The sequence below is a fragment of the Myotis nattereri genome, assembly GCF_964212035.1.
Source record: "Myotis nattereri genome assembly, chromosome: 3".
NCBI classification, from domain to species: Eukaryota; Metazoa; Chordata; class Mammalia; order Chiroptera; family Vespertilionidae; genus Myotis; species Myotis nattereri.
Window position 1 is genome coordinate 186,733,007 of NC_138077.1, and position 247,673 is coordinate 186,980,679.

General features: G+C 43.0%; 9 protein-coding genes and 1 pseudogene across 15 annotated transcripts; 5 read left to right on the forward strand and 5 right to left on the reverse strand.

The window, feature by feature from the left end:
- Nucleotides 1-8,863: 8,863 nt before the first annotated feature.
- On the reverse strand, nucleotides 8,864-9,247 carry LOC308516605 (small ribosomal subunit protein eS17-like; the record flags this gene model as incomplete). The annotated part of the gene is made up of 1 exon (XM_081087640.1): nucleotides 8,864-9,247. The coding sequence occupies one exon, from the start codon at nucleotides 9,245-9,247 to the stop codon at nucleotides 8,864-8,866; it is 384 nt and encodes a 127-aa protein (XP_080943766.1).
- Nucleotides 9,248-19,843: 10,596 nt separating this feature from the next.
- RIMKLA (ribosomal modification protein rimK like family member A) lies at nucleotides 19,844-48,417 on the forward strand. The gene is made up of 5 exons (XM_081085790.1): nucleotides 19,844-20,121; nucleotides 33,173-33,403; nucleotides 37,281-37,367; nucleotides 44,844-45,047; nucleotides 47,542-48,417. Exons 1-5 carry the CDS (start codon nucleotides 19,959-19,961, stop codon nucleotides 48,030-48,032), a joined length of 1,176 nt encoding a protein of 391 aa, XP_080941916.1. The 5' UTR covers nucleotides 19,844-19,958; the 3' UTR covers nucleotides 48,033-48,417.
- Nucleotides 48,418-62,595: 14,178 nt separating this feature from the next.
- Nucleotides 62,596-89,891, reverse strand: ZMYND12 (zinc finger MYND-type containing 12; the record flags this gene model as incomplete). Its single annotated transcript, XM_081085793.1, has 8 exons — nucleotides 62,596-63,266; nucleotides 63,935-64,080; nucleotides 67,604-67,715; nucleotides 69,083-69,205; nucleotides 73,865-74,034; nucleotides 75,752-75,923; nucleotides 78,840-78,981; nucleotides 89,782-89,891. The coding sequence occupies 8 exons, from the start codon at nucleotides 89,889-89,891 to the stop codon at nucleotides 63,141-63,143; spliced, it is 1,101 nt and encodes a 366-aa protein (XP_080941919.1). The 3' UTR covers nucleotides 62,596-63,140.
- On the forward strand, nucleotides 89,085-95,282 carry PPCS (phosphopantothenoylcysteine synthetase). Its single transcript, XM_081085792.1, has 3 exons — nucleotides 89,085-90,936; nucleotides 91,318-91,421; nucleotides 93,126-95,282. The coding sequence occupies exons 1-3, from the start codon at nucleotides 90,429-90,431 to the stop codon at nucleotides 93,447-93,449; spliced, it is 936 nt and encodes a 311-aa protein (XP_080941918.1). The 5' UTR covers nucleotides 89,085-90,428; the 3' UTR covers nucleotides 93,450-95,282.
- Nucleotides 95,283-96,329: 1,047 nt separating this feature from the next.
- Nucleotides 96,330-177,093, forward strand: CCDC30 (coiled-coil domain containing 30). The gene is made up of 18 exons (XM_081085791.1): nucleotides 96,330-96,458; nucleotides 104,056-104,145; nucleotides 106,604-106,724; nucleotides 112,073-112,263; nucleotides 114,138-114,291; nucleotides 115,361-115,432; nucleotides 117,715-117,830; nucleotides 118,787-118,885; nucleotides 142,955-143,137; nucleotides 148,824-149,033; nucleotides 151,907-152,019; nucleotides 160,496-160,658; nucleotides 162,359-162,471; nucleotides 167,901-168,042; nucleotides 170,898-171,034; nucleotides 173,637-173,751; nucleotides 175,737-175,804; nucleotides 176,153-177,093. The coding sequence occupies exons 2-18, from the start codon at nucleotides 104,080-104,082 to the stop codon at nucleotides 176,193-176,195; spliced, it is 2,106 nt and encodes a 701-aa protein (XP_080941917.1). The 5' UTR covers nucleotides 96,330-96,458; nucleotides 104,056-104,079; the 3' UTR covers nucleotides 176,196-177,093.
- On the reverse strand, nucleotides 107,855-108,330 carry LOC308516833 (jun dimerization protein 2-like; annotated as a pseudogene). The gene has a single exon. The product of its transcript is annotated as a jun dimerization protein 2-like (transcript).
- LOC308516936 (acyl-CoA-binding protein-like) lies at nucleotides 156,465-156,815 on the reverse strand (the record flags this gene model as incomplete). Its single annotated transcript, XM_081087997.1, has 1 exon — nucleotides 156,465-156,815. The coding sequence occupies one exon, from the start codon at nucleotides 156,813-156,815 to the stop codon at nucleotides 156,465-156,467; it is 351 nt and encodes a 116-aa protein (XP_080944123.1).
- A 2,576-nt stretch (nucleotides 177,094-179,669) lies between the features above and the next one.
- Nucleotides 179,670-203,015, forward strand: PPIH (peptidylprolyl isomerase H). 5 transcript variants are annotated; one of them, XM_081085797.1, is made up of 10 exons: nucleotides 179,670-179,752; nucleotides 180,068-180,132; nucleotides 180,382-180,405; nucleotides 180,672-180,716; nucleotides 180,964-181,006; nucleotides 184,026-184,118; nucleotides 189,217-189,304; nucleotides 189,786-189,826; nucleotides 190,618-190,707; nucleotides 202,668-203,015. In XM_081085797.1, exons 1-9 carry the CDS (start codon nucleotides 179,687-179,689, stop codon nucleotides 190,684-190,686), a joined length of 534 nt encoding a protein of 177 aa, XP_080941923.1. In that variant the 5' UTR covers nucleotides 179,670-179,686; the 3' UTR covers nucleotides 190,687-190,707; nucleotides 202,668-203,015. The 5 variants fall into 5 exon arrangements, with proteins under 5 accessions (XP_080941923.1, XP_080941921.1, XP_080941920.1 ...); XM_081085795.1 differs by lacking the exon at nucleotides 202,668-203,015 and adding an exon at nucleotides 199,219-200,550; XM_081085794.1 differs by lacking the exon at nucleotides 202,668-203,015 and adding an exon at nucleotides 198,832-200,548 and having other exon boundaries at nucleotides 179,670-179,893.
- Nucleotides 203,016-203,203: 188 nt separating this feature from the next.
- Nucleotides 203,204-228,362, forward strand: YBX1 (Y-box binding protein 1). Of its 2 annotated transcripts, XM_081085799.1 has the most exons (8): nucleotides 203,781-204,079; nucleotides 204,783-204,846; nucleotides 218,281-218,314; nucleotides 220,438-220,527; nucleotides 220,831-221,133; nucleotides 221,646-221,728; nucleotides 226,923-227,191; nucleotides 227,971-228,362. In XM_081085799.1, exons 1-7 carry the CDS (start codon nucleotides 203,914-203,916, stop codon nucleotides 227,155-227,157), a joined length of 975 nt encoding a protein of 324 aa, XP_080941925.1. In that variant the 5' UTR covers nucleotides 203,781-203,913; the 3' UTR covers nucleotides 227,158-227,191; nucleotides 227,971-228,362. The 2 variants fall into 2 exon arrangements, with proteins under 2 accessions (XP_080941926.1, XP_080941925.1); XM_081085800.1 differs by lacking the exon at nucleotides 220,438-220,527 and having other exon boundaries at nucleotides 203,204-204,079.
- An 8,259-nt stretch (nucleotides 228,363-236,621) lies between these two features.
- Nucleotides 236,622-242,192, reverse strand: CLDN19 (claudin 19; the record flags this gene model as incomplete). The annotated part of the gene is made up of 5 exons (XM_081085320.1): nucleotides 236,622-237,958; nucleotides 238,701-238,853; nucleotides 240,463-240,547; nucleotides 240,649-240,813; nucleotides 241,970-242,192. 5 exons carry the CDS (start codon nucleotides 242,190-242,192, stop codon nucleotides 237,910-237,912), a joined length of 675 nt encoding a protein of 224 aa, XP_080941446.1. The 3' UTR covers nucleotides 236,622-237,909.
- Between the last annotated feature and the right edge of the window lie 5,481 nt (nucleotides 242,193-247,673).

The window sequence follows — 247,673 nt, forward strand, 5'->3', positions numbered from 1 at the left end:
AAATTTGGTGAACTTCAATTTACCAATTTTTTTAAGTTTCATGCTTTTTGTCTCTTACACACAATGTTCCTTTAAATTTTATTCATTGGAGAAGGTTCACCCTCTGTTTTTGATGAATCTCAGGCATTCACATGACTCTTAGATAAAGAAAGAGTCCCACAGTCACAATAAATGACAGTCTCTATTCAAGCATCAGAAATGCCCAATTCTACATCATAAAAATAAAAATATCAAACTTGACTTAAAGTGAAAACTCTTCTCTTCTAACTTAAATCGTGCACATGAACACTTATAGTAGGAATGGTGGGGAGGTAGGGCCACGATTAAACTATTTCCCCACCTAGGGCATCTCCTTTTACAGCTGACTCTCAGGTTTAAGAGAAAAATATTCTTGATGAATAGTTTTAAGCTCACTGGGATTGGCAGATATTGAAAGCTGACTATTTTTTCTCTTGAGGTATGCTTGTGGGCAGAAGCCCCCAGTGGGAACATCCTATCATACCCGCCACAATGCAGGGGATACCATTTCCCTTTCATTGGCTGTTCCCATCTTACCTTTTGTTTTTTGTTGGTCTCCTCAATCCTGGGTGTTTCTGTTGGCTCTACCAAGCAATTCTTTTGGGCAGGATTTAAAAAGGTTCTCTTTCCAAAGAAATCATCCACACTGACTCCTGGAGTGCAGGCCACTTGACATAATCATTTAACCTTCACCACTGTAGTTGGAGGAGATAGTCCAGCCCATCTCTGCCTTTTACAAGTTCCAGGCATGAGTCATACACTGGCCCACTACTGGAGGAGCTACATATCAATGTCCCCAAGTGGTCCTACTGAAATGGCTCCCTCTTGACTTGAAGAGAGTGGAAAAGTACCCCCCGCAACCCCACAGCACAGCTAGCTCCCTGTAGAAAATCCATCATGAAGTCCTATACCAACTATCTTTATGACCCTGAGGACAAGAGAGTTGAGAATTGTGAAACCATTTTTTCCCCCATCTCCTTGAAAACTCCTACAAGATGGTCTGCTGACAACTTTGTCATCTAGTATATACTGCCTTAGGGATTCTGGCTGAAACTTCCAATTTAAAATCCTATCACACTTGCATTTGTAGGCTAAACACTATTTGGATGTGATGTATTATTCTTTTCTATCCTAATGGATTAAATTTGCTAATGTTTTATTTAAGAGAATGGAAGCTATGTTCTATAAATGAAATAGACCTATACTTGTGCTTTTTTTTTTTAAATTGACCTTGTAAGTGTCATGCAGCAGGACAGAAATTTGCATCCTATGACTCAGATGTGCAAAAAAGGCTATAATGTCCATTATTTTCTACAACTAATCCTGTCTTAGACTCAAGCCTCTATTCCTGTTAATAGTATGGGGAAATTCTATTTGTGTTTATGTCTCTGCGTTTAAATTGAATTTAGTCAGTTCAGAATCCAGACTCCCTGCTGGCTTTGTTTCCCCCTCATAACAGCAGGGGTGGAACCCCACGCTGTCTTGCTGCCTTCCCTGATCCCACTGTTTTAGCCCCTGAGGGAATGCTGGTTCCACTTTGTCTTTTGCAGTATCATTCTGATGACTACTACTCAGATTTGTCATTGCTGCGGTCTGTACTTGCTTCATGCCAACTTCAGGCAAGGAAATAATCCATATTATTAAGAAGGGGAAATGCATCAGGGGGTATTTTCTAAACATTTTAACTAGCTTCCTTACATTTAAATCCAAGATTTTATTGTTCGTATGCTTTTGTTGCTAAATCAAGGATCCAATCACACATAATAGCTCTCCTTGTACTGGTGGGGGAGCATGCTGCCTATTTCCTCCAAGTTTTTGAATCAGCTTCTCAGAATCCTCTCATGAAACCTATGCTAATAACTATGACATATAATAGCTATGGCCCAGGTGCCTTACTTATATTATTTCTAACTAGTGACCTGGTACATGAAATTTGTGCACATTAAAAGGAATTAATTAGAGAAAATATTTTAATATTGCTATTTGCCCTTTCTCTATAATAGAAATGTCAGAGATGAAATAAAATTAGTAAAATGTATATGAAAATCTTCCTCCTGTCAGAGTCTGGGGTGTGCCATGGGAACCAGAGTCAAGTCCCCGCCCACCCACGTGCACCCCAAAATCACACAAGATCCAGACCCGGCTGGCCTCACCCCCATTGGGCTAGATCCAGACTCAGCCGGCACCACCTCCATCAAGCCCTGCCAGTAGGGGGCACGGCCTTAGATCACTTGGCCTGGTGCTGGGGTTGGGGCAGGCCTGAGGTCCCCCAGCCTGGGGTGGGGCAGGGGGCATGCCTTGAGGTCCCCCGTCAAGCCCCGCATGGTGGGGGGCGCAGCCTCAGGTCCTTCGGCCCGGTGCCGGGGTGGGGGGTGTGGCCTGAGGTCACCCGTAAAGCCCTGCTGGGCCAGGGGCACGGCCTGAGGTTCCATAGCCTGGCATTGGGACGGGGGACACAGCCTGAGGTCCCCCAGCCTGGCGCCAGGGCAGGGGGCACGGCCTGAGGTCCCCTGTCAAGCCCCACCAGGTGGGGGGCGCAGCCTCAGGTCCCTGTTGATTGCTCCTTAAGGCTCGTTACAGGAACTCGGCCTCCACTGTGGGTGCAGCCATCTTGACTGTTATGGAGTGATGGTCAATTTGCATATTCCCTCTTTATTAGATGAGGTTCTTTTTTTCCTTTTTTTAAAAAATTTATTTCAGAGAGGAAGGGAAAGGGAGAGAGAGATAGAAACATCAATGATGGGAGAGAATCATTGATCAGCTGCCTCCTGTACACCCCCCACTGGGGATTAAGCTGGAAACCCAGGCATATGCCCTTGACTGGAATCAAACCTAGGACCCTTCAGTCCATAGGCCAATGCTGTATCCACTGAGCCAAAGTGGCTAGGGCTATTTCTAATTCTTGCAACAACCCAGCGGAGTAAATAATTCCGCTGCCATGTTACAGAAAAATAAACAGAAGCACAGAATTAGGATACAAGCTAGGTTGCAGTAACAAGAAGATACCAAAATACAGTAACTTGAACAAGGTGGAGGTTTATTTTTCTCTCACAAAACAAAACAGAGGCAGGTGGAAAGTCCAGGGTGACAGGTGGCTCCACTGCACTCAGTTATGGAGGGACCCAGCACCTTCTGTCTTGTTAGTTCACCATCATCTAAGGTCTTGTTCTCATCTGTCTGGTAAAAGCTGACTCGCCACTTCACATGCATGTCCCAGCCTGTGGGAAGGAGGAAGAGAGAGAGGATGAAGGATAGGTATTTCCTTTGTAAAGAAAATCGTACAAACACTTTAACTCACATCCCATTGTCCAGAAAGATCACAGTCACATTTCCACAGCTAACTGCAGGAGGAGAATGTAACCTCTACTCAGTGGCCAGATGCCAAGGTCAAAACTAGTGGTGGACAGGTATGGTGGTGATTCTATTGCTGAAAGAAGAAGGAAATCATAGATCAGATGGAGACCATTTAGGCATCTCTGCCACAGAATCCCATGTGAGTCTCTCCTTCCAGATTCTGAATAGTGTGTCCAAAACTACACTTCCTATTTCCCTTTCAGATACAAGCAGCCACTCAGATGTAAGCAGAAGTCTCTGGGTGGGACTTCCTGCAAAGCTTTACCTGCCCTCTTCCCTTCATCTTTCTTGCTGCTTGGAAAACAGACTAGGTGGCTAGAACTTCAAAAGCCATCTCAGACCATGAGTGACCTAGAATATGGAAGCCTTGTGCTAAAGATGGTGGGGCTTGCAGAAAGGGAGAACCTAGAAATGTATGATCAATGTGCCACCACACCAATCCTGACCTTCCTAACTCCACACGTCTTTATTTTGAAGGAGAAATAAGCCTCTTCCATAATTAAGTTGATTTAATCATGACCTTGTACAAACAACCAAATGTAATTCCTAAGTAATTAAAATTATTCAGTGAAGCGATGTATTTCAAGTCATGCAGCTAGTAAGGTGTTCGTACTCAGATTTACCTAGCTCCAAAGCCCATATATTTTCTTGCCCCTCCAGGATTAAATTTGTCTTTTTCAAGGTAGAAATGTTATCATTTTGTAAAAACTCTCTAAAACAATGAAGAAATAGTAGCTGGCTCCACCATATTTAAGGGAAGATATTTATCCTTTATATCCAGAGTTTTTTATGTGATAGAGCATGTTTGCCAGCAAAATATTTATCTAATAGATGGATGCAACATAAAATTATAGAAAAGCACCATGAGCCCTAGCTGGTTTTGCTCAGTGGATAGAATGTTGGCCTGTGGACTGAAGGGTCCCGGGTTCGATTCCAGTCAAGGGCATATGCCTGGGTTGTGGGCTCCATCCCCAGTAGGGGGCATGCAGGAGGCAGCCGATCAGTGATTCTCTCTCATCATTGATATTTCAATCTCTTTCTCTCCCTCTCCCTTCCTCTCTAAAATCAATAAAAATATATATATTTTTAAAGAGCACCATGAGCCGTAACCGGTTTGTCTCAGTGGATAGAGCGTCGGCCTGCAGACTGAAAGGTCCTAGGTTCGATTCCGGTCAAGGGCATGTACCTTGGTTGCGGGCACATCCCCAGTAGGGGGTGTGCAGGAGGCAGCTGACCGATGTTTCTCTCTCATCAATGTTTCTAACTCTCCATCCCTCTCCCTTCCTCTCTGTAAAAAATAAATAAATAAATAAATAAATAAATAAATAAATAAATAAATAAATTTAAAAGCACCATGAACTATTGAATCAGGCATGCCTTTTTTATTCTTATCTCTCACTTTTCCTATTAATATTAATTGATGTCTTGTTTATTCTTTTGTTGTCAGCTAGCATGTGCCGAGAGACAAGCAGTAGAAGGGGCCAGTGCTAAGGAAAATTAAAAATGGGGAACATTTTTGAAAGTTATAACATTCTATTCATTACTGTAAATTTTTTTTCCATTGGGAAAAAATTCACAATTACTTAATTTTAAGTCTAATGCATTAGGTCCACCTTATGAGACACATAGTTGAAGATCCTTTGACCTGCATGATTGACTAATGGGGCCTCATACGATCAGGATGGAAAAGACATGGAAGGCAAGGAACAGGCCTTGAGCCACCGTGGCCCTCCGGACCTGGATAAAGGCTCACCTTTCACGTTTAGCAATCATTTGGCTAGAGAAGCAAAGCAACCACATGGACTATTTAACCCACGTGTTCTAAATTGCTACTGGAGAAAATATCACTAGAACAAGTGAGGAAAATTGTGTTACTTTTTTGGACAAAACACCAAAAAGTGACATAGTTGTTTAGAGGGTCTATTAAATAATATTTTTATTATGATCTCCTTTTTGGAAAAGGAGAAACAATTGTCTGAAGCTGTTGAAAATGTTGAGATTTAGAACATCCTGTATGGTATAAAGGAAATGGGTAAAACTGCAATGTATCAGCAAATGGCACTTTTTGGTTTTAGGCTTTTGTGGTAGAGAGAATAATAACCCTCCAAAGATGTCCATTGTCTAATCCCCAGAACTTGTGACTATGTTACCTTACATGGCAAAAGAGACTTTGCAGATGAGGTTAAGTGAAAGGCTTTGAAACAGCGCTGTTATTCTGGACTAGAAGCCTGGTGCACGAATTCATGCACCAGTGGGTCCCTCAGCCTGGCCTGTGGGATCAGGCCAAAACTGGCTCTCTGACATCCCCTGAGGGGTCCTGGATTGTGAGAGGGTGCAGGCCAGGCTGAGGGACCCCACCGGTACACAATCAGGGCCAGGGAGAGATGTGGGAGGTTGACCAGCTGGGGAGGGACCATAGGAGGGCTCCAGGGTTTGTCCAGCCCATCTAGCTCAGTCCTAATCAGCTGGACCCCAGCAGCAAGCTAACCTATGGGTTGGAGCGTCTACCCCCTGGTGGTCAGTGCACGTCATAGCAAGCAGTTGAAAGGCCTTAGCATATCATTAGCATATTATGCTTTAATTGGTTGAACAGTCGACTGGACACTTAGCATTTTAGGCTTTTATTATATAGGATAATCCAGGTGAGCCCAATGTAATAACAAGGGGCCTTAAAAGATGGAAGAGGGAGGAGAGAAAGAGAGTGAGAGAGAGAGAGAAGATTGTGAAATCAGAGGTTGGTGTGATGCCATTGCTGAAAGGGGCCATGAGCCAAGGAATGCGGGTAGCCATTAGAAGTTGAAAAAGGCAAGGACCTGATTCTCCCTAGATCCTCCAGAAGAAACACAGCCCTGCCAACACTTGATTTTAGCCCTATAAGAGCCATTTCAGACCTTGAGAGCTATAAGATAAATTTTTTTTAAACCACCAAGTTTATGGTTATTTGTTATAGCAGCAGTAAAAAATTGTGAATGTTCCCCACAACAACAAGAAACAAATATAGATTTCAAACTTTTGGGTTAAGCAAGGTAAAACAGTTGAATTAGTAGCCAGTGGCGTCCCATCCATTCTACTCCCAACCTGCCTCACCAGTTTCTAGAGTTTGTTTTAGAGGCAAATATGGCTTTTTGTGTTGAAATAGGTGATTCTAGGGTTGAGATGGGACACATACACAATAAGTCTGAAGCATCTTGCAGTGCCAGAAAGAGCTAAAAAACAAATGAAACAAACACAATAAGACAAGGATGGGGATATGTCAAAGGAACAAGGGAGCCAACGGAAAGGGCTCCTAATGGCCAAAATTGGAATAATTTAAGCAAGAAGATAATCGCATCAGTATTGGGCTATAACCCACGGCATAAAATAAATATCCATGAGAAAACCCAATGTGATCCCCGCCTTCTAAAATTCTGAGCATGTGGCCAAATGAAAAACTACATGTAAGCAGAAGTCACCGGGTGATATAAATACGAAATTAAATAAATAAGTAAGCAGGGTGAAGAAACAAATCTGTGTAAAAAAAATTCCAAATAATTTCTGTAGATGCTCTGCCCGCAAGGAGGTGAAGTGTAACTCCTCGCCCTTTGACATAGTGGCTTCTCGGCAGGGAGTTCAGTCTAAAAAGCAGGGAGGGAGGAACCATGTGGAGAAATCTGCAGCACTACTTCAGCCAGGTGATCAACGTCAACATCAGCAGTCACAGGTCATAGTAATGGTATGTACCCTTGATATGACATGATGAAAAAATGGCATTTTACCTCTCTGGTCTTCCTCCCAAAAGTCCATAACCCAGAACCCCTATCCAACCATGAGGAAACATCAGACAAATCTAGTTGAGGGCTGTACCACAAATACCTGACCAATTTTCTCAAAAACTCTCAAAGTCACCAAAACAAGGGAAGTCTGAGCAAGTGTCCCAGCCAACAGGAGCATAAGGAAACATGACAAGTATGTATAATGTGGAATCCTGGAACAGAAAAGGGGCATTTGTCAAAAACTAAACAAGTTTGAATAAGGTCTAGGCTTCAATTAATAATAATAATAGTGTATGAATATTATTTCTTTAATAATAATGTATGAATATTATTTCTTTAATTATAACAAAAGTACCATTCAAATGTGTGATGTTACTAGTAGAAGTTGAGTGTGGGGTATATGGAAACTCTCTGCAAAATATAAAATTTTCTGTAAAAATTTAAAACTGTTCTAAATTATGAAGCTTATTAAAAAAATAAAAATCCTGAAGTCTAATGTAGTATCCATGGGGAGAATGGACCAATGACATGCAAGTCCTTAATTTTGTATCAATTGGCCTGTTGAATCCCATACTTGGAGGATGTCCTAACAAGCCACTCTATTCTTTGGTTTTTCCCTGGAACAAAACCCCCAGAGACTCTGGACAAGAATTCAGCAGCTTCCAAGTAAGTATTCATTAAGAGTTACCATCACCACACCCTGTGCCAGCCACGGTTATCCCAAAGGAGGAATGCAGTGTGGTAAGAAAGCAAATGAACACACTATTCCCATCTTTGTCCACTACACCCCTAAAGAACAGTTTCCTGTCTGGCATTATGAATTTCTTTTGTCCCAAGGGGTGGGTTAGAAAGAGGGGAGATGTGCTATTTCAATGTTGGAACTTTAGGCCTCCCTGTGAGCCTAGGGAAAGGTCTTTGTTAATGAGAACAAATGGCTGGGTGGAACAATGCTTCCTCTCAATTTCCAATGTTCCTTCCATTTGACAGGAGCAGTGTTATTAGCATAACGCTGGGTTAAAAAGTAACTTATCTGATTAATTAGTTCAGAAGGAGAAACTGAGCATGCATAGCAGACCCACCTTCTCATCTCCTTCCTTTGGGAAGTCGTGGGTCTGGACAGGTAGCAGGGTCTCTGCCCTGTTCCTTCATGTTTTGTGTTTTATAAATGTCCTTCCCTTATGGGGGAGCCCTCCAGAAATTAAGTGATTTCTCTGACTTGGTGGCAAATTCATATAACTCCAAGGTTCAGCATTAAGAAAACACCTTGATTCTCACATCTAAGCCACATTCTCTATGGTAATAAGCAGGTTATTTTGGCCTCCGTCTACCAGTTCTTGTTTTGTTTATTATGTGGTTCAGAACTTTGATAGAAAAGAGAAGTGGCATCAATCACCCCCAAAAGGCCTAAGCTTTGGGGTAATACTCCCCAGGGAAGCCAATGCCCTGGTGTATTGAGCTCAACTGAAAAAAAAATAATTGCAAACGATGCCTTGACTCCACGAATTGTGTATTGGGACATAAGACTTGGTACATAGGCTGGGACTATCTCTCGGAAATGGTGGTGTTCAGAAAACTTCCTAAGCGTCTCATATGTCTTATCTGCAATCTCTGGGGTTGAGAGGTATTGCCTAGACCTAGACTAAGCCTTATCTCCTATAAGCGAGAATCCTCTCTCCTATTCTTTTACTTTTTTCAAGGTGTCCATGGTTTATTGATAATATTACAGCATAGTAAAAGATTCAAACGGCTCCACGCAGTGTTTTGAAATTCATCCCAACTGTAGGCTGAGTGGCCTGCCAGTTGGACAGACTGCCAAAGTCCAAGAGCTTCAGCATTTGCTTAGTGTCAGGATCAACTTCAATGATCTCCTGATCCAGGGCCGAGACCTCGGGCATGCAGTTGTCCCTCCTCTCCCTCTCCTCCTCCTGCAGCCTGATGGAGATGCCTCGCACGGGGCCCCTCTGGATCCGCTTCATCAGGTTCGCGACACAGCCCGCGATCTTGTTTCGGAGCTTCTTGCTGGGGATAATGGCCATCTCCTCACACACGCGCTTGTTGGTGTGGAAGTCGTTGCCCAGGAGCGTATAGTACTTCTCGATGATGACCCGGGCCGCCTTCTTCATGGTCTGGTTGTCTGTCAAATATCTTAATGAACATAAACAGTATCATAGATCAAGCAAGGCCAGTAATTGGTAGCCAGTAATTGCTGGGCCATATTTAGTATATCCAGAATGGTTACAACAACATAATTCTTTATGTTAGTACTAGAGGCCCAGTGCACAAAATTTGTGCACAGAGGGAGTGGGGGAGGGCAGTCAGGGAGGTCCCTCAGCCTGACCTGCACCCTCTCCAATTCAGGAGCCCTCAGGGGATGTACTACTGATGGCTTGGGCCCACTCCCCATGGTTCTCTGCTCTCTGCGGGGCCTGCATACTGCACACCATAGGGATGGGCAAGCAGGCCCTGCTGGGTGCTGCCTGCAGGCCTCCCTTGCCTGTTCGCAGGCCACCGTGGCGACCACCCAGGAGGCCATGCTAAGTGCTGCCTGCGGGTTGCTGCTGCCACCACCCCAGCAGGCCCTGCTGGGTGCTGCCTGCGCCCCACTTGCCTGCTCCCCGGTCGCTGTGGCAACCGCCCAGCAGGCCCTGCTGGGTGCTGCCTGGGGGCCCCATTTGCCTGCCTGTGGGTCACCGCCACCACCGCCCAGTAGGCCCTTGCCTGCTGGGCTCATGTTGCTGGGGTGACACTGCCAGTGTCCTGCCCAGCCGCTATGGGCGCCACCATCTTTGTCACAGAGTGACAGTTAATTTACTTATTACTTTTTTATTAGATATGATTACCATTGGTTTATTATGTTGCTCACAGGTTCCATAGCAGTGGTTCTCAACCTTCCTAATGCCACGACTCTTAATACAGTTCCTCATGTTGTGGTGACCCCCAACCATAAAATTATTTTCATTGCTATTTCATAACTGTAATTTTGCTACTGTTATGAATCGTAATGTAAATATCTGATATGCAGGATGTATTTTCATTGTTACAAATTGAACATAATTAAAGCATAGTGACTAATCACAAAAACAATATGTAATTATATATGTTTTCCGATGGTCTTAGGCAACCCCTGTGAAAGGGTCGTTCGACTGCCAAAGGGGTCACGACCCACAGGTTGAGAACCGATGCTCTATAGGTACTTGAAGAACAATATTGTGTAAGTAGCTCTTTTGGGATATATTTCCCTAGAGATAGAGTAACAGAATACCCGCCTCCAAAGTAAATCATGGAGAACATTTAGATGCATTTCAAATCTCATACCTAGATTGAAGGGAACATTTAGTGAACCCATGACTACATTCTTTTCCCAGGATTACCTGTCATTGCCCCGTGTGTGGCCATCACACACCGTCCTGGGAAAGGAGTGCAGACTTTGCAGCCACACCTCTGGTCTTACCAGTTTGGGCTTGTTTCCTCTTGGTAGTTGGCTCAGTTCAGCTAATTTGCTCTTGGCTCCTGTTGTTTGTCTATGAGTTTCTTGAATATCTAGTGACACTTCCAATGAGACTATGGGATTAAAGTATTTTAGAGATATCCTTAGAGGCTATTTAATTTACTTATTATTTAATAGGTTACCTAATTAAGAATCTCAAGTGACAGATAAGGCTAGTGAGGTTTAAATGAGTTTCTTAATGTCACATTGCTATCTAGTTAGCAGTGCTAGGTAGACAGGACAAGAACTTGGGTCTTCTAGTTCAGTGTGTTTTTTGTTTGTTTGTTTTTTACTACCTGTGCTGCTTCCTATATATTCCACCTAGTGCCTGCTGTATTCAATGCACTCTCTTCTACTGAACATGACTAAATTATCTGATGTTGTCAAATAACAACAGTTCCTAAGAACCTTTAGCTGGCTTCAGGATTGAAAAAAACAAATAAAATCTGAAGGCTTCAGCAAGACATGACAAACTAAATACCAAACACTGACAGTATGTTGTCAGCTTCCCAGGCAAGAAGGGACAAAGCCAATTACTAATTTTTCCAAGTAACAGGTGTGACTCACCTAACTTTTGCTTTTCACCAGGATTTAGTTCGGTAGATACAAGACTGTTGGCAGATCACTTTGAGTGTCAGTTACTCAAAGTTGTTTCACTCCTACTGTTGAAGTTATCTTTTCTTTACAATTTTCTATGTCCTTTAATCTGAGCAGTCAGATCTAAGCTCCAATGGTTAAGGTCATCTACTTCACTGTTCTCACTATCTCTAGAATAGATTCTACTAATCCTCTTTCATGTACAGTGGGGCCTTGACTTACAGGTGTCCCGACTAAGGAGTTTTTTGAGATACAAGCTGTCTCTCGGCCCATTTTTTGCATTGAGTTGATAGAGTAATTTGAGTTAACGAGCTCCTTAACGAGCTCGGTCTCGGAACGAATTAAACTCGTAAGTCAAGGCCCCACTGTATTCAGTAACCACTTTGGGACACGTCCCTTCCACACCTCCCTCTTATCCTTGCCTAGAGCCCCATCCAATCTACTTTTTTGAAGATAACACAAAAGGAGAAGAAGAAAATGTTGCTGTGTGGCAGATTATATAGTATCCTATCCTTTTTCCCCCCTAGCATCCTATTCAATTTCATGCCCTTTTGCAAAATAAATAAAGTTACAGGGCAGCAGTATGAGAGACACAGATTGAGAAATGTGCACATGTGTTTGACCACCTTTGATCTCACTGAGTCACCACTCTAGCGGTCATCCCTGGTGGCAACAGTGGCCACATTCTCTGCTATTCCTATTGGACGGAGTCCCCATGGGATGAAACCGGGATTTGGATGTTACTGAAGTACAGTGAAATAACAGCGCTTCCAGTTTTCTCCTGCACTCTCAGCTTTGCCTGACTGTTGAGGAGCCTTCTAGAAAAAAACTCAAATCATGCCCACTATTTATATGTGGGTATGTTTGAGGAGCTGGGGGAGCATAGGCAAAGGGAGGAGCAACAGAGGCAAATTGCAGGCAGGACTCTAGATTCCTATGAGAGCACTCATCAGAAAGGAAAGTGCGTAGTGTGACCAGCCGCGCCCAGCCTCAGGGCTGGAGCGCTGATTAGCATGGCCGTTCTGGGACCAGCATGGTGGCTGCTACCTAAACTGTCCTAGTTACTCCCCATTGGTGCCTTGCACATGTTCTAGCGAGGAGGGAGGGGGGCAGGTTAAGGCTGCCTGTAACGCTGAAAGAACTGTTTTTGATACATCTGAGAGCCATCAGAATCCAACGGTGTGAGTTAATGTGAACATGAGTTACTTGGGTGTGGCAATGGTTAGAATTACCATGAGATGTTTCTCATAGTTTTTCTTGACTTTATTTTCTCTCTTGATGAAAATTTTGCCAATTTCATAAAACATGGAATCCCACAGGCTTTACAATTTACACAGCTGATTGCTGTGTGCTTCTGACAGCTCTGTCACATTTGTCATGGTGTTTCATTACTTTTTCCCTGGCATATTGGGAGGGCATATGAGGATGTTATCGTTGGCTGGTGGGGTAGGCCTGTGGTCCCTGCTGCTCTCCCAGCATGTTTATGGTAGTGGCATCCCTCTGGTACAATGGCAAACAGAAGAGAGAAAGCTGCTCTTACCTTCTTCACAGAGACAGCTTGAGCTGTGTTGCTGCTAGCCCTGGGGGAAACTTTATCTGAATGAGGAAAAAGTCATCTCCTGGGGCAGTCACAGCTCCTGGGGGCATGGCTTGGTGCCCTTATACAAATGGAAACCAAGCTTCTTCCTCCTGGAGAACACATGTGAACTAGTCGTTGGTACCCATGTGTGCCCTCATGGAGTGCACTTGTGCACCAAACAACCTACACAATACACAACTGTGCAGAATAGCACAACTGTATGCACTGTGCATGTCAGAGAAGCTCATGGGCACATCTCTTAATACAGCACTGAGGGGAGGTCCAGGAAGGAAAGAGGCACAGGCATAGGCCTAAGCAGCAGCATGGCCACAGTGGTCCAGATAAGTGGTATCGGTGTTAGTGGCAGCGCCTCCTCGAGAAGCCTGTCCCCAGATTTTGCTGAGGAGCCGAGGTCCTTGGAACTGCCTCCCAGCCCCAGGAGGAGGACAGAGGGGGCTATGGTGCTTCCTTGGGCTTAGAGGAAGTGACCGTGCAGCAGCTTCCACCGCCCAATGTGGCCAGGGTGTCCTGGCCTGGGCCCAGTACCGACTGGGGACCGAGCCTGCACCCTAGTTATGTGCCCTGACCAGGAATCAAACCCACCACCTTTTGTTTTACAGAACGCGCTCCAACCAACACAAGTCCCCTCAGGAGTTCTGGCCACTGATGAACTTCCCCCTCCCCAGTCAGGACCTCTTGGCAAGACTGTAACTAGTGATGTTTGTACAACCAAAGATTCTATTTTGTGGTTTCAGGAAAATAAAATTGACTAAGACTGTGTTTAAAAAGAGAGAGAGAGAGAGAGAGAGAGCAAGCCAGCCTCAAACATGCCAACAATGACCACAGCCTGGAGTAGGTGGCACATTAGAACGAAAAACACTGGGTCCCAGGATGAACAAGTGGAGCAGAGCAGATAGGTCCTCTCATTGAAAGACTGTCTGTTTTGCTAAACATGGTAATTTGTCAGGGATGCAAGTTTGGAACTCGAAACTGAGATAAAATGTATTCCTCCGAATAATGAAGGGTTGAGGAATTTGCATGGGGCTCTGGGAAGGGGGAGTGAAGAGTAGCAAGGCTGGAGACTCAGGCGTGGGGTGGAAAAGATCAGCATTGGCAGAATGAGAGAGTGGGGGGAGGGGGAGAGGGGGAGAGGGAGAGAGGGAGAGGGAGAGGGAGAGGGAGTGAGAGAGGGAGAGAGAGAGAGAGAGAGAGAGAGAGAGAGAGAGAGAGAGAGAGAGAGAGAGAAACTGGGAAAAAGAACCATGATGTAGGGGGAATTTCCAAGTGAATTGCTGCAATCTACATGATGTAAATCATGTCAGCCCTTCTGTAAATTCTGCTTGTTCACTAAGACCCTGATATGAAAAGATATAAGGTGTATGAATTTGAATCATGCAGGTAAAAGCTGAATTACACAGAGCATAAAAAAACAAACAAAAACCCGAGCAAGGAAAGTGAGAGGCAGTACCAGTGATTAACAATTCTAAAATGTCAAATACTTTTCTTTTTTAAAAAAATGTATTTTATTGATTTTTTTACAGAGAGGAAGGGAGAGGGATAGAGGGTTAGAAACATCGATGAGAGAGAAACATCGATCAGCTGCTTCCTGCACACCCCGTACTGGGGATGTGCCCGCAACCAAGGTACACGCCCTTGACAGGAATCAAACCTGGGACCCTTCAGTTTGCAGACTGACGCTCTATCCACTGAGCGAAACCAGTTAGGGCTACTTTTCTTTTTAAAAAATATATATTTTTATTGGTTTCAGAGAGAAAGGCAGAGGGAGTGAAAGATAGAAACATCAATAATGAGAGAGAATCATTGATTGGCTGCCTCCTGCACACTCCCCACTGGGGATCGAGCCTGCAACCCAGGCATGTGCCCTTGACTGGAATCGAACCAGGAACCCTTCAGTCTGCAGGCCGACACTCTATCCAGTAAGTCAAACCGGCTAGGACTCAAATATTTTCTTTAGCAATTAATTGTATAATTTAAAAATGTATACTGGCTTGTCATAATCTGAGAGCTACTATTCACCCAATTATTGAGTACCCATTATTGGTATAATAATTGCTAGCAGTTATTAATTGTTTATGAGGATTCAAAATGGAGAGATTTCTACTAGTTGAGAGTAGGGAAGGCAACATGGAAGAAGTTGCATTTGAGTTGGGTCTTTTTAAAAAATATACACATATTTTTATTGATTTCAGAGAGGAAGGGAGAAAGAGAGAGATAGAAAAGGAAGGGAGAGAGAGAGAGAGATAGAAACATCAATGATGAGAATAATTGATCGGCTGCTTCCTGCACGCCCCCTACTGGGGAATCAAGCCCGAAACCCCAGGCCTGTGCCGCTGACTGGAATTGAACCCAGGACCCTTCAGTCCACAGGCTGACACTCTATCCACTGAGCCAAACTGGCTAGGACTGGATCCTTTATTTTTTACAAACCTTGAGTTGTGTCTTGATGAGTGCATAGGAATTGGTCACGTGAGGCTTTTCAGAGGAAGGGAAAAGCATGGACAATCTGGCCAAAGTACTGTTTTTCCCAATAAATATTTATCAATATCTACTATGTGCCAGGCTAAGTCCCAGGGATTATGAAGATGAATTTGGCTTCATAGGCTTTTGTTAATATATCTGTAATTTTTCTATTAATTCTATCACTGGTTTGCCACATTTAACAGGTCTTTCTTGGCCACGTTTCTGCATGGCCAGTTTTTCTCTCTTGAATCTACAGTATGTGTGTGTGATTCTTATTTTGCTCCTAAAATGTACTACTTTCCATTTATTCTAATGCATTTAAACCTGCTATTGATGACCATTTCTCTAATTTATTGAGGTCAATTGAATTTTGATCTTCTATATACTTAGCACATCCATTTGCTTGGGGTCATATTTAATTTAGAAGACTTGCCTTTTTTTCCCCCTGTCCAAACCCACATCTCAATACCCTTTTGTGCCAAAATATAGTGAAGGTTGGAAGTAAGACAACAAATATATAGCCCTAGAATCCCAGGTTGCAAAAACCTAGTGTATCTGTAATTGACCAGTTTTGTCAACTGAAATGGCAATGATGTCTTTTAACTGACAGAATGGTTACCAGCAGATACCTGAGTACTCGCCACATGTAAAACATGATACACAATGCACTGGCCCCTGTTCTTGTGAGGCTTTCAGTCTACATAAGGATAGATCGTGCACATGCATTTGTTTGGCAGCGCACTCTTGTACTCCTCTTCCTAATGGATTAAGAGGGAACAAAAGTGAGGAAGTGGAAGCATAGGAAGGAATTCCCTTCTCCTCTCCCTGCCCTCTTCCCCCCCCCCCCAAATATATTTTTACTGATTTCAGAGGGGGAGGGAGAAGTAGAAACAACAATGATGATAGAATCATAAATCAGCTGCCTCCTGCACGCCCCCTATTGGGGGTCAAGCTCACAACCCAGGCATGTGCCCTTGACTGGAATAGAACCCAGGACCCTTCAGTCTGCAGACTGACGTTCTATACACTGAGCCAAACCGGCTAGGGCCTCTCCCTGCCCTCTTACTAGCTACCTTCAAAAGGAAAAAGGAGATCAACCAAAGGACTTATATGCATGCATATAAGCATAACCAATGGATGCAGACAACAGGGGGTGAGGGTGAGGGCATGATTGGGCAGGTGGGGGGGGGCAATGAGGGGATAAGGACACATATATAATACCTTAATCAATAAAGAAAAAAATTAAAAATAAAAAAGGAAAAAGGAGTTGTTAACCTGATTGGCCAGAACCCAGGGCATTCATTAGTCCACATTTAACCAGTGTTTGGGGTCAGCAGCGGACGGAACGTTCCTAGCCAGGTGTGCCGCTTCTGCTCCGGATTGCCTGCTGAGAAGGCTCCGCCCAGTCTCCATTCAGGATACACTTAGATGAGGAAAGCTGGTCTGCGTTGCACACCTGATCATCTTCTCTTTCTGCGGGCATGCCTATGCCTGCTAGTTCCAAAATTTAGTGGCGGGGGAGGTGGGGACAGGAATAAAAAAGCTTCACTTCAGCCTTAGACCTAAGTCATGTGATTCGACTCAGTCTTTTGGAAGAGTTCTGTTCTAGAAGTTATTGGGTGCTAGCTCAGCTACAAATAAAATGATCCTTTAGTTTCTATTCCAATTTCTTCCTTGTGTATCGTTCCCTTGGGAACCCCAGGGAGAGGACAAGTGATTAGCAGAGTAGGTTTGGTCCTCAATTGTGGCAGACTATATTGTTGGTCATAAAGTTTCACAAAATTCTGTGGCCCTTCCTGGGGAAGGGTTATACTTCCCCACTCCACTTGGACTTGGCCAGGTGACCTTGTTCTGATCAAGATTATGTGAGCAGATCTAACATGTATAGGTTCCAGGCAGAAGTATTAAGAGCCATCCGGAGTAAGACTCACCATGACTGCTATTTCTCTTTCACGACATCAACATTGTTCCAGATGAAGGTTGCTCTATCAGCTTGGATGCCAGCATAAAGACAACCTAGAATACAGCCAAGCCGACCTGCAATGAATATATATGGTATTTCGAGAAATAAAACTTTGTTGTTATAAACCTCTGGAATCCCTTGTTCCCACAGCCTAACCTAGCTTATTCTGATACGTTTACTTTATTACCATCTGTATCAAACTGATTGTTTGCCTTCCAACAACTATTCTCTCTTCATTCCTCCTAAGAGAACCCCAACTTTTCCCAGGGATTCACCCAACTCTTCATGTGCTTGGGGAGGAGATTCTAATTCCCAGTCACAGGGGGTGAATCATAATTAATGTAAGCCATCCATGATGGTTTCTAACTCTTTGCTGGTGACTGATTTACATGTGGGAACATGTGGGAAGTATGCTTGAGAGCTTCAGAGACAGGTTTTCCTTGCTAATAAAATGAGACACATGGGTAGCAACAGTCTCTGGTCTTCAGCTGGACATTGTGTGCATGCATATGTCAGCGAGAATTGTGGCAGCCCTTTTAAACATGGGAACACTGGCCTAAGGGTGTCAGAGCAAAAAGATGGAAAGGATTTCGGTCCCTGATGTTATTGAGATGTTGAATGAACTAACTCTAGAGTTGTCCTACCCTTCGATTTCTTGTTACTTGATATAATACATTTTCCTTATTGTTGAAGACAGCTGAATCTGGAATGGAGGGGGAAAGAATGAGTTCAGCCTTAGAGACATTGAGGTGATGGCTGGGCAGCATCCTCTTATATGGCTGAAGCTCATGAGTCATCTATGGAGAAATAGTACATGAAGTAATACTATAAAAGTAATACTATAATCTTATACCTGGGATAATACCTCTGTTCTTGAGGAATTTCAACAATATAACAAAACATTATCCTATACAAACGTAGCCATTTCCTAACTGGATATGTCACTGTCTCACCTCCTCACTTATTACCCACCCTAGAAAAGGGAGATCACAGATGATGAGCAACCTCCTAGAGAGGGAGAGCAAAGACAGTGAGGAAGTGAGGGACACATCTGGATCCTCCTGTCCTGATCTCCTCAAGTCCCGGTTTCAGGGATCTTGGTAGCCATTTGCATATGGCAAACATTCTACTCTGTGTACATGACTATGAAAATGGGTTATAAGCAACTACTAAATTTATTAACTCTAACATACAAATGATTGTTCCAGGAAATGATGGTTCTGATCATCTTACAGACATCCTACGTATGACACTGCAGAAGCTCAGTAGGAAGCACCTGGATCAAGAAAATATATACAATGGGACATCTAGTGTCCAAGTTGATCTGTGGATTAGAAGAGAGTTTTGAAAGATCCTAATCCATAGGGCAATAGGTTACTGTTACTTTAAAAAAAATCATACATGGGTGTGTGTGGGGGTGAATTTTGTAACATAAAAGAATTTACTTAACCTTGCTTGAAAAATAATTTAAATTGTTTAGACAAAACTTTTCCAAAGGCTCATTTAGAGGTTAAATGCATGCACCTACATAATATTTACTTTACAGTGAAGCTTTATCTTACTTGAGACATCTTTCCCGTTTCTAAGTTGTCATTGCTGGGCCTGCCTTGAAATGACTCTTGCTTCCATAAGCCAAAACAACAACATATATTTTAATAAACTGGAAAAGCAAATTCAATCTCCAAAGATGGCTAACTTCAGTCTAGCAGTTATTTAGAAAGGAAAATCGGGCTTCAAACATTATTGTTTGCAAACAGAATTTGCAATTGGCTGGGACCAAGGATGGTGTTTAAAGATGACTCAGTTGTATGAACTGAGGGGGAAGACCAGCCAGTGGTCCATCTCACTATAAAGGAGTCACAGATCCCTTTTCATCACGTTGAGATGCTACAGCCCCAGAACTGCACACTAGGAGGGGGTGTCCAGTGCAAGAACATCTGAGACCCTGAGAAATGTACCTTCAAACTATCTAAATGGGAGACGGCTACAACCCAACTCCCCATCAACCCCTACCTCCAGCTCCAGGCCAGTATTTGGGCTGAGAATTCCAAGGAGAAGGTCCAACTGGGGGCCTAGCCAGATGACCTTCGCCAGGCTCCTGAGGCCCTGCCCAGGCTCAGTAAGGTGTCACCGGTCACCGCAGCCCCTTCATCCCCCTCCCCAACCCACCCCCCACTCCCCAATCCCATCACAACCACCACCAAGCTCGTGATCACCTTTGGGACACATCCCGCTGCGCATCATTACAATAGTCCATCAGCCGGGCCACCCCCTCCAAGCCACCCGGCCGCCGCCCCGGCCCCTCCCGCTCCCACCGCCCCACCCCGACCGGCAGCGCCACGCCCACTGGGGTCCAGGGCAGGGTGCTCTCTCTCAGCTTCACGGTCGCCCGCCCACCGCTCCCCGGCTCCCGGGGCCCCGAACCCCGCCACCATCCCCTCTCCCGGCCGGCGCACGCTGCCGGCCCCGCCACCCCTCCCCCGGCAGCCGCAGGCCGCCTCTGCAGCTGGCCGCGCGGCCGGCCCGCGCCCGCCGCCGCGCGCTGATTGGCTGCCCGGGCCGGCGGCGGCGCTCAGTGGCCGGCAGATTCGCTGGGTCAGGGCTGCAGAGGCGCCTGGCGCACCGGCGGGAGCGGAGCCGGGCGCGCGATCGCCTGCCGGCCCGAGCGAGCGCCCGGGAGCCCAGGGGTCCGCGCCGCGCCGCGCCGGCGCCGCCGTGCTGGCCGCCATGTGCTCCCAGCTCTGGTTCCTGACGGACCGGCGCATCTGCGACGACTACCCGCAGGTGCAGATCCTGCACGCCCTCCAGCAGCGCTGCTCGGAGCGGGACGTGCGCTTCCGGGCGGTGTTCATGGACCAGATCGCCGTCACCGTCATCGGCGGCCACCTCGGTGAGTGCGGCGGGCCCCGGGAGAGCGGGGAGGCGCGCAGGGGTCCCGAGAGCCGGCCAGTGGGCGCGCGCCCCGGGCCTCCCCCACGCAAGTCTCCTTCGGGCCCCCGAAACCGGCCGCTGTCCCCAGCTAGACCTCTTGGGTTGGAGCTAGCTCCTCACCTTGAGAGCTTCTTTTCACCACCACCATCGGCCCCGAGACCAAGATTTGAGGGCGGGCGTTAATTTACTACTTAGGGTACTTTGTTTTAGGAGGAACTCGAATTTGCCTGAAGCCGTTTGGAGGGGAATCAAGCTGCCAGTCCCAAATCTGCAAATTCTGCTTGCATCAGTATCCTGTCAGTTTAGATTTATAGAAACCCACGCTAAATTTACAAAATTGCCATTAACATGAGTGTTTTAAAAGTTTTCCAAGAGTGTGTCAGCGTCAGTAACGCACTACATAGAATATCATTCCCAAAGTAGGAACCTACATATGGGGAGAAATCTGAGAAAGATTGGAGTCACCTCTTGAATGTAAAGTGGGAGAGTAGATCGTTGATGGGTTGTCTTTAAATTCATCCTCTACCCTCAAAAAAAAAATGTTGAATCTGATTCCAGAAAAGCCAAGATGCCAGGTACAGACCATTCTGGTCTCACTGGTTTCTCCACTGCTGTGTCCAAGAGATTTCTCTGGTAAGATATGGTTATTGTCTGTGGCCCTGACCTCAAAAGGTTAATAATGTTTGTAGGTATTTTTAATTATTCTTAATGCCAGCACCCTGATTTAGGAATCTATGGATTAGGAACTTTCGCCCTGGGTGCAACCACTTCGGGGGGGTGTAGGACTCGGGGCTTTGGGCCCTATTTGAGGGTGCTTCTTGGGATACCTTTCATATGATTTCAACCATACTTGCTTAAATAAGCTCATAAGTTTTTACTTCTCTTTGGTGGGGGAAAGGGATTCCATGTTCTGAACTGGCTGCTTACAAATGATATTTTGAATATGACCTTTTTCTTGGTGGAATGTATCTGTTCTAGATGTTTCATCTAAAACTGTATCTAAATCCTTGATAAGTAGTATCAGATTGTATAGCCTATTGGAGAAATATACTACAAACATTAGATGTCTCACATTTAGTCTAAAACAGTGTCTGTCAACCATAAAGAGTACCATCTCTCTCTCTCCTTGACTTCTAAAGCTCCCAGTTAATGTAGAACTAAATTACAGGGAATCTGCAGACCTGGGTTCTTATTACAGTTTTGCTGCTAACAAGTATCCTGGCTTTGCCTTGACCAAGTCACTTTATGTCTTTGAATCTCAGGTTTCTAGTTTATAAAATGAAGGGCTAAGATTCCCCCAGCTCTAAAATTCTGTGTCAGTACCATACTTACATGGGATAATCTGTTATTTTTACTGATCTAGACCCAGGGTTGCTTTGCTTGCTCTTCATTTTATTTATTTACAACTTGTAATGATGTCTTTTTTAGATACAGTAACCAGAATTCCACATGTTCCTGTTATAGACCCATCACACATGCTGTGAAAAAGTGGGGATTTGTTTTCTGTTTTTTATCTAAACCCCCATTCTAAAGAATCAGCCCTAGCCGAAACCGGTTTGGCTCAGTGGATAGAGCGTCGGCCTGCGGACTGAAGGGTCCCGGGTTCGATTCCGGTCAAGGGCATGTACCTGGGTTGCGGGCACATCCCCTGTGGGGGATGTGCGGGGGGCAGCTGATCGATGTTTCTCTCTCATCGATGTTTCCAACTCTCTATCTCTCTCCCTTCCTCCCTGTAAAAAATCAATAAAATATATTTTTAAAAAAAATCAGCCCTAGAAAAAGAGAAAATTAAATCCTAGAGCTGCAGAAAGCATTTAAACCCTTTTGTTTACTAAACACAATTTTACTGAAGTCATGTGTCTCTCAATCAATTAATGAACCAGGAGTTATTACTTTTTAAAGTACAACACAATCTATATGGTTATTTGCCTGGTCAATGGAGAAATTGAAAACAGCTATTTTTGATGCTTTTTTTTTTTTGCTAGTTCAGATAGCCACACACATATCACAAACACATAAAGCAAACTTACTAGATCATTGTCTCTGCCATCTAAAGCATCAAAAGGTTTATTTGTTGGTGGATTAATTAAAGCACAAGAAAGTGAGTTCCCTGAGAAGAGAGAGCTCATTTGTTTTGTTCTAGCCACCTTCTGTAATAGTGACGAGAATAGTGCTTCGTACGTTATAGGCACTCCAACATTTTTAATAACTAAAGATTATGGGCTCTATTTCCCAGTTTCTTCTGTATTCAAACTGTAGAAAACTCTTGGCAATTTGATAACCCAAAATATCCCTCTGGAAAAAAACCCAAAAACCTCTAGAATGTACTGGCTCTGAAATATAGAAACAGATAGTCAATGTTATGGATGCTGTTGCCCATTTGAGAATTACAGAATTTGAGAGCTGGTAAGGACTTTGAGATCAACCCTTCAGTCTCACCCCTTCAGTTTACAAATGAAGAACCTGATGCTCAAAGAGATGACATGAGTTGCTCAGTGTCACCTGGCTAGTTAGCAGCAAACCCACGGTTAAAAACTTGATGTCCTCATTCCAAGCCCCGTGATGTGGGATAAGTATGCTTTGGGACATCTGCAGCCTATAGTACTTTTCTCAGTAGATGTGGAAGTGAACCAAATTGAATTAAATTGAGGCTGGGTAGTGACTTTACAAAGTAATTTTATAGTTTAGGAAGTTAAGGTGCCATCTTTACAAAGTCTTCATGCCTTCATCCTCTCCATTCCTTCTTGAGAACATTTCCCCAAGGTGAAAGAGTGGATGAAGGAGTCAGTGCCTCAGGCAGTTGCTTAAATCCTCTCCTGAGCTTCCATCGGTGGAGGCTCAAATCCAGAGAAAGAATTTCAGGTTGTATCTGGAAATAGGATTCAGACAAGAGATGAAAAGTTTTGGATTTAAAGACTATAGTTATTTTTAAGCTAATACAAGTAAACTGAAAATGCTATGCAAATGCAAGGTTTTGTAATTATTTTTAACCCAGTGATCTACACTCCCCAGCACAGATTTGGGTGGGGAGACTGCAGGAGAAAGTGGAATGACCTACAGGTGACTGAAGCAGTCCCATAGAAAACACCTGCCCTTCACCTTTCTGCTGGATATAGCATCATGAGAATCACATCCGTCTTCATTTCCTTCTTAGAAACCTCAAGTTCTTCATTCTTTCATTCAACTAAAATTTATTATTTATTCTCATCCCTGGGACTGAGATGGTGATGAATTTGGCACCAAAATGCGCATAGTAATAGCCAAAGCAAAATATACGTAGTGTTTATTGTGTGCCAGGCACAGCTGTAGGTCCTTTTTCACATTAACTCTTACAAACATCAATAAGGGTATCCAGGTTGGCAATAAGGACTGATACTCAGTAATTCTGGTCTCAGCAGAACCAGAATTTCTGTTTCCTCTCGTCCATTCCACACCTGTCCCCCCTCCTGCCCCCACCAGCCTACACTGACTTCCTCCCACCCCTTGCACTGAAATTTGCTGTGCTTGAGATGCCCGTCTAGTCCAGGTCCCTCCCACATGGTAAACTTCTATTCTTCCTTCATAATCCAGCTCTAGTCACTCATCTCTATAAAGCCTTTCTTGAACTTCTTACCCTGCCCCAAGCAGTTTCTCTCTTCCATCTGCTGCCAAATAGCACTGTACATACCTTTTAAAATAGCATTCATCATATTTTATTATAACATCTATTTACAAAGCTTATGTTCCCTTTCCCACTAAATGATTGGGGATTCCTCATATTATGCTCTATAATGGTCCACAGTAGGCCTTCAGTTAATGTTTGTTGGATGATTGACTGAGGTGCCTTTTAAAGGCTAATTTAAAGTATATGAGACTTTTACTGTAATTAGCTTTTGTGTTTGGGAGATCATGAGTGGATGTGTAAATTTTTGTAAGTGTTTTTATGATGAGCCATTATATGAGGACAGAGTCATTAGTGCAAATTAAGGTCTTTGATAACCCACAGGTTTTTAGGATTAACTGTCCCCCAAAACACAAGTATAGCCACAAACTCAGGGACAGATACCAAGACAGAAAAAAATAAGCTTGACCTGAAATCAGGGTGTGTTATAATTTGTCTCTTAGGAGCAGAATGATTCAGCATTCCTTCCCTTACTCTCAGAGCTAAAACCTCGTGGCCATATGGCAATTTCTAGGTCAGGTTCTTTAAATTAAGGTGCTCTGAGATACTTTTACTTGGTTCCTTGTTTTAATCAGGTAAGTAAGATTTAAAAGGTTTGGGTCAAGGGGAATCCTAACTAAATGTATATGAGGAAATGGTCTTATGGCAGCCTTCTAAAAGACAATAGAGGCCTCACGGAGAAATGATGGACTCCCATTATTGTACAAGAAGACACTAACAGTAAAGGGTGCCATGCTAACCTTTGTGCACAGAAGTGAGCCTTAACCTCGGTCCTTGCTGAAGGCCTGTGCCCGACCCCCTGTAATCCGAATAAACTAGTGGAAAGGTCAGGCAGTGGGTGAAACACCTACCATATACTGTTTCCAAACTGACGTGAGCACTGAATGGATATGCTTTACCCCATGGGCCCACGTTTATATCTGTGGGCTGACCTCAAGGGCTGAAGGGGGGTTGGATGTGTATTTTATGTTTATGTTTCTAACAGTTCTTAAGGACACTTCATGAACTGTGTTGGGAAGAGTTCTAGAACCACAGATTGGGATCCTTAGTAGATCTCAAAGCCCCACTTATGGATTTTTGAACCACCTGTTGTGGCCACCAAATTTTTTAGGATTGCCTGGTGGTAGGGGGATAGCCATCATCAGAGAGGTCCATGTCATCCCCATCCGTCCACACATCCTTGTCACTCCCCTTACCAGCAGGGAGTCCACCGACATCCAGGGCTGTCAGTGCTGGCTTCGCCTCACTTCAGACTCTCCCCGGCCACCTTACTCATTTCCTTGAGATGTGTCACTTTATGAGGGTTTTATATTGTTTTAACAAAAGCCTATAACACATCTGAAATTCTGAATCTCTTTCTATGTGATCCTTCACTATTAAAAAGTAACTCAAGGACTCCACGATGAGGAAGTGTTAAATGTACGTTACTTTGCATTGAGGATCTAACAGGAATAATGGTTCTTTATTCCTGTAACACTATTAATAGTTTAATATCTTTTTTGTGTTTTAATCTTCACAACAAAACTATTCATTTATTTATTTTATTAAACATGTATTAACTGAGTGCTTACTCTGTGCCAGGCACTGTACTAGGAACTGGAGATATGGTAGAGAGTAAGAACAGACACAGTCTCCACCCTCATTATGATTTCATTCATTCATTTGGTCAACAAATACCTGTTGGCTGCCTACTATGTGTAGGACATTGTTCTGGGCACCTGAACAAGAGGCAGAAATCCTTCCCTCTCAAGGAGATTACATTCTAGATGGGGGAGATAGAATACAAACAAGTTAAGTAAAATGTATAGTTTGTTGGTTAAAAGAGCTAAGGAGGGGAAAAGTGGGGAAGGGGATTGCAATTTTAGATGGTTGGATGGGGTGGTCCTCACGAAAAAAATGATGTTCAAGTACAGAACTGAAGGAGGTGAGGAAGCAAGCCATTTTGATGTCTGGGAGTAATTCAGGCAAGAGGGAATAGTGAGATCAGTGTGGCTGAAGCCAAGCGAGCCAGGGGCCAAGCATTAAGGAGAGGAAGTTGGAGAGGTGGAAATGTAGAGGGAGCAGATATGTAAGCCTGTGGGTCATGGAAGGACTTTGACTTTTACTCTGGATGAGCTGGGAATCACTGAAGGGTTTTGAGCAGAGGAGTGACATGACCTGACCTATGTGCACAGAGTCATTCTGGACATGATGTTGAGAATAGACTGGTGGCAACGAGGGCAGAAGTAGAGACATCACTTGGGAAGTGTTTAGGTGAGAGACGATGATTGTTGAGCTAGAATGATTTCGGGGGAGGAGGTGAGAAGTGACTGGGTTTCGGATATAATTTGAAGACAGAGTTATCAGGATTTGCCTACTGGATCAGATGTTGGGTATACAGAACACACTAGTCAAAGAGGACTCCAAAATGTTCAGGCTGAGGAGCTAGAAGAATAAAGTTTGCCATTTCCTCATGTGGACAGGATATGAGAGGAGTAGGTTTGGGCAGGTGGTGAGGAGCAGGATGCAGTCTGTGGTGCCCCTAAATATTTTACTTAACTTGTTTGTATTCTGTCTCCCCCATCCAAGTGGCAATGGCAAGTAGGCAGTTTATCATACTGATTGAGACTCAGGGGAAAGCCTTACACCTATCAAGGGAGTGGCTGCGGAAGTCCAAGGCCTGAGCTCTGGGGCATTGCATAAAAGAGAAAGAGGGTAGGAAGGGGGTGAGGGACAGTGAAAAGATGAGGGGTCCATGCATGGTAGTTCCTGATGGGGTCTAAGTGTGGCTGGAGTTGGGGGAAGCTGGAAAGATAGGAGATAGTGGCTGGGATTGGAATTATGACGAGTACATGAAATCTAGACTGTAGCTGAAAGGGGTGGCTGGGGTGGGGTAGTGAATAAGACTCTTAGAGAAAAGGAGGTCAAGAAACAGGCCTGGGCATTGGAAGAGTTCTCCATATGGACACTGAAGTCACCCACATCTGTGAGCATATGGGAGACTCAGTGAGTCAGGAGCTAAAGCTTCCAGAGTAACTGGGGTCCTTAGCTAACTTGCACAAGTTGGATGCTGTGCAGTCTGATGAGAGAGAAGGAGGGAGGAAATAGTGACAGTTTTCCTCCCAGCACGGGGTTTTAGGAGGGAGAAGAGAATGTACTGGAAGCCAAGGAGCAAGGAGCACATCTGTCCTGCCTCTTGCCCCAGTAATCCCAGGTGTAAGAGAGAGAAAACAGCCACAACTTGGTGGAGCTGCCGTAAGCAGTGTTACTGAGGAGAGCTGGGGTTCAGTGGGACCCAGAAAAAGAAGGCAAAGGGAACACACACTGAAAAGTTTGAAGGTAAGGGATTTGCTGTCCATTGAGTCCCCACGGGCACAGTGGAGATAGGGCAGAGTGGAAGGTGGGGGTAGAAAAGGCAAGTCAGAGCCAGGTGGAGCTTAGAGTTCAGGGAAATGACTTGGCCTTGGAGACTGGAGTCCTGGGTGACTGACGTGGAAGGGATGAAATTTGTCTCATGGTTGCAAGAAAGATCCAGATGGTGAGGTGGGGAAGGGAGGAGGGAGGGACCTGAAAAGGGAAGGTTTCCAAGCTCTGGGACCCTTCCATTTTGCAGAAGAGAAAACAGACCCAGAGATTTTTGTCTTGCCAAGCCATTAAATGACAGCAAGGAATTACATCAAGCCTCTGACTTGGAGGCCACTCTGCCATAATTGTCTTTCATCTCATGTTGTCTCAACTTCTTGAAGTGCTTTAAAAATAGGTTAGCCCTGAGATATCAGATATCCCGAACTCAGTGCTTGTAAGATGCTGTGCTGTTCCTATCGATTTGTTTCGGAGAGGTAGACATTATACATTTATTAGTTTTACACATTTCTTCTGAGCCCAGAGGCACCATGAGTCGACATCTCCCTTCTGAAACCTTCCTTGATGCTTCCTCAGAGGTGGTTCCTGCTCCCTCCAGCGCTTCTCACATTGTGTTGTAAAAGGTCGCCTCCTCGCCCCACCCCTGCCCAAACCAGACTGATGATTTTTCTTAATGCCTAGGTGCTCTGAGGAGGGCATCCTGGCATTAATCACAGCTGTGTGTTGTCTTTCTTAAATTCCAGGGAATAGTGTTTGTTTCATTCATACATCTCACCCTCATTCCCCGCCCTTAAGATGGTGCCTGTTCCTTACTGTCAGTCCCGTCCCCCCCCCCCCCCCCCGCCATTCGATAGGGCCCCACGTCCAACCATCAGCACCTGAACCTGTCACGGGAGCGTGGCCATTTAGCCCACACAGGCATGGCAAGCCAGAAGGACCAGGGATTTAATACCATGCCCCTGGAGCAGCTCTCCACCAAAGACTGAGTTGGTGTATTAAAAATTATACCTCGCCCGCTCCCTTGCCCCTTGAGTGGGATAGCTGACGTGTGTGTAGTGAGCCATTTCTTATTTTTGGGAGGCAGGATTAAGCCCCGTGGCCAAGGTGGTTGCTCCATTGATAACACACCCTTGTTGCCTCATTCGCTTCTCTACTCACTAATAGTGTTTCCTGATATTAATCACCATCATAGTAAACCTCATCCACTTAAGTCCTCCTTTCTGCGAGTTCTTCTGGGGAAACCCAAACTAACACTGGGCTTGGCCCAAAGTAGGTGCTAAGTAAATATTGGCCCAATGAATGCATGAAACAATAAGTGCGTATTGAGTGAGTGGGTGGGTGAATGAATATTTGTGTGTAATTCTTTCTCCATAAGGAGACTGAATGCTCCCGGTAGGCAGAGACCACCTGGCTCATCTTTGTGTGCCTGCTTCATAGTGTGTCTGACTCGTTCCAACAGTTCAGTAAAGGTTGCTTGGAATGAAATGACCTCAAAACAGCAGTTGGTAGAAGGAGAAAGTGGCCACATCATCACCAGGTTTTAATGAGGTGGAGGTGAGATTTCTTTGAGCCGTTGTAACAAAGAACTTTAAAAGGGCGGGAGGAGTGGCAGTGGCATCTACTTGTTAAGAATAAAAATAACTTGTCCTTATGAGAAAATGCTGAGGGTAGAGTAGAAAACAGCGAGGGAGAACCTGGAGTGTGCGATGGGCCAGGTCATATTTCAGGTGACACATCTTCTCATAACACAACATAATGTGAGGCCCTTAATGGGTTATCCACTTACTTTATTTATATTATCGATTCCTTTCTGACAACTTTCAGAGCTTCACTACCAGCCACTGTTGTTACCTGATCCTGCTAACATAGTGGTTCTAAAAGCTGCCGTAACGGAGGTCCCTGCTTGCCCTCATGCACAGTGTCCTATTTTCTGTCATTTTTGCTGTTGGCTTTGTAGATGAGGGTTGTTGTTTTTTCTGGCATACAAGGAACCAGATTTGTTTTGAAGCTTTCTTTGTGAAGCTAAGGATGTGCGTGCGTGTGCACATAATTAGTGCTGTACGTGCATGGGTTGAGAGGGTAGGGACCCATTATGTATCAGTGCCACGTAAGGGCAAAGACTTTTACACTCAGATCTATTGCAGGGGTCCATATTCCAAGACATCTCTAATTTAAATGAGATAATATATGTGGAAGCTCTTAGCAAAGTACGTAAAACACAACAGATGCTCAATAAAAATGCGAGCCAAATTCAGATCTGAATGACTGCACCTTTTATTTATCCCTGCTGCTGCTTCCCTCTGTTGATATGAATGATGAGAGTGGTTTTTAATTTTTAGAGCTTTATGTTCCAATAGTGATTTGCTTATTTCTAAAGCTATTTCTCTGTATTATAAAGTGTATTTCTTTGCTGTAGTATATACAAATGCAGAAGTCTAGTTTAGTAGGGTGAACTTAGTTTAACTCAATATATAAATTAGGAAATGGGCTCAATTCTTTGGGAAAAGTTACACATTTTTCTATCTTGTTTTTAATAATTAAAATATTTCCAAATATAAACAATGGAGAGTTCAAAGGAAATCAGAATATAATTACTCTTGAAAGTAGATTATTGTTTTGAGAATTTATGTGGAGAAAATGTTATTGAGGCTAAATAGTGCATGTCAAGCCCAACCTACGAGTCTGGGAGACTCCAAATATCCCAGAAGCAACTCAGCTCCCTTTTCCCTGCCCTGCTCCCTCGGCCAGGGTGATACCCCAGAGCACTAGGGCACTGCAGCTCATGAAATCCCTTGTGATTTGAGGGCCTGAGCCTCTCCCTGTTGAGGGGTTTCCTTCCATTCACTGGCAGCCAAGCAGAGCCCTGCCTGCCCCGATGTCTTGCATCAGCTCTTAAGTCCCTTGGCTTGAAGCCTGTAGATTACAGTGGATCCTGGGAAGGGTGACACATTGAGGTCCATCCTGTATTAAGTTTATCTTTCCTAAGGAGAGAGGTGAATGAAGAGAGGGGGAGTGATTACGTAAGTGGTTGATGGTCTCAGAATTCACTGACAGATTTGCCAAGACCAGACGTACACCCATATTGTTCTTGGCCTTGTCTGTGAGGAACTGCTGCCCCCACTGAAGCCACAGTGAGTGGCAGCCTCTTGTCTACTACTTTTAGGCATGGTGATATAAACTAGGTTTAGACACCAGAGGGCAGGAATGAACAGGAGGCAAGTGGAGTGGCCCATAGCAAGAATGCTGGAGCTGGGCCAACGGGCAGAGAAGTAACTGGTTGTGTGAGCACTTATCCCTAAACCTGCCATGTCCCTCTCTGCACAGAGCTGCACGGCCAGCACAGTCAGACCCCTGACCTGTCTAACTGTTTGGTAGAGCATTTTCAGCTACATTTTAACCCATTCCATTCTTCATTTATTAAAGGCTTCAGTTGGAATGAGCCAGGCCCAAAGATTTACCTTTGGAGAAGAGAGATGAAGTCCTGGTAAGACTTCCTAGGTCTATGTGAACTGCTTGTTGAGGCTGAGCTGTCTCTGTCCACTTGTGGTTGATATTTCCAGAAATGACTGAAGTCTTTTCTTCGCATTTGGAAGTGTAACTGTCCGTCTGTGGTCTCACGTCGGGATTGAAAAGCCAAGCATTTCTGCTGCTTCTCGTTTCTCTAGGTCACTTTTCTGTTGCAAAGCCGTTTGCTCATCAGGTGGTATGCGTCTCCATCCATTGTCTTACCTTGCTTAGCAGAATGTCTGTGCAATGCTAATGCCAGCGCCTTCCAGACTGTGTATAGCATTGTCTAGTTTCAAAGCATTTTTAAATATTTTATCTCATTATGTAATGTCATCCTGGGCTGTTGCTTTTCCCCTGAGTGTATTTCCTCAGCATTTGCACCAACCTGAGTACTTTTCTTTCTTCTCCTGTCAATTTTGAGTCTGCTATACAGGGCGTGCTCCCCCCGCCCCTTTCATATTATTTCCTACAGGGCTATAAGTGGCAAAGAAAGGCATATCTAAATGGTACTATTTTCTGATGGTAAAGCGAAGATAACCTAAATGCTCTTTATAAGTCATCCGTGAGAATTATGTCCCGGTTCCTTGGGAATATACTATGAGTAGAAGTACTAAAAACAGTTTATCTTCATGATTATACCTACTCCCTTTTTCTAACTTGGCAAAATAGCTCCTAGAAATGGGGGGAACTGTGCAAGTTATATCCATACTGTGTTTTTGTGTGCTTGCTTTGTTTTTATTTTGTTTTGCTTATTGTTTTTATACTAATATTATTCATGCCCCAGTGGAGAAATAGGAATTGTATTAGCACCTTTTTTTTTCTTTCTTGGACTTGTATGGTTGTACAGAATATCACTTTTGAAATAGAAGGTGCTTTAGGTTAAAGCTTGTAAGATGGTTCTGGAACTGTGTCTCAGAGTTTTTCTTAAGAGCATTCTGGAAACTCCTTTAAGGTTCACCAAGGCAGACCAAGTTGTTTCCTGAACTCAGTTCTCATTGCTCTCACATCCCATTTCATGGCTCCATCATTCTATCCCCAGATGCTGGGTGCACCACAGATGCCTAGATTACTACTATGTCCTATGGTTTGTATCGTAGTAATGCAAACCACAGGACATGGAGGTTGAAAGAGACCGCGCAGGTTGCTGTAAGCTTATCTGATCTTTGCATTTCCTCCGTGCCATTCTCAAGTGTCCAGTGAGCCTCGGCCCATTCCATCCTAAGGCACTGGAAAAGTATCCCTCTTGTTGATCCCAAATCCTCCCTGTAGCTTCTGTACAATTCAGAAGACATCAAGTGCCTATCATGTACCTGGCACTGTTCTAGGGGCTGGAGATACAGAAGTAAAGAGACATGGATAACTCATGGATAGCTCTACCGCTTGGGGTCATGGAAGACAAGCCAAATAGTTCTTATCCATGGACACCCTACAGCCTCACTCCTGTTCCTCTGAGTCCTCACTTGAAGCTAATATTCCCATCTATCCAGTGTAATGCAGTTCAAATTCTTTTGCCATATGGATCAACTGTCTTTGGATGACTTCTAGTTTGAATATTTTTGTTTGTTTTGTTAATACTCCCCTGAGGATATTTTTCCATTGATTTTTAGAGAGCGTGGAAGAGAGAGGGAAAGACAGAGAGAAACATCATGTGAGAGAAACACATCGATTGGTTGCTTCCTGTATAAGCCCTGACCAGGGCCCAGACCGGGGAGGAGCCTTCAACCAAGGTATGTGCCCTTGACTGGAATCGAACCCAGGACCCTTTGGTGTGCAGGCCAATGCTCTATCCACTGAGCAAAACTGGCCAGGGATGAATATTGAATTGATTTTTAGTAGGTTGATTTTTTAGAGTTTTTTTTTTGTTATAAAGGTAATATGCACTTGGAGACATTTTAGAAAATATAGATAAGTTTAAATAGGAAATCACTTGCAATCCCTTTACCCACTGTTAAAGTGTTGCTATATTTTCTTTCAGCTTTTACTAACTTGTATTTATAATTTTGTTCCCTGTTTTCTTTACTTACCATTGGCATTTTTGCATTCATTATATTCATAAAAATTATTTAAATGCTTACATATTTCAGATAGACTTTTAATGGTTAAGTCATAAAAGAGTAGTAAGGATCCCTTATGTGAGCTATCACGCTTCCTTTTCCTTAAGCCCCCAGTCTCCTAAGCCACTGCCTTCGAGGACTACTAGTACCATATGGAAGGAAGGTGCAGGGCTATACTATCTCCTTGTGGATTCTCCTAATGTGGATTTTTCTTGATACGCTGCCTCTTTTTTCTGTTCGTTCTTTTGTGCTTCCTCATGATCATGCTCTGCCCATTTGTTTGGAGTATTGAGTTGACTGTAGCTTTCTTGTTACAACAGGATATTCAAGTGCCATTTCCAAGGTTATCCTCCTGCGGGGTTCAGTCTTGAGGAGTCTGTTGGAGCCAGTTCTGGTGGGACTAGACGACGGTAAGCACAGGGCTCACTTTTCTCCTGCAATTGCAGGCCTACAGCTGAACCAGAAGGCACTCACCACTTTCCCGGATGTGGTGCTTGTTCGGGTGTCCACACCCTCGCTGCAGTCGGACAGTGACATCACCGTCCTGCGACACCTGGAGAAGTTGGGCTGCCGCCTAGTCAATCGCTCGCAGAGTATTTTAAACTGCATCAACAAGTTCTGGACATTCCAAGAGCTGGCCGGACATGGGGTCCCCATGCCAGACACCTTCTCCTATGGTGAGTGTCCTTGAAATAAGGTTGCAGTTTATCTTTCCCAGTTGCATCTCTGTGTTTTCTCTCCCCAGTAGCCCTCGAGTGTTGGTTTTCAGTACGGAGCTGTTCATCTTAGATGACTCAACAACGTGAGTCTATCATGGCCATTCCCTCTGTCTGAAATGCCTTTGCTTCTTTCTGTCTGTAATTCACTCATTAAATATGTATCTGGCACACACTATGTGCCAACCACCATACTAGCACTAGACTATACGGTAAGTACCAGTCAGAGTCCTGCCCTCAAGTCATTGCCAGGTCTTCAGCGGCAGAGAAAGCAAGTAAACAAGCAAGTGCAGTGTAGTAAGTGCCATGATAAGAGTTAGTGCAAGGTGGTGAGGGAATACGTAGGAGAATTCTTAGTGAGTTTAGAAGATATTGAGGAAGGTTTCCCAAAAGAAATAGTATCTAAACTAAGCTGAAGTTATCCAGGTAAAGTGTGAGAGTGGGGGGAGGGGGGAGACAGGGAAGGACTCTAAGCCGAGAGAAGAATATAGAAAGACTTATAGGCAAGAGAGAGCTTGACCAATTGGTGGTATTTTGCGTAGTTTGTAGGATGTAAGGGAGACTGAGTTGAGATATAAGGCTAGAAAGATAAGTAGCCATATACGGTATGTGAAGGAGATTGGATCTAATCTTGAGACTAACCAAAAGTTATTGGGCTTTAAGCAAGAAGGGGGCCTGATCAGAGTTCAGAAGTTCACTTTGGCTACTCTAGGAAAAAGGAATTAGGCAAAGCAAAGTGGAGACAAGATATGTAGTAGCAGAGTTCTTAAACCATTCAAAAGAGCAATGATTGTCTAAACAAAAGTAGCCATAGTAAGAATGAAGATAAGTCAACAGAATCAGGAATTATGAAGGTGAAAGAAATAATAGAACATGGTGATTGGTTGGGTAAGAGGGGTATAGAGAGGAATCAAGAGTGACTGGTTTCTGGTTTGGGCAACCAGATGTGATAGCAAACACTGAGACCAGAAACATAGAGAAGACACTGATTGGGAGGTAGGAGGTGAGAGGTGGTGGGGAGAGCTGATTTCAGTGTGGGACGTGTTCTGTTTGAGCTGTCTATAGTACATGCAAGTAAAAATACTCAGTGGGCAGCAGAAAATGGATCTGGAGCTCCTGGGAGAGGTGTAGACTGGGGATGTGGAATTGGAAGCCTTTATTATATTAAGTGAAGTCACAAGATTGGATGGGATTACTCAGGCGGACTCTGTAGAACGAAGAGAGCTGAACTGTACACCTAAAATGGTTAAAAAGATAACTTTTATTTTATATATATTTTACCACAATAAAAAAATCACACACAAATGTAATAAAAGAAGGTTCAAGAGGGACTCCTTTAGGGAATGGGTAAAGGAAGAGGAACCTGTACAAGCGACTAAGCAGGAGAAGCTGGGAAGGTGAGACGAGAAAGAGAGATGACAGAAGCCAGTGGGAAGGGCAGTCCAGGAAGGCTGGCATAATGAAAAGTGTGGATGGATCGGTCTGAAAGGACAAGTAACGTAAGCACTGAGATGTGTGTGGGACTTAGCAACAGGGAGTTTAATGAACACAGCTTCAGTTTAATGATGGGGAGAGAAGCCAAATTGTCAGGGACGAGGAAATGAATGGGAAGTGAGGAAATGGAAACCCTCTCAAATAGCTTAATTGTAGGGATATGAAGTCGCAGGTAAGGAATGAGACAGGGTCAAGGAACAGGGGTTTTATTTGTTTAGGATGGGAGAGAACTGATATGTTTAAAATGGTGATGGGATTAAGAACTGGGAGGTTGAAGATACAGTAGAGAGGAAACACTTCATTGTGCAAGATCCCTGAGAAGGTGAGAGGGAAATGGGTCCAAAGCATAGGTGCAGCCCGGCAGGCGTGGCTCAGTGGTTGAGCATCAACCTATGAAACAGGAGGTCATGGTTCGATTCCTGGTCCGGGCACATGCCCGGGTTGTGGGCTCGATCCCCATTAGGGGGCATGCAGGAGGCAGCCAATCAATGATTCTCTCTCATCATTGATGTTTCTATCTATCTCTCCCTCTCCTTTCCTCTCTGAAATCAATAAAATTATAAAAAATATTTTTAAAAAGCACAGGTTTAGGGATGGCCTGAGAGAAGGATCCCTCTTTCACTGTGTTAGAAGGGAGGAAAGAGGATAGCTAGAGAGGAGTTGAATTTATCAGCAGGTGTCAGGAAGTTGGGAGTTACCTTCTTATAAAACATCCTCTTCTGAAGACGTCCCTAATTATCTACAATGCCTCTTCATTTAAAAAAATTATTAGCACTTTTGTGAACAAAACAGGTATTAGTATTCCAATTTGCAAAAATTGCTGAACTGCAATACCACCTGTGGTAGGCAGAATAGTGATCCCAAAAAGATGCCAATGTGGCCCTGGCCGGTATGGCTCAGTTGATTGAGCCCCATCCCATGCCCAGGCTGTGGGCTGGATCCCCAGTAGGGAGCATGCAGGAGGCAGCCAATCAATGTTTCTCTCTCACATTGATGTTTCTCGCTCTCCCTCTCCCTTCTTGTCTCTCTAAAATCAATAAAAACATACTTTTTAAAAAAGAAATGTAAATATGTAGGTAATCAATCAAGTTTGTAAACACAATTTAGAAAGATTTTAATACCCACATTATTCATGTTTTTTTTAAATTAAGAATTAAAGGATTATAGTAGAACCAATTTAGGCTTTCAAGTCATGCCTGAACTTTGGATGAGACAAATCCCCAGGCTTGGTTTCTTTGGCTATTGATTTTCTACAGCTATATAACAAACTACTAAAAACTTAGCAGCTTAAAATAACACCCATTTATTTCCTCAGTTTCTGAAGTTCAGAAGTCCAGCCAAGCATTGCTGGGTTCTTTGCTCTGGTCTTTCCAGGCTGAAATTAAGGGGTAGCTGGCCTGTGATTTCACCAGAGGCCTGGAGTCTTCCAAACTCACTGGTTGTTGGCATTTATTTCCTTGCAGTTGCAGGGACTGAGGTCCCCACTTTCTTGCTGGCTATCAACTGAGGGCCGTTTTCAGTTCCTAGAATTGCCCACTGTCGCCACCGCATGGCCTTCTCTACAACATGGAAGTTTGCTCCTTCAAGGCCAGCAGGAAAGTCTCTCTGACACTTCACATTCTTTTGAAGGGCTTACCTGATTAGGTCAGGCCCACCATGAATCATCCCACCTTGATTAACTCAAAGTAGTAGACCTAATCACAGGAATGATACCCCATCGTATTTACTGGTCCCTCCCACACTCAAGGGAGGGGATTGACAAGGCGTGTACACCAGCAGGTAGGAATCTTCAGAGCCATCTTAGAGTCTGCTTCAGGCAGCCATTTTAAAGGAAAAAATACGCCCTGGCTGGTTTGGCTCAGTGGATAGAGCTTCGGCCTGTGGACTGAAGGGTCCCAGGTTCGATTCCGGTCAAGAGCATGTACCTTGATTGTGGGCACATCCCCAGTAGGGGGAGTGCAGGAGGCAGCTGATCGATGTTTCTCTCTCATCGATGTTTCTAACTCTCTATCCCTCTCCCTTCCTCTCTGTAAAAAAAATGAATAAGATACATTAAAATAAATAAATAAATAAATAAATAAATAAGTAAAAATAAAGGGAAAAATACCTGCCAGTCCTATAGGATTGTGATGAGGATTACACAAACAAGAGCATGGGAAACCTTTGCCTCATGGAAGGCTTCGATGAATACCTCTGCTCCCTCCTCTTATATTATAGGTGCACAGGGCAAGCGTGTTGGAGAGACAGGTGGCCTGAAAAGAATTCCCCGAGAGGGTGCTGCGTTGGGCTGACCGCTCCCCGACCATCAGCCTTACCTTCACTGACTGTCACCTTTTCTTGGCAGGTGGGCATGAAGACTTTTCAAAAATGATTGATGAAGCTGAGCCCCTGGGCTACCCGGTCGTGGTGAAGAGCACACGAGGACACCAGGGTCAGTGCCGCTCCTGCACTTCCTGTAGGCCAAGCGCTGCCACACAAGACCCTCCTTAGGTGGGAGTGGGAGCACCGCTGGGAGCAACGGAGCTCCCCCTTGAGGAGCTTGCAGTGTAGTCCTTACCCTTCCCCGAATGATGGTCACAGGCCCTTGACTTGACTCTGGTTTCCCTAACTCCACTGCCAGTTCATCCTCTATTCTTTTTGGAGAGTCAGTCTCTGAAACAGATCTATTCTTGTCATTCTCTGTTGAAAAACCCCTCTAGAGCAGCGGTTCTCAACCTGTGGGTCACGACCCCTTTCACAGGGGTTGCCTAAGACCATCGGAAAACACATATATATTGTTTTTGTGATTAATCACTATGCTTTAATTATGTTCAGTTTGTAACAATGAAAATACATCCTGCATATCAGATATTTACATTATGATTCATAACAGTAGCAAAATTATAGTTATGAAGTAGCAACGAAAATAATTTTATGGTTGGGGGTCACCACAACATGAGGAACTGTATTAAAGGGTCGTGGCATTAGGAAGGTTGAGAACCACTGCTCTCGAGAGCCTGTGCTGCCTCCTAGACAAAGTCCATATTCCTGCTCGTGGCACTGAAGCCCTGGACAAAGAGCCTCACCTCCCTTTGCAGCTTCTCTGGCCACGGGACCCTCCCACATCCATGCCGAACTGCTTCTCATTCTCCCACGACACGTATTTTCCTCTCAGAAACCTCTGCTGGGAATGCCATCTTCCTCTGTCCTCTGGTGAACTTCTGCTCATCCTTTAAGGCCGGCTCCACCTGTCATTTTTTTCCCCTCCTCATCTCTGGCCTCCCTCCTGCCCTTCCAAAAATTAATTGCCCTTCCCTTTGTATTCCCATAGCACTTTGTCCATGATTCTAGCTCTGTACTACACTTGATGACAGTTATAGGTTATGTGCCCTTTTTCCCCTTCTTCATTGTGAGTTACTCAGGTCCTATGAATCTCTGTCTCTGTAAGACCTACTGTGTGCTCAGTCGGAGTCAGTAACTGTTGAAGAGGGTGGATGCAGCAGAAAGCAATCCTCCTGAAGAATGTGAGTGGGTACCCAGATGGCATACATAAATGCCCAGGGCATCTGGTGTGAGGAGGTATCCCAAACAGACACGTAATGAGCAATTCCTGTGATGCAGGGACCGTGCAGTAGAAATAAACTAGACACTGTCACCTCTCTTAAGGATTGCCAATGTGAAGAGTGTAGAGAGAGTTGCATTGCAGGGCACAGGGTACGCTGCTGCAGCATGCATATCCAGGCACCTGTTGAGCTTGAGCTGAACAGAGGGAGGGCCAACTCTGCCAAGAGGCAGTGAAAGCTTCATTGGAATAAAGGAGACTTAGGTTGACATGTGGAATGTGAACTGGAAGAAGTGAGCTGAGCAAACAAACAGAAGCAGGTGTGAGCAAAGCAACCTGTGAGTCTAGAGGGGGCCTGTTGAGGAGCAAGAAAAATGAGTGTGGGTGGCAAGGTGGGGCTCCTGATACTACTCAGATATGGTACAGAGCTAAAATGCAATGTCTCTCAACTAGTTGTTTTCTTCAATCATATATGATTCAAATATGAGTCATATTTGAATTCTTTATTCCAATACTGCCAGCAGTATAGGAAAGCAGCAGGTCATCCACAAAAAAATCTGCTCTGCTGCTCCCCATAAGCCAGCTGTTTATATAGGGTAAGACAGAGATTACACGGGGAAGTATGGATTATAGGTATGGGGAAGTAGGGATTACAGGTATGGGGAAGTAGGGATTACAGGCATGAGGAAGTAGGAGGCTGGGGTGGGACTCCATTGTTTTGGCACAGGGGCATATAACTCCCAGCCAGGTCAGAATTTAACCAACCCAAGGCAATCATGGTTAATAGAGCATGATTAATATTTCCCATAACCATAGTTAGTCCCCAATATTCTATTCTTGTCCCTAACATTTCCCCACTGCTATTTCTATTATCTCACATCTATGAGATTAGGTTTGGATGAAAAGTCTCCTCCTGCTGGACTGCATCTGCTTCTGCCTTGAAAGCAGTTCTCAGAGATGGAATACACCAAATGCAGGATCATGGATATATATGTTCTATCAACTGAGAATTGTCAGAAAGATTAAAACAGCACATTCCTTTAAATTCTTCACAACCGTGGTTATGCTGCAACAGCAAGTAATCTATTGCCGCCCGATTTTCTAGAACTGCCTCCCTGACCTGGCTCAGCTGTTGATTTATCCCATGGATAGCCCTGGAGGTGGCTTTAGGGCTTTCACCGTGCTACAAGCCTGCCGGGTCACTTCTACATTAAGGGAGCCTACCTTTTACCAGCGTAACAGAAATGGTCAAAGCAATATAGTCAACAGGCTCCACAGGTGGAGATCGTCATTGCCGTCCGGTGCCACGGCCTTGAGAAAGCCTCTTGTGGTTCAGACCCTGTGATGTTTCTGAGGCATAAAGACAGTCGGTCATCCTAAGGAACAGGACCCCATTGCTGTTAGCAGGGATAAATAGTTACCCCACATATCAGAAACCAACCAGCCAGCAGCTTAGTATGTCTAGTACTATAAGGGGATTATCAGGATAATTATCAGAATAATTCATATAGTTATTAGCTGCTGAAAGATAACAACTAGAACACCCAGTGACAGTCAGACATTTGCCACAGGGAACTACTGCAGTAACCTTTAGAGGAAGCATCACTGCATCGTTTTTCCAACATACAAAGATCCCTGTATATGACTTCCCAAAAGGAATGGAATAATTCTTTAAATTAGCAATAGGTGTCCCAACTCCTGCTCAGCAAATGTAAAGGTCAGTTCTACACAGGGTCCTCCATTGCCAGCTTCAGAGCAGTCAGGTGGTGAGAAGCACATCTCAGTCCCATCCATTTCTCCTCCAGTTGGCCCATCGTCCTTGCTCTGCTCACGTCTGTCTAACTGCCTATCACACCCCCCCTCAAGGATCTTGGCTCTGAATTCTCTCACAGAAAAAGGGGTGCAGGGTCTCTTCTGCAACTGCTTCATGCTGAGGAGGGATGAAGTTTTCCCTTCAGAGCCAAGAGATCCTTGCTGTCTGTCAGAGGGACGATGCAGCCTGGCCACAGAAGGAGATGACAATGGTGTCTAGAGGTGGTATTCCCTGAGTGCTAGTAGGGCTTGTAACCCGGTGGAGACAAACTGTGTCATAAAATTTAGTATTATTGGGCAAAAGTTAGAACAGCAAGAATATACAAATGATCTGGTGGAAGGAAAAACACATTTCAGTTCTAATAATTCCCAATTATTTTCTAATTCCCAATTTGAAACACAATTTCTTTCTCTCCCTAAAATCACCCTCATTTTTATTAAAGAGCCAACTTAAGACCAATTTATTTACTGTATTAAGTCTAGTTACAATACGGCCTGATTGTTTGCATGAACACAATAAGAATAACATCAGCTAGTTGTTGTTTTTAATTGTGGTAATATATATAACATAAAATTCAACTATTTATTGAATGCCTACAAAGTGCCAGGCATTTCATATTCTAGGGGATATAGAAAGGAACAAGCAAACATTCCCGCCCTCAGGGAGCTCACATAGTAGAAAGATGTGACAGACAATGACAAGTTAAATAGAAGACTCCTGGCCAGGGAGCTCAGCTGGTTAGAGCGTGATGTGAGAGTGAACAGGGACTGAGCCTGCAACCTGGGCTTGTGCCCTGACTGCGAATTGAATCGGCAGCCTTTCGGTGCACAGGACTATGCCCAATCAATGGAGCCATACAAGCCAGGGCTACATAGTATTTTTAAACATTTGAAAAATTGAGATATAATTCACATAAAAATTTACTATTTTGAAGAGTACAGTTCAGTGGATTTTAGTGTATTCACTATTATATACAACCATTTCCATTATCTAATTTCAGGACATTTCCATCACCACAGAAAGAAAACCCATACCTATTAGGGGTCAATTCCAATTGCCCTTTCCCAGTCCATGAGAACTAACCTACTTTCTGTTTTTATGGATTTGACTATTTTGGACATTTCATATCAGTAGAATCATGTATGTTGCCTTTTGTGTCTGGCTCCTTTGACTTAGTATAACATTTTCAAGGGTCATCCATATTGCTTTTATGACTTAATATTCTGTTGTCAGAATATACTGCATTTCGTTTATCTGTTCATCAGTTGATGGACATTTGGATTGCGTCCATTTTGTGGCTACTGCTGCTATGAACATTCGTGGACAGGTTATAGTGTGAACATATGTTTAATGTCTCCTGAGTATATCACCAAGAGTGCAATTGCTGGGTCATATGGTAATTCTGTGTTTAGCTGTAGAGGAACAGCCAAACTGTTTTCCACATCAGTTTGTGCCATTTTATACTCCCACCAGGACTGTACAAGGACTACAGTTTCTCTACATTCTCCCAACTGTTATATCATTCATTCCTTTGTTCATTCATTTATTATTGATTTGTTTTATTATAGCCATCTTAGTGGGTATAATGTGGTTTCTTATTGTGGTTTTTATTTATGTTTCCCTAATGATTTTGAACATCTTTTTATGTGCTTATTGGCCATTTGTATATCTTCTTTTTTTTATTATGTTTTTTTTTATTGTTTCCAGAGAGAGGAAGGGAGAGGGAGAGATAGAAACATCAGTGATGAGAATCATTGAGCAGCTACTTCCTGCACGCCCCCTACTGGGGATCCAGTCTGCAGTCCTGGCATGTACCCTGATGGGGAATCGAACCAGTGACCTCTTGGTTCATAGGTCAACGCTCAACCACTGAACCACACCAGCCAGACACTATACCTTCTGAGGAGAAATGTCTATTCAGACCCTTTGCCCATTTTTCAGTTCTATTATTTGCCTTTTTGTTGTTGAATTTTTAAGAGTTACTTGTATACTCTGGCTATTATACCCTTATCAGACATATAATTTAAACATTTTTTTCTACTCTTTAGGGTGTCTTTTCACTTTCTTCATAGTGTCCTTTGATGCACAAAAATTTTTGGTTTTGATGAAATTCAATCTATTTTTTCCTTTGGTTACTTGTGCTTTTGATGTCATTTTGTACTTGCCTAATCCAAAATCGCACAAATTTATACCTATGTGTCCTTCTAAGTGTTTTATTGTTGTAGCCCTTACATTTAGTTTTTTTTACCCATTTTGAGTTCAGTTTTATATATGGTGAAATGTAGGAGTTCAACTTCATTCTGTTGGGTGTGGATGTCCATTTTCCCCAGTATCATTTGTTGAATAAACTGTTCTTTCCCCATTGCATGTTCTTGAAACTCTTGTCAAAAATCAATTGACCATCTGTGTGAGGGTCTATTCTGAGCTCTCAATTCTTTTACATTGATCTGTATGTCTATCTTTATAACAGGCCACACCTCTTGATTACTGTAACTTTATAATAAGGTTGAAAATTGGGAAATGTGAATCCTCCAACTTTGTCCTTCTTTTTCAAGATTGTGTTAGCTATTTGGGATCCCTTGCATATGAATTTAAGGATCATGTATCAATTTCTGCAGAAAAGGAAATTAGCATTTTGGTAGGAAATGCATTGAATCTGAAAATCACCCTGAAGTGTATTGCCATTTCAATAGTATGTCTTTCAGCCCTGGCCGGTTTGGCTCAGTGGATAGAGCGTCGGCCTGCGGACTGAAGGGTCCTGGGTTGGATTCTGGTCAAGGGCACATGCCCGGGTTTCAGGCTCGATCCCCATTAGGGGGTGTGTAGGAGGCAGCTGGTCAATGATTCTCTCTCATCGTTGGTGTTTCTCTCTCCCTCTCCTTTCCTCTCTGAAACCAATAAAAATGTATTTTAAAAAAAAGTATTTCAATCTCTGAAAAATGGGATGTCTTCAGAAATATTTTATAGTTTTCAGTGTATAAGTATTATACTTATTTTATGAAATGTATTCCTGAATGTGCTATTCCTTTCAATACTATTGTAAATAGAATTGTGTTCTTAATTTGATTTTCAGATTGCTCATTGCTAGTGTAGCAAATAGTATCGTAGGGAAAATGAATAGGGAATAAACAAAGTCACAGCAATTTTTAGACTCTAGAATATGGAAATAAATTTAAAGAAGGCAGTGGACTGGCGTAGCCTTTGCCTTTTCGAAAGTGACTAATCTTATGGACCCTCATTTTCTTCATTTATAAAGCACAAATAGCTATCTTTGTCCTAATGGCTTCACAAGGCTAGTATGAAGGGTAAATGAAACAATAAAAAAAGTATTTGGCACATCATAGATGATTAACTAATCTGAGTGCCCTTCCCTCACCTCTCATTTTTCCTCCTTGCCTTAAAACTGTAGCTCTTTTATTAACCGAAGTCTAAGCCCATGTTAGAACCTCTGCGCCAGAAACCGAGGAACAAGTCTCTCTCTAGCCCCATCTCTGCTAAAAATCCTACCCCAGGTCCAGAGAACGCCCAGTGCCTACAACTGAGTCCAAGCCCTCTGTTGCCAGATGACAGATCTCTTGGTGCCAAATGTCCAGTGTTAGGAGACATATTTCCAATCTTTTACACGGCTAGAGGCTGATGCCCGTCACTCTTTTTATGAAGACTTCAGAAAGATCCCACTCCTTTAGGACACAAATCTTAGGAAAACCATCCCGTATTTGCTAACAAGAATGCTCAGACTGGGTATGCTCATGTCAGATCTGCAAAGCAAACCTATCAGGAACCCCTGTGAGATATATTAGCTGATAGGCAAATGGAAAGCAGATGCCAGATAATTGCAAAAGCATTGGTCAGTCAGGCAGAAAATAAAGAATTTGGAGTCAAGAAGAAATGCTTTCCCAAGAGAAATAGAAGTATAGATCATTCCTTTTAGAATTAATAGGTGTTGCCAAATAATAAGTTTCTTATATTTAAAAAGAGGAAGGATGTCTGTCAGTGATTCACTTTTTGAACTTTATTGTAGTTTTCATAGACCTCAGTGTAAATCATGCGGTGTGATACTTACCTTTTTTGGATCTCCATCTATTTTAGAACTCTTCTAAAATATGTCCAATCAATTATGTTCTGCTTTGTGCATCAAGTTCAGTATGAAGTTTGGAGGATTTTTAAAGCATGAGTTAGACATGGACCCTGCCTGATCCACAGCCTCAGGGTGATAAGAGATGCTAATAACTGTTTTGGAACCGAGTTGACTTGATCCATAGGATTTTATTTTGACCCCTTCTCTGTATTTCTGGAATACGTTATTATTTCATTTTGATAAGAGTGGTGGTACAGGGAGACAGTCAACATTATTAAGACCTGAGCAAAATCAAGAGAAAACAAAGTTCAATAGCCATTTGATAAGAAGCAAAAGCCTAGTCAGAGAAGTAGAGGAGACCAAAATGAGGCAAGTTCAGGAAGCATTGATGACTGCATCACACGGGAGACGGGATGGCCAGGACAGGGTTCGGAGGCTCTTCTAATGCCTTCTCTTATTGTCTTTCTTCTTAAAGGAAAGGCTGTTTTCCTTGCAAGAGACAAACATCACCTCTCAGACATCTGCCATCTGATCCGCCATGACGTGCCCTACCTGTTCCAGAAGTATGTGAAGGAGTCACATGGAAAAGATATCCGGGTGGTGGTGGTCGGGGGCCAGGTGATAGGCTCTATGCTTCGCTGCTCCACAGACGGACGGATGCAGAGCAACTGCTCTCTCGGTAAGTGTAAGGCCCAGAGTCTGTGTGTTGGTTACAGGAGGCCACTGGAGTTTTCATTAGGATGTTTAGACCCATTTAGTAAATGTGTTCCTGTCCCTCCTAGCTAGTCAGAGCCTGGCTAGGTGCCAGGATCAACAGCTAAGGATTAGAAACAAGCCCTTTCCTTTAGCAGCAAGCAGTCCAGCAGGAGGACAGATAGTGTAAGTGCTGTGACAGAGGTCAGGCCAGGGGTGTGGGGACACTGAGGTGTGAACCCTGTCCTATAGGTGTTAGGACTTAGTGGTCAGGTTTACACAGGGAGTGACATGAGGATCCGTGTTTGAGAAACTGACATCTGGGTAGAGGATGAATTGAAGGCATAAGACAGGAGGCAAGGACGAGTGTGGAAGCTGCTGCAACAGCTCAGGCAAGAAATAGTGAGGGTCTAAACTAAGGCAATGACGTGACGCAGAGCAAATTCTGCTTTTCTATTACAGTTGCAAGTTGTGTTTTTCTTATATGTATGATGTTATTAAAAAGCTAGAGTTTATGTTTGGGCCAAATGCATAACCCCTCCCCGTGAACCTGTTTAATAAAGCTTGTTTTCTGTAGTGGTGAATGAAGGTGTCCCAGAAGGCTGTCAATTCTTGTCCCCAACACAGAAAGCTATTGTCCACCTCATTAAACGAATTTTCATGTTGGTAACATGAAAAAGTACCAAAAAAGGAAAATGTACCTACAGTTCCTGTTTCCTGAATCGCCAGATGAGTGTCCCAAGTCTAACGACTAAGAAGGAGACCGAGACATTGATTTTGTCTGTCCTTCATTAATCCTGGCTGAGCAGTTTCCATGAGCGGACTTTGGTAGCTATTGAGAGTGTAGTGATTAATGAGAGAATCCTTGCTTATGGTCCAGTAAAGGAGAAGACACATAAAGAGATCATTGTAAGATATTGTGATAAAGCAGGGTAATAGAAACAAATTCTAGGCTCAGGTTGACAAAGTACTAAGTACCTAACATATTATCTCATTTAATTTTCACGATAATCATGTGCAGTGCAACAGTATTGAACCTTATGTGTTATTGTTTTTTTGTTTGTTTTTTTAAAAAAAATATATTTTATTGATTTCTTACAGAGAGGAAGGGAGAGGGATAGAGAGCCAGAAACATCCATGAGAGAGAAACATGGATCAGCTGCCTCCTGCACGCCCCCCACTGGGGATGTGCCCGCAACCAAGGTACATGCCCTTGACCGGAATCGAACCCGGGACCCTTGAGTCCGCAGGCAGAAGCTTTATCCACTGAGCTAAACCGGTACTGGCTGTGTTATTGTTTTGTCTTTTTTTAAAAAAAATGTTTTTATTGATTTTAGAGAGAAAGGTAGGGAGAGGGAGAGAAACATCAATCAGCTGCCTTTTGCACACCCACTGCTGAGGATTGAGCCCGCAATGTGGGCATGTGCCATGACCGGGAATCACACTAGCGACCTTTTGGTGCATGGTATGATGCTCAACCAACTGAGCCACACTGGCCAGGGCTGTTTTGTCTTTTTTAGTTTCTAATAAGGAACCGCATGGTTTTTTAATTTATCTACATTACTTTTCCTGCTAAGCTGTTTTTACAGCCTTTTCTTTATACAGTATAATAGGTGGGGAAAGGACAGTGTTAAGGTAAAGACATTAGTTACTGGACCTGAGAATATAAGTCATAAGTCTTTCTAGGGAGACTAAGGGAGACAATTAAATCTGAAGTTTTAGCTTTTTAACAAATAAGAGCAATCAGACTCTTTCTGTCCTTGATATAGGATTTGTCTCACAAGCCTCTCCATCTCTCTCTACTTAAAAAATAATAAATTCTGTTTTATTCTAATTATACAAGGAGTACATTCTCAATGTAGAAGGCCTGGAAAACATAGCAAAGTCAAATGAAAAGATATTTATCATTAATCTTACCGTCTAGAGACAACCAGTGTTAACATTTTGGTATTATTTCTTTTGATCTTTTTTTTTCTAATAATATCGTTTTGCATGGTTATACTGCACAGTCTTTAATCCTACATATTTTTCTATGGGATCACAAACTCTCTGTGAGCATTATTAATGGTTGTAACATGCGTTGTTTTCCTCTATTGTGAGCTACTTAGATTATAATTTTTCATTTATTCATCAACAAACATTTATTATTGAGTACCTTCTATGTTCCAGGCACAATGATTTTTCAGTGTGTTTAAATAACTCTGACATCAACATCTGTCTGCATCAAGCCTTTTCTCTGTTACATAAGATTATTTCTTAAGTAGTGGAATGACTGGGTCACAGGGTATAAGCATTTTAAGACTCTAGATAAGAAATGACCACATTGTTTTCCTGATGTCCTTTCAGACCTTTTGTGAATAATGAAAATGCCCGCTCGCTGTCCTTCCTCAGCACTCCCCCTTCTCTTCCTCCTCGAAGGGTCATTTGACTTGCTAGTCAGTGTCTGATGTCATCGTTACATCACTATGCTTTCCCCACAGGTGGTGTGGGTGTCATGTGCCCGCTGACAGAGCAAGGCAAGCAGTTGGCTATTCAGGTCTCCAATATCCTGGGCATGGACTTCTGTGGCATTGATCTCCTCATCATGGACGATGGCTCCTTTGTGGTGTGTGAGGCAAACGCCAACGTTGGTTTCCTCGCCTTCGACCAGGCATGCAACTTAGACGTGGGTGCGATCATTGCAGACTATGCTGTGTCCTTGCTGCCAAATATGCAGACTGGGAAGATGGCCATCCTCCCAGGCCTGTCCAGTCCCAGGGAGAAGAGCGAGCCAGATGGCTGTGCTGCAGCTCGGGGCGTTGCAGAGAGCATCTACACCATCAACAACGGGTCTACCTCCAGTGAGAGTGAGCCTGAACTGGGAGAGGTCCGCGGTCCCTCAGCCAGCACGCCAGCGCCCCCACCCCCCACGCTGCCCGAACCCAGCTACAACATTAACAATAGGATTGCTTCTGAATTAAAACTGAAGTGAATTCCTGCTTTTGTTGGCAGCATTTAAACCAAATCCTACCGCTTCCCTAGTAGTTTTGAATGAATAAAATCTGGACTAATGTGATTTCATTTGCACAGAAACTAGAAATCCCATCTGGGCACTCGACATTCTTTCTAACGATGATTTAAGCAAATGGCCTAGCTTTGTGGTTTTTACAAAGATAATGTAAAAATGCTCACCAGGAACAACATCCCGACTGATCCATTGGAGGCCGAGGTCTGCTGCAAGCATTTGGATATCCCGACTGATTTTAAGGCACTGACTGTGCTGCTGCTTCTAGCTTTTAGCAATAGAGCCCATTAACTCGGAAAAGCTCCTGGCAATAGTTTACTAAAAGCAACCACTGGATGGAGGCGTGTGCCATAGAGGTGGAATGTGGCTTCAGTTATGTGCTTTTCGTGTGTGTGTGTGTGTGTGTGTGTGTGTGTGCTGCTTGGAGAACACACAGTTCGAATACTAGTAGACGATTGATCTCCGCTCCCCCTCCATCACCACCTTGACCATATTTCTCTGACACTCAGGATATGGTGTTCCAGGGAGCTTCCTCATTAGCATTTTCAATGAAGCACTTTGTAGAAAGTAAATTCACTGGTTGGCAAATGCCCTGCTCTGTCGCTGGGCCCTTCTACAAATGCTTTGCCACTTCTAATTTACAGACCTGCTTCAACAAACGCCAGCCCCAGCAGCCTCTTGCACCTTCGCTGCCTTCGGCCTCCGCTGGAAATGCAATTGAATGAGCTAGTGGCCACACACTTTATTTCTTAAGCGTAAACTAGAACCAAACACCAGGGACTCTCTCTTCAATGGACGATTTTCACTTGTTACTCCAAAGCCATTGGTTTATATCCTGGAAAGCTACTGGACAATAATCACTTCCCCCCTCCTCTACTGAAACTTCGTGTACTGCTTAGCTGTAGGGGGTTTTCTTGTATGAGTTGGTATGTGGACCTGTTAGGTAGATAGAGCTATTGGAAACACGCTCCAATCCCCTTGACATTCTAGTATTATCCAGGTTCCAGAGACCTGACCTTACCCACCTTTCCGAACTGGGGAGATGCAGGTATCGGGACTTACTCATTGCCTATTTTGGGGGGAGTTGGATAATGTAGACATGACAGCGAGTGCTTTTCATTCCAACTCTTCAAGCAGCAGCTGACGAGCCTTCCCTTGAGAGGTCATGGAAAGGGAGTGTTCCACTTCTGCTCTGTGGGGTATGACTGAAAATGGGCAAGGCTACATTTTAACCAAATGCACCAAAACAGGACTCAAGGGTTACCATAATCAGGGTTATTTCCTGGGAGACCATACTCTTAAGCTGTGATGTTGCATGTGCCAAGAACACATAGAATTCCTGTTTGGAGTTATCTTTGAAACCATGCAAGGAAGGAGGGCTCGCAACCTATAGTCAGGTCTTGTTTTGTGTGTTTGTTTTTGTTAATCCTCATTTGAGGTTTTGGGTTTTTTTGTTTTTTTCCATTGTTTTTTAGGGAGAGTGGAAGGGAGTGGAAGAGACACACAGAGAGAAACATCGATGTAGAGAGACACATCAGTTGGTTGCCTCCCACACGCACCTTGACTAGGGTTGGGGTTCGAGCCTTCCACCGAGGAACATGCTTTGACCAGAATCGAACCCAAGACCCTTCAGTCCCTAGGCTGACGCTGTAACCACTGAGAAAAGCCAGCTAAGGCAGGTCTTGTTTTTTACACCACCCCTCCCCAGAGGTAGTCCCACACTCCATCACCCATTTTATTTATTGGACTTTTCTTGTAATGTTCTTTGGCTGTTAAAAAATAATCATTTCTTCAAAAATAAATCTACCCTTTAAGGACAAAGACTTAACAGCATTGAAGAAAGTTTATAAGGAGACCGTTTCCAAAGACAATTCTGGAAATATTCTGAGTAAGGTCAGCTTCACTAGACTAAACATACATCTTCCCACGGTGACTACTAGTACTTTAAAGGCAACAACACCCACTTGAATATGTATAAACTCCTGTACTTACTCTGCTGTAAATGTAAAATGTGTATAAGGTCAAACAATTCCATTTTTTTCACAACATTTAAATAGAAATTGGCTTTTAAAATACTGACTAAAATCAGATTTCACCAATTACCAGTTGTACAACTGGAAAATCTTTAGCGCCATGTAATGGAGATGTACACTACACAGTTGTAGTTTAAATGCAGTCCCATGGGGGGTGCATGCCCCTAAATTGTAACCTTAGTAATGTGTCCTTTACAGTTGAAAATGGAGTACTTCACCTTTATATAGGTAACAACATGTACCTTATGTTTGCCACTCAGGGTAGGTTTAGGAGGATAGTTCTAGGTCTGTTCTCTCTGCAGTTGGCCAGATGCTTTCTTTGTAAACATTGGAACCAAGTGAGTTACGTTTCACTCATTCTCACTGTTTAGTATAAAGCCCAGTCTTCCCACTTTATCTAAAGCATGCTTAATGGGCCCCATCCTGAGAGAGCAGCTAGAGAGCGCTTCCAGATTTGTCAAAGGAGGCCCATTTTCCAGCGGCTCGTGACATCTGTAGTCATTGGCATCATTGCCTGGAACTGAGCCCTGTCTGGAAGCAGAGAAAGCTGGATCACAGCTGGATCACAGCCCCCCTCCAGGGTTTCCCAGACTGGCTGTGGACTCAGCCTCAGTCAGGTGGCTTGGCTGGACCACACTTGTCACAGCTGCCCACAGGCCTGCTGGAAGGAACGTGGGGCACAGAGCCAGATCCCGGTTCTGGCTCTCCCCTTAAACAGCTGATTGAACTTGTACAATCAGGTGGTCTCTGTGCCTCCATTTTTCCATTCTTCAGGTAGGGAGGATGCCTGTTCTGTTTAGCTCTTGGGGGTGCTTTGAGGTGGAACTGAGTTCATTAATGGGTATGCATTATGTGGGAGGTGGTAGAAGAACATCTACCACATCTGGTTTTATAACAGTTTCTCCTCACCCCTCCTCTGAGGGAGTTAAGAAAGAAAGAGATCATGAAGTCTGGTCATTAGCACACCGAACAGTGGTAGAGGCCTAAGGAAAAAAAAAAAAAAGGCAGCTTCTCAGGGGCTTTACAACCTGAGAGGAGTGAGGCTTGCAGTGTATTCAAGTAGCCTTCTGGGTGTGTTGTGTATAACCTGAAACTCTTGACTCGTGTCTACCAACTGACAGTCTTCCTATGTAACAAATTGCAGCGTCTGTATGTGGTCTTCCCATTATCTAATAGCATCTTGAAACTGGTCAAAACTTGAATGCCAATAACTCAGTCACTCAGAATATATATGATTCTGCACTTGGGAAAAATGTCTACGCTATCTGTCTGACTGCTGACGGGTGAGGGGTTGCCAGGGTGCAAAAGAAGTGGATGGCAAGCTCCTGGTCAGGCTCCCTGCAGGCTCACTGTTCCCAGCTAAGAGGGCATTCCATGGCAGTGGGCATGGGGTGAGGAGGGACGGGAAGGGGAAAGGTCTGGGATAGTTGTGTGACATTTCAGTGAGAGAAATAAGAAGTTGGGATCATTTGGAATTCTAGTGGGAAGAAGGAAGAAATGGCTCTTCTGTTTTAATGAAAGAATTATGAATATGTCTGAGAAGGGGTAGGGGTCCATTGAAGTTATTCTGTAAAAAGATAATAGGATGTATGGGTTCCCATCCCCCTCTGTTGAAATGGGAGACACATGCCTCATCCCTTCGTTAAGTCCTTATAAATGCTGGTCTTGAGAACACTGAAGGTAAATCAGGGGAGACTGGAGCAGCCAACTGGAGCTTCAAAGATCAAGTGATAGCTGACCCTCGCAGAAGTGAATGGACCAGCATAATCTGTGCGGAGAAGCCCAGAGCCACAGCCCCCTGAGGTGGGTGTAAGGAGATATCGCAGAGAAGGAAGCCAAAGTCAGTAAAACAGGGCACTTCAGCTTAACCCTTTCTTTTGCATTTGGAGGTGAGGCTTCTGTTCCTTTCAGTCTGTGCAGATGTTTTGGGGAGAGCCCTGACAGCAGCCATCTTGGTCACTGTCCTTGAACTTCGTTCCCTTAGACCTGCTGCTGCAGCCTCATAGAAAACCTGGTGCTGTGTTTGGCTGCCTCTGAGATCAAGACGAAGTTTTTACCCGGAAGACCATCCATCTCAGGAATATATTGTTTTAATCCTTCCTTAAAACAATATCACACTTCCATTCCAGGTATATGGCTGAACCCTGCAGCTCTCCCTTCTAGGACTCACACCACCGAGTAAGAAAACGTCCCTTCAAGCCTTTCCATTTCCTTCTCCAGTGTGGTTCCCGTGCTGACCTGAGGCACTATCCTGGGCCTGGTGCTGCAACCCAACCCTGTTTGGTAGCCTTTCTCTGCCATTTCCTGTTCACTGAGGCGACACTAAGAAAGTCACCCCGTGAGCCAGATTTGAGGCCACAGGGATTAATTGCATTTTGGAGACCAGTGCAGTCCCCATTTTAGAGAGGGGATCTGAACCCCAGAAGCCACCGTCACTTAGCCAGTCAGCAGCGGGGCTGGGTCCCAGGCAGGCGGACTCCTCATCCAGTTTGCATACTTCCAGAGGTGGCTCTGTTCTTCAAGGCGGCTAGCACTTGCTGCCATCCTGGCCCCACCTCTGCCCATTCCCCTCCTGCTGAGCCTCTGCTGTGGGTCAGAATGGTGTGGGTGTGCCAGCTGAGAAGGACTCTGCACTGGGATGACCTGTAGGTGAGAGCCCAAGAGGCATATATGAGATTTCCATGGTGCAAGCTGGCTCACGGCCTGTGCCTTCCTTAGACCAGCCAGGGCCATGTAGCCCCACCTCACACCATCAGTGATGGGCTGTGACAGAGAAGGCCCCTGCAAGCCACTGAAGGCTTCCTTGGCACCAGTTTGGCTCTCGATTCCTCACTGTGAAATGTTTGCAGTCTGTGGAGACCTCGGTGGGCCTCTGCGGAAGTCCAGGGCTTAAAGGTTCCAAACTTCTCCCATCAGGCACATGTGAGGGGAACTCCTGACTGATACACATTTTCTAGTTGCAATCAGCCACAAAGTTAAAGGCTTCTGCCGAAACCGGTTTGGCTCAGTGGATAGAGTGTCGGCCTGCGGACTGAAAGGTCCCAGGTTCGATTCCGGTCAAGGGCATGTACCTGGGTTGCGGGCACATCCCCAGTAGGAGATGTGCAGGAGGCAGCTGATCGATGTTTCTCTCTCATCGATGTTTCTAACTCTCTATCTCTCTCCCTTCCTCTCTGTAAAAAATCAATAAAATATATTAAAAAAAAAAAGTTAAAGGCTTCTTCCCACTTCCCGTTCCACAGTGCATCCCCCTTGCTGCCAGCCGCTAGGTGCAGAGTCCTCCCTGTTGTAGCCCATGTGTCGGCTGGGGAACTCCTGCTCCACCCTCCACGCCCCCAAGATCCAGACAAGTCTGATGACTGGGCCCCTGGCTCTCTGGTTTCTAAGGGACTTCTATTTTGGCAGTCACTGCTGACTCCAGACTTCTACCTCATTCTAAGCAACAGTGGTGTCTCGTTCCTGTACTGCATCCGCTGAGACATGAAGCTCAGTTCCCTCCCCCATTTCCACACACACCAAAATGCGAATGAGTGAGTTAGTGTGTGTGCGTGCAAACGTGCCTGTGTGTCTCAGTGATGTGGGAGGAAATGGGAGATGTTACAGCAATGCAGACATGGCACCCCATTCGTAAAATGCTCTTCTGACACACTACAGAGGAATGCACTCCCCGCCCACTCCATGTGCTACCTGTCTCCCTTGGGATAAACCAAATCCATTTATGTTCTCAGGTACCACAGTATAGGCATTCCTGCCAATGCTCTTACCTTCAAGATTTCACCTTCTACCGTGGGTGGCTTATTAAAGGCATTTTCCTAAACAAAGATGGCTCCCTCCTCAAAGGGAACTTGAGTGCCATCTCTTCAGATGATACATTTTTCATTCCCACTGCACTAGTCATCACAACAACCATACTCACCACTAGCGGCCAGGGTCGTCACGCTTTACGGAAAGCAACGTGGACTAATGTAAGTGATGCCGATTTGAGCTAGACAAGCCCAGTGCAGATCCTGACCCTTTCACTTACAGCTTCTGTGACCTAGGGAAAGTCACTTAATCTTGCTAAACTTTTGTTTCATCACCTATAAATGTGATAAACACAATCGTGAATGGAACCACTTAACCACATGCGCAGCTTCCAGCAGGTTCCTTCCCTCTGGCTTTCTCCACTGTCAGCTATCAAACAGCTCCTGCTCCTGGAACGTGGCTCAGTGCCAAGGGATAAAAGCCGGCAGACAGCAGCTTTACAGCTGGGAAAAGGAGATGCTGGGGAGGGTGGAGAGGGCTGGCGGCTGCTCAAGCATGCTGTGGTTTAGGTTTATTGATTGGAAGGTCCCATCCATCCTTAAGCTTCTACGATGCTATAGTGTAAGATATAGGGGGTGTATTTGGCTTAGAAAAATCCTGGAGGAATAGCTGCCCCTGACAACTGGGAGGCTGGAAAGCCGACGAGCAGCCTGACCTTGGGTGATTTAGCACCTGGTTTCCTTGGCTCTTCCTGTATGAGGTTTGCTGGCTTTGCATCAAATGGAAGGAGGCCGTGCCAGGGACTTGAATTAAATCTGTCAGCCAGAGGGTGAGGGGAGCGCAGAAGGCCGGCGGTCTGTGCAGGAAACCCTGATAGTCCAACAGCACCATCTGGACTTGGCAGGGATGTCAGCCCTGAGATCAGAAGGAACTAGCCAATAAAGCAGCTAAAATTCTGCTGAGTGGGACTCCCAGAATCTCCTATTTAGAAGGAACTCTGATCTCCTATCAGGGGAGAGCTGGGCTCCCTCTGCAGAACTAATACAGGTCTTGGTGAAGGCAGGAGTAGGCAGGTGGCTGGTTTGTTTGTTTAGTCCCAGCTGGAGGTCCCCAGAATACCACTGGTGTGCAGGAGCCCACTTGTACCAGACTGAGGGAGCAGACTGTTAGATTTCCAGGAATCTTGTCAGCTGGTTAAACAGCCACCATTAAACACTAAATTATAAAACCTACAGTTAAATATACTATATTAAAGACATAGGTTAATAAACACCCCAAATTCATCACTTTCTAATTATTTTAGTACATTTTGCTATCTATGTACTTGAAGTTATTGACATCTAATGTATTCCAATGGTGGAAATTCTATAATGTATTCCAATGGTGGTGTGCTATGTGCACCTCTTCCCAACTCCATCGTTCAGTGACATCACATTGGTAGCTTGAAACCAGCCATGGTGGGAGTATTTACCCCACAGGGATGGGCAAATACTGCATATCAAGTGCCCCCCCCCCCCGGCTTCCGGAGAGCTGGTTGTTAAACATTTCCAGCACACCACTGCTACTGGGTCACCGAGGAAGAAATGGATACACCTAAGCATTCAAACATCTTAGTTCCAGGCAGTCAGCATGTGTGATGTGTTTCTCAGAAGCAAGTTTCCTGGTTTAATGTGCAAAACCGACTAGAAGGAAAAGAAAAACTCTGGAAAACACTCCTCCCCTGCTTGTCTTGTCTTGTCTCTCTGTTTTTTACATGGGAAGAGCCCTGACAACAGCCCTCTTGGCCACTGTCCTTGAAGTTCGTGTCCTTCGACGAGAAATCTGTTTAGTATGCTCCTAAACTTATGGACTGATCTGTGAGGTACTAGCTCACCTGTGGGCTGTACCTCAACTCATTTCTCTCCCTGAAAGTGAATTGTAGCTTTTCCTGCCTAATTGGCAAGCTGAAAATGTGCTGTAAAAACATATCTTAACTAGGCACCAAAAGAACTCATTTCCAAGTGATTTGTACAGCAACAACAATGTTAACTTCTGCAGAAGAGAAGAAATCATTTATAAATGAATGTTTTGCTGTTTTTGCTTTTTATTAAAATTATTACTGTGTAAGAATAAAAAGAAAAAAATTACTGTGGAACAGAAGGCTTTGTTTGCCTTTGTCTCCACAGCTCTGCGTCTTTGGGTTGCTCTTTTAAAGTAAGAGTCACATGCTGAATCCACATTTTATTATGTTCATATCATAAAATAAAGGAAAAGCTTCATAGAAACTTCATCCTATTCACTTGCACACCAGCTGCCTTCTGAACAACCATAATTTTCCTTTCAATCGCAGAGTGCCATCTGAATTGTAATATTGCCAACTCTCAACTGTCAAGATGATGGGGGAAAATACTAATGCGGATGATATGAGCTTGTCATGAGCCTGCTCAGCACACTTGCCTGGACTGACATGCGAATTAAGATTCAAATAGCAAGTGAGAGCTGAACACCATTAAAATGGCTGTGTGGCGGATAAGAGCCCAGGGCACTGAACGAATCTGTGTCCCTACCTAAGGAATCTGACAGGTTGGACTGAACCATTGGGACTTGTGTTTGCATTACATTTCCAAAGGTTTCCTGGGAGGAATAGTGATAAGATGTTTAGGAACTACCTGTGGTCAGTACTGGTCTGAGACCCTTGAACCATGGCTGTTCTTCAACTTGTGGGGGTCCGGAGCCCAACCTGCATTAAAGGCGTCATGGGGACAAGGTTTGTTGCAGCCCAGAATGATGTGGGGTCTGCTCCTATGTCCTACCATTCACACTGTCCTTCCACCCAAACACTGGGGGATGTGACCTATGTTCCTGTTTTTTTTGTGTGTTTGTTTTTTTTTAATATGATAACCTTCAAACTAGACAAAAGTGGAGAGAATAGTTTAGTAAATTCCCCAGATTTTAAAAGTATCAAAAGCTTCTATTTTTAAATCATGTATTTCTTTTTCTTAAGCATTTTAAAGCAAATCCCACATGCAGTGTCTTTTCTCCCCTGCATACGTCAGCATGCATCTCTTTTTGTAAAGAAGATATTTCTTTAAGCCTTTACCACAGATAGCACAATGAACAGTAATGCCTTGCTAGTATTTAATTACCATATTCTAATTCCCCAGTTGCCTCAAAAAGAGCTGCATTAACTGCATTGTAGACCAGTGTGTGTGGCGGGGCAGGAGGTACCTTGAACGGGGTGGTGATGGTTTCCCCACCATCTTGACTGTGGCTTTGGCAAAAATCAGGCTGAAGGGACACCAGTGGGGACCTCCTTAGGCTGGCTGCAGATATCTGCCCAACTTGCTGGATCTTAGAATTCCTTTCCTTCCAGGAATAAGCCTATGGAACTTCCCCTTCTAGTTTTCAACATCCCGTGGTCTTCTTCTGGGAATTGCGAAGCTTCCATGCTGCTGCCACCCACCTGGCTGTCACTGGCCCCCATTACAAGGCTTTTCCTGCGGCTGTGCCTTTCACTGCAGGCTTCTCACGAGGATTATCGTTCTTCCATCACGGGGACGGGCCTGGACAGGTCTGAGGCCAGCCTGTAGTGTGTGGATTCTTGACTTTGTGTGGAAAGATTTCACAATACGAATTCAGGTGATTTTGAGAGTATGTTTATTAAAGCTGGGGATAGCAAAGCAAAGGAAGGGCAGAAGCAGCAACAGGCAAGGCTGCTTTGGCTCCCGAGAAACGTTATAGGAAAGAAACGAGCAAAGGTAGGGCTGCTGCCAGCTCCCTGGATCACCAGAAAAGGGGGCCTTGCAGACAGCATCAGGGGTAAACCCAGCACAAGCTGCTGCTGCCTCCTGCTCCCTGGTGGCAAGTCTCATGGGGACCCTTAGGATTTAGGAGGAAGTAAAAAGTTCATGCCCAATAAGACCCATGGGCATGCTCTAGAACAGTGGTTCTCAACCTTCTGACCCTTTAATACAGTTCCTCATGTTGTGACCCAACCATAAAATTATTTTCATTGCTACTTCATAACTGTAATGTTGCTACTGTTATGAATCGTAATGTAAATATCTGATATGCAGGATGGTCTTAGGCGACCCCTGTGAGAGGGTCGTTTGAAAGCCAAAGGGGTCCAGACCCACAGTTTGAGAACCGCTGCTCTAGAGGGAACCCACGCTGGTATCCTTTGATGGTATTATCTCCCTTCAGCAGGTGAGAATCTCAGGGGAGCGTTTTAGAAGAATATTCATCAGCTTTCCAAGTACATTCTGTGTGTGTGTGTGTGTGTGTGTGTGTGTGTGTGTGTTTTATTTGTTTGTTTGTTCACAGTATTACAGAAAAATGAATGTTGAGGGAGTTTGGCATTATCCCTTGGTCTGCTTTACTGTTTTACTTTTATGTTGGGTCTGTCTGGCTTTAATGGGGATTTTGTTATTTGTTCCCGACTTCATCCATCCTTGGGTTTGGCTGGCACAAATGGCATTAATTGGGTCTCCGCCCTCTACCTCTTGACCAGGGGGACTTAAGCTATGTATTCTCTGGTTAGGGCGGAAAGGTATAAACCATTTGCTCTTAAGTGTTCATGGTTAGGGAAGATAAGGTCTTGGGATTCACTAGCTGGCTGTAAATTGTTCAAACTGTTTAACCTTGTTGAATTTTCTTGTCTCAGTTTCCCCATCCCACTGGCCTAGGAATTTTCCTAGCTTCTTACTATCCCGTCTCACTCCCACCAGCCTCGACCCAGGCTGGTGTGAAAAGCTGCGTACCCTCAGTGAGTCACAGCTTTTTAGATTCCCCAAAGGGCCTCGGCTTCTTCACTTATTGGAAAACTTTGGCTGAATCGCCCCTGAGGGAAGTCAGAGAACACCTGAGTAGCAGCATGTTGTGTCGCATCTAAAGGTAGTCCTCTGGCAAAAGAGATGTGGCAACTGAATGCACTGCTCACTCAGGGATTTCCTTTTGCTATAAAGAACATTATTAAGACAATTGGTAAAATCTGGAAAAGGCCTGCATTTTATTGTCTGATAATATCTATCAATTTTAACTTCCTGACTTTGATGATTTTATTTATGAGAACATATAAAAGGGTGTCCTTGTTTTTAGAAAATATATTTTAAATATTGAGGGATAAAGGAGCAAAATGTCTGCAGCTTACTTTCAAATGGTTCCTATTAATGGGTATCCATAGAAAGAAAATGATAAAGCAAATGTAGGAAAATGTTAATATTTGGGGAATGAACGTGAAAGGGATGTGGGAATTCTTTGCGTGGATAGTCTGAATAAATCTGAAATTATGTCAGTCTCCTCTGCTGGGTTCACCTCTTCTCCACTGAATGTTCAGTTTTGAGGCATTTCCTTAGGCTCTCTTCTCCTCCCTAGGCGATCTTCTCCATTCCCGTGGTATTAGTTACTATCTACATGATACTCTCAAATTACTCTTTCAAACCCAAGCTTCTTTTCTTAATGTCAGATTGCATATCCAGTTGCCTACCTTTTCATCTCTTCTCAAATGTCTCATGAATATCTCAAACTCTCTGCACCCCAATCTGAATTCACATTTTTATATCTCTCCCACAAGCTCGCTCCTTTTCCAGAGCCTCCTCACCTGAATGCACAATGCCAACTGCTTGCTCAAGCCAGAAAAGAAAAAACTCCAGTAGTCATTTTCGCCTACTATCTTCCTCATCCCCCATATCCAATTTTGTTTCTTGTGGTAAAACTTGACTCTCAAACTATTAATGATCATTTTTTATTGAAAACTATTTTTTTCTTTGTTCATTAACATATCTGGAAGATCAACAATCCTTACAAAGGTTTGCAAGCAAGGGACAATATTTGTAATATGTCATCTTGGTTTTTATATTCTCATCTCAATAGTAAACCGGCTTATATGCTCTGAAAATCTGCATAGTTGCCCCTCTTTGGCTGAATTTCATCCAGAATCATAAAGGAAAGAGATACTGTAGTTCCTAGCTTCCCCTTCGAAGTAGAGCTAAATGTTGAAGCAGAGGTAAGTGATGATGCCTCGCTGATCAAACAATCCAACCAAAAGGAAATAGGTGTAGCTATGTTACTCTGAAGCCAAAATTGACTCTAAAGTCAAAAGCATTATCAGAGATAAAAAGGCGTACTTCATAATATAAAATATAAAGATTTAACTCTATATTTAATTAGTAAGATATAACATTTGGATGTGTGCTTGCTTAATAACAAAGCCTCAAAATATATAAAGTAAAAATTGACAGAACTAGAAATAGATATATCCACAATCATAATGGATGAATTTCATATGCCTCTCAGATTTAAAAAAAAAAAAAGAATATGCAAGATTTGATAATATGAACAAGTTTGACCTAGTGGACATATGTAGGACACAGTGTCCAATTGCTCCATTCTTTTATAGCCCACACAGATCATTTACAAATATTGACCATATCCTCAGCCATAAAGCAAATCTCAACCAATTTCTAAAAGTCAAAATTGTACACAGCATATTTTAGGACCTCAATAAAATTAAGCTAGAAGTCAACAACAAAAAAGTCACCTTCATTTAGAAATTAAAATCATACCTCTAAATGACTCATGAGTCCTAAAAACTAAGACATATTTTGAACAAAATGACAATTAAAATGCTTAAGTTTAAAATATGTGGGATCAACTAAAGTGGTATTTAGAGGAGAATTTATAGCCTATATGTAAATGTTATAAAAGCAGGAAGACTGAAAATTAAATTACTACGACATGATGAAGAGGAAGATCAGTCAATAGAAATAAAACATTTAAACAATTTAATTTAAACAATAATCATATACATTTACTCAATAAGGAAGAATTCATGAACAAGAATTCAGAGGTAGAGAGAACAGAGAATAGGTCATGGAGGAGGGGAAAAATAAAGGGCAATGAATATAGTAAAGGAGAGAACTAGAATTTGATGAGATGGACTTTAAAGGACTTTTTTAGAATAGGGAAGTTCTGATATTTTCTTTTAAATTATGTGCTAAGAGTTGTTGATCCTCCTCCTTACCCCTCCCCACCCCTCAGCAAATTTTCACTAAACATCTATTTGAAAGAGCTAACTCATATTTGAGGTTAGTGGGTGAGAACCAAGAAGAAGGGGTTATGTCCCTAAAGAGATGAAAAAAACAACTACAAGGTGAACAGTGGAGAGTGAGGATGCAATTGAAACTAAAGTGAGATATGGTAGAAAAGTCAGGCCCTGGGACTTCACAGGTATCTTGAAGAAGCATAAAAATGTCCAAAGTTGTGGGATGGGGTTCTCAGCAGATTTTACCTAGACCTGAAGGGGTAGGGTGGCCTATCTGGCCTTTATTATTTTTTAAAATATATTTTTATTGATTTCAGAGAGAAAGGGAGAGGGAGAAAGAGATAAAAATATCTATATATATAAAAACCCAGCGACCAAATGGCAGAACAACCAGAATGACTGGTTGCTATGACACGCACTGACCACCAGGGCGCAGACGCTCAATGCAGGAGCTGCCCCCTGATGGTCAGTGCACTCCCACTCAGAGGGCGGGTTCACAGCCACTTGGCTGACCGGGATGAGAGGTGCTCCCACAGTGGGAGCAGCTGCTCAGAGGGCAGGTCCACAGCCACTCGGCTGACCAGGATGAGCTGCACTCCCACAGCGGGCCGATCCCCACAGGCCACAGCCCCCACCAGTGCACAAATCCCATGCACCAGGCCTCTAGTCAATGATGATAGAGAATCTTTGATGTGCTGCCTCCTGCACACCCACTACTGGGGATTTAGCCCTCAACCTGGGCATGTGCCCTCGACTGGGATCAAACCCAGCACCTTTCAGGCCACAGGCTGAAGCTCCATCCACTGAGCCAAACCTGCCAGGGCAATCTGGCCTATTTTTATTATGTATCTGAGTGAATTAATTTACAGTGAGGGACAAAAAACTCTCGGATAGGTCCTTGACTTGCATATCCTCTCCCTGAGTGCAAATCTACCTAGGAAGCTAAGCGTGCTAATGGACAGGCTGTTTGACAAACCTGGAGCTAAAAGAAAGAAAAGATATGTTGCCAGCAGGTGTGGCTCAGTGGTTGAGCATCAACCCATGAACCAAAAGGTCCCTGGTTAGATTCCTAATCAGGGCACATGACCGGTTACAGGCTCGATCCCCAGTAAGGGGCGTGCAAGAGGCAACTGATCAATGTTTCTCTCTCATCAATGCTTCTATCTCTCAGTCACTCTCCCTAGAATCACTAAAAAAAAATATTACAAAAAAAAAAAGATGTTAAGTGACTACGGTCATCCAGGAAACAAGCTGATACTGCCATGGCCACATCTATGCCATTTTACAACAATAATGAATAAGGTTATGGGAGAGATCAAGGTCACAAAGATATTAAGTAAAAGAGCTGAGATTGTAACCCATTCACATCTGAGTCCAAGGCCTGCACTCTGTCTACATCACAGGGAAAGAGGACAATCCAGTTTCCATTATGTAGGCTGAACTCAACAAATGAAACCTGGCACAAGCAAAGTGAGATCTTTGTAGGATCTTTCAGAGGGCTTCTCCCCTAGACTGTATAATTGGCTCACGTCTGCCCAAATCGCTGTCTAGGAAGACAAAGACACCAACCTGGAATGGTATCTCAGCCAATCTGTACTAGGGCACCTTGCAAGGCCCTGGGGCCTTCTCTGGAAAAGATCTATGATTTATGTCTGCATTTTGCAATTTGTTTTCTATATACCTCATGTCCTTTTTGTCCCGCTCATTCTCCTTCACTGCCTTTTTTTTTTTTGCATTAAGTGGATTTTTTCTAGTATATTTTAATTCCTTTGTTGATTTTAAAGTATTTTTAGAGTGATTTTCTTGGTGATTACTCTAGGAATTATAGTGGACATTTTAATCACAAACTACCTCAAATTAATGCTAACTTAATAGGGAATAGGGAAACTTCCTCCCATAGAGCTTATTTCCTACCCCCACCCACTTTTTCTTCTGGTAGAGATCTATGGAACATGCAGCACTTGGAGACTTATGGGAAATATGAAAAACTGTTTGCAGTTTAATTACAAAAACCCTATTAGTGAGCTGATAGCACGTGACTCAAAGTTGTACAAAGTCATGATAAAAACAAGTTTTACTGATTTCTATGCCCAAAGCTCTATATTCCCTTACATTTGCTGTGCAAGAAAGAATGAAAACACACTATATGTGAAATCACAGGGCAAGAGGGTGGGAACTTCAGCAATTCATAGTACCTCAAAGCAGCTGCACAAGGCTGGAATATGTTAGATGCTCCACAGTCACTGGAATAGGCCCTGACGTGGAACCCATGGGTCACTAAGGAGCAGGGAAAATTACTTCAGTGTTGATGATACGCAGTAATTGTTCAATGAGGTTTTGTTCTTGGGCACTGAGCTGTTTTTCTTGAGCTATATTAGAGATTCTGGTGGCATATTCTTGTGCCTGGAATAGAATTGCAGTGACGAAAGGAAGTTGTCATAGGGAAGCATTACATTGGGAAGCCCCATCTGTGCTCAATCCCAGAAACATGGGAAAGGATCCATCAGCTTCTCACACCAGCCACTGAGCTCTTGTTGGAAACTTGTGAACACATACTGGGTCCTTAGAGCTAGCCACATGTGTGCTGGGTGGGGAAGGGGCCACCAGAAAAAGTCACCTAGCTTGACAAACTAAGTACACTTTCATAGCAAAGTGAGATCTTTGTAGGATCTTAATTAGGGCCCTTTGAACCAACACTGGAAGGCAGAGAGATGACAGGACCATAAGTAAACTGCCAACCTGGAGGAACTCACTGAGTGTAGTTAAAGCTGTTACTCCATTCCTGCAAGGACTCCCCAGAGCCCTCAGGCCCTGCAGGCTTTCTAGTACTGCCCCTGCCTCAGTTTACCTATGCAACTCTCGGAAGGCCCCCTTGAGGAAAGAGGACAATCCAGTTTCCATTATGCAGGCTGGACTCAACAAATGAAACCTGGCATGAGCCTCTGAGCTTCTCTGGAGTAGGGGCTTACTCTTAGGACAAACGCTAATGCAATTGGGCAGAACACAGCTGGATTCAACTAGAGGGATTTCTATCTCAATTTTAGACAGGCTGGCTTTCTGGGGAAACTTGCCTTTGAAGAATTCATCATCAGGTAGTAAAGCATGACCAGGATTCTCAGAACGAAGACAATCTTTTGGGGAGCTCTGCTACATGTAGACTCTCGAATGCTTAAGATTGAAGTCAGGATCCGAATGGCTTCTGCTTCCTGGGCTTCATCTGCAGTGGAGAGGAGGGAAGGAAGAAGCAGGTCCTGGAGGCAGCTGAGTCTGCCCTCAGTGGAAGGCACTGAGCTGTGCGGGCACCTGGCCTCCAGAAGCCTCCTCACAGGGACGCTGGTGGAGGCAGTGCAAAGCACAGCACGTTCTCCACCTGGAGGGCAGCTGCCACATACACAGCAGTTCCAGGCAGCTCCTGGCCTTGCCTCGCATGTCATTATGAGAGAAACCTAAAAAAATGCTCAGTCCCAATGTTGCTAAGATTTCTCTCTTTCAGAGTTCTGAATTGGATCTCTTAGGCTCCCAAATACAGGGGATTTGTCCCAGTGGCCCAACTCAGCTTCCACTCTCTAGCAAGAGGGGGGAGTGGAGCTTCTTGAAGGTGCAGCATCTTAATTCTTCTTCCCCAACTCCAAAGGTGCTTAAGCAATATAGCCTTTCTGCTTTCCCTGGGGAGGCTGTTTACAATTCCCCCCAGCAGTTTTTGGTTCTCCTTTAGTCATTATTTATTGACTTACTAGTGGCCCAGTGCATAGATTTGTGCACATTGAAAGGAAATTAATTAGAAGAAATATTTTAATATCATTATTCACCCTTTCTCTATAATAGAAGTGTCAGAGATTAAAGAAAATTAGCAAAATGTCTATGAAAACAATATATAAATTGATTAATAAACAGTAACAACATAATATAACAACAAAGACATGATATAAAAACAACAAAAACATATAAAAACAACACTGAGCCCTGACTGGTTTGGCTCAGTGGGTAGAGTGTCGGCCTATGGACTGAAGGGTCCTAGGTTCTATTCCGGTCAAGGGCATGTACCTTGGTTGCGGGCACATCCCCAGTGGGAGATGTGCAAGAGGCAGCTGATCAATGTTTCTCTCTCATCGATTTTTCTAACTTTCTATCCCTCTCCCTTCCTCTCTGTAAAAAAATCAATAAAATATACTTAAAAAAAAAACACTAATAAAAACAATGACTGATAAATTGATTAAACTTATTCTAATATCTCCCTTTATACCACATTAAGAGTAAAAACACTTTCAAAGTGCTTGACTAATTTCCCAACTTTAACTTTAACGTCACATGCTCTTCGAACTTGAGAGAAAGCAACATATAACTGACCATGTCCAAAAATGGGTTCAGGTAGGAATATTCCTACTCTGTCTAGAGTTTGTCCTTGTGATTTATTAATAGTCATTGCAAATGCTGGCATCACAGGAAACTGTCTTCGAATTAATTTAAATGGGAGGCCAGTGTCAGGTGGGGAGAAATCAATTCTTGGAATCAGAACAACCTCTCCTTCTGCAGATCCTGATAATACTTCAGCTTTGATTATGTCAGGTCACAATCTTTTGGTAATAAATCCAGTACCATTACAAAGACCCCATTTACTGTTAAGATTTCTCAGTAGCATTATTGCACCTACTTTCAATTTTAATTTGTGACATGGCATTCCCGAAGGAATAATACTATTAAGAAATTTGATGGGAAAATTTTCCTTTCCAGCATCATCTGTTGAATCATCACTCAAATAGGTGTGAAAATCTCCATCAAGTATATCTAAAATTTCTTCATTTAATTTATGAAAGTGCTCATTTTTAGGACAAAGAATCACACATTCAGATATATTTTTAATATTATCTATAGATATACTATTTCCAAAGGTAGCTTCAATAATAGATCCGTTACAAATCATTTCACGGGGGATTTCAATAATATCCATTCTGAGAGCTTTATATGTGTCGCACATGCACAAGTCAACGTTTATTTTTTTTATTTTTTATTTTGGGGGGGGGGTTCTTTCTTTTTTTTTAATATATTTTCTTGATTTTTTACAGAGAGGAAGGGAGAGAGATAGAGAGTTAGAAACATCGATAAGAGAGAAACATCGATCAGCTGCCTCCTGCACATCTCCCACTGGGGATGTGCCCGCAACCCAGGTACATGCCCTTGACCAGAATCGAACCTGGGACCTTTCAGTCCGCAAGCCGACGCTCTATCCACTGAGCCAAACTGGTTTCGGCAACGTTTATTTTTAAATTGCCAGTGCACGTCATATGTACTGGCCGGTCAGTCAGTCACTGAGCCTTTTATATATAGAGAGAGATTATGAGTTATTATGGGCCAGATACTTAAAAGCACTTTTTTAAGTATAGCAAGTCCCCAATAACCTCATTTTGTTAGACATCACTTCATTATAACATTGATGAGAGAGAAAAATTTATTCCCAATCAGAGCCACTCTCTGTGTGGAGTTGGCATGTCCTCCCACTTCTATGTGGGTTTTCTCCTGGTCCTCAGTTTCCCTCCCACAGCCCAAATACGTACCCACAGGTGACTAGTGTGCCTAAATCGTCCCAGTCTGAGTGAATGTAGGTGTGTGTGTGTGTGAGTGCGCCCTTTGAGGGAGTGGCATCCTGTCCAGGGTTGGCTCCACCTTGTGCCCTGAATTGCCAGGATGGGCTCCAGTCACCTGCGACCTTGAATTGGAATAAGCAGGTTGGAAAAGAATTATCTTGCTAGTTTTTATTAATATTTCTTAAATGTATGGATAGCTCACATTTATTTCAGAGTTTAATATTAGAAATGTTTTGGGTCTTTATTTAGAAGTTTGGTGATGTTTTCGTGACCAGAAATATGCCGTAGGAACTTGATATAAACTCTTGTTTATATCAATTAGCCTATAGTCCGTTTCCAAAAACCTATGAAAGACATTAAGTGAGGACATACTGTGTTAAGCTTAGAGAAACAGACAGAAAGGATATATACCATAATATTAAGGTTGGCTATCTTCAGCTATCTATGATTTCCAAGTTTTCTGCTTTAATATAAACCACTTTTATCATAAGAGAAAGCTCAATAAAGTTACTTATTTTTTAATCCTTAACTCAAAACCTCTCCTGTAGGAAGTCTTCCCCCCTTCAACACCATCCTCACCTCTTAGTTCTGGGGCTTGGCTTATAATATAATTTGTACTCACAGAAATTATATTTTGGTATTTCAGATAGGCTCTGTCTCACCAACTACACTTTTTTAGCACAAGCTAGATCCTCTGTCTCTTTATTATCTCAGCGGGAGTGATATTGTCCAGGGCTACTCAACATTCAGCCTTTTGCCGAGCCTGGGAATGGTGAGATGAATCAGACTCAGCACTGCCACTGAGGAGCTCAGTGCCCAGTAAAGCAAGAGGATAAGGCACCAGGACAACTGAGTAATGCCACTTCAGTGTTGAGCCATGGCTTATGTCCTTGGAGGGATAACACATAAGAAATGGGTGCTCTGCAGAAATTACAGTGGGCTCTCCTCCAAGTATATCCCCTGAAAGGCTGTGTGTGGTGCTAGAAATCTGACTTCTGGTAAAATCCCTTTGCTCGCCTGTCTCAGTTTTCCCATAATCAATATGGGGGAGATGTCATGTGCTCCAGGACAGTCACAGCAGCTCTCCCTGTTTTCGGGACAAGGCCCACGATTGACAGGAAGTCACTGCTCTGCTTCGTAGGGAGAACTGCCACTTACCCAAGCCAGTGTCAGTCTCAAATCGTTTGCCCAGTAAATCTATTTGTTGGATGCGAGCCTCTAAGAGGACTTGATAGTGATTGTTCAAATATTTATCCCAGATCTCACAGACCTGTTAGGAAAGAAGATACAATCAGACAAGCGGGCCAGGTCTTATGTCATTGGACCAGCCAGCTGGGAGGGCAGCACCTCTAACCATCTGCAGACTCCCTCTCTCATTGTGCCTGGTTGTGGGGAGGAAGGGAAGAGGAGGCTTAGGAGCCAAACAGGCCTGGCCAAAGTGAGTGTGGCGACTGTTGGGCTGCAAAGGGCACCTGGTGGATCTAATAACAATGACTACCATTTGCTGAGCACATATAACTAAACCTTTACATCCTCACAACACCACCTGGGGTCATAGTCTTATTATCCCCATTTTACAGAGAGAGAAACAGGCTCAGAGATGTTAAGATTGTACTTGACTTTTGGTAAAAGCTGGTAGGTGGCACAGCCAAGAATTAAATTCAAGTCTGTCTGACTCTGAAGCTCATTTCTTTTCAGCTACACCACAATGCCTCTTCCTCAAAACTGGGCCTAAAATATGAATAAACAGTCACAGCATGAGAGCCTATATCACACATAGAAATGGTTGCTTGCTAAGTGAGGTGTTACTCTATGAACATAACTGACATTTTAAATACTAAAAGCAGTTTAAAATCTTTTACATGCAAAGATGGAGACTTCAAGTGCACTCATATTTTTTGATCCCTTCATATGACATTTTAGCCATAATTTCCCCTTTAAAATCTCATTTCTGCCCTAGTCAGTTTGGCTTAGTGGATGGAACGTCTGCCTGCAGACTGAAGGGTCCTGGGTTTGATTACGGTCAAAGTTACATGCTGAATTGCAGGCTCAGTCCCCAGTAAGGGGCGTGCAGGAGGCAGCTGATCAACAATTCTTTCTCATCCTTGATGTTCTATCTCTCCTTCTCCCTTCCTCTCTGAAATCAGTAAAAATATATATGAAAATCTCATTTCCTTCTCTATCACATACCTCAATATGCCCACATTACCTTGCTTCTATGGGTATGACAGAGCATATGGCAATCTATTTGGAGGGGTTTGGTTATTATTGACCCATCACTTATTTTTTGTTAACTAGAGGCCCGATGCACAAAATTTGTGCAAGAGGCTCGGCCCTCACAGCCCCGGCTTCGTCCTGAAGGTCACCCGGAATATCATCCAGAAGGTCATTCGGCCATCTTGTCTAATTAGCATATTACGCTTTTTTTATTATAGATCATCCTATGGATTCTAAGGACTATTTTGGTAGTGGAGAAATAGGAAGAAAAAAATTGGAATATATCATATATCAGGCTATGTAAACTTGGGCAAGTGCCTTTATCTCTCTGTGCTTCAAATTTCTCATGAATGATCTGACACCAGTTGTAAGGTACAAGGCCTAAGTGTCAAGGCTCAGCTCCCATATTCCCTAGCTCACCTTGGTGTACAGCGTGTCTGCCAGGTCAAACTTCATAAGGTCAAAGAAGATATTAGCCAGGTGAAAGTAGCCTCCTGAGGTCCTGATGTCCTCTGTGCCATATGCACAACTGGCAAAATAAATCTATTAGCAGAGGAAGAAGGTGAGTGCTGTGTTCTCTTTGTAAATCATATATCTGATAAAAAAAAAAAAAGACTCGTATCCAGAATATACAAAAAAATGTTTACAACAGCCCAACTAAAAATGAGCAAAGGGTCTGAAGATACATGTCTATAAGAACATGTGCCAATGGCTAATAAGCCATAAGAAATGATGCTCAATATTTTTAGTCATTAAGAAAATGCAAAATAAAACCATGAAATACCACTTTTCACACCCTAGAATGGATCTAATAAAAAAGGCAGAATATAACAAGTGTTGTCAAGGATGTGGAGAAAATGGTACTTTGCTGGTGTGAATATGGAATGATGCAGCCTCTGTGGAAAACAGTTTGGCAGTTCTCAAAAAGCTAAACATATAGTACTACATAACCCAGCAATTCCATTCTTAGATATATGCCCAAGAACATGAAAACATGTGTTCATACAAAGGTTTGTATAAATATATTCTTTGTGGAGAAAGAATGCTCTCCCTCCCAAGAGCAGGTCCACACCTCTCCCTTCCCTTTCCTCTTCTCCCACAGGCATGCTCTCAGGCAGCAGTCGCCAACCTTTCAGACCTCACAAACCACCAGTGGTCCGGGACCATTGGTTGGCAACCCTGCTCTAAGGGACACCATGAGGCTTGCAACCAGGGAGCAATGGGAAGTGGCAGCTTGTCCTGGGCTAACTCCCTCTTCCTGTCCCCAAAGTACCCTTTTCTCTGACTTCTTAGTGAGCCAAAGCAGTCCAGCCTAGGTTCATTTCCCCACCTAGTCCCTTTCCTGTTGCTTCTTCTATCCTGGGCCCTTCTATGTTTCACTGTCCCCAGCTTTAATAAACATCCTCTAAAAGTCACCCGAAAAAAAAATACATTCTTAGCAACATTATTCATAATAGCCAAAAGTGGGAACAATCCATATGTCCCTCAACCAATGAATGGCTAAACAAACTGTAGTATATTCAGATGAGGGACTACTACTCAGCAATAAAGTATTTATACACACAACATGGATGGATCTCAACGTAATTATGCTAAGTGAAAGAAGTCAGATGCAAAAAACCACATATCATTCTATTTATATCAAGCTTCCAGAAAAGACAAACCTAGAGAAACAGAAAGTGGCTGCCTGGGGCAGGGGTGAGGTGGGATAGTAAGAAGCTAGGAAAATTCCTGGGCAAGTGGGATGGGATTAAACAAGAAAATTAAACAAGGCCAAACAACTTACAGCCAGCTAGTGAATCCCAAGACCTAATATCTTCCCCAACCAAGGACACTTGAGAGCAAATGGTTTATACCTCTCTTCCCTAACCAGAGAATACATAGTTTAAATCACCCTGATCAGGAGACAGGACAGAGACCCAGTTAATGCCATTCATGTCAGCTAAACCCAAGGACAGGTGACGTCAGGGGAACAAATAACAAAAACCCCATGAGAGCCAGACCAACCCAAGATAAAAGTCAAACAGTAAAGCAGACCAAAGAATAATCCCAAACTCCTATAACCTCATTTTGATGCATCAGCATATTAAAAATGCATCTGGTGCCTGGCCATTGTTCTCAGTGGTTAGAGCAGGGGTCCTCAAACTTTTTAAACAGGGGGCCAGTTCACTGTCCCTCAGACCGCTGGAGGGCCAGACTACAGTTTTAAAAAAAAACTATGAACAAATTCCTATGCACACAGCGGCGGCAAAAACACCCGGCGGGCTGGATAAATGTTTTCGGCGGGCCGCATGTGGCCCGCGGGCCGTAGTTTGAGGACCCCTGGGTTAGAGCATTGGGTGCACACTGAAGGGTCACAGGTTCGATTCCCAGTCAAGGGTATGTACCTGGGCTGTAGATCCTATCCTTGGCTCCAGTTGGGGCATGTGTCAGAGGCAACCAATTGATGTGTCTCTCTCACATCTCTCTTTCTCTCTCCCTCCTTCCCTCCCTGCCTCCCTCTCTCTATCCCTTCTTTCCTTCCTTCCTCCCATTCACTCTCTAAAAATCAATGGGGAAAAAATATCCGCGGGAGAGGATTAACAACAACAACAAAATAAATCTGGAAAGCTGATGAATATTCTACTGAAACCCTCCCCAAAGATTCTCACCCCAGAAGATGAAAACTCTCAAGACGAAGACCCAGTGTGGGCTCTCTCTGGAGCACACAGATGGCCCTTCTCAGGTATGAACTTTTTACTTCCTCCTAAACCCTAAGGGTCCCCACCACACTTGCAACCAGGGAAGCAATGGATAGCGGCAGCGCTTCCTGGGCTAACGTCCTGAACCTGTCCCCAAGGCCCCCTTTTCTCTGACTCTCTGGGGAACGGACAGCAGGCCCACCTTGGCTAATTTCTTTCCCCCAACATTTCTAGAAAGCCAAAGCTACCCACCTAGGCTCTCACTGTTGCTTCTTCTATCCTAAGTCCTTCCCTTGTTTCACTGTCCCCAGCTTGAATAAACATACTCTCAAAACCACCTGGAGTTGTATTGTGAAATCTTTCCTGCATGGAATCAAGAACCCACACAGTACAGGCTGGTCTGAGGCAGACCTGCTCCAGGTCAGTTCCCGTCCCATGGCAGGGGTGGGAATGAGAAATGACTGAAAATGGATATTAGGGCTCTCTTTGGGATGATAAAAAATGTTCTACAACTGGATTGTGTAATGGTTGCACAACTCTGTAAGCTTACTAAAAATCATTTAATTATTCACTTAAAGTGGGTGAATTTTATGATATATATCAATAAAAGTTCTTTCTTTTTTTTAAGCTAGGCTGAGAACTCGAAGCTTGAGCTAATTCTTTTTTTAAAATATATTTTTAATTGATTTTAGAGAGGAAGAGGGAGGTAGAAACATCAATGATGAGAGAGAATCATTGATTGGTTGCCTCCTGCACACCCCACACTAGGGATTGAGCCCGCAACCCAGGCATGTGTCCTGACCAGGAATCAAATTGTGATCTCCTGGTTCATAGATCTATGCTCAACCACTGAGCTATGACAGCTGGGCGTGATCTATCTTTTATATAGTCTTTTTTCTTCCCTTTTTTTTTAAAGCTAGGCTGAGGAATCTGAGCTTGATCTCATTCTTAACAGGATGGCCCACCTCAAGACAGAATGAACAAATCCTTCATTTGTCAGAGGGTGTAGCTAGAGTCTACTTGTGCAAAGAAACACAGATGAAGAAGTGCATTAGTCAGGCTCACAGGTGGAAATTTATGGCACCCTCAAAATATTTCCTGAAGACACTTTAATGAAAATAATTATTTACAGAGCTATGGAAGGGTTAAGGAACCAACAAGAACTAAGGAGGCACTGGGGATTCTCAACAGCAAGAAATTATTGCCATCCCGACTCCTGAAAAACCAAGGGGAGAAAGCAGGGTTACAAGGGCCCAGTAAGAGCTAGAGCCATGGAAGAAGGCTGCCTGACAGGAGTCGTAAGGAACCATGTCCCTGCCAGAACTGAGGTGGGGAAGAGAGGCAGCAGAGAAAGTAAACACCCCAACCTCTTTCTCCTCCCAACCTTCAATCCCCCGCCACATCGCTCACTCTCCAACCCAAAGCCCAAGCAATGGAGTCCAGGTTGTGTAGTCCACAGAGGTAAGCCTCCCAGGGCAGAGTAGGGCAGCAAATGGATTTGGGGTGAGAGGATATGGAGACTAATCACCACAAGATGTTGTCATTGGCTCTATGGACATTGTGCAGTGGCAGCCAACCAGAGGGAGGGTTGCCCAGTGGAGAGACTGAAGAGAGAACCAACCTGCATAAAGACTGCAGTCTGACCCTAACCTCATCCAGATTTCAGACTCAGAAACTATTCTCTCTGGTAATATTGTCCAATACTGAAATCCTAATAGAAACCTCAGAAATGTTTGAAGAACTGCTCAGTCATCACCCTTATTATCCTATTTAACATTTCAACAGAGTTTTGTAGTTTATAAAGCACATTCACATACAACCAGCTCATTTAAGAACCATACTCTGAAGTAGAGATATTGATGTTATTTATAAAAATAATAGCCAAAGTGCTGCACATGCATTGTCCTATTATTTATCTCTGTAATGAGGTAGAGACCATTTCATGATTTCTCTCTTAAAGGTGATGAAAGAGGTTAAATAATTTGTCCAAGATTATGTGGCTGGTCAGATTATAGAGCTGAGACTAGAAGTAAAGCCCTTCTCTTAGTCAGTACTCTGTCTGCCTCCCTTTATGATCCTCCCAGCAACTGAGGGTTAGGGAAATGATGTGTCCTGGGCAAGGTTGAACAGTCAGGAAGGCTTGAACTCAGGTTGTTAAAATTATGTTCTTGCTGGGCCAGAATGGCTCAGTTGGTTGGAGCATCATATTGTGCATCTAAGGGTCACTAATTTGATTCCTGGTCAGGGCACATGCTGGAGTTGTGGGCAAGATCCCCGGTAGGGGGCATACAGGAGGCAGCCAATGAATGTCTTACATCAATGTTTCTCTCCTTTCCCCTTCCTCTCCCACTAAAAAATCAATAATTTAAAAAAAAAATCTTTTAAAAATTCTGTTCTTGTTAACACCCCACCAGTCAGTTGTAGACAAAAAAGTTATAGAGAAATGCTCAGTTAAAAAAAACACACAACTAAACAGGGCTGGACTCAGAAACATTCAGGTGTTATAATTTAGATTGTTTACATCATTGGCCAGATGATAACGGGCTTCCTCGTAGTTGTCCTTAACCATAAAGAGAAGTCCCAGGTTCCGATGCAGTAAAGAGTGGGTGGCATAACTACAATCAGTTGATTTGAGGACTGTCCACTGGGCTTGGGATAGATATTCTTCAGCCTGGACGATCTGGTCTAGACCTGTCCAAAAGATTGAAAGAAGGTTATAATTCATATCCTGGCCAGAAAACACATGATGAAATATGTCATCATGCATTCACACATTTATTCATTAACTCAGACATTTATTGACACACAAATACTTATATATGAAAATTTATAGCAGCCTAATCATAATAGCCAAAAAAATAGAAACAGTTTAAATGTCCAAGTGATGAGTAGATATGCAAAATGTGGTCTATCCATATCCATGAATGAAATAGTATTCAGCCATGGAAAGAAATCAAGTACTGATATGCTACATGGATGACCCTGGAAAACATATGCTAAGTAAAAGAAGCCAGACACAAAAGGCCATGTATTGTATGATTCCATCTATATGAAATGTCCAGAAAAGGCCAATTCATGGAGATAGAAGGTAGATTAGTGGTGGCCAGGAAATGTGGGTATGGGAAAACGGGATATGACTGCTAATATGGGTGTGGGGTTCCATTCGGGTTAACTAAAATGTTCTGGAATTAAACGTAGTGATGGTTGCACAATCTTCTGAATATATTAAAACTGCTGAATTAACCTTAGCCGGTTTGGCTCAGTGGATAGAGCATAGCCTGTGGACTGAAGGGTCCCGGGTTTGATTCCTGTTAAGGGCACATGCCCAGGTTGTGGGCTCGATCCCCAGTAGTGGGCTTGCAGAAAGCAGCCAATGAGTGATTCTCCCTCATCATTGATGTTTCTCTCTCTCTCTCCCTCTCCCTTCCTCTCTGAAATCAATAAAAATACATTTTAAGAAAAAACTGCTGAAGTGTACTTTGAAAGAGTGAAGTAACTTAAATGATCATCATCAGTAATGGAATAAATTGAAAGCATGTGCCAATTTATAGGATGGGATGAGAAGAACACAGCATCACTTTCATGATATTCCTGCCAAAGATACATCGTCTGCAGAGGAAACTTCAGAGAAACCCACATTGAGGGACATTTTATAAAATAATTGACTTTTAATATTTAAAAAATTAAAGTCACAGGCATCAAGGAAAAAATTATTTCGAAATGAAATACTGTAGATACTAAAAAATGTTAATTCCCCTCAAAAATGCCAATGCTCCTCTTGTAACAACCACATGGGATGTCTGCCATGGGCATGCTCCCCACTCTCAGCACTGCCCCTCCTCTATAGGAGTAGGTTCCTGCATTCCTGTTTGAACCACATGACCCCGACTCAAGGGTAGGTAGATACCACCCTCAAGCTGAGTCAACACAGTTCTCTCTTTAGGAATTTAAACTTGTAAATCAGATGCTAATTAGCTTCTATTACCCACCTTGAACCTGGTGGGCATGTAAATTCAGCTCTATCTGACATTTTAGGGTTGCTGTCTCCTGCAGTAAGCATAAGGTCTGCAGATATGGAGAAGCAGAGGCAAGAGACAAGTCCCCAGAAATAGAAGCTGAGAGCACCGGCCTTACTTCGTTACGGCTTTCTGATTCTAGTACCTCATGGTGCTTCAATTCCCTTAGGACACGCCAGCGTCTACTACACTTCCTCCTTTTGCTTAGGTCAGCTAGAGGGGATTTGTCAGTTGTAGCCGAAAGTTCATGACATCTCCTTCCCCATCTTGTGCCAAACTTTTCAGCAGCCCTGCTCTTGCACAAAAGATACCAAGGCTAGATTATTTGGCTACTGATAGGACTCAATATAGCACTTCTTAAGGACTCCAGGGGGTAAGTCATTTCCACTTACCAATGCTAGCTTCAGCCAACAGCAGGTAGGCAGGCACAAGCTCTACTGAACTCAGGCCATACACATTCATGCGGAAGCGAAGAGAATGCAAAGCTGCTGGGACAGCATCTTTATACCTTCCTTCAAAGATATATTTCTGGGCTACAGTGTAGCATAATTCAATCAAGTGCTTCTGTGGAAGAAAAAAGTAGTCAGTCTACAGGTAAAAGTCAATGGTGGATATAGGTATACCTGGAGATAAGGCCAATACCTAATAAGCTGGTTGAGGGCACACAGTAAGCCTGCCTGTATTAAGCTGGCCACAAGTCCTAGCATAAGCGACACAAAAAGGCAAACTCTGCACTGTAAGTTCCTTAAGGTCCAGGAATAAGTGTATTTTCATCTTAGTTCCATACTTGGCATAAATGAGTGCTCAATAGAAAATTATCCTATCTAATAAAAGAGAAACATGGTAATTAGTGTACAACCGCTACCCTTCCCATTGGCTAATCAGGGCGATATGCAAATTAACTGCCAGCCAAGATGGCGGCCGGCAGCCAGGCAACTGGAAGCGAACATGAGGCTTGCTTGCTTCAGTGACGGAGGACTCCAACGTTCCCCGCTTGCCACTGCCGGCCTCTGAGCTGCAACTCTAAGCAACTATGTTACAAATATAGAAGCTAAACAAAACCCCAGAAACCTGCTTTAGTCGCCGGGCTTCAGCCAGCAGGATCGCAACATTGTTTCAAATACAGAAGGTAAACAAAGGCCAGAAACCTGCTTTCAGCACCGGAGGCCTAAGAGCTAAAGCTGGCCCAGAATAAAAAAGAAAAAAAAGAAAAAAAGGAGCGGTTGGGAGCTTCACCTGCCAGCCTGAAAACAGCCCTCAGCCCCTCACCCAGACTGGCCAGGCACCCCAGTGGGGACCCCCACCCTGAAGGGTGTGTGACCAGCTGCAAACAGCCATCATCCCCTCATCCAGGCTGGCCAGGCACCCCAGTGGGGACCCCCACCCTGATCCAGGACACCCTTCAGGGCAAACCAGCCGGCACCCACCCGTGCACCAGGCCTCTATCCTATATAGTAAAAGGGTAATATGCCTCCCAGCACCGGGATCAGTGGAGCAGAGAGGCCACCCGGCACCGGGATCAGCGTGACAGGGGCAGCAACCAAACCCCCTGATCGCCCTGTGGCTCTGTGTGTGACAGGGGGCGGGGCCACAACCTCCCTATCCGCCCTGCTCTGTTCGTGACAGGGGAAGGCGCCCCAACCTCCTGATCAGCCCTGCTCTGTGCCTGATAGGGGGGAGCTCCCCAACCCCCTGATTCCCCTGTGGCTCTGTGTGTGACAGGGTGCGGTGCCCCAACCCCCTGATTGGCCCTGCTCTGTGGGTGATAGAGGGTGACGCCCCAACTGCCCCCCATGGGCCCTGCTCTGTGTATGATGGGGTAGAGCCATAACCTCCCCATCGGCCCAGCCCTGAGTGTGACAGGGTGCGGCGCCCCAACCCCCTGATCGGCCCTGCTCTGTGCGTGACAGGGGGTGGCGCCACAACCTGCCCATCGACCTTGCCTTGAGTGTGACAGGGGGCGGTGCCCCAACCCCCCAATCGGCCCTACCCTGAGCGTGACTGAGGGTGGCATCGCAACCTCCCGATCCACCCTGCTCTGTGCATGACAGGGGTGGCGCCCCAACTCCCCAATCAGCCCTGCTCTGAGCCCGACCAGGGGCTACACCTAGGGATTGGGCCTGCCCTCTGCCACCCGGGAGCAGGCCTAAGCCAGTAGGTCGTTATCTCCCGAGGGGTCCCAGACTGCGAGAGCGCACAGGCTGGGCTGAGGGACCCCCTCCTTGCCCCCAAGTGCACAAATTTTTGTGCACCGGGCCTCTAGTTAAATGAATATTATTCTTCTATTTATATTAAAATTTTAGTTTAACAAAACTGTCATGCCTCAGGACTATCTGAAACTGTCTGCCTTTCTATTTGAATTAATTTTAAGAGAATTTTCCTTCTAGAATTATCCTGCTTAGCTAATATCAGAAACAAGTTTACTCTAAGGTCATTGTTCTAAGGCAGTGATGGCGAACCTTTTGAGCTTGGCATGTCAGCATTTTGAAAAACCCTAACTTAACTCTGGTGCCGTGTCACATATAGAAATTTTTTGATATTTGCAACCACAGTAAAACAAAGGCTTATATTTTTTATGTTTATTTTATATATTTAAATGCCATTTAACAAAGAAAAATCAACCAAAAAATGAGTTCGCATGTCACCTCTGACATGCGTGTCATAGGTTCACCATCACTGTTCTAAGGCCACTCTCAAAGTGTGACAACACTAACACTGATGAATCTGGTGTTTTGAAATGTATGGCTTATAAAATGCTATTTTTTTTAAAGAAAAAATGTGATTCTATCAATGCCATAATAGTTTTCCTAATCTCCTCTATTTACTTACTCCTTTATATATCCAAACATCACTGTTGACCTACTACGTGCCTCAGCTCTTATCAGAGTACTTGACATATATACGGGTATTATGGCTGAATTTTGTTCCCCAGAATTCATATGTTGAAGCCCTAACCCATAGTACCTCAGAATGTGACTGCACGTGGAGATAGGGCTTTTAAATAGGGGATTAAATTAAGATGAGGCCTTCAGGATGGTATCTAATGGTATCCTTATAAGAAGAAATTTGGACACAAGAAGAGATACCAAGGTTGTGTGTGCACAGAGGAAAGACCATGGGAGGACATGGCAAGGCAACCATCTGCAAACCAAAGAGAGATGCCCCAGAAGAAACCAAACCTGCTAACACCTGTCATTGATCTTGGTCCTATTGCTTCCAGAACTGGGAGAGAATAAATTTCTGTGGTTTAAGCTGCTCAACCTATGGTACTTTGTTATGGCGGCCCAAGGAGACCACAGCAGATACTCAGCAAGTATGTGGAGAACGGACTGAATGGAATGGCACTGAGGACATAAAAACACAAAACCAGCCTCTGCCCTCACAAAGGTTACAGGTTAGTGACCTCAACCCAGAGCGCCCTTTCTCCTGGGCAGTGATGCTGCACCCAGGAGTTACCCCGTACCTGTCCCGCAGGCCTACCTGTCTCTGCTGCAGCTGCTGGAGGCCATGCTGCCGCTCCTCCTCTGAATTGTAGAAGGGCATGGTGGTGCGCAGCGGAATCAGCAGCTGACAGATCTTCTCATGAATGCTTTTCCAGTCAGCTTGCTGATGAACCACATCACTGACAATAAAAACATGGACTCCATTGTATTTATGTTAGGGCTGACCTAAAATTCCGTTGCTCCACTTCAGGCCTAGCCCTAGAAACTAGAAAAGCCAGCCCAACATAGACCAGGCAGGGAGCTCAAGCCATGTTGAGACAAAATCTCTTTTCTGTCATGTGATTATTTGATGGTGGAAAAACGATGTTGGGTTGGGGAAGGGTGGCCTCTCTGCAGGCACAGGTTCACGTTCAGAAGCCACGTGGTGCTGCTGTGGCTATTCTGTTTTCATGATTAATTAGTAACAACAAAGACAGCTTTACTTCTGCATTATTCCAACGGCGTTTTCAAAATATTTGAACTTTGAAGCTGAGGGATGTGAGGGTCTTTTTCTTGAGGAAGAGAAAGGAATTTACATTTGGTGAGGTTCTAGGACAGTGGTCGGCAAACCGCGGCTCGCGAGCCACATGCGGCTCTTTGGCCCCTTGAGTGTGTCTCTTCCACAAAACACCACATGCGGGCGCGCACGTACAGTGCGATTGAAACTTCGTGGCCCATGCGCAGAAGTCAGTTTTCGGCCTGGGCGAGTCTATTTTGAAGAAGTGGCGTTAGAAGAAGTGGGGGGTGTCGGTCAGTCGGGTGATGGGAGACGCCAGCGCAGGCGGGCCGCAGGATACACAGCTCCGGGGAGGCGTGCGCGATTCATGCACGAGTTGAGTGAGCCAGTCAGTCAGCAGTCTCATGTGCAGTGGTTAGTGCTAGTCGCGTCTGCAAATTGCGCGCGGGTGACAAAAGTACCTACTCGAAGCATAAAGTTACCTGTATTTTTCCAACCAGCTGCACATCCTACAGGTATTTTTGTCATCAATTTAAGAATTGTAATTCTTTTGTGTTGGTGGCTTTATTATTATAAAATGAAACATTTTTTTAGGTGCCCTGTTTGAGATGGCTACAAAGAAGAAGCAAAGCCGAAACCAGTTTGGCTCAGTGGATAGAGCGTCAGCCTGCGGACTGAAGGGTCCCAGGTTCGATTCCGGTCAAGGGCATGTACCTGGGTTGCGGGCACATCCCCAGTAGGGGGTGTGCAGGAGGCGGCTGATCGATGTTTCTCTCCCAACGATGTTTCTATCTCTCTCTCTCTCTCCCTTCCTCTCTGAAAAAAATCAATAAAATATATTTAAAAAAAAAAAAAAAGAAAGAAGAAGAAGCAAAGAAAAACGGAAGACGAAAACCGTGAATTTAAAGTTGAATTTAAAGTTGAATGTACCTATCTATATAGTTTAAGTTTAAAAAATTTGGCTCTCAAAAGAAATTTCAATCGTTGTACTGTTGATATTTGGCTCTGTTGACTGAGTTTGCCGACCACTGTTCTAGGAGATACTTTCCTATCACGGTGCCCTCATGTTGCAGGACTCTGGAGAGCACCCCTTGCATTGTCTCCTGTGCTCCTGGGGGTGCTCTCACTCAGAACACACTGTGAATGCCTCCCAAAGCCAGTGGTGCAGCAGGAGGTCTTGCATGTAACTAACTTTTAAAAACAGAACAAAATCTGTTATTACTGTTTTAAAGGTCAAGAAGCAGAGAAGCCAAGTGATTAAGTAGTTGCTCTAAGCCTGTACTCCAAACCAGCTGTTTCTTAACTCTCTAAGGGAAGCACTGTGACATTTTGGTATACAGCTTTTCTGACTGTTTTACATACACATTTATTATTTGTAAACACTCGATTAGACAGCACAGATATAGGACATTTGCATCACTGCAGGAAAATTCTACAAGCAAATCCACTCCCACTCCTTAAATAATTGCCTCTACGAATGACTTCCAAATTTATTACCCAAATCTGAACCTTCCTCCAATCATGGTGTTTTGTTTTGTTTTTACATTTTTTAACTGATATATAATTCACATATCACAAAATTTACAATTTTAAAGTGTATAATTCAGTGTTGTTTTTAAAAAATATATTCACAATATATAACCATAACCCTATCTAACTCCAGGACATTTTCACCCAGAAAAAAACTCCATTCACTCTAACAGTAGCTCTCATTCTTCCTTCCACCCATGTAATGCCTAGAACCCTAATCTACTTTCTCTATGTATTTGCCTATTCTGGGCATTGCATAAAAATGGGAACGGACAATATATGATTTTTGTGTCTACCTTCTTTCATTTAGTATGCTTTCAAGATTCAGTCATGCTGTGGCATGCATCAATGTTATTCCTTCTTATGACTGAATAATATTCCATTGTATAGATGTATCGCTTTTTGTTTATACATTCATTAGTTGGTGAACATTTGGGTTGTTTCCACTTTTTGGCTATATGAATAATGCTTCTATGAACACTAGTGCTTAAGCTTTTGTGTGAATAAATATTTTCAGTTCTCTTGGTATATAACTAAGAATGGAATTGCTGGGTCATATAATAACTATATGTTTAAATTTTTGAGGGCTGCCAATTTGTTTTCCACAGAAGCTGTACCATTTTATTTTGTTTTAATTTTTTTATTATTGATTTCAGAGAGAGGAAGGGAAAGGGAAAGAGGGATAGCAACATCAGTGATGAAAGAGAATCATTGATCAGCCACCTCTTGCATGCCCCTGGCTGGGGATTGAGCCTGCAACCCGGGCATGTGCCCTCATTGGGAATCCAACCATGACCTCCTGGTTCATAGGTCGATGCTCAACCATTGAACCATGCTGGCCAAGCATGTACTATTTTATAATCCAACCAGCAATGTATGAGGGTTCTATTTTCTTTACTTCCTAACCAAACTTGTTATTTTCTGTCTTTTTTTATTATAACCATCCTAGTGTGGTTTTATATTGTGGTTTCCCAATTACTAATAATGTCGAGCATCTTTTCAGGTGCTTACTAACCATTTGTATATCTTCCTTGGAGAAATATTTATTCAAATCCTTTACCCACTTTTTAACAAGATTTTTTGTCTTCTTATTGTTGAGTTTTAAAAGTTCTTTATGTGTTGTGGATACCAGGTCCTTATCAGACTTGCAAATATTTTTTTCTCATTCTGTAGGCTCTTTCCCCCTTTTTCTTAGTGTTTTCTGATTCATAAAAGTTCTTAATGTTGACAGTGTTCAATCTATCTTTCTTTGGTTTCTTGTGCTGTTGTTGTCATACCTAAGAACTGTTGCCTAATCCAAGATCACACAGATTTACAACATATATTTCCTTCTAAAAGTTTTATATTTTTAGCTCTTACATTTAGTCTTTCTTGTATGTGGCATAAGGTATGGGTCCAAATTTATTCTTTTGCATGTAGATACCCAGTTTTGCTGGCACCATACAGAGGAAACAATTCTTTTCCCAAATGAATGTTCTTGGTAACCTTTTTGAAAATCAATTAATCATAAATGTATGTGCTTATATCCAGACTTTTAATTCTGTTCCACTGATCTGCTATATCCTTATGCCAGTATCATACTTTCTTCATTATTATAGCTTTGTAGTAAATTTTGAAATTGAGAAGTGTGAGTCTTCCACTTGTTCTTTCTCAAGACTGTTTTGGCTATTCTGGGTCCCTTGTGTTTTCATAAGAATTTTAGGACCAGCATGTCTATTTTGGCAAAAGGGCACTTGGAATTTTGATAAGAATTGCATTGAATTTGCAGATCAATTTGGGAAGTATTGCTATCTTAATATTAAGTCTTCCAATCTATGAATACCTTTCCATTTATTTAGGTCTTCTTTAATTTCTTCCAACAATATTTTGTAGTTTTCAGTGTATAAATCTTATACTATTTTGGTTAAATTCACTCCCTTTTTTTGATGCTCTTGTAAATTGAATGGTTTTCTTATCTCACTTTCAGATTATTCTTGGCTAGCATATAGAAATACAACTGATATTTGCATAGCGGTCCTGTAACCTTGCTGTTTTCATTTATTAGCTCTAATAGGTGGGTGTGTTTTTTGTGTGGGTTCTTTAGGATTTTCACTATAAGATGTGTCATCTGTTAATAGAGGTACTTTTACTCCTTTTCCAAGCTGGATGCCTTTTATTTCATTATATATATATATATATATATATATATATATATATATATATATACACACACACACACACACACACACATACACATATATATACACACACACATACACACACATATACATATATACACGTACACACACACACATACTATATGTGTGTGTGTGTGTATATGTGTGTGTGTGTATATACACACACACACACACACACACACACGAGGCCCAGTGCATGAAAATTCATGCACTGGGGGTGAGGGAGTGTCCTTCAGCTTGGCCTGTGCCCTCTCACAGGCTGGGATCCCTCAGGGGATGTCCGACTGATCGCGTAGGCCCACTTCTAGGGCCACATGGCTATGGAGGGAGCATAGGCGAGTGCAAGGACGCAGGGGTGAAGCAAGAGGAACAAGAAAAAGAATTCCTTTGGGGATCATGTATTCCCAAATCGTCACAGGCTTGCACTGGGTCCACCCTCCTAGCCAATGATCTTTGTTCCCAGGTTAGACTGACAGACACCTTCCTTATGTCACCCTGACTTTGCTGCACATGCGAGGATTTCTCCCTTTGTTGGACTCCTTCCCCAGTGATTTACAGGGAATGGGCCAGTAGTTCCCTGTGGAGTGTAAAATTGCAGCTTCCTGGTGAAGCTGCCCAGACAACTGTGCTTACAATGTCTGGCCACTCCTTTGCTCCTTTCTTATTATTAATATTAGCTAGCTAGATATGACTGTAACATTTGAAGAATATACCTTGTATTATTTCAACCCTTGTAAATTTGAAAATTGTTTTCATGCTCTAACATATGGTCTATCCTGGATAACGTTCTATATGCACTTGAGAAGAATGTGCATTCTGTTGCTGTTGGATGGTGTTCTATAGATGTCTGTTAGGTCTAGTTAGTTTATACCATTGTTCAAGTTTTATATTTCCTTGCTGATCTTTGGTCTAGTTGTTCTATTCATTATTGAAAGTGGGATACTGAAGTGTCTACGTATTATCACTGAATTATTTATTTCCCCATTTAATTCTGACAGTTATTGCTTTTTTTCCACATTCACCTTTTTAAGAAAAAGAAAACTGAATTATAGTTGACATATAACTGTTTCAGATATTTTAAGACTGTTATTATGTGCATATAATGCATTTCTATTGCCTATGACACATTTTTACCTAAATGTGAGAATATTAACTGTTTGGTTCCATTTATACAAATAGGTAACAATAATCCAAAATAGATAACAATAACCTAGGGCAGGATCAGCAAAGTTTTCTATAAAAGGCCAGAGAGTAAATACTTTAGGCTTTAAAAAGTATATGGTCTCACCCCTATGTTCATAGCAGCACAATTTACCATAGTAAGATTTGGAAACACCCAAAGTGCCCATCAACAGATGAGTAGATTAAAAAACTGTGGTACATCTACACAATGAAATACCATGTTGCTGTAAAAAAGAAGGAACTCTTACCATTTGCAACAGCATGGATGGACCTGGAGAGCATTATGCTAAGTGAAATAAGCCAGTCAGAGAAAGATAAATACCACATGATCTCACTCATTTGTGGAATATAATGAACAACATAAACTGATGAACAAAAATAGATCCAGAGACAAGATCAACCAAAGGACTTGTATGCATGCATATACTAGTAAGCATAACTCATGGGCACAGACAGTAGGAGGGTGAGGGCATGTTCTGGGGGGTGGGAATGGCCAGGGAGAGGTCAATGGGGGGAAAATGAGACATATGTAATACTTTAAACAATAAATAATTTTTTAAAAAAGTATTTGGTCTCTGTTGCAACTACCCAACTTTGCTATTATAGCACAAAGGCAGTCACAGGCAAAAATACATAGCACTCTCTCTTCTTCCTTCCTCCTGAGACAACAGAAATACAATAAAGTAGTTTCTTTATAAACTGGGACTGTTATCCTTGAAATGACATAAAGCATTTTAAAGGGTTTTTGGGTAGATAATTATTGTAAATAAATCAATAAAAGCACTTAACAGTCAGGATACAGAGTTGGGTCCACAGGGTATTTATTAAATAGGGGCTTGTTGAGTAATTGTGTGACCAATGAAAATATTAACTTACTTAGCTACCCGAACTTTTGTTCCACTGAGAGTATTTGCTATATCTTGCCTTTCTAAATAAAGTGACCTTCATTTAAATATTTGTGAGCTCTCTCCTTATCTATTTCTCTACCCCCTCCAATGCAGGGCCATGCAGAAAAAAGGAACTGACTGGAAAAAAAAATTTTCATAGGGTTCACAGTCAAAGAGCTGGTGAGCTAGACAGGTTTTGTTTGGCCATTAACATGTTTTTAAACTGAATTTGAATGTCTTTAGGTGGAGCATTCATTCTCCAGTTAACCAGAGACCCTATTGCTTCCTACTATTGAATATCACTTTACTGTTTCTTTTCTCTTCCTGGCCAATGAAGGCATTTGATTTTGTGCTCTGTATGTTAAATAGAAGGAAAAATTATTGAAAATTACTCTTATCTCTATGATATAATTTGCTAACCTATAGTAGTGAAGCCTCTTTTACCTGTCCATAATGTTTCAGCGTATACTTTAATAAAATTGCCTTTTTGAAAAAGTATTCTATTCCCTGGGAACAATATAGAAATATATGCACAAGATTATACATAGTATCTATACTAATAAAAGGGTAATATGCTAATTAGACTGGGAGACCTTCCAGTCGTCCTTCCAGACAAAGCCATGGTGGTGGGGCTGAGGCAGAGGTAGTTAGGATGATCAGGCCAAGAGGGGAGGGCAGTTGGGGACAATCAGGCCAGCGGGGGGCCAGTTGGGGGTGAGAAGGCCAGCAGGGAGGGGGGGGCAGTTGGGGGCGAGAAGGACAGCAGGCAGAGTGGTTAGGGGCAATCAGGCAGGCAGGCAGGTGAGAAGCTAGGAGCCAGCGGTCCTGGATTGTGAGAGGGATGTCCGCCTGCCGGTTTAGGCCCGATCCCTGGGATCGGGCCTAAACCGGCAGGCGGACATCCCCTGAGGGGTCCAGATTGGAGAGGGTGCAGGCCGGGCTGAGGGACCCCCCCCCCCCCCACTGTGCATGAATTTTGTGAACCAGGCCACTAGTATAAAATAAATGGATTTGCAAGAATATAAGAAAATTAACCAAAAGATCAGGTTATTAATTTCTGGGTTGTAATATTATAATTTGTTTTTCTTTATTTTTTATATTTTCAAGTTTTCTGCAGTGAGCATGAATTACATTTATACTCAGGAAAAAAATCTTTTGCAGAAAAAAAATTCCCACAGACTTTCAAGCTGACTGTCCTTCTTGCTCTTACATTTGGGATGAAGAAAATAAATAAGTAAATACTGAGTGCCAACTTGGTCCCAGGCACAGTGCTAGATGCTTTACATTCAACCATGAAAACTCTGAAAGGAAGGAGGTAGTAAAGCCCCCATTTTTGAGATATAGAACAATTACTTCAGTTTTATTTTATTTTTTAACATTTTTATTGATTTCAGAGAGGAAAAGAGAAATAGAAACATCAATGATGAGAGAGAATCACTGATTGGCTGCCTCCTACACGCCCCCTACTGGAGATCCAGCCTGTAACCTGGGCATGTGCCCTTGACCGGAATCGAACTCTGGTACCCTTCAGTCCGCAGGTCAATGCTCTATCTACTGAGCCAAACCGGCTAGGGCACCTCAGTTTTATTTTACAGAAAAACTTTAAGATCTCCAGGACACAATCATAGAGAAATCTGGAGAAAAAAGGGGGAGGGAGAGAAAAGATATTAACCAGTGAAAAAAGAGAATTATAACCAGTGAAAAGAGAAAGGAAATAATGGAGGATAAGGGCCTAGGACATGATCATTTAGTCATTCATGCATTCATCAAATATTTAGTTTCAAGTATTTCAAAGCACTTTGCTGGAGACTGTGGGGCATACACAAGATGGGCCTGAAACAGATCAAAAGGTAGCATACATATGACAGTCCTTCTATACATTCTACATAATATCCTGTATTGATGGAGCATAAGAAAATTGAGATAATATGCTTGCCAACAAATAAAATGAAGAAGGGAAATAAAAGTTGTCTGTGAAATGTCATACAGAGTAAGTTCAAAATGAGTTGAGAAGAACTACTTGCTTCTGGCTAGAGGGATGAAAGGGGGATGGGGAAGAGGTGGGTACTCATATTAGACAAAGGGGTGCCAGGCCTATACTTAAAATTGTTTCTTAGCCATCTCTTCCAAGTGGCCTGAAGGTCCCTCAAACTGTGTCCCAATCCAATCTGCCACCTACCACTTCCTCTGTGTTCTTTGACCCAGTTAACAGGTTTATTATCTATTCAGAAGTTCATTTATTCAACAAATGACCTAGGGCCTGGGGCCTGGTATGTGCAGGCCCTAGGTCTAGTGCAGTGATGGCGAACCTTTTGAGCTCGGCGTGTCAGCATTTTGAAAAACCCTAACTTAACTCTGGTGCCGTGTCATATATAGAAATTTTTTGATATTTGCAACCATAGTAAAACAAAGACTTATATTTTTGATATTTATTTTATATATTTCAATGCCATTTAACAAAGAAAAATCAACCAAGAAAATGAGTTCGCGTGTCACCTCTGACACGTGTGTCATAGGTTCGCCATCACTGGTCTAGTAAGAGACATAGATATTAAATAAGCAAACAGAAAAATAGGAAAGTACAGGTAAAGTGAAAAAAAGGGAGAGAAGTGAGAGAGTATTTAGATTGGGTTTTCTGGAAAACCTCTTTGAAGAAATAAAATTTCTGAGAACTGAAAGAGGAAAGGGAACTAGAAAGATTCATGGATGAAGGGGAGGTTCACAGTGGAGAGCAAAGAAACTCAGAAAAGAAAGGACTTGTCAAATTTGAACTGAAAGAAAGTCTCTGTAGCTGCATCAAGGAAAAGAAGAGGTAGGAAATTAGGAGAGAGAGGTAACAGGACTTTGCAGTTTCTGTCATGAATTCTGAATTGTATTCTAAATGCAATGAAGGAACAGCAATGAAAAAACAGATGCCATCCTTGCCCTCCTGGGGCACACAGCCTTGTGAGGAATATAAACCAGTGAACAACTGATTTCACATCGTATCATAAATGTTAAGATACGGGACATACTGAATGCTGTGAGAGCATGGAGGGTGGACCCCTAATTCACACTGAGAGAGGTATGTTCACTCCATACTGGGACCACTGCAACAACTTCTCAATCAGTTATGCAGCCTCCAGTGTCTACCTTCCAAGCTATCTTCCACATTGCCACCTATCATCTTAGCACAAATGAGAGCATGCCAAAATCACCCATCACCTTCCAGAGGGTAAATTCCAAACTCTTTGAGGTCATGTCACTGTTTGACCCTCACCTTGATCTTCTCCGTTTAAACTCCTACTAGTACCTATCACAATGATTTTCCAACGCTTTTTTTTTTTTACTAAGCCCATAGCATGAAATACATTGTTCCAGTACAAACACACATATCCACATAAGAACACTAAAAGTTTCAAGAGACAGTTCAAGTAGGATCACTCTAATAATTTTTATTCTATTATTTTCTTAAAATGCTGGTTAGAACTTACTCATAATCTGCTAAAGGGTCATGGACCGCAATTTAAAAATCAGTGATTGCTCCCTCCACTACCACCTTATTTACTCAGCTCTCAATAAACTGTTCTTTCACCCTTCACCCAGGCAGTCCTGGATGTCAGCGTCCTACACTTCCTCCTTCACTGTTCATTCACCTAGCAACTTCCTACTAAAATTTCAAGACTCAGCTCAAATGTTACTTCTTCAGAGAACCTTTCCAGATACTACCCCAATCACTGCCTCCATCCTTAGAAGTCCCAGGGAAGAGCACACCTTGAGTGACACCACTTGTATCAGAATGACTTTCTTTTTTAAACAAGTTCGTCTGCTCTGACCTAGGTTTCTGGAAGCCAGAACCTAGTTGTCTTATCTCAGGCCCAAAATAGGGTCTCCTCTAAAGCAAAAGTCAAAGGATGTTACACTGAATAATTGAAAACTGACCTCATCCAGTACCACCCTCCCCATACCCTTACCATGTTGGCTGTGCACCAAATAGCCTGCTTTCTGCCTTTCTTTTTCTTTTTAAGAATATGTTTGTAATGATTTTAGAGAGGAAGGGAGAGGGAGAGAGAGAGAAACATGGGTGTGAGAGAAACATCCATGGGCTGCCTCCTGCACGCCCCCCACAGGATGGAGGCAGCAACTTGGGCATGTGTTCTGCCAGGGAATCGCATTGGTGACCTCTGGGTGCATGGGAGGACATTAACCAACAGAGCCACACCCGCCAGGGCCAAATAGCCTTCTTTCTATTCCTCAAACACGGCCAATTCTTCCCTCCCTCAGGGCCTTACTGTTCCACTCTTCCCCCAGCCATTTCCATGGCAGGCTGCTCCTACTTTACTTTCAGATCAAGGGTCTGCCCTCAGAGAGGCAATCTGCCCAACCTCCCATCGCCTTTCCTTTGACTTTATGACATTTATCACTCTGGGAAACCATCTTGTTTTCTGTTTGTTTACATATAGGTAGGTCGCAGTGAAAATGTCATTAGCCCTTTGAGGGACAAGGTCTGCCAAGTTCCCTCAGTGACTTCAGCATGCAGGACAGTGCATAGCGCACAGTAGGCGCTCAACAAAACATCTGCTGGTGAATGATGGAATAGAAGAGGATGAAAACGAGGCACCGAAGTCTTAGAGACCTGTCTTGGAACCGCCTCGAAGCACCCAGGCCCAGGGGGGTGATTGGGGGAGAGGGCATCGGGGCGCCTAGGAGCCACATTTCAGGGCCTACCAGTAGTAAGTGACTGTGCAGGCCGGGCACACCCGCTCGGCTGGAGCTTCGCACACTTCACAGCAGATCCGGCGCCCCTTGGGCACCGCCAGTTGGTAGATCATGTTCATGTTGCAGCAGCGGGGTCAGGCTCTAGGACGGTTGCCTAGCGAGAAGACGCTGGACGCCGGTGTCACGTGACCACCACGGTGTCACGTGATCCCCACGGGGGGGGCCCCCCTCGTTCCCGGCCTTTCAAGGACAGGGGGAGGGCGTGGCTTGGCTAACACCTGAAGCGTGTTTGAGGTTAAAAAAGCCAAAAAACAAAAGCCAGCCATCACTCTCACACACAAATCCCAACCCGTCAGTTAAAAGGCCGCGCAGTCTAACTCCAGTGGAATCCAAGTGCAGAAAGGCCCATACGGTGGCCGGTAAGGGGCAAACATGTCCAGTTCTTTACCCAGACTAGGCAATGGGGAAAGAGACGCGCGTCTGCTCAGTGCCAGTTCCGCCGGGCTGTGAGGCAGCACCAGCACGCCTTTCCCGACGTGGAGAAATCTAGGGCGGGCGCCGCCCCTCAGATTGCGGTTGCGCGCAGGCCAGGTCGGGCCGGGGGCCTGCCGCCGCCGGCCGGGAGCGTGCGCAGGCGCGGGGGAGCGCTGGGATTCATGGCGGAAGTGGACCTGGTCGCCGAGTTCCCCCAGCCCGCCGGTGCTGCGCGCTGGGCCGAGGTGATGGCTCGCTTCGCCGCCCGGCTGGGCGCGCAGGGACGACGGGTAGTACTGGTGACGTCCGGCGGCACCAAGGTCCCGCTGGAAGCTCGGGCAGTGCGCTTCCTGGACAACTTCAGCAGCGGGCGGCGCGGGGCCACCTCGGCCGAGGTCTTCCTGGCGGCGGGCTACGGGGTCCTGTTCCTCCACCGCGCTCGCTCTGCCTTCCCCTTTGCCCACCGCTTCCCTCCCCAGACCTGGCTGTCGGCGCTGCGGCCCACCAGCCCAGCCACTTCGGGCTTACTGAGCCTGGAGGTCGAGGAGAAGGCGCTCCCGGGCTTCGCGGCGGCTCTGAGGCGCTACCAGGAAGCGGCGGCCGCCGGCACCTTCCTGGCGATAGAGTTCACCACTTTGGCGGACTATTTGCATCTGCTGCAGGCTGCGGCCCAGGCGCTCAACCCGCTAGGTGCGTGCCTTAGGAATCCATCGTTCCCGGGAGGCGTGCCTTTCTCCCCAGACACCCCCTACCAGCGGTTCTCAACCTGTGGGTCGCGACCCCTTTGGCGGTCGGACGACCCTTTCACAGGGGTCGCCTAAGACCATCCTGCATATCAGATATTTACATTACAATTCATAACAGTAGCAACATTACAGTTGTGAAGTAGCAACGAAAATAACTTTATGGTTGGGTCACAACATGAGGAACTGTATTTAAAGGGCCAGAAGGCTGAGAACCACTGCTTACACCCTCAGAACCCACAGGTCTCCCAGCAGGGGAACCCGAGGTGAAAAGGACCTGATCCTATACACCTTTCCGATGTATTACACCCTCTGCTTCTCTTTGCAGGCCCCTCTGCGATGTTTTACCTGGCTGCGGCCGTGTCAGATTTCTATGTTCCTGTCTCTGAAATGCCTGAACACAAGATCCAGTCATCTGGGGGCCCACTGCAGGTGATGGGCGCTGCTCTTCCAGAAATCTGATCCCCTGTAATCAATCTTGGGTTAACCTCCTGATCTGGAGACGGCCTTTCTGCATTTCATAGGAACTAGGCACTAGGGATACGGAAATGAGTAAGACACCGTTCTCCCTCAAGGACCTCACCATGTAGTGAGGGACCGGGACGCAGACAGAATTACAATACAGGGGGATAAGTGTTCTAGGAGAGGAACATACAGAGTGAGGTCAAAGCAGGGGGTGATTGAATCTTGGGAAGTCCGGGAAGGCTTTCTGGAGATAACCTGAACTGAGATTGAAAAGATGAGCAGAGGGTATACCAGTCAAAGTGGGGAAGGTCATTCCAGATAGTGAACACAACTGGAGTGTGGGGATGGGCAGTGACTATGAACTGAAGTTGTTCGATAAGGCCAGAGAGCAGGGAGAGCGTGGGAATGGAGAGAGAGCAGAAGAAGCAGCTTAATTCATAGAAGACTTTCTGTTCCTTTTTAAGGAGCTAGGACTTTTTATCCTGTGGAGCCAAGGGAAACATAAGTAGGAGAGTGAGAGTGTTTTTGTTTGAGAATGTTGTGGCATGAGTTGGAAAGGTGAATTAGAGAGAGAAGCAAGGGTTGATTAGATGGGGGCTATGGCTGTAGTTTAAGGAGGCGGTATAGGGAGTGTAGTAGGGTGATTGAGATAGGAGGTAATCTGGCTGCTTGTAACCTGAGGGAGTTCTTAGTCATTTACTGGATGATACAAATAGAATTTAAATAGGAGGAACTCTACCTGTGGGGCACTTACTGACTTTGTAGGATAGTTCATTTGTTTCTTCAACAAATGTTTCTTTATTGAGCACCAACTATATGCCAGGCACTGTTGTAGGACCTGGAGGTAAAACAGGGGAAAGAAATATACCATGTCTTTGTGTTGCTTATACTCTGTAGAGGAGACAGTACTATGTTAGGTAGTGATAAATGCTAAGGAGAAAAAGTGGAGAACAGGGTGTATGATCCCTATCACACTTTATAATTTTTTGAGGGGAAAACCTGATGATTTGTGATGTCATGCTATTTAAGTTATGGGAGCTTTAGTTTATCTTTTATTTTTTAGTTCTATCTTGGAAGTGCACAAAACAACTCAACATTCTTTTTAGAAGGGATTGAGAATGGTATAGTAGACGTTGTGACCAAATGAAAATAAAGAAAATCAGTTATAAGGGCTAAGTTGTGTTACAAGTGACAGTTTTGAAATGGAATAGCCATTCTGTCAGTGCAAGAAAAAAAAAGAAATATTTTAGGCTGAGGCTTAAAAACCCAACTTTATTTGAGCTTCTGCCTAAGTAACTTTTACATGAGTAGATTATTTGTTTCCATGGGAGTTTGGCATAAACAATGAAGGGAGATGTTTGAGAAAGTGTAATGCTGTTCTGTGGGGTTCTATTAATGGTGAAGAGTATGGCAGAATAGGACTGATTCATTATATATGATTTGCCCATGGAATATGTATGAAGCTTTGAAATTAGGCATCCTTATGAACCCTACAGGGCCAAGGCTTTTTAGCTAAGCATTTCATATGCTTTGAAAAGCTTGACAATGAGAAGTCCCACTTAAATTGACATAGTCAAAAATCTGAGTCCCTGCTTCCTTAGTTTCCCATGAGATTGACCTGGTAGGTGGTGACCTTTGTTTGCTTATTAAGCTTTTCTTTTTCCAACACAGATAACAATGAAGATGGTGCCAAAAATGCTTTCTCCTTTGGTTAAAGACTGGGCTCCCAAAGCATTTATAATTTCCTTTAAGTTGGAGACTAATCCCTCCATCATAATTGACCGTGCACGGAATGCTTTGGAAATGTATCGACATCAAGTGGTGGTGGCTAATATCCTTGAGTCACAACGGTCCTTTGTCATTATTATAACCAAAGACTCAGAAACTAAGTTATTGCTATCAGAGGAAGAAATAGAAAAAGGCATGGAAATAGAAGAGAAGATAGTGGATGATCTTCGGTCCCGACACACAGCTTTTATACAAGACAAAAATTGAAAGATCAAAAACTATAGGGTCAAAAATTGTTCAGTGGACCAGGGCTCTTACAGATGGTGAGAACTAGAATAAGTCCTTTGCTTTCATAAAGACAGAGAAAATGAAGGGAAAAAGCAGTGAGTGATGTGCAGGCGAATATGGTTTGCTATTTGTCTTTTAAAGGTCAATTAATACCCATTAAAAATGAAAACAAAAGCAAAACAATTATGACTTACCCACCTGACACATTCACCTGGATGTCATCTTGATTTTAAAATGAGCATGAGCTGTTTCTCACCCTTAAAAAAAAGAGCTTATTGGGAATTATATTCCTTAAAATATACATGTGGGGCCTGAATATCAACCATCTTCACTATAAAGTGGATTATGGCTTCATGAATGGCCATGCTTTGAAGATCAGTTGTTGATGCCTACTATGTGGTAGGCCTTAATGATTATGAGGATTAAAAAGATGAATAAACATGTCTAGTTTGGGAAATGGATATATAAAAAATTAAGTGCAATAAAGTGTGTGCCCAAAAGTTGACATTGTGGAAAGGATGTTGTTCTTTGGGGATTTATCAAAGATGGGAGTAGGAGAGAGGGACACCTCCCTGAAGATAGGTTGCCTGAGGAATAATGAGCTTCCTACTGCTTTACTTTTTGCTTTCTTGTCCTAGAATTACTCCATGTTTGAGTTAACAATTTGCCTTTCAAGTATTTTAGGACTGCTCTTCAGGGAGAGAACCTGGGCTTTCGCCTGGAACCAGGCAGGGGCCAATTGATCATCTCTACCCTTGGGGAAGCATTACAGTGTGGTAAAGTGTATGGGCTTTGGAGTCATCTTAGCCAGATTTGACCTCTCCAAGCTATACTACCTGTTAGCTCAATAAATTCAGACACCTGACTTGATTTCCATTTTCTCATCTATAAAATGGAGATAATCTCTGGAAAACAATGCCATTTGTTGTGAGGATTAAGTAAAACAAGATAAAGCATTTGCCTCATGCCTGGAACATAATTTACACTCAATAAGTGGTTGTAATTGTTTTCTTCACTTAGTAAGGCAGTATTGGACTGGTGTCTTGCTGGATCCTTGAATCCTTGAGAAGTTTTCAAAGCACTGGCTGTCCTGGCACAAGAAGTGTAGTCCAGAAAAATCCCCTAAATGATTCGTACAATGGTCCAGAGTGCAATTTGGAAAACTACCATTAACAGCTAGGTAGAAGCAGGTACTGTGCGTCACACAAATGTTTGATTTAAAATGTAATTGGTGATGTTTTATGGAGTGACTTGGGAAGAGTAGCCCAATGTGACTGATAATAGAGGTACAATAAACTTTAGTTGAAAAGATTTGAACAGAAGTGCCAAGATGCACTGAAATAGTTCATTAATTAGGAAGTGTGACCTTGAGCAGAGGAAAAATAACCAGTAATCAGCAGCAGTCCCGTTGAACAAAATTTTTTCATTAACTTTAGGTCCAGTGGGCAAAACCTTAAAAGCAATAGTTCTGTCAGCAATGGCTGCAATACTGAAGTGATAGGAAGTAAAAGACTGATTTTCTTCCCTACGTCTATAGCTTTATGCAGATGATGGCTGTCATCATCTTTGTATATACAATGAGGATAAATGGAATTAAAACTAGAAGTAATCTTAATGTTTTTATCTTAATGATTACTTCTCTTGGAAACCATTTCCTATCTTGTTTATGCTTGAAACAACCACCACTTCTCTCCATGGATTTATTTAAAGTGTTTTGTAATTCTGTTTAGTCTCCATTCCAAACACTTAACAGTATTTACACATGTTAAAATTCTAAGAGTTTTGGGGGGAAAATACCAATAGCAAGTGGAAGTGAGCAAAGAAAGAAATAATGAAAAGGAACATGATTTCTCAGTGAGCAAATGAGAACGAATGTGATCTAGACTGGAGAACCAAGGAATGCTTCCTTGAGGAAGTGACGCTTGAACTGATACAGATCTAAGTGGGCTTGAGGTGATGGTGGTGAGCATTTTAGGTGAGAGAGAACTTCTAAGCCTTAGAATCTAAGGGCTCTGGTGCCAGAGTAGAGGTTGAAGCAGTTCTAGAAAGTAAGGGATAAAATCCGTCCTGATAATGCATGTAGAACCGGCAGAGCTTTGGAAAGGATCCTATGGAAAACTAGAATAAGATTAAAAAATGTAAGTATGTGTTTGGGATACCCGAAAAGCCCTGTAAACATGAATAAAATCGAGCTTTAACTGGAGTCTTACAATAAAAGCATTTAAATAAAGATGATATAAATTGAGCTTGTGTTAAGTTCTATGTCATTTAGAAATTTTTATTTTGCATTACATAGGTGGAGGAATGGGTTACCTAAACCGAATTTCAGTGCTTAGAATTTTTTTTTTTTTCGGTGTCTTCATTTTGACAATAAGTCGGCTCCAAAATGTGATTTGTTTTAGGTGCCCCGGGTAGTTAGTTACAGATCTAGGCCTAAAATTCATGACTCCTGGCGTAGCACCCTCTCCCTTTTAAGAATGAAGTTACTTCTAGAAAAATAAATCCAAGGTAATTATGCCGGGGCTCTAGATAAGGCCTGGTGAGAAGCTGTTTGAAAACTATAAATGCCCGGTGACAAGAAGTATCCTTTAAGTTGCAAACGCGCACCGTGGCGTTACCATGGTTACTACGAAGCCTAAGCAAAGCCATACCACCGTTCCTGCCAGAAAAGTCCCGCCCCACGACCTAAAGGCCAATGGTGTGCACCGTAACGCTGGTCTCCGCAGGAAGAACAGCCCCTGAGCCAATGGAGCGCGTCGTCTCTATAGTTCCCGCCGGAAGAACGCCTTGGCGTCTCTGCGGCTGGCGCGGTTGCTATGACGCCCGGGACTCCAGGCACCTGCCTCTCTTTGCGGAGCGTCAGTGGAGCGAAGCGACCCGGGACCCTCAACGCACCGTCAGAAGACAATTTCCGGCCTGCTTTCTGAGGTTCCCGCCGCAGCCCCGAGGAGGAAAGCACCTGTTCTCCGCTCTTTTCCACCATGCCAGGTCTTTCCCGCCTCTCTCCCCAGTATGGCTCGAAACTACAGGAGCAAAGCCTCTCCCTGGCTCGGCCTTTCTAGCCATGGGCTTGAGTGATTCTGTCTTAGGATTCTTAAGTCTCTGGGACCCAAAAGCCACGGGCACTTCGAATTAGGGTGCCGCTCTTATTTAGAGAGGGCTGAGAACACCCCCAGTCAGGTAGGCGTTCCATTTCTCACTTTTCAGGCAAAGATTCTGAAGCTCGCGGCCGTTTATTAACAAAGTCCACCGAGCCACGGCTTTCCCGGGTTGTGAACAAAGAACTGCCGTTTTCTACCTTGTTGCCCCGTGTTCGCCACGCAGAACCTTAATTCCCGTTGGAGCTCTGGAGGCCTTTTGTATCCTCAACATCAGACATCATCAAGTCAGTTAACCTTCTGCCTTTCAAGCTACAATCTCATCCACTTCTCTCACCACCCTGAGCGCCAGTTTTCTCATCCTGCTCCTTCCATGGCCATTTTCACCCTTTCTTGTCCGCGCTGCACCTTACTGAGTGCCCATTCATCTCCACCACCTCTGTCATCTACAGACCCTCTCCTGTTTGTCTGCCGTAGTACTTTGGGTAGCTAAATATTTCACGTTCTTCAGCCCAGGAATCATTTGGAAGATTTTCTCTGTTTCACTATGGAAAGCTTTTTGTCTTGGGTAAACTAGAGACTAGAAGCGCACATTGGTCAATACAAATAGTAATTACTACAAGCCTAGTGTGTTTTGAAAATGGAGAGGGAAAAGTCAAAATGCAGTCTGGGGTCCATCTCAGACCTATATAAAGAAAGATTGTTCCTTGTTTAAGTGAATGCTTCATTGGGCATATATTTTAGTGATGTCTTCATGCATGTGACAAGATCATTCAGAACGATCATGTAACAGGAGTCCAACTTTAAGCCATATGAACCCAACACTTTGATATGGTAGAATTTTTGGAAAGAAGATGCTTGAAACAGTTCTTATGGCTCTTCTTCATGTCAGTTTCTTGATCAGAAAACATTCTTTGTGATGTGAGCCAAGAAACAAAAACAATGAGGAGGAATGATTGAAAATAAATATTTTTGGCAAGAGGCAGACTTAATAATCCTAAAAAGACTGGAACAGAAGGCCTTAAAAATAGAATAAGATTCATTTATATCCAATGCATTTGTGTTTTACCTTGGAAAACTTTGTCTTAAAGTATGTGTTCCTTATCGAATCTCAACCATTTCTTTGGCATTCAGATTAAAATGTAAACCTATTTTGAAGATATGTAAAGTGTACATTTTTACCAGGTATTTTGGGGCTAGAATGGTTTGGATGTTTTTATTTCTCAGGCCGATTACAGCAGTTATTTGTGATATCTCATGCTTGATGCCAGGTCAGATTTCCAAATACTGACTGAGAAATTCAGCTTTCTCTTCAATAATAGATTGGAAAAGAAAAACAAGTTCTGTAGCCTCTTCATTTTTTTGCATTAAATGAGAACTGAATAAATTCTAACTCTTGAAAAAAAGGGCTGTTAGATATTGTATTATACGGAGCTTTCCTTTCCCCATCCAATATGTATATACTGAACAAATATCATTATGGCCATGTAAGCATAATTAAGATTTTTTTCTCTCACCCTAGTACAGTAGTTCCAAACTTGCAGGGCAGTTTTGCCTCCCAGGAGACATTTGGTAACATAAAGAGACATTTGTAGTTGTCACAACTGGAGATATGCTACTGGGACCTAGTTGGTAGAGGACAAGGATGCTGCGACACATCCCGCACAGTAAAGAATTAGCCAGCCCAAGATGTGAGTAGTGCCAAGGCTGAGAAACCCGTCCTAACATGTCAGCAGTTCCTTTTTTGTCATGTCAGCCCTTGCTCATGCAAGTACATTTTTACATAGTTATTAGTGTAGTGTGCATTATGCCTTAATTTTTTGCTTAATTTTATATTTTAAGCATTGATACATTGTTTTTTTACTTTAAAATTAGTTTTCTCATTTGAGAATTGAAAAGGAAAAGACTGTGTATTACATATAGTCTGTAAGATGTCTATACATTTTTAAAATATATTTGTGTAGAAGGAAGAAAGAAGGATTAGGGTGAATAACCTCACTGGATATTTCCCTTTTTTGTGGCCATGCTATTTACTTTGTTCTCTGTGTCACTCAAAAGACCAAAGCTCATCCTTTGCTCAAAGCCAAGAGATGCGTTGTAGTATGAAGTATGGTCCTGGCTTCTGGAGGGCACCTGCCATAGGAGAAATAAGAACAAGTAGGAATGACTCTTCACCCACTCTCCTTGCTCTCTTCTCACTTAAAATTCTGTCTCGGTTTTCTTTGACAGCGTTAGCACCTTATTCTTTACATCTAGAAGTTTCTGAACGCCCCCAAACACTATAGGATGTGCTTCTTTTCAAAGAGTGGACTTTTAAGATACTTAATGGGCACTTATTCAGTATCTACTTTGTAGAGAATAGTATATTTGCATACTTTGTTACGTGGGCAATTTTAGACACAGTTTAAATGTCAGAGCATTTATAATTCAAAGACCGGATTTGTATTACCTCAAGATCTGATTTTTTAGGATTTTCCATTTACTCAACCATTGGGCTTCAATAAGTCCACTGGAAAAAAATATTAGTTCTGAGATGTCATAGCAGAACAGTCAAAGGTATGCAAATATTCAGAGTCATGGGAATATAAGCAGCATGATGGGGATCCATAAGAATACTGCATGAGGAGCTAATGTCAGCTGTGGCAGAAGATAAGACTGGAGAGACAGGCAGGAGTCAGATTGTGAAGAATCTCTGGTGCCAAGTTAAGGGGTTTGAAAGAGAAATTTAAGCAGCAAGTGACTTGTGTTCAGAAAGATCAGTCTGAGAGCTCCGTGGAGTACAGATTGGATGGGAGCCAGCCTGGCAACAGGGAAATCAGTTAAGGATGCTATTACACTAAACTGGGCAAATAGTGAGAAGAGCCTAAATGAAGACAGCAATTGTAGACATGGAGAGGATGAATTAGAAGATGATAAAAAGAGATAAAATCTACAAATTCAGGGACTGGTTGTACATGAAAGTGATATAAATAAATAAGCAGGAGGGACCAAGAATTTCTGGCTTTGGAAACCATGCTGATGGTGGTTTTATTAACTATGGAAAACAGAAGGAGGAACAGGTGTAAGAGAAAGAATGGATTATTCAAACTGAGTTGTTCTCTAGACAATGGATATGCATTGGTCTTAAATAGTTGACTAATTTTATATTGCTTTCCTAGCCTGCATTCTCCTTCTGAAACTTGTACCTCTCCACGAATCCTTGCTTTATGGCAAGGATTTGTACTACTACTTCCAGCCCATTCCAGCCACAACTGACTGAGGATTATGCAGCTAAACTTTAGAGAGGGGGTCACAAATTCATTGGGTGAGCAACTAATAATTTTCTCTTTTTCATAAAGTGGAACTAAGAAAAAAAGAATGGAAATGACAATCTGAAAAGTCACATAGATTTAACATCTGAATGGCTGTTTTCATTGTTGCAGAGGAGCAAGCAGAGAAAATCCAGCCTTATAGAGAAGCAATTTATAGAGAAGCCTTATAGAGAAGCAATTTAATAAGGCTGATTCCCAGAAAGACCCAGAGATGAAGGACCTCATAGATCAAGATAGACTAGTATTGTCTGTCCAGTTCCACATCCACTTCCAATGTTGCCATACTTAGTTTGCAGCATGTGCCCTTGTATCTTATTCTTTTGGTAGTTGAGATTGGTTGGCTGTGAAGGACAGAAAGATAAAAAATAATGATGACTTTTAAAAGGTAGACATTTATTTCTCTCACATAAAAGTCAAGAAGAGAGCAGTCCAGAACTGGTAGGACAGCATCTTGGAATAGTTCAAGATTCAGATTTCTTTTCTCATGATAGTGTTTCATCCAGGGCATGTGGCTTCCCCTCATGGTGTCCAGGATGGCTGCTCAAGCTTCAGTTATCTTGTCTGCATTCCAGCCAGTAGAAAGGAGGAAGAAGTGAGAAAGAGGGTATCCTTTTCCTTTAAAGACACTTCCTAGAGGTGTCACACAACTGTATTTACATCTCATTGGTCAGAACTTAGTTATAAGGCTGTATCTAACAGGAAGGCAGGCAGCTGTGTGATTGGACAAAAAATTATATGTCTTTGTGGAAAAGGGGATGAATAAATATTGAAGGACAGCTTGCCAGTCTCTGCCACATGTGCTTGTATTTATTCTAACTTAAATGTGTTTCTGTTTCTTGCCACTTTTTCTAGATAGATCTGGAGCTCAGCAGAGATGAATTATGTAATCCTCCTAACAGGCCAATGACTTAATTATTACTATTATATCCATTTTTAAGGGAAATCAAAATGTAAAGAAATTAGATTACTTGTATAAGTCGCACAGCTAGAAAGTGGTAGAGCTAGGGTTTGAGCCAAGGTATGTCAGATTTCCATACCCAAGCGATTAATCATGATAGGGAGAAGATCAGAGAGCCATAGGCAGGGTTTTTAGAAATGGCTGCATTTAAGGAGTCTATGGGAGAAAGGGGGCCCAGGAAGAACACAGACAAAGAAAGCCTGGAGAGATAAGAGTAAAAACAAGAGGAAGTGACATCACAGAACAGGGAAAGGGATTACTTTCAAGACAGGAGTGACAGATATAGAGAGATCAAATATAAAAAGAACAGAAACATGTCCAGTTGGATCTGGCATTTTGAATCATTGTTGACCGATTTTGAGCACAGTAGTAAGAGCAGAAGCCAAAATGCAGTGACTTGAGGAGTGGAGGAAATTAGAAAGGACAATAGCTTGAGGGGAATGTGTTGGGATCAAAGGAGGGTTATTTTTGCATCTTTATTTTTGAGATCAGAGACATCTTGAGCTAATGGCAAGACAGTAGAAAGGGAGATAATGAGCATACAGAAAAGACTCCCTTGAAGCAGCATGGGGTGGGCTCTCGAACACAGGTAAAGTGATTAGCTTAGGTCAGGAGGATGGAAAACTCTTCCGCTGGAAAAGGGAAAGAGGGTAGTTAGTGTCTAAAGATGAAGGTTATGTTGGTGATAGTGGAAGAAGCTGACAGAGTTGATGGTGACCTGAGTTTTACTAGTGCTGTGGGAGATGAGGTCATCTTTTGAAAGAGTGGAGAGGTGAAAGTTCTGAATAGTTGCGACGTAAAATCGTTGCAGAAGCTGGTAAAAAAAATACGTAGATGCAAGTAGAGAAGCTTGACTCAGGCTGCAGACCATGAATTTGGAGTGGCTCCAGTCTGCATGTTTGTTTGTTTTCCTGTTAGCACTCAGCAAACTAAAATAGGTAAAGAATAGTCAAATGGTTGAATTTTTCCAGGGTTGGGATTTTCAAGGAAGATGGGATAAGGAGCAAGATAATTGGAGTCATTGGTGAGAGATTGATTGAAATGAACAATAGTTTGAGGGGGAAAACCAGAGAGTATCTCATGGTCCAGGAACTAGAGGCCTCCCAGGAATTGTATTAATTATAGTTCCATAGAGTAGCCACTTCACATCTATTAATGTGGCTATTATGTATATTTTTATGGCAGTTCCTCAAAAGGTTAAACATAGAATTATATGTCCAGCAGTTCTGCATATCTATTCTTAGGTACCTATCCAAAACAATTGAAAGCAGGGACTTGAACAGGTACTTGTATACCAGTGTTCATAGTAGTATTATGCACAATAGTCGAAAGGTAGAAATAACCCAAATATCTATCAACAGATGAATGGATAAACAAAATATATATGATGAAATATTAATCAGCCTTCGAAAGGAAGGGAATTCTGATAGATGCTATAAAATGGATAAATCGTGAAGACATTTTGCTAAGTGAAATAAGCCAGAAACAAAAGGACAAAATGTATGACTCCACCTATATGGGGTACCTAGATTAGGTATATTTGTAGAGACAGACCGTAGGTTAGAGGTTACCAGGGGCTCGGGGAAGAGAGAATTGGGGACCTATTGTTTAATGGGTACAGAATAAATGTTTGGGATAATAAAAAAGTTTGGAAAATGGATAGTGGCAATGGTTTTACAACATTGTGAATGTACATATCAATAATGCCATTGAATTGTACACTTAAGAATGGTTAATTTATGTGGTCCTAGTAACACAAATACCACTTCATCAATCAGCAGATATTCAACTTTTACACCACCATGTAGTGCAAGCTGTCATGTAGCATGACCACTTTCAACTTAAAAAAAAATTAAAAACGATATTGATGGCAGGCTTAGAGTAAGAAGTTTTAGAAGAGCGCAGAATGACTTAGAAGTCAACAAAAATGATAAGACATATGTGAGCAAAATGATTCATTGATAGTATAGAATTAATGGGCTCTGTAGCTTCCAGAGGAGTCCTTTTATTTCTAAACTAGCGGCCTGGTGCATGAAATTTGTGCGGGGGCGGAGGGGGAAGAGGAGGGTGTCCCTCAGCCCCTCCTGCAACCTCTCTAACCTGGGACCCCACAGGGAACAGGCCTAAACCGGTAGTTGGACATTCCTCTCGCAATCCAGGACTGCTGGCTCCTAACTGCTCACCTGCCTGCCTGCCTGATCGCCCCTAATCACTCTGCATGCTGGCCTGATCACCCCCAACTGCCCTCCCCTCCTGGCCTGATCATCCCTAACCGCCTCTGCCTTGGCCCCGCCACCATGGCTTTGTCCGGAAAGGTCTCCCGGTAGGTCTCCTGGTCTAATTAGCATATTACCCTTTTATTAGTATAGCTATTCACTAGAGGAGCCCTGACTGGTGTGGGTCAGTTAGTTAAAGCATCATCCCATGCACCATAGGGTCACTGGTTTGATTCCCACTCAGGGCACATACCCAGGTTGCGGGTTTGATCCCAGGACAGGATTGATGTTTCTCTCATCAGTGTTTTCTCTCTCTCACCCCCTCTCTCTAGAATCAGTGAAAAACATACCTTCAGGTGAAGATGTTTTTAAAAAAAATTCATTACAAGGAACAAAGGTTTCTTTGGTATTTATAACATTGCAAAGGATCTTTGGGAGATTTTCAGATTATTAAATTGCAAACTTCAGAACTGAGCAGACAGAAATGCTTGTATTTTTAAAGATAGTATCATACATTTGCATTTTATGTCATGTCATTTATTATTTTAGAAGATATGCAGCTGTTGAAAGCTTTGATATTTTGTGTGTTAGCTATTTCATGTAAGTGCACATAACTGGGTAGCATAACAATTAATAGGAAAACATCTTTGTGGAGAATCTAAACAATTCAGCAAAATACAATTCAGTTATTTTGGTAGGGCAAAAGTAGGTTTACAGTTGTGAGTATGTGAAACAGTTTATTCTTGTGTTATTTATTAGTTATTGTATTATTTATTATTATTAACCTACTTTGCCCACCCCAGTATATACATATCCGATTTCTTGCATGCTCAGTTCCATGTAGCATGTGTATGTGTGTGTGTGTGTGTGTGTGTGTGTGTGCATACACATATGCCTCTCTCATCTATCAAGGGAAAAGTTCAATTAGGGATACTTCATCATCTTGAGAAAGAAAGAATTGGACCTCATGCATCTACAGGAGAACTACTCTATTTTATCTAGTACCCATTCCAGCACAGTGAAGACATGCTGAGGACTACTTCCAGAAATCTAGAAGAACTTTCAGTGAGAAACATGGAAAAATTGAAACAAGTAAGAGCTAATAACATAAAAAATTTTAAATACCTATTTTTTTTCTTTGTCCATTAAATTAACACATTAACAACCAACAACTGAATATCACTGTATAGTTTGCAAAGCACTCACCTATACATTTTTTAATGAAATGTATCTACAATCTGTATTGATTTCCAGTAGAGGACATGTACAGGATGACTGGTTGACTATCCAAATAGGCCTGCTCTTGTCTCAATAACTGACCCTCTAGATGACTCTCTTGCTTGTTGGCTTAGAAACCTAAGTGGATCTGCTTCTCAAAGGCACTCCTGTATTAACTAAACTCACATAGAAGTGTTCAGGAAAATGGAAACCAGCTTTTTACACTAAAAAGTATAATTGCCAGAGGAACCAGTCACATATGTCCTGTGGCTTGATGGATTCACTCCCTACAAGCACACTACATAGGACAGGGAGGCAAATTTTAATCATATGTTCACTTGATGAACAAAGGGTTCTAAAATTTTATAGTATATTTACACAACAGGGCTATATACCTGCCCTTATTTCTAGACCTGTCATATCCTAGGACCAGGTTACCTAGCCCTTAGATGAGTCAATAATAATATATTTTGACTCTCATCACTATTTGATGTTTCCTGATCAATCTTTTTTTTTTTAATATATTTTTATTGGTTTCAGAGAGGAAGGGAGAGGGATGAGAAATAGAAACATCCATGATGAGAGAGAATCAGCTGCCTCCTGCACACCCACTTCTGGGTATATGCCATTGACCGGATTCGAAACCAGGACCCTTCAGTCTGCAGGCTCTATCCACTGAGCCAAACCAGCTAAGGCTGATCAACGTACTTTCTGACATATTCTTTCTTTAAATGAGTTAATTCTCTCAGGTTGCTCGGGAATCATCACTCTGCAGTGTCTCCACATCTCAGTTCTGATAGGAAACTTGTTGATTTTTAAATTTAACTCTTAGAGGGCAATGTGATTTCCAAACTCTTAAAGAGGAATGCAGCTCCTTTAGAACAAAAGCAGTAGAGCTTATTAGACCAGGAACTTTAACATGAGGCAGACAGGGATGAAAAATTGCCCTTGCCACTGTCTTGCTGTGTAACCCTGGGCAAGTAACTGACATCTTTGAGCCTGGAAAATGATAATAGTTTGTTCAAAGGGATTTGTGAGGTTTACCCAAGGGAATGTGAATAAACCTTTCACACACCGACTTGTCACCTAACAAGTATTTCATAAATTGTAGCTATTATTAGGAAATAGGTTATTGCTCTTATTGCCATTTTAAAGAGGAAGAAACTTGCCAGGAAGTTGTAAAGCTAGACTGCAATCCTGTTTTCCTTCTATATTACTCAGCTTTTTATTCATATTCTGAAGAGTTGTTCAATAGGCTTCAAAACAATTGAGCAAAATGCAATTCCATTATTTTGGTAGTCTACTTCTAAGCATTTTGGCACCAGGCAAGGGCCCCGTCTCTGGTTCTGGCCCACCTGAGTGTGCAGCCTAGCTCTTCCCCTTGTTCCTTAGCCTCGCTCAGCCTGCTTTATAGTTCCATAGGATTGTGGTAAAAATTAAGTACATGGTGGGGTAAAAGTAGGTTTGCAGTTCATATGAAAAATAATATAATCAATAATAATACAAGAATAAGCTCTGTGTTTCCCATACTCACAACTGTAAACCTCCTTTTGCCCTGTATTTGATGTCCTTAACACCTTTGTGCCTGGAGCACATAGCTCTCAATCTGTTATTATTAGCCATATAAAGTACCTTTTGTGAAGCTGCCATATTAACCAGAAACTATTTTTAAATAATATCCAACCATTTATTTTAATAGAATCTCCTATTAACATTTCAGGCATCTTAATTTTAGTATAGGAGTGTATACATATTTATGTAGATTTTCACTGCATGGTATCATGACCGTGTTTCCTAAACCATAGATAAGAAGGTTTGATTTGAAACCTTATATATTAATGGGAAAAATATTAGAGACAATGACTGTCTCATAAAATTTGTGATTATGTGTCATCATACCTATGGGAAATGGTGTCTGATAACCCACATTTAAGGTGAGCTGAGTTTTCTGTTTATTTCTCAGATGGTAGCCTGGCCAGTGTTGCTTAGTGTTAGATTACCACCCTGTGCACAGAAGGGTCACAAGTTTGATTCCTGGTCAAAGGCAGGTACCTGGGTTTCAGGTTCTATACCCAGCCCCAGTCGGGGCATGTGTGGGAGGCAACCAATCAATGTGTCTCTCTCTCTTTCTCCCCGTCCCTTCCACTCTCTTTAAAAATCAATGGAAAAAATATCCTCAGGTAAGGATTAACAAAAAATATATATATTTCTCAGATTGTAGACACAATAGTATGGTGATCTCTTAATGGCTCTTCGGCTTAATAGACTTTTAATATGAGTTAAAATATGAACCATGGACTAAGAGTAAGAAAGTGAATTATTTTCTTTTTAGGTGGGAAATGATGCAAGCTATGTCTGTAACTTACCAGAGGAAAGAGAAGCATTTTCTCATGGTTATGAAAAGGAAAACAAACATCTTACACATGAGTTTAAAGAGCTCCAATTCAAACAAGGTAATTTCTCTTTTTGTAAAAATGTAATTTTAATTTTTTAATTCTAAAAATTAATGTAACATTAGAAAATTTGGGAAATGTATAAAAGTAGACGGAAGGGGGAAAATACTGTATGTTGTCCACATTCCAAAAGTACTTGTAATGTTTTAGATGTATTTTCTGCCTGCCTTCTTAAAGTATATATTCTGAAATATTCTAAAATGTCTGTGAGAGAGTGCAGAATGGTTATTTGCTTCAACATCTATTATGGTACTTACCACACTGTATGATAATTACCTGTGTCAGCTCCTCTGGGACAGAGATTATGTCCTATTCTTAGTGGTTTCCATGTTCCCCACAGTACCTGCCTTATAAAGTAGCTAGCATAGTAAGGACTCAGAAAATATTTATTATAAGTTCTTTAAAGCTATAAGGGAAAATACAGATAGAACCATGTATATTATTATTCTACTTTGTTTAGCTCCACAAATTAATACCATTGTATGTGGTCAATGATTATATTTACCACACATTTATTATTTTCTTTGTTCAGCATTTTTCCTTGCATCTCAGATATTCCATTTGGGATCATTTTCCTTTTTTCCTCTTTGGAATTTCCTTTTATGAAGTTGATGGACAAGTTTTTCCTTTATCGTGAAGCTCAAGTGCGGGGAAGGTTGAGTCAATCATAGGACATATTTCCACACTCTTGTTTTGTTTGTTTTTCCTTTCTTGTTATCCATTGGATGTATTGCGTTTTCTCCTGCTAGTTTAAAAGTCTGCATTCTATTTGTTCATATAGTGGTTGCATTTTAAGAGTTTTCTTTAATTTCTTCCAACATTATCATCATCATCATCATCATCATCATCATCATCATCTTTATTTTGACTGTTTACAGCACAGGCTTTATTTAGTGGCCAGGAAATGGAGAAGTGGGAGTTTAAACCTTCAAATCTACTTCTCCTCTTCCAACATTTGTAGTTACTTTCTGCAGCAGGAATCTGAGTGGCTGATCTGAGTTTCACAAAAAAGCCCGGCCGATGCTGGCTGCGCTGAGCCTCACTGAAGAGTTTTTCATGTGGCAAGGAAGAGCCCTCTGGGACCCTCCTCCTCCCGCTCCTCATGTACTCCTCCTCCTCCCAGCCCATGGTCACTTCCTCTCCAGCTGCTCCAGCAGTGGGTTGCTTTCTGAATCGGGGGTCTTAACACGGTCCTGACGATGCTGGTGGGGCGATGCCGGCTGAGCATTAGGATGAGCTGCTGCCACTCCTGCTTCAGCTCCTCCATCTGGGGTTTCAGCTCCGCATTCATGAGCTCCAGCCGCTCAGATTCCCGCTGCAGAAACTCCATCCGCTCCTTCTTCTTATTCCAGCATCAGGCTGCCGCCACTTTGTTCTTTTTCCATCCCCCACTCCTCTTCCTGTCTAGCTCACTTTTCACAGGTTAAGGCCTCTTGCCCAGTTTCACCTCCAGGAAATGCAAAGGAGCAATCATGGCCCCAATGTTGTGGATGTCAGCGTATTTCAGCTCCTCTGCAGCAAGGGCCAAGCTGGGGAGTCCGGTTAGGGGTCTGAGCCCAGGCAGAGAGCCCACAGTCGTGGAAGGGTCCCGGATCTGCCCAGGCATCTTAGCAGGAGGAGTGGCAGTCTAGCCCTGCAGAAGCCGCTGGTGGAGGCAGCGACCCCGTGGCCTGGGCCAGGCTGCAGGCGCAGTGCTCTCTCAGGAGCCACATTGGCTCCAGCCCTCCCCTGCAGCATCCACCACCGCCCAGCTCCTCCCGTCACAACTGCCATGTCCCTCCTGCAGGCTATGGCAGCAGCCTGGGTCTACCTTTTTGAAGTGATTGATCCAGAGGCTTTGCCTGCCTGCCTCATTGCCCCTAACCTCTCTGCCTGCCTGCGTCATCACCCCTAAGCACTCTGCCTGCCTGCCTGATCACCCCTAACTGCTCGTCTGCCTGCCTGATCACCCCTAACTGCTCATCTGCCTGCCTGGTCGCCCCTAACCACTCCCCTGCCTGCCTGATCGCCCTTAACTGCTTGCTGGGGGTGGGGCCAGCCCAGGCCAGAGGCCGTGGTGGTTCTGGTCGTTCTGCCCTTTTGGTCACTGTGCTTTTATTATATAGGATTATATATAACAGGATACTGTAAAAATTAAGTCACAAATTTTATTAAAATGTTTCTTACATACCATTATATTGGCTGGGCTGCAAAAATATTCATTGTGGGCTGTGAGTTTGACATGCTTGACCTAGTGAGAGAAAAGAAGAAGAGAGAATTTAGGGTTGGCTTATTCAAGTGTTTAGAGGTTAGAAAGATGAGAAGTCAGCAAAGGAGTCTGAGAAAGAGTGACACTCAAAGGAGGAAAACCAGCAGAGTGTGGTATCTCAGAAGAGAAATGACAAACATGTGTTAAGAAAAGGATGTGTCCCCAACCGGTTTGGCTCAGAGGATAGAGCGTCAGCCTGTGGACTGAAGGGTCCCAGGTTCGATTCCGGTCAAGGGCACATGCCCAGGTTTTGGGCTCAATCCCCAGTAGAGGGCGTGCAGGAGGCAGCCAATCAATGATTCTCTCTCATCATTGATGTTTCTATCTCTTTCTCCCTCTCCCTTCCTCTCTGAAATCAATAAAAATATTTTTTTTAAAGAGAAAAGAATGTGAATGGACCTGGAGAGTATTATGCTGAGTGAAATAAGCCAGTCAGAGAAAGATAAATATCACATGATCTATTATGTGGAATTTAATGAACCAAATAAACTGATGATCAAAAATAGACCCAGAGACATAGAAGGATGAACAGACTGTTGAACCTCAGAGGGAAGGCAGGGGAGGGTGAGTGGGAAGAGATCAACCAATGAACTTGTATGCATATATGCATAACCCGTGGACACAGACAGTGGGGTGGTGAGGGATGGTGGGCTGGAAGAGGTTAATGGGGAAGAAAAGGGAGATCTAGCTAATACTTTCAACAATAAAGATTTTTTTAAAATAAAAATAAAAACGGAAAAGGATGTGAACAACTGGGTCAAATGCCACTGATATCAGTGGTCGTCAAACTCATTAGTCAACAGAGCCAACTATCAACAGTACAACGACTGAAATTTCTTTAGAGAGCCAAATTTTTTAAACTTAAACTATATAGGTAGGTACATTGTTATTAACTTAATTAGGGCACTCCTGAGGCTTAGGAAGAGCCACACTCAAAGGGCCAAAGAGCCACATGTGGCTCGCGAGCCGCAGTTTGCCGACTGCAGGGCTAGGTGGAATGAGGGCACATAAGGGACCATTGGAGTTGGTCGCATAGAGGCCATCAGTGACTTTGATGAGAGCTGTTTCTGTGGAATGGTGGATATGAAAGCCTGATCGGAGTGGTAGGAGAGAAGGAGGTAACACGGGTGTGATTGATTTTTTTTTCTTGAAGTTGTGCTGTAAAGGAGGATGAAGAAATAGTACAGAAGCTAGAGGGGGCCATGAGGGTGAAGGAAGGTGCTTTTCTTTCCAATTATACTGATTGTTGTTTTTAATGGGAGCTATAGCATGTCTCTGAGATCATTATAATGCTTAGATGGAAAGAAAGCTTGATGAGTCAATTGCAAGATTAGTATTTTTGAGATAAGTGGGAGTGGGATCCACTGTGCAAGGGAAAGGACTGGCCTCAGGAGCCAGGATAGGTCCCTTCCACCTCACGAGAGGGGAGGGTGTGGGAGTTGGCAGATTTGGTCAGAGGGACTTGTGGGTGTTCTCTTCGGAGTGCCTCTCTTCTCAGTGAAATAAGAGGCAGGGCATTTGGGATGGGGCAGGAGACTTGGGGAGAGAAAGGAATGAAATAATGGCCTAGGTCTCTAGAGAATGAGAGAGAGAGAGAGAGAGAGAGAGAGAGAGAGAGAGAGAGAGAGAGAGAGAGACACTAGGGAAATGCAGGATTGCTAGTCAGCAGTATGAGCTCAGTTGAGGTCAATAGATATGAATTCAAAGTAAAATCAATGAGCACTGGCTGTACAGTTTTGTCCAGCCACATTCTGCTTCTGCAGGAAGGTGCAAAAGAGGTGGGAAGTTGTATTTAAACAGATTGGAGTTTTACCAATCAAGTCTAATGGAAGCAAACGGGGTAAGAGAGTGGTGAATGTTTTCAAGGAAGTGATTATAATGATGGATAATAAGAACCTGAGCTGGGAAAGAAACTGAATGAGAACAGGAGCAGGGCAAGGAACATTGAAAAGCATTTAAAGTCAATGGATTATAGTTCCCAGTATGGTTGAAAACTTGTTGAAATCATGCTACTAGAAGGAATAATTAGAGAATAGGATGCTTGCATTTAAGACTAGGGAGAGGCTATAGTTATTGCTAAACACAAGGTCTGCAGGGGTCCTCAAACTTTTTAAACGGGGGGCCAGTTCACTGTCCCTCAGACCGTTGGAGGGCCGGACTATAGTTTAAAAAAAAACTATGAACAAATTCCTATGCACACTGCACATATCTTATTTTGAAGTAAAAAACAAAACCGGAACAAATACAATATTTGTATTTGCATGTGGCCCACGGGCCATAGTTTGAGGACCCCTGGTCTAGAGAGTTACTACGGAGTAGATAGCTGAGATAGGATAGAGTTCTAGATCTTTAGAAGTTAGCTGGTGAGCCTGGCCTGTGTCGCTCAGTGGTTGAGCCGTTGATCTATAAATTAGGAGGTGATGGTTCAATTCTAGGTCAGGGCACATAACCGGGTTGTGGACTCGATCCCCAGTGTGGGCATGCAGGAGGCAGCTGATCAATGATTCTCTCTCATCAGTGATGTTTCCATCTCCCTCTCCCTCTCCTTTCCACTCTGAAATCAATAAAAATATATTTTTTAAAAAACTGGTGAAAGGACTGAAAAGGCAGGACACTAGAATGATCATCTACCTGAATATTGAAGTTACCAAGAATTTTGACAAGATTCGTTGAGTCACCTTGGAAAGTTATTTAGTTTTTTTGGTGCCTGAGTTCTCCTCTCATTAAACAATGATCATGGTTCCTACATCATTGGGTTGTAGTAAGTATTAAATGAGATAAATTTATCTCAAACATTAGTACAACACCTGTCACATCATAAGCACTCAATAAACAAATTTTAAAGTTACTCTAGAAAAAATTTTGAAGTTATGCTAGTAAGAATACTTACTGCTTTTGAGAACTTTTCTCACTACTTTTTTGTTATAATTTTGAAAGTTTGCAAACACCCCGGAGAGATGGAGAGAAGCGTAATAGTATCAGTGTTGCTTACTTTTTAAATTAATGTGTTATCTAATTAAGAACTCATTTAGCATCTTATAGAGTAGTTATTTACCTGCATTTCTTTTAACAGTTTGTTTCTGTTATTTCTTCCTAATAGAAGCACAAAGAAAGGAGGTTGGAGAAATGTTGTATCAAGAAGACTCTGAAATAGCTCTGAGCAGCCCCAGTGAACAGATCGCATACTTACTGGTGGACAGAAGTAAAATCCTGAGTAAATTGGAACGTGGGGACTCAAAGCCAGAGTCACAAAGATGTATGAGCAGTAACCTACTGAAAGAATTTGCCCAGGTATTCCAAAATTAACTAGATAACCGAATAAGGGGCAATACTGAATAGTACCACCCAATGGCAAGTTAACTCTACCTTGGAAGTATTTTGTTTGAATATATTTAAATGTATGTAATGATGCTGCAAAAATGATCAGATTGTGCATTAAAGTATATTAAACATATCACAAAAATTTAGGAAGAAGGAAAATCAATTACCCATTTAACACATAGTTGATTTGTTTTGAATATATCAAAATGTAATCAATGTGTACTATATCCTTTGAAAAATCACATTAGAGACAATGCATACTTCTTTCCAAATATGAATGGAGCTCCTCTTTTGAGGAGTCCTTTAGAATGTAAAGCACATCATTTTAAATATAAGTTCTCATGGAATTAAATTTTTTGATCTGGGGAAATGTTATTAAGAGCTAAATCCAGCCTGATGGGTGTGGCTCAGTTCTTGAGCATCGATCTATCAACCGGGAGGTCAGGGTTCCATTTCTGATCAGGGCACATGTCCAGGTTGTGGGCTCGATCCCAAGTGGAGGGGCATGCAGGAGGCAGCCAATGAATGATTCTCTCTCATCATTGATGTTTCTATTTCTCTCTCCTTCTCCCTTCCTCTCTGAAATTAATTTAAAAAGCTAAATCCAGTGAATAAAGTACATACATGGGAATTTAAAGAAAAATATATATGGATAAAAGTGTATGTCATAGTATCATTTTCAATAGCAAAAATTGGAAATTACCAAAATGTTTCAATGATGAATTATGTTATGCCCACTCTGGGACATTACACAGGCTTTTTAAAATTATCATTACAAAATCTGTTCAACAATGTGGGAAATGTTTCTCATAATGTCAATGAAAAAATCACGCCCTAGCCAGCTTGGCTCAATGGATAGAGCATCAGCCCATGGACTGAAGGGTCCTGGGTTTGATTCTGGTCAAAGGGCATTTATCTGGGTTTCAGTCTCAAGGGGACATCTGTCATACTCTCAAAAATAAAGATTTTTTTAAATGAATATGAAGAAAAAACACTTCAATGAAGTATACCAATATGTTATAGCTGATAATTTTTTCTTGTCTTTTAGAAAAATTCATATAGTGATTATATTTATTTTAAATTAATGCATATTTTGGGGATTAAAAGCAAAATATAATTGAGATTGAATTTGTTCCTTAGCTTTTATAATGCTTTGAAAATAATTGCAGAAAATGAGCTGTAAACATGATTTGAGCTTTGTTCAGTGTGTTCATACCTTGAAATTCAGTGAAATGCTTCCTGTGAAAACATTTTACAAACTGTATTTAATGTTCATATAAGTGAGAAGAATGGTTTCTTTCTTGCCAGATGATACTCATTTTAATGATTAAATATCAAGTGTGTGTGTGTGTGTGTGTGTGTGTATTAATCCTCACCCAAGGACATGTTTTCATAGATTTTAGAGAGAAAGAAAGGGGGAAAGAGACATCAATTTGAGAGAGAAACAGGCATCTGTTGCCTCCATATACACCCCGGCTGGGGACCCAACCTGCAACCTGGATATTGCCCTGACCGGGAATTGAATCTACAACCTTTTGGTGTATGGGACAATGCTCCAACCAACTGAGTCACCTGGCCAGGCCTAAATAGCTATCTTTAAAATAATCATATAACCAAAATTTTTTAGAAATGTTAGATTGAGCCATATGAAATTGCATGTTTATAGGTCAAAAATAACCAAATATCACCAACTGTATATAGTTCAACCTAGTAAAATGATGCACATACATGAAATATTCTGTTTGCTACTTTTATTTCTTGGTTTTTGAACACCTGGGAAATAGTACAGTGTCATAAGAGTACATTTACTTTTTGTTTTATTACTAACAATACTTTTATTTCAGTCCCATAATGAAGACATAGAAAAAGATAAAACATCACAAAACTGCATAGAGAGAAATGTGGAACAAATAGCAAAGAGGTTAAGGATGGTCCATGAAGAGATCCGAAGGCTCACTGATGAACTGCAAGGGAATGGGAAAGAACAGAGTAAACTAGGTAAGCTGTGGTTACAGAAGAACATTTCTGGCTGTGTTTTAAGTGTAATGATCTTTTCTCAGGGTAGAACATGAGCGCCTTCAGAAAATAATTTTTTCAGAAAAACACGTAAACCTCTGATAAAAAGCCTCATTTTCTTCAGTGTCCAGAAATTGTTATTAAAGCATAAGCATAACATCCCTACCAAGAAGTGTACACTCTTTTTTTTTTTTTTAATGTCTAGAAGAGAGTTTGAAATTTTTTAAAATATTTTTTATTGATTTTAGAGAGGAAGGGAGAGGGAGAGAGAGAGAGAAACATCAATGATGAGAGAGAATCATTGACCAGTTGCCTCCTAAATGCCCCCTACTGGGGATCAAGCCCGCAACCCAGGCATGTGCCCCCAACTGGAATCGAACCTGGGACCCTTCAGTCTGCAGGCCAACGCTCTATCCACTGGGCCAAACCAGCCAAGGCAGACCACCCAGCAAGAAATCCTCAGCACCCCAGAGGGGCCTAGGTTTCTTCCCCCTGTGTCTGCACCCTCGCTCCTCCCCAAAGTAACTACTGTCGTGACTTGCAACACGATTTCTGAGTTTTGACTAAGGCCGCACACATTCTTTAGTTGTTTCTCTTGTTCAGTCGTATGTTTGTGAGATTCAGCCATGTTGTTGCCTATAGCAGTTTGTTCACTCGTGCTGTTTGTAGAGTATTTCATTGAATAAGCATACTCAATGTTTATTGAAGTTAAAATAATTGATTTTATTTATCCTGTATACTGTTGAATACTTCTGTCGTTTCCAGTTGTGGTCTATGATGAACAGTGCTGCTCTGGATATTCTGGTACTTACCTATACATTTTAACTGTGGTATACCCAAGAGTAGAATTATTGCATCAACAGGTTATAAGTACATTCTACTTGGGCAGAACATATATAAAATAATAATGATTCTGTCAAATTGACTGTGGGATTAAAACCAAGAATGCATCTTAAACAGTGAATATTGTATTATTTTCCATATGAAAAGCTGTGAACCTACTTTTGCCCCATCCTGTATTTTGTTTTTTGGGGTTTTTTTTCTCTTTTAGATTCTGCACTTGAAAAGGCTCAACTAGAAATTGATGAGCTGAAAGAAAATCTGACAAAGCTGAAAGAAAATGGTGAGTCATTTTAGCAGATATAATATTTAATAATACGTTACATAATATAACAATGTTTGTTTTTTTTAAAATATATTTTATTGATTTTTTACAGAGAGGAAGGGAGAGGGATAGAGAGTTAGAAACATCGATGAGAGAGAAACATCGATCAGCTGCCTCCTGCACATCTCCTACTGGGGATGTGCCCACAACCCAGGTACATGCCCTTGACTGGAATCGAACCTGGGACCCTTCAGTCCACAGGCCGACGCTCTATCCACTGAGCCAAACCGGTTTCGGCATAATGTTTTAAGATAATGTTAATAATAATAATAATAGCAATAGTAGTGCTATTATTACTATTTTAACTACTATTGCTATTACTACTATTTGTTGCTTAGTAGTCACAGGTACTCTGCCAGGCACTTTATCTGCATTACCTCTAATCCTCACAACAGTTTCAAGTAGTGAGAATTATTATTACAATTTCATAGATAAAGAAGCTGAGTCATGGTGAGATTAAGTGAATTAGCCAATAGATACATTAATTATTTTAGCTGGTTTTTGAACCCAGATATGTCTTGACTCCAAAACCTGTGGCAAACACAAATAATACATATTTTCCTGGGACAACTGGGATCAAGACACCTTCTAATGCACTTAATAGCACCTCACACACACTTGTTCATGGAGAAGCCAACAGACTTGGCATAGTGGTGAATTAGTTAATCTGACCCTCACTTGACTGTGTAAAAATGCTACCAGCTATAAATAATATAATGAAATTTGAGTGTTGTAATGGAAGCAACTAGAAAAATAATTTAAAATGTGTTTATTGGTCCCTGGCCAGTGTTTCTTAGTGGTCAAAGTGTTAGCCTGTGCACCAAAGGGTAGAGGGTTGGATTTCCTCCAGGAGCAACTAATCAATGTACCTCTCTCACCTCTGTCTATCTGTCTGTGTGTCTCTCTCTCTTCCTCCCACTCCCCTCTTTCCACTTTCTCTAAAAACCAATGGAAAAAATATCCTCAGGTGAGGATTAACAACAACAAAAATTGCATAGGCCAAAGGTAGAACAAATCTTGTTTGCATACTCTATCTATCTATCTATCTATCTATCTATCTATCTATCTATCATCTATCTATCTATCTACAGATTGTGAATATATATTATATATAAAGGGATTGTGAATGATTTGTTTTCTTTTTGGTATGTTTTCAGTATTTTTCAAATTTTGAAAATTTATATGCTAAAGAGGAAAAAGGAATGTAGCAAGGGAGAAAAAATGAAGAAAGAAAAAATTAATGCAAATTAAATACAAAACATGCAATGAAAAAGGAAAACAACGACTTTATTTATTTATTTATTTATTTATTTTTAATATATTTTATTGATTTTTTACAGAGAGGAAGGGAGAGAGATAGAGAGTTAGAAACATCGATGGGAGAGAAACATCGATCAGCTGCCTCCTGCACACTCCCCACTGGGGATGTGCCCGCAACCCAGGTACATGCCCTTGACCGGAATCGAACCCGGGACCTTTCAGTCCGCAGGCCGACGCTCTATCCACTGAGCCAAACCGGTTTCGGCGAAAACAACGACTTTAAAGCAGCAAAAGAAAAATAAGAGAAACAAGTGAAAAATGGCTAAAAATAAACAGCTACAAATTCAGGAAAATTACAGTCAGCAAGTTTGTATTCATGAAACTTTGATGAGTGCCAGAAAGAGCAGGTCTTAAGATGAGGTGCTAAGCTGAGAATAGACTACCACTTTAATGGCAATGGAGCTACAGGCAGAAAAAATGGCTTCGATGAATTAACTTGCTTTAACATGGAAAATCTGTTCATTCACTGTCCCTAGCTCACTACTTCAGTCATCCAGGGGGCACTTGCTGTTAATGAGTAGAAGTATCTAGAAGTCTGTTAGGTATGTAAGAGAGACAGGACTACAAGGACTACAAGGAAGCAAGGAAGATCATTTTCTGTCCTTTAACCTTTACAAGGTAGGCTCAACTCTTTTAAAATTCCAGGTCCTAGAAAAACCTCTAATGGTGGAAATCCTGTACTCAAAAGTCCAATTCATTAGTCTTGGGGTGAGAAATAAAAAGCATTCTGTTCTGTCTCATTAGGTTGGTGGAATATTCTAGAGCTGGACGTTAGAGCCTAGCAGCTCTTGTGCAGAGGATCACAGGCAGAGACATGACAAGAAGGTTAGGAAATAGCACTTCCTCAGCTTTTAGAGTCCATACCCTCACATTAAAACTTCGCTCCAGTTGAGTAGAGTGCATTCTTCTCTCTGTTTTAGATTCAGTTGACCTAAAGAAAGCAAAGGAACACAATCAGAGACTGAATGAGGAGATTCTGGCTTTACGAACTCGGGTTCGATCACTTGACTCAGAAAAAAAAGTGCTTGGAGAAGTGGTAAACTGTTTAGTTTGTTATTAGAATTTATTTAAATGTGAATAGAATAACAATCAGCAGTAGAGCAATATAGATACACATCACCTATTGGGCATTATTGTGGACTGATACTGGCGGTTCTAGCATCCCTGGAAAAAGCCATATTTTGACTTGGATGCATTCTATCAGTGTTTGCATTTTTACACATCTTAACTACCTATGCCAAACAGTATTCTTATTACTATTGTGTCAGTTTAGGATCTCTTCTTTTTCATAGGGATTTGGATAATAGTTTATACTTAACACATTTACCAAATAGAAATTATTATTCTATTATACTGGATATGTTTGAGATTATTAATACTGCATCCTTCGTTGTATTACATTTTTCAATTATTTCTCCTTAGCAATTCATTGATTTTTAATACATACTTCCAAGTTCTGGATATATTATATATCCCTCCAATTTTATATTCATTTTACAATCATATCTCTAGTGTCTGGAGATGGATGGTGGTGATGATTGCACAATAATGTGAATGTACTTAATGCTACTGAACTGTACACTTAAAATGGTTAACATGATAAATTTTGTATTATGTATACTTTATCATAATGTAAAACTGTAATAAGAAAAAATGAATAAAACTGTTCAAGTTGTCTGTAAATTTATATATCTAATACTGGTATATATCTTATACAAATATATACATTATATATTTGATATATATGTATACATATATACATGGGAGATCAATTTCAGGAAGGGTATATTGTAAACAGTGTTACTTCTGGAAAGGGGAAATATTATTGGGGTAAGGTTATGTGATGGAAAATCTCACTTTTTATTCTATATACTTATGTGTTGTATGAATTTTTACATGAAGAATGCATTCATATGTTATTTGTATATTTTAAAAACAAAGCAACTTCCCCACCCTTCCAACTTTTGTATTTAAAATACTTTTGTGTTTAAGGTTGAAAGGCTTAAAGGAGAGATTCGTGAATCTCAAGAGAATAAGCAACTTGGAAACCACTCCCCTTGGAAAACTGTGGGTGCTGAACAGAAAGTACAGGTATTTTCAAGTTCTCTTCTTTCCAATTTCTAATTTTTAAGGAGTCACATTTTTATAGAGTATACAGAATAATTGGTGCTGTTCATTTGCTACTCTCTTCTTTTTATTTATTTATTTATTAGGGTTTTTGGAGCATACACAATTTTTAAAAATATGTTCGTATTGATTTTTCAGAGAGAAGAAGGGAGAGGGAGAGACAGAAATATCAATGATGAGAATTACTGATCGGCTGCCTCCTGTATACCCCCCTACCCCCCCTGGGGATCAAGCCCACAACCCAGGCATGTGCCATGACCGGGAATTGAACTGTGACCTCCTGATTCATGGGTTGACACTTAACCACTGAGCCACATCAGCCAGGCTGCTACTCTTTTCTTATTGCTTGTCTTTTTCTATTGCTCAGCCAATTAGATTTTAGGAAGAAATTGAAGTACAGAGTCTGTGTTTCTGTTCACTTCTTTTCCACGGGGAACAACCACTATGAAGAATATAATGGGTTGTTTCTTTAAAGAAAAGAAGGATTTTACAAAGATGCAAGCATAGGGGGAATCTTTAATCATCAAAATGCAGTTGGTTTGTAGAATCAACCAGTGGTGGGAGAGTGGCTAATTGGAACCACACTAAGTGTAATAAAATATCGTAGAGAACTAGTAATCCATTAGGCTCCAGTGCATACAGTGTCTCGTCTTTCCAGCATGATCAGCCTCTGAAGTGGTGGGCGTAGTGGTCATTGATCAAACTGAAGCAAGAGCTGATGTGTTTTAGACAGGCCTATTTCAAACATTCAGGTCAAGGATCTATAGACTGCTTTTTTGTGGCAGCCCTTACTCTTAAATACTTAAGTTGAGTGATATCCCTTGTTACTGAGGGATCTCGTTCACTGAGCTTGTTTTTATTGTAACTCCCTGGGCCCCATATTCCCGACTTTTTAGGTATCGAGGAAACTGTAGCCACAGGACCTCTTGATTTCAGCCAAAAAACTAGTATCCTTCCTGCCTTCCAAAACCCCCTTGCAAGTAAATAATTCATTTGTAGAAAGGGAGGGAAGGAAAGAAGGAGAAAAGAAGTTATTTCCAGGTAGGACTTAAAGAACTTTTACCAAAATTCTTCCCCAAAGACCCCACTGTTGCTCTAATTTAAAGCAAGTTGATTAATTAGTGACCATTTTTATTTACCCTTCTAGTAGTATTTATTTATTTACCTATAAGCAATTGGAATGTTTATTCACATTTTCTCCTTTCTTCGTCTCTTTCTTTCTTTTTTTTTTTTTTTTTACTAAAATGATCCTGGACAGTCTTTCATAGCATACAAAGAGATCTTCCTCACTCGGTAGAGCAGACTAGCATTCTATTGTGTGGGTGTACTATAATTTATTCAGCCAGTCTCCCTTTGATGGACACGTGGGTAGTTTCTTGTACTTTGCATATATATGCAAGTGTTTCTGTAGCATAGAGTCATAGAAATGGGATTGTGGGGTTTGGGATAGTGCGTTTGTAATTATAGTAGATATTGCCAGATACTATTCAGTGGAAATTATACCATTTTCCTCTCCCATCAGCAATGTATGAGCAAGCCAGTGTCCTAAAAAATTCACCAGCTGATACATGTCAAACTTTTATATTATTACCAAATGATAGATGAGTGTCTCAGTATAATTTTAATTTATCTATTTATAGTGAGATTGAGCATTTTTCATATTGAAAAGTTATCTGTATTTCTTCTTTAAATTAACTTTATTGAAATACTTACTATAATATAAACATACATATTTTAAGAGTTGAATTCAATGAGCTTTGACGAAAGCATATATCTGTATAATCACAACCACTGCAATCAAGGAAGAAAGCATTCATCAGACTAAAACGTTCCCACTCCCTTTGCTGTCAGTCTCCCCAACTTCACCTTTCTAGAATTTCAGATACGTAGAATCATCTAGTATATACTCTTTTATATTGGGTTCTTTCACACATAATGCTTTTGAGATTTATCCATATTGTTGCCTCTATCAGTAGTTCATTTTTTATAATGCTGAGTGATATTCCTATATATGGATATACCACAAATTGTTTGTTTACTCATTGGTTGAGAGACAATTAGGTTGTTACCAGGTTTCGATTGCTGTGAATAAAGCTGCTATTAGTATTCACATACCAGTTTTTTTCCACCTCTTGGATAAATACCTAGCTGTGAAATTAGCTGAGTATAGAGTAATTATGAGTTTAATTTTATAAGAAATCGCCAGACTTGTTTTCAAATTAGTTGTACTGTTTTACATTACTACCAACAATGGTATGGAACTTTTAGTTGCTCCTTATCTCCGCCAATATTGTTATTGTCAGTCTTTTAAATTCTAGCAGACATATGGTGGTATCTCGTTCTTTTAATTTGACTTTTGAGAGTGTCTGATGACAATGAGTATATTTTGATGTGCCCAATTGGCCATTTGTGTACATTCATTTGTGAGGCATCTCTTCAAATGTTTTGCTCTTTTTTTTCTTTTTTTTTTTAATCCTCACACATACTTAGAGAGAGGAGGAAGAGAGAGAGAGAGGCAAAGAGACAGAGAGAGAAAAACATCAATGTGAGAGAGAAACATCACTTGCTTTCCCTGTGTTCCCCAACTGGCAATCAAACCCAAAACCCAGGTATGTGCCCTGACCAGGAATCAAACTAGCAAACTAGCAACCGTTCAGTGTATGGGTTGATGCTCAACCAACTGAACCACTCTGGCTGGGCTGTTTAGTTCATTTTTCATTGAGTTATATGTATTCTTTATTTTGAGTTGTAGGAATTCCTTATATGTTTTGGATACCAGTCCTTCATTAGATATATGTATTTCAAGTATTTTCTCTTAGTCTATGACTTGTCTTTTCATTTTCTTAACAGTGTTTTATAAAGAGTAGTTGTTTTGAAAATTTGTTGGGAGACCAATTCATCAGTGTGTTTTTTAAAATAATTTTATGATAGTACACAAAAAGCCTAACTAAGAAATCTTTGTCTACAGCACGGGCACAAAATATTTTTCCTATCTTCTAAAGATTTTATAGTTATAGCTTCTACATTTAGGTTTATGTTCCATCAGATCATAATTCTTGTATTCTTGTATATAGTGTGAGGTAAGGGTTGGGGTTCACTTATTTCCAAATACGTACCTGGTTATTCCAGAATCATTCATTAAAAAGACAGTTAGGCCCTGGCCGGTTTTGCTTAGTGGATAGAGCATCAGCCTGGGGACTGAAGGGTCCCGGGTTCAATTCTGGTCAAGAGCACATGCCTGGGTTGAGGCTTAATCCCCAGTAGGGGGCGTGCAGGAGGCAGCTGATCAATGATTCTCTCTCATCATTGATGTTTTTATCTCTTTCTCCCTCCCCCTTCCTCTCTGAAATCAATAAAAATATGTATATTTTTAAAAAGACAGTTCCTTATTTAATTACTTTGGCACCTTTATTAAAAATCAATTATGGAAGTCTATTTCTGGAGTTGATTCTGTTCCGTTTTTCTCTGTGTTTGTTTTTAGGATAATACTACGCTCTTACTTTATTTTAAGTCTTGGAATCAGAAAGAAAACATCTCCCACTTTGTTTTCTTTTTCAAAGTTGTCTTGGCTATTCTAGGTCTTTGGCATTTCCATATACATTTTAGAATCTGCTTCTCAACTTTGACAAAAATGCCTGCTAGAATTTTTATTGGGATTTCATTGAATTTTTTTTATCAATTTAAGGAAAATTTACATTTTAACAATATTGAATTCTCTAATGAGTAAACATGGCCTGTCTTTCCATTTATTTGGATCTTCTTTACTTTATACCAGCAATGTTTTACCGTTTTCAGCACATAGATCTCTTACATATTTAATTAAATTTATTTTTTAAAATAGGAATATAATTGGCACACTGTAAAATTCACCCTTTTAAGATATACAGTTAAGCCCAGCCAATGTGGCTCAGTGTTTGGGAATCAACCTGTGAACCAGGAGGTCACAGTTCGATTCCCGTTCAGGGCACATGCCCAGGTTGTGGGCTCGATCCCCAATGTGGGGCATGAAGGAGGCAGCCAATCAATGATTCTCATCATTGATGATTCTCTCTTTCCCTCTCCCTTCCTCTCTGAAATCAATAAAAATACCTTTAAATAGATAAAATATACAGTTCAGTGATTTTTAGTATAAAAATTGCACAAGGTTGTACAATTCTAGAATATTTGTCTAATTCTAGAATATTTTCATCACCCTAAAAAGAAACCCCATACTTATTATACTTATTAGTAGCCATATCTCATACCCCCATGCCCGCAGCCCCTTGGCAACACTAATCTACTTTGTGTCTCAGTGAATTTGCCTATCCTGTACATTTCATATAAATGGAATCATACAATATGTGCATTTTGCATCTGGCTTCTTTCAGTTAGCATAGTGTTTTCAAAATAAAACATATTGTAGCATGAATCAGTACTTTATCCCTTTCTGTGGCAGAATAATATTCTGTTATGTGAATATATACATTTTGTCTTTGTACTCATCAGTTGATAGACATTTGGTAGTTTCTATTTTGTGGCTGTTATGAATAATGCTGCTATGAGCATTCATATACAAACTTTTGTGTGAAAATGTTTTCATTTCTCTTGGGTATGTATCTAGGAATGGAATGTTTGGGTCATATGTTAACTCTGTGTTTAACCTCTTGAAGAACTGCCAGGCTATTTTCCATAAGGAGCTGTACCATTTATTACCAGTGTATGAGAGTTTCAATTTCTCCACATCTTCACCAACATTTGATATATTCTATCTTTCTTATAGCCATTCTATTGGGTGTGAGGTACTATCTCGATGTAGTTTTGATTTGTATTTCCTGAATGACATGATATTAAGCATCTTTTCATGTGTTTATTGACCATTTATATATCTTCTTTGGAAAATGTCTTTCAAATCCTTGCCAATATTTATTGGAGTTTGTCTTTTTATTGTTAAGTTGCAAGAGCTCTTTATATATTCTGTTTATTAGTCTCTGTTATAAACTAAATTGTGGTTCACCCCCCCAAATATGTTAAAGTCCTAACCCCAGTACCTTTGAATGTGACCTAATTTGAAAATAGGGTCTTTGCAAATGCTATCAAGTTAGGATGAGGTCATTTTCTCTGATTACTTTAGTTTTGGTTTCCTACAAAAGGAAGTAAAAGAATGGAAACTAATGTTATAGTATCTTTACTGCTGGGGATTTGCCATAACTCATTGAATGTTAACAGAAATGCTGAGAGGTAGGTATGGTTCACCCTGCTTTACAGATGAGAAAGCTAAGATCACAAATTCATAAAAGTGGAAGTCAAGATTTCAAATCTAAATGATTACAAAACCCATGTTTTTGCCACCTTGATTTTCAGGGAATCCTTGCTGTTCCATAGATGCAAATCTCTAGGTCTGCTACCTCACTGAGAACCAGAGAAGCCTCCACTTCCGGACACTCTGCAGGCAGCTTCTTCATAAGAATTATTTTTTAAAAAATATATTTTATTGATTTTTCACAGAGAGGAAGGGAGAGAGATAGAGAGTTAGAAACATCGATGAGAGAGAAACATCGATCAGCTGCCTCCTGCACATCTCCCACTGGGGATGTGCCAGCAACCCAGGTACATGCCCTCGGCCGGAATCGAACCAGGGACCCTTCAGTCCGCAGGCCGACGCTCTATCCACTGAGCCAAACCGGTTTCGGCTCATAAGAATTATTTTGAAAACATGGGCGGGGGACAGTCCCGTGACTTAAAAATGACAATTATGCCCTAACCAGTTTGGCTCAGTGGGTAGAGCATCGGCGTGTGGACTGAAAGGTCCCAGGTTCGATTCCGGTCAAGAGCATGTACCTTGGTTGCGGGCACATCCCCAGTGGGGAGTGTGCAGGAGGCAGCTGATCGATGTTTCTCTCTAATCGATGTTTCTAATTCTCTATCCCTCTCCCTTCCTCTCTGTAAAAAATCAATAAAATGTATCTAAAAAAAATTATTAAAAATGACAATTAAGAAAGGTACTCCCTTAAATCAAGCAGGCTCCTCAAGATATTACTGTGTTTCTTACCCATTTCTATAGATAGACAGATTTAACAGTAAGTAGACCATCTCACTGCTGCTAGTATGCCTGTCCTCAGAAAAAAATGCTTAAAATATAAGAAATGTTAGATACCTGGCAGGAATAATAATAGCCACAATATTTTGGTCATCTGTCATACGCCACTATCTGTTCTAGGTGTTTTATAAACACAATCTCATGTAATCTCTGTAACAGCCCTTTTTAAGGTAAGTAGAGTATTCCTAGTTCATATTTGAGAGAATTTATAGGAACTTGACCAAAGTAAAGAGGCAGAGCCAGGAATTGATCAGGTTTGTCTGGCCCTGGAGCTCACTTACTATAACATAGCAACTGTTGTGAAGATTTACATTAGGGATTTATTATAACTCGTGGGGCAATGGCATATGCTGCACAGAGCACATAAACCATCTCTACCTGGAAGTGATGACTACATAGTTTTTTATTCTCTACAGTGCCTGCATTCGCCATCTCATTTGTGGCTGTGTCTGTGATAGGGTACAGCATAATGCAAGCAACTAGGGTGGATGGCAGTAACCCTTCTCCAGCCATACTGTGTCTGGGAGATACAGTTTGGTTCAGAGCATAAGATGATCCCTACCTTTCAGATAGCAGAACACTGAGAGTGGAAAATTCTGAACTGTTACACAGTTCTCCAGAGTCTTTGGCCGCTACCCCATGCCAATGAGGCTACTCTCTAGCAAGTCCATTAGTCTTCCTCCTTGTTTACTGCTGGCTGACAGGTGAGGTAGACTCTCTTTAGCTACTCAGAGGCTTCTATATCCCATTACTCATTTCTCACATTATTTGCTTCGCCTTTCCTGTGTTTTTCTGTTTTAAACTTTGGCCGCCAGACTTAAGAAGTGCATAAATTGCCTAAATACATAACTATATTTAATATCCTATGGTGATAATAAATTTTAAATATGTATTTTTTTAAGTTATGGTATTAAAATACATGACATTCTTTTATTGAGAAAACACAAAGGACGCAAGAGGGGTTTTCATTTTTGAGTTGAAATGTTTCTTGCACTTGGTACTGAGGCATCTCAGATGCTGTCAGGGTAGGGCCTTGGTTGTTGAGTGCATCAACATGATATGTGTGGATGTACAAAAACGCTTTCCACTGCGATGGCGGCTGGTAAAGAAGGAGAAGCTGCTCTGGGAAAGAAAAATCCTTCCCCGTGAACTTGTACACTGCTGCTAAGAAGTCAGCATGGTTCTTAAATAGGTCTTTGGTCCATTTCACCAGACAGGATTTGTAAAAGTTACACTTGGGATTTAGCACCCATTTTCCCAGTAGTGTTCCTCTTTCTTTCCAACTCACCAGTTTAGGATTGCTATTCCTGTTTTATTGATATTAAACATATGGAAGGCACATTATTGATAATCAACTTTACTAAACTAATGAATTTTTTTAATCTACAGGTTTAATACACATCTGGCAGTAAGTTGTGAATCTAGAAATATAAGCAAAACTCCAGAATACTTCCCCCAAAATTTAATTCAGTAAAACACTTTCATCAATCAACCCTTTCCTTTCTTCAGCAAAAGTAAATGAATATTTTTATGTCCGAATTAAACTAAAAACTTAATTGAAGTTTCTATTGAAACCTAGTTCTGAATAAAAGTAATATCAATGGTGTCTTTCTAAATTACATCTAAATACTTACAAACTTTTTTGCATATAATTTTGTTATTGGGCCAATCCACAATAAAAACTTACATTTGGAAATTTTTATAGGTAAATGATCAGTTTAAGTCATTTAGATCCATCAGGATTCCGCAGTGTCTTTTTCTAGCACTTGTTCCCTTTGGTTCAGTTGCCAGATTGCAGCCAGGGCTCATAATGAAGCAATTCTCCAAAAGATCCAAGACCAGATAAGAGACAAAAGTTGTTGGTAGGGAGAGATTTCAGGGATATAACCTCCAGGAAAGATACTTAAGAAATATGGCTTATCTTTTCAGTATTTTTTAAAATAAAAATAACACAAGCATGTATGTATTTTACCTGGTGACTTATTAGGGCTAAGGTTTCCAATTTACAGCCTGAATTATCAGGAACATAAGGAGAAAGACGAGAAATCAGTATGAAAGGTCAAAAGATAGTGAAGTACAAGATTTGAATGAAGTAAGGAATAAAAAGATTGTTTTTAATTGCATTTTCTAATACAGGTCAGGCAGACTTCAAGAGGATGCTTTACACTTACTGGAAATAGGCAAAAGGAGAAAATATACTCCCAGAAATGGGTAAATCTATTTCCTAATATTGTGATCAGTGGTTACAGAGCAGCAGGAAGTCAGGAAGAGGCCCATTAAAAAATGTATTTTGGATAAACTAATGTACATCCTAGAGACTATAGTTAATAGTACTGTGTTACATATTTGTAAGTAGCTAGGAGAGTGGATCTTGAAAGTTTTCATCACAAGGAAAATAAAACTGTTTAACTATCTAAGGCAGGGGTGGGCAAACTTTTTGACTCGAGGGCCACAATGGGTTCTTAAACTGGACCGGAGGGCCGGAACAAAAGCATGGATGGAGTGTTTGTGTGAACTAATATAAATTCAAAGTAAACATCATTACATAAAAGGGTACGGTCTTTTTTTTTTTTTTTTAGTTTTATTCATTTCAAACGGGCCGGATCTAGCCCGCGGGCCGTAGTTTGCCCACGGCTGATCTAGGGTGATGGTTGTTAACTGAACTATTGTGATCATTTTGTGAAATACACAAATATCAAATCATGTTTTACGCCTGAAACTAATATAATGTTATATGTCAATTATTCTTATGTTAAAAATTCAATGAAAATAAAATAAGACAAGGGTTTATAAGTTAGACTTGGTTTGAATCCCAATGTTAGCTGTGTATCTCTCGGCAAAGTATCTAATATATCTGAGCCTCATCTATGTTCTCTGTTAAAATAATGTAATAATAGTTACAATCTCATAGGAATACTGGGAAAACAAAGTGAGGTAATGCATTTACCATAATGCCTGACATATGTAAGCACTAAATAAATAGTAAGTGACAACATTTTTGCAATTATCATCAATTCGGTAAGATTTCAACATACCTTATATTTGGTGGGTACTTAAAATATACAAAATATTTCAAAATCACATTTTACTCTTATCTGATGGCTCTAATGTACATAGGGCAAATATTAGCTCCATTTTATTGTTGAGAAAACAGGCTTAGAGAGAAAAAAGTGTATTTTATGAGCTATGGTACCATGAACTATTTTTCTCAGCTTTCTGTCTCCCCAAGATGACTGTATAATTGAGTTAGGCAGATACTTTTTGATTATCAGAATTTATAGAGACATTATTATATAAAGGATTACTTATGTAAAAATTCTTTTGCAGATATTGAAAATGAGCCAAGAAAAAATTGAAATATTTGTAAGTGAGTTGTCAGAGGAGAGAGAACAGAGAAAGGAATTGACATCTAATAACACTGTACAGAAGGCTTTAAAAGCTGAAAGTGAGGTATTTTGTTATTTAGGATGTTGTTTTCCTCTTTTCACATTTCTAATTTAGGGATTTCATATTGTCATTTACTTTTTATTTTAAAATAAGTCATAAATGTAGAATATCTATATATATAAAAAGGCAGCTACCATAACGGCCATAACTAGCTAACAACTGGTTGCTATGCCGCCCACTGTGGCCAGCGAACCTGCCTGACCAGGGGGTGGAGCCAGTGGCCAACCTCGTGGCCCCTCCCCCCTGCCGGCCTGCCCCTGATCGACCCTCCCACCCCCAGCAAGAGCCGGGCCTGCCGCCAAACGCCCCTCCCTCCCCCCCCCCCAGCTGTGCCCCCATCAGCCCGCCCCACCACAATAGGCCCACAGCCTCTCGCCCCCCTCACTGCGGCCTGCCCCTGATCACACCCCCCACCCAAATACAGGGTGGGGCTGGCCAGCCAACCTCCTGCAGCTCCTACCCCCTGCCGGCCCCACCCCTGATTGCCCACCCAAATACACGGTGGGGCTGGCCAGCCAATCTCCCGCAACCCTCCGCACCCTCCCACCCCCTTTCCAATCGTCCATGGCCCCTTCTCCCAGCCAGCCCGGCCCTGATTGGGGGCTCTGATGGGGCCTGATCCAGGCAGGCTGGCTGGCCAACCTCCCACCATCTCCTCTTCCTGACAGGCCCAGCCCTGATCTGCCCTAATTGGGGCCAGGCTGGCTGGGCCCCACCCATGCACGAATCCGTGCACTGGGCCTCTAGTGTATTTATATTATTAACAATTGGGTGACTTTCCCCAAGCTGAGTTCTAACACTAGTCAAGAATAGCCCGTTAAGAAGCAGGTATTTATTATGGTGGTCATAGCGTCAGGGACTTGGGTCTCCCTTTAACCACTTGTCCTGCCATCTTGGAAAGGTCTAGCAGGAGACATAACCAGGCTATTTTTGGAAAAGAGACCTGAAAGTGGGTTCATGGGAGTTTGGATTACCATTTTAGAGGATGGTGACAATCTATTTGCCGGGTGGGTGAAAGCTAATGCATTGGTTCAAATCCCATCCTCCTGACCTATGGGAGTTTTCCATGAAATGAGATAGGAAATGGAGATCACCTGCCCGCTGCCTGTGTTTTTGTTTTGGTGGCCACTCCTTACCTCCTCTCCTTTTTGCCCAGTGCCTTCCCCATCAAGATTCTCCTCCCTCTCTGATTTCAAGGCTTTGGGAATATAATGTAGCTCCTCTCCTAAAGTGAATTTACTAGTATATCACCTATTCCCTTCATAGAGCACCACTGACTGACTCTCAGGCCCCAGTCATCCACCAGACAAATACTGCATATTCATGTCATCAAAGTAGAAATTATTAAGAATCTACATCTAACTAAAGTATTTTCTCTCATGGAAAAAATATCAGAGAATTAGAGGAAACCTTAGTTGATTAAGTCACTGCATATACATTATTAAGTACGGCAGCGTACTTTGTAGTTAATAACACAATTTGAATCTCAGTTTTACCACTTGCAGACTAGGTGAATTTAAACAGGTCACTTAAGTTCTCTGAGCCTCAGTTTCAATAACCCTACTTCATGGGTAGTCACAAGATTACAGGTAAATCGTGCAGCTGCAGTGTTCTGTAAGAGACAAATTTTTAAAAAGATACATTTAGAAACAGGTACTATAACTAATGCAGGAATTGCTGCAGAATTTACCTCTATATAAGCCTTGCATGAAGTAGAAATGAGTCTCAAAACCCAGGCTTTCAACCTGTGAATGATGGAAATTACAAACGCTCAAGAAAAAAAAAAAAAAAGAATGCTCAGTTTAATTAACTAATTTAAATAACCTTTATTTTAACTACTAAGAAAGGAGCCTGCTGCCAGAGGATAGGTTGAAATACAGGGGTGGGCAAAAGTAGATTTAGAGTTTTTCAAATGGAAAAAGACAGGTTATGATTATTACTGTAACTTTATTAACTCTGTTTTACATACAACTGTAAACCTACTTTTGCCCATCCCCTGTATTTAAGACAAATTTGGCAGGATCATTTCAGAGATTCCTTTTTAGATATATTAAACTTCTTATGGCAAAGTCTTATTTTATTCTACTAAATATCTTCCTTTCTTCATCAGGATTTGCAAAAATCAAAGTCAGAACTTACATATCTTTATAATGAAATTCACAGTTTTCCAGGGACAACAGAAGACCATTTGTTGATAGTATATAACCTGCTCCAAAGAGAAAATTCTGATTTAGAAACAAAGGTGAGACTGAATTATGACGTATTTAAATGTTCAGTGTATGACATATCTTTTATGAGAATAAGATAAAAGGAAGTTAATTTTCAGAAAGAGATGGCTTGGAAATTGGAGTTTCTTTTATTATTATAAAATCTCTCTCATTAAAAAATTCAAAAAACTGTTTTGAAATAATTACAGACTTACAGAAAAGTTGCAAAAATAGTACAAAGAATTGCCATATACGTTCATTTCTCGAAATGTTAATATGGTACCATGTTGCTTTATCATTCTCTCTCTTTCTGCACACATACACACACTTTATTTTCTGAACACTTCAAGAATGAGTTGGAGCCAAAACCGGTTTGGCTCAGTGGATGGAGCGTTGGCCTGCGGACTGAAGGGTCCTGGGTTCGATTCCGGTCAAGGGCATGTGCCTTGGTTGCAGGCATATCCCCGGTGGGGGATGTGCAGGAGGCAGCTGATCGATGTTTCTCTCTCATCGATGTTTCTAGCTCTCTATCTCTCTCCCTTCCTCTCTGTAAAAAATCAATAAAATATATATATATATAAAAAAAAGAATGAGTTGGAGTCATAGTTAATATTCCTTTATCACTAAATATTTCCATGTATGTTTGCTAAGAAAATTATCTCTTTGTCATAGTAGACCTCAAAATCAAGAAATCAACCTTAATATAGTATACTAGAGGCTCGGGGCACAAAATTTGTGCATGGGGGGCGGGGGGGGGGGGGGCCTCAGCCTAGCCTGCACCCTCTCCAATTCAGGACCCCTCAGGGGATGTCTGACTGCCGGTTTAGGCCCAATCCCCGGGAGTGGGCCTAAACTAGCAGTCGGATATTCCGCTCACAATCCTGGACCACTGGCTCCTAATCGCTCACCTGCCTGCCTGCCTGGTTGCCCCTAACTGTCCTGCAACCCCCGCCGGCCTGATTGCCCCTCACTGCCTCTGTGTGCCAGCCTGATCACCCCTAACTGCCCCCCTCTGCCGGCCTGGTCACCTCTAAGTGCCCCCCCCGCCCCCGCTGGCCTGGTTGCCCTCAACTGCCCCCCTGCTGGCTGGTTGCCCCCAATTGCCCCCCCCCCAAGCCAGCCTGGTTGCCCCTCACAGCTCCCCCCCCCCCCCCGCCAACCTGGTTGCCCCACGCAGCCTGTTGTTCAGTCGTTTGATCATCCCTCACTAACCCCCCTGCTGGCCTGGTTGTAGGCAGCCATCTTGTGAGGGCATGAGGGTTAATTTGCATATCCTTTATTATATAGGATTGTATAATCTCCAGCTCATATTCAAATTTCACCAATTGTTCTACTCTATTGCAAAAGAAGAACAATTTTTCTAGTCCAGGATTCAATCCAGGAGCACACATGACATCTCTATCTCCTTTAATCTGTAACAGTTCCTCAGTCTTTGTTGTTCATGACATTGAAATTTTTGGAGAGTACAGATCATTTACTTTTTTTTTTTTTAACCTTCACCTGAGGATATTTCTCCATTGATTTTTAGAGAGAGTGGAAGAGGGAGGGAAAGACAGAGAGAAGTATCAATGTGAGAGAAACAGACTGATTGGTTGTCTCCTGCACACACCCAAGCAGGAGGTATGACGTGCCCTTAACCAGAATCAAACCCAGAACCCTTCCATCTTCAGGCTGACACTCTATCCAGTGAACCTAATGGTTAAATTTTTACATTGACCCCATAAGAAAAGGATTAAGTATCCTTTGAAACTCTTTTTTTTTTCCAGCTTACAAAAGTATTGCAGACCTATTAAGAATTCTTCTCTTTCAAGTCCATTCATAAAGTGACTACACCTCTCAATCTTACCTTATTTCCTCAGCTTCTTATTTTGTAGTCTCTACTCCATTAAGACCCTTCTCCTTCCTTCTGCTCAAATACCACACCAATGCCTTTGATCATATCGCTCATCCTTAAAATGCTTTAGATGTGTTAGAGTCTCTCACCTATCCGTATCTTCCCATCCCCTAAGGATCAGTTCAAGATTGTAGTTTATATCTTCAGAGAAGTGAAAAAGCCTAGGAAACCAAACAAAGGAATCTCATAAAGTAACTTAAATTGATCTTTAGAATTGCATTCATTGTGTTCTTAGAATCAAACACATCCTTATGTCTGTGGTAAAAATGGATTTGATTATACAGTAATAACTGCAAAGTATTAAATTGAAAGAACACTTCAACTAGGATGTCCATTTCTATTACTTAAGGCAATACCTACTCAATCATTTAATGGAATCAATATATTTTTTCACAGTTATATATAAGAATATGCAAAATAGAATATTTGTCTTTTTAATTCACAGGTCTTGAAGCTTGCAGAAGAATTTGAACAATTAAATCATTTTACTGTAGACACAAATATTGCAGCTGCTAATTTTTTTACAAGTGAAAATATTTATAAAGATCTCATGTCTGATTTACCAGTTTTGGAAGTAGAGATTCAAAGCCCAAAGGAAGAGAGAGAGGAACTCTGGTAAATTGAGAAAATCCCATATTAAATTAATAATTTGGGGGGTATGTTTTATTTGACTTTATCATTGAATTCCAAATAATGTGAGTGGAAAAATTAGTTACAAGCAAGCATTCCCCAAAGTTTATCTTCTGGTATATTGTTACATTTTAAAACTTTTTGTTTTAAAAAAATAATTAATTTCAGAGAGGAAGGGAGAGGGAGAGAAAGATAGAAATATGAATGATGATAGAGAATCATTGATCGGCTGCCTCCTGCTCGCCCCCTATTGGAGGTCGAGCCCACAACCTGGGCATGTGCCCTTGATCAGAATTGAACCCAGGACCCTGAATCAAACCCAGGACCCTTCAGTCCGCAGGCCAACGCTCTATCTACCAAGCCAAACCAGCCAGGGTAAATATATGCTTTTCATAGAAAAATTTTAAAGCATGAAAAATTATAAGGAGATTATAATAATCCATAATTCCCACCATGGAGAGATATTAACATCTTTTTTTTCTCTTTTTTAATTAAATCTTTATTGTTCAGATTATTACATTTGTTCCTCTTTTTTTCCCCCCCCATAACTCCCCTCCTCCCAGTTCCCGCCCCACCCTCCGCCCTCACTCCCCACCCACTGTCCTCATCCATAGGTGCACGATTTTTGTCCAGTCTCTTCCCGCATCTCCCACACCCCTTTCCCCCCCAAGAATAGTCAGTCCATTCCCTTTCTATGTCCCTGATTCTATTATAATCAACAGTTCATTCTGTTCATCGGATTATTTATTCACTTGATTCTTAGATTCACTTGTTGATAGATGCATATTTGTTGTTCATAATTTGTATCTTTACCTTTTTCTTCCTCTTCCTCTTCTTAAAGGATACCTTTCAGCATTTCATATAATCCTGGTTTGGTGGTGATGAACTCCTTTAGCTTTTCCTTATCTGTGAAGCTTTTTATCTGACCTTCAATTCTGAATGATAGCTTTGCTGGATAAAGTAATCTTGGTTGTAGGTTCTTGTTATTCATCACTTTGAATATTTCTTGCCACTCCCTTCTGGCCTGCAAAGTTTCTGTTGAGAAATCAGCTGACAGTCGTATGGGTATTCCCTTGTAGGTAACTGAGTTTCTTTCTCTTGCTGTTTTTAAGATTCTCTCTTTATCTTTTGCTCTTGGCATTTTAATTATGATGTGTCTTGGTGTGGTCCTCTTTGGATTCCTTTTGTTTGGGGTTCTCCGCGCTTCTTGGACCTGTAAGTCCATTTCTTTCACCAGGTGGGGGAAGTTTTCTGTCATTATTTCTTTAAATAGGTTTTCAATATCTTGCTCTCTCTCATCTTCTGGCACCCCTATAATTCTGATGTTGGTACGCTTGAGGCTGTCCCAGAGGCTCCTTACACTATCCTCGCATTTTTGGATTCTTTTTTCATTTTGCTTTTCCGGTTGGGTGTTTTTTGCTTCCTCGCATTTCAAATCATTGACTTGATTCTTGCGCTCCTCTGGTCTGCTGTCGGGAGTCTGTATAATATTCGTTATTTCAGTCCGTGTATGCTTAATTTCTAGTTGGTTCCCCAATATAACATCGAGGGTCTCATTACTTTTCTTGTAGATCTCATTAAGTTTATCGGCGGCTTCTAAACAGTTCTTGAGAGACCTTAAAAGTGTGGTTCTGAACTCTATATCCTCCATTGACAATTTTGTCCTGTTTCTTTGTCTCCGCATTTTGTTATGCTTCCTTGGTGCACCCCCTAGTGGTCTTTGTGTGCAGTCTTGTAGCTAATACCAGGGAGGGTTTGACCTCCAGGCCAAGTGGCTATGAGAATCAGCTGTTTCTGCAGTGAGAGAACTTCTGTCCTTTAGGGAGGTGCTAATCTAGCCTTTGCCTGAGGCTATCCGGCAAATGCCTCTTTGCAGGGCTTGGGCGGGGCGGGTCACACAGGATCAATAGGGTGGGCCGGAGAGAGCAGTTATGGCCGCTCTCAGTCCTGTCCCCAGGGGCTCTGCCTCTCTGAGTCCCAGCAATGGCTGCAATCCTCGGAGAGAAAGCTGCACTCGCTCTGACCGAAGCCAGACAGTCCCGCTTCTCCCATTTGAGTCTGGATCCCTAAAGACTCGCCTGTATCTGGAGCTCAGAGTCTGCGACTCCCTCCTGATTGAAAACGCCAACCGCGCCCTCCACCGCCAGCCTGCTCCGCGCACTCCGCACCTCAGAATTTGACTTCAGCACTGCGCCTCCTCTGAGTGTCCGTATGCGTTTCTCTTTCCTCCTAGTTGTAGGACTTCCACTCAGCCAGCGTTCCTGTGGTTCTGGGTGATGTCCCTTCCGTTTTTTGGTTTCACTTTTGAAGTAGTTGTTCAAAGCAGCAAACTCCGGCGTTAACCTATGCCGCCATCTTGGTTCTCCTGACTCGAACTCGAGATATTAACATCTTAAATTTTCTTTCTTGTCTTCTTTTTCTGTACACAAATATATATGTATTTTTTATATAATTAAGACTCTGCAGAGAGATTTGTGTTTTTTCTGTTTTATTTAACATTATATCTGACCATTGTTTTATTTTGAAAACCTTTTTCTTTCTGGTCTTTCTTTTGTTCTTTTGCTTTTTGTTAATCTTGTCTTCTAACTCTAGTATTTCTACTTTTTCACCAGAAGTATCTTTCACAGAAACTTTTGAGGGTCGGGTAAATGCACTACTCTATTTTTGCATACAAACTAATAGATGCAATAAAATTTTGCATGGGCAAAAGCCTAAAACCAGATCATCGAAAAGAAACAATAGTTGTCAGTTTTTACTTATATGCCGTACTAAAGGATATAGCATCAATGAACTGCGAAAATATTGTGTAGGTGTAGCCACATTTATATCTTAATAAATGTTCTAAGAGAGGAGATTGCTTTGCCAGTTTGGGGCCCCTGAATTTCATGTTCTCTTAAAAACTGGTTTTTAAATTTAGAGTGAGCTCTGAGTCAAGGTTCACCATCATGAAACCTACCTAGTTGCAGAAGGGTGAAGAACATATTGGAGGGATGGTGATGAACAGGTGTGCGAGTGGTCACAAGAGCAAAGAGCCAAGAAGCTAATCACAGCATTTGGGTTTGCTTGGGGGGAAGGGGAGAAAAATATAGTTTTGAGCCCTAGAATAGTGTACAGTAAAACCTCCATATAATGAACTGATTCAGGCGAGCAGGTGTCTGTTAAAGCCGAATGTCCATTATGTAATAAAGTAATTTTTCCAAATGTGTATGTTAAAAAATTGACAGATTAGTTAAGTTACCTGTTTTTACTTATAGAGACATGTTTGTGTAATTAAAGTTAAGTATGTATGAAAAGTTTAATTTCACAGAAAAGTTTTCTATATGTATTACTGTAATTTTAAATTTATACTGAATAGCTTATTGAGGGTTTATAAAATTTTTTCACAAGCTCCGTCTGGCCAGTGCCATACTAAAAGTTGAAAAAGTGAAAAACTCACTTAAACTGGTTGTTTGGGTGTAGACAAAAGTCTATGCTGTCTCATCTTCCTGAATGTGAGTAAGAAAATAAGACTCGTGTGTTTTTAAGGTTTAATTATAAGATAACTGATCTATAGAATTCAAGTTGAAAATCTTTCTTGCAATACTTTCTTGACTGGTAGATTTTTTCCCCCTCTATATTCTTCCAGCAGAATGAGCATTTTGATAGTTTTTTATTGTTATATTTAACCAAGTTCTGGACTAGGAGAAAGTAAGCTGAAAGAAACTCCAGAGGAGTCAGTAGAGGGCACTTTTCCAAGAAAGAGGCAGAAAGAGGAGGACTTACAACAGAACCAAGATATGAAAAGGGAAGAACAGCAGTTGACCTGGAAGCCTGAGGAAGCTGTGAGGCTTAAGGAAGAGGTGAGCCATATACATTAGAGCCCCCCTCAGTCTCAGAGATATGGGGTAATGCCAAGGCAGGTGCCATTTCCTCTGATCAGCTGTGGATTAAAAAATATATGTATATTTGTTGAACTATATCATAACCACAGCCTGAGGGGTAATAAGATAGCAGCTAAAATCTGAACTAAGTCCCTCATTTGATGCATCTTATTATAAAGGGTTCATAGGCTCCAGTGAGGCTCAACAGGGGGGAAAAAAAAACAAAACTAATTATTGCTATCTGTCCTGGCAGGTAAGATAGGGAATGGCAGGATTTGGGCCACATTTTCTATTCCTGGCATCTAGTTTAGATGTATAAAATACTTTTTCTTTGGAGAAAAAAGACCATGATTATAGAATTGTTTTAAATATGGCTTTTGCTCTTTACCAGAGATCTGCCTCCAGGAAAAATGAAGGAAATGACTGTTGGCCACACTTCAGTTCTTACACCTCAATTTTACAGGTTAATTATTTTCCCCCCCCCTATTTATTTATTTATTTATTTATTTATTTATTTATTTATTTTCTCGCCCGAGGATATTTTTCCATTGATTTTTAGAGATAGAAGAAGAGAGAGGGAGAGACAAAGAGAAATATGTGAGAGAAACGCATCGATTGGTTGCCTCCTGCACGTGCCCCTAGCAGGGCCTGGGCTGGTCGGGGAGGAGCCTACACCCAAGGTACATGCCCTTGGCCAGAATCGAACCCGGGATCCTTAATTTGCAGTCCGATGCTCTATCACTGAGCCAAACCGGCTAGGGCTACAGGTTAATTCTTGTACAAGTTAAGATTTCCCTGCACACACCTTTCTGACAACAATTTTGAGATCCAATAAACAAAATAGATGTGGGTCTCATGGGAAAGAAATAACATATTTTTATTTTGAACTTTACATTTCCCAAAGCACTGTGACACACACACACACACACACACACACACACACACACACACACACACAGGAAGGAAATACATTTTAGACTGATTTTTTTTTTCTGCAGTGAACTGTGCAGTAGTATTTCAGAATCTTTTTCTATGTATAGAGTTCTTTGACCTACTGATGAGTATAGGTTGTTCTTGTGTGTGTACAAATGGTTTTTTGTTTTTGTTTTATGTTTTTTGTTAATCCTTACCTGAGGATATTTTCCCACTCATTCATTTATTTATTCATTCATTTAGAGTGGAAGGGAGGGGGAGAGACAGAGAGAGGAAAATATCAATGTGAGAGAGACACATCCTTTTACTGCCTTCTGCATGTGCCCAAACCTGGGTCAGGGATTGAGCCTGCAGTCGAGGTACGAGGTACATGTCCTTGATCGGAATTGAACCTGGGACCCTTCAGTTTCTAATCTGTTGTCAGATTAGAGTGTCTAGTATCTAGCGCCTATCCATATGCGTTGTGTCATCTTAATCATGTGCACTTTTAAGCAACTGTAGGCTGAAACCAGACACCAAACTTTAAAGAATGCTTTTACGTGGTAAATATATAGAAGAAAGAACTGTGAGAGCCTCTTGAATATGTGAGCTTTGTTGTTCATAAGTATTTGTGGCTGCTGATGGCCTTTAGGGGCTTAATTTCTGCTGTTCAACATTGATGTTGTAATAGCTAAATTCTAGGTATTTCTTTCCCTATATTCTTGAAACACATTCAAACCACCATGAATATCTCAATTTTATTAAAAATAAAATTAAGACATATGATATCTGAATGGATAAAGAAAACAAAACCTAGCTTAAAACCTAGCCTCATGGGTTTTTAATAACATTATTGAATATTTACAATGTTCTAAGCACTCTACTAATTCAGCAGTATATATTCAGCAGTACAATGAGGCAGGAATATTATTGTTTCTACTTTATAGGTGAGGAAACTGAGGCTTTACAGAGGTTAAATAGTTTGCCAAGAATGATAATTTGTGGTGAAATCTGGGTCTGTCTACCCTAGAACTTGACCTTTAAACATTTTTTTATTACAGTTTACATTCAATATTATTTTGTATTAAGTCCAGGTGTACAGCATAGTGATTAGACAATCATCTACTGTACAAAGTGTTCCCCTTGGTATTTCTAGTGCCCATCTGTCACCACACATGGTTATTACAATATTATTGACTATATTTCCTATGCTGTACTTTACATTCCCATGACTTGTCTAAGTACCGATCTGTACTTTGCAGTCCTTTACCTTTTTCACCCTGCCCCTCTCCCCCCTGGCAACCATCAGTCTGTTCTCTGTTCTATAAGCTGTTTCTGTTTTGTTGGTTTGTGTTGTTCTTTAGATTCCACATGTAAGTGAAATCATATGTGTCTTTCTCTGACCGACTTATTTCACTTAGCATAGTACTCTCTAGGTTCTCTCTGTTTTTTTCTTAATGAATCTGGTTAAAGATTTATCAGTCTTGTTTATCTTTTCAAAGAACCATCTCTTGGTTTCATTGAACGTTTGTTTTTGTTTTTTAGTTGCTGTTTTGTTTATTTACACTCTGATCTTTTTTAAATATATTTTTATTTATTTCAAAGAGGAAGGGAGAGGGAGAAAGAGATGGAAATATCAATGATGACAGAGAATCATTGATTGGCTGCCTCCTGCAGTCCTCACACTGGGGATCGAGCCTCAACCCAGGCATGTGCCCTTACTGGGAATCGAACCATGACCTCTTAGTTTATAGTTTGATGCTCAACCACTGAGCCATGCCAGCCAGGCTACACTCTGATCTTTATTATTTCCTTTCTTCTATTCACTTTGGGCTTTGTTTGTTGTTCTTTGTCTAATTCCTTTAGGTGTGAGATTAGGTTATTTATTTGAGATTTTTCTTGTTTCTTAAGGCAGGCCTGTAATGCTATGAATTTCCCTCTGCTTTCACTGTGTCCCATAGATTTGGGGTTGTGTTCCCATTTTCATTTGTATCTGATTTCTTCCTTTATCTCCTTGATCTCCTTGTTAATCCATTCATTGTTTAGTAACATATTATTTAGCCTCCATGACTGTATTTTTAATTTTTTTTCTTGTAATTGATTTACAGTTTCATATCATTTGGTCAGAGAAGATCCTTGATATGATTTCAGTCTTTTTAAATTTATTGAGACTTGATTTGTGTCCTAACATGTTGTCTATCCTAGAAAATGTTCCATGTGCACTTGAAAAGAATGTATATTCTGCTGCTTTGAGGTGAAATGCTCTGAAAATATCAATTAATCCATCTGATCTAGAGTGTCATTTAAGGCTGCCATTTTTCTGTTGATTTCTGTGTAGAAGATCTATCCATTGATGTCAATGGATATTAAAATCCCCTACTATAATGGTACTAGAGGCCCAGTGCACAAAAATTTGTGCACTCGCGGGGGAAGGTGGTACCTCAGCCCAGCCTGAGCCCATTCACAGTCCAGGACCCCTTGGGGGATGTCCACCTGTCGACTTAGGCCCACTCCCTGGGGGATCAGGCCTAAGCTTGCAGGCAGACATCCTTCTGGCAGCCAGGGAGCCCTCAGGCGATGTCCGACTAAAGGCTTAGGTCCCCAAGGGATTGGGTCTAAACCATTAGTTGGACATTCTTAGTGCTGCCACGGAGGTAGGAGAGGCTCCTGCCACCACCACTGCGCTGGCCAGCCATGAGCCAGCTTCTGGCTGAGTGGCACTCCCCATATGGAAGTGCACTGACCACCAGGGGGCAGCTCCTGCATTGAGCATCTGCCCCCTTGTGGCCAGTGCGCATCATAGCAACTGGTCATTCTGCCGTTCAGTCAATGTGCATATTAGCCTTTTATTATTATTATATAGGATGTCCCTATTTCCCCGCTTTTGCCCCCTCTACCCAGCTCTTGTCCCCCACTTCTCTCTGGCCATCACCATACTGTTGTCTGTGTCCATGGGTTGTGCATATATTTTCTTTGGCTAATCCCTTCTTTAAATTCACTTCTTTAAATTTTTATTTTCAGATAAGTGCTTATAACTGCACTATTATATATTTTCTATTATATCATTTAGAATTAAGATATTTTTTAATTGAACCCTTGTAAATTTTAGCACAATTTAATAAATTATGCTAGAAGCAATTAGGAGATTTTTCATGTAATGCAGATACATTTCAATTAATATTTTATTAATTTTTAATTTTTTAATATTTTTATTTGAAATAATCTCATACATGTAAAAAAAACTATAAAATACTACAGCATATTATATGTACCCTTCACCCAATTTCTTAGGTGTTAATAATTTAAACATAACCATTATACAGCTAACAAAATTTGGAATATATTTTTCGTATAATCTCTTTAATGTTACTTAATCCATTTACTTTGTTTTTGTTAATCTTCACCCAAGGATATTTTTCCATTGAATTTTAGAGAGAGTGAAGGGAAAGGGAGAGACACATCGATTGGTTGCCTCCTGCACATGCTTTGATAGGGACTGGGGATCAAGCCAGCAACTGAGGTACATGCCCTTGACGGGAATCGAACCTGGGACCCTTCAGTCCACGGGCTAATGCTCTATCCACTGAGCAAAACAGGCTGCAGCTTAATTCATTTACTTTTAATCTATATGTGTCTTTATATTTAAAGTGGGTTTTGTTTTTGATTCACTCTCATAATCTGTCTTGGCTTCTGGGGCTTCTGGTCCCGGCCTGCCTTGCCGCCCCCGATGATCCGGTCCTGGGCGGCAAGGCAGGGCCGGCTCCTGGGGCTTCTGGGGCGGGGCTGCCTTGCTGCCCGGGGACCCACCGATAGGGTCCCCGGGCAGCAGGGTGGGGCCGGGCCTTCCCTGGATGGCAGCGGCGCTGGCGGCTCACACTGTCCCGCCCTGCCTGCAGTATGCAAATTAGCCGCCATCTTTGTTGGTGGTTAATTTCATATCATGCTGATTAGCCAATAGGAGGCATAGCTAAGGTACCGTCAATTACCATGTTTGTCTATTAGCTAGGATTCTGTCAATCTGTCCTTTTTAAGTCCATCAAGATTTGCTTTATATGTTTAGGTACTCCTATGTTGAGTTCATAAATGTTTACAAGGGGATTGCTCCCCTTATCATTATGTAGTGTCCTTTGTCTCTTAATAGAGCCTTTGTTTTAAAGTCAATTTTGTCTGATAAAAGTATTTTCATTTCCATTTGCATGAAATATCTTTTCATCCTTTTACTTTTAGTCTGTGTAAATCTTTCATTCTGAAGTGGATCTTTTGTAGACAGCATCTATATATGGATCTTGTTTTCTTTATCCATTCAAATGATATATGTCTTTTGATTAAAGCATTTAATCCATTTACATTTGAAGTGATTATTAATAGGTACATATTTATTGCCATTTTATTCTTTCTAACTATGTACCTCTTTTTTAAAATATCTTCTTCTTAAAGAAGACCCTTTAATATTTCTTATAAACTGATTTGGTGATAATGAATTCCTTTAACTTTTTCTTGTCTGTGAGGCTCTTTATTTCTCCTTCAATTTTAAATGATAGCCTTGCTGTGTAAAGTAGCCTTGATTGTAGGTCCTTGCTTTTCATCACTTTCAATATTTGGTGCCAATCACTTCTGGCCTGAAATATTTATCTTGAGGAATGAGCTGACAGTCTTATGGGAGCTCCTTTTTAGGTAACTTTTTCTCTTGCTGCCTTTAAGATTATCTCTTGGTCTTTAACCTTTGGCATTTTAGTTAGGATGTGTCTTGGTGTGGGTCTCTTTGAGTTTATCTAGTTTGGGACTCTCTGCGCTCCCTGGACTTGTGTATCTATGTTTAACTGCTTTTGTTCACATAATTTCTTTGATATTTTACTCTAATATAATGGGAGTTAAAGTATATAAACATGTACCAACTAACATGTGAATAACCACATTCTGACAATTCTGGTTATGACAGCTAGAACCCATGTCTCACCAATATTCTTTCAAATTGTCCATGTTTCTCTTTTCAAATGTTTGTTTTAGAATCTATCATCTAAAGAAAAACTGAAATACCAGCAGCAGCAAGAAGAAGTACAACAACTTCGCCAGAATTTGCACCGGCTCCAGATTCTCTGCAGCTCAGCTGAAAAAGAGCTCCGATATGAGCGGGGAAGGAACTTGGACCTAAAGCAACATAATAGCTTACTTCAGGAAGAAAGCATTAAGGTAACTCTAGTGGGCACATCCTTTAGTGACGGGTCTCAATTATTCCATTGGCCCTGGGAAAAAATGAATCAGAATTTCTCAACTTTATAATTCATGATAGTGTCCATAGGTGGTGGACAGGTTAACGTTTTTAACTTTTCCCTACCAAGTAGGTACACAGCTCAGTTGTTTCTCTGCTGCTGAAGGTGTATGTATGTTGTCAACCTGTAAATATGAAAAGTTTTAAAGTAACACAATCTTTTGAAATTATCCCCTAAAATTGTAGCAGTTATTAAATTTCAGTGACCTGAGCCCAAACCCTGGTTGTTCTGCTCTAGTTCTATGTCTAGGCTTATTTATCTCTAATAAATAAGATATTGGTTGACTCAAATATCAGCTGCACCAAGGTATAATTCATAGGAGGGCAGAGCTGTTCTTCCAGACACAAGAGCATCTAAAGTTAGAGACCATCCCCCAAACATGCTTGTTTGAAAATATTAAACTGCCATCCACATATTCATCTAAATTGTATAAACCGCATAAATGTTCAATTTGAACCACCATGTAAAATAGTCATACTTCCTTTTTATTGTGCTTCAATTCTGTAAATATATAAGTATCTAGTTTCTGTGAGCTCCTAGCTAAGATTTTTGTTTTCAGTAAATATCTGTTGAGCATCAGTCATGCACTGGGTAGGATCTTGTTGATATGAGGGTTTAATGATAGGCAAACAGACACAGTCCTTATCCCCTGGTGCAGGGGTCAGCAAACTTTGGCCGTTGGGTCAAATCCTATCTGCCTTCTGTTTTTGTAGATAAAAATTTATTTACAAAACAACCATATCTGTTTGTTTACATGTTATCAATGGATTCTTCTGTACTACAATAGCAGATTTTAGTAGTTCTGATAAGATTACAGTATTTACTATCTGGCAGCCCTTTATAGGAAAAATTTGCCCGCCCCTGGTGTTGTAGGATAAAAGCCCGGCTGGCGTGGCTCAGTGGTTGAGTGTCAACCTATGAACCAGGAGATCATGGTTAGATTCCCTGTCAGGGCATATGCCCAGGTTGTGGGCTTGATCACCAGTGTGGGGTGTGCAGAATGCAACTGGTCAATGATTCTCTCTCATTATTGATGTTTCTCTATCTCTCTCCCTCTCCCTTCCTCTCTGAAATCAATTTTTTAAAAAGTGACATAAAGATAGATTAAGAAAGATTCATACTTTTTAGGAGCTCACAGTCTAGTAGGGCAGATGTAGAGGAAAACGAATAGTCATTTATTCTAAACTTCAAGGGAAGCTCTTCTAGGAGTTCTGGTATTTCAGGGTTATTTGAATAAACCTCATGATCTTTTGAATATTGGTCATATTCCCTCAAGCCTTTATAGTTTTAAATTAAATTCTTCATCACATTTCCTTGTAAGACAGCCTTTTAACTTTCCCTTCAACCACATTTCTTATACTATTTTAATTGTGCAACTTTAAACATATTCAAGCACTACTACATCTGCAATGATCAGGAAAACACAGATCATGATGCTTTACATATGTTTGGCATCCTATAAATATTTTTTGAATTAATGAACAAGTTTTTCAGGTGTAGGTAAATGATAGTTTGGTGAAAGGAGAAGATATTTTTTGTCCTGTTTCAAATCTCCTTCATGGTGGGGTAAAATATTGGCCTTTTCAGTAATGAGATATCAGTCTTTGTCCTGGTGCCCTAGGCCAGGTACCTATGCAAAGTACACAATAGCCCAGTTACCTTTTATTGATAGTTTGTTCACTTTGTCCCTTATAAACTTCCCACAACCCTGAAAGGCCAGCATTTTGTGGATGGGAAAACTGTTCAAGATTGAAAAGCTAACAAATTATGGAATCAGATGTAAATCCACATTTAGTTCTCTCTTTCCTCTATCGAGTTATTCCTCTCTTCATCTTGAGGTCATTTTGAAACCTCAGCTTTGCAAATGTAGAGCTCACTTTTTAAAATCCACTCAGAGATGTTCAAACTCTGTGTCTGGCTAAGTTAAGCATATGTATGAGACTAATTTAAAAAGCATAGCCGAAACCGGTTTGGCTCAGTGAATAGAGCGTCGGACTGAAAGGTCCCAGGTTCGATTCCGGTCTAGGGCATGTACCTGGGTTGCGGGCACTTCCCCAGTAGGAGATGTGCAGGAGGCAGCCAATCGATGTTTCTCTCTCATAGATGTTTCTGACTCTCTCTCTCTCTCCCTTCCCCTCTTTGGAAAATCAAAGAATATTTTTTTAAAAAAAAATAAATAAATAAATAAAAATTTAAAAAAAAAAAAAAGCATAATACGCCGACCGGTTTGGCTCAGTGGATAGAGCGTCGGCCTGCGGACTGAAGGGTCCCGGGTTCGATTCCGGTCAGGGGCATGTACCTTGGTTGCAGGCACGTCTCCAGTGGGAGGTGTGCAGGAGGCAGCTGATCGATGTTTCTCTCTCATCGATGTTTCTAACTCTCTATCTCTCTCCTTTCCTCTCTGTAAAAAATCAATAAAATATAAAAAAATAAAATAAAATAAATAAAATAAAATAAAAAGCATAATACAGTACAGGCAGTCCTCGGGTTACGTCGGACTCGACGTACGTCGTTTCGTGGTTACGTCGCCATCTCCCATTTACTGTACTTATATTTTAAAAAGTTCCCTCATTTTGACATATGTGCATATGTGCTTTATGTTTTTTATTATTTATTTACCACAAGTAAAGGTCAGGAATTGTTATCTTTCTTTAAAATTTTTTTTTTACTGTTTCACTTCATTACTGCTGTGTATGTGCTCCATGTGAGTGACGTAGGTACTTATGTAGGGGAGTTCCGACTTACAGCGAAAATCGCATTATGTCACCCTAGAAACGGATCTCTGATGTAACCCGAGGATCTACTATACTTGTTAATTGCTTTTAAACCATTTTATTGTGAAATATAGCACTCAGAAAGTACATAAAACATAAATAGTTTAATAAATTGTTGTAAAGTGATTATCCATGTAACCACCACCCAGGAAAAGAAATAGCACATTGCCCGTGTGCCAGCAGCCCCTGAATGCTTCTTGTATTAACTTTGGCACATCTTATTTTTCTAAAATATTTTCTTTTTCATTTAAATTGAAAATTTTTTATATAAACTTATTCATAAAAATTTTAAATATAGCAATGGTCCTTTTTAATTTCATGATACTAGTTACCCTTTGTTGCTTTTCTTTTAATCAGTTTCACTAGTTTATCCATTTTATTAGACTTTTCAAGAACTAGCTTTGTTGATAAATAAAAAATACAGGCATTTCACCTGGCTGATGGGACTCAGTGGTTAAGCGTTGACCTAGGAACCAGGAGGTCACAGTTTGATTTCCGGTTGGGGCATATGCCCAGGTTGTGGACTTGATCCTCAGTGTAGGGAGTACAGGAAGCAGCCAATTGATGATTCTCTCTCATCATTGAGGTTTCTCTCTCGTTCCCTCTCCCTTCCTCTCTGAAATCAATAAAAATATTTTATTAAAAATACAGGCATTTCACAATTGTGAGGCAGTTTAGTATTAAATACTGGGCTAGAATCAGAAATCTGTATTCAGACCATGTTTCTATCATTTGCCAACTATATTTGAGACTTAGTTTTTTCATTTAAAATGGAGTAAAGTACAAATCTCAACTACTTCATTGATATGAAAGCCTAACCAACATACAGTAGTTATAGTAGTATCTGCCTCAGTTCTGTACTTCAAATACAGTAGATATTCTGTAAGTGATTCTTTTTTTAAAATATTTAAATTCTTTATTGTTTAAAGTATTAACATACGTCTCCTTGTAAGTGATTCTTGAAGAACAACAGCTAACTTGTATTAGGTATTACATATGTGGCTATTTCTATTCTTGATGCTTTCATTGCTTTATTTTATTAAGTGTAGCTTTCCAACTGTCCTATGAGTTAAGTAGTTATCTCCATATTACAGATGAAGAAACATACTTAGAGAGGTTAAACATTATTAACTTTTAATTCATTTGATAAAATCTGAATGGTTAATATGCAGAAGTTACAAGTGGAGGAAATTACAGTTATAATCCCTATTAATTAGTTGAAAAGCTTTGAGCCCAGGAAATTCTGTTTTACATAAAGTGAAGTAAGTTCTGGCTCAGCATTTTTGTCTGTGAGTCCTACCTACTATGTCCATTTACCAGGTTCTAATATTCCTTAGAATGTCATTCATTCATTTATTTGTTCAGTAAATATTAATTAATCACCTACTTTAGGCACGTTGATAGGCGTTGGATACTAAGAAATGAATAAAACACATGGGAATTTAGAGTGAGGAGGAAGGATGTGAAAGAGTAGATAAATACATGTTTAATTATAAATGGTGATAAATTCTCTGAAGGAAATAAATGTGGTATAATAAGTGAGTAAGTAAGTAAGGAGACCTCTTCAGATTAAATGATCATGGAGGTTTTCTCTTACAGAGTGCCTTTTAAGCTAAGACCTGGGAAATAGACAGGAACCAACCGGACCATGAGGAGAGGGGGAAGGGAATACATTTCTCGCAGAGAGAAGAGTGGAGTCTGGTGTGTTGGAGACTCTAAATAGAAACCAGCAGGACAGGAGGTCAGTGGAAGAAGGGGGAATGACAGGATGGTTTTTAAGAAGTTGGCAAGGGCTGGATCACACAAGGCCAGGCAAACTGCTGGCGTTTGTTCCTGGAGTGATGGGAAGCCACTGAAATATTTAAGGAGGGGTGTCAAGTCGTTCAATTTATGTTTTGAAAAGAACACTTTGGCTGCTGTGCAGAGAACAGATTAGAAGGGAGTAAACATGGAAATGGCAGGACCGGGTTGAGGCTCTTGCTATGGTCAGGGCTAGAGATGATGATCTAGACTAGAGTCGTGACACAAACGACTCAGATGGACTGATGCAAGATCTGTTGTGGAGGCAGAGTGACAGCTTGCGCTGAATTGGCTCATAATGGAAAAGGAAGACTCGAGGATAACTCTCAGGTTATTGGCCTGCATGGGGTAGATGGTGACATCATTGACTATAGTCAGGAAGACTGAGAGAAAAACCATCTTGGAAATGTGGGCAGATCAAGGAATTTCACTTAGGCAGTTACTTGGCATAGAGGTGGTGTTTTATTTTAAATCATGAGGATGAACCAAGAGAGAGTGATCCACTCTCAAGGCCCAGTTTGATCCAATAGCATTTAGAAGTTGGGTGGCATTAGAACAGTCAACAAAAGAGACCAATAAGGAACAGAAGAGCGGTAAATGGAAATCATGGGAGTTTGGTATCATGGGCTCCAAGAGAGGAGGGGAACTTTCTGAGAGGGAGGGAGTGGACGCCACTGAGAGGTCACCTGTCCATTGGCTCTACTTTGGCAATAGTGCCCTTAGCAAAAGCAGCTCCCCAGAGTAGCGGGAATGAAAGCCAGCCTGGAGTGATAGAAAAGAGGATGGAAAAATATCTAGACCATGCATGTATCGACACTCTTAGGAAAATCCCTTTGTCCAGCTGCCATCTGGAGAGATAGACCTTGGGAAACCTTACCGACACGTGGCAGCTCCAGAGAGGAAATCAGCCACATGACACTGGTGTTCGTCAGCTCTTGGGGGACAGCATTCCTCTGAAAGCTGCTTACTCTGGCTCACCGTCACATTCGCCCCATGCTTTTCCCTTCGCTGTTATTTATTCCCCGCCTCTAGCTCAAAATTGAACTCAGGCAGGCCCAGCAGAAGTTATCGGACAGCGCAAGGCTGTGCTCTCCACCCCCAGCAGAGTGGAAGCACTGTCAGCAGAAAATCAAGGAGCTGGAGCTGGAAGTACTGACACAGGCTGAGAGCCTTAAATCACAGAACACCCTGAAAGAAAAGCTGGCTCAGGAGAAATCCAAAGTTGCTGATGCAGAGGAAAAGGTAATTATCCTCACACGTAGTAAGTAGCATGCGCGGGATACTACTACTGAAATCCGTTTCCCTAAGGACTGTAAGAAGTAGATACGGTGCAAACTTGATAGAATTCTAGGGTTTTTCTTTACTCCCTCAAGCTTTCCTCCCTTCAACTTCATCTGCTCCTATAATTTTAGTAAATTTTGTGTATTTTTTCAAACTGCATAAACCTATAAAGGTGTTTCACCCAATGACTTTTCTTTTACACATGGAAATTTTAAAAGCCTAGTCTCTTCTCATTTGGATTGGTGTTTACATGATTTTTATTTCGTAATTTCTGGAATGACTTGTGTTGTGAAATGAGCCATTTTGGAATGTTGCCCCTGCATTTTAGACTGCCTAACGCCAGGTGGCAGTAGGATGTAACAGGTGCACATTTTGATCTGTAAGTTTGTCTGAGTTGAATTTTATATTTTAAAAAAATGTCATTTATCTAACTCTATAAATATAAAACTAATACCAAGAAGTAGACGATAGCAATCTGAATTAAACTCAAAAGCCTAATATTCACTAAAGAAGCCAGCACGAAAGAGTTCATACTGTGTAATTTCATTTATATGAGGTTCCAGAACAGAGAAACTAAGCTATGGTGATAGGTTAATGGCTGTCTCTGTACGGCCTTTTAACCCGGAGGGGACGTGCGGGAATCTTCTGTGGTGCTTACAAGTATTCTGTATGTTGGCCTGAGAGGTGATCCTATAAGTAAAAGTGTATTGCATTTACACTTTACTGCATGTGTTATTGCTCCATAAAAAAGTAATTGATAAAGATTGGTAAAATTAAAAATTTAGACACTACTGAATATTGGTGAGGGTTTTGTGTGGTAGGAGCTCATACTGACTACGGTTGGAAGAGTAAATCCAAATAAACACTTTGGAAACCAGTTTGATGGTGGTTTCTAGTTAAGTTCAAAATGTATATACTTCTACTACTAGGCATAAACACTAGAGAAGCTATTATACGGCACGTATGCATCCGAAGGCAGGAATTCAGCCATTTTCATGTAACAGTGTTTGGAAAAGCAGAAAATGGGAAACAACACAAATGCCCACTGATATGAGATTGAATAAATACATTATATATTTACACAACAGCATGCAACAGCAAAACTTAATTAATTACAGGTACATGCTGAGTTCAATGTAATATTGAATAAAAACCAGGTCAGGAAAATCATAGTATGATTCCACTGATATAAAGGTCAAAATAGTACAAAATGAAAGCCATGTCACATAGAGAGATATATTGTTAAAAGAAAAAACAAAGAAATGATTGACACACAAGTCAAGATATTGGTTTTCTCAGCTGGAGCAGGAAGGAATATAATTAACGAGGGTCACAGAATGGACTTCAGAAGTTTTGGAAATGTTCTTTCTTAAATTGGGTGGCGAGTTCAAAAGTTTGGCATCTGTCCTTGACAGAGAAGCCAGTGCGGTGATACTTTCTTCTGTGGAATTAAGACTGAATATCTTTAAGTTAGTATTTCCCCTGAGCAGTTCAGAGGAACTAGACCGTGCCTCTGCCATTGTCCTGAATCATTCTGCTTCTTCACCTCTCCTGTGGTGTATGGGTTTTGCAAAGGGCTTAGGGCCAGGGCTTAGGCTGATGCAGAAAGATCTTCTCTTAGAAAAGGTCTGCCATACACTGGCATTCACTGAATGTTTTTGGGGAATGTGGTGTCAAACTATTGTAAGGGACTCATTGGTGGGTCAGGAATACAATAGAGGGAGAACAGCTATTCTGCTGAAATCTAGTCATTAAGCAAATATTTATTAAATACTTACTATGTACCAGTTACAAATTTAAGTGACACAAAGGCTTATCAAAATAAATAAACAAGTCTTGCCAGGCCGGTGTGACTCAGTGGTTGAGTGTCGACCCAGGAACCAAGAGGTCGCCAGTTTGATTCCCGGTCAGGACACATCCCTGGGTTGCAGTTCAGTCCCCAGTAGAGGATATGCAGAAGGCAGCCCATCAATGATGTTCCCCTCTCTTTGATGTTTCTATCTTTCTATCCCTCTCTCTTCCTCTCTTTCTAAAAATCAATAAAAAATATATTTTTAAAAAAGTAAACAAGTTTAAAAGGATATTTACCTAACAAAAATATTTTAATGACACTTTTAATCTAACATGTAAATTCTAAAATAAAATTATATATCTCTCTTTCACATTATAAATCTTATTTTGAGAATGACCAGGGTATTAAAGAACTTATTACTGGTGCTAGGCAATATGCTAATTGATACTTGCTTTGTAAGAGACTTTGACTTTGTTTTGAGATATTATCCATGAATGTAGCCACACTGTGAGAAACCAGACACTCTCACACATTGCTGTTAGAAGTGTAAACTGGTCTAATATCTATAGGGACAGTTTGGCCTTATCTATCAAACAAACAAATAATAACCTTTGCCCTGGCAAATCCACACCTCATAAAGTATTCCAGAGACATTGTTTATAGTAGCAAGAGATTGGAATTAACCTAAATGTCCACCAGTAGGAGGTTAATTAAATAAGTTATGGTATATTCTTATAGTGGGATGGTATATGGCTGTAAAAGAGAGCACACATATATATTCAGGATTGGGCAAAGGTATGTTTATAGTTGTGAGTATGCAGTGCACAAAGCTTATTCTTATATTATTATTTATTATTCTTTTCCATACAAACAATTATAAACCTACTTTTGTCATATGCTGTACTTATAATACGGAAAAATCATTGAATGATCAGATTGTGTGCCAGTACTATTGTGTTTGTTATTTATATCATATTTCCCTAATTGGAAAATAGGTCACATTTTTCTTTAAAGTTTTATTTGTAAACTTTTTTCATTCAAGATTTTGGATCTACAGCAGAAATTAAAACAGGCTCATAAAGTCTGTCTCACAGATGCTTGTATTTTGGGAAAGAAGCAACTAGAGGAAAGGATAAAAGAAGAACAACAAGAGAGGTAAGAGGAGCAAAGATGTCAGCTTCTCATGGGCTAATCTTGGTTGAGTTTACCAGCAGTGTCTACTCACCAGTGTTTCTTCTTGTCCCCCCCGCTGAAATAAACTCACACTCTTACCAGTATATATTGCACTTACCACCTTGTGTACTAATAATTTCTTTCCTTGTTTGCCTTTCACACTAGAGTATAAGATTCTTTTTTTTTTTTTTAAAGAATTTTACTGATTTTTAGAGGGAGGGAGAGAGAGAAACATTGCTGTGTGAGACCAAAACATCAATCAGCTGCCTCCTGCAAGCCCCCACCAGGGATCAAGCCCACAGCCCAGGCATATGTCCCAACTGGAAATTGAATCGCAACTTTTCAGTGCAAGGGACAACAGCCAGCCAACCAACCAACCAACACACCAGCCAGGCGAGTGTGGGATTCTTAAGGCAGGGATTCTTTCTTGTTGTTCAGTAACACACTCGGTGCACCAGTATATTTTCCTGAATGACTGAATTGCCTAGGAAATAGCATACTCTGGGATTTGCTTTTCTAATTCTAACATGATTAGCACAAAATGCAGACTAGAATGAAGTTGGTGTTTTGTATTTATGAGCCAGTTTTCTTCAAAGAAGTTCCAAGTACGTTACAAGCATCTTAATCATCAACAAGTTGCTACCAGATATGAGCTGTCATATTTTTTTCTAAAATTATTAGATTATTAGGATCTCACTTAAATTACCTTAGATGCCCTAAACTCCAGTAATTGATGCTTCCTACTTCTGTAGCACTCAGTGTGATTTACATATATTTTAAGAAAAATATTATTTTAGACAGTGAAAAGATATACAGACATCCACATATACTATGAAGCTCAGAAACTTACTTTCACCTCCAATTAAAAGCTCTAGCACAAAATAAAAACGCAAAAAAAAAAAAAAAAGCTCTAGCACAGGGCTTGACACTCAATAGGTATTCAGTAAATATTTAGTGAACAAAAAAATGTTTGAGTAAGTGAACGAATGAATGAATGAAGGTGAAGATGAATAATGAATTCACTCAGTGAGGTATAGTAGAAAAATAGTTGTCCGACTGTCACTTCTAGCAGGATGACAGGCTATCCTCCTGTTATAATACAACTAAATTCTGAATAAACTACAATAAGAATGCCTTTTTAAGCATTACTCACAAAGCAAGAGAAAGCCTGAAAGGCAAACATACAATGAGGTAAAACAAAAATGATGAATGGTAAAAAAACAAACACAAAACTCCTACCTCATAGGATCATTGTGTAAATTAGATGAGTGTTAAGCAGTTGGTTTGTATCAGTATCTAGCGCATAGTAAGCACTTGTATCAGTCAGGGTTCAATTGGAGAAGTAGAACTGTTAGTGGTAATATTGGCCCTCAGTTCTTGACTTCATGCAGGAAAGATTCACAGCACAAGTCCAGATGATTTTGAGAGTTTAAAGCTAGGGACAGTGAAACAGAGGAAGAGCTTAACATAGAAGAGGCAAGATCATAGCAACAGGAGTGAGCCTGGGTGAATGTGCCTTGACCCTCTGGAAGGAAAGTTCACAGAGGCAGAGGAAGTGAGCTACAAGAGCACATATTCCAACTTTCCAAGAGAAAATAACAAAATGCTTCTCTTCTGCCCTCCAAATCTTCTACAAAATATGTCTTGTAGCCCACTCTAACCAGAAACATGCATGGTCAGAATTCCTAGCCAAGTTGACACATTAGGAAGACTCTACTAAAAAGTGTTGTTGTTGTTGTTGTTGTTGTTGTTGCATTATCTGATGTAATTATTACTGTTGCCCTAACCAGTTTGGCTAAGTGGATAGAGCGTCGGCCTGAGGACTCAAGGGTCCCAGGTTCGATTCCAGTCAAGGGCATGTACCTTGGTTGCGGGCACATCCCCAGTAGGGAGTGTGCAGGAGGCAGCTAATCAATGTTTCTCTCTCATCGATGTTTCTAACTCTCTATCCCTCTCCCTTCCTCTCTGTAAAAAATCAATAAAATATATTTTAAAAAATTAAAAAAATAATTATTACTGTTATCGTCATCATCACCATCACTATCAGTGAAGTGAAAAATGTTCGTTTTGGCTAGAACAAAATGGGGGTTAGGAGAGTGACAAGAAAATGAAGCTAGAAGGGTAAGCTAGGCCTGGTCGTGATGAGCCTACCTGGCCACATTGAGTTTGGACATGTTCATGGGAGGTAATGGTCTGCAGTTTTCCTATTTGAAATATCCTTATCTGGGTTTGGTATTAGTATAATGCTGCCTATTAGAATTAGTTAGAAAGTATCCCCTCTTCAATTTTTCTGGAAGAGATTATAGATAATTGGTATCATTTTGAAACCGTACAGCCAATGGTTCCGGGCTGCCTTTCACTACTTGAGCCAATTAAGCAGAGACAGGGTTGAATCATGTATGTGTGTTTATGCCAATAATGGGAGAGCAGCAGGTCATCCACAAAAATCTGCTCTGCACTCCTTCCCCCCATACACCAGTTGTTATATGGAGTAGGACAAAGATTACACGGGAAAGTAGGCAGAAGGAATAAGAATGGGTATGCAAAATAAAAATGGGCAAGCAGGGATGGGGAATAGGGAAAAGGAATAAAATTGGGTGTAATGGTTACAGGTTACAGACAATGCCTGCTGGGGATTTGCAAAGGATGGTGCCTCCAGTCTCGCCTGGCAACAAGGTTGTTAATCTTTCCATGATAATAGGCAGCTCTCTGATGAGGAAGATGGGCCGCATTTCCAGGTTAGCTCCAAGGTCCAGGGGACTTACCATTCCCAGCCAGCATAGAATGTGCTTTCTTTAATCAGAGCAAAAACAATCACGATTAACAGAGCATAATTAATATTTCTTATAACTATAGCTAGTTTCCACTATTCTATTTCTCCCTCCCATCCCTAACAATTGTTAATGTAAGAAATACATTATTCAAACCTATAAAGAATTTTTGTGAGTTTATTTGAGCCAAACTGTCAACTATTTCCAGGAAGCAGAATCTCAACACATTGAGACAATACAATGCTCCAGAGAATGGTGGTTTTTCACCTATTTTTATAAATTACCATCAAAGAAGGAGAAAGTGGGTTACATGAAACCATTGGTGATAGATTAGGGAGGTGGGAGAAAGCAAAGGGGAGGGAGTTACTTCTGGGATTGGATAAAAAGTAAAATGATAGACACATGCTTCTTTTACCTAGGTGAGCATAGGATAGTTAACAGTTAACAATTAACACATAACCGTTAACACAAATAGCAATAACAATGAGGGAATTTGTGGCCCTTGGCGCATTGGTTGTGCCCTGAGGGGTCCGGAAAAAAGGGAAATTACAAGTTATCCCAACATTCCAAAGGCATGTTATCTAGATGCAAAAAGACAATAGGCTCAATTAAGATCAAAGTTGATCTTTGTGGAGGATACCAGCCTTGGACATGAACTACCCACCAAAGACTGTTTGTTTTTTAAATTGATTTCAGAGGGGAAAGGAAAGGGAGACAGAGAAAGAAACAATGATGAGAGAGAATCATTGATTGGCTGCCCCCTGCACACTTCTACTGAGGATTGAGCCTGCAACCTGGGCATGTGGCCCTGACCAGGAATCAAACCATGATCTCCTAGTTTATAGGTTGATGGTCAAACACTGAGCCACGCCAGCCAGGCTGCTCTTTAACTAAAAAGTTTAATTTCATGCCTGGCTGATGTGGCTCAATGGTTGAATGTCTACCTATGAACCAGGAGGTCATGGTTTGATTCCCGGTCAGGGCCTAGGCCCAGGTTGCAGGCTCAATCCTCAGTAGGGGCATGCAGGAGGCAGCCGATTAATGATTCTCTCTCATCATTGATGTTTCTCTCCCTCTCCCTTCCCCTCTGAAGTCAATAAAAATAGCTTTCTTTTTTTTTAAAGTTTTAATTTCAGACCATTCTTTTTTTTTTTTAAATATATTTTATTGATTTTTTTACAGAGAAGAAGGGAGAGGGATGGAGAGTTAGAAACACCAATGAGAGAGATCGATCAGCTGCCTCCTGCACGCCCCCCACTGGGGATGTGCCCGCAACCAGGGTACATGCCCTTGACTGGAATCGAACCCAGGACCCTTGAGTCCGCAGGCCGACGCTCTATCCACTGAGCCAAACCGGTTCGGCTCAGACCACTCTTTGTGGTTACTTTAGGTCTCTGAGTTTACAAGGCCACCTGCAGGCCTTTCCTGAGCTTGTCAGGTTAGCATGTGGCCCCATTTAGTCCACATTTGTTATTAAATTTGTGGGCATAGAGTTGTTCATAATATTCCCTTACTGTCTTTTTTTTTTTTTTAAGTAACAAATGCAGTTTTAATTGATCTATAGATAAAAACTACTCTGCAAGGTGAGTAACCATTTCTGCTCCTCAATCTGTTAGAGCCATATCCTGGACAGTGTTCAGGAAGAAGGTAATTTCATTATTTCACTTCATCCGTGGTATTAGAAAAACAAGGCATGATTATCAGTTTAGATGACATGCGTAGCTGGCAGCCAAATCCAGTCCCTATATTCCATATTTTTTTCTTTAGTTCTCCTACTTCGTTGATGTACACTTTCATGGCATCTTCCCTGGACGTTCCTTTCAGGTCACTCCAGGCATCCCACGTGGCCTTGCCTTTGAGGTCCAGCATCCAAGGCCGTTCTGTCTTTATGTCACCCACAGTTGCTTGTTTGTAGCGGTTGTAGATGAACAGCATCTCGTCACCTGCTGGCTTGGTCTTGAGTTGCTTAACATCCTCAGCAGCTTTGTCAAACTCAGCCTGAGACATGCCTGTGGGTGCAAGGACTGCAGGAAGCTGGCGGAGGTGGTGAGGAGCTGGGAGAAGTCCCCTACTGTCTCTTAATGTCCAGAGGATCAGTAGAGTAGGGGAGCAGAGTTTGCTACCTCAAAATATGCCTCTTTGGGATATTGAGTATTTTATTTACGCTGGTTAATTTTAAGAAACAGAAGACAAGGGAGAACCTCTGAAAAACAGGTAGAAGTTACTCTTTATAAAAGGGCATTTACATTTGTAAGGGTGTTTCCCTCACTATACCATGAAGAGGAGGATATCTCTAGAAATGATCAATGGAGAAGGTGTGGACAATAATATTATGCTTGTTTAGTGTGCTTTTCCTGGTAACGTTCCATAACTGACTCCCCACTGCCACCATCTTTTTTTTTTTTTTTTTTTTGTCTTTAGCTGAAGGTAAAGGTGAAGGCTTTTGTCATCTTGGCAAGTTCTTCAGTGTTCCTGCATCTCTCCCTTTTGTGCAGGAAGTATGTTATTAAACTTTAGTTTGTTTTCCTCCTGCTAATCTGTTTCATGTTCATTTAACTATTAGACCAACCAGAAGAACCTAGAAGAGTTGGTGGTGAAATGGCACCAGGTATTTGACCAGTGGAGTCAGACCTTCAGTACTTGAGTTCTGGCTAAGAATTCAGAGCCAAGACTCAAACTATAAGAGCAAGTGTATTAGAAAGCTACAGAGATAGAGGAAGTGACCTGTAGAAGAAATGGGCTCAGGAAACAAGTTACAAAGACAAAAGAAGTGTGCTTGGAGAGAGAAAGGTAACTCATCTTGGGGGTTAAGGCACCGGCCTGCTCCTGGAGGGAGAGCAGCACTGGGTCCTCTGTCTTAAGGGTATTTACCTGGAGGTCTCAGGAGAGGATCCCAATAGCATATTCATCATTTTTCCAGGTATGTCCTTTCAGGGTATGGTCTCTACTGTTTGGTCAGTGCCGGGACTGGGGGTCATTAGTCATGCAAGTGGTCCTGATGTCAGTTATGGTATTGCTTGTCTGGTTTTGCAGCTTTTCTGAGCCTGGAGCTGAACACAACTGAGGCCCAGATGTTATCTGTGGGGTTAAATGCTTAAAGGAGTGGTCATGCAAGGGCCTGCCTGGGAGTTGCACGAAGCCACTCTTCAGCGCTTTGTTCCTCCTCCAAGGGGGTCTACCACATGACTATCGACATGCCAGGGGAGCAAAGGTCAGGGGAGGATCCAACCCGCATGACCATCCATATGCCACGGGAGGAAAGGTTACACAGGGCAAGATCCTTGTTTTCCCAGTTTTGCCTGTTGCTAGTGACCTGGGGCTTTTTGCCCTGGTGACCTTCTGTACCTGGCCTGTCAGTCCTACTCTGCTCCCCTCTGGGAAGAGGAAAAATTTTTCTCCCTGACAATAGTGATGATCCCTCTTTCACTTCTGATATTAGTAATTTATGTTTTCTGTTTCTTGGTTAGCCTAGTTAGAGGTTTATCGATATTATTGATCTTTTCAAAGAGCCAGCTTTAGTTTCATGGTTTCTCTGTTGTCTTTCTGTTTTCAATTTCATGGTTTTCTCATCTAATATTTATTGTTTCTCTTATTCTGCTCAATTTAGGCTTATATTGGTCTCTTTCTCTAGTTTTCCTAAGGTGGAAACTTAGATTGTTGATTTTTTTTTCATCTTTTATAATATTTGCACTTAATGCTATAAATTTCCCTCTAAGCACTATTTTTGATGCACTTCATGAATTTTGTAAGTTGTATTTTCATTTTCATGTCAAATAAGCATAGTTCAAAATATTTTTTAATTTCTTGAGACTTCTTTTTTGACAAATGCATTTTTTAGAACTGTTTGTTTAATCACTAAATATTTTGGGATTTTCCAGCTATCTTTCTGTTACTGATTTATTTCATACTATCCTTTTAAATATATGTACAGCATCCTGTTACATCTATCATTATTCATGTAAAATACTTTTTAGACACTTTTGTTTTTATAAATAACTAGAGGCACAGAAGGAAGGGGGATTGGGAGGAGGGAGGGATGTCCCTCAGCCCGGCCTGCACCCTCTTGCAATCCAGGACCCCTCAGGGGATGTCTGACTGCCAGTAAGACATCCCTCTTGCAGACATCCCTCTCACAATCCGGGACCACTGGCTCCTAACTGCTCGCCTGCCTGCCTGCCTGCCTGCCTGATCGCCCCTAACCACTCTGCCTGCCTGCCTGATCACCCCTAACTGCTCTGCCTGCCTGCCTTATCACCCCTAACTGCTCTGCCTGCCTGCCTGATCACCCCTAACCACCTCTGCCTTGGCCCCCGCCGCTGCAGCTTCATCCGGAAGGACATCTGATTGATATCTGGAAGGTCGTTTGGCTGTCTGGTCTAATGAGCATATTATGCTTTTATTATTATAGACGGTATTGTTATCGAACAGAAAAAGTGCAGCCACCTGGCACTAGCAGAGCCAAACACTAAACACCAAGAATTGCTGTGGGGAAATATTTGCTAACTTATTATAAGTGGCAACACCCCAGAGAATGGGGAGCTAATGCTTAAAACCCTAAACACTCCAATGGCATGTAGGTTACAGACAATATAGGGCAAATCACAAGACACTGTGGGTTAGGGGTTCGAAACTGTGCAGACAGCTCTGGCATCCCTCTGCCCAGTTTTATGGGAAAGTAGCCAGGGAGTCATTCCACCTTAGGACATAGGAGCTGAAACATAACTTAGGTCAAGATATTATCTTTAGCTTAACAGAAACCCATACCTTGTGACTTTTAGTGAAGGTGTGGCCATTGTTTTTGTTGCCTCGGGGTTAATGACTAGTAAGGGGAGAACTAAGGTTTATGGGGCAGACTGTGAAGAAACTGAATAGAATGCTGGGGCTACACAGTCAACAGAAATCATACGCTAAATCAGGACTCTCGGTTTCACTATAAAGAATACCCTCTACATAAGACTTTGCAACTGCAATGAAATATGTGTTATACTGAGGCGAGTTTATGATGCTATGATAGCAGGTAGCAAGGACAGCTAATCTGGCCTAGAGAGCTCAAGAAAGCCTTCCTCTAAGGAAGCTATTAAGCTGAGACTAAAGCAGTTGGCATGGGCAAGCTAAGTAGAGAATATGAGGCAAAGGAAGGCCTGGACAAGGAAGATAGGGAAAAGGCTGGCGTTGCAGAGGAGGAGTAAGTGTGGAGAATGACTTGTTTCATTTTGGGGGGTGGGGGAGTTCATTTTGGCTGGCACAAAATGTTTGTGGGTATAGGGAGTGGCACGAAAATGAGGCTAGAAAGGTAAGCTAAAATGAGGCTAGCTAGCAAGCTATATTTAAGAGTTTGAACTTTATCTTAAAAGTAATGGGAAACGCCCTGGCCAAGTGGCGTAGTTGGTAGGAGTGCTGTCCCTTGCTCTGAAGGGCCACGGGTTCCATTCTTGGTCCCGGCACATACCCAGGTTGCAGGTTTGATCCCATTTTGGGGCACATACAGGAGGCAACCAATCGAAGTTTCTCTCTCACATGAATGTTTCTCTCTCCCTCTCTCTCCCTTTCCCTCTCTCTTTCTCTCTGATCAATGAAAAACATATCCTTGGATAAGGATTTTAAAAAACACAATTTTACCTCAAAGAGTTTCATTTGCAAAGCTTTGCAATTCACGGTGTGATTTAATGTATATTAATTGCCCTCAGGAAACTCCTAGATCAAAATATAAATGAGCTACAACAAAAAGTGAAAATCTTACTAGATAAAGAGAATATACTAGAAATGACCAGTTCTCAGCAACAACACAGAATTCAGCAACAAGAGGCCCAACTTAAACAACTGGAAAATGAAAAAAGAAAATCTGATGAGGTAAGAAAGTAAACAGACATGCTTCTCAGTTTTCCGGTTCCCGAAGAGCAGCGGTTTTCAGTCGGTGTGCCACAAAACATTTTTTTTTTAAAATATATTTTATTGATTTTTTACAGAGAGGAAGGGAGAGAGACAGAGAGTTAGAAACATCGACCAGCTGCCTCCTGCACATCTCCCACTGGGGATGTGCCTGCAACCCAGGTACATGCCCTTGACCGGAATCGAACCCGGGACCCCTCAGTCCGCAGGCCGACGCTCTATCCACTGAGCCAAACCGGTCTCGGCGCCACAAAACATTTTTAAACATTCAGTACCTCACTGTTTAGTGAGGGGCATTGACTTCTTTTCCGTTAGATTGTCAAATAAAAAAATTACTACAGCCAGCATAACAGTAGCCATCTGGTATAAACGAATCAAAATTACACTTTTTTTGTGTGTCAGATCAGCAAAAACGATAATATATTTTGTTGTGCCACAGAATTTTAGTAACTAGTGTATATGTTCCATGAGATGAAAAAGGTTGCAGATCGCTGCCATCAATCAATAGCTAATACTTATGGAGCGCCTAGCACTTTACCCATTCGTTTAGTCAGGGTTCAGCCAGGAAAGCAGAATTTACTGTAGGTATTTTGAGCAAGAAGGGATTTAACACAAGCAGTAGCATGCCTATAAAACTGTTGGGAGGGAGAGTTAGGGATGAGTAGAAGATCAGGAAGAACTGCTCTGGCTAGGCCACCCCAAACTCCTCGTACTTCTCAATTCTGCTAAAACATTCTGTATACCAATCAGGTGGTCTCCCAAAGTACTTCAGGACAGGCAACTATAAACTAAACCTAATCGACCCTTACGTCATGGATATCTAATACTACTGACAAGATTATACTGCCTTTACATCTAACCTGGTCAGATAACCAATCTTTGAGCTTCCTATATTTGAGGAGCCATTTCTAGAACCAGATACTTTATTAGTCAGGGTTAGCTCAGGAAAACAGCTTTCACTTTATAGACTTGGAGCTGGAAGACTTTTTTTTCCTTCTTTTGTTAATCCTCACCTGAGGATATTTTTCCATTGATTCTTTAGGACGAGTGGGAGAGGGAAAGTCAGAGGGAAACATCAACGTGAGAGAAACACATTGATTGGTTGCCTCCTGCACGAGACCCGACCAGGGCCCCGACCAGGGAGGAGCCTTCTACCAAGGTGCCCTTGACCCGAGACTCTATCCACTGAGCCAAACCGGCTAGGGTGAGCTGGAAGACTTTTTATATAGGTAATTAGATGCTTGCAAAACTATTGGAAAGGCTGGTGGAGCAAAAGTCAAGGCAAAGAGCTGCAGAAAATCTGAAATAGCAGAAATCACAGGAAGCTACTACAGTGTCAGAAGCTGGAGCCACTGTAAGCTTTTTTCGGCAGAAAGGCTTTGTCAATTTACATTCCATCAACATCATTCCTTTATTCGGTACGGAATATTCTCATTTTAAAAAATGTTTTTCACCCCTAGCTGATTTGGCTCAATGGATAGAACGTCAGCCTGCAGACTGAAAGGTCCCAGGTTCCATTCTGGTCAAGGGCACACACCAGGGTTGCAGGCTCGATCCCCAGTAGGGGGCATGCAGGAGGCAGCCAATCAATGATTCTCTCTCATCATGGATGTTTTGATCTCTCTCCCTCTCCCTTACTCTCTGAAATCAATGTTTTTCAGTATCTCAAGAGCTACCAGGAATTGTCAGAGAAGGTGTCTGGGTTGCAGCAAGAAAAGGAAGCTCTACATAAAGAATATGGGAAATTTTTGAAGCAGCTTGATGTCCATGTGAGGTAAACAAAAACAAGTTCTCTCTGGGAGGGAAATGTTTGCTTTGCCTCCAATACACCCTTCTCACTTGCCTTCAGGCTTTTTCTCCTCACTGTTTTCCTCAACCTGGACCACCCTCTCCCCATTTCAACTCTTCATTTCAAATCATACTTCTTAGACCTTCTCTAAGAAGCCTTTCTTGACACCACCAGCCTGGGCTGGGAGAAGTGTTCATTCTCTGTCTTCCTATATCGCTTAGTATATGCCTCTCTGTACTTATTTAAGAATTTGCCATGTTGTTTTGAAATAATGTGACTTATTGCCTGTCTTCCTCGCCATACTGTTGACTTTTCAGGGGCATGGGCCACAGTCTCACTCATCTTTTTATCCATAGTTCCTGGTACATAGTAGGTGCTCAATAAAAATGAGTGTTCCTGGAATTCCTGCTCTTTCATTCCATTTCCTGGTCATTCCACCAGATTCCTCCCACTCTCCTCTGCCCTGGAATGTAGCACAGTAGTTCGAGTATGGACTCTGGAGCCATACTGCCTGTTACAAATCTTGGTTCTACTAGAAAGTAGCCGTGTGACCTTGGGTGAGTTATGTAAACTCCCTGTGTCTGAGGGCTCTCATCTGTAAAATGAGCAAAATAACAGTTACCTCGTAAAATCATTGTAAGAATTAAATGAATAAACATGCAAAGTACTTACTTAGAACAGTATCTAGCACACAACCATTATTATATCTATTCATTTGTTGTGTTTTCTCTATGACCAACCTCTCTGCTCTCATCTCTTAGTCTTGTTTTATTCCTTTATAGATTGAAGTTTCTTATTCTTTTATGTTCTTACCTACTATGTTGATGATGCTAATGATAATAACTTAAAAACCATTATTTACTGCTGTCTAGCAGAGAGTATTTTTCAGGTCAATAGTATTCATTATCTTGCTTTGATCATCATATTACTGAGAAATGTAGAAATCATGGTTAAGGGAGTATATGTTGTTCAGTTCATGCTGCTTACAAATCTTAGACAAGAACTCAGTCCTCTGATAACCTATGCAGTGCTCTTACTACATTAGAGGAGGTAAGAGAATGAAGTGATGGATCTATATGTAAAATGCCACAATGCTTGTCAGAGGAATTGACATTTAATATATAATGCTGATACATGTCAGGTTAATATCAAACTCCAAAAGTAAAATTACATTTGGTTTTTAGGAGTTACATTTTCTTTAAAAATATATTTTTATTGATTTCAGAGAGGAAGGGAGAATGAGAGAGAGATAGAAACATCAATGATGAGAGAGAATCATTGATCAGTTGCCTCCTGCATGCCCCACACTAGGGATTGAGCCCACAACCCAGGCATATGGCCTGACAAGGAATTGAACTGTGACCTCCTGGTTCATAGGTTGACGCTCAACCGCTGAGCCATGCCGGCCAGGCAACAATGCAAATTTTTGGAAAAAACACACACCTAGAATCCATCCCATGTTCACTCGATTTTATTATCATAGGAAGAAAAATGGTTATAGTCTCTTTCTCTTAATATCATCTCATAAGCATTGTTCACTGTGGCTAGTCTTTCAATTTGCTTATTTTTTAAAGTATAATATTTCATCAAGTTGATATGTCCTTGCACTAACAGTGCCAGTTAAATTGGGTTTGATTGCTGAAGAAGACTAACAGAACCCCAGCGACAGAGCTTACAAAGGTACAGCTCTGCAGAAGGCACAATGTGGCAACAGAATGGAGTCAGGATACGCACCACACCCATGGCTCTCTCACAGCAGGCAGTCTGAGCAGTTAGGCAGGAGCCCCAGGGGTCTTCCCTCTGTAAGGGCCCTGCCCGGAAGCAACTCCTCTCGTGGGTCACAAACCACAGACATGCACTGAACACCTCACAACCAGGGATCCCAAAATGGAATCTCAACTAAGATTTTTTTTAAATGCTCTGCTGGTCATGTGAGTATATCTCTGCTATGTAACCAGCCTCAAGAGCAGAGCCTTCCCGGGTTCGCCCTGAGACTGGTGAAAATCATCAATCTCATTGTTACCAATAAACAGTGCTGACAAGGTGGTGCAAACTGCCATGAAACTCCTTGGACCTACGGTTACAAAGCAACACACTTGTAATCAGTATTTTCATTCCTTGACCAGTGGTCAGTGCCAAGAACTTTAACAAAACAGCTCAGAGCAATTCTAGGTCTGCTGGAGTCAACTCTCACAACACAGTCCTAATTTAGTGAAAATTACTCACAGGCCTGTGATCGATGTTTTTATTAGAAATAACACTGAAAAGTGTTTTTTCATTTAAAATTATTTTTATAGCCCGACCGATGTGGCTCAGCAGTTGAGCATTGACCCAGGAACTCAGAGGTCACTGGTTCAATTCCCAGTCAGGGCACATGCCCAGGTTGTGGGCTCAATCCCCAGTGGGGGGCACGCAGGAGGCAGCATATAGATGATATTCCTTTCTCATTGATGTTTCTCTCTCTATCCCTCTCTTTTCCTCTCTCTCTAAAAAAATCAATAAAAACATATTTTTTAAAATTAATTTTTGTAGAATATATTCCCAGAAATGGAATTACTGGTCAAAAAGCTGTAATAACAGCTTGACAAACAGTCAGAAGCATCCTACCAAAATTTTGCCATCATTATATAAGAGAAGCAATTTTACCAATCCTCATTAGTATTGGGTGCTACCATTGATGAAATTTTTGCAATATTCTTTTTTTAAATTGAGGTATAACTTACTTATAAGAAATGCATAGATTTCAAATGTACAATTTGATGAATTTCCACAAATGTGTACACCGACATAACCACTACTTCAGTCAGGGTACAGAACATTTCCATTACCCCTTAAAGTTCTCTCCGACTTCTTTGCAGTGGATCTGTATCTCCTGCTCCCCCACCCACTCACAGGCATTCACTCTTCCGGTTTCTGTCTCTCCTAAAACATCTAGGAGGAATCATACTGCATGGAATCTTTTTGAACTTCTTTTGCTTAACATGTGCTGTGAATTTTAATGCTTACATGGTCATAAATTACTTCATTATTATTTTATTTTGAGTTTCCTTAATGGGCAGTGAGGCTGAATATTTTTCCGTGTTATTTGTCCAGTGGATCCTAACCCTAGCTGCATATGCCTGGGCCCCAACATAGATTAATGAAAGCATTATCTTCAGATAAGGCTTGGGGATTAATATTCTGCTAAAAGCTTCCCCGTGTGATGCTGATGTACATGCAGGCTGAAAACTACAGCTTTGGGAATGAAAATGGAAGGATCTGTCAAAACTCTAGGTTCAAAAAGTACAAAAACAAAAAAAAAAATTCCCATCAACAACAACAACAAAAATCCTCTAGGTTCATTTCTGTTTTCATTTCCCTGGTCCCCCAGTCCTGACCTTTACAGACAATGCTCATTTTTTCCATGTTTTCCCAACCACTCTTCCAGAGAAACAAATTCCTTGCTTCTTTGAGGTAAAAATAATAGAAAGACCATCTGGTTTTACTTAAACATGAGCTAAAAGCTGTCCCTAAATTTTAGAGCATCAGTATTGTGCTGCCTCAAGTGCTAGTAGTTAACAAAGCACATTTCAACAGGCAAGTTGGCCAACAGAACTTCTGACCAAACCCAGAGGTGTGCCAAACATCGAGCCAGCAACGGCAAGGGAAGGGCTAAGCCCTCACTTGTACTGCATCAGCATACTCTTCAGACCATGCATAACACTACAGGAGGAAACCAGAACATCCAGCAATAGGAACTAGTTAGGTCTAGTATAATACATTCATGGAACATATTATAACTGTAAGAGATGATGGCTTTGAAGACTAGATAGCATGGGAAAATAATTATGATATAATCAATGACAAGAGCATAAGATAAAAATTTCAATGTAGACTATGTTTAAACAAAAGATGCTTACAAAAAGACTAACAGGAAATACAACAGTCTTATAATACTGATCATATTGGAAGTTGGATTTCCAAATTTTCTATAATGTAGCATATATCAAATTTTCCTTTCTTTAAAAAAATGTATTTTTATTGATTTCAGAGAGGAAGAGAGCAATAGAAACATCAGTGATGAGAGAGAATCATTGATCGGCTGCCTCCTGCATCCCCCTACTGGGGATCAAGCCCACAACCCAGGCATGTGCCCTGACCAGGAATCGAACCGTGACCTTCTGGTTCATGGGTGGACGCTCAACCACTGAACCACACTGGCCAGGCAAAATTTTCTTTTTAAGGCTGAATAATATTACATTATATGTACACACCATATCTTGTTTATCTATTCATCAGTTGGTGGAAATGTGGGTTGTTTCCACCTATTGGCTTTTGTGAATAGTGTTACTATGAACATTCATATACACGTTTTTATCCACATGTTTTCTTTTCTTTTTTAAAAAATATGTTTTTATTTATTTGAGAGAGAGAGAGAGAGAGAGAGAGAGAGAGAGAGAGAGAGAGGGAAACATTGATGAGAAAGAAGAACATCAATACTCTGCCTTCTGTGCGTCCCCTACTGGGGATTGAGCCCACAACCTGGGCATGAGCCCCGACTGGGAATTGAACCAGTGACCTCTTAGTGCATGTGAAGATGCTCAACCAACGGAGCCACACCAGCTGGGCCATATGTTTTCATTTTCTTAGACTTTCTCTAGGAGTGGAACTGCTGGGTCATATGGCTCTATATTTACTCATTTAAGGAACTGCCAGGCTTTGTCCAAAGAGGCTGTACCATTTGATATTCCTAATATCAGTGTATGAGAGTTCCAATTTTTCCACATCCTTGTCAGCACTTGTTATTATCTTTCTTTTTTTATCTTAGCCATCCTAGTGGCTGTGAAGTTATATTTCATTGTAGTTTTCATTTGCATTTCCTTAATAGCTAATAATGTTGAACATTTTTTCCTGTGCTTATTGGCGGTAAGATTTATGTCAGAATCAGAATAAAAGTCTTGAGCAGAGCAGAGACCTATATAGAATTTGCATTTAAAAGTCCAGACTCAAGGTAAGGACTGAGAGCAGACCTAGTTATCTGGAAAAGAGACAGTATTGAAGTGGGTTATATTACTGCACAAGGGCATAGCTAAGAACTAGAAAATTTCAAATTGATGACGGAATCAGTGGAGCAGGGATCAGAAGTCAAGGAGTTTCCCAAATTAAACTTGTAAGCGTAGCTTACACTCATCAGCTCAAGACCAAGATAAGCCAGAGACTTGAGTCCATGGTGATGAATAAAAGCTGGTGCTCTCTAGGTCCATTCCCCTACCTGAGGGCAAAAAGTACTGCAGAGCTGAGGCAGGACAAGCATCCCTGTCTGGTGCCAGGCCCTGACAAAGCAAGAAGAGGAAACCCAAGAGAGGCGCATATTGAGGAGGCAGAATAAAATGTCACTGTGTTCAAGTGTGCCTGTTTTCAAATTTATTTTATAGAAACTATAATAAAAAATATTATCATCACAAAACCAAGCTTCACAGAGTCAAGAGCCGTTTCGTTCACGAAGTAGAGCTTCGAGATGAGAGAATTAAACTACTTGAAAATGACATTGGAATACTGCGGCAAAAATTAGAAAAGGTGAGAGAGAAAAAGGTGACGAGCTCACTGATGGTGCTGGTCAGTCATGGAAAACCCCCTCATTTAAAAAAATTTATTTGTGGCCTCTTCATAGCCCATGTTTTCATGTCTTTTCTTTCAATAACTGTTTAAGCTCTGCCAAAAAGGAATTTAAGACTCATAGTGATGTTCAAACTGGACACTGAAAATAGTCTGCACTGTCTGCTTATAATTGTGTCTTGCCTTCAAGTGAAAATATATTTTCTTAAACACCCGTTAGCAAAGAGTGCCGAAACACCTTCAGTAACTCATTCCTTCCTAATTTCTATAAGCCCTCATTTGCCTCAAACTCCTGTTAGTTTTAAATGGCTGTGAAACTAGGTCATCCCTATTTCTTTCTCAATCCTTAATTAGTGCCCACAAGCTTATTTCTAAATACCTATGGTTTTCTTATGTTTGCCTTATTGCCATTATGACTTGCTGGTGTGTGGGTAGGGAGGACATGGGGCAGGTGGATAGAATCCAAGGCAGAATGGTCTTGAGATCATTAAACTACATAAATTCAAAATGGAGAGCAATGGACTCTGCCAGTAATGTTTTCCCTTCATTTTCCTCATCTGTGAAGTGGGGGAAATATATCCCTCCCTCACCAGGATTAAAATATGAAATGCCTAAAGTAGTACCTGGCACATACAAATTTTGTAGCCTTCTTTTTGGTGTAAAATCTCTTGGGCTCATGTTAACCAGTGGGTGCACAGTTCGCAAGAGAACTTATTACTAGAATTGGAAATCACCCAGAGAAGACCCACAGTGGTACAAACCTGGTGGTCCAGAGTTTACTTATTTTAGGGCCCATGGACCAGAGCCCTGAGCATTAAAAAGCTGGGCTCACTTTCTAAGCACCAAATGTCCAGAAAATAATGTCACCTTTTTGGGCTTAATTTTTCAGCCTTCTCTATATACAGTGAACCAGTTGAGTCCTCTGACTGTTGTGACCATCCAAACCAGATGTCCCCAAATATTTTACCCTATTATTGGAGCAAGTGTCCTGATTTTTTTGGTTCAAAGAAGTATGGTATTTCCAAAGGACAGGGTGTCAGTAGCCTGCCCCACTCAATTTCCTCACTAATCCAGTTGTGGCTGCATAGAGTATTATTTTGGGATGGCTCCTTCTATTCTCAATCCTAACCATAAATGTATTATTTAAATAATATCAGGGGAGACTACTGTTAGACATTGAAGGGTTCTGGATGAAAGACTAAAATCTGGTTTGTTTCAGAACCTAATATAATCTCCTTCTTTATAACTCTCTGATGGACAGTTTTTTCCTTTTCTTTCTTTTTTTTGAGATATAATTGACATATAACATTATATTCGTTTCAGGTATACAACATAATGATTCTGTATTTGTATATATTACAAAATGATCCCCACAATAAGTCTAGCTACCATCCAGCACCATACATCGTTATGCATTTTTTTGTGATAGAACTTTTTAAAATGTACTCTTAGCAACTTTGAAATATAAAATGTAATATTGTTGACTATAGTCACCATGCCAGACATTGCATCTCCATGGCTTATTTATTTATAACTGGAACTTGGTGCCTTTTGACTCCCTTCACCCATTTTGCCCACTTCCCCTCTTGTCTCTGGCAACCACCAATTTGTTCTCTGTATCTATGAGTCTGTCTGTTTTTTTTTTAATTTAAGATTCCACATATACGGACAGTCTTTTCTGAATGTTCTATATTAGTATATTATTTTAAAGAAAGAAAGAAACCCCACTTAACTCTGTGATTCACCCCTCTGCCAGAGGTCATTCTTCTCCCACCCCCACTCCCTCCACCCTTGGCAGGTGAGGAACACACATGAGAAGGTGAAAGCTCTTGCCTGCTACTATTTTGTTGTTGTTAATCCTCACCAAGGATATTTTCCCATTGAGTTTTAGAGAGAGTGGAAGGGAGGGGGAGAGACACAGAGAGAGAAACATTGATGTGTCATCAATTGGTTGCCTCTTGCACGCACCCTGGCCAGGGCCGGGATGGAGCCTGCAAACGACCGAGGTATGTGCCTAACCGGAATTGAACCTGGGCTGGCACTCTATCCACTGAGCCAAACTGGCGAGGGCCTTGCTACTATTGACAGTAACTGGTGAAATGAGAAGGGAACTTTTACACGTTTGAGCTCCTAAAGTCTTCAACAACAGATATTTACTAATATCTACTGACTCACTATGAGAATGTTAGTGCTTTTTTCACAAAAAATACTCCTTTTTCGTTTTAACTACTTCACTGCTATTGTTTTCAGGGGAAATCATTGGTAGAAAATGAAGCATGGTGCCCAGCTAGAGATCATTTCAGCATCCTCACTGCAGGAATCCTATTAGTGCCTGGCTCACATGCTTGACTTGCCAACCCAACTGAGATCCTGATACTGGTTGCCAAGTCAGGTGACTGAATTCCCATCTTCCTCTCTTTGCCTTAAAAATACTATAACTACAAAGCAAGAGGAAATCCAATATGGGGAAATTTTTTTTTCAATCTGGAGCTTCAAAGAATTCAATTGTATTTGTCTGTGATTTGATATTAATGTAGTTAGAATATAGTTGAGATCTTTGGGACCTTATTAGAAGTTGAGTGCTCAGATAATCCCAAAGAATGAGTAAATATCCAAACAAAATACATGACATAAGTACCCAAAATATATGGAACAATCTAGCTGACAATGTCAGCAAAAAGGTGAAAACAGCCTAGACCACAAGAGAGAAAAAGTAAATAAGGGAAATTGGCTATCGGAGTTATAACCAGGCTGATATTCTTAAACTGATCATTTTTCCTCCTGGGTAATGAGGGGACTTTTGCTTTTACTCATAGGAGAAGGCATTCCAGGACCAGGTCACTACCCAAAATGATAACCTGCTCCTAGAAAATAGGAAGCTTCTGGAGCAGCTCATGGAGCAAGAAAAATTGATCCATGACAACAAATGCACGATATCGTCTGTTCAGCACAGGTGGGTGTGGTCCTGCCACAGTTGCCAGTGAATCCAAAGGAGATGTTTCTCCCTCAACAGAGAGATGCTTCCTGAGACTGTCCTTTGAGCTTATGTCCTATCTCATCACTGTTGCTCTGCTGTCTGCTGTTTTCAGCAGTTCATACAAGGGGCAGAAGTTGTGAAACCACAGAGAAAAATATCATGGAGAAGGTGGGCTGGCCATTCAGGTAGGCTCATTCATGATGGCATTGCCTCCTTGAGGACCCACTATGCTCATTCTGGCTTATCACTTTGTGTGTGTTGACACTCATTTTTATCATTTGATACCTATGGAATCAAGGTAGACCAAGAGAGAAACGGGCTCACACTAGTAACATAAATTCATGAAACTCACAGGCTACCAATGTATTAATTTGTGAGGAGACTATTCTCAGCAGATAAGAATTCACAGATAAGCTAGCTCAAGCATTCTCTCCTCTATAGGAAACTTTAATTACCATCAAAAGTTTCCTCAGAGCACAGAGTCAGAGCAAAGAGTGTGGGTTGATCTTAACAGACAGTATCACCAATAATACCTATAATAATTAACACTTTGAGCATTTGCTATATGCTAGGCACTGTTCTAAGCTATCTCTAAATATATTTATTTTGTCTTCATACCAATCCCAGGAGGGAGACACTATTATAACCTAGTTTATGGGTGAGAAGCTGAGGTCCAAATTGGTTAGGGTACTCACCCAGTTTAGTCAGTGTCATGGCAGCCTGATACCAGAACTCATGGCACTGCAGCCTGAGGAGAAATCTGCCAAGCAAACTAGAACTTTCCTTTCCACTGATTATGGATACATGCTGCTCCAGGCAGGCATGGAGAAGCTCTGATTATCTTTTACTATCTATTTACCCCCTTTTATATATTCCACATAATTTATTGCCCTTCTCAAACTATGCCATTGCTTCTGACCGTCTCAACACAATTGACTCTTTAAAATGCAACTCAGCTCACTGAAGTTCCTCTTGCTGTGTCTCCCTATTAATAATGTTCCTGTCTTGCCCTCCTGAAGACACACTTGGTCACGTGGACTGGACTTATGTTTTCCTTAGAGCAGTGGTTCTCAACCTTCCTAATGCCGCGACCCTTTAATATAGTTCCTTATGTTATGGTGACCCCCAACCATAAAATTATTTTCGTTGCTACTTCATAACTGTAATTTTGCTACTGTTATGAATCGTAATGTAAATATCTGATACGCAGGATGTATTTTCATTGTTACAAATTGAACATAATTAAAGCATAGTGATTAATCACAAAAACAATATGTAATCATATATGTGTTTTCCAATGGTCTTAGGCGATCCCTGTGAAAGGGTCATTCGACCCCCAAAGGGGTCGCGACCCACAGGTTGAGAACCGCTGCCTTAGAGAAAGCTTCTCTACAGGAGGTTTCCTCATTTTACAGATGAGGAAACTGAGACTCACATTTAGTAATTTGCCCTGGTCGCACAGCTAGTAAGTGGCAAAACTCAAACATAAACCTCTGATTAAAACGATTGCACTCTCATGTGTCCTGTATAAACTGCAGCCCTGCAGAGTGGGCCTGGCAAAGCGGTGAGGACCTCGGGCTTTATAAGTTTGAAAGTTCTGGGTTGGCATCCCAGCTCTATGACTTTCTAGTTTTAATCTTCTTACACAAATTACTGTCCCCTCTCTGAGCTTCAGTTTCATCACCTGTAAAATAGGCTCCATAACAATACCTTGTGAGGTTGTTGTGATTATATGAGATAATTAGAGGCCCAGTGCACAAATTTATGCACCAGTGGTGTCCCTCAGCCTGGTCTGCAGAATCGGGCTGAAACTGGCTCTCCAACATCCCCCGAGGGGTCCCGGATTGCAAGAGGGTGCAGGCCAGGCCGAGAGACCCCAGAGGTGCACAGTCGGGGCCGGGAAGGGACACGGGAGGGCTCCAGTGAGTGTCCGGCCGGTCTTGCTCATTCCTGATCGGCTGGACCCCAGCAGCAAGCTAACCTACCAGTCGGAGCATCTGCCCCTGGTAGTCTGTGCACATCACAGCGAGCAGTTGAGCTGCCTTAGCATATCATTAGCATATTATGCTTTGATTGGTTGAATGGATGACTGGCCGACCAGACATTTAGCATATTAGGCTTTTATTATATAGGATACATGAAAAGTTTGAAGTGCTTTCTATGTGGATAGGTTCCAGTGCCTAAGTACATGGTAAGTGCTCAGTAAATGGTTGCTGCTGCTGCTACTAATGTATGGGATGACTGCATGAGATCAAACCAGATTCAGGCTGTGTAGTTACTGTATTTGAAAGGATGCAGAGTCTCTTCTTTCAGTTCCACTCCTAAATGGGATCATATCCTTCCTGATGTGACTCAAGGGCTAGAACTATGCCTTTCATTCTCTTGCACATAGTATGTCTCTGTAGGTATTGAATGACTATGTACAGGCCTGAAGCTTATTAATTTTCACTTGGCATGCTAAAGTTGGTTCTAAAATCTGAACAGTGGGCTAAGACCCAGAGCTAGTGGGAAGTGGGACATAGTTTTTAATAATAATGTAGAAATTTTTAGACATGCCTCTGATTTATCCCATTCTTAGAGTACTTTTCCTGGATAAAGAAAATAAGCAATTACAGGAAAACAGTCTCCAGCTCACAGAGCAGGTCGGCCTCTTAGAACGCATTATAAGAAGCGTCCAGATTTGCAGAGGAGAGGTAAGATATGAGCTTCCTGGTAGATGTTTAATATGAAGTTTAGGTTGTTACGGTTGCTCTGTTCTCTCTTCCCTTCATCTTCTCTATATAGTTGTCGCCTGAACTTGGCTTCATGGTGGACTGTGGTAGAGAGGCTCATTGCCTGCACACCAGGGGAGCAGCCCCTGAGTCTGTTCTTGGCCAGCTTTGGTCTTTATTGGATCAGCTTTTACTAAACACTCTCCTTCTGTGTGGTCCCAGGGCAAGTTGTGCACGCCTCATAACTTCTTCCTTAACACACTCTATTGTCATTGCCCTTTTACTTCTTCTCCAGCTCATCAACTCGGCGATGAGATCCTGGATCAAAGATTGTATCTTATCTGTAATTGTATCTATGCACAGGTGCTCCGTAAATATTTGAGAATGAATTAATGTTAAATGTCTTCACATGTATGCCTCATTCTCGACAACCCTGTTTCCCATGTAAAGTTCCAGTCCAATCCGAGAGAGGAGCAAATCTGAGGTTCAGAGAGGTAAAGTGAAGCTAGTCTGGTCTGGCAAGAAGTCAAACCTAAGGAAAACATCTGAGCCAGAAAAAAGCAATTATGTTACAAAAATCCAAGCAGACAGGTAGTATAGGTTCAGACAGGGTCCAGTGTCTGGCTGGTGAGCGAGTCAGCAAGAGGAATTTCAATGAGCTGAATTGCATTTTAAATCCAGGACAGGGACTTGCTTGCTTTCTTCCCTGGCTTGTATCTTAGGTTTTATGTTTCTTCCCAGGGCACTATGATATTATTCCTAATCATGAAAACTTTAAGATCTGTTCTTAGCAGCTTTCAAATATACAGTATTGTTAACTATAGTCACCATGTTGTACATTACATCCCAGAATTTATCTTGTAACTGCAAGTGTGTACCTTTTGACCATCTTTACCTAATTCCCCCACCCCCTACCTCTAGCAACCACAGATCTTATCTCTGTTGCTGTGAGTTTGTCCATGAGATTTCACATACAAGTGAGATCATATGGTATTTGTTTTTCTCTGACTTATTCCACTTAGCATAATGTCCTTAAAGTCTACCCATGTTATCACAAATGGCAGGATTTCCTTCTTTTTTATGGCTGGATAGTATTCCACATTGTGTGTGTTCGTGTGTGTGCTTAACAATTTCTTTATTAATTCATCCACAATGGATACTTGGTGGCTTCCATGTCTTGGCTATTGTAAATAATGCTGCACTTAACATGGAGTGCAGATGTGTCTTCAGGGTAGTGATTTTGATTCCTTTGGATAAATACCCAGAGTGGAATTGCTGGGTCATATAGTTCTGTTTTTAATTTTTTAAAATATTTTTTTATTGATTTCAGAGAGGAAGGGAGAGGGAGAGATAGAAACATCAGTGAGAGAAAATCATTGATAGGCTGCCTTCTGCACACCTCACACTGGGGATCAAGCCCGTAACATGGGCAGTGCCCTTGACCGGAATCGAACTTGGGACCCTTCAGTCTGCAGGCTGGTGTTCTATCCACTGAGCCAAACAAGCTAGGGCTATTTTTAATTTTTTGAGGAACCTCCAAACTGTTTTCCATAGTAGCTACCCCAGTTTATTTTCCTACAAATAGTGCACAAGGGTTCCTTTTTCTCCACATCCTCAACAGCATTTACCACCTCTTGTCTAACAGGTGTGAGGCGAGGAGATTACATTTTTAACAAAAAATCTATAATGATAAAAGCATAGTATGCTAATTAGACCAGACGTCCTTCCGGACGACCTTCTGGATGAAGCCAGGGCTGCAGCCACAGATTGAGGCAGCTGCCGCAGCTGCAAGGGAGGGAAGGGTAGAAAGAAGGAGGGGTCCAGGCAGCCGCTGTGGCTGGGAAGGCCTACTCTTGTACGAATTTTGTGCATCGAGCCTCTAGTATATATACAAAGCATAGTTCTAGGATCATAGTGCCAATGGTTTATCATTATAAATTTTAAATTAATGCTTTCTTGTCTTTTAGGAAACAATACTGACTGGCATCTCTGAATATGACCCATTGAATAAAATCTTGCCCCTACCAAACTCCAGGTTAGTAAAGTCAAGACAATCATCTGTATGACTGAGAGTCATGGCTGACTAACCAGTTGTGAGTTGCTGGCTTGAGAAAGCATCGAATTTAGGGGTAACTTCCTCTATATGGTATTTAAACCTTCCAGTTCCTTCTCTCCTCACCACTGCTTCACCCCCACACCTAATAGAATCCTGACTCACAGTAGAAGATAATCCATAAACATAAATTAAAGGTAATTTTATTTGGCTGTCTTTGTGTTTGGCAATTGTCAAAACTGAAATCCTATCGAAGCCTTATCCCTGTTACCCCAAAATGCTGTCAAGAGACCCCATGCACCTAAAGTTCTCACAGGTGGCCTTTCTTAGTTTTTCTGTAACAGGTTTGGTAGAGTCAGTTGGAAGTCTTTAAGAAGCTAAAGAACACAAGTCAGAAGCAGCAGTGGCAAACCCCAGGTCCCTGGAGTCTTTCCTGTTCACAGAATTCTGAAGGTGGATACATACATACACTGTGGCTTCCCTGAAAAAAGATACATCACATCTATGAACAAGTCCGAAAGTCAGAACTATAAAATCACTGATGTCTAAAACTAGACTAATCAAAGCTGCTCACTTAAAGCTTGGACATGAAGGTGGAACATGACATGGAGAAGTTATCATAGATTTCCTGCTGGACATCAACCAGGAATCTTCAAAACTGCTGATAAATTCATTAAACCAGTTCTAAATATGGATTTTTCAAGTTCGTTTGATATTGATCAATGTAGTGACTTAAGCTGGTGCTTTAATTAGGTTTCTATTCAGCAGAACACATACATGGCTAAGTCAGCATTCTTTTCTATTTTCATGGGTATTTCCTTACTTTTTAAAGTTAAAAACAATGTAATCACATTAAAACAAGTACTTTTAAAAAGAAGAAGAAAACCCTTTAATAATCCCACATTCTTAACACTACTATTTTCATTTTGGAGTTATTCCCTTCTGGTTCTTATTCATGTATCTTAATGGTTATTATATTATATTTTCATAGTCTTATTTTTAATTTAATATACCATAAAACATTCTCCCATATTTAAATACTGTACAGTTATTCTTTCAATAGCCAGGATATTATATCATGTTCGTGGTCTGTAAATTTTCTTGTTATTTGGCATCCAAGTTGTTTCTGCTTTTTCACTATTTAAAGATTATGCTGCAGTGAAAGCCTTTGTGAAGTTAGCTCCTTTCTTCTCTTAAGTTAATCCAGAAAATAAATTTACAAGGTTGGCATGATTGGGTTAAAGGATATAAATGTTATATAGTTTTGGTACAACACTTAATCTTCATTGCTTTTTTAAAAAAAAGATTGTATCAATATACTGTTTCTACAGTCAACATCTTTAAGCCTCAATTTTATTTATTAATTTTTTTTATTGATTTCAGAGAGGAAGGGAGAGAGGGAGACAGACAGAAACATCAATGATGAGAGAATCATTGACCGGCTGCCTCCTCCTGCACGCCCCCCCCAACTGGGGACCAAGCCCACAACCCAAGCATGTGCTCTGACCGGTAATCGAACCAGTGACCTCCTGGTTCCAAGGTTGACGCTCAACCTCTGAGCCACACTGCCAGGCAAGCTTCAAGTTCTTGATGCATAAAATGGAACAATAGTAGTTCCTATCTCATAGGGTTGTGAGGACCAAATGAAATGAAGTGTGTATTTTGCACTGAATAATTGCTTAATAAGTGCTAGAGATCATTTATTTTTACTTGCAGTTTGAGTGTACTAGTTTTTCTACAGTCTCATCAACATTGGATATTATCAATTAAAATTTTTATTCTAAAATACTTGGTATAGCCCAGCCAGTGTGGCTCAGAGGTTGAGCATTGACCTATGAACCAGGAGGTCATGGTTTGATTCCCGGTCAGGGCATATGCCCAGGTTTGGGGCTCGAATCCTTGTGTGGGGTGTGCAGGAGGCAGCTGATCAATAATTCTCTCTCATCATTGATTTTTTTTCTCTCTCCCTCTCCCTCCCTCTCTGAAATCAATAAAAATATATTAAAAATACTTAGTATAAAACTATACTGAAGGGTGATTTCTGCTGCTGCTTCTTCCCCTTTTCCCTCCTTCTCCATCTTCAATTGGAGATAGAGAGGGGGAGGGAAAAACACAGAAATAAAAGAGACCCCATAAGTTGAGACATACTGAATTTTTATGTGCAACCCCTGCCTCCTCAGACCACCAACTAAAAAGGATGACCAAAGGATATAGGAAATAGGTATGAATGCATGCTCTGACTCCAAATCTTGCCCACATTCACCTTTTTTCACTCAATTCATTGAATCCATTTATTGAATTCCTACTTTTTCACTATTTAAAGATTATACTGCTGTGAAAGTCTACTATTCAACAGTAGACACTAGGCACACCTGTGAAGACAGACAAGGAGAGCCTCTGCTTTCATAGTTTATATGCTATTAGGTTGGAAGGTGTGCTTGTGTGGCAGGGGGTGAGGTGGAGAAACTGACCATATAATTTTGGATGGTTAAGTGGCATGACGAAAATAAATCACTGCTGTATTTGTATAAGTGACTGAAGACTGCTTTAGATTGGATGCAACGTTCCCATCTAAGTGACATCTGAGTGAGGTGTAAACTACAAGGCGCACTCCCCGCCCCCATTAGGATCTGGAAAAGTATTAAAGACAGTTAACAGCTAGTACCAGGTCCTTAAGAGAGGACAAGAGTTCCCCTTACCCGAGGTGGATACATTCCAGAACCCCCAGTGGATGCCTGAAACCATGAATGGTACTGAACTCCGTATGGTACTGCAACCCAGGCGTGTGCCCTTGACCGGAGTCGAACCTGGGACCCCCCAGTCCACAGGCCAACGTCCTATCCATTGAGCCAACCCAGGCAGGGCTCATTTACTATTTTTAAGTTATGATTCACACTGTATATACTACCTGCCCACTAGTCACTTAATAGGTGTCTTGGTTATCAGTCAACTGTCAGACTGTAGTTGGTAGCAAACAACTGAAAGGAGGAAGGTGAAAACTCAAGATAAGCGGGGGAATGACTGTATCCACCCCGTGACTTTGAGGAACAGAGGCCAGAGTATAGCAACTGTGGACAAACAGTACAAAATGAGGCCCAGTCGGTGGCAGCCAGATAATTTAATGTAGGCCTTCCTACGTAAGGAATTGGATTTTATTCTAAATACGGGAAGCCAGGAGTGATTTAGCAGACTTATTTTGAAAGCTCTAGCTACTCTGCTGAGAATGAATTGGAAGTGACAAAAATGCAAGCTGTGGCAGAACTGGGAACAAACATTCCAGTTTACTGCCTCCGAGGCAGGGGCGGGCTTGCTGAGCACACCTTGCTTGCCTGGCTGCTCTCAGTGCTGAGGCTGAACAGAGTTCCTGCCTTCCTGGGGCCGGCAGAGTAGTGGGCAGGGGCAAGAAGCAGCACGTGTGATGGTGCCGATATCTCCGCGGCAAGGGCCACGGACCCGGGAGACTGCCTCGTCCAACGCCCTGGCCTGAGCGAGAATAATCTGCAGCCATGTGTGTAGGATGCCCACCGACTTGGAGCAAAAAAAGGCCCAGGCATTCCTCCTCTTCCTACCTCCTCCATTTGCACCCGCGTCCCCCTCTCTCCCCACCCCGTTCCTCATCCCCGGCTCCGGGGAGAGTCAAGTGAACAAGTCTCATGGTCAGGACCGAATGAACCCGCCGCCACCGAAGCATCACCCCGTTTCCCAGAGGCAACCCGAGAGTCCTCCGCGGCGGGGGCGGGGCGGGGCTCCAGGGGGCGGGGCCCAGTCTCCAGCGGCTCTTCCCGCGCTTGCGCGGGATACCGAACCGGCGGAGCTGGGATGAGATTCGCCGGAAGCCCAAGCTTCTGCTTCCGGGTCAGAGCCATGGCGGTGGCAAATTCAAGCCCTGTCAACCCCGTGGTGTTCTTTGATGTCAGCATTGGCGGCCAGGTGAGGTCCAGGGAGCCACCAGCCCTTCGCCGAAAAGAAACTGCACCGGGCCAGGCAGGCAGAGCCCACCCGCCTGGGGATAGCGGGCTCGGGAAGCCAGAAAGTGAATTTGTGCCAGAACCTACCGAACTGCGGGGCGTGGTGAGAGGAGTAGGATGAGTCTTGCCCTTCCCAGCGCCCCGCGTGTGGTAGGGCTGGGCGGAACGAAAGGATAGGCTGAGGAGGCGGAGAGGTCAGGTACCTGCGGGAGGGAGGGGTCGGCCCTTCGTGGTCCCTGCTCCGCGAGGCCTTCTGACCGTCTCCCGCCGGTTGCAGGAAGTTGGCCGAATGAAGATCGAGCTCTTTGCAGACGTTGTGCCTAAGACAGCCGAGAACTTTAGGTGAGGATGAACTCCAGCTCTGCCTGAGGAACCGAACCAGAACGCGGCCTGCGGAGTGGATCTGATTCCTCTGTGTTGACTGTCCCATGTCCGTTTATGTTGTTAATCTGTGTGGCCGGGGGTCTGCACGTCTGGCTGGCCGATGGGTGGGCTTGCTGGCCACCGTGTCGGTGCTCTCCCCCCGGAGGGGAGGGGCGCTCGCAGCTGTGATGTCATGGTGACCGAGCCCTTCACTCTTTTCCCTTTCAGGCAGTTCTGCACTGGGGAATTCAGGTCAGTCTCAGACGTGGTTGCCTTATCTGCTTGCTCCTGAGGGGTGTCCTGGGGCTGCAGTGAGGGTATTGGGGAACCGCGAAGGCCTTGCATGATTGCTGGTGACTGACTGAAGGTAATCCCCCGCGGGTCTATCTTCAGTTCAGTTGCCTTCCTCTCTCTGGTCCCTGCCATCTTTAGGAGAGTCCCTTTGGTTCACCTGTGTGGCAAACTGGAAAGGCCCATGGGTACCTGACATCATTCCCAATCTTTCTTTTTGGTTATAGAAAAGATGGGGTTCCTATAGGATACAAAGGAAGCACTTTCCACAGGTAAGGCCCCTGGCAAACATCCTGGGGGCTTTTAGAATTACTTCCTTGGGGGATTGGTCTCTTTAGAGGAAAATAAAACCGTAGGATAGTTCTTAGATATTGAGAAGGAATGTTCTTGTGAGCTCAAGGATTGATTGATTTAAATTACAACGACCAAGTCAATGTTTCTCTTTCTCTTTTCTTTTTTTTAAGTCAATGTTTTTCTGAACCTGAGTCTTAGCTCAGAATCTTTTGTTCTCTGTTTCAGAGTCATAAAGGATTTCATGATTCAGGGTGGAGATTTTGTTAATGTAAGTACTGTTCTTTCCTATCAAGGACTTATAAACTTGTTTTGTGTTTTTGTTTGGTTAGTTGGTTATTGCTAGGTCTACTGTTTTTACTACAGGAACTCAGTCTTAAGGCTTGAGAACAATAGCCAGGCTTGATGGGGGGGGGTGGGGGGGTGGGAACGGGGGAATGGGGATGGGAATGGGAATGCCCTTGAATGTTGCTGGCTACTACTCACTGTACCATTAGATGACAGACATCAGCACTTTGATCAGCCTTTTAGAGCCAGAAACTGAACTTTCCCAGCATACCTGTAGAGGATGCAGGACAGATCCAAATTAATTAATTACATGAAACTTAGCTAGGAATCAGATGCAATTTATTTTAACTAAATAGTAGTAAGTCCCGCCCAGCTGGCGTGGCTCAGTGTTGAGCTTCAACCTAAAGGTCGATGTCAAGGCACATGCCCGGGTTTCGGGTTCCATCCCCAATGTGGGGCATGCAGGAGGCAGCTGATTGGTGATTCTCTCTCATCATTGATGTTTCTATCTCTCTCTCCCTCTCCCTTCTTCTCTGAAATCAATAAAAATACATTTTAAAAAAATAGTAAGTCCCTTTCCAATGAGCTAAGTGCTTATGTCCCATTTTCCCTTCCACTTCTGCCATCGCAGTGCCTGGAAAACTGAGTTTTTAATCAGAAGTTGATTAGTGGACAAGGAGTCAGCAAGAGAGGTAGATAATTCTGGAGGGATGTTTCCTCTAATCACTGGGAGAGCCCAATGGAATAGTCCTCTATTAAGCATGACTTTCTTTTGAAACTGTGTGTGTATTCCCAATATTAAGTCTTCTGCCCTCCCCCTGACCTTAGACGTTGCTGTATAAACCACATTTTTTCTTTTTCTTTAAAAAAATGTTTTTATTCATTTTAGAGAGAGAAATATTGATGTGAGATAGAACCATCAATCAGCTGCCTTCTGCACCCCCCCCTGGAGCCCGTAACTAGGTACATGCCCTGACCAGGAATCCAACCAGCAGTCTTTTGGTTCATGGGTTGACGCTCAACCAACTGAGCCACATCAGCCAGGGCCATTTTTTCTTTCTTAAACCTACTTTTGTCCAAACCCACCCACTTCTATACAGGGTCTTTCTTATTAGTATCATTTAAGTAGCCATGTTGCTGTTTTCTTAGAACTGGGAGACATTCTTTCTCTTTCACGTGTATACTTATTTATTGACTTAGGAGTTTTTAAAGATCTCTCTCTTTCCTATCTAGGGAAGGTTACAAAGTGGCAGATTTTAGGGAAAATCAGGCTTTCAGATATGTTTTGTTTCATCTGTATGATGTTGTAAAAGTGGTAAATTTCACCAAAAAATTCTGGAGTTTTGTTTTCTCTCTAAATAATGGAAAATGCACTAGGCTTCTGTTTCTCATGCAGTGACAATTGGTTGGAATTAAATAACTGCTCCTTTTAGGCAAGGTGTGTCCTTGCCATTTCACCATAGTCCCTACCATCTGTTGCCCTTACTATGTAACCTGCTCCATAGGCAATTAAGTTTGCAACCCTTTACCACTATTGATGGTAGTAGGACTTAGAGTGGCCATGTGTTTTTTTTTTGTTAGCTGGTAAGAAGTGCTGTGAAGCTATTCTGCCTTTTTCCTTTCTTACCATAGGCTCCTATATTGCCATATTGGCCTAGCAGGGACAGGACCAACTTTTTACTGATCATTGCTAGGCACATCCAATCACTTGCTGATAGCCCCAGGATTAGACAATAGTTGATCAGCCAGAAGGCTGAGTATCAGAAGCAATTGCTCAGAGCCACCCTTAGATAATTAAAAATACAATGAGCAAGAGGCAAAAGAAGCAGGATTTAGGACATTCTAAAGTTAAACCAAGAATATTTGTTTATTTTAGTCATACTTGTTTTTCTTTCTGGTTGTAAAAGAAAAGTGCAAAAAATAAAATGTCATCTCTCAAAGTATAAACTCTTGTCATTTTAGTTTACAGTTGCCAGTCTTATCTTTGCAAATGTATGTGTGTCAAATGTAATTTTTTTTTAATATATTTTATTGATTTTTTACAGAGAGAAAGGGAGAGAGATAGAGAGTCAGAAACATCGATGAGAGAGAAACACTGATCAGCTGCCTCCTGCACACCCCCCACCGGGGATGTGCCTGCAACCCAGGTACATGCCCTTGACCGGAATCGAACCCAGGACCCTTCAGTCCGCAGGCCGACGCTCTATCCACTGAGCCAAACCGGTTTCGGCAAATGTAATTTTTAACAGACTTACATCATATATGTTTTAATTTTTTTGTACTTATTGTCTGAATTTTCTTTTGTCATAAAGTCTTCTTCCAAAACATTTTTTATAGCTACCTAATAGTCCATAATGAATAGACAGTGAATTTATTTGGTCAGTTCACTATCATTAAAGATTTAAGTTGCTTTCTGTTGTTTGTTCTGAAAATCAATTTTGTCATTTTCCCTACTCTGGCTCTGGAGAGCAATAGATAGTTTGATTACAGAGAGTGATGTGGTAACTGATATGTCCCCTGGGTTTATTGGCAAATTAGAGTCCTCCCCTGGACCAATCAACTTTGGCCAGGAGGGTAGTATCACATTGTACACTCTAGACTTCTAAGAACCCACACACCCACATACTTTGGGGAGGGAGTAACAGTCAGTTAGGTGGGAATTTCTATATGCTGCAGGCATGGGAGTCTCTCGGAATGGCAAGGATTATATATGAGGTCACTATGGTTCCCTACTTTGCCACAGTCTTAACCTATCTTTCTAGAGGCCCAGCTGTGACCTCTTTTACCCAATCTGTGAGAAGGCCTGACCAGTTTGTGGGCTGCACGTGCCTTGAAAGGGGCTTGCTTTGATTGCAGGATAGGATCAAAGAGGTGTGGCTCCCAAAGTTGCCTAGTGGACTTTAAGAAAGTCCACTAGGATCTAGGTGCAGCAGCTGTCTTTTTCCAGCTTCTGGGGGGCCCAGCACTTACAAGTTACTAACACTTCCCTTCTATTTGCTCAGGGAGATGGTACTGGAGTTGCCAGTATTTACCGGGGGCCATTTGCAGATGAAAATTTTAAACTTAGACACTCAGCTCCAGGCCTGCTTTCCATGGTAAGTGAGGTCCTATCAAGATTTTGGGTTAGATGTATAGCCAGCTGGTTTCTGGGCCCCTCTTGAGGCTCAGTGCTGTGTCTTTAAATGGAAGCAAATGCTTTTCTTTTCTTGCTCAACCCAGGATTCACCTCTGTCATTCTTACGTTTTTCATCAGTCTGATTTTGTTGGGCTGGGAAGTGAAACTGAACTCTGCTATGTGTTTCCTTCCTTTTTTAAAAAATGTTTTTATTGATTTCCTAAAAGAGAGAGAGGGCGGGGGAGAGAGAGAGAGAGAGAGAAACATTGATGAGAGAGAAACATCGATCAGCTGCCTCCTGTATGACTCCCAACGGGGATCAAGCCTATAACCTGGGCATGTGCCCTGACCAGGAATCGAACTGGCATCCTCTTGGTGCATGGGTTGATGCTCAACCAACTGAGCCACAAGGCCTTTTGTTTTGAGTCAAAACATGTGGCTGGGCATTTAGCCTTGCTGCTCAGAATGAATCCAGTCGTGCTTTCAAGATCCAATGTTCATTCGTTCATTGCTTGGCTTGCAAAGACTCTCAGTGCCATTCACTCACACTGCCTACTGGCTGATCACTCCCTTCCATTCACTTACCTCTCCTTGCTCACCACTCCTACTCCTTTGTCCTTGCATTCCCTCCCTACATATAACACTCACTCACACATGTCACTCTGCTTTCACAGTCCCCCTGCCCACCTCACTTGAAACCCCTCATGTACCCTACCCCTGCTCACTCTCCTTCATGCTCATTCACCCTTCACTCCTCCTTTTCCCTTACCCCTCCCACCTGCTTCTCTCTCACTCTCCTGCCTTCTCCCTCCTCCCTGCTCATCACCCATTTCCCTCTCAGTGTCCCAACTGTTAATCCCCTAGACCAGTGGTCAGCAAACTGTGGCCCCTTGAGTGTGGCTCTTCCACAAAATACCACGTGCGGGCGTGCACGTACAGTGCAATTGAAACTTCATGGCTATCTACGGCCATACCACCCTGAACGCGCCTGATCTCGTCTGAAACTTCATGGCCACACTCAAGGGGCCAAAGAGCCGCATGTGGCTCGCGAGCCGCAGTTTGCCAACCACTGCCCTAGACCCAATATTTACATGCACATTCTCTGTCCTGCTTGCCTGCTCTACCACTCATCTACTCAGGCATTCATCAAGTAAAGATTTGTCGATATCCACTCTGTTCCAGGCGTCATGGTAAGGCATAAGATCTGATCCCTGCCTTTGTGTCACTTAATATCTAATGGCTTCATATGTGCAAAATGATAAGTCTAGTATAGTGTAATCCATGCCATCACTGTATTAAGGTAAGGGCACCTTACTGCATGTAAAAATCCCGTGAGAGCCCCAAGGAATGAGCATAATTGCTGCAGGGGGTTGGGCAAGGCTGTTTCACAGAAGAGGGGACATTTGAGTTCTTGAAAGAGTTCTATACCAGATGACATGAGACATAGTCAAGGGACAGAAAGTGAGGAAGATGCTGAAAACAGGATGCGAATGATGGACACATTGGCCAGTAGAGACCACTGCAGAGGCAGGTTATCTGGCTCTTGATGGGCTTCAAGTGGCAGGATAAGATAAGGTGTGTGGATTTTCTTTCATTGGTTATGGAGAGCCATACACACTTTTGAGGAGGGTTGATCAACTTTGTGTTTTAGAACAAAAACCCTAGCTGCATTGTGATGGCAGGTGGGAATGGAGAGGCCGGGGCAGAGAACCAGTCAGGAGGCTGAGGGAGACTAGCACAGCAGACAATATACAAGCCCCCTTTTAGGAAAGCCAGGCTGGGCAAGTGCAGGTAAGGAGTGGAGAAATGGCTTGGATCTTCCCTAGGATTAGAACCCCCCTAAGTGCATGCCACTATGTTAGCATCTATGGAAGAGTCAGGAAAATGGAAGGAGGTCTTGGTCTATGCACCTTTGAGGCTTACATTGGTTGAGTTGTGCTGCCACATACATTTTTAAAAAAATCCTCACCCAAGAATATATTCATTGGTTTTGAGAGAGAGAAACATTGATGTGAGAGAGAAACATCCATCGGTTGCCTCCCCCTATGTGCCCGACTGCAACCTGGGTATGTGTCTGAGATCTTTCCGTGTGCAGGACGATGCTCCAACTAAGCCACACTGGCCAGGGCCCGCCACATACCTTGTAGCGTAATTGTTTTTGCTTCTATTTTCCACTAAATCATGAGTTTCTCAAGGACAGGGTCTTGTTGATCTTTAAGCCTTATGCCTGATACAGAAAGGTGTTGAGCAGATTTTAATGAGTGAGTGGAAGATAATCAGAATAACCACTAATGTTTATTGAGCACTTACTCAACAAGCATCTTAATTGCATTAATTTATTTTAATCTTCTCAACATCTCAAGATAGGTACAAATGAGGAAACTGAGGCACAGAGAGATTATGTGACTAAACTAAGTCACAGTGAGGGGTAGAGCTAGGTCATTTGACTCCAGGGTTCAGACAGAGCTAATTCTCTAAGCCAATTAGTTATACTGCTTTGAAGAATGAATAAAGAAATGGCTACAGGCAGAGTGTCCCCTGAGCTATAAAAACATGTTATATTACTGTTTGCCTGTCTTCTTCCTAATAAATGTTTAGACATAGAGCAGCGAAATTGATTGGATGGATGGATGGATGGATGGTAGATAAATAGATAGAATGAAAGAATGAATTCAGACCCCTGGGAAGCCTATCCCTCATCCCTCTGACTGGCTCAGACAGTGCCTTATTTTCATATGAGATGTTTCTGAATACACAAACAAAAAAACTAAAGTAACTTCATCTTACATGGGGACTTTCTAAAGTCTAGTTATCTATCTAATAATGTGCAGTTTTTGCACAGTAGTAGTTTTTTTTTGTGGTTTTTTTTTTTTTAATTGATTCCAGAGAGGAAGGGAGAGGGAGATAGAAACATCAATGATGAGAGAGAATAATTGATTGGCTGCCTCCTGAATGCACCATACTGGGATCGAGCCCAAAACCTGGCTAGAAATCGAACCATGACCTCCTGGTTCATAGGTCAAAGCTCAACCACTGAGCCATGCTGGCTGGGCACTAGTAGTTTTATGAGACCTATGCTTTTAATAGTACTAGTACTTTCAGTTTTCCATTTTCTATTCATTTTTTTTCTGAAATAAGGGAAGTATGTGATAATATATTCATAGTTACACAGACATTGTTGTAAGACAGTGCTGCTGAAACTTAACTTGGGTTTGCTGGTATACAAAAGTCTGAATTTAGCATATTAAAGGCAGTTTAGGGGGATCAATATATAATAAACAAAAATACAATTCATAGGACAGTCAAATGTCTCTTTACAATATGTTATCTATAACAATAAAAGGGTAATATGCTAATCATTCCAGACATCCTTTCTGACAAAGCTGGGGCTGGAAGGAAGCCAGCCCGGGTCCCGGGTGCCTGCCGGTGGCCGGAGGAGGGAAGCCTGGGTCCCGGGTGCTAGAGGGAAGCTGATGTCCGCAGCCGGTGGGAGGAAGGCCTACTCTTGCATGAATTTTTGTGCATTGGGCCTCTAGTCTATGTATATAAAAAGCCAGCGACCAGAACATATTAATGGCCATAACGACCAGTGGCTATGATGCCCACTGTGGCCAGCAAACCCTCCCAATTGGGGTGGGGCTGGCAGGCCAACTTCCTGCAGCCCCTCCCCCCGCCAGCCCTGCCCCAAACAGCCCCCCCACTCCAATCAGGGGCAGGGCTGGCCGGCCAACCACCTATGGCCCCTTCCCCAGGCCGCTAGCCGCCAATTGCCCCCACCCCCACCCCATTCAGGGATGGGGCTGGCCAGCCCACCGCCCATAGCCCCTCCCTGCAGCTGGCCCCACTCCCGATCAGCCCCCACCACACTGATTGGCCCACAGCCCCTCCCCCCAGCCAGCCCCACCCCGATTGGCCCCTCACACACCAATTGGGGGTGGGTCCAACCGGCCACCACTCACAGCCCCTCCCCACAGTTGGCCCCATCCCCAATTGGCCCCCTCCACCCCAATTGGGGGCGGGCCAGCTAGCCAACTTCCTGCCGTCTCCTCCTCCCCACAGGCCTGGCCCCAATCCGATTGGGGCTGGGCAGGCCGGGCCCCACCCATGCACGAATTTGTGCACTGGGCCTCTAGTCTATAATAATAAAAGCATAACATGCTAATTAGACCGGACAGCCAAACGACCTTCCAGACATCATTCCAGACGGAGCCACGGGGGCTGAGGCAGAGGCAGTTAGGGGCAATCAGGCAGGCAGGCCAGTGGTTAGGAGCTAGCAGTCTTGGATTGCAAGAGGGTACATGCCGGGCTGAGGGACCCCTTCCCACCCCCGTGCACAAATTTTGTGCATTAGGCCTCTAGTCCGATATAATAAAGAGCTAATATGCTAATTAGACCTGACAGCGGAACCATCTTTTGGAAAACCAGTGGGCGAGGCTGCAAGGCAGCCAGGACTGTGAGGGCCAAGCCCTTGCATGAATTTCGTGCATCGGGCCTCTAGTTAAATATAATGATGTAAAAACATTTGAAAGGAGGGAAATTGGAGAGATATGGCTAGAGAGGTTCAGATTCTTTATTTTAAAAAACACTTTCCTCAAAATTCAATAATATAGGATTTGGGATGTACCAGTAAAAAGCAAATGTCTTTTTTTCTAGCATAGCAACTTAGTGCACTTTCTTAAAATTTTTAAATTACCATTTTTATAGAAAAACCATTCAAAACAGTTTATGGCATAGACAATAGAACTCTTCTCACCTAGTTACTAATTTATAACTATAATTCAGTTATAACTAGTATTGGACTAAATAGAGCAAGTCAGGTCCCATAAACACTTGTTCCCATTATAAAAATTCATACTCTAGGGGAAATGTACATTTATTCACGGATCTAGTTCCTTGAGGGCAGAGATGTGTAGCCTCCTCATTTTTATATCCTAGCGCAGACCCTGGCTCATAAATGCTCAGTCAGTTTTGCTGAAAGAAAGTGTGGAGCAATCAGAGCCACAGGCTCTTTGGGGAATCTTGCCCTTCAGCTAGCATGGCAAGGAAAACTCACTGCAAGTATGTTTGGTTTCCATCAGGCAAATAGTGGTCCCAGTACAAATGGCTGCCAGTTCTTCATCACCTGCTCTAAGTGTGACTGGCTGGATGGGAAGCACGTAGTGTTTGGTGAGTCCTACTCCTGTTCTATGGTCCTGGGCCCATTCACTCAAAGTGGGACTTCCAAAAGCGCCAGTCCCCGCATTCATACCCAGAGGTCTTGACTTGTTTAACTGCTCTGTGCAGTAGTAGGGAAAGTGGAAGTGGAAGTAGGAGGTGGGGAGGATGTGTACGGACAAAGGGGCCATCTGGTAAAGCGCATAGCCACTTGGGTGGTATGTATGTCTAAGGGGAAAACCCCCGATGGTAGTATTTAAGAAATACCACACAGGCAGCATGGTGCAGTGGAGCTTTGCAATTGCGCAGATCTAGGTTTGAGCCCTAATTCTGCTGCTTACTATCTGTGACCTTGGATAAGTCATTTCACCTCCATGGAATCTCAATTTCCTGAAATTGGTATGGGGATCAAGTGGTGTGAGAAGGGGCATGGGAAGCTGGAAAATGCTATGCAAATGAGAATAGAAAAATCCAGTTCATACTCTTCCTACAGGAAAAATCATTGATGGACTTCTAGTGATGAGAAAGATTGAGGTAAGTCCTGTTTTAATTTCCTCTTCCTCGGCCATTCTGATCTGGTGCTACCTGACTAGTGTCGAGAGCTAGAGAACCCTGAGTGGCTTCAGTTTGTTAGGCCCAGTCTTCATCCATTACCTCTATTACATGGACTTCCTCAAGGGAAGCGGGGAGAGACCACATGCCTCCCAAGTGCTTTTGGCCTATAATTAGCCTCCTGATTGCACACTGAGATTTGGGCTGTGGTGGCCCCTTCACCTACTTGATAAAATCCTACTCGGCACTGCATTCAAGATCCCTCCTGACCTCATCCCTGCCTCTCTCTTCACAGCCCTTCTGCCACTGCCACCTCCATGTTCCAGTCACATTAGGCTGCTTGAGCTTTCCTCTAAATGTGCCAAACACCCCTGCCTCCTTTTCCTTCTTGCCCCTGAGCCGTTGCTCATGCTGTTTTCCTTTACCTGGAATGCTCTTCTCCTTTCTTCTCCTCTTCCCATTTATCCTTCTTGGTCCCGCTCAAATAATCCCCTATTCTGTGAATCCTTCCCTGACCTCTTTAAGCAACATTCAGTTGCTTCCTCTGCCCTGTATACACTTTCTTATAACTTATTACATATCGTAGACTTGATATATTTTAAATGTATGTTTTATTTTTTGTCTGTAGTATATGCTTTACCTATCTGTTAGGACATGGACTGTTGTCAGATCAGTCTCTGAGCCCTCAGCCCTTAGCACAGGGGCTGGCAGACATCAGTAAATGTTTGGTGAGTGTCCGAGTATCTGAATCTCCACTGTGCTTTCTGTCTTAGAATGTTCCCACAGGCCCCAACAATAAGCCCAAGTTGCCTGTGGTGATCTCACAGTGTGGAGAGATGTAATCCAGAGCAAGACGGAATCAGGTAAGTGTGTCTTTCTCTTCCTGGTTTGGAGTCACCACAGAGAAGGCAGCTTGGTCTAGCAGAGAGAACCTTAGACTTGAAGACATGGGATTGAGCCCATTTCCTCTTTGGGTGACTTAGCAAAAGTCACTTCCCTTCTCTGAGCCTGTTTCCTCATCTGTCAAATGGAGATAATTCCTCTCTCCTATGGTCACTACAAGGACAACAAAGAAAGGGTTATTAGAGCAATTTACTTTTCTACCACTTTGTAGTTTACAAAGTATCAAACTAAAAGCTATAAGGCAGTTTCTGATAGCGTTCTCAGACTGCAGTCCTACTAGGAAGATCTGGCACCAGCTCTGGGTGATTCCCTGCTGGGTCAGCCTAAGTGGCCAGGAGATAGACCTGTCATCCTTCTCATCAGAACTGATGGGCAATTCCAGGTCCTGACTTTGTATCTGCCAGCTTCACAGGTAAACATGACACATTTCTCAACCTCAACTCCTACCCATTCTTGCCACTGCCGGCTCTGTGCTGGCATCATGCTGGGCATGCAGAGAGGTGCAAAGAATTGAAAGATGCCTCTACCTTTCAGGAGCTTACAGGGAATAAGACACATTCTAAGAGGTGATCACTAGTAATGTGAGTGACATTGCTAAGTGTCATAAGAATTCAAGGGAGAAATTGATCCCTTCCAGCTAAAATGGTTCCTTCTCTCTCTCTCTCCCTCTCTCTCTCTCTCTCTCCTATTTTCAGGCCTGTAGCAAAGTTGGAAGAATAGTACATTCAACAGCCATATACCTTTCACCTAGATTCACCAGTGATTAACATTCTTACTTTATCATTTTGCTTTGACATTTGTTTTTTTCCTTCCCTCTCTCCTACCCTCATATTCCCATTCCATCTCCTCCTCTCTGCTGCTTGCCTGCCTGCCTGCCTGCCTTCCTTCCTTCCTTCCATTTCTTCCCATTTGACTTCCCAAGACTTCTTGACACTTTACCCATAAATACTTCAGTAAGCAACTGCTGAAAACAAGAACATCCTAAACAACCACTATAACATCTAATATACCTGTTCAAACTCCCCCAGTTACTCAGTGTAACTTTTATACCTATAGGAAAATTCATCCAATCAAGGTTCACATACTTCCTTTGGTTGGTTATTAAGTAACAGTATATAATCTTATAAAAATTTTCACACAAAAGTTAAAGTCCCCCATCCCACCCTTGTTACTACCCCAGCCCCAGTCCCACTCCTCTGCCAGAGGTAACTTCTTTATCAGTCTGATGTGTAGCCGTCAGGGCCTTTTCTTTGCCTATCTAATTTTGGGAGATTTTGTTTTTCCAAAATGGCATCATACTGTATTGTTCATCATTGTTTTTCCATTTGGCATTATGTCTGAAGACTTCCTCCTCTGTTCAAGTAAAACTATTTCATTTAAAAAAAACAAAACTGACATAATATTCTATAAGATGGTTGTAGCATATAGTTTATTTTTCCTCTTTCTTAATGATTTGAAATTTATACATTCTGAGTCTTAGTTCTTTATATGTTGTGACTATTTTCTCCAGAATATGTTTTAAGAAAAAATTGGCAGTGTGTTGCTTATCTTAACTTTGGTTATATCCTTTGTTAAACAGAAGTTCTGAATTTTGATGAGGTCAAATTATCAGTCTTTCCCTTATGGCTTTTGTGTTTTATCTTATTTAAAAAGGTCCTTATTACCTCAGATCCTAATGTCTTCTGTATTTTTTCTAATATTTCATTAGTTCTATTTGTATACTTACAAAATTATCTAGAATTTATTTTTCTGAATTCTGTCTTTTTCCAAAATGGGGATGTAGTCAAATTCCAGACCACTTTAATGACTGTTTATATCTCTATCTGTGGCTTTGTGTTCACAGTATGTAGTACTGATAGGCATTCAGTAAGATGTTGTTACATGAGTTAATAGTGAGAGAGAATGTCAGGCATTTCAGGCAGGGAACTGGTGTGAGCAAATGCTGAGGCAGGAATGCACAAGTGTGTGCTGGAAGCTGCACATGGACTTCTCATCCAGCCAGATGGTCCCCTCTCATGCCCAGTTGTCACCTGAGCTTTCCTTTCTGCTGGGACTGGGGGCCTCTAGGGCTCAACCTGTATTCCCCTTAAATAACTGCTGGCCATTCCCTCCCTTTCCCCTTCATTTCTTTGCTGTAACTAAAGTTGAACTCAGAGGTCCTTATCCTTCTAAAGATTGACCACTGATCACTACCAGAGGACAGAAGATTAAAAGAATAAATTTTAGAAATTCTTTATGTTTGGGGCCTCTTTTCTATATTTTCTGAGTCTCTTACAGAAAGTTAGTAGAAATCCTTGTTGGGAGTTTTATTTCTGAGGGTGGTGATCATCAGCTCTCCCCTCCTCACCCACTATTAGCAAAGATCATGTGAACCGTAGCCCCCATGAAAGCCCTTCTTCTCAGCCTGCAACCCAAGCAGAACAGATTCCATGGGGGCGATTTGCTGTTCCAGAGGCCTTATAGACCAGGACTGTCCAGGAGACATTCCTTTCTGTGATGGGGAAATGTTTTCCATTTGTGCTGTTATGGTAGCTTCCAGCCTCATGTGACAATTGAACACTTGAAATGTGGCTAATGTGACTGAGGGACTCACTTTTTAATTTTATTTAATCTTTTAAAAGATATTTTAATTGATTTTTTTAGAGAGAGGAAGAAAGAGAAAAATGTCGATTTGTTTCCCCACTCACCTATACACTCATTGGTTGACTGTCATATGTGCTCTGACCAGGGATCAAACCCACAACCTTGGCATATCGGGAAGATGCTGTAACTAACTGAGCTGAAACACTTTCTTTTATCTATCTATCTATCTATCTGTCATCTATCACATTTGTATGCGAAGGAACCACTGAGCTAAAGCCAGCCCATACATTTGAATAGTTTTTTAATTTATTTTTTTTACTTATTGAGACAAAAAAAAAAAAAAGAGAGAGTGAGAGACAGAGAGAAACATCAGTTTGTTGTTCCATTTATTTATGCACTCATTGGTTGCTTCTGAAGCACTTCCTTTTAGAGCTCTTTAAAGTGAAGTTTTCTGTACAGCTTTACATGTAGAAACCTTGGTTTTATCTTGTGGTCCTGTGAAAGCTTTCTATGATCAATTTGATGCATAGATACATAGGGGAATTGTGGCCCTCACGATTCTCCTGTCATAGTCTGAACTGTGTTCTTTGCTACTTACAATCACATAAGGGCTGGTGGAACCTCTGTTTTGAAAGCCTAAGAGCCTCTTGGAAAAGGGAGTGGCTGTTGGCTCTGGCAACCTTGCTAGTCTGAATTGCTGCTCACCTCCCTGTGATCCCCAAACCTGGTATTTGTGGCAAGCAGTGGAGAACTTACTTTACTTCATTGTTTCCCAAACTCCCCTAAAGAGAAGAATCACTTGGGGGCATTTGAAAAACCTACTAATTCCCAGGTCCCTCCCTCAGGAGAGTTTGATTTAGTTTAAGGTGGGACCCAGGATTCTGTTTGTAACAAGCATCTCAAATGTTTATCAGAGGAATGTGGGTAATGCCGCTTTCAGTGGTGCTGGAATGAATGTCTTAATATTTGCATCTGAGAAAAAAATATATAATTAGCACAACATATAATTTTATAATTATTATAGCTTATAATGAGGCATTGAAGTTCAAATAGTGATTAGGTTGAAAATTAATCATACCTGTAGATAGTGGATATGGTAATAGTTGTGAAGGTGCTATTTGGAATGATTGAGATTTAGGAAACACTGTCCCCCATTCTGAGATATCCTGTAGATGTGATACATGCCTGCAGGGAAAGGTTATGAAAGACATGTTGGTGGCACATTCGCTGGTCCTTCATTGTACAAATAAATACTAATTAATTAAAATGGGTCCCATACTGGGTGATCACTTCCTAAGGTATATAAATGTTAGTTTCTTATCTGATCTTTGCCAAAAATCCTCGTTCTGTTGATTTTAATCTTGTCTAGGTTAATCTCTGTTCCATTATAAGGGCTATTCCAAGATTACTATTCTACTGCTCTACTGATAAGCTACAAGGAAGTGACTGAAGGAGATTCTCCTACCCAGTAAAGGTTATGTCCTCCCAGCCCCGCTGCTTGCCTTCCCTGGAACTGCCCTGTGTCAGTGGGTCTCCAGGGGTATAGGCTTTGGTGCTTTCCCTGGTGGACAGACCCCTGGGGATGTGGGCCCAACAAGTCCCAAATTTATTGCCAACAGTCTTAGTCCTGTCAATCCCTAACTCCAGGGAAAATTCTTCAGCTGGGGAAACAACCTTTCTCGGGGAGGTGGTCCTGTTTAAAACACATAGCGCTAAGAGGGGGAGCAAACATATGCCATACACACCAGGTCCCTTGAAACATAAGCTGTGCAGATGTTTCTTCCCTGCAGCGACTGTGTCAAGCAGCAAGGGTGGACCAGCTTCCGGCAAATTCCCCCATTTTTATTTTTTAAATGACAGCGCGTGTAAATCAGCAGCCACCTCTCGGATTGGGTTGTTTAAGACTCGGAAGAAGACTTGTTTGTGATTTTGCTAACAGGTCAGTTTGAGGCTTAACCCTATATCGGCTCCCCACATGGTCCCATACTGCATATAAGGCTATAAATTTGAAAAGCCCAGTTCCTGCCTTCAAGGAACTCACAGTGTCTTGGGAAACGGACAGTTACAGTGCAATAAAGCACTGGACTGGAGGCTTTAGGACGAAGTGAGGAAAGTGTAAATGCCTATGTCTGCCTGGCATGGTTGTGAAGACGGCAGGAGAGATGATGCTTCCACTGAGTATAAGAAAGAATAAGAACCTGTCAGGTGGCTGAAACTGGGGAGGGCATTCCAGGCAGAGGAACAGCATGAGCAAAGCACATAAGCAGGAAGCAGCAGGAAGTGTGTGGGAGACTGCAAATTCAGTATGGCCAAAGCAGAAAGATAGGAAAAACAAACAGTGAAGAGGTGAAGTTGGCGGAGGCCAGGACCAGTTGTGAGAACCAGTGTAGGCTGAGAGTTCATATGTTATCCTGAGGGTGGGGATGGGCTTCAGGCATTGTGTACATTTTTCTCTTCTTCCTGGGTGAGAGTTCATTGTTCTCCTGGAATTCTCAAAAGGGGCCTGACTTTGCAAAAAGAACCAAATCAATGGGAGCCACTGAAGGATTTTGAGCAGGAGAACATTGTGCTTGCATTTTCTTAGTTAGAAGTTGATTCTGGCAGCAATGTGGAGGATGGGGTAGAGGGCAGTGGGGTATCCACTGCTGTAGTCCAGGCAAGAGAGAGGAGGTTCCGCATGAAAATACGGGTCTTGGGAGCACTAGAGATTTGGCAACAAATATTTGTGTTCCTGCTGGGTGTGTGACACTGTTTGTCCCCTGCCCTGAAAGTCAGAAACCCTGCCAGCTAAAAAGGGCGGGGAGAGGAGAATATCTGGCTCCATTCCAGGGCAGTCCAGTACAGCCACAGGCGCTGAACTAGGACACATTCTAAGAGTGTGTCATTAGGCAGTTCTGTTGTGTGGACATCACAGAGTGCACTTACACAGTCCTGGATGATAATAAGCCCATTGCTCTTGACTGCAAACCTGTACAGCACGTTATTGTGCTGAATGCTGTAGGCAATTGTAACACAATGATAAGTATTTGTGCACAAAACATATCTAAGCATAGAAAAGGTATAGTAAAAATATGGTATAAAAGATAAAAATGGTACAGCTGTATAGGGCACTGACCATGAGTGGAGCTTGCAGGACTGGAAGTTGCTCTGGGTGAGCCAGTGAGTGAGTGTGAGTAGTGACATTACTGTGCACTACTGTAGACATCACAAACACTCAACACGTAGGCTACACAAAATCTCTAAAACAACGTGAGATTAAATCAAGCACAAGAGAATGATGCAATCAGGAGACGTGGTAAGCATGAGATGCTGCTGGTGAAGCACAGCACACTATTTTACAGCAAACTTTCCTAAGTAGAGTATACTCTAAAATAGCAATAAAAGTATAGTATAGTAAATACATACACCAGTCATTTATTGTTATCATTGTATATCATTGTATGTGCTGTACTTTCATATGACTAGCAGTGCTGTACATTTGTTCATTTACACCAGCAGTATCATAAACACGTAATGCTTTGTACTACAAAGTTGTAGTGGCTACAACATCACTAAATATAGGAATTTTTCAGCTCTGTTAAAATCTTATAAGATTGCCATCATACATGTGGTCCATTGTTGACCAAAATGTTATGTGGCGCATGATTATACAAAAGCAAAGCTCCCTATGTTGGAACCAGGTCTTACAGAAAGCGGTAGATCTTAATGTGTTGGCAAGATTTCTAAGGTAAATTATGTGACAACATCAAGAAATATTATATCAGCCCTGGTCGGTTTGGCTCAGTGGATAGAGCATTGGCCTGCGGACTGAAGGGTCCCAGGTTCGATTCTGGTCAAGGGCATGTACCTTGGTTGCGGGCACATCCCCGGTAGAGGGTGTGCAGGAGGCAGCTGGTCAATGTTTCTCTTTCATCAATGTTTCTCACTCTCTATCCCTCTCCCTTCCTATCTGTAAAAAAATCAATAAAATATATCTTTTTAAAAATAGTATATTATATAAACCATACCACTATTTATTTTGAATACTATTTCAGAAATTTCTATAGTAATATGTAGCCAACTATTAATAACGGTTACCTCTGTAGAGATAGCAAAGAGAATTTTTCAATTTTTTAAAAAATATATATTTTATTGATTTTTTACAGAAAGGAAGGGAGAGGGATAGAGAGTTGGAAACATCCATGAGAGAGAAACATTGATCTACTGCCTCCTGCACACCCCCTACTGGGGATGTGCCCACAACCAAGGCACATACCCTTGACTGGAATCGAACCTGGGACTCTTCAGTCCACAGGCCGACGCTCTAGCCACTGAGCCAAACTGGTCAGGGCGAGAATTTTTCAATTTATATTGTCCTGTATATGCTTGAATTTCCTATATTGAGTACATATCTAATAAAGCGGTAATATGCAAATTACCATCACATCATAATAGTCAAGATGGCTGCGCCCACAGCAAAAGCCAAGTTTCCGAAATGAGCCTTAACAAGCAATCAGCAGGGCAGGGCTTGACAGGGGACCTCAGGCTATGTCCCCTGCCTGGCGGAGCTTGACGGGGGAGGGGGGTGGGGGGGGGGACCTCAGGCCATGCCCCCAGCGCAGCAGGGCTTGACGGGGGAGCTTAGGCCGTGCCCCCCCCACCCGCGGGGCTTGACGGGGGACCTCAAGGTGCACCCCCCGGCCCAGTGCCGGACCAGGTGACCTGAGGCCGTGCCCCCCACCCGGTGGGGCTTGACGGGTGTGGGGCTGGCCGGATCTGGGTCTCGCGCGATGTCAAGGTGCACGTGGGTGGGCGGGGACTTGACTCTGGTTTCTGTGGCGCACCCCAGACTCTGACAGGAGGAAGATTTTCATATACATTTTACTAATTTTCTTTCATCTCTGACACTTCTATTATGGAGAAAGGACAAACAGCAATATTAAAATATTTCCTCTAATTCCCTTTTAATGTGCACGAATTTCGTGCACCGGGTCACTAGTCTAATAAATATACCCTGTATATACGTGGATTAACTAATCCTAGTTCCTCCTGGCCCCTCCCAGGTGCATGTGACTAACATCAGTTTGAATCATTCCCTGGTCCCTCCATCTCCATTTCCCTGGTCTAGGCAGTCAGTGATCCCCTCCTGTGAGCTCCTAGTACTTGGTTCATCTCTCTATTACAGCATTAACACAAATGTGTTTGGTTTTCTCTTGAGGCAGAGACCATGCTGACTGGTCTATAATAGAGCTTGAATCCTGGAGCACAATGCAACTTATAAGTGCATTCATACATTTTTGTACATTCTGCATTAGGGCCCATAGTTAAACTTCTCTTTGAGCCTGCAATATGACACCAGGACTCCCTGTCTTCTGAAAGGGGGGGGGGGGGAGTGTCAGAGTGAACTCACCCTGTTCTTTTAGTACAACTAAAAGGCCATAAACAGAGGGTGTGCAATTTTCTTTCTGTATAACCCTGGAACCAGAACCCACAGGTAAGGAGGATTGCTCTTTGTTCTACAGCTCCACAGAGTGCTCCAGGTCTGCCAAAAGACACGTGCTTTGGTGCCAGTACATCAGGAAGCCCCATCACTGTCAAGCCATTGAACTGCTAGTTTTCTCCTTTGCTTAATTTATAATGTATATTGCACAGAGTTGTAAAGGGTAAATAATGAGATAATATATTTGGCAGTATATGTTAGTTTCTTCTTGGTTCTTGTGTAATATACTTTTTTTTTTTTTTTTACTTTCAACTTTGCTCTGGAGAACCAAAGGTCTGGCCTATGGCAAGAATCAGACCGGTTTTACTCTTTTGCGAAGAGGATCAGGAATGTAGAGAATAGGTGGGAATGTTGTCTCATGGAAAGTCCCATTCCAATCTGAGCTGCTAATCTCTTCCATCCCTTACAGACCTCCATGTATCTGCCATTGTAGGCCTGCCCTTGTTCTGGGTGATGCTCATGAGTAGGAAAATCTGGATTGGCCCCTGTGTTTGCTTCCTGGCCTGCTGTTGCCCTGTTTGATCAAGAAACCTTGGAAGTATCACAATTCAGAACTCAGGATTTTCCATGTTTTTCAATTGTAAATAAAGTTTTTTTGTTTTAGTATGTGTGTTGTTGTAATGATAGCCCCATCTCCTCACAACGTAGCTTTAGGCCATTGTGGACCTGGCTCTCCAACTGCAAGGCCAGTGTGGACCAGAGCCCCAAATTTATAAGCATTTATAGCATTCCCCCTTAGGTTCAAGCTGATTGAGCAAAGAAGCAAAGCCCCAGGGCCAATGTGTTCCAAGGTGTTCCCAGCTGTAGGTTTAGTTTGGTAGTTCTGAAGCCTGTGGGAAGAGAATCACTAACTTGGGATATTTCTGGATGGGAGACCATTGGGTAGAATGTATCTTGATCATGACAAAGTGGGAATAATTTAGTCAAAAATCTTGGTTTGAACCTTGGATTGTTTTTAAAAAACAGTTCAGGTCTTGAGAAGTATTATTATCGCTATAAAATGGGGATAATAATACCTATCTACTTCATAGCATTGTTGAAAGGGTCAAGTAAGAGATTGGATATGAAGGTAACTTGTAAACACAACATGCCTTGCAAATGTTAGTTTTAAAAGGAAACAACCCAATATAAAAAGTTCCCACAATATAATGTTCAAGAGATAAAGAGTTCCCTGATGTTCCTTTCATGAGGCAATGTCTATGTTCTCCCGTTTCTCCTTTCTCCTGACTCGGATAGGATGACTCGTAAGAACAGAGAGCGGAACTCTGTGACAACAGAACCTGGTGAAAAGTGCCATTTCAGTGTATTGGCAGGACAAGGAAGCTAGAGTATAGATATCCACAACTCTACAGCTAAATAAATAGGGTTCAAGGGACATAATGAAGAAAGAACTGATCACATGACTATACAAGGTGGATTATAAAGAGAAAGGAAGGAGAATGATCAGCTGGGATCCTGAGCTGATGTTCTTGTGATGTGTCATTCAGGTAACTGTCAGTAATACTTGGCACCTGCATTCTATGCCAGTCTCTGCCCTGGGCACTGGAGCTGCAATGATGTGTAAGATGTGTCCCATGCTTGTGACAGGAGATAGGCACAGTTTTGATACAATGTGGTATTAGAATGTGACCCCTTACGAGGGCAGGAAATTTGGTCAATACTTCTTTTGTTTTGTTTACTGCTGTGTCCCCAGCCCCTAGTACCTAGTAAGTGCTCAATAAACATTTGTTGCATGAATGATAATGGTCTGTACCAGATGCTCTGAGAGCGGAGTGGAGAGACTGGGGGTGAGAGAAAGATAACATTTGAGGTAAGTATTGACAGATTGGAATTAGCTAAGAGATGAGGGTGGAGAGGGCTTTCCAGGAAGAGGGAACTGTATCCTTGGACCAGAGTCTGTAAGAGATTGGGGACAAGGTGAAAGTTATTTTGCAAAGGAGATTCTTGGAATGAACCCCTTTTCTTGCCTTTCACATGACTTAAAGGTAGGCATTGGAGTTGTCTGAACTGTGATCACCATGTTGGGCAGTGTGAACTCTCAGGGTGGGAGGGGGTCTAGCAGAACTCTAGAGTGGAGAACTCCCACGTAGGAATAGGAGATGCATTTTGGCATCAATGGTATGTCGTCCAGTGCTTCAGAGCCACTTACGCAGTGGTGAAGAGGTGGCTACAAGAAAACTAGTAGGAAATAGCACATCTTTATGTCCACTGATCATGAGAGAGCTTAGTGAAGTGATTGGATGAGTATGTAATGATACTGTTAAGAAACATTTTAAAGGCAAATGTTACAGAATTTGGATTTCTGCTAGAGAAGCCATCTCTTCAAACCTGTTACATAGGGAAGGTTGTTCACTTATTCTCAGAGGTGCTGCTGCCATTGTTCTGTCTTTGTAACTCCACTTTGGGAAAACTCTCAAGCCTATAGGGCACACCTTTAAATGTTCTCAGTGTTGGCAGATTGCCTTTGGAGGAAACGGTTTTTTTTTTTAGTAGTCAAAGGTCATCTAGAGCTGAAATAGAGAAATAGCAACTCTAGAATACACCTACTTCTCTCCATACACATTGTTGCTGCAAGCTTTTTTCATCTGGAATATTGGCACAGATATACTCTCTGCTGCCAGTACCTCATTCTCCAATCCATTTTCTACACTATCTCATTCATTTAACAAATTTATTAAGATACTGTGTCTCAGGTATTATGCTAGATGCTGAAGGAATTCATAGTCTGGCTGGAAAGATTAGTATAATATAGTGTTAGGATAGGAGGGTCTCTTAAACTAGTGACATCTGAGACAAGTCTTAAAGGATGAACAGTTAAGCAGGCAAAGGAAAAGAAGAGAAAGGCAGAGTGTTATAAGTAGAGGGAAATAAGTGATAATCTAAAGGAAGCAATGGCTAAATGATCACTTGGAAGGTTGGACAAGGAATGTGAAAGAGTGGGAGGCAAATTTAGAGAAGTCATAGGTGGTTCTATAAATCATATTAAGGAATTCTAATAGATTTCAAATAAGACAATGTCATAATCGAATAGGTATTTTCTAAAACACAGTCTGGGTGTTGTGGTGGGGAATATTAGAGTAAGAAAGAAAGAATGCCACAGCAGTGCTCTATGCCAGTGGGCAGGCCATCTGACTATTTTTCCTTTTTTAAATATATTTTATTGATTTCAGAGAGGAAGGGAGAGGGTCACTCCCTATTTTTCAATGGAGCTAAGACTGGTTTTTAAATGTTTAAGTAGTTGATAAAATCTAAAGAATATTTTGCATTGTAAAAATTATATGAAATTCAAATTATAATGTCCATAAAGTTTTTTTTATCATACATTTTTATTTACTGATTGGCTAAGGCTACTTTCAGGCTCTAAAGTTGAGTAGCTGAGTAGTTGATTGTCTGGCCTGCAAAGCTTAAAATATTTATTATCTGGCCCTTACAGAAAAAGTTTGTCTACTTGTGTTCTAAGCAATGGATGACGATGGCCTACAATAGAGTAGTAGCAGTAGAAATGAAGAGATTAAAGATTCTTAGGACTGATTCAGGGAGGCTTTTAGAAAGTGGAATTGACAGGCCTAGATGATACTTATGGGCAAGACTACTGCACCGGCCTGTTTTCCCTGCTTCCATTTCTGCCCTTCTACAACCATTCTCCACTCAGCAGCCATTAAAAAAAAAAAAAAGAAAAATTATGTCACTCCCTATTTACAACTCTAAATTACCCTTGTCACTATTGCTCATAGGATAAATTTCCAATAAAATATCCCTAATTTGACCCTGCCTACCTCTATAATCCAATGTCTTCATTCTAGTTTTATTGGATAACTTTACTTGCATTTTCTCAGACCCATCTTTTCTTGCCTGTAGGCTTTCAGAAACCTCCATGCGCTTGGAATCAGCATTCCACCTTCTCCACTTCACTCCCACAATGTTTTGTGCTTTTGCAGCACTGGAGTGTTGGGTGTTTAAATTTCTACCTTCATCCCTAGACTGAATTTAAGAGGCAGAAACTGGCGAACTAGTCCATCCCCAGAAGATCATAGACGCTTAATAAGGAATGAAGGTGGAGGATTTCAGCTACAGCATGTGGCAACCTCAATTATAAATCAATTTGGAAACGTGGATAGTAACCCCTATTTCACGTGGCTGGTGTAAGGCTAAAATGCAAGAAAAATTCCTAGTTTGCTCAATAAACGTGACTTGAAATTAAATCTGATTTGTGGCCAACACAAAAACACGTGAATACTTAACAAGACAGCCCTTATGTGCCTTTTGGTAAGATGGATGGGAAAGCAGGTACTCCTGTAATATACCCCCGCCCTCCGCCCTAAATATGCCGAGCAGGGACCGCTTGAGAGCCTACGTGGTCCCTCCAAGGTGATTGCTCCGCCAAAAACGGGCACTGCTTGAATGCATGTATTTACGTCTGTTTCCGAACCCCTCGGCTGTGCCGCGAGTGCACGGCCATTGTAGAAGACGGCTGTTCGCAGTAATGGTCTGAGGTCACAGGACCGTATTCCGAGCAGGGAGGGTGGGAGGCCTCTCTACCTGGGGCTAAGGTATCGACGAGCACCCTTCAGGCCCTTCGATGACCGGGAAATCCCGGCGCAGGCGTTTGGCCGTGCCTTTCTGGAGACCAGGACACAACCGTGAACGTGTAGCCCGCCCGGCCGACCATGCTACAGCCTCGTGAAAGTCAAGTTCTCTCTGCCCGTCCTCTCGGGTACTCTATGGTTCTCGTGGTGACTCTAATTCTAGTTCCGGTTTCTATGGCGGCGGCGGAGGCAGGAACGGTTGTAGGTCGGCCGAATTAGCCGCCTAAGAGCCAATGAACGTGGAGGAGTAATGAAGTATTAGCCAATACGAGCCAGGAACTGGGGTCAGGTGGCCAGAGTGACAGCGCGCCTGGCCAGTAAACGATGCGTAGGGCGGGTCGATCGCAGGGCATATCCCGCCCGTCCCGCCATTCTCGCTAGTTCGATCGGTAGCGGGAGCGGAGAGCGGACCCCAGAGAGCCCTGAGCAGCCCCACCGCCGCCGCCGGCCTAGTTACCATCACACCCCGGGAGGAGCCGCAGCTGCCACAGCCGGCCCCAGTCACCATCACCGCAACCATGAGCAGCGAGGCCGAAACCCAGCAGCCGCCCGCCGCCCCCCCCGCCGCCCCCACCCTCAGCGCCGCCGACACCAAGCCCGGCACTACGGGCAGCGGCGCAGGGAGCGGCGGCCCGGGCGGCCTCACATCGGCGGCGCCTGCCGGCGGGGACAAGAAGGTCATCGGTGAGAGCCGGAAGGGAACAGGGGTGGGGCCGTAGGAGAGCCTGGCTGCGGAACCGTTACCCGAAGCGGGGCGAGCCGGCGGGCGCGCGACCGGCGGGGACCGACTCGGTGGCGCGCGGCCGCCCCTCCCCCAGGCCTGCGCCCTCGCGGACGCCGTCCCGCCCGGTCCGCGTGCCCGGCAGGCGCGCGCGCGCACCTCCTCCTGCGCCCCCGGACCCCGCGGCCGTGCGCCCCTCCCCCCAGGCGGCCGCGCGCCACCGACCGCGTGTGCGGCGGGGTCCCTCCCTCCCCGTGGGCCGCGTGCGCTGGGGCCCGCGTGCCGTTGTTCCGTCCCCCACCCGTTCCCTTCCGCGTGTACCCTGAGGGCGCGGCGCGCCGCCTACGCAGGCCGAAGTGGGCTGGGCGGCTTCCCCTTCCTCACGTGCTCTGCGCCCCGCGGCCCCCGCCCGCTGCCTCCGTGCGCACCCTGCCCGGGCCCGCGCCCCTCTCCGTGGCGTCCTCGCGCTCACCCACGTGGACCGCGGAGGCGCCGAGGGCGTCGGATCGCGGCTCCGGAGCAGGCTCTACAGATAAAGAGAAAGGCTGTCAGGTGGCCTCTGGCCGCCACCGGGAAGCGCCCGAGGGACCGGATGCTGAAGCGTGGCGGTTTTTTAAAAAAATAAAAAAAGGGTGCCTGGTAATCGTGGTTCTTTTTCTCCTCCAGCAACGAAGGTTTTGGGAACAGTAAAATGGTTCAATGTAAGAAACGGATATGGTTTCATCAACAGGTGAGCTGACCATCCTTCCCCTTGCACACTCTGCTCCAAGCTGCAGGCTTTGCGGACCCGGGATTGCTTAAGCTTGCGTACGTCGGTTGCTGCTCTGGTGTGTTAGTGGGGTTTGTGTTTTCCTTTATGGCTGAAGGGATTAGTGGATCTAGAGATGGTCTTTGTTTTGCAACAAATTATTAATCTGAAGTTAACTTAAAGGCAAGTGGAATGCGTGATCCATCGACAGGGCAAACTGATGAAAGTAAGATCGATGTGATTCTGTGAGACCGACCCACCACATTTTTATACTTACTGTTTTATACGTTACTGAAATTGGTATTTGAAACGGTGACCCATTGATTAGCATATAGGTTATTACAACTTGTTAACCTTTGGGGGTAACATGATTTACCAATGCAATTATGTGAGGTCTGGTCAGATTGACTAAGGTTGTAGTGCCTTTGTTTAACGTTTCAATATACACAGTTTGAATGCCTTCGATGAATTTATTTTAGGACTGCTTTGACAACAAGAGCTGTTTTCATTTGCTCATAGAGTAACATCTGGAATAAAATGGCCCTGGCCTTCCTCAATAATTATTTCTTCTACTCCTTTGTCCCCAAATCATATCTATTAGATCAATTTTATTAAAGCTTTGCTTGTAGCTTTAATAATCAGAGAGGCCTTAGCCCCTTCTAACAGCTTCCTTTGTAGTGGAAGGCAGGGGTACAGACTACATCTCAGGAATGATGCTTAGGGCTGTTTGCAGCAACAGTGGAGTGAGGTGCAGTTTGCCCAGTGCTCCCCACGTCTCCCCTGTGAGCGAGGCATCCTCTCCAAGATGGCTGCCAGGCTGGCAGTGCAGTGCTGGTGTGGTGCACCCTGTGTGCTCAGGAGGCTCAGCATCTCACTAGTCTCAGTGGTGACACCATACAGTCGTCTCAGCATTTTCTTAAATCCTTACTTTAGAAGGCATTAAACAACTAGAGGTTTAAAAGACACAAGAAGTAATACCGAATGCTTGTGAAATGGACAACACTGCAGAACACCAAATGGGCAAGATCAAGTTTAAAGACAGACATAATTGGCTGATGAAAAACCATTCATTACTCAACCATAAAAGTATTGTGGGGGAGAGCAAAGGAAATTGTAAGTATTGATGGCCTGTTTTCCACGTTTGCAGTTGTGGGGAAATATTTTGTTCCAAAATCTTTAGGAATTTTCCATCTGTTCTTACACTGTCTGCCTTCCTGTGACAGGCCAAGGCTACATTTTTTCATTAGTTTTTTGATAATGGGTTACAAGTGAGGAAGGAAGGGAATACTTTGGTGCTTATAATTGACCACTTTTTAGTTGATTGATCTCTTAACTTATTAGCATTTCAGTTAGTATTTCCACCTTAATAACCCTTAACAGTGATTTTTGAATTTGTGTGCTTACTTTGGAAGAGTACATATTCCTGCACTCTTCCTGCCCAGCCTTGGATTCTCTGGGTCTAGAGTACATTTTTAACAAGAACTCCAGGGGATTATGGCTTGTGGGTAATAACCTTGAAAAACATTGCTTTTTAACCTTGACCCAATATAATCAAAGGATATCACTGGTGTGCACAGTAGAAGGAACTGTAATTTGCAGCCCTTTCTGTGTAGATTGTAGTTTGTGTGTGCTTTTAAAATTGTAGCATGTGCTTTCTGTTTTGCTGTATTTTGTTAAAATGGATGTAGGTTATAATCTTTTTGAAGTGAATAATTCAAGATGAAAGAGTAGTTCTTTACATTTTTAAATTTTTATGTGATGAGATGTCATTGCTTGAATATTTCTGTTCTGACTTGCAATCAACACAATTGGTCATCCTCCAGGGCAAGTTAAATGTAAATTGGTTTTTGGTGATCCTTTGTTTGGACTGTCCAAACCTCAACTATTCTGTCAAATTAACTGGCTCAAATGTGCTTTATATTTCTAAATTAGTTGTTTCAATGATTCTGAGACTTGAATAAGACACTCTATAATCTGACTGCGGCTAAATCCACGAGAGGTTTGCCTTGATTAAGGGAAAATGTATGTCTTAAAGAACTAAAGTTCTTGATGCTAACAGTTGGTTAAGTATGTAGAACCACCTGGAGACGTGGGGGATGGGGGAACAATGCCTTTTCATCTAGTTTTTCTGAGAAATTCGTTTTGTTTGTATACTGAGTCTGCAGAAGATAATTAGATAATGTGACCAAGAAGGTCTTATTTACCCTCCCCCTTATTGTTAATTTTTACTATGAAAAACTTGACTCAAAACTGTTGAAGGTAACATTAGAAGGATGCCACATGGGTCAGTGGTTTCAGGATTTGAATCTCTGCTTTTTTAAATTAAAAACCTGATTTTTTTTGTCTTTTGCTTCTAGCTGTTGTGGATTGATCCATGCTTACCAAACAAACAGTTGGCATGAATCAGTAAAAATTTATTTTCAATGGGACATGTATGTTTTATAATGACCAGAATAGGAATACTTTTCTATTCTCTGGGGTAATTTTTTTTATTGATTTCAGAGTGAGAGGTAGAAACATCAAGGATGAGAATCATTGACCAACTGCTTCCTGCCCACTCCCTGCTGGGGATCAAGCCCACAACCTGGGCATGTGCCCTGATCTTGGATAGAACCATGACTTCCTGGTTCATGGATCAATGTCGGCCGGGCTGGACAATACAATGTCTTAAAAAGGAATGTGATTAATTTCTGTCATTTAAAATTCAGGAGATAGCACCAAAAATATCTAGAATTTTACCTTTAGGGCCTCTAATCCCAGGCAAATAAAAAGTTCTGGCTATGAATATTATTATCACACTAGAGGCCTGATGCACGGAGATTCATGCAAGAATAGGCCTTCCTTCCCCTGGCTGCCGGCACCGCCTTCGCTCTGGCCCAGAGCCACCTTGCCACCTTAGCACTGCCAAGAGGCCCGGAATGGCTGGGGGTGGTCCCAGCTGCCGCCATCTTTGTCATGTCAATTTGCATATTCCCTCCTTATTGGCTGTGGGTGCCTCCATCTTGTTGCAAAGTGATGGTCAATTTGCATATTCCATCTTTATTAGATAGGCTTTAAACGAGGCATGCATTCTCTTTATTTACCACAATCTGTTGGGCTTAGTTTTCTGTTGATTTCCCTTCCTGCCTGGCCTTTGTGTGTGCATTTGAATGTATTACCCATGAGCTAAGAAACGGCACTTAGCTATCCCTCTTTACAAAAATACTTAGTCGTAGCTGTCAAGTGTATTCTCCCTTGGCAGGGGTGGGGGAGAGTTGGTGCCCCCTTTTTGGGATTTCGTGTGTGTATAAAGGTGACTTCCTTCACACAATAAGTAAAAGTAATGTTTATCAAATACTTATCGTTATTTAAATGCCTTAAATGAATCAAGCCTTTGAGATACAAGTACCATTCTAAGGCACAGAGAGCAAATTGATCCCAAGAAGAGACTAGCTAGCAATGGGCAGAGCTGAGATTTGAACTGCATTTTCTGACTGGAGTTTGGGAGTTTGTCTTCACTGCTGTTCTACAGTCTCTAGTCATCAATTTGGTGGCTGTCCATATAGTTACAGTTAATTTCTTAGGGTGGCTATTCTTAGCTATTTAAGTCTTTGAATAAGCTAAATGATGTCTAGCATGTCACTGGAGCTCCTGTATGCTGACTACTAGTCCTCAGATTTGAAAAGCTCTACTTTTCACTGCCTGTTTTATGTGATTAAGAATTGCTATAATAGTACCAGTTTACCCTATAGATTGGTTTTACAAATTAAAGGACTTGCTTAACACATTTCGTACCGCTCAGGAGTTTTCTCGTGTTTCATGCCCATGGAAGAAGGAGCGAATCTAGATACTTAGGTAAATTTTGTTTGGTCCCTCTTCATAGAGGAAAATGTTTTATGCAGTACCATACGTTAAAAAAGTACTAGGAACTTTTAATTGTTTAATTGTTTTTGTAAATAAAAATGTTATAATTATTGAAAAACAACACCTGAAGTGCATTATGATGATTTAAATAACATGCAGTTTGCCCAAAAACGTTCGGTCCCTGGCGTATGTCTTAGAGATTTCTATGCGGTACGCAATGTGTTAATAGTTAATATTGGGAGGCAATTAAGGAATTAAAGGAGAGAACATCAGACCTTAATTTCATTTCTGAGTCTTGTTTTGTTGATTTTGTCTGGCTGAGCTAAGAATGGGTTTTACCTTTTTAAAGGGTTTTTAAAAACATGCAACAGTGTCTGTGACCCCACAAAGCCTTAAATACTATATGGTTCTTAAAAGGAATAGATTTAGGGACAGGGGAGGCATAATAATATATTTAAGTAGTTCCCAAATTATGTCTTAAAACATGACTTAGAACTGGGCTCTTATGGCAGTGACTTGAATATAGAGCACTTTAGGATTGATTTAGATGCTGATTTATGTCAGCCACTGGTGAAGGCCAGAAACCATCCATTGTTCACCAAGTCGCTGATATGTAAAATCTAGAATAGACAGGTAATGTGTTCATTTTCTGCTTTCCTAGTAGGGTCTGTAATTGCTGAGTCTCCTACCCTTCAAATCTCAGCCCTTGGAAGCACATACAATCTAGCTCACTTAAGCAGGCAGAATGGTAAAAGGTGATGTGGGGAATAGGAGTGTGTCTCTGCTAGGTGTTTGGAGTGCTTTAAAGAGAACAAATAAAACAATAAATGGGATTTGTGATCTTACAGTCACCTGTAGAAATTGGAAATTGGTATTTGAATACTTTGGAATTTGGAGCATATACAGGGTATCCAAAAAAATGCATACACTTAACATTTGATAGCTCAATTGATGTTTATTTTCAGATATAACTCATTGGAATTAATAATGGTATTCAAAGTGTGTTTCTGTTTTGGGGGGGCACCATGTAGCTGATAAATCCTGGAGTTTGTTTGTGTAACCAAAGGGCTATAAATTAATTTATGCAGTTGGAAAAATTAGGCAGTTAAAATTGGCTTGGTTTGGTAATCTGCAATAAGAGCATTTCATTATGGCTAGATAAGCTTCTGTGGTAGGTCTTGTTTAAACCAATCCTGTGGTTTGGCAAAAAAATGTTTCCTAAAATTTTTAGGATTTCTTAAAATTATTTTAAATATGGATAGATTTAATAGTACAGAAATTTAGTGCTGGCTTACATGTTTTTACCTTTGTTGTACTATATTAGGAGACTTCTATTTTTTAAAAATCTCAGTAGGATTTCTTCCTTTTTGTTTATTTTTTTTAAATACATTTTTTAAAAATATATTTTATTGGTTTTTTACAGAGAGGAAGGGAGAAGGATAGTTAGAAACATCGATCAGCTACCTCCTGCACACCACTCCCCCACTGGGGATATGCCCACAACCAAGGTACATGCCCTTGACTGGAATCGAACCTGGGACCCTTCAGTCCGCAGGCCGACGCTCTATCCACTAAGCCAAACCAGTTAGAGCTTAAATACATTTTTTTAATTTAAAAATATATTTCTTTATTCATTTCGGAGAGGAAGGGAGAAGGAGAGAGAGATAGAAACATTAATGATGAGAGAGAATCATTGATAGGCTGCCTCCTGCACACCCCCTACTGGGATGGGAATCAAGCCCGCAACCCAGGCATGTTCCTTGGCCGGAATCGAACCTGGGACCCCACAGGCTGTCATTCTATTCACTGAGCCAAGCCGGCTAGGGCAAATACATTTTTATTAATTTCAGAGAGGAAGGGAGAGGGAGCAATGTTATAAATATCAATGATGAGCGAGAATCATTGATCAGCTGCCTCTTCTTGCACACCCCACGCTGGGGACCGAGCCCGCAACCCGGGCTTATGCCCTGAGAGGGAATCGAAACGTGACCTCCTGGTTCATAGGTTGCTCTCAATCACTGAGCCAAGCCGGATGCAGTCTTTTTCTTTAGCATTCTCCTAACTTAAAACGGTGTCTTCTGCCGAAACCGGTTTGGCTCAGTGGATAGAGCGTAGGCCTGCGGACTGAAAGGTCCCAGGTTCGATTCCGGTCAAGGGCATGTACCTGGGTTGCGGGCACATCCCCAGTAGGAGATGTGCAGGAGGCGGCTGATAGATGTTTCTCTCTCATCGATGTTTCTAACTCTCTATCTCTCTCCCTTCCTCTCTGTAAAAAATCAATAAAATATATTAAAAAACAAAAAACAACAACGATGTCTTCTTTTTTTTGTTTTTTTTTCCTTCAGCCTCTTGCTATATGTGTGGTTCCTTTTTTTTCCTTGAAGGCATACTGTATTCTCATTTACTGAATGACAATACTATACTATTTCTAGATAGGTTGAAAAACCTGCCAACAATGTTCTTTTGTTTGTTTTTTTCAGTAAAATTTTTCAGTAGTAAATGTCTTTATTAATAAGAGAAGTGGAGTACACTTGCTCTGCAGGAGAATGGGATGACTGATGTGTGATCTATAGAATGACACTGTTAGAATAGTAGCAATAAGTATAAAATGCATACCCGGTTGTAAAGACTTAGTATGAAAAGAGAAATGTAACATCAGTTTTTTATGTTGATTATATATGTTGAAGACATGATAAGATTAATTTGCCTGCTTTTACTTATTATAGCTACTAGAAAACAAACTTACATGCAGTATTTGGTTTGTATTTTATTTCTGTTGGACAGCAGTTCTAGAACCCAGAATGCAAGTAAGATTGTTTCAATTAGCAGCAGTATGGAGGACCTTAGTTTTGATTATATAGTGTGGCCTTGATTAGGTTTTTAAAAAGTGATAATTATCTAACATTAAGTAGGTATAAAGTCCTCACTTTATAAATAAAGCAACTTGCCCAAGATCATGTAGTTAGGGATAGTATAGCCCCCATTCCAACCTTGGTTTCTAGTGGTCCTAGTAAGGAGCTCTCAACCACTGTCCTCTATATCCTGCCTGCTCTCTCTGGTGCCTCATTGGATTAGAATGGCTTAATGTAATATATAATATGTAGAAAACCATAATTGGTAATTCAACTGCTGCATTGGATTGAATGGTAAGGGTTGGGGGAAGGGTTGTAGCAGAGCCCTGGTCTGAATACATGGAATAACTTTGCCTACTGCAAATGAGGATGTGTTAGGGATGCTTGTTGTTGTCATTCTTGTTAAAAATGGAGAGATGCCATATACAGTAATCTACCTCTAAAGCTAAAATGTAAAGATTTCTGAACTGGTCCTTTATTGAGTTCTCAACATAGTAAAGACCAAGACTTGTGGACTCAAATTCTACTACTGTGAGCAGATGCTTCATTTTCCTGATTTGTAGAATAGGGAGTTAATAATAGCACCTACCTCAGGATTGAATGATACAGATAAAGCACTTGGCAAAGTATCTGGAACTTAAACCCGTAGTAATGTAAGCTGTTATGTATCTATCTGGTTTAGTTTTCCCATTTTGCAGGTGTAAAAGATCCAGTGAGGAGGAGGCAGCTTTTCAAGGTTACACGGCTATTAATAGTAGAATGAGAACTAAAAATCTGCTTCCCTGTTAGCAGTGAGGAATTTCTGGGTAGTCATTTAACAAGTTGCAGCTAGATTGATTTACTGCATCTAAACCATAGTATTCTATCTTGGCTAGAAACTCAATTTGTTGCTGTCAAGTTTCCTTCTAAAATCAGATACACTTTGGTCATGATGAAATAGTTCCTTCTCCCCACCCCACCCATGTCTGTGGGGGAATATAGTCCCAAGTTCCTCGAGATAAGATTTGATCACACTACTCAGAAAGTCACGTGATTTTAAACTTAGGGATTGTTTCTTTCTGGAATTTTCTATTTAATATTTTCAAACAACGAAGGGGAGCTCTACTATAATTCCTACCTAGTAGGCTAACAGAAATGAATACTGTGTTGCTTGACATGACATCATTTGTCAACCTGTAGTATTGGTTTCTACATATAGTCGTCCCAGTATCTGTTGAGATTTGGTACACACACCCCAAAATTCTTGAGGATACTTAAGTCCTATTGCTTACTGTAACTGAGCTCAAAACAAAACTGGTTGAAATAGCCAACAACTTTTAACCTGGGTATGGATAAGGGTGGCATCAAGGAGCTCTTAGATTTTGATTCCTTATAAAATTGACTAATGAGTTCTTGGAGCTAGAGAGTCAGGAGAAACGAAAACTATGAGACCCCCCTGCCCCCCAAGAAAATTCACTGTGAAGGGTTTAGCACAGTGGTTCTCAACCTGTGGGTCGTGACCCCTTTGGGGGTCGAACGACCCTTTCACAGGGGTCGCCTAAGACCATCGGAAAACACATATAATTACATATTGTTTTTGTGATTATTCACCATGCTTTAATTATGTTCAATTTGTAACAATGAAATTGGGGGTCACCACAACATGAGGGACTGTATTAAAGGGTTGTGGCATTAGGAAGGTTGAGAACCACTGGTTTAGCATAAGGTTTTGCAGACCTCAACAAGCTTGTTTAAAAGTTTGAAAATATGGACCCCCTCAACATGAAAAGATTTTCAATAATAGAGTAATGTTCATGGTGCATTATCTGCACACAACAATTCTATGATGAAAAAAAGAAACCACAGACAAGTTTCTGAAGAGTGACACCTCAGTAAGAGCCTCAATTGAGCAGGTACTTCAGAAGGCATTCCATGAAGAAGGCATTGTTATACGAGATGACGGCTCCATGCTGTGATTTTCCCTGAAGGACCTCCCAGTGGGACAAAATGTGGAGGAGGAAGACCCTAATATTGATCCTGACCCTGTGTTGGGCCTAAGCTAATGTGTGTGGTTATGTCTTGGTTTTTTTTTACAAGAACATTAAAAAAATTTATCGTATAAGTATTTGAAGAAAAGATATTTTGTGCAGCTATACAATTTTTGTGTTTTAAGCTAAGTGTTGTTATAATAGTCTTAAATAATGGAAAGTAATGCCCTAGGGCATTTGTTAAATGGCATTTAAATATATAAAATTAATATCAAAAATATAAATCTTTGTTTTACTATAGTTGCAAATATCAAAAAATTTCTGTATGTGACACGGCACCAGAGTTAAGGTTTTTCAAAATGCTGACACGCTGAGCTCAAAAGGTTTGCCATCACTGCCCTAGGGCCTAGGCCTTCACATTCATTCACCAGTTAATTCACTGACTCACCCAGAGCAACTTCCAGTCTTACAGGCTCCATTCATGGTCAGTGCCTTATACCGGCATACCATTTTTATCTTTTATACTGTATTTTTACGGTGCCTTTCTGTTTAGATAACACAAATACCATTGATTTTACAGTTGCCTACAGTAACATCTTATACAGGTTTGTAGTCTAGGTTTGTGCAAAGGCATTCTGGTTGCACGACAAAATCACCTAATGATGCATTTCTCAGAATGTATTCCTGTTAAGCAGCGCATGATCTATAAAGTAAATGCTATACATAGCATACATCAGTGACAGTGTAACAGTCCTCTTCCCCCAAACCCCTTTCCCGGGTGCACCCTGGTTGGCTGAATCCAGGGGTGTGGAAGCTGCAGGTGTAGGAGTCCAGCTGTTTTCTAGGAGATGACGGTCTTGTACATCTTTGGTTGGGTCCAGAGAACTTTATTGCTAGTGCATGCATGACAAGGTAGGGCTCTCTAAGCTCCTTCCCTTCTTCAGGGGGTTTGGGATGGAAACTGGTGGTCAGAAGATTCTCCGTTGGATCGATTGGGGCAAGGACTCCCCAGTAGCCGAGGGCCTTTTACTCCTTGGAGACCATGTGGACCATAAGGTTGACCACCCTTTTGCTGTAGCCCAGTTTATTGTCATACCAGGAAATGAGCTTGACAGACAAAGTGATCAATGCCAGCCCCAGCATCAAAGGTGAAAGAATTGGTGTTGCTGTTAAGTTGCAGGAGGTGGCCTGCTCCTTAGTATAGCCCAGGACGAAGGGGCCTTTTGATGCCTACTTCACCACCTTGATGTCTTTGTATTTGGTAGCTTTCTTAGGTGGCAGGTCATATGTACATCAACACATTGTTGATAGGGGCACGGAGGGCCTTTCCAATGAGCTTCCGATTCAGCTCAGGGATGATCTGGTTGGCCGTGATGGCATGGACTGTGGTTATGAGTCCCTTCATGATGCCAGCGTCATGGATGAGCTTGACGGGGTGGGGGAAGAGGCTAAGCAGTTGGTGTGTGGTGCAGGAGGCATTGCTGACAACCTTGAGGGAGTTGTCATACTTGTATGGTTCACACCCATCCCAGACATGGGGGCATTTGCAGAAGGGACAGCAATGATGACCTTCTTGGCTCCAGCCTTCTCCTTGGTGGTGAAGACACCAGTGAACTCCACAACATATTCAGCACCAGCATCACCCCATTTGATGTTTGGCAGGATCTCATCTCATTCCTGGAAGATGGAGATGGACTTTGCATTGATGACAAGTTCGTGTTCTTAGTCTGTGCCTTTGAAGTTGCTATAGGTATAATCATATTGAACATGTAGACCAGTTGAGGTCAATGAAGGGGTCATTGATGGCAACAATATCCACTTTGCCAGAGTTAAAAGCAGCCCTGGTGACCACACGCCCAATACAGCCAAATCCATTTGCTCCGACCTTCACCATCATGTCTCAAGGTTGCAGCTGTCTGTTGAACAGGAGAAGCAGAGAGCCTCCTTGTACTGTTTTTAAGAAGATTGTCCTAACTAGATAAATAGTTTTAGTAAATTTTCTACTATGCCTTCTGTAACCCTGAAATAAAATTCATAAACTACTTTATTGTTGTTAATCCTCACCTGAGGATATTTTTCCATTGATTTTTAGAGAGGGGGAAAGACAGAAACATCAATGTGAGAGAAATACATCGTTTGGTTGCTTCCTATACACGCCTGGACCAGGGCCTGGCCCTGGGAGGAGCCTGCAACCTAGGTACATGCCCTTGACCAGAATCGAACCAGGCCCTTCAGTCTGTAGGCTGATGCTCTGTCAACTGAGCCAAACCAGCTAGGGCAGATAAACTACTTATATTTCTTTTTATTACAGCGTATAATGTTTTGATATAACTAAAGAAGACATGATCACCATTCAGTGCTACTACAAATATGGATTGATAAAAAGAGCACTGTATTGGTTGCCCGGATACAATAGCAGCATTATTAATTTTAAAAATCCCTCTCCATGGAAGTTGCATATTTAGTAAATTTTGATGCATACTTGAACAGAAAAAAAGTGCTAGATTCAGAAATCAAATACATTTACTTACAAGAAAGTCAAGTAGGATACCACATAATTTTTACCTAGTAATTCAGCAAGCCTGACACCCTTCAACCCATCATGCAAATAGTGCTCCCTGTCTCTGGGACAACTTTAAATGCCTTTTGGTAGCCAATACTGCCCTCGTTGAGAATCACTCTTGCAGACTTTCCCCACCTTTCCTAATTTTTCTCTACTAATTTTCTAAATTTCTACCAATCTTTTGTTTGTCTCCTTACAGCAAGGGTGGAGAACCTTTTTTCTGCCAAGGGCCATTTGGATGTTAATAACATCATTCACAGGCCATACAAAATTATCAACTTAAAGGTTAGCCTGCTATATTTGGTCAAACATTTAACTCACCCCTAATGCTTTGGAAGAGCCAGACCAAATGGCCTGACGAAGCTGGACGTTCCAGCCCCTGCCATCATGTTGGACTTAAAAACTAATTAGTGATGGTTATGGAACTGTTTGTAGTCCTGTTAAATAGCCTCATGTTAATGATATTCCAGGTTATATGGATTCTTAGGTGTATACTTTGCTCCATGGATCAGCCAGGAGCCCCATAGTCAATAAGCCAGTCAGTCTAGTTCATTGTAACCTTTGTTCCTTTTGTCATTACACAATAGAACTACTGTTGAGCCCTCTGACTCTGGTTTACTAACAGAATGAAGAGGGTGGGAGAACTCAACAGTCTAGGGATCTGTTTCACCTCCAGTGGTTCTTCTTGCTCATGGTATTACTACCTTAACCCAACCCCCAAGCTAAAAATGCACATAATTCTCCACTTCTCACTTCTAACATTGATTTATCCACAGTTTTTCCCGTTTTACTGCAAGACATTTCAAATACAGTTAACATACAGACCCTTAGTCCATTCCTCTTTTAGATTTCTGAAGTAGCTTTTAACTAACTGGACACCTCAAATTTTCCATATATTAAAGCCTAAGCCACCATTACGACCGGATGACCAGCCAGTAGCTACAACATGCACTGACCACCCGGGGGCAGATGCTCAGCACAGGAGGTGCCCCTGGTGGTCAGTGTGCTCCCACGTTCCCACCCCCCAGCCAGTGTGCTCTGGTTGGCCAGATCAGGACTGGGCTAGACGGCCCCAATTGCCGGCCAGGCCAAGGACCCCACCAGTGCACGAATTCATGCACCCGGCCTCTAGTATGTAATAATTGTATCCTGCCACATTCCTCTACCTAAAAGCCTTTACTGGCTTCTCTACCTGTATGACAATTTTCAGCTCCTATTCTTAACCTCCCACACAGTGATATCGCTTATGCTCCAGCCAGTTTGAACTCAGTTTGCCTTCTGTACACGCCTGTTTAATTTACTTAAAGTCCTGAAGCAAATACAGTGGAAACTACTTATCAGTAGCTTGACTAGACTAATGATTGATGTAAAATGGTTCCTAATAGGTGAGAAGGGGTTGTGTGTGCTAGTGGAAAGTTTTATTCGTCTTTACCTGCTTAGTTCTCCAGTGTAATGCCACATGAATGATGTGGGTATTGATGGTGTCTGTGTTTGTATTTCATTGTGGTGGGTGGCTTTTTAAAAAACACTTTATTTAAGTCATGACAGTATTGAGCAGAGTTCCCATATACCCCATGCCCACACATGCACAAAGTCCTACACCATCCTACACCATCACCAAAGTTGGTGCATTCATATGGAGACATTATCATCACCTATAGTCCGTAGTTGACATTAGGATTCCCTCCTAGTGTTGTACATCCTATGGAGTTTTTAGTGGTCATTTTTATGACCTCAAACAGATTTAGGAATAGGAAATGGTGAAGAGGAAATGATTGAGAATTAAGTGAGAAAGAAGGAAGCTAGTAATGGAAGGAACCATGCACTAGAGGTAAGAATGCGGTGTGCTGGAACATTGTAATGTTTAGTAGGATAAGGAGTGGCAATAGATGTTTCTAGTCACTGCTACCCTCCTAATGGCTTAGTGGGTCACCCTTTGGTTTCTTAGACTGTTTTATCCTTCCTACAGGTGGTGAGGTTAACAACTGTTGGCAACTGCTTAGTCTTTAAAGCAGAAATCACAGTGGCTTGCTAGTTTTGTTTTCATTGTTTTGTTTCATTTTTAAATTTCCTAATGGCTGGTTGACAGCCCAAAAGTCTCTAATAGTAGGAAAAAGGGGGGAAATTCATAAAAGGCATCGTGAAATGTATTCCATTTTTAACTTATTCAACTTGGTTCTCTTTCTTGCAGGAATGACACCAAGGAAGATGTATTTGTACACCAGGTGGGTGCTTGTGTGGATATTTATGCTTCTGACTTAAGGCTTTTGAGAAGAAAGGGGAGGGTGTCTTTTCAACTAATTCATTTAATTCCCATAGGAAGAGTGATAGGATGCTTAAATGTACACATTGAAACATATTGGCAGTTTACTTAAGATAGGTGTTTCAAATTGTTATTTTGTTAATAGTTACAGCTTTTTAAAATAGAATCACTCAAGTCATTACACTAAGTTTTTAAATCTAATTTTAGATGAGCAAAAAAATCCTCCATTAATCTAAACTTAAAGATGTTTTCAAATGCTATTAGGTTTAACTATGGTAAGGACACATTACAGTAATCATGGGGGAAGTAGGACAGAGCTGCAAGACATTAACTTGAAATGAATGCTAGAAAACCAGCAGGGTAACACCAGTTCTTCTGCTCATTCTAAAGCACTTTGAATGGGTAAGATACGTTTTTACCTTCGGAGAAATTTGGCTGGCTTGGGTTTTTTGAAATCCTCGCTAGTTTAAGGCTAAATGAAGAGGCAGTATGGCAAAGTTGGTAATCACTCAAATAATTTTTAGGTTTTCTTTAGTATTTTGAGCTGAAAGAACTAACAGGGTAGGTTCTACATGCTGAACTTTCTTAGGTACCATTTAAGGAAAATATTTCAGAGAATACTTAAGCATTAAGGACTATCGTTAAGCCACTACCCAGTGATGAATAGTAATATCTCAATATCATACATATATCAAATACTCAATTGGATTTGAATATCCTCCTGGGTATTCTGCCTGTTCAAAGAAATATGCAGACTTGGGAACAGAAAAACAGCAAGACTTGTTAGAAACACTAACGAGATTGGGGAGGGGTTGAAGATGCTGATTGAAAGGAGAGTTGGGGGTTTAATTATCCACGCTTCTGCTATCCCCTATGACTGCAAGTAACTTAGAGTTGGTTAAATATGAAAGGTACGAAAACTATGTGACAGTTTAGATGACAGATGAGATCAAGTTTTTGGCTGAATGAGTGTCACCCACTTTTACTGACCCACAAATGTCACCAAATATACTCTCCTTTTTATTTTGGAAGTGGTTTCAACATTGACTTGTTTCTTGGGACTTTGGCTGCTCAGGTCTTAGTGATGTACTATCAAGGAGACTGCAGTTCTGGGCAACTTAGCTTAATTGGCTTCAGATAGTTGGTTGTCCTGCCTCCTTTGGAATGGAAACGCATGAGTGATCCTGTAATGGTATCGCTGTGATGTAGTTGAATTAACATGGGATTTCGGGTCCAGGGACCTGGATTTAGAAAAGTCTATACTCTGCCACTTATTATCTGTGTGACCTTGGGCAAGTCACCTAACCTTTTAAAGCCTGTTTTATCTGTAAAAAATAATTTTAAAAAAAGGAATAATAATACCTCATATCATTTGTCATAATGAGAGTGAATAGGTAATATGTGAAAGAACTTTATAGAAGTATTACCCACAAATGTGAGGTGCTATTCTTCCCCCTTCTACTTTGTCATAGCAGTTTGGAGAAAAAATAAATGTGAGATTTATTGTATTGTGGGGCGTTAATAACCAGCTCTCCCATGCAGTCAGATAATATAAAAAGTGGCATAGTTAATAACATTTGAATTACATTCCATTGAAGTATTATCACAGGTTGGAAGGGATTTTGGTTGATATTTGTAATTGAGTTTGATATGGTAACACAGGGACAAAGTTGGTTTGGTCAACTTTGAAGCATGCAAAACTAAACTCGCCTGTCATCTAAACTGGCCCTGTGTGGGCTAGCTTCTATTAAGTGCAGTCTTTGGGGGATAGATTGATATCCTCATTTTGTTCAAAGTAACAATGCTTTTGCTAAAAGCATTAATATACATATATATATTGTTCTTGAGTATTAAACTACACGTTTTAGTTTGGAAAATAGTGGTAAAATGCTGGGACATTGTAAGACTGGAGTATTTTGGTTGAGGTTGGGGGTAGCATTGGTCCCTGTTTTTGTAAATTTATTGGTGGTTTGGTCTTATTTAAAGCTAATTTAAAGCTAAAATAATATTGACTCTGGTACATTTTAAATGAAAAAGCACATTATTCTCCCCTGTTAATCTATTTTTGGAATGTGATATTACTAGACTGCCATAAAGAAGAATAACCCCAGGAAGTACCTTCGCAGTGTAGGAGATGGAGAGACTGTGGAGTTTGATGTTGTTGAAGGAGAAAAGGTGAGGATGCTTTTTGTGTAAAGGTTTGACTTCAGTGTGGAAATATTTTGGAGATCTCATCCGTTAGGATGGTGGCTCTAATGTGGATGGATGGGTCAGGTGACCACATGAACACAGGTGCATCAAGCCTAATGTATGTGCTGGCTGCAGTTAGAGGGCAATCTCTTCAGAACAGTGAGGAACTAATGTTTAATCATTTCTATGCACCCCTGGCCACAGACCCTTTTTCTATTTGTTTTATGTAAATTTTGTTTAGTGTACTTATTTCTGTTGTCACTGTCAATATATTATGGCTTTTTGTAGGGTGCGGAGGCAGCAAATGTTACAGGCCCTGGTGGAGTTCCAGTACAAGGCAGTAAATATGCAGCAGACCGTAACCATTATAGACGCTATCCACGTCGCAGGGGTCCTCCACGCAATTACCAGCAGAATTACCAGAATAGTGAGAGTGGGGAGAAGAATGAGGGATCAGAGAGTGCTCCCGAAGGCCAGGCCCAACAGCGCCGGCCCTATCGCAGGCGACGGTTCCCACCTTACTACATGCGGAGACCCTATGGGCGTCGACCACAGTATTCCAACCCTCCTGTACAGGGAGAAGTGATGGAGGTAAGTTATGCCAAAAAGTAAAAGGGTCAGCCCTCTAACCAAAGGGTCGTGGGTTCAATTTCTGGTCAAGGGCACATACCTAGGTTGCAGGTTGGATCCCTAGCCTGATAGGGCTGCATGCTGGAGGCAACCAATCGATGTGTCTCTCACATTGAGACTTTGCTCATTCACTCGCCCTCCTTCCCTCCCTTCCACTCTTTAAAAAAATCAATGGGACAATATCCTCAGGTGAGGATTAACTAAAAAAAAAGATATAAGCATCAACAATACTATGTGATAACTTGATAGGACTGCATTCTGAGCATTTTCTTGGTATCTTCTCCATATTAATCATGAGAAGCACTTTTAATTCCTAATAAGAACCAAAGGGTTAATAATTAACTTATAGCATAATCACAATTACTAGATGGTTTTATTTATTTTTAATCCCTGTAATTCAGACTTGGGATTTGTCTTGTTGGGTTTTTACTCCATTACTGATCCAGTTGGCTTGATTTCCGTTGTCTTTTCAGGGTGCTGACAACCAGGGTGCAGGAGAACAAGGCAGACCAGTGAGACAGAATATGTATCGGGGCTACAGACCACGATTCCGCAGGTATGGTTTAGATTTAAAATTTCCCCAGGCATATTTTAGGGATTGGTAGCATCATGCTTCTGCAATCTTTTGAATCATTTTTCTGTTAACACTTCACATTTGCTTTTGTCAGATGCCTGAAGGTAAACCTGAAGTCAGGTAGTCAGTTATCTTTGAGAATGTGTTCCTTGCATCCTTTTTGCTGGCTCTGGTTAAAAACAATTTGCATAGATAAGGTCTGCTTATTCGGGTTGTTTTGTGTGTGTTTTTTGTCTTCTTCCTCTTCCTCCCCCTCCCTCTCTCCCTCCCCACCTCCCATGAGAGTATGGAATTTGAAACTTTCTGTTATTGAACAGTTTAAGAGAATAGTTTAAACTGCATTATTATACCTTTAAGACCTTTGGGAGGGAGAAGGGTAAAGGTGAGCATTACCTTTCAAGCATAAGCAGTATCTGAACTGTATTATATCATAAATGAAGAATTGAGTTTTGCCTCTGGAGGTAGCATAATTTTCCATTAATCATTTCTCAGTTTAGGTGTATACTTTTTGTTAGTCACCCCCAAATGGCAAAATGTAATCAGAATCTCCAGATGTAATTGCTAGACTAACAGTCTACTCAAGAATCAAACGAATACATTAATAATTACTCCTCCTAACTGATGATCGTTTACATATCAGCCTTAACTGTAGATGCCAAAATGAGTTTTAAGAAACAAGTTTCGCCGAACCGGTTTGGCTCAGTGGATAGAGCGTCGGCCTGCAGACTCAAGGGTCCCGGGTTCGATTCCGGTCAAGGGCATGTACCCTGGTTGCGGGCACATCCCCAGTGGGGGGCGTGCAGGAGGCAGCTGATCGATCTCTCTCATCGATGTTTCTAACTCTCTATCCCTCTCCCTTCTTCTCTGTAAAAAATCAATAAAATATATTTTAAAAAAAAAAAAAAAGAAACAAGTTTCTTAATATAAAAGTACCCAAAATACAATATAGAAGTCTTCAAAATATATTGTGACTCTACAGGAAGGGCGGTTTCTGACTAGGAGTTTTGTGTATTTTACCAAAGATGGAGCACTCAATAAAGCTTTAGGAATTCGGGGATCCAATTGCGATTATACCACCTATAGATGTGCAGTGAGGGTTTTGTAATAGCCAGTGTCTATATATAGTGTACTTTTAATGATCTTGAGTTTTTCATTAGTAAAAATGGACTGGAGTTATAGCTGGTTCATTAAAATTTGAGATTTCTAGTTCTCAAGCCACTGGGAAATTGCATTAGACTCATCCTACATGTTGGAGGTAGATGGGGAGGACTGTTTTTTGTTTGTTTGTTTGTTTGTTTGTTTGTGGGGGGTTTTTTTTGGTTTTTGTTTTTTAAATGTTGATTTCAGAGAGGAAGGGAAAGGGATAGAGAGATAGAAACATCAATGATGAGAGAGAATCACTGATCCGCTGCCTCCTGCATGTCCCCCCACTGGGGATGGAGCCTGCAACCTGAGCATGTGCCTTTGACGAATCGAATCAGGGACCCTTCAGTCTACAGACCGACCCTCTGTCCACTGAGCCGAACCAGCTAGGGTGAGGATTGTTTTGATACTAATTGTTGAGCTTTGTTGATCTTGAACTACAATTCAAACTATTTTAAACCTCGACATAGATACCTTGTTGAAATACTATATTTTAAATAATAGCACAATGTCATTTTTTAAACAGTGATAAATGTTTTTAAAGTTGGTCTAAAAGAGGTTCTCAGGGCATTCTATCCATTACATCCATGGATACCAATAACAGAATCCTTTTTGTTTTGTTTTTTCCCCCTCAGAAACTTTGACTTACCTTTTTTGTAACACTATAGAGCTGCCTAGTTTCATTGATGTCCTTAAAAATAGAACATGGCCCAGCTGGTGTGAATCAGTGGTTGAGCATCAATTTATAGACCAGGAGGTCACAGTCAATTCCCAATCGGGGCATAAGCTCAAACTTTGGGCTCAATCTCCAGTGTGGGGCGTGCAGGAGGCAGCTGATCAATGATTCTCTCTCTGTTTCTCTCTCCTTTCCCTTCTGAAACAAATAAAAAATATATATATATTTTTTAAATAGAACATGAATTTTTTGTTGAGTGCTTCAGTTTTTGTTTTGGGTATTGTTCGTTTGTTTTTAGAGAGAGGAAGGGGGAAAATCACCAAGCAGCTGCCTCCCACACACCCCTTTACTACCTTTTGGTGTATGGGACAATCCTCCACCCAACTGAGCCACACTGGCCAGGATGAGTGCTTTGGTTTTACTGTTTGCCTTTTGGTTTAAGTTAACTTCGTCTCATTTGAATGGATTGACTAGTTGGAAGTACTAGATAATTGCTATGTTGACACATTGCCTTAAAGTTTATAATGAGTCTATTAATGAATGCAGCACTTCCCAAGTTGTTTAACCAGGATTTTTCCCCCCAAGTGATTGGCAAATGAAATATACATAGGGCAAGATCCTGATTGGTGTATGTCCAAGAACAAATGGAAAGAAATCTGAGATGAGTATGGCAGTAGTTTTGCTGAAAAGAAGATAAATGATGTGGCAATGAGGAAAATATGTTATAAAGAATTTTTGCTTATGAGAAATCAGAGCATATTTGTAGACTGAAAAATGCAGAAGAGGACAGTTATTTATAGTGGGCCCACCAGCATGGTTGTGTTTTTTGAGCCATTTTGAACAACAGGCTCAGACTGGGCAGAGAGTTAGATTTGTCCAGCATTTGTTTATCCAAATGAAAATACTAGGGTTGGGATTGGTTATAATGATTAATGGTGGGCTTTATATTGGATAAAGGAAAGAAAAAGATTCAGGAAGAGTTAGGAACATGGGTGATCAGATCATGTATAGGTCCTAGTGGAAATAAAGTATGGGAGAACAAGGGATAAAATAGGAAGAAATGATTGGAGAGTGGAAGACTTGAAATTAAGAAGACCCAAGTAGAAATGGGCGGTAAAGAGTGAGTAAAAGCCCATGCTTTTGGGGTCTGTCATAACTAACAGGATAGTAAATGGAATGTACCTGACATGATAGTAAATGGAATGTACCTAACGTGACATTTGAAGCCTTGGGGTTTTAGAAAGAAATGAGAATGGATTTAGAAATCATGGTGGTAGGATGGGACAGGCACCATTTAAAAGGCGCAGGGGAGAAAGCAACAGCAATTTTGCTAAAGACCGTGAGTTCTTAAGAAAAAGTGTGGGGATTTTTGCTTGTTCATCTGAATTTCAGCAACATGTAAAAATTTAGGAAACAGCCCTGACCGGTTTGGCTCAGTGGATAGAGCGTCAGCCTGCAGACTCAAGGGTCCCAGGTTCGAGTCTGGTCAAGGGCATGTACCTTGGTTACGGGCACATCCCCAGTAGGGAGTGTGCTTCTCTCTCATCGATGTTTCTAACTCTCTATCCCTCTCCCTTCCTCTCTGTAAAAAAATCAATAAAAAAGAAATATTTTAAAAAAAATTAGGAAACAAAAAGAAAAAGTGTGGGGCTCTAGCTGGTTTAGTTCAGTGGATAGAGCATCGGTCTACGAACCAAAGGGTCCCAGGATCTAGTCCAGTCAAGGGTACATACCTGGGTTGCAGGCTCCTCCTTGGCCTGAGGCACATGCAAGAGGCAACCAATTGATGTGTTTCCCTCACATCAGTATTTCTGTCTTTCCCTCTCTTTTCCACACTCTAAAAATCAATGGAAGGATTAAAAAATTAGCTAAGGATTAAAATAAAAAAAGAAAAAGTGTGGGGAAAGAGTTTCAGAAGGTTCAGTGGTTGGAAGAAGAAGATGGGAGGTTGGGGGATTTACAGGTGAAAAATGGACTGTAGAGATCTAAATGGGAATTAGAGTCCATGATTATCAGAACATAAAAAGACATGATTCCAATCTTGGGGTTCCTTAGACTTTAGGGGGTGCTGTGAGTATCAATGCCAAGTATTGAGGAGGGGCCAAGAAAACATCACTGTTGCCGATACCGGTTTGGCTCAGTGGATAGAGCGTCGGCCTGCGGACTGAGGGGTCCCGGGTTCGATTCCGGTCAGGGGCATGTACCTGGGTTGCGGGCACATCCCCAGTGGGAGATGTGCAGGAGGCAGCTGATCGGTGTTTCTCTCTCATCGATGTTTCTAGCTCTCTATCTCTCTCCCTTCCTCTCTGTAAAAAATCAATAAAATATATTTAAAAAAAAAAAAAAGAAAGAAAACATCACTGTTGTCAATGTTTATAATCACCAGCAAAATAAATCATAGTGTCTTGTCTTGAATTATGTCTTGTCCTGATATTGTTTGTGGTGCTGATATCTTTAATTTTAGGCCATTGAAGATAATTGCTGCAATGTAACACTTGAACTTTTTTTTTAAGTGTGTTGCTCGGTGTGTGTTTTTTTAACATATTCACCAAGTTATGCAACCATTGCCAGTATCTTAATTCCAGGCGTTTTTCATCACCTTCCAATAACTCCTTCTTCATTCCCCTCTACCCTAACCCCTGGCTCACACTAATCCACTTTCTGTCTCTGGATTTGTCTATTTTGGACATTTCATATAAATGGAATTATATAATTTGGCCTTTTTTTTTTTACATGGCTTTCACTTATCCTATTTTTAAGGTTCATCCATGTCATAGCATTCCTTTTTATGGCCAGATTACATTCCATTATTTTGTTCCTTGATCAGTTGGTAGACATTTTGATTGTTTGCCGCCCCCTCCCCCCCCCCCTTTTTTTTAGCTTAACTTTTTCACATTCTCACCAACCCTGATTATTTTTCTACCTTTTGATTATGACCATCCTAGTGAGTATGAAGAGGGCATCTTTTCTTTAAATTTTATTTCCTGCCTTTTAAGCCAGTGTTCATCTATAAAGGTTAAGTAGCACTTGTTCCCAAATTTGGTTACTATAAAGCCTATTTTAAAATGTTATAAAATGACATATCAAGTGTTAGTCATTTTATGGTTAATTTTATAAGAGTACGCTATTGGTAAAAGATCTCTTGTCCAAAATCCAGTTTTAAAGACTCATCTTCCAATTTTCACTTCCAAGATCTTGTACCAAGTCATCACTCAGTTTGGGAAATAAAATTTGCTCTTTTGTTTTTATTAAATTGCTTGCAGACCACTTGATAAACGGAAAGAACCTGATAATGGTGTTAACACCAGTGGGTGGTTAAAGAAATAAGGTTTCATCATTGCACAATGTTCATTCCAGGGGCCCTCCTCGCCAAAGACAGCCTAGAGAGGACGGCAATGAAGAAGATAAGGAAAATCAAGGAGATGAGACCCAGGGTCAGCAGCCACCTCAACGTCGGTACCGCCGCAACTTCAACTACCGACGCAGACGCCCAGAAAACCCTAAACCACAAGATGGCAAAGAGACAAAAGCAGCCGATCCACCAGCTGAGAATTCGTCCGCTCCCGAGGCTGAGCAGGGCGGGGCTGAGTAAAAAATGCCGGCTTACCATCTTTACCATCATCCGGGTAATTTACCCTAAATGGCCTCTAGCCTCTGAGCAGTCATGAGTTCATTTATGCTAGAGAAAAACCCATTTCAGTTTACATCTTGAATAATTAGGGCTTTTTCAAACTTTTCTGAATGTATTCTGTGATTTCACCAGTTGAGAAAGTTTTGATAACCTTGCCTTAAGAAGTATGTTAATTACCTTGTGTTGCATTTTCAAAAAGAAATGGTATAACTACTAAAATGAATAACCTAGATAATGATGGCCAATATAGTCTCTTTGGAGAAAGTAGTAACCTTGACATACATTCAGTTTCAAAAGTACAGTATTCTTTTTTACTTGATACCGGGGGGCTTGTCATCTCTGCTTGGCTCTGGGATTAACTTTTTAAAAAATACATGTTTTTATGGATTTGAGAGAGAGGGAGAAAAACCATCACTGATGAGACAGAAACACTGGTCTGCTGCCTCCTGCACACCCCCTTTGTGCATGGAATGATGTTCATCACACTGGCCTAGCTGGGATTAGTATTCTTAGCCAGTGATGCTTTTTGGTTCTGTCCCTCTGTGCTATTTTTTTGGGTGGCAGAGGTCTTCCTGAGACCTGCAAGTAACCATGTTGTCGCAGCAGTGTCCACCCCTGTTGTGAATCGCTGTCTTAGAATAAACCAGTTTGATTTACGTGGACTGTTCCAGGTCACATCCCTACTTAGTTGATGTGACCTGGAGCATTTGGTATATTGAAATAACATTGCAGTGAATTTTACAAGATAATCTCTATTATTTTTTTCTTTTACAGTTTAGTCATCCAACAAGAAGAAATATGAAATTCCAGCAATAAGAAATGAACAAAAGATTGGAGCTGAAGACCTTAAGTGCTTGCTTTTTGCCTGTTGACCAGATAACTAGAACTATCTGCATTATCTATGCAGCATGGGGTTTTTATTATTTTTATCTAAAGATGTCTCTTTTTGGTAATGACAAACGTGTTTTTTAAGAAAAAAAAAAAAAGCCTGGTTTTTCTCAATACACCTTTAAAGGTTTTTAAATTGTTTCATATCTGGTCAAGTTGAGATTTTTAAGAACCTCATTTTTAATTTGTAATAAAAGTTTACAGCTTGATTTTTTCAAAAAAGTCAACAAACTGCAAGCACCTGTTAATAAAGGTCTTAAATAATTGTCTTTGTGTAACTGTCTGTCTTGTTTATTTTCGTTTATAGTCCTTTGTAAGATCCTTAACTTAAACCTGTCTGAAAATAGATTATGCTCTGGGAAATTTACATAAAATGTATAATTTATTATTGAGTGACTAAGGCCCAGTGTGCAAAATCACATGGGACCCAGAGTCCCTCCCACCACTGCTGCAGGATTCATCAGTGCAGGTCCTGGTGACAGGTCATTTGGGTGTTAAGGTCACTGACTTTTTGTAATATAGGTAGACTAGGGGCCCAGTGCACAAATTTGTGCACTTCGAAAGGAACTGTGGGCCGTGAGGCTGCCCCTGCCCAGTCCCTCCTGACATGGCCCTCGATACTGTCTGCTGTCAGCCCCTCTCTTGCTCACACATGCTGATAGCACTGGCCCCGCTTGTACTCACTGACAGCGCAGAGTGATTGGGGCTGGTACAAGCAGCAGCTGCTGCCTGATCACCCCTCTGTAGCCAGGAGGAGGTGGAGAAGCCCTCAGGGGTCAGCCACTGCTCGCACCCACTGATGATGCCAAGTGATTGGGACTGCACCAGGTACCAGCAGCAGGTACAAGTGGCAGCTCCAGTGTCGGCTGCAGGTGCAAGAGGGGCCGGTGCTGACAGTGGTTGTGAGCAGAGAGACTCCAGCAGGGGATGCAAGTGCCAGGCAGAACCGCGGCGTAGGAGCAAAGAATTTTCGGTAACCAAGAGAGGCTTGCCCCGATGACAGCAACCAGTGCCTCGCATTGGTTTGGCACCACTGTTCACCTGCTCCACCATCCCGACACCTGCTGTGTTCTGCGCACGCCCCCGGTGGTCAGCGCACATCATAGTGACTGGTTCTGGTTCCACCGTTTGGTCTATTTGCATATTAGCTTTTTATTATATAGGGTTATAAAGATATATGGCAATGTCACAGAAATGACACATCTGTATAGGGCATTTCCTGTGAATGGAGATTGCAGGAGTGGAAGTTGCTCTGGGTGTCAGGATGGTAAATGACTGAAGGCCTAGGACAGGGGTGGGCAAACTTTTTGACTCGGCCAAAATGGGTTCTTAAACTGGACCGGAGGGCCGGAACAAAAGCATGGATGGAGTGTTTGTGTGAACTAATACAAATTCAAAGTAAACATTACATAAAAGGGTACGGTCTTTTTTTTTTTTTTTTTTTTTTTTAGTTTTATTCATTTCAAACGGCCGGATCCAGCCCATGGGCTGTAGTTTGCCCATGCCTGGCCTAGGACATTACACTACTGTAGACTTTATAACTGAACCACAAACCCTCTCCCCTCCCTGCTTGCTTTCTAACGGCATATAGAATGTCAATGCTGCTTCATGAACAGTATGTTAGTTGGATTGGTTGGAAATACAAAGAAGAAACCAAATCGGCTAGGCAAGGTGTAGGTCACCATGACAGTGACTAAGGAGGGAATAAAACTTGGCTTGAGGGTCATCAGGAGGAATCATTAAGATGGGAGAGATTAGGGGATTGTTGCAATGTGGTTTTGGCTATTGCATGTTGGAGCAAAAGATTAAGGAACTTTGGTATGCCTAGAAATCATGGAGAGGGTGTTTAACATGCAGAGGATCTAGAGCTGATCCTCTAGATTTTAACTTCGGAAATTTTGTTTTTTGCTTCATTGCCCCATCTGGTTCAAAGGGCTCTCTGGCATTGATTGATGGAAGAAAAATTTACACTTTATCCTATATAATAAAAGTGTACCTGGTAATATGCTAATTAGACTGGACAACTTTCCAGAAGAACCTGGGGAACCTGGGCCAGCGAGTGAAACCTGGGTCCCAGGTGCCAGAGGGAAACTGGTGCCGGCAGCCGGGGGAAGAAAGACCTACTCTTGCATGAATTTCATGCATCGGGCCTCTAGTATCATTATAACCAAAAAAAATTTACAAAGTACAGGAGGGACAGGTGGCTCCACACTGCTGCGGAGAGTCCTTACTGAAGTGGCAGCGGTACATACTTGCGGTCGCTCCTGTGGGCCTGTGTCCGTGTGCAGGATCTGAGGTCCTCCAGGGATTGACAGCAGTGTCCTCTGAAGATGTACATCTCGGAGGCCTGAGGGGACAGGCTCCTCTGCTGAGCCGGTCACTGGGATGTAATCTGCTTTCAAAACTGAGGTGGTGAGGAATGGAATCTACTGCCAAGCACACACTGATCCCCTCGGAGATCCTGAGCCACAGACCCTTCCATTTCTTAGACAAAACTCCGCTCCATTATGAGCTTACGGGGCCATCATTGCCTGTGGTCTGCTATTGACGAGACATTATGTAGTGCATGACTGAAATCGTTGTCGTAGGGAATGGGAAAGCAAATATACTAGGGAAATAGAACTGCCAGCAGGTGGGGGGTTGGGTTTAGTCAGGGCTTTGCCGCCTAACTTCAACAGAGGAAGGATAGAGCAGAAATATTGAAAATGCATGTAGAGCTACAGTTGACAGTAATGTTCCCAACATCCACTTCCACCATCCCCTGACCCAGGGATGGGTCTGATTAGCCAAAGCCAACAAAAGCATAGCATTCTCTGGTGACTTGAGTTGGTCCAGGATTTGGCAAGTGTTCCAAATTAACTCAATGGAGTAGGAGTACTAATTTAAGGGAGTTGGAGGTAGTGGTCCTAGACTGGCATGCTTAGCTTGAGATGGACAGTTACTGGTGATGACATGTAGGTATGGTCGTGTGAGTGGAAGACGAAGAGACACTGCTGGAAGTGGAAAGGTCAGAAATAGACAATGGTGTTCAAAGAATCCTCTCTGGGCAATGAGATGGCCACAAGTGATGGTAGAAGTACCATGGAGAAGACCAGGATGGTGACCCTGGAATGAAAATCTTCAAGGAATGCTGCTGGATAACAGATATAATCTGAAGGTGCGGGCTTCAAGGAAGTTGGCGTTGAGGCCTTATGAGGGAGGAAAATGGCGTCGAAGTGGCAATGGTGTGACAGGAGACTTAGCCCACCACCGGGCATCATGGTAATGGGTTAAAAGAAGAAAACACCACTGAAAGGGCTCCGAGGGAGGTAGTGTCCTAGGGGTGAGTCTGTTAGAGGGAGAATAAGAAGGTGAAGGAATATTCAGAATAGGCTGGTGACTGGCTTTCAGAGGTGGGAGGTTTGGGAAGGGAGCAAGATTGGATCAGAATCGGAGTAGGAGAGAGTTCATGGGAATTAAGATAGTTACAGCTGAAAAGGGGGAAGCTTTAACATCTGGTAGACAGGCGATCGGGAGTGTAGCACGGGACAGGCTTAGTCCTCTGGTTCTGCTGGAGGAAGGACTAGTCTGATACTGGTGAGGCTGGCTTGTGGCTGAGAAGGAGCAGTTTTAGCAACTCTGCTTGGAATGGTGCCCCAGGGAGAGGGGGGCCAGTTTACATCTCTAATCTGGCTGCCTGTTTATAAGGCTATAAATGGTACAGAAGTGAGTAGATTTATACCTATTTGAGTGATGTTTTAGCACTTTACAGGCTTAGGGCAGCTAGCTGGTGAAAGGGAATCTGGATTATTTTTAAATAGAATGCTTTTCATTTCAAAAATATTACTCTGGGGCAAAGAAAAAAGTTTAATCAGAAATGACCAATTTAGACATTGTTGCATAAGTCCATATGAGTAATGAGACCTGGACCATAGACATGACAGAAGGAAAAGGAGATCCAATTTGAGATGTTTTCAGAAATGGAGTTGACAGATCTTTGTGACTAGCTAGAATAGATGTAGGGATGAGGATGAGGGAAGAATCTAGCATGATTGTGGTATGTTGATGCAAATAGTGCCATCTGCTGGAATAGAGAATGCAAAGGGGTATGCTCAGTTTTAGCTATATGGAGTTTGGGGTACCTCTGGGCCATCCATGGGGAGTATGCAAGAAGCTGATTTGTAGCTGAGTCAGGTAGGTTGAAGCTGAATGTTTGACACTCATCAGGCAGCTATTGAAGCTATGGTCATAGATGAAGTCACATTACTCAAGGAGCATCTGTGAAGAGCAGAGGGTGGAGTCCCAGACTTTTGAAATAAGACCATAGACATAAAAGTGATGACTGAAAAATGATGTATTAAATCAAGAATCAGGGACATCATAGAGTCCTAAAGAATAAAGTAGAAATGGTTCAGCTGGCATCAAAACCAAGAGTTCCAAGGAGGTGGAGGCAATCCTGGGAAGGTGAGGTGGACCCCAGACTACAGCAGCTGGAGGGTGAATGGAGCTGCTAGCCCACAGCCTGCTAGGTCCATCCTGACAGGTCCCAGCCCCTCAGAGTCAATCCTGACATCTCACTTGTTCTCACAGTCCACATCCCATAAGTCTTAAAATCCTACCTTTGAAACCCCCAGAATCTGAGCACTTCTCACCACTCCCAATCCCACGGACCCAGGCCTCCAGCATCTCACCTGGATTATTGCAGTAACCTCCTGGGTGAGCTCCCTGAAACCTTCCTTTCCACGCAGCAGGGCATCTTAAACACCATGTCAGACCCTCCAGAGGCTTCAGTGTCACTTGCACCTGTGCCCCCATCTGTCCCATTCCCATACTGTTCCCCCAGCCTCCTCCACCCCAGCCTCAGGCCTTCCCTCCCCGGGCCAGGCACACTCCCACCCAAGGCCTGACACCTGCTTTCCTCTCTCAACAGGATGACTGTTTCTCCGGATAACGAAATGGCTTTCTCCCTCAGATCTTTCAGGTCTCTGACCACTCTGACCTTCCTTGACCGTCTACTTAACGTAGCAGGCCCTCCCCACACCCAGATCTCCCAGCCTCCTTACTTACCCTGCTTGATTTTTCTCCATAGTGCATACCCTCACCTGCTCATCTATACTAACTTTACTCTCTCTCATAGAAGGTAAGCTCTGTAAGGGATTTTATCCGTTTTGTTCACTGCTGATGTAGCCAACAAGACTAAAAGAGTACAGAGTTAAAGCTCACCGGCTATGTTGAAGTGGGATGAAGGAAACAAGGGCTGCCGCTGGAAGGGCAGATGCGTGATTGGGGCCATATCAATTTACATATTAGCCAAATAGGGTGCTTGTGAGAACGAAAGGGATGTGGTTATCATTCATACTGGGATGAAAATTGCCCTGGGCACCATGGGAGTTCCAGTAGCTCTAAAAATAGGCAAATTTTGGGGAAGGTTTTTTTTTTAGGATGAGGAGACATGTTTATAAGGCGAGGGAGAAGAAGCCAGCCGAGAAGACAACGATATGCATACAGTACAACGAAATGCCTCGCTTTACCCTGTGCACAGAATTTGATTTTCATAAGTCATTTTCAGACACCAGGAAGGAACGTGATTTGGAGTCAGGAAACCTGAGCTCCACTACAGACAGTGGAATCCCACCTTCCAGAGCCTCCTTGTGGAGCTCACACAGAAGTCAGTATGGCACGTGGGAATATTTCTCAAAGTGTGGTCTATGCGCCACTCGAGAGTCCCCGTCAGACCTAATCCAGATGCAGGGGAGGACCCTCGAATGAGTATTTTACATAAGCCTGAAAACACTCCAACAGCACCAACTTCCGAAAGTTCTGGTGAGGATTACATGAGAATCAGTAAGGTAATAATTCCTGAATAATAGCTGAAGTGACTCCCAGGGGATACAAAGGCCTGGTGCCTCCCTCCACCCCATTCATTTTAGTTTGTTTCTCCTTTTGGGAGCCGGACATGAAAGTCTAGGGGACAATCAAAAGCAACCACATATCTGGGGGAAATCAGAAAGTCACTGCTCGTGCCCAGGGAAAGCCACAGGCTCAGCTAAGACCTGAAAAGACCTGAAACTTACACCTGAGGCTGATCCTTGGCATATTTGCTTATTTGTTCAATCCCTGTCACATGTAACCAGTCTGTGCCCCTGCCAGCCAAGGACTCCTCAGCTGTGTGGGGACCATGTGGGCCACCATGTGACCTACAGGGAGAGGGAGTGCTTCTCGGGTTTTGACTCTGTGACACCATAGCACCGTGTCAGCCTTTTGATGCTTTGAAAACATTTTGTACACTTTCCCCAACAGGAGTGCTGTCCAGAATAAAACTGCCTAAAATTTCTCATAAATGGAACCAAATCTCATTTTTATGTGCTCTAGGAGCAAAAACGGTCAGGAAGCTTGACTTTGGGTCCAGCTTTCCTGGGTCAGGTTTAGTTAGGGCTCTCCCTAATCTCACCAACTCAAGATGAAATAATAAATTCACCCATTTTCAATGCACCTATGATGGAGGAGAACAAGGTATTGCCATTGAAATTTTCATCTAGAAGAGGGGAGGCACCACACAGCTCTCGCTAGCTTAGGTCTGTGTTTCCCAGACTTCAATGTGTACACAGATTAGCTAGGGACCTGGAGACGTCTGTTTCCCTGGGTCTGGGGTGAGGCCTGAGATCCCGTATTTCCAACAAGCTTTTGGATGATGCGCTGCTGCTGCTGGAGGGCTGTGCTTGGAGTAGCAAGTCCCTGAAGTATTTGTCACGCTTATCCCAGTGGTCAGCGGGGGTATATTAAACTGTACACCTGAAAAACGTGGAGGGATTTTAGCCCTTTATTTCTTTCACTTGCAAACGTCCGGACAGAGAGAACAGTGAACCTCTGAGAAGCACTGGTTAACACACAATACACAGCACACCGCTGGAGATGGAACTTGAGTAACTACAGAAAAGAGAAAGGCCACTTAGGCCCAGAGTCTAGGAGTGTGAAGAAGCCTGCAGATCTGGGGAGCCTGGAGAAACTTAAGTCATTGAGCAGCATTTAAATATATTTGTCTTCTTACAATTTCCAATTTCCATGGCAAGTGTGATTAGTTTGCTTGACTAAATAGGAATATGAAGATGAAAAAAAGAACAAAAAACCACTGGTTTCCCAACTTATTTTATAACTTCTTCTGCCCCTGACCTTTTTGTTCCTGGAGTATTTTAAAGCAAAGTCATCCATTATATTATGTCAGTGGGCACTTCTAAGAGATAAGGGTTAAAAAACAAACAGACCACAGTGTCATTATCACACAAAACGAACAACACATATAACACAGAATTAGCCATAATTCCTTGACATCATCTGATACTCAATCCCCACCCAGATCTTTGGATGCAGGCAACAGGTGAGTGCCCTGGCCAGCTACTCCAGTGCTGGGTTTACTCCCCTAGCTACTTAGACATTCCTTAGGGGCTGAGCATACAAATATATTCCTCCCCAAACCATATTTTCTGGCCTTCCAATTCCATTCTTTGGGGGGGGGGGGGACACAATGTTTGCAAAAACAATGGCAGAAGCTTTAGGATCAAACCCTTTGCCTCTGGCTAATTCTTTAGCCTTGAAGTTGGGACAGTAAGCAGGATCCCAGCCCTGACAGGGGCTTGGGAAGTTAACCGCACCACAGGTTGGCAGCCCAAGTGACCTTGACTAGACCTTTGAAAGAGGTTGCTTCAGGAGAGTCCTGGGGCATCAGGCTTCCCAAACTCTTCTAGCTCCAAACCCTCTCACTTCTCCCAGGCACCCTCACATCGTCAGCACCACAACCGCCCGCCCCCCCCCCCCCCGCCACACACACACACACACACACACACACACACTCACACACGCTGTTCATCAGTATATTGGCTGGGTTGTATGTGGGGATCTGACTCCACCTCTCCAAACTCGGCCTCCTTTTAGGAAGGACCACACTGAAGTGTGCTCCTGCCTTGCTCTCAGGCCTGCCCCGGGGCACAGGGCTGGGCTCTCTCACAGCCTGTCCCTTAAACCCTCAGGAAGCAGCTAGGGCATCCTATCCTGACATCTTCCCACCAAGTCCTATCGCTGCAGAGCCTGCTTCTATCCTGTTTTAACAAGATCCGGTTAGAAGTTCAACCTTGGCTACACCACCTACGAGAGCTGGTGGGCCCTTAACTGTTACCCCTTACAATCCCGCCGCGTCCTGGACTGAGGAGCACAGGCCTGAGCCGAGCCTCCTGTCTCCTTTTCTCTAAAGCTGGTGCTATCGTGTTGGCATCCGTCCATGAGGAGGTGGGGGTGGGGGGCCATGGACCCTTGCTCAGTGGCAGTCCTGAGCCTCTGGTGGAGCCTGAACCGTAAGAGACCACTTCCTTCCTGGCCAACTGCTTGGTTGCCAAATGCCCAGCCTGGGACTGAGGTCGAGCCTTGGGCCCCACATCCCACGCTGCTCAGCCTGCGCCCGTGACAGGAGCCTTCACTGCCACACCCGGTGTCCAGGCTCCAACTCGGGGTTGGCCAGGGCTCTGGTATCTGCGCGACAGAAATCACACTCCAAGTGGCTTCAGCACAAAGGGGTCTGTTTATTGGGAGACGCGGGGAACCGCCTGGGCTCAGGGTCTCCGGGAAGGCAGAGGGAGACAGGGCTTCCTTTCGTCCTGCCCCTCCTCGCCTCTTCTCCGAGGTGCCTTGCTCCCTCTGAGACCCCTCGGAGCCGCGAAAAATGTGGCCCCAACTTTAGGCCTCACCGAGGTGCTGACCGCTGCCGTCCCTCGGGAGCTGCCCGAGCTCAGATGCCGGTCACCCCAGGCCGATGACATGGGGGTGTCGGGGGTGGAGCCTGGGCGTCGGAGGTGAGAGCGGCTGAGTTACAGCTCAGGCTGGAGCCCAGGCCAGAAGACCCTTTCGTACTCATCCATGGCTGGAGGGGCGGCCGTCCTGTAAACCATTGAGGGCCACCCTCGGGCCCCTCTCTGGCGCCCCCTCTGGCCAGAGGCTGGATGGGCTTCATGCAACAGCCATTCCCGAGGCCCCGCAGGGATGGGCAGCAGCTGTCCAGCCAGGCCCACACCAATGATCCCACAGCAGCTCTCCCTCCCCTCCCCCTCCCCCCAGCATCCACGACAGTCATCTTGTCAGAATTCATCTCTCAGAGTCAAGCTCCGAGAAGGCTGGGTTGTGTCCTGGGATCTGTGACTTGGTGAGAGAGGTGGTCACAAAAAGTGGTGGAGGAATCAGAAGGAAGCTGGCTGAGGAGGCATCGGGGAGGCAAGGGACCATCGTGTCAGCTCTTTCCACGTGGGAGAGAGAAGGCAGTGGCCAGAGAGAGACTCAGGCCCCGGAAGGAGGTTCGGGGTGGAAGAGGCCCGAGCAGGAGGGAGGCACTGATTGGGTTCATTTTCCCTGCACTCCCCTGAGGCCTCTCCCCCTTTTAGACCAAGGGGGTGGGTACCTGTCCCAGGGGCAGACCTAGTGACAGGGACGGGACTGCGTCTCTCTTTAGGCCAAGGGCTCCCTGACCGGGGGATGCTGCCCAGTGCAGGCCCAGGCCTCAGGGTGGGGTCTCCCATTAGGAGGTCCTGGGGCCAACCCAAGGCCAGGCTGCGGAGGTTACTGGGCAGGAGTCCTGGTCAGCCTCGGCCGCGTTTGTAACCCACCCTGGACCTGTCTCCCCATCTTTATGCCTAACAGCCCCAGGGACCAGCTCTGACCTCTCTGAGCCAGCCCCCGCCCTGGCCATTCCCCGGGACAGATCAAATGACGCCGCACTTGGGGCTGGATGTTCACTTCTCTTTCCAAAAAGTACCAAACACACAGTCTGGGTGTGGCAGGGAGGCAGCCAGGCTGGGGGCCTGGACCTTACACACCCAGGGGGGCCTTGGAGGAGGCAGACAATTTAAGAATTGGTCTGAAAGTCAAAAGAGAGGACAGTTGGTTAGTGGGGTGAGCAGCAGAGGGGGAAGGAGGGGCAGGGGCTGTGGGGATCAGGCCTGGGCCCAGGGACTGGCCAGTGGGGTCAGACCTGGGCCCCCACAGCAGCCCTGCCTGGGGCCCATTCCCCGGGGTGGGGGAGGAGGACGCAGTCTGTGTGGGTGTCCACGCAGTGCTGGGCATGCTGCAGAGCTGAGACCCGAACTCAGAGGCAGTGGGGCCAAGGGTCTTGGTCTCTCTGAACGTGTTCCCTCGTGTGTGATGTGGGACATTCGTCATCCCAGCACAGCCTCCTTCATGCGGTGGCTGTGAGGAGCCAAGGATGCTGGCCATCCCAGGGTGCTGGACACCAAGGTCCATCTTTGTTGCTCTGTCCCCAGGGCCCAGCACGGTGTAGACAGGTAGCCCTTTAGTGAGTAGATAAGCCTCCAGTGAAAGGGTCGGCCCCTGACTGTGGGGAAACACACAGTTGCCATTGAGGCTGTCTGGACCGGCCCAGGCCTGCACCTGGACCTGTGTGTGCACATGTGGCCTCTCTCTGAGTGTCTGGGTCTTGGCCTCAGAGCGAAGGGTGGATGCCTATGTTGGGGACAAGCTGCTCAGAGCCCTAACCAAGCTCAGGGGACACCCTGTATCCCACGGGCCCTGCCCAGAGCGCTGCAGGGGCTGTGGAGTGCTGGGGGGTGGACTGCTGGCTGGGGCTGGTGACTCAGACGTACTCTCTGGCTGCAGTTGAGGGGCCTGGCCGGTAGGGCTGTGGGCTGCTGTTGACTCTCTCAGGCTCTGGGCACGTGCAGCAGAGGAAGGAACCCCCCAGCATGGCCAGGCCGGCAGCGGCCCAGCCCACGAACAAGGCTGGGCCAAACTCGTACCTGCAAGGAGTAGGGAGGATGCCATCAGGTGTGGCTGCAACCCAGGCGCTTGGTGTCATCAGGGGCTCCCTAGCCTGGGCCCTGGCCGGGGTCGGGCAGGTGTTGGGAGCTGAGGTGGGACCTCACAGGCCTTAGCAGCCTCTCTGGATGAGCTGGGATGAGCGCTCATCCTTCCTCCGTGGCCACCCCAGCAGGTTGACGCTACACAGGGTCACCCAGACCCATGGGGGGCTGCTCCATGCAACCCCGGGCCCCTGTCCTCATCTGGCCCGCTGAGGGGTAGGGGAGGGCCTGCAGGTCCTGTTGGCAGAGCAGGGCAATCCCTGCCATCTCTCTCAGTCACGGTCTGGCCCTTAGAATCCCAGCCAGGGCTCCCCACTGCCCTCTGAGAAGGGCAGACCCTCCACCTGGCACTCCAGGCTCTGCACGTCTGGGCCCTGTCCACCAGCCTCGGCAGTGCCTGGGTCTACCTGCGTCTGTGCCTTCGCCTGAGGCGCCCCCTCCTGGAGCATCTCCTGTTCTGCACCTCCTGTGCTCCGCCTTCAGGACCCAGCTAAGAAGCGACCTCCTCCAGGGGACTTTCCCAGGCCCCTCTGTGCGCCCCTGAATTGCACTGACTCTCACTAGGTGGCCATTCGGTACCAGGCTTGTTCAAGCCGTACACCCGAGGTCTCGTTTTTCTTCCCTCTCCATACCTCTGCCTCCTCCAGGGAGCACTCCCAAGTGCAACAGCCCAGGCATCTTTGCTCATCCTCCCTCCACCCTCCGCAACTCCTCCACCCCCTACCATCCTACTCTCCCCACCCCGCTCAAGGCCTGTGGGGATGTCCGGGATTGAGATTGTCCCAGTCTCTGCTCCTGGCAGAGCTGAGAGGTGAGGGAGGAGCCACAGGGGCCCAGGTTCTTCAGCCCCCCCAGTTCAGCCCCCACGCCCTTGGCCTTACCTGTCCTGACCATTCAGCCTTCGAAATATCCCTGACCTACTCTTCACTGGCAGCCCCCTGGACGTGCCCTCTGCTCCAGGCCTTTGCAACAGCGCCTACTGGTCTTGCCCCTCTCCCACCGTTCTCCACACCACAGCGGGAGGGACTGCCCGCTGCCTGAGGAACCAAACCTTCCTATGGCTGCAAGGCCCTCCGTGAACTGCCCGATCTCTTCTCCAGCGTCACCCCCTGCTTCCCACCCAAGGTAACGCTGCCTCCTGCAGAAACAACAGCTGGGCTGGGCTGAGCGCTCTCCAGGCCCCGGCCCTGTGCTCAGTCCCTTACCTGCCTGTCTCACTGAACCCTCACAGCCTCGGGTCCTCGGGCCATTGCTCCCTTTACAGGGAGGAAACCTGGCACAGGAAGATTAAGGAACTAGCCCGTCGCATAACAGCATGTGCAGAGCTGGGATTTAAGCCCAGAGCCGGCACTTAGCTCCTGGGTGCCCTCCACAGGCACCCTGCCCTTTGGAGGGCCCAGCCACAGCGAGCTTCTCGGTGCCAGCGCCTGCGGCCGTCCCCTGGGCCCCCTCCGTGTACCCTGCGGGATGAAGGCCGGTGGCCCCAGAGCCAGTGGAAAGGGAGGCCCAGCCCGACCGCTGGCCCAAGCCACGTCTTGGCACTCACCTGGCATTGACAGGTGTGCTCGGGTTGAAGAACTCCTGGGTCACCAGGGTGGCGTACCATGACACTGCAGTCAAGGTGCAGAGGCCTAAGGACAAAGGGCGGGTGCTCAGGTCTGCCCCCTGCTGGCCACCAGGGTGGGCTACCTGTAATGGCCAACATGGTGGAGAAGGAGCCAGGGGCACCCACCTGCCAAAAGGAAGAGGGCCCCCCCGGAGATGGCAATGCGGCCCTTGGCGATGGGGTTGCTGTCTCCGACCCGGGTGCACTTCATGCCGACGACACTGAGGATCATGGCCACGAAGCCCAGGAGCACGGCCACCACCATCAGGGCTCTTGCTGACTGGATGTGACCTGGGGGCAGGAGGGGCTGAGCCGGTGGAGGGGCGGGGGAAGGGGGTGGATGGGGGAGCCGGGGATGGGAGCCTGGAGCAGGAGGGGAAGCTGCTCTGGGACTGCACCTGGGCAGGGGTGAGGGTGCAGTAAAGAGGGACGGGGTGGAGCCTCCCTCTATAACCGTCGTTCACGTTCACGCTCGTTTTCAGGCTCCTCTGTGGTGACCGGGCAGCTCTCTCACCAGCCGCTCTGGCTGGGACTCCCTCTGGGGTCTCCCCCACCCAACAGCAGGGGCAGCTTCTCCTGAGACCTTTCAGATTCGGCAGAAGGAGGAGCTGAGGGCAGCGGAGGCCCAATTCAGCGCAGATGGCCCTTAGGCAGGGATGCCAACCCCCATGGGCCATCCTGATTATGGCCACCTTCCCCTTTGAGTCACCACGGCAGCCATATGCCTGCTGCTCAGGTCAGTTCTGGGCTGGGGGCAGATGGCTGGTCGCTGGGCTCTGGCCTGTGGGCCCCAAGCCAGGGACAAAACTGCAGTGGTGCTTGCTTGTGAGCCAACTTTTTAAGGCTCAATTCCAAACCCCAGGAGGAAGCAGAGAACAACTGGAGGGCCAGAGCACATGTGTGTACATGCACATGTATGTGCGCATGTGTGTGCATGTGTGTAGGGCTGTGTGTGTGCTTGCATGTGGATGCTTTCCTAGCTGGCGGGGCCAGCATGTGAGGGTGCACAAGGTGTCTGCCTACAGAGCATGGGGAGAAGTGGAGGGGAGGGTCTTGACTGAGCCTTTCTGAGTGCCAGGCACTGGTCTCACCCGACCCTCCCATCAGCCTGTCAGTCCTAGTACGCCCGTTTCACATGAGGATGTAGGAACGCAGAGAGGGAGGGCCAGTGGTTTTCTCAAGGTTACAGCGGCAGAGCTGGGAGCTGGACCCCGGCTGCCAGAACCTAGACCCCTGCCCGCTGTGGGGCACCTGGCTGGCCTAGATTTTCAACAAGTTCATGGGGCGAGGGGGGTGGGGGTGGCGAGGGTTGGAGAGTAGAGCCCAGTGCGGATGGTGGACTGTACGGAAGCTTGCTCTGGACCTCCCCGTCCCCTTCCCCACCCTCCACTCTCACCCCCACCCTCACTCCCACCCCAACTCCCAGCCCGGCCAGCATGAGGCCTACCTTCCAGGGCCAGCAGCGAGTCGTAGAGCTTGCACTGCACCTGCCCGGTGCTCTGGGAGGCACAGGACATCCAGAGCCCTTCGTAGAGGCCCACGGCGGTGATGATGGCGTCGCCCGCATAGGAGGACTGCTTCCACTGCGGGAGGGCTGTACTGGCGATGATGCCCACCCAGCCACCCAGGGCCAGGAAATAGCCCAGGAGCTGGAGGCCCGAGTTGGCCATGGCCCAGGGGAGCGGGCCGGGGGTCCCAGAGCTCAGGGCTGGGCCAGGGTCCCTGGGGGAGTCGGGGTCATGGCCAGGTGAGCCAAGCTGCTGGGCGGGGTGAGGTGCAGCAGTGGTAAGAGGCTGAGGAGAGGTGGCAGCCCAGCCGCAGCAGCAGCACAGGCAGCGGCTGGGGCTCTAGAATGCAGGGGGAGGCCCAGGCGCTGGCATGGCCAGGGGCCCGCCCACAGCAGCCAGCTAAGCCAGGGCAGGTCCCGGCAAAGCTCCTGCCCAGCCCCCTGGGGGTGGGAGCTGGCTGTGGGGCAGGTGGGTGCTCCTGCTCCACCCCCAGGGACAGAGAAGGGAGGGGCTGGGGGAAGTGACCCTGTTGTCCTCAGGGCCTTTCTGCCAGGAAAACCCCTTTAGGAAGCTGATGCCAGTGCCCTAAAATTCTCCTAATTCCTGCCCCGAGCACCAGCCCTGAGGGGAATGACTTTGCTCTTGGGTGGCTGAACTGACCCTGGGGCTTCTGTCCTCTCTGCCTGTGGCATTCCAATGTGCAGCAGGTGAGACTAGAGTAAGACATCAGGGAGAACTTTTGGGAGAGGACTGTGAGGCAGACTTGGAGAGACGGGGCTGGGGAAGGGTGTTGGAGAGAGGGTGTCCTGGGTACCTGGGGGCCATGTGTAGAAAACCAGGAAGGCCAGACCAGGGAATATGCACCGGGAGTCTGTTTACGATATGAGCAGGGCAGAGAGGGACCCAGCGAGGCTGGGCCAGACCTGCCTGCTGGTCAGCAAGGGGCCTGGCAGGGAGGTAGGAGACAGCACCGACCTTCTGGCATCAGCCTGAAGGAAGGCGGACTGTTCAGCCCTTAATCCCCTTCTGGCTGGCTTAGCAGCTCCTGCTGGGGCCTGCGGCTCTGCACCCCGGCCCGGGGCTCCAGCTCCAGAGCAGCCTGGTGAGGAGGGAGCCGTGGCCTCTGCACATTCCTGGGGTTCAGGCTTCCCCCTCTTCCCACCCACCTTCCCCCCTCTCTCCCACCCCAGCTCCGCCCTCTGGAGCAAGAGAATATTTAACTCTCCTGGACCTCATTAGCAATCCCCTCACGTTCAGTGGAGTTCGGTTGTGGGTACAGGGGGAATGTCACAACCCTGCTCCCACTCCTGCCAGCTCCCTCCCCCAGCCGCCCCCTTCATCTCCAGGGGCCACCTGCTTTGGCTGGCCTGAACTGGGTGAATGCAGGGTCCTCCCCCACAGCCCCGGCCCCCCTCCACAGGGACCCGTCCCCAGCCTGCACCCTTGCATTCTTCACGTGGCTATGCAAACGAGAGGGTGCCAGGCACTGCACAGACAATGGCTGCCCTGTGTGTCCGCCCAAGGCGTGGGCCCCTGGTATGGCCTGGAGCCCCGGTCCTTGGGAGCTGGGGGAACAGCCAGCCCTCTGAAGGGTCAGGGGTGGGTGCTGTTTGGCCTGCAGTTTGGAACACTGGGCCCCCTGTGGCCCTCCCTGCTGGGAAGACCAGAACCATATAGATCTGTGTACTTGGATCCCAAAAATCAAGCAGAAGGTCTAAGCCAGAGGTGGGGAACATCTGGCCCAAGGGCCATATAAGGCCCGTGAAATCATTTGGTCTGGTCCTGCCAAGGCATTAGGGGTGAGTTAATTAAATGTTTGACCAAATACAGCAGGCTCATTTTTAGGTGGATACTTTTGTATGGCTCGTGAATGATGTTATAAATACCCAAACGGCCCTGGGCAGAGAAAAGGTTCCCCACCCCAGGCAGGAGCAGCTGTAGAGAAGTCAGTGCTGAGTTCAGATTCCTCTTCCCCGCTAGACAAGGCTGAGGCAGCACAGCCAGGGGGAGCTGAGGACATGGCTGGAGCCCAGAGTGGACATGCCTGGGGACCCACTGAGTACCTGGCGCAGGTCTTTGCACTTTAGTATCAAGATCACACAGAAACCAAGTGTCAGAGCCACACGGGCCCTCAAGACCATGGCTGCAATCCCGTCCGTCTGTTGATGAGTGAGGGAGCTGAGAGCCAAAGAGGCCACGTGCGTGGCTGTCTCCAGGACAAAGGTCGCAGGCTCTGAGGCCTTAGCGGATATGTGCCTGAGCCTCCATCCTGACACCCCCGGCGCCTCGCTCACACTGGGACCAGAGACATCTATGATCCAGAATGACGCTCACATCCACCCGCCCCCCCCCCCCCCCCTGCAGCCCTCTGTCCATCTCTTCTCTTTGTTATTTAAGGTCTTGAGTGTGTTCTATCCAAATGTCCCCGACAGCCTTCCCTCACCTATGTTCCAAGGCCTTTCAGGGTTCAGGTCCTACTCCTGGAGTGGGAGCAGCTTCCCCACTGGCGGAGCTTCCCCACCCAGGGCTCCTACCACCAGGGGCCTGCCCCTCCCCAGCCCAGTGACTCCCAGGCACGCTGGAGCCACCCAGCCTCCATTAAGAGCCAACTGGAAACTGCCCCGGGGTGTCACACCTCACTGTTTAACAAGTGTTTTCACATACATTACAAGAGGCTTAGGTCGAGCTTTACCTCTGCCACTAAGGCTGTGTGACATTAGGGAGTCCCTTAGCTTCTCTGGGCCTGGTTCCCCAACTGAAAAGTTAGCGCTAATACCCCTTGTCCTGTCTGGTTCATGACAATATTTACAGAGATCAAATAATGGGTGAGACGTGCTTTTGGAAAACATAATGTGCCTGAAAAATGTGGCCAATGAGAGCTGTGTTCCCAAACACTCCCTCCTGGCCGGGTCTCCCCGTTGTGCCCTTGTCCCGGGTGTGGGTGGACTGACTGTGGCCGAAGACCCACTGCCACGCCTGCCTGGCAGAGCCTGGCAGAGAGTGGGTGCCGAGTAGGTCTGTGTTGATCATGACCGGCTGGCTTGAGGATGAGCGTTTTTGCTGGAGCCCTTCCCAGGGTCCTCTCCCACCGACAGTCAGGAGGGTCTGACTCAGTTGGTTGCCATCCAGCACATTCTCTGCAGCCACCACCTGAAACATTGGAGCTGGTCTTACTGCCCCCAACTCAGTCTGACTTTCCTGCCGAACCACAGGCTTGGAATGGAGAGGACTTGCCCCAGGCCCCACAGCTAGAAAGGGGTGTAGCAGTAATGCCTATACTTCCCCAACCCCCAACCCCCCCCCGCCACGCCCCCCCCCCCCCCCCCCCAGCCGTCCTGCCTACCCAGCCAGGTCAGGCGCCCTGACCCCGGGTCCCGGAATGCCCTGCATATTTCCACTCACAGCACTTGGTGTGTTGCCTCCTTCAGGGGACTGAGGACGGTACGAGCCTCATGGCCCTATTACCAGCTCATTGCTGTGCCCCACGCCTAACCCCGGGTACGTTGCCCTCCAACTCACAACCACCGTGAGCACAGGCTCTCCCAATGCCTGTGCCGAGAGCTCTGCCAACTGCTGGGTGCCAGAGACCACGGTCCGTGTCCACACCTTCCATGTCTGCTGAGCTGCCTCCACCACCTCTGGTGCTAGCACGGCACGCTCTCCATCTGGAGCGGACTCCCGCACGGCTGACATGCCTTTGCGTGTGCATCACAAACACGGATGAGGCAATCGCACCCGCATCTCGCCCGGACCCTGCTGTCCTTTGGCCTTTCGTGACTTACTGAGACAGTCCGCTGTCTCCATGTGGCTAGCATCTGTTGAAATGATAAAGGTTATCTGCCTTGATGTAGAAGCTTCTGGAAGACCAGCATCAGGCAGGTGTAGTTTTCTGTAATATTGGGAATTTACTATGTGCTAAGTATTGTGCCAACTGCCTTATGAGCATTCCCTTGTGAACATTCTCTTAATATATATATTGATTTCAGAGAGGAAGGGAAAGGGAGAGAAAGAAACATCAATGATGAGAGACAATCATTGATTGGCTGCCTCCTGCATGCCTCTCCTGCACACACTGGGATTCGAGCCTGCAACCCGGGCATGTGCCCTGACCTGGGAATTGAACCGTGACCTTCTGGCTCATAGGTCAACGCTCAACCATTGAGCTGTGCCGACCGGGATTCTCACAAACACCCATGAGCATCCTGGGAGGTCAGGACTGCAAGCCCAGGTGCCCGGGGAGGAAGCGCACTAGAAGGTCACACAGCTCCAAGGGGTGGAGTGAGTCTTGCCCACTCGGCACATGGTGAAGCTCATGTTCTTTCCCTAATGTGGCCTCTCTCCATAGGGCGAGCACGTCACTAAACAGGTCATGGGACTAAAGGAGCAGAGACCATCCCTGCAGGATCACTCACAGGAGCAGAGACCATCCCTGCAGGATCACTCACAGGAGCAGAGACCATCCCTGCAGGATCACTCACAGGAGCAGAGACCATCCCTGCAGGATCACTCACAGGAGCAGAGACCATCCCTGCAGGATCACTCATGGAGTAGTGCTTGTCCCCTGCTTAACAACACATGTGCCTCCAGCTCATCTCTGGCCCCACGTAGAGCCAGACGCCTGAGAAGAGCTCTCTACCCACCTTCCTTCTCACTTGAACTCACTCCAGCCGTCTTTCCTCCACACTACCTCCCCGATACATCTCTTGCCCCTGATCTCCATGTCGCCAGATCAAAGTGGGCTCAGTTGCTCCCCAGGGCTCAACCTCTCAGCGGCATCTGACAGCAGTTCCCTCCTCCGGAACCTCTCTCATCGGCTTGTCCCTTCGGGTCGCCTGCTCCTGTCTGTTGGCTCCGTGTCTAAAGCCCCTGACACCTCCAGCCAGGCTCAGTCTTCTGACTCTCTCTGCGCTGACCTGTCTCCTGGCTTTGACCACCACCCAGACGCTGATGATGTCTCCGTCACGCAGCCTCCTGCTGTCCCTGAACTCAACTCAAATACAGCCAATTCTCTATGGTATTCCCACTTGGATACCTAACGGGCTCCTCAAACGTCAGCATACCATGTGCAAAACCAAACTCCTGGTTTCTACTTCACCCTCCCTCCGGCATGCTCCTTTTCCCCAGCCATCCCATCCGTCAGCCACTCCTGCTGGCTCTACTTGAGACCCAGAACCTGAGCTTTTCACCGCTTCACCCCATGCACACCAGCTTCATCCCCTCCCGGGTCACGGCCGCAGTGCTGCTCTGCCTGTCCCCACCGTCCCCGGGGCCTTGAAAATAAGTCGATGCCGTCACTCCTCTGCTCAGAACCTCCACGGTGCAGGTCTCACTGAGTCAAAGCCCAGGCGCGTGAGGAGGCCAACAGGCCCAGAGATTCCGACTTCATGCTGCCCTCCTTCTCGCCCACTCTGTGCGGCCACAGTGCCTCCTGGCCGTTCCCCCCTCCTCAGGGCCTGATGTGCTCTCTTCTCTATCTCAAAGGAACACACACACACACACCCCTTACCTGTCTGCCCCACTAAGATAAGCAGAGGGCAGGGACTTGTTCGGTTAGCTACCATATTCCCAGGACTGTAAGCCCAGGTTACTGTTGATTGGCACTGGGCTGAGTGAATCAATGAGCACTGAGTGCAGCTCCCAAAC

What these genes read in the sequence shown, in the direction of transcription:
- YBX1 (XM_081085799.1), top strand. Translation starts at nt 203,914, where the DNA reads ATGAGCAGCGAGGCCGAAACCCAGCAGCCGCCCGCCGCCCCCCCCGCC. An exon ending in CGGGGACAAGAAGGTCATCG is followed by an intron (nt 204,080 to 204,782) that starts GTGAGAGCCGGA and finishes TTTCTCCTCCAG; the next exon opens with CAACGAAGGTTTTGGGAACA. An exon ending in TACAGACCACGATTCCGCAG is followed by an intron (nt 221,729 to 226,922) that starts GTATGGTTTAGA and finishes TGTTCATTCCAG; the next exon opens with GGGCCCTCCTCGCCAAAGAC.
- CCDC30 (XM_081085791.1), top strand. Translation starts at nt 104,080, where the DNA reads ATGCTGAGGACTACTTCCAGAAATCTAGAAGAACTTTCAGTGAGAAAC. An exon ending in AAAAAGTGCTTGGAGAAGTG is followed by an intron (nt 117,831 to 118,786) that starts GTAAACTGTTTA and finishes TTTGTGTTTAAG; the next exon opens with GTTGAAAGGCTTAAAGGAGA. An exon ending in ATATCGTCTGTTCAGCACAG is followed by an intron (nt 171,035 to 173,636) that starts GTGGGTGTGGTC and finishes TCCCATTCTTAG; the next exon opens with AGTACTTTTCCTGGATAAAG.
- RIMKLA (XM_081085790.1), top strand. Translation starts at nt 19,959, where the DNA reads ATGTGCTCCCAGCTCTGGTTCCTGACGGACCGGCGCATCTGCGACGAC. An exon ending in CGTCATCGGCGGCCACCTCG is followed by an intron (nt 20,122 to 33,172) that starts GTGAGTGCGGCG and finishes CTGCAATTGCAG; the next exon opens with GCCTACAGCTGAACCAGAAG. An exon ending in GCCAGACACCTTCTCCTATG is followed by an intron (nt 33,404 to 37,280) that starts GTGAGTGTCCTT and finishes TTTTCTTGGCAG; the next exon opens with GTGGGCATGAAGACTTTTCA.
- PPIH (XM_081085794.1), top strand. Translation starts at nt 179,687, where the DNA reads ATGGCGGTGGCAAATTCAAGCCCTGTCAACCCCGTGGTGTTCTTTGAT. An exon ending in AAAGGAAGCACTTTCCACAG is followed by an intron (nt 180,717 to 180,963) that starts GTAAGGCCCCTG and finishes TCTCTGTTTCAG; the next exon opens with AGTCATAAAGGATTTCATGA. An exon ending in CTCCAGGCCTGCTTTCCATG is followed by an intron (nt 184,119 to 189,216) that starts GTAAGTGAGGTC and finishes GGTTTCCATCAG; the next exon opens with GCAAATAGTGGTCCCAGTAC.
- PPCS (XM_081085792.1), top strand. Translation starts at nt 90,429, where the DNA reads ATGGCGGAAGTGGACCTGGTCGCCGAGTTCCCCCAGCCCGCCGGTGCT. An exon ending in CCAGGCGCTCAACCCGCTAG is followed by an intron (nt 90,937 to 91,317) that starts GTGCGTGCCTTA and finishes TTCTCTTTGCAG; the next exon opens with GCCCCTCTGCGATGTTTTAC. An exon ending in CATCTGGGGGCCCACTGCAG is followed by an intron (nt 91,422 to 93,125) that starts GTGATGGGCGCT and finishes TTTCCAACACAG; the next exon opens with ATAACAATGAAGATGGTGCC.